The 288,358-nt window shown below is 44.0% G+C and overlaps 8 protein-coding genes across 44 annotated transcripts in view; 5 read left to right on the top strand and 3 right to left on the bottom strand.

Moving 5' to 3' along the window:
• The window catches only part of cc2d2a (coiled-coil and C2 domain containing 2A), a 32,281-nt gene extending 15,562 nt beyond the window's left edge, over window positions 1–16,719 (top strand). For 2 of the 3 annotated variants that reach the window (XM_020499289.2, XM_020499287.2), the window contains 25 exons: window positions 1–206; window positions 413–660; window positions 869–1,025; window positions 1,118–1,380; window positions 1,620–1,797; window positions 1,959–2,112; window positions 2,208–2,352; window positions 2,497–2,635; window positions 2,771–2,974; window positions 3,062–3,154; window positions 3,258–3,349; window positions 4,536–4,703; window positions 4,899–5,004; window positions 5,130–5,239; window positions 5,385–5,481; window positions 5,630–5,728; window positions 5,835–6,011; window positions 6,512–6,715; window positions 6,861–6,950; window positions 7,047–7,160; window positions 9,331–9,465; window positions 9,567–9,689; window positions 9,804–9,862; window positions 14,820–14,997; window positions 16,003–16,719. The exon at window positions 1–206 is cut by the window's left edge and continues 4 nt beyond it. In XM_020499289.2, coding sequence (XP_020354878.1) covers window positions 1–206; window positions 413–660; window positions 869–1,025; window positions 1,118–1,380; window positions 1,620–1,797; window positions 1,959–2,112; window positions 2,208–2,352; window positions 2,497–2,635; window positions 2,771–2,974; window positions 3,062–3,154; window positions 3,258–3,349; window positions 4,536–4,703; window positions 4,899–5,004; window positions 5,130–5,239; window positions 5,385–5,481; window positions 5,630–5,728; window positions 5,835–6,011; window positions 6,512–6,715; window positions 6,861–6,950; window positions 7,047–7,160; window positions 9,331–9,465; window positions 9,567–9,689; window positions 9,804–9,862; window positions 14,820–14,997; window positions 16,003–16,191 — 3,728 coding nt within the window. In that variant the 3' untranslated portion in view covers window positions 16,192–16,719. The remainder of the gene's footprint in view (window positions 207–412; window positions 661–868; window positions 1,026–1,117; window positions 1,381–1,619; window positions 1,798–1,958; window positions 2,113–2,207; window positions 2,353–2,496; window positions 2,636–2,770; window positions 2,975–3,061; window positions 3,155–3,257; window positions 3,350–4,535; window positions 4,704–4,898; window positions 5,005–5,129; window positions 5,240–5,384; window positions 5,482–5,629; window positions 5,729–5,834; window positions 6,012–6,511; window positions 6,716–6,860; window positions 6,951–7,046; window positions 7,161–9,330; window positions 9,466–9,566; window positions 9,690–9,803; window positions 9,863–14,819; window positions 14,998–16,002) is intronic. The other variant, XM_020499288.2, reaches the window with a different exon arrangement.
• Window positions 16,720–16,765: 46 nt separating this feature from the next.
• Window positions 16,766–34,520, bottom strand: LOC109902702 (F-box/LRR-repeat protein 5). The gene is made up of 11 exons (XM_020499291.2): window positions 34,287–34,520; window positions 32,267–32,482; window positions 28,021–28,116; window positions 21,125–21,320; window positions 20,504–20,686; window positions 20,220–20,345; window positions 19,902–20,050; window positions 19,655–19,737; window positions 18,822–19,541; window positions 18,551–18,699; window positions 16,766–17,861 (listed from the first exon to the last, which is right to left on the bottom strand). Exons 1-11 carry the CDS (start codon window positions 34,368–34,370, stop codon window positions 17,785–17,787), a joined length of 2,079 nt encoding a protein of 692 aa, XP_020354880.1. The 5' UTR covers window positions 34,371–34,520; the 3' UTR covers window positions 16,766–17,784.
• A 5,817-nt stretch (window positions 34,521–40,337) lies between these two features.
• LOC109902703 (tripartite motif-containing protein 16) lies at window positions 40,338–43,538 on the bottom strand. 3 transcript variants are annotated; one of them, XR_004202354.1, is made up of 7 exons: window positions 42,712–43,538; window positions 42,365–42,460; window positions 41,986–42,219; window positions 41,650–41,869; window positions 41,407–41,448; window positions 41,225–41,293; window positions 40,338–41,112 (listed from the first exon to the last, which is right to left on the bottom strand). XR_004202354.1 is itself a non-coding variant. In XM_020499292.2 (7 exons), the coding sequence occupies exons 1-7, from the start codon at window positions 43,303–43,305 to the stop codon at window positions 40,577–40,579; spliced, it is 1,731 nt and encodes a 576-aa protein (XP_020354881.1). In that variant the 5' UTR covers window positions 43,306–43,535; the 3' UTR covers window positions 40,338–40,576. The 3 variants fall into 3 exon arrangements, 2 of the variants coding, with proteins under 2 accessions (XP_020354881.1, XP_020354882.1); XM_020499292.2 differs by having other exon boundaries at window positions 41,650–41,809; window positions 42,712–43,535; XM_020499293.2 differs by having other exon boundaries at window positions 40,996–41,112; window positions 41,407–41,443; window positions 41,650–41,809.
• A 311-nt stretch (window positions 43,539–43,849) lies between these two features.
• On the top strand, window positions 43,850–61,166 carry nek1 (NIMA-related kinase 1). Of its 8 annotated transcripts, none has more exons than XM_031785877.1 (36): window positions 43,850–43,967; window positions 44,545–44,693; window positions 44,829–44,925; window positions 45,332–45,429; window positions 45,532–45,615; window positions 45,707–45,774; window positions 45,883–45,969; window positions 46,537–46,591; window positions 47,366–47,566; window positions 47,700–47,772; window positions 47,884–48,035; window positions 48,262–48,333; window positions 48,648–48,707; window positions 48,793–48,840; window positions 49,463–49,543; window positions 49,674–49,900; window positions 49,975–50,097; window positions 50,252–50,354; window positions 50,579–50,653; window positions 51,533–51,616; window positions 51,748–51,921; window positions 52,016–52,195; window positions 52,292–52,348; window positions 52,492–52,726; window positions 52,893–53,021; window positions 53,926–54,054; window positions 54,152–54,322; window positions 54,426–54,644; window positions 54,772–54,877; window positions 56,411–56,487; window positions 56,561–56,784; window positions 58,003–58,175; window positions 58,329–58,645; window positions 58,745–58,878; window positions 58,988–59,120; window positions 60,358–61,166. In XM_031785877.1, exons 2-36 carry the CDS (start codon window positions 44,577–44,579, stop codon window positions 60,369–60,371), a joined length of 4,377 nt encoding a protein of 1,458 aa, XP_031641737.1. In that variant the 5' UTR covers window positions 43,850–43,967; window positions 44,545–44,576; the 3' UTR covers window positions 60,372–61,166. The 8 variants fall into 8 exon arrangements, with proteins under 8 accessions (XP_031641737.1, XP_020354886.1, XP_031641736.1 ...); XM_020499297.2 differs by having other exon boundaries at window positions 52,289–52,348; window positions 52,492–52,646; window positions 52,942–53,021; XM_031785876.1 differs by having other exon boundaries at window positions 52,289–52,348.
• Window positions 61,167–77,997: 16,831 nt separating this feature from the next.
• sh3rf1 (SH3 domain containing ring finger 1) lies at window positions 77,998–146,934 on the top strand. 6 transcript variants are annotated; one of them, XM_031785873.1, is made up of 13 exons: window positions 77,998–78,295; window positions 79,369–79,877; window positions 102,846–102,908; window positions 114,051–114,326; window positions 115,184–115,279; window positions 117,181–117,489; window positions 126,263–126,373; window positions 128,915–129,042; window positions 132,031–132,201; window positions 141,895–142,172; window positions 142,318–142,628; window positions 143,203–143,564; window positions 143,718–146,934. In XM_031785873.1, the coding sequence occupies exons 2-13, from the start codon at window positions 79,503–79,505 to the stop codon at window positions 143,884–143,886; spliced, it is 2,649 nt and encodes an 882-aa protein (XP_031641733.1). In that variant the 5' UTR covers window positions 77,998–78,295; window positions 79,369–79,502; the 3' UTR covers window positions 143,887–146,934. The 6 variants fall into 6 exon arrangements, with proteins under 6 accessions (XP_031641733.1, XP_031641731.1, XP_020354889.1 ...); XM_031785871.1 differs by having other exon boundaries at window positions 142,315–142,628; XM_031785872.1 differs by lacking the exon at window positions 77,998–78,295 and adding an exon at window positions 78,351–79,222 and having other exon boundaries at window positions 142,315–142,628.
• Window positions 146,935–151,698: 4,764 nt separating this feature from the next.
• cbr4 (carbonyl reductase 4) lies at window positions 151,699–155,362 on the top strand. Its single transcript, XM_020499674.2, has 6 exons — window positions 151,699–151,704; window positions 153,202–153,349; window positions 153,512–153,630; window positions 153,668–153,791; window positions 153,966–154,100; window positions 154,331–155,362. The coding sequence occupies exons 1-6, from the start codon at window positions 151,699–151,701 to the stop codon at window positions 154,369–154,371; spliced, it is 573 nt and encodes a 190-aa protein (XP_020355263.1). The 3' UTR covers window positions 154,372–155,362.
• On the bottom strand, window positions 155,356–277,099 carry palld (palladin, cytoskeletal associated protein). 15 transcript variants are annotated; one of them, XM_031785855.1, is made up of 23 exons: window positions 276,896–277,099; window positions 273,810–275,414; window positions 207,986–208,161; window positions 207,811–207,871; window positions 205,873–205,984; window positions 205,664–205,732; window positions 204,246–204,387; window positions 204,069–204,092; window positions 202,791–202,931; window positions 201,335–201,722; window positions 200,462–200,497; window positions 172,688–173,368; window positions 171,303–171,444; window positions 169,365–169,466; window positions 168,611–168,649; window positions 165,819–166,040; window positions 165,120–165,269; window positions 160,301–160,389; window positions 159,472–159,604; window positions 158,109–158,316; window positions 157,751–157,916; window positions 157,439–157,572; window positions 155,356–157,334 (listed from the first exon to the last, which is right to left on the bottom strand). In XM_031785855.1, exons 2-23 carry the CDS (start codon window positions 275,411–275,413, stop codon window positions 157,174–157,176), a joined length of 4,980 nt encoding a protein of 1,659 aa, XP_031641715.1. In that variant the 5' UTR covers window position 275,414; window positions 276,896–277,099; the 3' UTR covers window positions 155,356–157,173. The 15 variants fall into 15 exon arrangements, with proteins under 15 accessions (XP_031641715.1, XP_031641716.1, XP_031641718.1 ...); XM_031785856.1 differs by having other exon boundaries at window positions 155,699–157,334; window positions 171,303–171,441; XM_031785858.1 differs by lacking the exon at window positions 168,611–168,649 and having other exon boundaries at window positions 155,699–157,334.
• Window positions 277,100–279,596: 2,497 nt separating this feature from the next.
• Window positions 279,597–288,358, top strand: part of anapc4 (anaphase promoting complex subunit 4) — a 10,894-nt gene continuing 2,132 nt past the window's right edge. For 2 of the 7 annotated variants that reach the window (XM_020476085.2, XM_031785854.1), the window contains exons 1-23: window positions 279,613–279,692; window positions 280,414–280,530; window positions 280,646–280,751; window positions 280,951–281,083; window positions 281,173–281,247; window positions 281,414–281,440; window positions 281,545–281,589; window positions 281,690–281,774; window positions 281,863–281,970; window positions 282,090–282,173; window positions 282,316–282,402; window positions 283,770–283,834; window positions 284,097–284,139; window positions 284,231–284,307; window positions 284,469–284,569; window positions 284,793–284,844; window positions 284,998–285,053; window positions 285,185–285,231; window positions 285,352–285,408; window positions 285,503–285,559; window positions 285,654–285,747; window positions 285,961–286,058; window positions 288,353–288,358. The exon at window positions 288,353–288,358 is cut by the window's right edge and continues 56 nt beyond it. In XM_020476085.2, coding sequence (XP_020331674.1) covers window positions 280,423–280,530; window positions 280,646–280,751; window positions 280,951–281,083; window positions 281,173–281,247; window positions 281,414–281,440; window positions 281,545–281,589; window positions 281,690–281,774; window positions 281,863–281,970; window positions 282,090–282,173; window positions 282,316–282,402; window positions 283,770–283,834; window positions 284,097–284,139; window positions 284,231–284,307; window positions 284,469–284,569; window positions 284,793–284,844; window positions 284,998–285,053; window positions 285,185–285,231; window positions 285,352–285,408; window positions 285,503–285,559; window positions 285,654–285,747; window positions 285,961–286,058; window positions 288,353–288,358 — 1,611 coding nt within the window. In that variant the 5' untranslated portion in view covers window positions 279,613–279,692; window positions 280,414–280,422. Of the gene's footprint in view, window positions 280,166–280,413; window positions 280,531–280,645; window positions 280,752–280,950; window positions 281,084–281,172; window positions 281,248–281,413; window positions 281,441–281,544; window positions 281,590–281,689; window positions 281,775–281,862; window positions 281,971–282,089; window positions 282,174–282,315; window positions 282,403–283,769; window positions 283,835–284,096; window positions 284,140–284,230; window positions 284,308–284,468; window positions 284,570–284,792; window positions 284,845–284,997; window positions 285,054–285,184; window positions 285,232–285,351; window positions 285,409–285,502; window positions 285,560–285,653; window positions 285,748–285,960; window positions 286,059–288,352 lie in introns of all 7 variants that reach the window. The other 5 variants (XM_020476084.2, XM_031785851.1, XM_020476088.2 and 2 more) reach the window with 5 other exon arrangements.

Below are 288,358 nucleotides of genomic sequence, written 5' to 3'. Positions count from 1 at the left end.
TGAAGTCAAAGCATGCCAGTCAGTACATCGCAGGAGGAGGGGGCACGAACGGGGATTACCAGCTGGATGTGGACGTCTCAGGGCTCATCTTCTCCCATCACCCCCTCTTCAGTCGGGAGCATGTCCTAGGAGCACGCCTGGCCCAGCTCTATGACCAGCACCTCAGCAGGCAGCACAAGAACATCACGGAACACCTCACTACCAAGGTAAAGCACAGAACATATAATGACTTATATTCTAATTCTATTTGGCACAAAGGCTATTCAGCAGTGGCACTAACTCTGACTTACCCTCAACTGACTCCTCTCCTTCTCTAGATATAGAGATTCTAGTGTGATTTGTTTATTCAGTAAGTGTCTTCGAGTAAAAGTCAAAGAATTGGTGGTCTAATACTGGTTTATGTCTACTGTAGCTGAATGGGTTGAGGAATGCTGTTCGGAACATGCTGGAGATCCACGGTAGGCAGGGCCTAACTCCTGTCATGCAGCAGAGGATATCTGAGTATAAGCAGGAGGTGAAGAACACTCGCAGGCTACGTGACACTGAGCAGGAGAAGGACAGAACCCTGCTGAAGAGCATCATCAAGGTCTGGAAGGAGATCAAAGCCCTGAGGGACTTCCAGAGGTTCACCAACACACCATACAAGCTTTACCTCAGGAGGTAATGTAACACCCCATCATTTAGGACTCTGTGTTACTCTATTAAGATGGAAAAACATTGTCCAAAGTTCAGGGGGTACTGTCACAATGTAGATGGCCCCGGCACTATGTGTAGTAGTGTGCTGCTGGTGACCTTGTTTATATGTTGATTGTTGTGGATAATCATGTGCTTGGTGTTGATAACTGATGTGTGTCCCCCTCTGCTCCAGGGAGGAGGGGGTGCGGGCTTCAGATGAGCGGGACCATGAGGCTGAGATCCAGGCTGAAGTGGATGAGCTGCAGGGGGAGATGGAGGAAGACTACCAGAAAAAGGTCACTGAGTACAAGAGACAGCAGGAGGAGTGGAAGGCCTGGAGGAGGAAACGGGTATGTTTCACCCCTAAGATTAAGCATGGGGGCCTTGAGAATCCTGGTTTATTAATATATATTTTTTATCACATACATTTTCTCACGCTCAGAAAGCCAAAGAGAAGAAGAAAAAGAAGAGAACCCAGTCTCAGGATGATGATGATGATGACAAAGATGATGATGATGACCAGTCAGAGGGTGACACGGAGCTGGGACCCTCGAAGCCAGACCCTCCTGAGGAACCAGACATGGAGGGTGTTGAGGAGCAGGTCAGAGAGAAGGCCTCCAGAATCAGGAGGAAACCAGGGGAACCCATTCTGATGCCTGAACTCACTGCATCTGGACCCATCACTCCTAATGAACAGTGTCCCAGGTATGAACAGGAACACAGTTAAAAGGATATACACTTTCTGTCAGACATTTTCAGACCTCTAAGGGACATGATTTCTTCTTGACGTTTGTCTAATTTTGAGGTCTGAAAACCACTGAAAAACTTTTGACAGTGAAATGTCCCTTTAAGAACTAGAGGGGTCCAACTAGAGGTGTTCCAAAAGTCCACAGAACAGGATATCCATATTTCACTTGCATGACTGTGTCTGTTCTTCCCCACAGGGGCGAGTTTGCTAGAAGAGAAGATGTTGCAAAGCACCATCTCTTCACTAAGGTTTTATATAACAACAAAGAAGTCTCCAGAACAGACAATCGCTCCCTAAATTCTGATTTCAGAGTCCATTTTGGTCAGATATTCAACCTGAAGATAGTCAACTGGCCAGAAAGTATCAAGTTGCAGGTGAAGTTTTGTTGGATTTCAGCTAATGATTTTTTAAACTAAATGATTGAACTAAATCAATGATTTTTTAGATTATATTATTGTAATTTATCTCCATGAATTTCTTTCTTTCAGACACATTTAAACCTCCTGTTATTCTTGTTGTTCTGTTGGGTGTGTAGGTGTTTGAGGTGTTGGGCTCATCCACCTCCCTGTTGGCAGAGGTGTTTGTGCCAGTCCCAGAATCATCCGTCCTGACGGGTAGTTCCCCCTCTGAGGAGCTGGAGTTCAGCAGCAACCTGAGGGTCATGTTTGACCACGAGGCCGTCGGCAGTGGTACACACCCATAGATGCACTGTGCATATTTATACTTGGACATCTCTCTTACACCCTTCTCTCTCTCTCTCTCTGCTGTCAATTTGCCCTGTCAGACGTGCCCTTCTCCTTTGAGGCAGACGGTAGTAACCGTCAGACCCTGTTGACCTCTGGGAAGCTGTCCTGCTGTGTGTCCTGGGCTATAGGGGAGGATGATGTACCCCTGGCCCCGCCCACCACTCAGTCCAAGGCCATGCACAGGTACAGTAAACCAATCCCATCCAAGTTACGTACAGTAGAAACACTATACCTAGTAAGGTGAAATACTGCAGACCTATTTTATGTTACTGGCTACATTCATAAATAAGTACATGTATTTCTCCCCCTCTCCCTTTGTCTGTGCAGTGGACTGAAACAGTTGGATGCCATCGCCTGCATTGGGGCATCTAGCCTTAATGATATGAAGAAGCTTGGGGAGTGGGCCACTGAATCTAGACTGGATCCCAATGACCCAAACAACGCAACCATCATGCAACTCCTAAAGGTGGGTGACTAGACACTACACATTACTAAGAGATCACAGGTCCATATTACCCAGCTGCCCCAGAGAGCAGGAGACGGCATTTAACTGTCTATACAGTCCCATATATAATAATAATTTGCTCTCTCTCTCCATAAGGTGGCCAGTAGTGGGGAGGTGACAGCTCCAGATTACTTCCGACTGGAGCAGCTGCAGGAGGAGTTCAACTTCCTGTCTGAGGAGGAAATTGAGCGGTCTCGCAGGTTCCGTCTGCTCCGGCTCAGAAACCAGGAGGTGGCTGAGTTCCGTAACTATAAGTGTGTCCCTGCCCTGGAACGGGAGGTCACTGATAAGGTGTTCCAGGTAAGGCACTGTATACTTTATAAGATTACTAATAAGGTTTAATAAGCCCGGAAACATGTTCAACTTTATGATTTTTGTCCTTTTCAGGAATATGAGAGGAGATTGAGAGAAGGAGAAATCGTTGACACTAAGGATCACCTAGATGCACACAGAGCCCTGGTGGCCAAATACCTGCAGAAGGTGAGTAGATGTTTCGGGCAGTTAGCTTTGAATCTGGAGTCTAGTCTGTGTGGATCTGCTCATATTAATCATATTGATTTATTTGACTCTCTCTGTCTATCAGATTAGAGAATCAGTCATCAACCGCTTCCTCATTGCCAAGCATCATTTCCTCCTGTCTGACCTGGTCCAAGAAGAGGAAGTTCCTAGTATTGGGTGAATACATTTGTGCATTTTCATACTTGTGAAATCATATCAAGGCAGAATTGTTGTGCTAATATTCTTATATACTCGATAGAATATAGTCATTGTGCTTGTTTGACTCATCAGTGGATTTAGGTAGGTAGCACCACATGCTTTTGCTTTGTGTGTGTGACGAACTGGCATTTGCTCCAGTACTTGACTGGCTGTCTTTTGTATTGGCTCGTTCAAATTGTTTTGCTCAAATGTTTGTGTTTAGGTTAACGGGGATTGCAAGATGGGTTATAATCTGTTGTAAATCTGTCATAAAAGCTGACAGGGTCTAAGTAGATCACAGAATAGATCACAGGCCAGAGGAATGAGTTTCTCTTTGGCCGGTGGGTCTCTGGAATATTTGATCTCAAACACTTCATTTCCCTGGCTGAAGAGATGTTCTCTTTCGGAGGATCTGAAAGCACATTCTTCTCTTTTTACACCACATCTGGATGTGACACTTAGCAAATAGTATCAACACATACATTTTATTATCATCATTATTGTTATTTTCTATGTCATATTACTTTTCATTATTTGAACATCTTTTTTTGTGTCCCATTTCTCTGTTATGCTTTGCATTTACATATTTAGTGGTGCAGGCCCTGGGTATGTTCATAGGCCTTTTCTCCTCTTTTCCCCAACCTGTCTGTGGCTGTTAGTTTGTTTACTTTTAGTTTATTTATCATTATACTGTACACTGTTAGAAAAAAGGGTTTCAAAAGGGTTATTTGGCTATCTCCATAGGAGAACACCTTTTTGGTTCATAGGAGAACCCTTTTTAGTTCATAGGAGAACCCTTTTTAGTTCATAGGAGAACCCTTTTTGGCTCCAAGGAGAACCCTTTTTGGCTCCAAGGACAAACCTTTTTGGTTCCCTGTAAAACCCTCTGTAGAAAGAGGCCTACATGGAACCCAAAAGGATTCTAGAAAGAATCAAGAAGGGTTCTACTATGAGGACAGCCGACGAAACCTTTTAGGTTCTAGATAGCACCTTTTTTTCCCTGAGTGTAGCATTGGTGTTCTATTGGTATTTGTGTCAATCATCCCCTCACAGTAAGTAAACAGTTGGAAGATAGAGTATGTGGTAGTATGGTCTGTGTTTACCCTGTAAAGTGAAGGAGAATATACTCTTTCTCTGGAATGACAGCTGTTGTTTTGACTGTCAGGATACTTGGCCTGAATCTGTTCAAGCTGGCTGAACCTAAGCGGCCCCTGAAGCCTCAGAGGAAAGAGAGGAAGAAAGTGACAGCTCAGAATCTGTCTGACGGGGACATTAGATTACTTCTCAACATTATCCGGGCCTACGACATCCCCATCCGCAAGCCCCAAGCCAGGTACGACCTCAGAACTTCTAGTCACATGCTGGGTATATTACATCTACAGACATCCGTAAACCTTCCACAACATCTCCAGACATAAAAGAATAAGAAAGCTTTTATTTACTGCAGCAACAAGGTCATACTGGAGAGTATTAGGTCTACAACATTCCTGGACTATTTTAAACTCCTAATGTTTATCTCTTCTACCAGCAAACCTGCAGTGGCGTCTAAGTCAGTCCGCTCTTTCACTGAGACGTTTACTGCAGGCCAGTCATCCCAGAGTGCCATCCAAGGCAGCGACTGGCTCCTCAACCAGGTAACACGTCTGATCTTCACCTGGATCAGTGGCTGTAACTGCAGAATATTCCCTTAATGTATGTGTATATTTGTCTGTATTAGTTTGTCTTACCTGTGTATGTGTTGTGAATCTGTGTTTTCCAGGTGCAGGTCAGGCCGTTTGTGGAGGTATCGTTCCAGCGCACGGTTCTTCAGACGACAACAGCAGACGGACCAAACCCCTGCTGGAACGAGGACCTGCAACTGCCATTCAGGTGAGTGTGTGACTGGTCCATGACTGGTCTAAATTGGGACATCTTTTTGACCACACATGGTCAATTTCATGATTACATGTATGGTATTATCTATGAATGTTTGTTTAGAAGATTTATCAAGCATGTTTTTTTGTTCTTGCAACAGTGCCCCAAATGGAGACTACAGCACTGCTAGCCTACAGTCAGTGAAAGACGAGGTCTTCATCAACATATTTGATGAAGTCCATTATGAATTGGGAGGGGTGAGTAGGACATCGCAAGAATGTGAATCAACAGGACTTCCTCTGGCTCAGGAAAACATATTACACATTACAGCACAGTTAACTACATTATCCATACACTTTCTGTGTCATTATGTTTTGTCAGTTTAAATCTTTCTTCTATTTTCAGGATGGAGAGGATAGGGGGAGAGAAGTCCACACACGGCTAGAGAAACACTGGCTGGGCTCTGTGAAGATTCCCTTCAGTACTATCTACTTCCAGTCCAGGGTAAGACTAACTGTCTATGACACCAGACCCCTGATTGACAGACAGTGACTCACATTGACATAAGTAACTTACTGCTGTGGTTCTGTTGTCTGACCTGATCTGGCAGATTGACGGCACGTTTAAGGTGGACACCCCACCGGTGTTGTTGGGATACAGTAAGGAACGCAGCCTGGCCAGTGATGGTGGCTACGACGCTGTACGCAGTCTTAGTGAAGGAGCCTTCATCACACTCTTCATCACCATAGAACCACAGCTGGTACCTGGAGAGACTGTTAGGGAGAAGGTTAGTTCAGCCTGGCAGGCTGTCTCTGTATGTCCTAGCTGTCTCCAGGCTCTCTCTGTGTTTGATCTGTCATAGCCTTTTTTATTTCTTTTATTTACTAAATGCATGAGTTATTAACATTCCTTCATTATTTCTTTATTCTCTGTAGAGTGGGGTTTATGTTGATTTTCTTTTCTTTGTCCTTTGCTGCATTTGTTAGATGAAGGAAGTAAAGGTACCTGTTTACTGAGATATGCTATCTGCAGTAAACTGAATGATGGCATTAACATTGTGTTTTGATAAGATAGATGTTGACTACATCACACTGTGACTAATGTACCCAAGCAGTCTAACTGTCCATTGTTCAGCGGTCCCACATCAACATCCCTCCTCCCTCACAGTTATTAGTAGACTAGACACAAATATATGCAGACCATCTGACTTTCGCTGATCTAAGTGTACTGCTGTAGCTTTATGGTGACCCCCCCACTCTACTCCTCTGACCTGTAACCTTGTCCCAGTTTGACAGCCAGGAGGGCGAGCGTCTACTGCTGGCCTCAGAGGTCTTTGAGAGGGACGCAGCAGTGAGTTACCCCAACCGTCCCTGCCTCACCACCGTCATCGACATCAACGGGAAGACTGTGTTCATCAGCCGTTACCTCCGCCCCCTCAACCCCCCGCAGGAGCTGCTCGACACCTTCCCCAACAGCCCCCAGGAGGCCACGGTCAGTCAGGTCAGGTCTCCGCTGAGACAACACAGAGTCACTACTGATAATGGAGCCTCAGTCTGATTGCTGAGTTATAGCACTCTCAAGCTTTGACTGTTGCTTGATTTCATACCCGTGTCTCCCTCTCCTTCCCTCTCTCAAGGAGCTGATAGCTCGGTATGTTTCTCTCATCCCCTCTATGCCTGATAGCGTCTCATTTGCTGGTGTCTGTGACCTGTGGAGCACCTGTGATGTGAGATACATATTCAGAGACTCTGATTGTAGATTCCAATAGTCTTAATAGAGGGCGGGCTCTTAGTAACTCTGGGTTTCCTTTTCCTGTTTGAAGCAATTCCTGACCCTGCTGGCAGGTGATGAGGAGGAACATGCTGTACTGCTCTGTAATTACTTCCTGTCTATGGGCAAGAAGGCTTGGCTCATCATCGGCAGCGCCATTCCTGAGGTGAGCAACACAAAGCTGGACAACTAGACTTCAATCAAGTACAGGCTTAACTGAATGAACAGAGACTAAATCTAACAGAGACTAAAGGAATTGTATTGAATAGTTAGGGGTAGGCCTGGTCTCCGAGGAATAGAGCCAGATGCTGGCATTCAACATTGGTTGAAAGGAAAGTGATTATTGCACTAGTAAGCCAATAGCTTAATCAGCAACCGTGGTGGAATTGCATTAGTGCCATGCTCATAGGCTGAGGTTAATAGGTCAATGACATTCTGCACTGTTGCTAAAAGGAAAGGAGGAAAACTGATGAGGTAACATTGACACTACCCTATAAATACCTGCCATGCTGATGAGGTAACATAATGACAATACCCTATAAATACCTGCCATGCTGATGAGGTAACATAATGACAATACCCTATAAATACCTGCCATGCTGATGAGGTAACATAATGACAATACCCTATAAATACCTGCCATGCTGATGAGGTAACATAATGACACTACCCTATAAATACCTGCCATGCTGATGAGGTAACATAATGACAATACCCTATAAATACCTGCCATGCTGATGAGGTAACATAATGACAATACCCTATAAATACCTGCCATGCTGATGAGGTAACATAATGACAATACCCTATAAATACCTGCCATGCTGATGAGGTAACATAATGACAATACCCTATAAATACCTGCCATGCTGATGAGGTAACATAATGACACTACCCTATAAATACCTGCCATGCTGATGAGGTAACATTATGACACTACCCTATAAATACCTGCCATGCTGATGAGGTAACATAATGACACTACCCTATAAATACCTGCCATGCTGATGAGGTAACATAATGACACTACCCTATAAATACCTGCTATACTGATGAGTGAGATAGGAAGCAATGTGAATTAGGAGTTTACTAGATGAAAAGTGACGATCCATTTAGACCAGCCTTACTGATTGAATTTTCTTAACTACATTAGTCCAAAACAAATTTAAAGAACTGCATACTAGTTAAGACTGATGACCAACCTTGACTTGTTTTACAGTTAGGGGAGAGTGGGTAAGTTGAGCCAAAGGGGTATGTTGACCCACCTGTTTCTAGGAAACCATACACAAAATTCAGCCAAATATTTAGGAAGAGGTCATCATTTCATATAGTCTGTGAAGGAAGAAACAACATGGAAAAAGTGGTCCAAAAAACAGATTTTCACCAACACAAATGTGTTAAGAGGTTTCATGATGCTTGTATCTAAACCCAAGTAACAATTTAAAGAGTGTTCTATATATCAGCTGGGGTCTCTATAAGCTTCAAAATTAGGTCCTAAACCTTGCATGAAAGTGCATCACTGTACCTGTGTAAGCTAATATAGTCAAAATGTTTGCCTTGGCGTAAGTTGAGCCAATGGCCATGGCGTAAATTGAGCCAATGGCCATGGCGTAAATTGAGCCAATGGCCATGGCGTAAATTGAGCCAATGGCCATGGCGTAAATTGAGCCAATGGCCTTGGGGTAAGTTGAGCCAATGGCCTTGGGGTAAGTTGAGCCAATGGCCTTGGGGTAAGTTGAGCCAATGGCCTTGGGGTAAGTTGAGCCAATGGCCTTGGGGTAAGTTGAGACAATGGCCTTGGGGTAAGTTGAGACAATGGCCTTGGGGTAAGTTGTTTGTTTGTAATGCCATGTTTGTTTGTAATGCAAGGCATTATTCCTGGGATATGAGGTAACAACAGGATCTGGCCTATGTTAAAACTGTTTGTTAGGTGTTAAGTCTGTTTTTAAAATATGCTTAAAATGATTAAAAGACAAAAATGTCATCATGATTGTGTTGAATTGTGTTTGGAAAATAAAGATAGACGTGGTTTTAAAAAGGTAGTGGTAATATTCTATTCAGCACAGACATTTGTAGGCGGCTCAACCTACCCCAAACCCAGGGTAAGTTGTGCCAAGAGTCCGCTTTTTTGGGACAAGCTACATTTTAAAAACTGTCATGTTTACATGAATTCTGATTTCCAGGGATACACAACATCCTGCAATATATGTAGATATCTTTGTAAGAAAGCGATGCTGAATGTAAAAAATTGTCAACTTACCTCCCTCTACCATACTATAACAGCTCTGTTCTGTGGTATCTGTTTTGTGAAAACTCTTGTCACCTCTCCATCCTAGGGACCTACAGCGTATGTACTGACCTATGAGCAGAGTCACTACCTCATCTGGAACCCCAGCAGTGGTCAGTACTATGGCCAGTATGACTCCTTCTGCCCTCTACAGACTGTGGGATGCCTGGTCAGTGCTGACAATGTGAGTCGGTATTCCTATCCAATTTACATGATATGACTGAAGTAAGATGTTTTGTCTGACAGGTTTCTCTATATACCATATTCACTCCTTCTGTCCTCTAGGTATGGTTCAACATTCAGGTGTACACCTCTCCACTGAGGATGAGTTTTGATGTCACCAAAGCCAAACTCTGGAAACCGTTCTTCTCCAGGGCTTTTCCAAACCCTGGGCTCTCCAGTGTTCAGGTGAGGCCAAGTGTGGCCAGTGGCCACCACACAAGACTTAAGACCTAGCCTCAGTATCTCTCTGGACTTTGACCTGTACAGTGCTTACCCTTCTGTCTTCTCTTCTCTGTTTAGCCTGAGGAGCTGGTGTATCAACGCACAGACAAGGCAGTGGCTGCAGAGCTGCAGGACAGGCAAGTCATCTAACCTAGAAAGAATTCAACACATCATCATACTGCATCACAGTACAGTGCCTTCGGAAAGTATTCAGATCCCTTGCATAATCAATGCTTGGAGTGTCAGAATTTGTAGGTTTTTGTTTGTCCACCCACCTCTTGAGGATTGACCACAAGTTCTCAATGGGATTAAGGTCTGGGGAGTTACCTGGCCATGGACCCATAATATCGATGTTTTCTTCCCAGAGCCACCTTGTCTTCTCCAGACAAGCTTTTTTCCGGATGCCCCAAACTATCGGAAAGGGGATTCATCAGAGAAAATGACTTTACCCCAGTCCTCAGCAGTCCAATCCCTGTACCTTTTGCAGAATATCAGTCTGTCACTGATATTTTTCCTGGAGAGAAGTGGCTTCTTTGCTGCCCTTCTTGACACCAGGCCATCCTCCAAAAGTCTTCACCTCACTGTGCGTGCAGATGCACTCACACCTGCCTGCTGCCACTCCTGAGCAAGCTCTGTACTGGTGGTACCCTGATCCCGCAGCTGAATCAACTTTAGGAGACGGTCCTGGCGCTTGCTGGAATTTCTTGGGCGCCCTGAGGCCTTCACAACAATTGAACCGCTCTCTTTGAAGTCCTTGATGATCCGATAAATGGTTGATTTAGGTGTAATCTTACAGGCAGCAATATCCTTGCCTATGAAGCCCTTTTTCACACCTGTGTTAACGAGAGAATCCCTGACATGATGTCAGCTGGTCCTTTTGTGGCAGGGCTGAAATGCAGTGGAAATGTTTTTGGGGGATTCAGTTCATTTGCATGGCAAAGAGGGACTTTGCAATTAATTGGAATTCATCTGATCACTCTTCATAACATTCTGGAGTATATGCAAATTGCCATCATCCAAACTGAGGCAGCAGACTGAAAATTAATGTCATTCTCAAAACTTTTGGCCACGACTGTATAAGGTCCCACAGTTGAAAGTGCATGTCAGAGCAAAAAACAAGCCATGAGGTCGAAGGAATTGTCCATAGAGCTCCAAAACAGGATTGCGTCGAGGCACAGATCTGGGAAAGGGTATCAAAAAATGTCTGCAGCATTGAAGGTCCGTAAAAACACAGCGGCCTCCATCGTTCTTAAATGGAAGAAATTTGGGACCAACAACACTCTTCCTAGAGCTGGCCGCACCGGCCAAACTGAGCAATCGGGGGAGAAGTGCCTTGGTCAGGGAGCTCTAGAGTTCCTCTGTGGAGATGGGAGAACTTTCCAGAAGGACAACCATCTCTGAAGCACTCCACCAATCAGGCCCAGACTGAAGCCATTCCTCAGTAAAAGGCACATGACAGCCCGCTTGGAGTTTGCCAAAAGGCACCTAAAGACTCTCAGACCATGAGAACCAAGATTCAACTCTTTGGCCTTTTTAAAATTTATTTATTTTTATTTCACCTTTATTTAACCAGGTAGGCTAGTTGAGAACAAGTTCTCATTTGCAACTGCGACCTGGCCAAGATAAAGCATAGCAGTGTGAACAGACAACACAGAGTTACACATGGAGTAAACAATTAACAAGTCAATAACACAGTAGAAAAAAAAGGGGAGTCTATATACATTGTGTGCAAAAGGCATGAGGAGGTAGGTGAATAATTACAATTTTGCAGATTAACACTGGAGTGATAAATGATCAGATGGTCATGTACAGGTAGAGATATTGGTGTGCAAAAGAGCAGAAAAGTAAATAAATAAAAACAGTATGGGGATGAGGTAGGTACAAATGGGTGGGCTATTTTCCGATAGACTATGTACAGCTGCAGCGATCGGTTAGCTGCTCAGATAGCAGATGTTTGAAGTTGGTGAGGGAGATAAAAGTCTCCAACTTCAGCGATTTTTGCAATTCGTTCCAGTCACAGGCAGCAGAGAACTGGAACGAAAGGAGGCCAAATGAGGTGTTGGCCTGAACTGGAACGAAAGGCGGCCAAATTAGGTGTTGGCCTGAACACCAAGTGTCACGTCTGGAGGAAACCTGGCACCATCCCTACGGTGAAGCATGGGTGGCAGCATCATGTTGTGGGGATGGTTTGCAGCGGCAGGGACTGGGAGACTACCGTAATTTCCGAACTATAAGCCGCTACTTTTTTCCCACGCTTTGAACCTCGTGGCTTATACAATGACGCGGCTAATTTATGGATTTTTCCCGCTTTCACAAGATTGATGCCGCCAAAAAACTGAGCACCGTCACATAATGTGACGTAAATCGAGTGTGCTCAAACTTCCCATCAAGGTGGCGCTCCGTGTTCAGTGGGAGGCTTGGATGACAAGTGGGGAGAAATCCTTCACTAAAACGGGCCGCATGCGAAGAGCAACTGATGGTCAAGTCTGCCCGTGGGTCCTGACAGCGTGGAGCATTGTCAAAAAATCCACTATCATCAACGGGTTTCGAAAGGCTGGACTGCTGCGTGTTGAAGAGGGCAGCATGAGCTCAGCGGGGAATTTGCCTCCGGATGAAAGTGACGAGAGCGACAATGAAAACGATCCAACATCGGAAGAAGCAATTCTGAGGCTATTCAACTCCGACACCGATGGAGATGACTTCAGTGGTTTCAGTGCACAGGAGGAAGATAGTGACCAATGACTTTCTTGGTAGGCTACTGTTTACGTGTTTAGTTTAAAAGCCTATTTATTTTTGTTACAAGCCGTGTTTCGTTTACAAGCCATGTTTGTTTAAAGGCTGTGTAAAGTTCATTTGTTTCAATGTACCGGTAGGCACCTGCGGCTTATATACATGTGCGGCTTATTTATGTACAAAATACATATTTTTATAAAATTCAGTGGGTGCGGCTTATATTCAGGTGCGCTTAATAGTCCAGAAATTACGGTAGTCAGGATTGAGGGAAAAATGAATGGAGAAAAGTAGAGATGAAAACCTGCTCCAGAGTGCTCAGGACCTCAGACTGGGGCGAAGGTTCACCTTCCAACAGGATAACGACCCTAAGAACATAGCCAAGACAACGCCGGAGTGGCTTCGGGTCAAGTCTCTGAATGTCCTTGAGTGGCCCAGCTAGAGCTTGGACTTGAACCCGATCTAACATTTCTGGAGAAATCTGAAAATAGCTGTGCAGCACCGCTCCCCATCGAACCTGACAGAGCTTGAGAGGATCTGCAGAGAATGGGAGAAACTCTCCAAATACAGGTGTGCCAAGCTTGTAGGGTCATAGCCAAGAAGACTGTAGGCTATAATTGCTGCAAAAAGTGCTTCCACAAAGTACTGAGTAAAGGGTTCGAATACTTATGTATAATTTTGATATCAGTGTTTATTTTTAATAAATTAGCAAACATTTTTAAGCCGCAAAACCTGTTTTTGCATTGTCATTATTGGGTATAATGTGTGGATTGATGAGGGAAAAAAACAAGAATACATTTCAGAATAACCTAACAAAATGTAAGGGTCCTAAAACAAATTTTATATTTTATTACTGGGCTGCTAACCTCCGCGTTGTTACGTTTCTGTTGGACGACGTACTTCCGTCATCCAGTTGGCTTAGTATGGAACGTGAGGAGTGTCACCCCTTCTCTATTGGCGCTGTGATTTTGTCGCCTGTCAATCTGGAGACGTTGTCACTTTATTGTAACAATCTTATTATACATAGCACAGTCCGAATCTGGAAGCAAATTCAAGTCCACTTTGAGCTTAGACCAATGTCATTCATGCTCCCCGTCGCCAGGAATCCCTCCTTTGCCCCTTCTAACCTTGATAACACCTTTGAGCGATGGGGAGAGTTGGGGATAAGTACCATAGGGGATTTATACATAGAGGGGACCTTTGCTTCCTTTGAGTTGCTGAGGGAAACTTATAATCTTCCCAGAAGTAATTTTTTCAGATACCTACAAATTAGAGACTACGTTAGAAAACACCTCCCAACATTTGGGAATGCTAAACTTTCCATGTTTGATGGATGCATAAAAATATGCCCCACCTCAGAAACTGATATCACATCTATATGATGCTTTTCAATCTGTTAGCACACCTTCTACAGATGCCATCAAGGCAAAATGGGAGGAAGAACTAGGGACTGACATCTCCGTGGCAGACTGGGAAGAGAGCTTGGAGTATATCCACACATGCTCCATTAATTCCAGACATCGTCTCATACAATTCAAGGTATTACACTATTCCAAAACTAAACTGCATAGGATATTTCCTGACACATCCCCTACATGTGATAAATGTCAGGCTACCCAGGGTACACTACTCCACTGCTTTGCCCTATGCTCTAGCTTGCATGGTTATTGGTGTGGAATTTTTGGGATCCTCTCTGAAGTTTTGGAGACTTCAATAGATCCAGACCCGCTTCTGATAATCATGGGAGTATCTGAGTCCCTAAACGGATTAACCAACCCCCAAAAACAACTAATCTCGTACGGTCTCATCTCGGCAAAAAAACGAATCTTGTTGTTTTGGAAAAGGAGGGAAGCGCCCTCAACCAAATTATGGCTCAGTGAATTGGCAAACACTGTACACTTAGAAAGAATTCGATATATTCTGAACAATAAATTATCAACATTTGATCAAATCTGGCAGCCTTTCCTCTCCTACTTCGACGAGTCGGCGCTGTGAATTTGTACTTATTAACGCACTCTCAATTGTAATATTTTAATCTACCTTTGGGCAGCATGTGCTGGCCCTGCCACCCGAGCAGTTGGGGGGGGGGGGGGGGGGGGGGGGAATCTTCCCTCTTTCTTTCTACGTGTCCTTGTTTTGTATGTCGTGTTTTGTATTATTTGTGCTGCACCCAGAACTCTGGGTCTTGTTTTTCCTGTATGCTCTTTTATGTTTAGATAAGAATTGTATACCTGTCTTGTATATCTATACACCATTCTTGTGTGTGTTTAATAAAAATATTTGAAACAGAAAATGTAAGGGTCCTGAATACTTTCCGAAGGCACGCTATATGGAGGTTAACACCTCCACTTCCCTTACCTGTAGGGTTGAGAAGATTCTAAAAGAGAAGATCATGGAATGGCGGCCCCGCCACCCGACCCGCTGGAACCGCTACTGCACCTCCACCTTGCGCCACTTCCTGCCAAAGCTGGAGCTGAGTGGAGGGAGGGACGTGGCCGACGAGCACCGTCTAGAGTTACAGAGTTTACTAGGGGACTACAGGGTGAGTCTGGTCTGGGGCTGGGAGGGACAGGGGAGAGGACGGTCTGGGGTTGGGAGGGACAGGGGAGAGGACGGTCTATGGCTGGGAGGGACAGGGGAGAGGACGGTCTATGGCTGGGAGGGACAGGGGAGAGGACGGTCTATGGCTGGGAGGGACAGGGGAGAGGACAGGGTATGGCTGGGAGGGACAGGGGAGAGGACAGGGTATGGCTGGGAGGGACAGGGGAGAGGACAGGGTATGGCTGGGAGGGACAGGGGAGAGGACAGTGTATGGCTGGGAGGGACAGGGGAGAGGACAGTGTATGGCTGGGAGGGACAGGGGAGAGGACAGTGTATGGCTGGGAGGGACAGGGGAGAGGACAGTGTATGGCTGGGAGGGACAGGGGAGAGGACAGTGTATGGCTGGGAGGGACAGGGGAGAGGACAGTGTATGGCTGGGAGGGACTGGGGAGAGGACAGTCTATGGCTGGGAGGGACAGTGTATGGCTGGGAGGGACAGGGGAGAGGACAGGGTATGGCTGGGAGGGACAGGGGAGAGGACAGGGTATGGCTGGGAGGGACAGGGGAGAGGACAGTGTATGGCTGGGAGGGACAGGGGAGAGGACAGTGTATGGCTGGGAGGGACTGGGGAGAGGACAGTCTATGGCTGGGAGGGACAGTGTATGGCTGGGAGGGACAGGGGAGAGGACAGGGTATGGCTGGGAGGGACAGGGGAGAGGACAGGGTATGGCTGGGAGGGACAGGGGAGAGGACAGTGTATGGCTAGGAGGGACAGGGGAATGACGTAGTAGTCCTGACATGGAGCGGTCCATAAAACATCCAGTTCTTCAGATGAAATGAGCATTGCCTTTTGATGGTCATGGCACTGACATTTGTTATAATTAGGGGAGTTCTTCAGCCTCCCAGAATGTTAGCTCATGCTACGGAAAGAAACGGTTGATACATGACTGGATTTCCTTGGCTGTGGAACAGCCTCACTGACAGTCTCTATTTCCTCATTTAACAGATTTCAGGATTCCCCCTGCATCTTCCATTCTCAGAGGTCCGGCCCATTATCGAGGCAGTCTATAGTACAGGCGTCCACAACGTGGAGGCGTCCAATGTGGAGTTTGCCCTGGCAGTTCATGTCCATGCCTACCCTAACAATGTCCTGTCTGTCTGGGTTTACCTGGCCTCACTCATCCGCACACGATAACGCCATTGCAGAGGTATAGACATGCTTGTTTTTCATAAATGCACTTTACAATATTGTTTACCTGTATCTTTATGAAGAAACGTTTAGAGCACAACTACCTTTTAGACTACAGTACATATACATGCACAGGAATAATTCAATATTAAACTGATTATGGCAGTAGGCTGATTATGCAATAGTCATCTAAACACCTAACTCCTTTTCTTAAATCGGCATAATGTCAAAATCAAAGCAAGCATACACCGATTAAAACATGTAAACACCTTAACTTGCATTCCAACATTTTAATCAAATTATATTAATCTGACTATCCACAATAATCACAGTGTGTGCATGTAACCGTGATCTATTGATTTGGTATTGTCATTTAGTCTTGTATTTGAGTGTGATAGCTCTGGATGACACAGAGTTGGGTTTGTTTACCATTCCTATGGAATCACAATTAACTTAACTGTAGCTACCGAATCTGACAGTCTTGTGTTGTGTGCAGTGTAATAACAGATTTTATCATAAACTTTAAACAAAATACCACATTTGTTTGAATCCTTTACCGCATACATACTGTATTTCACACTTTAAATCCAATATACTTTTATTGTTCATAATCAATAGAACTTCTCATGCAGATTCTTTGAACAAGCAAATAATGAGTCTCCAGAAGTTGTGCTATGTATAAAGACCAGCACTCAGTGGATCAGAGTAGTTGCTATTTCTCAAATCTGCTCCATTGTCATTCAACTGTATGTCTAGATCATTTTGTGAAGTAACTGGGAGAGCTTATGTGAATTTCAGTGCCCTTACCATTCATTCATTACACAATGACAAAGGGAAAATATTATCACAATCCAATGTTTCTAGCCACAAAGGAGAAAGATAAGCATTATTAATGTAATTTTAGAGGTTGAAATCCAACATTTGGAATAAGGGTATTACCTGCAGACAAATACCACCATAACTCTATACCCGAAATGCCTGCCCACATCTGAGGCAATTCTAACAGTGATCTGGCCACCTGTCATCTCTAGAAGTGACATGATCAGTGTTCTCCAGGACTGTGCAGTTTTCCTCAGATTCTTAAGTCACTGACACACCATCTGCCACCGTGTGAATCACCACTCCCAACATGTATCATGTGAAGAGAACTCACATCTCAACATTGAATTATCTGATGTTTCTAACTTCAATAAATCAACCAATTAAGACTTACAGCAATCAGAGATCTAAAACAAGGAAGTAGGAGCAGAGGTGGTGGACCTAGTCAAAAACTACAGGATACCTGGTTCAATTCACTACAGAAACAACAAGTACTTGATGGTCACGTATAACATCTGCTTTTTTGCAACTCAAATTAAAATGTTAAAGGAACACTTTCTCAATAAGGAACTAGAATTTACATTTGCAGATACTTCATACATCCAACACCCATATTTTTCTAAAGGATTACTTCCTAAAAACACATGGTAATGTCAGTTTATTTTTGTATATCTACAAACTATTTTAAGTGACAAAGTACAGAGATTGGTTTATTCCCAGGTGATTAAAGTGCAGATGAGGAACCATTGGGGGGGGGGGGGGGTGGAGCTGGGTCAAAGGTCACTCTCCAGAGCGGCAGCACACCCTGAAGCCACACTGCAGGTTCTGGCAGCCGCTGGCCGTGTCAGCGTGAGGACCTGCAGAGTAACAGAACCGTTAGACCAGTCACTCATACAGTGGGCCAGTTACTGCTGTCCTTAAGAGGGGTCTCACGCTTGCCAAGATAATCAGCGATCAAGCGGTTGACGTGTATCCTTCAAACAGCAAGCATAACATCAGTTTGTTGTTCACAAATGTCAAAGCTTGCTAATAAGAGCTGCCCTCTTCCGATTGACTGTTGACCAATGTGGAGTCTCCTTATTTCATAGAAAATGACTGGTAGCTAGGTTGGTGATTTATCTCACCTAGTGTGAGTCCCCAGTAATGTGGACATGTACCTATTGCCAAGTTGGACTTCTGTTCACGCTCTTGGTTCAGAAACAATGTTAAATGGTTTACACTAATACTATGGCGTTAAGCATTAAGTTGTAGTGTACACTGAATGCGTTTCTCTGACTACCTTAAAGCCCACTTACCTTCCACCTCATAAGATCAGCAGGGCTGTTACATAAGGAACTTACACTGGGAAACGAGCTGTACAGGTGAGATTCGGAACATTCATACTGGAATACAATCCACCACCAAAAGTCATCCATACAACTCGATATGATACATAATGCTCTTCCTACACATTTGTGCAACATTCAAGTGTATAACATTGCATCACTTAGTTCTATTTTTTGAGAGGTTATTTTCCCCTAATGCTGTAAACTAATGTGTACATTACCGTTGATGTTGTCGCAGTAGTAGAAGTGTTCATCATTGAGGGCAGGACAGGCTGACACCAGCTCCTGCAGCCCCACCTCAGTGATGAGGAGACATCCAGACAGGTTCAGATGCTCCAGGTGAGGAAGCCCTCCACGCTGAGACAGTGCCCTGGAACACACACACAGATTTTATGTCCATAATACACACACTCATTCCCTACTCAAAATCTATGTTAAAGCAATGTTTACATAGGTGGAATACATAATACAGAGGGGTCATAAGCAGTTTACCTCAAGCCCAGGTCTGTGACCTGATAGCATCCAGACAGGCTGAGGAACCTTAGTGAGCGCCGACCGTTTGACTGATCAGTTCTGTTGTCACACTCCAGGCACAACTGGCCCCCAGAGGAGCATTTAGTCCGAAACTCTGCCCCTGCACTGCCCCTGGTGGTGTGAGACTCATACTGCAGCCCTCCTAAAGTCCTCAGGGCAGTCTCACCAGTGCAGCAGGTGGAATGGCCACAGCCGGCCTCCCCAAGCCCATACTGCTGCTGCCTGTAGGAGGTGCTAAAGCCAGTCCTGAAGCCCCCCGTCCTTCTTCTACAGCAACACGACAACCCCCCTGGCTGAGTCTCCACAAAGCCCTGCACCTCAGGGGTAGACACTCCCCTGCGTCGGTTCCACTCCGCAGCATCCTCGATGTCAGCCAGCTCCAAGGGGTCCAGGACCCAGACCCTGGTGGGGCTGCAGGGGGCTCTGCCCAGTCTCCCTGGCCACTGCTTGAAGATCAGGACCTGCCGGCTGTGCCCAGTCGGACGGAGGCTGCGCTTGTCGAGCAGACTGATGGGAGAAGGAGGGCTCTTCAGAAGCTTGGCTCGTCGGTCAGAGCAGGTGGGAGATGCCAGGTCCCCAAGACCTAGGGACAGCTTCTTCAGTGTACGGTCAGTGATCTTCTCACAGCCTGAAAGGTCTAGGTGCTCCAGAGAGAGACATGCCCACAGAGATGACCAACTGACAGACAGAAGAGGAAGAAATATATAATTAGAAAAGACAGACAAAATTATTTTAATAGTACATCACACCATGTAGTGTTCAGCATAATTGGTGTGGCACGGATGACATACCTGTCAAAGGCGGAGTCTGTGACATCAGTCTGAGTGAGGTCCAGGTGGGTGAGATTAGGACAGAGACTGAGGATCTGACGCACCTGCAGCAGCAGACACCCATATACATACAGATCATTAACCTACACTCTGCCATGTATAATCTATTCAGTCTCAAACATCCTTCATTCATATGCACCCAGTGTTTCTCAAGGCTCTGCTTTATTGATGTTCTAGGCATATGATCATGAACATTCCTGGTCCATACCATCTTACTGGAGACCGTAGAGCTGTAGGCCAGAACGATGGACCTGACAGAGGAACCCACAGCTGGCAGAAGGTTCTGGATCATTCCATTCAGTAGCTTCTTCTCCCTCTGAGCAGCACTTATAGCCAAGGAGTCTTCACAAGATGCATCTAGACAAGGGAGAATGTGGATAGAAAAGAGGACCATTTTCTAGAAGTCATATCCAAACAGTTCACCCAAATCTGTAAACACATCTGTGTCACTTCAATCAAACTATGCATTCACTTGATCGTATTAGATGTACTCCTGACAAATACATTAGACTGACTGGTAACTCACCAGACTCATCCACATCTGCATCCTCATCCCACTCCTGGTAGGCCTTGCCCTCATCCTGCAAACCTTTCACCCACTCCTCATCCGGCTCCTGGTTCAGATCATCTGGGGGACCGCGATAGTAATCCCCTGGGAAACAGACACAGAAGGCACACACTCAGCAACTGTTTTCTGAATGAATGAGAAAGGTGTCAAAGGATTGTATTGGTATGGCAGTTTTTCTAGTGTTGACTGCTTTCCCATTGGAGGTGATAAAAGTATAAAAAGGTAAAGGTTGATCTTTGTACCTCTGGCCCAGCGTACAGGGTAGAGGTGTCTCCACAGAGAGCCGGTCTTGGCCAGGTCAGACCAGGCAGAGCACACCTGGCCACAGTGACACAGGTCCTCAGGCCCCAGGTAGCGGAACAGACACAGCAGGACCTCTGTGGGCAGCTGGGAGATGTGGGCGGAGCACAGCTCTTTCTCCAATTCTGAGGAATGATAATAAGCAGAGTTTTATAGTGTTCACTCACACTGAATTTAAGTACAGATCTTATAAGAGTCTAGAAGTGACATGCTTCTCTACAGTTTTCGGTAAATATAGACATCCAAGAATCATTGTTAGACCGCAGCAAACAGTGGGAAATGAGGCAGCAGCATTGTGATTCGGCGGTCCGTAAAAATGTTTTTGGTAAGGGTTAGAGCCACGCCTCAAAGGAACATTTGGTTATGGGAAATTTGTGGTCTGTATTAATTTCCTAAACAAGTACTGACCACATCCTCCAATTCAGCATAGTTATGAGGAAGTTGGGATGCATGTTCTTGAAAGATATTAGGTAAAAGGATTGTGTAGGGAAAGATAGATAGGGTAGATATCACAAAGATGTGTACTAACTAAGAAAGATAATGAAGGGGTCTGTCTGACTCACCATCATCAGTCTTCTCATGGTCAGCATACTTGAAGGCCTTATGCAGCTCCTCTGCCTGGCTCCACAGACTGAGCCCCTTCAGCACCTCTGCTGCACAGTTCCATCGCTGCTGGCTACTGTGCTGCGCTATCACCTGCTTCTTGATGTCTTTCAGCTCCTCATAAGTGAAGTACTGCATCAGCATGGGCTGGAACACCTGGATATACACATTCATTTGCATTACACACAAGCACATGCAAAACAATGCATTACTATAGAAAATACAGAAAGACCCACAGTTCTGAACATGTTATGCTTGCTGGTAGGGCTGTGGCGGTCATTACATTGTTTCCAGACAGTTATTGCCATGCAAAAAACTACCGGTTCACGGTAATTTACTGTTTATTAACATAAACACGTTTCGCATCTCCAGGCATCCACGAATACAAGCTGCATACAAGCCGCTGATGCGTGCCTTTGGAAAATCTATAAAAGTCTAATAAATCAATTTACACTGGACAAAAAAACAGTTCATATAAAGGAAACCAGTCAATTGAAATAAATAATTTGGGACTTAATCTATGATTTCACGACTGGGAATACAGAAATGCATCGGTTGGTCACAGATACCTTAAAGGAAAAGGTACAGGCATGGATCAGAAAACCGGTCAGTATCTGGTGTGACTACAATCTGCCTCATGCAGGTGACATGTCCTTTGCATAGAGTTGATCAGGCTGTTGATAATGGCCTGTGGAATGTTGTCCCACTCCACTTCAATGGCTGTGCAAAATTGCTGGATATTGGCGGGACCTGAAACACGCTGTCGTACACACTGATCCAGAGCATCCCACATATGCTCAATGGGTGACATGCCTGGTGAGTATGCAGGGAATGAAAAAAAACTGGGACATTTTCAGATTCGAGGAATTGTGTACAGAGCCTTGCGACAAGGGGCTGTGCATTATCATGCTGAAACATGAGGTGATGGCAGAGGATGAATGGCATGACAATGGACCTCAGCATCACGGTATCTCTGTGCATTCAAATTGCCATTGATAAAATGAAATTGTGTTCATTGTCCGTAGCTTATGTCTGCCCATACCATAACCTCACTGCCACCATGAGGCACTCTGTTCACAACATTGACACCAGAAACCGCTCGCCCACACGATGCCACTGCCATCTGCCCAGTACAGTTGAAACCGGGATTCATCCGTGAAGAGCACACTTCTCCAGCGTGCCAGTGGCCATCCAAGGTGAACATTTGCCCACATTAAGTCAGTTATGACGCCGAACTGCAGTCAGGTTGAAACCTTGGTGAGGACGACAAGCACGCAAATGAGCTCACCTGAGACAGTTTGTGCAGACATTTTTCTGTTGTGCAAACCCAGTTTCATCATAAGCCAGATGTGAAGGTCTTGGACTGGCGTGTTTACACGTCATCTGAGGTTTGGAGGTCAGTTAGACATATTGCCAAATTCTCTAAAACAATTTGAGGCGGCTTATGGTAGAGAATTTAACATTTAATTCTCTGGCAACAGCTCTGGTAGACATTCCTGCAGTCGGCATGCCAATTGCATACTCCCTCAACTACGCACATTTTAGAGTGGCCTTTTATTGTCCCCAGCCCAAGGTGCACCTCTGTAATGATCATGCTGTTTAATAAGCTTCTTGATATGCCACACCTGTCAGGTGGATGAATTATCTTGGCAAAGGTGAAATGCTCACTAACAGGGATAACAAGTATAGAGTAGAGAAATAAGCTTCATGTGCGTACAAGAAGAAAAAAAATTAGGCTCATGAAAGATGGGACCAGCTTATGTTGCGTTTACGTTTTTGTTCAGTATAATATACACCATATTTTAGTCAGGCCTAAAGAAAAATTATGATATGAAGAAAATGTATTTCAGAAGAACAGAACGAGTTGGCCTACTGTATGTTATCTGGCTATGATCCATGCCATAGGCCTGTTCATTTAGCTGCCATTATTTTATATGATTTTATAATAAGAAGAATATAATTGAACTTAGTTGAATAAAATATAAATTATATTTTTCCCATTCTGGAGCGAGTGAAGTGGCCATGTGGAGTGTAAAAGTGATCATTTAGAGTTTTGGCAACTTTAGTTGGGAATAATACAAACCTTAGAATGTCTTAGAAATCAAAACATATATGGCCTGCATGACGCGACTATAAGCTATTGATGATTTGAGAAAGCTTGCACTCGTATTACTTAGAATGTATTGTGTTGTTTACACTGCTCCAAACAGGCAGAGAAATAATATTGTAATCTAACAACACCTGTTGGTCACATAATACTCACTAAGTCAAGTGTCTTCCACAGATCTGACATCGCCTTTCCCTCCTGAGCAACCAGTAAACATCAGTTTGGAGTTTTTTTTTCCACGTCCTCCACATCCACTTTGCTGTCGACATCATTACAGTGTTCAGAGTTTGTTATAACCAATTTATTGATGCGATTATGATAGGCTATAGGTCAGGCCCTATTGGTCACATGCATGCGATGAATACATGTTTCACGTAAAGAAAGCAAGGGTTGAGGGAATAGGGAAATGAGGGATTTCGAAACAAGTAAAAAACTAAAATGGCTGAAGTGATGTTGCAGCTTCAGCACAATAAATACTTTCTGTGATGTGGTACCTTTTCACTGCAGTAGGGGGGACAGTCACACAGGCAATCGCTGTTTGTTTAACACAGTGTGATTGAGCTCCCGATTAATTTTGTGTCTTAATTATTTGGGGCGGCAGCGTAGCCTAGTGGTTAGAGCGTTGGACTAGTAACCGGAAGGTTGCAAGTTCAGACCCCCGAGCTGACAAGGTACAAATCTGTCGTTCTGCCCCTGAACAAGCAGTTAACCCACTGTTCCTAGGCCGTCATTGAAAATAAGAATTTGTTCTTAACTGACTTGCCTAGTTAAATAAAGGTAAAAAAATAAAAAAATATATTTAAAAAAATGTTTAACCAAACAGTGTGCTTAAAGCATTCAGACAAGCTCAGTGCATATGTATGTGATTTTATTCAAACACATAGGGTATATGAAAACGTATATGAAAAAATACGTTTCAACATTTCGACCAATTGATTGGTCTCAAGCACAGGACGACTCTTGGTCGACCAAGATTTTGTTTCTTCGGGGACAGCCCTGTTAAGAACACATTTCACTCCACACATCAACCACTGTTTGTGCACCGCCCTATGGGACTCCCGATCACGGCCGGTTGTGACACAGCCCATGATCAAACCCGGGTCTATAGTGACGCCTCTAGCACTGAGATGCAGTGCCTTAGACTGCTGCGCCACTCTGGAGGTCCTGACAGGTAATATTCTAATATTCCACCCAAACTCTGTATGTCATGGGCTCTCCAACCCTGTTCCTGCAGCTAACCAGTGCTTAATTTAGGTACCAAGTGAAATCTGTTCGGGAACATCAATGGTCAAATGTTTTCGCAACAAAACATATTTCACTAAACTCTTGACAGCCCCTCTGCGAGCTCAAGAAAGGAATAAAGGAGAGAGCGGAGATGGAAATGCACAGTGGTGAGATTCTGCATAGCTAACGGTAATGTGTCACCCGATTAATTATAAAAAGTCCTATTACTAGGCTATTCAAAAATCAAATTCACTATAATTGTAGGCTAACTTTAAGTCACCCTGCACAATCAATGAACCAACAGCATTGCCTAGCATTGCATACATTCTCTACCTGAATCATGGACAGAGATTTGGGAGCGTAGCATTAGGTAACCAGTCCATCCAGTATACATAATAATACAGTCCACAGATTTGTTTAATTTTGTAGTATAGGCTAGACCAATTATGTGCCAAAGATCTTTTCAGATTTATGTTTCTATGCAATGTGTAATAGGCGGTAGGTTATGTATTGTATAACGGCACAATCATAACTTTAATTAATTGTTTTTCAGGCTTGGGCTCAAAAGCCTACACAAACTGTAATATGCTTATGTTTGTCTTGAATGAATCATCACCTTAGAAAGCGATGTCCATTTTGTTGTGGCTTTGAAACAACATCCACAATGACCATGACCATGTTTTCAGTTTCAACTTGCTGTTGAACTTTCCTTCAAATTGATCGCCACAGTGACGTGAGTTTTAAAGCACAATACTATTTTGATGATAAGTGACTGATGTGATTTTTGAATAAATTTGCATTGATGTCAGAGTGGCTAGAGGGACAATAGAGCTCTGAGTACCAGACCATTAGGACCTGATGGTCATTAGCAAGTTGGGTACTACCAAAGCATGTCCAGAGTGCATAAGAAGTAATTACCGTGACTCAATGGTCACATGGAATTTTACTGCGGTCATGACTAATGACTGTCAGTGTGGTGGTAATACGGTCACTGCAACAGCCCTACTTGAAGGTATCCATTCATGGACATTACACTGGATATACACTACTGTTCAAAAGGTTGGGGTCACTTAGAAATGTCCTTGTTTTTTGAATAATAAAAAAATAAATAGTCCATTAAAATAGCATCAAATTGATCAGAAATACTGTGTAGACATTGTTAATGTCAGCTCCATTAAAAATAACCGCAAAGCACCAGTCTCAACGTCAACAAATCTCAGACTGGCGAATAAAAATAAAATATTAAGATGCGCAAAAGAACACAGACACTGGACAGAGAAACTCTGCCTAGAAGGCCAGCATCCCGGAGTCACCTCTTCACTGTTGACGTTGAGACTGGTGTTTGCGGGTACTATTTAATGAAGCTGCCAGTTGAGGACTTGTGAGGCGTCTGTTTCTCAAACTAGACACTCTAAAGTACAGTACTTGTCCTTTAGCTCAGTTGTGCACCGGGTCCTCCCACTCCTCTTTCTATTCTGGTCAGCGCCAGTTTGCGCTGTTCTGTGAAGGGAGTAGTACGAAATCTTCAGTTTCTTGGCAATTTCTCACATGGAATAGCCTTAATTTCTCAGAACAAGAATAGACTGACGAGTTTCAGAAGAAAGTTCTTTGTTTCTGGCCATTTTGAGCCTGTAATCGAACCTACAAAATTCTGTTGCTCCAGATACTCAACTAGTCTAAAGAAGGCCAGTTTTATTGCTTCTTTAAAAATCGGGACAACAGTTTGCAGCTGTGCTAACATAATTGCAAAAGGGTTTTCTAATGATAAACTTGGATTAGCTAACACGTGCCATTGAAACACAGGAGTGATGGTTGCTTTTTTTTTTTTATCAGCCATTTCCAGCTACAATAGTCATTTATAACATTAACAATGTCTACACTGTATTTCTGATCAAGTTGATGTTATTTTAAATGGACAAAAAAATGTTATTTTCTTTCAAAAGCAAAGACATTTCTAAGTGAACCCAAACTTTTGAACGGTAGTGTAACAAATATGTACACCGCTCAAAAAAATAAAGGGAACATTTAAACACAATGTAACTCCAAGTCAATCACACTTCTGTGAAATCCAACTGTCCACTTAGGAAGCAACACTGATTGACAATAAATTGCACATGCTGTTGTGCAATGGAATAGACAACAGGTGGAAATGATAGGCAATTAGCAAGACACCCCCAATAAAGGAATGGTTCTGCAGGTGGTGACCACAGACCACTTCTCAGTTCCTATGCTTCCTGGCTGATGTTTTGGTCACTTTTGAATACTGGTGGTGCTTTCACTCTAGTGGTAGCATGAGACGGAGTCTACAACCCACACAAGTGGCTCAGGTAGTGCAGCTCATCCAGGACGGCACATCAATGCGAGCTGTGGCAATAAGGTTTGCCATGTCTGTCAGCGTAGTGTCCAGAGCATGGAGGCGCTACCAGGAGACAGGCCAGTACATCAGGAGACGTGGAGGAGGCCGTAGGAGGGCAACAGCCAAGCAGCAGGACCGCTACCTTCGCCTTTGTGCAAGGAGGAGCAGGAGGAGCACTGCCAGAGCCCTGCAAAATGACCTCCAGCAGGCCACAAATATGCATGTGTCTGCTCAAACGGTCAGAAACTCCATGAGGGTTGTATGAGGACCCGGCATCCACAGGTGGGGGTTGGGCTTACAGCCCAACACCGTGCAGGACGTTTGGCATTTGCCAGAGAACACCAAGATTGGCAAATTCGTCACTGGTGCCCTGTGCTCTTTACAGATGAAAGCAGGTTCACACTGAGCACATGTGACAGACGTGACAGAGTCTGGAGACGCCATTGAGAACGTTCTGCTGCCTGCAACATCCTCCAACATGACCGGTTTGATGGTGGGTCAGTCATGGTGTGGGGTGGCATTTCTTTGGGGGGGGGCCGCACAGCCCTCCATGTGCTCGCCAGAGGTAGCCTGACTGCCATTAGGTACCGAGATGAGATCCTCAGAACCCTTGTGAGACCATATGCTGGTGCGGTTGGCCCTGGGTTCCTCCTAATGCAAGACAATGCAAGACAATGCTAGACCTCATGTGGCTGGAGTGTGTCAGCAGTTCCTGCAAGAGGAAGGCATTGATGCTATGGACTGGCCCAAGTCTGGGAGACCATCCGCCACCTCATCAGGAGCATGCCCAGGCGTTGTAGGGAGGTCATACAGGCACATGGAGGCCACACACACTACTGAGCCTCATTTTGACTTGTTTTAAGGACATTACATCAAAGTTGGATCAGCTTGTAGTGTGGTTTTCCACTTTAATTTTGAGTGTGACTCCAAATCCAGACCTCCATGGGTTGATAAATTTGATTTCCATTGATAATTTGTGTGATTTTGTTGTCAGCACATTCAACTATGTAAAGAAAAAAGTATTTAATAAGAATATTTCATTCATTCAGATCTAGGATGTGTTATTTTAGTGTTCCCTTTATTTTTTTGAGCAGTGTATTAATACTGTACACAAAGTCCTACATCAGAATATCCTACATATAAATGACTTGTAGATTATTATATCATACCTCTTCCTCCTCCTTCATATGGGGTAAGAAGTCCTGTGTGAATGCCTCAAGTCTTTCCTTCAGCTGCTGGGCATAGTTGAGCTGCTCATTTTCACTCTGCAAATATATCAAACATTACACATCAGACACAAACAACTGACTGTCATTCACTCCCCCTAAGAATGCCAGCAATCCTCCACTTCTGCCAAATCAATACTGTCAAACATACAAGAGTCAACAGACCAGCAAAACACTCAAATACTTTCCCTTGCAGGAGAAGAAAAGAAACATGTTTGAGGCTAAACTTGAAATACCCTCGATTTAACTGAGCAATGTTTTCCTCCAATTCATGCATTTCATCAACAAATCTGTACTCTCTAAACCAAAAAGCATTCTAATGGCATTTACAAAAAATGTAACAAAGTTTTGTTTATGAGGTTTAATTAAAACATTCTTTCCTCTCCTAGTTGAAGACTAAATCCCACTGCCCAAACAGTGGAATTTTCATTTGTTTTTTAGCAAACTGGGCCTGGGACAGACTCCGGGTTCTCCTCAGGATATTTAACAAGGTGGTGCTGCTGAGGAACACCTGCAACTGCAATTTCCTGCAATCTAGAGCAAAAAAAATGCAACAAAAAGCGTTTGAATTAGGCTACCTCTCTAAAAACATATTTTTCTGTCTATAAACAATGTCCACAGGCCCATTTAATGCATGTTCTGCTTGGCGCTCTCTACAAGCTACAAAATAAAGTACCTCCTAACGCCAAACATATATATCATAATTGTATACAAGCAACATAATGCCAAGAACTCAAAAGATCTCTCAATTATTTTATTTATGTTCAAAATGCATGCATCTACCATAGAATTGCTAACCATTTCTCTTTTCTGAATTGAGGCATATTGTTCAATTGTGTGTTGCGCTTAGAAACGCCAGTTTCACTAAAGTAAAAAAGTGTTTAAAAGGTTATCAGGAAACCAAGACCTTCTTTAACCAGACTGTTGTCATTGTAGTACATGGGCTTGCTCCTACCTAAATGTCTCTGATTTGGTCCTGCCGTACATACCTACACGTACGCTACGGTCACAAGACGCAGGCCTTCTAACTGTCCCTAGAATTTCTAAGCAAACAGCTGGAGGCAGGGCTTTCTTCTATAGAACTCCATTTTTATGGAATGGTCTGCCTACCCATGTGAGAGACGCAGACTCGGTCTCAACTTTTAAGTCTTTATTGAAGACTCATCTCTTCAGTAGGTCCTATGATTGAGTGTAATCTGGCCCAGGAGTGTGAAGTTGAACGCAAAGGCACTGGAGCAACGAACCGCCCTTGCTGTCTCTGCCTGGCCGGTTCCCCTCTCCACTGGGATTCTCTGCCTCTAAGCCTATTAGAGGGGCCGAGTCACTGGCTTACTGGTGATCTTCCATGCCGTCCCTAGGAGGGGTGCGTCACTGACGTGATCTTCCTGTCTGCGTTGGTGCCCCCCCTTGGGTTGTGCCGTGGAGATCTTTGTGGGCTATACTCAGCCTTGTCTCAGGATGGTAAGTTGGTGGTTGAAGATATCCCTCTAGAGGTGTGGGGTAGAGGTTGACCGATTACGATTTTTCAACGCAGATACCGATTATTGGAGGACCCAAAAAAAAAGGGCGATACCGATTAAATCGGCCGATTTAAAAAAAAATGATTTGTAATAATGACAATTACAACAATACTGAATGAACACTTATTTTAACTTAATATGATACATCAATAAAATCAATTTAGCCTCAAATAAATAATGAAACATGTTCAATTTGGTTTAAATAATGCAAAAACAAAGTGTTAGAGAAGAAAGTAAAAGTGCAATATGTGCCATGTAAGAAAGCTAACGTTTAAGTTCCTTGCTCAGAACATGAGAACATATGAAAGATTGTGGTTCCTTTTAACATGAGTCTTCAATATGCCCAGGTAAGAAATTTTAGGTTGTAGTTATTATAGGAATTATAGGACTATTTTCTCTATACGATTTGTATTTCATATACCTTTGACTATTGGATGTTCTTATAGGCACTTTAGTATTGCCAGTGTAACAGTATAGCTTCCATCCCTCTCCTTGCCGCTACCTGGGCTCGAACCAGGAACACATCGACAACAGCCACCCTCGAAGCAGCGTTACCATGCAGAGCAAGGAGAACAACTACTCCAAGTCTCAGAGCGAGTGACGTTTGAAATGCTATTAGCGCACACCCCGCTAACTAGCTAGCCATTTCACATCGGTTACACCAGCCTAATCTCGGGAGTTGATAGGCTTGATGTCATAAACAGCGCAATGCTTGAAGCACAGGGAAGAGCTGCTGGCAAAACGCACGAAAGTGCTGTTTGAATGAATGCTTACGAGCTTGCTGGTGCCTACCATCGCTCAGTCAGACTGCTCTATCAAATCATAGACTTAATTATAACATAATAATATACAGAAATACAAGCCTTTGGTCATTAATATGGTCGAATCCGGAAACTATCATTTCGAAAACAAAACGTTTATTCTTTCAGTGAAATACAGAACCGTTACGTATTTTATCTAACGGATGGCATCCCTAAGTCTAAATATTGCTGCACAACCTTCAATGTTATGTCATAATTACGTAAAATTCTGGCATATTAGTTCGCAATGAGCCAGGCGGCCCAAACTGTTGCATATACCCTGACTCAACTGCACCTGGTTAATATTGCCTGCTAACCTTTCTTTTAGCTAAATATGCAGGTTTAAAAATATATACTTCTGTGTATTGATTTTAAAAAAGGCATCGATGTTTATGGTTAGGTACACATTGGAGCAACGACAGTCCTTTTTCGAGAATGCGCACCGCATCGATTATATGCAACGCAAGACACACTAGAAATATCATCAACCATGTGTAGTTATAACTAGTGAATATGATTGATTGTTTTTTATAAGATAAGTTTAATGCTAGCTAGCAATTTACCTTGGCTTCTTACTGCATTTGCGTAACAGGCAGGCTCCTCACGAGGCAGGTGGTTAGAACGTTGGACTAGTTAACCGTAAGGTTGCAAGATTGAATCCCTGAGCTGACCGGGTAAAAATCTGTCGTTCTGCCCCTGAACAAGGCAGTTAACACACCGTTCCTAGGCTGTCCTTGAATGTGTTCTTAACTGACTTGCATCGTTAAATAAAGTAGTAAAAAAAATATTTTAAAACATTCGGGAAAATCGGCATCCCAAAAAAATCGATTTACGATTGTTATGAAAACTTGAAATCGGCCATTCCGATTAATCGGTCGACCTCTAGCGTTGTCGGTTGGCCCTGTCCGGAGGGTATCGTCGGGGCTGTGCTTTGGCAAAGTGGGTGGGGTTATATCCTGCCTGGTTGGCCCTGTCCGGGGGGTATCGTCGGACAGACAGGTCCACAGTCTCTCATGACCCCTCCTGTCTCAGACTCCAGTATTTATGCTGCAGTAGTTTATGTGTCAGGGGGCTAGGGTCAGTCTGTTATATCTAGAGTATTTCTCCTGTCTTGTGTGAATTTAAGTATGCTCTCTAATTATTTCTTTCTCTCTCTGAGGACCTGAGCCCTAGGACCATGCCTCAGGACTACCTGGCCTGATGACTCCTTGCTGTCCCCAGTCCACCTGGCCTTGCTGCTGCTCCAGTTTCAACTGTTCTGCCTGCGGCTATGGAACCCTGACCTGTTCACCGGAGGTGCTACCTGTCCCAGACCTGTTGTTTTCAACTCTCTAGAGACAGCAGGAGCGGTAGATGATCGACTATGAAAAAGCCAACTGACATTTACTCCTGAGGTGCTGACCTGTTGTACCCTCGACAACCACTGTGATTATTATTATTTGACCCTGCTGGTCATCTATGAACATTTGAACATCTTGGCCATGTTCTGATATAATCTCCACCCGGCACAGCCAGAAGAGGACTGGTTTCTTCCTAGGTTCTGGACTTTCTAGGGAGTTTTTCCTAGCCACTGTGCTTCTACACCTGCATTGCTTGCTGTTTGGGGTTTTAGGCTGGGTTTCTGTACAGCACTTTGAGATATCAGCTGATGTAAAAAGGGCTTAATAAATACATTTGATTTGATTAGTAATATTACATGCCTGTCTGTAGGATGAATCACTACAGTGATAGTCTACCATTTCATAAAAAGCATGACTCAATTGGACACAACACAAAGCCTCAAGGGCAACAGGGATTATTTGAGAGCCTTTTTCATAAATGTCATTATGTTAGTGTCAGTGCTTCTGCTGATATCATTAGTGGAGTCACCTTAACGCTTCTCAGCCCTTTCTCAAACAGGGACAACATCTCTGAGAGCTTGTTGTCGGAGTGTACATTATACACATTGCAGCTGCGCTGCTGCAACAGGCCGATGATGTACTCATTCTCAATCTGTTCATGCATCTTGAACTCCTTGAAGGTAGCACACAGCGACTGAAGAAATGAGCGGAAGTCATTGTTGTTGGAGAAGTTGGTCTGTGACAGCTGTGGTAGAATGGAGAATAATAACATGTCAAATTTACTCAGATAACAAAAGTATAAAGCTGTGTGTTGCTAAGTGTGTGTATGTGTGTACTGTAATATAATAATTTAGTGGGGACTTAGATTTGTCCTATCTAATACATATACAAGTGTGTATAAATGCTCATGGGTGAATTGGATGTTTTTTTTTTGCATATCCCAACTCTCCTTGAGACACCCTCAGCCAGGGTCTGCCATTATCAGCTGCGACCCTGGAGCAATTCGATTTAAGTGCCTTGCTCAAGGGCACAGTGGGAGATGTTTTTTACCTTGTCTCAGGGATTCGAACTAGCAACCTTTCGGTTACTGGCCCAACGTTCTAACCACTAGGCAGCCTACCACCTTTGTGTGTGTGTGTAAACTACAATATATTTATCTTGCGGACGTGAACACATAAGCAACATAATTGTGAACATGCCTGTATGAGAGGAACTTGGGCCAAAACAAGCCCCATAAATGGAGGACAGGTTGTGAGGAAGGATCAGTATTCACCAATTTCATTGTGTTTTGCTCATGCCAAGTTATGTGACATTAGGTAAAAGCTTGGGGGAAAATACAGTTAGCCACGGTACTGCGTAGTAAATAGCTGGCTAGCAGGGTTGGGGAGAACCAATAATTGCTATATACGCTAGATGACTAACAGGGGGCGCTGTTTTGAAGCGTCACATGTCCATTTTGGCACTCCCCCCAGTGTAATTTTTTATAAAGCTATAGAAGTGCATTTATTAACATATACAGTTGTTGTTGTCACATGTAATCTATTACAGATGCATAGTTTTTAATAAATACTAAATAAATCATTATGTGAGCTAAATATGAGAAAATAAACATTTCCCTAAAGTATATTTTTTTGGAAAGCTATGTTACTGTACCCATTATAAACAAAATACATGTAATTTTTCCCTTAAAACATTTAATTGAAATACTGTAGAATTCCATTCATTCCTTCTGTGGAGTGCCAATATGGCCGACGGTGGCGTCAAAGGTTATTATGTGCCATAGCATTAGCAATCCAGGGTTTTTATACATCACTGGGAGTAACATGTAATCACAAACAAACGAACTATAATCAGTTACATTAGCAGCAAAAATACTGTAATCAAATTAGATACTTTGAAAAACGAAATAAGTACTTAATAGATTACTTTTAAAAATCCAGAAAGAATGTGTGAGAAAAAAATACATTATGACACCTTTATGTTGACATTCAATTCACCATTGAAAAAAAGCGCAAATGTATGTTTTGTTCCACTTGAGCGAGGCTCACCACAGTCCAGACTAAATGCGTTTGATTGATCATTTTAATCTTCTTCTAATGCCTCTTACGGGAAAAGTAAATCATATTAAATTACTGAGTTTGGGTATTCCAAAAATGACGTTACTGGTTACAATTTTGGACAGGTAACTAACGTTGGTAGCCAACTAACAGATTACACTAGAAGGTAATCTCCAACCCTGCTAGCACAACGTGTTGCATAACAACGTGACTCGCAAACTTCAGACTGGTTAATCCACGTAACTAACTAGCTAGAACTGTTTGCTATACAAGTTGGCAAAAGTATAATGTCATTGAAGTTGCTAGCCAGCTAACATGCTAGTTGAGACATTTCCCAAGTAACGTTAGCCAGCGACGGACATAACAACTATGCCAAAAACACAACACCCATTTCTCCGACTAGCTAGCTAACCACTGCGTAACAAATAACAGGCAGAATGCTAGCTACATAGCTTACGTTATTTTGGCAAATTCATATTGCTTTATACAGACCTTCTCACAGTAAAGTCCCACCAACTGTTTCATTCGCCAGTGTGGCCCAGTGAAAACATCCACCTCGTCGGGAAAAGGAGCCATCTTCACTCCATAGAAACTAATCAGCACTGACTGAGTTGCTTCTTGCGTCGCGTATTAGATGCTAACTGGTTAGCTTAGCATTGGGGAAGTGATAATGGGCATGCGCACTCCTGTTTCTCCACGTACCAGACAGCGGGCGTCACAGACACCGGGAAAGTTGATCCTCCTCAACACTTAACGCCACTCCAGTTACAGTGTTTTCGGAAAATATTTAGACCTCTTCACCTTTTCCACATATTGTTACATTACAGCCTTATTCTAAAATATATGTTTTTTAAATGGTGCAAATGTATTAAAAATAAAAAACGGAAATTACCTTATTTACATAAGTATACAGACCCTTTGCTATGAGACTCGAAATTGAGCTCAGGTGCATCCTATTTCCATTGATCATGTAGATGATTCTACAACTTTGGAATCCACTTGTTGTAAATTCAATTGATTGGACATGATTTGGGAAGGCACACACCTGTCTATATACGGTCCCATAGTTGACAGTGTATGTCACAGCAAAAACCAAGCCATGAGGTAGAAGGCATTGTCAGTCGAGCTCTGAGACAGGATTGTGTCGAGGCACAGATCTGGGGAAAGGAAACCAAAAAATGTCTTCACCATTGAAGATACCCAAGAACACAGTGGCCTCCTAAATGGAAGAAGTTTGGAACCACCAAGACTCTACCTAGAGCCGGCCGCCTGGCCAAACTGAGCTATTGAGGGAGAAGGGCCTTTGTCAGGGAGGTGACCAAGAACCGGATGGTCACTCTGACAGAGCTCTAGAGTTCGTTTGTGGAAATGGGAGATCCTTCAGGAATTTATGGTAGAGTGGCTCGACGGAAGCCACTCCTCAGTAAAAGGCACATGACAGCCTGCTTGGAGTTTGCCAAAAGGCACATAAAGCACTCTCGAAGAGAAACAGGATTCTCTGGTCTGATGAAACCAAGATTGAACTCTTTGGCCTGAATGCCAAGCACCACATTTGGAGGAAACCAGGCACCACTCATCACCTGGCCAACATGCTATGGGGATGTTTTTCAGCAGCAGGGACTGGGAGACTAGTCAAGATTGAGGGAAAGATTAACAGAGCAAAGTACACAGAGATCCATTATGAAAACCTTCTCAGGACCTCAGACTGGGGCGAAGGTTCACAGGACAACGACCAACAGGACAACGACCATAAGCACACAGCCAAGACAACGCAGAAGTGGCTTCGGGACAAGTCTCTGAATATCCTTGATTGGCCCAACCAGAGCCTGGACTTGAACCCAACCTAACATCTCTGGAGAGACCTGAAAATAGCTGTGCAGCGACACTCCCCATCCAACCTGACAGAACTTGAGCTGATTTGCAGAGAAGAATGGGAGAAATTGCCAAAATACAGGTGTGCCAAGCTTGTAACATCATACCCAAGTAGACTTGAGGCTGTAATCGCTGCCAAAGGTGCTTCAAAAAAGTACTGAGTAAAGGGTCTGAAAATCTGGGTCCCCAGATCCTCAAAAAGTTCTACAGCTGCTTCATCGAGAGCATCGTGACCGGTTGCATCACTGCCTGGTTTGGCAACTGCTCGGCATCCGACCGTAAGGAGCTACAGAGGGTAGTGCGTACAGCCCAATACATCACTGGGACCAAACTTCCTGCCATCCAGGGCCTATATACTAGGTGGTGTCAGAGGAAGGCCCAAAACAGTATCTAAGACTCCAGTCACCCATGTCATAGACTGTTCTCTCTGCTACTGCTTGCCAAGCGGTAACGGAGCGCCAAGTCGAGGTCCAAAAGGCTCCTTAACAGTTTCTACCCCCCAAGCTATAAAACTGCTGAACAATGAATCTAATGGCCACCAAGCCTATTTTATTGATCCCCCTTCCCCTTTGTTTTTACACACTGCTGCTACTCACTGTTTATTATCTATGCTTTACCACAACTTAAATGTACAAACTACCTCGACTAACGTGTACCCCCGCACATTGAGTCGGTACCAGTACCCCCAGTATATAGCCTCGTTATTGTTATGGAATTTTATTGTGTTACTTTTTACTTTAGTTTATTTAGTAAATATTTTCTTAACTCTATTTCTTGAATTCCATTGTTGGTTCAGGGCTTATAAGTAAGCATTTCACCACAAGGTCTACACCTGTTGGATTCCACATGTGACAAATAAAATTTGATTTGATTTGAAAACTTATGTAAATGTAATATTTACATTTATTTTAAAAACATTTTTTAACATTTAAAAAAATCTGGTTTTGCCTTGTCATTATGGGGTATTGTGTGTAGATTGATGAGGGAAATAAACTATTTAATCCATTCTAGAATAAGGCTGTAACGTAACAGAATGTGGAAAAAGTCAAGGTGTCTGAATACTTTCCAAATCCACCGTAACACTCCAACTGCGCCCTACTCCGGAGAGGAAAGCAAGTCACATTTCTTGTCCCCAGTCGTGTGGTGCGGAGCGCACACTCTCTCTGGACAGCAGAAACGCAAAAAATCGACACAATTCCACTTCAGGTCACTTTCACCAACCCAACATTCCCCAACCTCTTCACCATCCAAACTGACACCACATATGGATCTGCCAGAAGGCAAGGATCCATTCTCTCCAAAAATCTCACTCCCACTGGGCCAGAATCATCTTTGTCATCATCAGAATGAGGCTCAAACACCTGCCACCGCAGTTAATTCATCCTCACTCTCGTCATGTTCAGTTTCCTTCTGTGACTCTTCGAAAAGCTCTGTGTGATCCACCACTCCATATTCACTCAAACCATGTTCCACTTTTCTCCTTTTGGTCCTGTCCAACCATCTTCCCCTTGATCAGATGTTCCAGAAGGCTTGTGCGTTCCCCATTCCATATTTACTTATAAACTCAGCAAAAAAACAAACGTCCTCACATTGTCAACAACGCTTATTTTCAGCAAACTTAACATGTGTAAATATTTGTATGAACATAAGATTCAACAACTAAGAAATGAACTGAACAAGTTCCACAGACATGTGACTAACATAAATGGAATAATGTGTCCCTGAACAAAGAGGGGGTCAAAATCAAAAGTAACAGTCAGTATCTGGTGTGGCCACCAGCTGCATTAAGTACTGCAGTGCATCTCCTCCTGATGGACTGCACCAGATTTGCCAGTTCTTGAGATGTTACCCTACTCTTCCACCAAGGAACCTGCAAGTTCCCGGACATTTCTGTGGGGGATGGCCCTCACCCTCCGATCCAACAGGTCCCAGACGTGCTCAATGGGATTGAAATCCGGGCTCTTCGCTGGCCATGGCAGAGCACTGACATTCCTGTCTTGCAGGAAATCATGCACAGAACGAGCAGTATGGCTGGTGGCATTGTCATGCTGGAGGGTCATGTCAGGATGAGCCTGCAGGAAGGGTACCACATGGAGGAGGATGTCTTCCCTGTAACGCACAGCATTGAGATTATCTACAATGACAACAAGCTCAGTCCGAAGATGCTGTGACACACCGCCCCAGACCATGACGTACCCTCCACCTCCAAATCGATCCCGCTCCAGAGTACAGGCCTCGGTGTAACGCTCATTCCTTCGATCATAAATGCGAATCTGACCATCACCCCTGGTGAGACAAAACCGCGACTCGTCAGTGAAGAGCACTTTTTGCCAGTCCTGTCTGGTCCAGCGACGGTGGGTTTGTGCCCATAGGAGACGTTGTTGCCGGTGATGTCTGGTGATTGCTGGTGATGTCTGGTGAGGACCTGCCTTACAACAGGCCTACAAGCCCTCAGTCCAGCCTCTCTCAGCCTGTTGGGGACAGTCTGAGCACTGATGGAGGGCTTGTGCATTCCTGGTGTAACTCGGGCAGTTGTTGTTGCCGTCCTGTACCTGTCCCGCAGGTGTGATGTTCGGATGTACCGATCCTGTGCAGGTGTTGTTACATGTGGTCTGCCACTGCGAGGACGATCAGCTGTCTGTCCTGTCTCCCTGTAGCGCTGTCTTAGGCGTCTCACAATACGGACATTGCAATTAATGTCCCTGGCCACATCTGCAGTCCTCATGCCTCCTTGCAGCATGCCTAAGGCATGGTCACACAGATGAGCAGGGACCCTGGGCATCTTTCTTTTGGTGTTTTTCAGTCAGTAGAAGGGCCTCTTTAGTGTCCTAAGTTTTCATAACTGTGACCTTAATTGCCTACCGTCTGTAAGCTGTTAGTGTCTTAACGACCGTTCCACAGGTGCATGTTCATTAATTGTTTATGGTTCATTGAACAATCATGGGAAACAGTGTTTAAACCCTTTACAATGAAGATCTGTGAAGTTATATGGATTTTTACGAATTATCTTTGAAAGACAGGGTCCTGAAAATGGGACGTTTCTTTTTTTGCTGAGTTCATGTTCCACTTTTCTCCTTTTTTTCCTTTTTCCTGCCAGTTGTGGAAGATCCTCCTCAACTATTTGTGTGAGATTTTTTATTTATTTATTTTTATTTCACCTTTATTTAACCAGGTAGGCTAGTTGAGAACAAGTTCTCATTTGCAACTGCGACCTGGCCAAGATAAAGCATAGCAGTGTGAACAGACAACACAGAGTTACACATGGAGTAAACAATTAACAAGTCAATAACACAGTAGAAAAAAAAAGGGGAGTCTATATACATTGTGTGCAAAAAGGCATGAGGAGGTAGGCGATTAATTACAATTTTGCAGATTAACACTGGAGTGATAAATGATCAGATGGTCATGTACAGGTAGAGATATTGGTGTGCAAAAAGCAGAAAAGTAAATAAATAAAAACAGTATGGGGATGAGGTAGGTGAAAATGGGTGGGCTATTTACCAATAGACTATGTACAGCTGCAGCGATCGGTTAGCTGCTCAGATAGCAGATGTTTGAAGTTGGTGAGGGAGATAAAAGTCTCCAACTTCAGCGATTTTTGCAATTCGTTCCAGTCACAGGCAGCAGAGTACTGGAACGAAAGGCGGCCAAATGAGGTGTTGGCTTTAGGGATGATCAGTGAGATACACCTGCTGGAGCGCGTGCTACAGATGGGTGTTGCCATCGTGACCAGTGAACTGAGATAAGGCGGAGCTTTACCTAGCATGGACTTGTAGATGACCTGGAGCAAGTGGGTCTGGCGACGAATATGTAGCGAGGGCCAGCCGACTAGAGCATACAAGTCGCAGTGGTGGGTGGTATAAGGTGCTTTAGTGACAAAACGGATGGCACTGTGATAAACTGCATCCAGTTTGCTGAGTAGTGTTGGAAGCCATTTTGTAGATGACATCGCCGAAGTCGAGGATCGGTAGGATAGTCAGTTTTACTAGGGTAAGTTTGGCGGCGTGAGTGAAGGAGGCTTTGTTGCGGAATAGAAAGCCGACTCTTGATTTGATTTTCGATTGGAGATGTTTGATATGAGTCTGGAAGGAGAGTTTACAGTCTAGCCAGACACCTAGGTACTTATAGATGTCCACATATTCAAGGTCGGAACCATCCAGGGTGGTGATGCTGGTCAGGCGTGTGGGTGCAGGCAGCGAACGGTTGAAAAGCATGCATTTGGTTTTACTAGCATTTAAGAGCAGTTGGAGGCCACGGAAGGAGTGTTGTATGGCATTGAAGCTCGTTTGGAGGTTAGATAGCACAGTGTCCAAGGACGGGCCGGAAGTATATAGAATGGTGTCGTCTGCGTAGAGGTGGATCAGGGAATCGCCCGCAGCAAGAGCAACATCATTGATATATACAGAGAAAAGAGTCGGCCCGAGAATTGAACCCTGTGGCACCCCCATAGAGACTGCCAGAGGACCGGACAGAATTCCCAGATGCTGGGATTTTCATGTTACTGTGAGTTGCCTAATATATCATCAGTTCTCAACAACTCTGTACCACATTGGAAGATATGTTTTATAAATAGATTAAGAATTATAATCAATGTTGTATAAGTCTGACAATATAGGCCTAATAAATCCTTCCAAATATTACATTTTCTTTTAAAGGAAACATTGACACAGCTGTTAGCATATTGATTTATTTATTTAATTCTTGCATAAAAGTAGGTAGTATATACAATTACCACTATTCATAAAATCATTTGTATACTTGGTGGAATGCAGTTTTAAAGAAAATGCACATTATACACAATTCCCATATTTTTCTCAATGTACAATAAACAGTTTGAAGATACATGTAAACTACTCCTTCTGCCTTGCCCTACTCTGCAAATGGATTGTGTTGTAATCAGCCATTTAAATTTATTTCAGGGGGCACAATTTTATTTTGGACTGTATTTTGATCCAGAAAGCAGGATAGAGTGGTTGAGTGAATGTTGTTTTTACTCTATAGATGAGGGTCATTTTATCAGCAATGTTGTAAAATGCTAGAGTTCCTGCCTTGTGATCCAAGAACAGTCCTATTCTCCTAGAGGACCAAGCAGTTAGTTGAATCTTTTTCTTATTCTCACAGACTTGGGCTATATTCCAGTCCAAACTCCAGGATTGTTCATAAAATTCTAGAAATTTGGAGAATGCATCAGGGGGGCTGAGTTTTTTTTTCCTGTTTATCCCCTTATATGATACAGCTATGATAGCCTGTATTCCATCCCATTCAACCTCCCAGTAACAGCGCCCTGTCAAAGCCTCTCTGCACATTACCACAGGCATGTTATCAAATCTATCTGGGTGGTCAGGATAAGGTAGTGCAAAATCATTCCATCCAGCCACTTTGTTGTCCCTAGAGAGAAGGAGGTTTTTATGTGCAGTGTTTTGGTCCAATGTGAGCTGACAGGCATCTGATGGAGAGAAAGCAGATATGATGAACCAGAACAAAATGACCTGTTCTCTGTCTGTCTGTCCCAGTACAAAACAACCTGATCTGTGTCTGTCTGTCTATACTGTACTTACATTTCAAAAACTCCTCTCTTGTTGTTGGTTCTTTACTCTCCACACACTTGTCTGTTACCTGGGGTAGAGCTAGAGGGATACAGAAATAATTAACTACAATAAATAATGTTACATGGTCTCAAGCTCAGCTGTGATTGTGCTGATGGGATTTTTGTGTAAATGTATGGTGAAAATGGACTCACGTGGACAAGGCTTTGATGCCTGCAGAATATGAATATCCTGTACTGTGGGAAACAGAGATATAGACCTAGTGAGTATAGCAATGTAGAGTAATTCTATACAGATTCAGATATGTATACAGAAGGTCGTGTTTATTACTTTTGTATTATTAATTTTACTCAATTAAATAAATGAAAGCTATAGATTGGTCAGTGGAGATGGTTTGAATGTAACAAGGGATTTGACAAGTCTGGTTTGTTGCAAACCTTTTTTAGAGATGTTTGCAAAGGCCCCTTCGCAGAAGTCCTCCAATCGCTGTTTCAGCTCAGCCACAGTTTTCTTCACACCTTCAAAAGAGACTTGCTGACTCACATTGATGCTGGATGTGTCTCCATATCCAGGGAGGGCTGGGACAGATTGACATCTCTAAAGACACACACACACACACACACACACAATCTTCATATTCAAGTTGGGTCCTGAGTCCTGTCAGATTCAAAGTGGAAGAAAGTACCAGGGGCATTCCGTGTGAATTTGGCCCCAAAATCATAATTTGTTACAAGAGTCATCGCACCCAGGAGTCTTGTTAATGCCAATATTACCTGGAGGAAAATAATAAAATCTTCTGTTTTTAACAACTGCTCAAGCTCAGTATCTCTCCTCCTCAGCTCTAAAATCTCCCTTTGCAGTTGGTCAATCTGCTCCTCAGCCGGGCCAACAGCAGCCTTCTCCTGTGATCTGATCAGTCTTTTCACATCAGAGTACCACTTCTCAACAGAGCAGATTATTTCAGTAAAGACCTTGTCACTGTCTTCCACGGCTATCTGTGCGGAGTACTGTTGGGACACACACACACAGACAGAGAAAGGAGCAGTCTCAATTTGAATCAGGCCCGACACGCAGCTCTGAACACTGAATTTATCAGATAATTGGAGCAGAGTTTGAGTTGTCAGCTGTTGTAGTTCTCTCATTAATACTCACTGTGAGAGACCTCATGGCCTGCTTCAACCACAATAGTTCCTTCTCTTTCCTGGCGATTATTTGCTTGTATTTCCTGTTTGTCTCCTTCAGTTCATTCTGTAGAATCAAAACACTCATGAGTAAAAGGTGCATGGGATTGGAATCAGAGGGCATACACTTTATTAAGTGGAATGGCACTTTAAACAGTAAGGGTGGACTGTTTATTCTTTACGGTTTTGATAGCTGTTTGCACTTCAGACTCAAAGTCCTTTCCTTGTTAGTGTTGATACTGATGCATAAACTGCAGTTTAAATTCAGCAATTTTATTCCACATACATTTTCATACACAACATGTAAAAACAGCATACCTGTTTTGCAGTGCCTTCAGCTGCAGCTGAAACTGTTTCGTGGCCTTTGTGTACACCCATCAAACACTCATAACAGATACAACGTTGATCAGTACGGCAGTAAACTTCCAGTAGTTTGTCATGCTGAGAGCAGATCTTCTCCTGAAGCTGTATGGAGGCTTCCACAAGTGTGTGTCGTTTTCCAGGGTTGAGTTTGTCATGAAGCTTGAGGTGTGTTTCACAGTATGAGGCCAGACACAGAAGACAAGACTTAATGGCTTTCTGTTTTCTCCCAACACAGACATCACACTCAATATCCCCTGGTTTAGCATAACAAGGAACGTGAGGGTCAGCTTGGAACTCTTCAATCTTCTTCAGTCTTTCCACTACCTCTGCAAACATGGTATTTTTGCTCAGAGCAGGCCTTGGGGTGAAGGTCTGTCGGCACTGAGGGCAGGCGTAGACACCCATGCGGTCATTTAGATCCCAATAGTCCTTTATACAGCCCATGCAGTAACTGTGTCCACAAGGAATGGTCACAGGGTTCTTCAGTAGATCCAGACAGATTGAACAAGAGAATTGGTCTTCCCCAAATAATGCATACGACTCAGCCATTTTGTGGCCGAGAATAATGTATGTAATGTGTGTCCGGGCTGGTACGAGGGGAAGTGCAACTATCTGAATTCCAATTGGTTTTGAAAAATTATACCGCTGAGGGGTGTGGTTTTATCAAGATCTCCAACTGGGGCGTGAAAGATAGTTTCTCTTCTCTCAGAGAAACTAGCTACAGTACTATTTTCCTTTGCGTCTTATGGTTGCTACGGAGAACGTCCACTTCAACAAACTCACATACAAACCCTGTACACCATTTTCCACTAGATAGCTCAACCACAAAGTCAAAATTATAAAAGGGTTTAAATCGTAAAAACTCATGAAAACAAACATTTGCTTTTTGGTCTTAATTTAAGGTAAGGGCATAGGCATAAGGTTAGCAGTGTGGTTAATTTTAGGTTTAGGGATAGTTTTAAAATCAGATTTAAAAAAGATACATTTTGGCAATAGGCGGGTTTTAGGACTTTGTGGATATGGTAACTAGTGACGACCCAGTTCTCCGGCTTACTTTTTGATTGACTGTTTTATTAGCCGCTAGGAACGGGAATTTTGTGGAGTCGACCAATGAAACGAAAGTATTGCACCACTGTAGTTAGATAGAGAGCGCAAGGGGCATTTTGTAGCAGTACGGAGATCTCTGATACGATGCATCAAATATCTTAGTGGTAAGTACATTTGAGCTAAATTTCTACGATTTCAAAGCGAGTGTTGACAGACTGACAACGGAGCCTTTTTAGTGGCTGTCAAACTCTCATTCAAATGCATGGCTTGTGTTTTTGAGAGCTATCATCCTCAGCCTCATACTAGCTAGGTGCCAGGCTGTCAACTAGCTAGCTACTAGCACTGTCCAGCAGGCCCATCCTTATCATAGCATGGGAATGAGAACAGTTCATGATAATGTAGCCCAACATTGACAGCATTCGATCAAAATAAAGACCAAAATATGTATTTTGGGGCGGGGGCGGGCGGGGTAAACACAGAGGGTCTCGTGTAAATTTGTATTAATGAGTTAAGCTTTGAATGATGGAAACTTACTACACCTGCACCACTACACTCTACTCCTTGAATCAACATCATCAACATCAATAATGGACAACGAATACAAAGCAGGCAGCCCATATATCCTTACAGTGGTTTTTAGAATAGTACAGTAGCCCAAAGGTAGTTCTTCTGAAAACGTTCCATGTGACCACATACTTTTGGTGGTGAGTAAAAAAACGGTGTGTTTTTGTGTCCTACCAGCCCCAGAATGAGGAGTCATCTGTTTCAGAGACATGGATAAATATGAAAAGGTGAGGAAGATTGGGGAGGGCTCCTTCGGGAAGGCAATTCTCGTCAAATCCAGGGAGGATGGAAAACAGTATGTCATCAAAGAGATTGGCATCTCCCGGGTAAGCCACAGAGAACCGTATATGACATAATTACAATTTAGCCCTACATGATGTTATGGAAATTATATTTCACCCATAATATGATATTATCAATGTCTTCCTTTTCCTCTCCATTTGTCTCACTTTCTATGGCAGATGTCTAGTAAAGAGAGACAGGAGTCCCGTAAAGAAGTGGCTGTTCTGGCCAACATGAGCCATCCCAACATCGTCCAGTACAAAGAGTCCTTTGAAGGTAAACAACAACCTGTGCACCATGCAGTCCAGTGACCTGAGTTCAGAGGTCAATAGTCAGCAGTGATGGCCAGAATGCCTCTATGCCTATATCAATTTCCTTGAGACTTTAGGGTTGTAATATACAGAGCCCTTCACCTGTGGTATGATTTCTGATGAAGCAACGTGATCAATCTCAGTTGATGTGTGAGACTTGGCAGCAGCTTCCAGAAAAGAAGTAGATTATCTGTCTGGCTCATTAATGAAACTAGAGCTAGACAGACCTCTCCCTCCAGATTCAATCCTGTAGTGTGTGTTTAACTTCAGCCTGGCCAGGGAGATCTAATAATTAGGTTTATGTGTCTTCTAGCACAGTGTAACACAGACAGGTTGGTTGAACCAATGCTTTCTCTCTGTGTGTTTTCTAGAGTGTGGATGTCTGTACATCGTAATGGATTACTGTGAGGGAGGAGACCTATTCAAGACGATCAACTCTCAGAAAGGAGTGCAGTTCCCTGAGGAGCAGGTAAAACATAAGAGGCAGGTGAAAATGCCCCCACAGACAGATTTTTGTCATGGATGGATGGATGTTATGAACATGCGTTTGACTCTGTCTGTATCTTTATAGATCCTGGATTGGTTGGTGCAGATATGCCTCGCCTTGAAGCATGTACATGACCGTAAGATCCTCCACAGAGACATCAAATCACAGGTAAATAAGAAGTTAGAGACCCTGTCCCCTGAATTTTGAGCATACTGTAGTACACATTACTCATCATACTTATATGGTTTGGAACTTTTAGAACATATTTCTGACCAAAGATGGAACCATACAGCTAGGAGACTTTGGGATTGCCAGGGTGCTGAATAGGTGAGTCATACAACATACTAAAGAATCTGTCCCCTGTTTAGTGAAAAGGGGGCAACTTCTTTGCAATGTTCATCTCCATTTCAGTAACTCCACAATCCTCTTTCTCAGTACTGTGGAGCTAGCCAGGACATGTATCGGGACGCCATACTACCTGTCACCTGAGATTTGTGAAAACAAACCGTACAACAACAAAAGGTAACCTGCACCCATATCTGGTTGAGGGGGCATTGTCTCATGATGGGATGTGAACTTTTAGGATTCTCTCTTTGTGCATGTCAATGTGAGTTTGTAACTACCATTTAAAAGGTGCAGAGTTGAATCATTTAATTTGTCACACACACTCAGAATAATGCAGAGTCATTGAGTCAATGGCTACACCACTATGATTATGTAATGGTTTCATGTATAGCCTTTATGGAGTCAACTTCCTGGCTGGTGTACATCCAGAGTCCTGGGCAGGACACCTGTATTGATTCTAACCTATTTAAGTATGCATCATGTAATCTAATCAACCTCAGTTACATGAGTCTGTATTTGTCTTAATGAACTGTAGCATGCAGCCTCACACTACAGCAGCCTATGGTTGTCTTCTTGTTAACAGAAGTGCCTTTCTTTCCACGTTAGCTAATGTGTAGAAAAGCATCTTTAGCAATAATGTATGTGCAATACTGTGTGAGCAAGAATGTAATGTACCAATCCCAGAGAACTTATCCCTCCTCTCTCCATCTGTATTCTCTCTTTCTTTCCCTTTCACTCCTCCAGTGATGTTTGGGCCCTGGGGTGTGTCCTGTATGAAATGTGCACGCTAAAGCATGCAGTAAGTATTTGTGTGTGTGTGTGTGTGTTTAGGTGTATCTTAAAGTCAGTTACAGAGTGAACCTGGGGCAGGCACAATATGAACGCTCACTCTCTCCCATATATAATGCATGATGATTCTCTCTGGAGTCAGTTGTGTTTCAGATAGTCTTTTTTAATGGCTGATCATATCTGCTGAGCATGTGGTCTGTTTAATTCTAAAAAGGTCTAATAATATTAATTACATTTATACATTTTGAGTTATTAAGGAGACAATCTTATCCAAAGCGACAGTCACTTTAAGAATGTTTACATATTCTGCATTACATCTCATATGTATTCTATTCTACTGTATCTAAGTCCATGCCGCTCTGACATTGCTCGCCTAATATTTATATATTCTTAATTCCATTCCTTTACTTTAGATTTGTGTGTATATGTTGTGAAATTGTTAATTGCTTGTTAGATATTACTGCACTGTTGGAGCTAGAAACACAAGCATTTCGCTACACCCGCAATAACATCTGCTAAATATGTGTATGTGACAAATAAAATTTGATTTGATTTCAACTTACATTAGTGAGTGCACACATTTTCAGACTTTTGTACTGGTCCCTTGTGGGAATCAAACCTATAACCCTAGCATTGCAAGCACCATACTCTACCAGCTGAGCCACACAGGACCACTATTCATAATGTCAGAAGAGGCCATTCGTGTAATCAGTCATTCCCTTTGGTTGTGTCTGGCTTGCTATTTTAGTTATTAAGGAAGTATACCGTGTGTGTTCCCTCTTAGTTTGAGGCAGGTAATATGAAGAACCTGGTTCTGAAGATCATCCGGGGCTCGTACCCCCCTGTGTCGATCCACTACTCCCAGGACCTTCGCTCTCTCATGGGCCAGCTGTTCAGACGCAACCCCCGGGAGAGACCCTCTGTCAGCTCTATCCTCGACAAACCCTTCCTCTCCCACAGAATCTTCAGGTTCCTCACCCCAGAGGTAGGATACATACACACACACACACACACACACAAGGTCCCAGGGACTGTTAGCCCTTTGACAGTATGATACACACACTGTGAATCTAGTCTTTTCAGCACAACAATATGACGTTTGGTTTTCTCCCATTCAGATTATCGCTCAGGAATTCAGCCATAGCTTCCTCCACAAGCAGCCTAAAGCAGGTGTGGCGCAGGCGGCATCAGGTAAACACACACACCACATAAAATGCTAACACATTTGAATGAATACACATGCCTCACTCTTACACCAAGAACCTCAACTTTGTAATGTAGTATCTTTCTTACCCTCTCTAGCCAAGCGTCGCGCCCCTGCTCCCATGCCTGTAACTCCAGCCCAGAAGATCACCAAACCAGCCGCCAAATATGGAGTGCCTTTAAATGTCAGGAAAGCCTCAGATGCAGCCATGAAACCTGCAGAGTGGAAACCAGCCGTCAAACACAAGATGGTTAGTACTGGAAGAGAGCCAGTGGCGTCTTTCAGCCTTCTCAACAGGATGATCCTATACTGGCTGTGCATCGTTGTCTACTGCCCCTCCACTGAGACAGATCTATTCATATTGGTTATGAATGTGTGTTATGAAGATGTCTGTCATGTTACACCTCAGTGGGACATGGATGGGCGTGTGTGTGTGTGTCCTCTGAGTCTGAACCCCAGTGTTATATGTTGCTCAGGCCCCCGTCCCCCTCCCAGCAGTACCCCAGAGGAGAGTGAGTCGAGTGGAGGAAGAGAGGAGGAAATATGAGGTAGCTACAACAGAGAGAGCGCCTCCTGTAACCTGTATTAACCCCTGCATCTCCTTTTCTTCCTTCCATTACCCCACCCACATAAAGTTCCCTCCTGACGTACATCCTTTTTCTTCCTCATCATCACTCATCCAAACAGAGTGCAGCCCCCCACTTCTCCTCTTCCAGACAGTTTGAATAGCCCTCCCTCTTTCTCCTAACCTGCCTAAAGAGTGCTCTTTTTCCCCCTCCTTGTATACCTGTTCTATAGCAGTGAACCTCTTGCGTCTTAGTAAGTTCGTGGTTTCATGTTGACTATTGTGTTTACACTACAGGAAGGTGCCAGGAAGAAAAGGATGGAGCTGATTGAGAAAGAGAGGAAACAGAGGGAGCAGGTCAGCTGGGTGTCTAAGCATTTGATATACTGTATTACATCTGAAATATTAAACTTCAGATTGTTCATCTTTATTTGTTCTTCAGATGTTTCTGTTGAAGGCTGGACAGATGAAGAGATATGAGCGGGAAAAGGTGAGTCAAATTGAATGTTATTTGCCACGTGCTTCGTAAACAACAGTTGTACACTAACAGTGAAGTGCTTACTTACGGGCCCCACAACAATGCAGAGAGAAAAATAATCTGAAAAAATAACAACACAAGGAATAACTACACAATGAGTAACGATAACTTGGCTATATACAGGGAACACCAGTACTGAGTCGATGTGCAGGTGTATGAGGTAATTGAAGTAGACGGGTACATATGGATAAAGTGACTAGTCAACAGGATAGCTAATAAGCAATAGCAGCAGCGTATGTGATGAGTCAAAAGGTGGCCATTGCAGAAAGTCTAGGTAGCTATTTGGGTAACTATTTAGCAGTCTTCTGACTTGATGGTGGAAGCTGTTCAGGGTCCTGTTGGTTCTAGACTTGGTGCATCGGTACTGCTTACCATGCGGCAGCAGAGAGAACAGTCTCTGACTTGGGTGGCTGGAGTCTTTTGACAATTTTTAGTGCCTTCCTTGACAGTGGGGGTAGTATAACTGTAAACAGTAGTTATTTACACTATGTAACATTATGACATTAGAGTAGTGACGATCAAACTTAAGCATTTCATGTAATGCTTATAGTGACTAGTGAACTTTGACCCCCAGATAAACCGGATCAACCGAGCTCGAGAGCAGGGCTGGAGGCACGTCCTGAGCTCTAGTGGAGGCAGCAGTCCAGAGAGGAAGGTACAGAATGACCCCCCCCCCCCCAATCATCATCTACTGTGGTTTCACTTCATTAGTCTCACTACACTGGAGATGTTTTATCATCAATCAAAGCTTCTCCTCTCTAACTCACAGTCTTATCTGTCCCCAGTGTTTTGTAGGAGGTGGTGGTATGATGGCTGGGTTTGCAGCTCCTGTCCCAGAGCCCCTGCTTCCTGCTCCATGTCCTGTCCAGGGCCCCACCCCAGGCCCTGCCCCGCTCTCCCCTAGCAGGGGCCCGTATGAACACTACCATGCTGCTCTGGACCAGCTGGCCAAACCTCAGCCCAAAGAGGGTGCCAGAGAGGGATTCACAGCAGGAGGAGACACTCCTGTTAGGTGGGTTCAGCCATCATTTCCTTTGGGTAATTTATTGACTCAGGTGACTGATTGTGTTGTTTTGTATGTGTAAGGGGTGTGCCAGCTGCTGCCAGCTCAGTGCTGCCCAATGGCCCTGCTCGTCTCCCAGACCCTGATGTGGTGAAGAGAGAGCTACGGAGGCTAGAGTATGTCACCAAACAAACCCATGTTAGCAGGTCCGTGGTTGGTCTCAAACCATTCTAGAAAACATTACTCTGTCTCTGACTGGCAGTAAAAGCTTTGCTTGATATTGGATCATATTTATTAGTTATTCCTTACGTTTTATCAATACTAAGTCAATTAAATAACTTCCTCTCCAACTGTCTCCAGGCAACGGGGTCACGCAGCAGCTGAACGGGCAAATCAGGTTCAGGAGTTTCTGCAGCGTAAGAGAGATGCCATGCTGAACAAGGTCCGCGCTGAGGGACAGCTGGTACGTTTTCTCCTTCCTGCCCCCCATTTCTATACTTCTGCTCACTGAACAATAGGATGGCTCTATAAAGTCTGTTAAGTTCTCACAAAAGATAACGGGGTTGTTGTATGGTCATGGTTAATAACCAAAGTGTCGATCTGGAATCAAGGTTGAATTGCATGCTTACCGGAGTTTGCAGCACATTTTTATACATGTGAAATGTGGTTGAATTGAACGGTGAACAGGGTGCCCGGCAAAACCTGGCAGCCATCTATGGTCGGTCCAGCTACAGCAGGCCCAAACCCAACAAAGAGGAGGAGGTAGGAGCCCAGCTCTCAGCTCTGGATGTCCAGCCGGCCTCACCCCATCTGATCCCTCACTCATAACAACATGCCTGGGTTTGGCTTGCCCTCTTCAGTTGTGTCTGCATGACACTACACTCAGACACATCCCCTTAAAGGAATAATCCACTTAAAAACTATCTTTTTGTATTTTGTTCATTAATCGACTGTTGATACAGTCCCAAAATGTTTTGCATGTCAGCAATCAAGTTTTCAAGATGGGCTTTCAAAAAGCAAGTTGTCACTTGCCAGATCATCATGATGCAAAACACTCTTGAAAACCTGATTGCTGACTTTCTTAATATTTTGGGACTGTATATTTTTTGATTGGATTATTCCTGTAACTCTGCAGTCAAAGTCACCCAGCAGCACCTCCCAGTGTCCGACTCCCTGTATTGCATGTACTGTGTCACCAGGTGTGTGTGTCAATGCACAAGTGTGATTCAGACCTCATACATTTGGTGCACCAGTAATAGCTTTTTATCCCCTTTCCATAACATATTTTTGTGCACATTATATGTTGTCCCTTTTTTTGAGCATTTTTTTTATGGAATAAATGAATCTCAAGTAACTTCCTTTTTAGGTGTTTGAGTAACCCAAGCATTGTTTTTATATATTACACCAGTGTCTTTCTTGCAGTATCAAGTATGTGGATGACTGATTTTACCTCGGTTCTTACATGTCATTTGTTATAGGAAACCATTTTAGTGGATTATTTTGTCATCTGCTTGTGTATGTTGTATAGCTTTGTGTCATATGATGTGTAACCTGTGTGAGTCTGATCCGTGCTGTAGCCTCTTAGCAATATGTGAACTCTTTGTTTGTATGTTAGTATAACTTCTGCAGTTATGTTCTCAGGAGTACCTGTCCCGGCTGAGGCAGATCAGGCTACAGAACTTCAATGAGAGACAGCAGATCAAAGCACGCCTCAGAGGAGTGAAGGTATCCTTCCACCCTTTTAGAACACATCAGCATAACATCCTTTTAATCAGCCTCTGAACTTCTGTTATGTTTTGGCATTTTTGTTTGCGGGTAATGGCGGCATCCTCTGGTTGTTCGGGTGATCAATCCAGTACGACAGTGATGGCTCAGACAGCAAGGAGTCCTGTGAGGAGACAGAGCTGAGGAGAAAGAAGATTGAAGCCCTGAAGGCCCAAGCGCAGGCCCGTGCTGCTGTGTTGAAGGAACAGCTAGAGAAAAAAAGGAGAGAGGCCTATGAGAGAGAAAAGAGAGCCTGGGAGGATCACGTAAGTCCCCATACTCCTCAAGCTCATCTGCTACAATTGTACAGCATGTGTAGGATTAAAATCACTAACATTGATTGTGGTGTGTTTTTGTCAGCTTGCAGCTCGAGGCGTGAAGGTGGGAATGGTAGCAGGAGGTGTAGCAGTAGAGCTAGCTCCTCCCCCTCGGCCTGGCCCCTCCCTCCCTGTACAGGACGTTGTAGCTAGAGCCCAGCCTGCATCCAAACCCTCCACCCCTGTCATCTCCATGACTTCTGCTCTGAAGGACGTGGGAGCAGTCAGTAAACACTTAAAGCTTTCACAGTTATTTTCCTCCATTATTCCATTTTTATTACACATGCTTTCTTTCTCCCATTTGTCTGTCTCCCAGCAGCTTGCGTCTGTGCAGAGCTCTTTTAAAGATGACTTTCCTAAAACGGACGTCATTAAGGTGAGTTGGGTCAATAACTTCCAATACAGCACAGTGCTGCTTCACAAAATTACTATTTTACACTGAGGCTAGTTGGTTGCAGTGCCTTTTGGTTTATAGTAAGACAGTGACTATATGTTTGGTTTTATTGGTGATTTCTTCAGAGTGAGAAGAAGGAGATTCTCCGGAGACTGAATCAGAACTTGAAGGCCCAGAGCCCTGAGGAGGAGGTGTCAGCCACACCCTCAGAAGAACTATGCCCCACCCCCCAGCAGAGCCAGCCTATCGCAGAGGAGAGACCGTCCTCTGGTGGGGACAGGAAGAAGTGGGAGGCTGTAGCTCCGTCTATTCTCTCTGTAGCTCAGCAGACTCTAGAAGAGACCTGTATCAGAACGACTGGTGAGTTATACCATCTGTCTCCTAGAGCCGGACTCTTAAACAGAATCGTGTTCGCTATAGAAAGGACTAGGACCTGTTTGAATTGCTGGATTGACAAGAACCCCTGGATCCCTACTCTCACCATTTTGATTCTGAGCTCCATCTCTCTTCCTCTCCTTCTCCCCAGACTCTCAGGCTCTGTCTCCAGAGGAGAGACCGTCCTCTGGTGTGGACAGGAAGAAGTGGGAGGCTGTAGCTCCGTCTATTCTCTCTGTAGCTCAGCAGACTCTAGAAGAGACCTGTATCAGAACGACTGGTGAGTTATACCATCTGTCTCCTAGAGCCGGACTCTTAAATCAAATGTATTTGTCACATACACATGGTTAGCAGATGTTAATGCGAGTGTAGCGAAATGCTTGTGCTTCTAGTTCCGACAATGCAGTAATAACCAACGAGTAATCTAACCTAACAATTCCAAAACTACTACCTTATACACACAAGTGTAAAGGGATAAAGAATATGTACATAAAGATATATGAATGAGTGATGGTACAGAACGGCAGTACAGTATATACATATGAGATGAGTAATGTAGGGTATGTAAACATTATATTAAGTAGTATTGTTTAAAGTGGCTAGTGATATATTTTACATCAATTTCCATCAATTCCCATTATTAAAGTGGCTGGAGTTGAGTCAGTGTGTTGGCAGCAGCCACTCAATGTTAGTGGTGGCTGTTTAACAGTCTGATGGCCTTGAAATAGAAGCAGTTTTTCAGTCTCTCGGTCCCTGCTTTGATGCACCTGTACTGACCTCGCCTTTTTGATGATAGCGGGGTGAACAGGCAGTGGCTCGGGTGGTTGTTGTCCTTGATGATCTTTATGGCCTTCCTGTGACATCGGGTGGTGTAGGTGTCCTGGAGGGCAGGTAGTTTGCCCCCGGTGATGCGTTGTGCAGACCTCACTACCCTCTGGAGAGCCTTACGGTTGTGGGCGGAGCAGTTGCCATACCAGGTGGTGATACAGCCCGATTGTGCATCTGTAGAAGTTTGTGAGTGCTTTTGGTGACGAGCCGAATTTCTTCAGCCTCCTGAGGTTGAAGAGGCACCGCTATAGAAAGGACTAGGACCTGTATGAATTGCTGGATTGACAAGAACCGTGGATCCTTACCCTCACCCTTTTGATTCTGAGCTCCATCTCTCTTCCTCTCTTTCTCCCCAGGCTCTCAGGCTCTGTCTCCAGAGGAGAGACCGTCCTCTGGTGGGGACAGGAAGAAATGGGAGGCTGGATCTCCGTCTATTCTCTCTGTAGCTCAGCAAACCCTAGAGGATACCTGTATCAGGACCGCTGGTGAATAACCTAGATGCATGTATTCCAGCACAATATCTCCTACATCCAGACTATATCTACATGTATACTAATAGATATCTGTTTGTGTATGTTGTAGAACAGACAGTGGGTGAGGTCATTCGGATGGATGTGCTACAGGACGGCGCCCCTAGAAAAGCATGGGGGCGGAGCCCGGATTCTCAGGTGCTGAGAGTTCTACAGGAGGCGGACCTTCAGCCTCTTACCCAGCTGCTGGGGAATGTCAACATCTGTGAAGAGAAACTCACTGGCGAGTCCTTAATATACCCATCAACACACACTTACCATTACCAACCACATTCCGTACAGACTCAACGTCTAAGTGCTAATGATTCTGATTGGTTCCCATTCAGACAACTTGAATCAGACGGCTAAGATGGTTGGTGTGAGTGGAACTAAGGAAGTGATGCATTCAGAGGCAAGCCCACCTGCTGTGATATCTGTCGTTAAGAACACAGAGGTCCAAGATCAGGAAGAGGGGACGATCTCAGTAGACGTGACGGGTCAGGAGAAGAGGCAGGCTATATTAGAAGAGATGCTAAAGACCCCACCCAAACCGATAGAGATGGAGGGTGAGGGAGTGGGTTACATACTATACAGGTTGTCAGATACTAGCAATCTTCATCCAGAGACATGCAGTCAGTGTATTATATAACACCACCTAAATCACTCAGTCAGTTGTTCTCTTGTTCTCTCCAGATCCAGCAGACTTGGAGTCAGTGGTCCTGGAGGAGTGCCCAAAGCAGGCCTCAAATTCACCAGCTGGAGTAGTGCAGGCCTGGGAGAAACGAGCCCTGCCGCTGGGGTGAGGGTTTGCTGGCTCCCCACTGGAGCTGGATTACAGAAATCTAATCCAAGAATAGGTTTAGTTAATCAAGACCTAATGTGATTTACATTGGATTAAAAACCTGTACCTTTAAACTAACATGTGACTTGAACTGTAATGAAGCCTTAGACATAATATTAGTATTTTTTTTTGTTGAATTTTACCCCCTTTTCTCCCCAATTTCGTGGTATCCAATTGTTCGTAGTTACTATCTTGTCTCATCACTACAACTCCCGTACGGGCTCGGGAGAGACGAAGGTCGAAAGCCATGCGTCCTCCGAAACACAACCCAACCAAGCCGCACTGCTTCTTTAACACAGCGCGCATCCAACCCGGAAGCCAGCCGCACCAATGTGTCGGAGGAAACGCCGTGCACCTGGCGACCTGGTTAGCGTGCACTGCGCCCGGCCCGCCACATGAGTCACTGGTGCGCGATGAGACAAGGATATCCCTACCGGCCAAACCCTCCCTAACCCGGATGACGCTAGGCCAATTGTGTGTCCGCCCACGGACCTCCCGGTTGCGGCCGGCTGCGACAGAGCCTGGGCGCGAACCCAGAGTCTCTGGTGGCACAGCCCCTAGACCACTGCGCCACCCGGGAGGCCCGCTTAGACATAATATTGAGTGTTTAATTTATGTAACTCCATGTATCCTAAAATGTAATCTACGTAATTCCCAAAAGCAATTATAATGAGAGGACCATAAACAATAACTAGTAATACTGCATACTCAAATCTCACCTTTCTGATATAATTGCTGAGGTGTAGTCACTTTGGAGGACACAAGCTCAAGTACACAGTTCAAATATGAAATATATTTTATGACGTATTTCCTATTCAACAAAATTGTATGAATAAGACTTGAAATTGCTCATCTGCTTTCTTAATATAGTATAATCAAATTAGAAAACCACTAACTATAAGATTTGTATGTTTAGTGTTTAGAAAATGTGCATATTTTCTCAAGGTCTCTCTTGATCAAAACATCCACCCCCTCACTGCTGTGAACGTCACACAGATCTCTATCTTGGCTTCCAAAACTAATTAGGAACTCACTCTCCTTTAATCTCATATACATCTTGTACATCTATGACAAACAAAGTGGAGTTATTTTAGATTACTAGCTATAAATTGACCTCTGAATGTGCTGCTATAGTGGTGAAATAACGCTCTCCTGCTGCACTACGGTGTAAGGATTGCAGGCATTTGCTTTGTCAGTGGTTGGTACATATGGTTCAGCCAGGAGTTGATGGACAGTTGGAAGGGCAAATTAAATGGTAGGAGGGACATCCCAGCTTCAAGTGGTTTCCAGATTTCACATCCTAGATTTCACAAAAATATACTGTGTCTGTGGGAACCAGATCGATTTATAATTGAAAATGTCAGTCGGAACTGGTACCAGAACCACGCAGGTCCCCTAAGGGGTGTTGACATCTAAGTGGTTTTAAGAAATGTTCATGAAACTCAATTATCAAGAATTATGTCTTGATTTTGTATATGATTCTCCTATTAGGCCACCAGAGGGCAGAGTAACACCAGCAGAAACCAAAGAGGTTGGGGAGAAAGCAGAGAAGCAACCTGAATCCTCCGGTAAGCTGAGAGAGACACTTCTAAAACTAAACTGCCTTTGGTGTCCCATACTCACCTCCCTCTCTCCCTCTAGGTATAGCACCTGTGTATGAGGAACCTCTGTTTGTGAAGCTGTGCTCCTCGCCGGCCCACCGCCGTACTGCAGCTCTGGTTCTTATGTCAGCCCAGTCGTCCATGGAGGACTCGTCCTCTTCTCTAGCCTCACGCTCACGCTCCGTCTCTCCTCTCCGCTCCAAACACCACAACGCCCTCCTCATCGGCCTCTCCACCGGCCAGTTTGATGCCAACAACCCAAAGGTGAACAACACTTCTCCTCAAGGAGACTGGAGATAAGAACTAAGGAGAATGAATGGATGTGGAATTGCTAAATAATTATGAATAACTATTAACATAATTGCACTGTTATGGTGACCCTGAACATCCTCTTATAATACAACACAACACAAGTAACAAGCATATTCTCCTTTTATAAAATGAACAAACAACATCTTTCAGAGGTGAATGAAATTGGCTGGTTAATTTCTATCAGCCAGTATTCTATATCAATCACATGACAGGATCTGTACCTTCCATTTAATATGATCTTTTATTCTATCCTCTAAGGTGATGTTCAGCTGTAGAGGATGTTTAGGAAATGTACTCTGACCCTTCTGCCTGTGCCTGAGAAATGTGGAGGTTCTGTGGTATTTTTAGGTTTTGATTCAGTCTTTATTAATGAAGGGCTTTGGAATAGAGCCAGTCATATTAATCACATGGTCTGAAGAAGGCATGATGAGAGAGGCTATTTATCTTCCTGCATTTTTCATAACATCCATCAGGGACGAAGGAGAGAGGTGCAGAGAGACACAGGCGAAGCTCCCTGTTATTTGTTTGTAGGGATGGGTGTGTCAGAGCTCTACCTTTGATCCGTGTGTGTACTCTGGTCCAGCTTTGAGCCCTACATGTATGTGTTTTCAGCAATGGCTCTCCCTGGACAAAGCGTTATTAATGCAATTCTTCCACATCCCTGATGTGTCATCATACCAGAGGCCACTCCACTGGCCAGCCTCACGCATGCACACACACCTGCACACATGTCCTCGAACATGCTCCAACTGATACCTCAACTGGCCCCAGGTTAAACATTTAAAAAATCTTTATTTAACTAGGTAAGTCAGTTAAGAACAAATTCTTATTTTCAATGACTGCCTAGGGGTTCACTTGTTCAGGGGCAGAACGACAGATTTGTACCTTGTCAGCTCGGGGATTTGAACTTGCAACCTTTTGGTTACTAGTCCACCGCTAGTCCACCGCTCTAACCACTAGGCTACCCTGCCGCCCCAAAAGGAATTTGATTACAATTTGATTAATTTCCTTGATGTTCTGGGCACCTGACTTGCACTATAACTTATGGCAAAAAAACTAATCCTGTTGCAAACTTTAAAAAAAAAGTAAAGTTGGTGCTAAAAATATGCATCTGTGATATTTATTTAGTCATGGTGGGTGTGTGACCGGTGCTTTACTGTTTGTCCTCAGATGCTGCGTACCTGCTCTCTACCAGACCTCAGCAGACTGTTCAGCTCTCTACAGGAGGCAGGAGGGGCCAACGGGGCGGTTGCCCCTGACAACGACAACAATCTGGATATAGAGGACATGGAGGAAGAGGAGGAAGAAGAGGCCAAAGAGGATGAACAATCAGAGACTGAAGAGTAAGATACTCATTGCACTACACATGCGCACACACACAGTGAGTATATGTAGAATACAAAGAAACCCAATTTCACTTCTCTGTTTTGTGGAACGTCCTTTGTGCAGTTTGAAAACATGACGTGCTATGAGTACTATGAGCTGTGTTCTCTCAGTGTGTATGAGGATGATGACTTGAGGGAGCTAAGGGCCTCCATGGAGAGACTCCTGCAGGAGGAGCGCAGCGAGGAAGATGAGGGGGGATCTGGCTCTAACTCTGGTAGTCCTCCAGAGGAAGAGGGAGGCGATGGCTTTAACGGCAACCCTGCTGAGGATGAAGATGATGAGGAGCTGAATGGGATGGCTGTGGATGAGGAGGAGGGTTCTAATGGGAGTCCAGGTGATGAAGAGGCAGGACACACACTCACCAACGGCCTGGAAGAAGAGGAGCACCACAGCAGTGAGAGCCAGCTCAATGAAGAATGGCAATCGGGTACATTAGTAATCCTTCCTTCATCCACATGCACAATACTGTAGCTACAATGCATGCAGCCAGAAGCAGATTGTTAATAGGATTGTGTGTGAACAACAGATGACAGTGGTGAGGAGGAGGACGGTGCGGCTGAACAGCAGGACAGCATATTCAGCCGTCTGGAGGAGCTGCGGTTTAACCTGGAGCAGGAGATGGGCTTTGAGAACTTTATAGAGGCCTACAACAAGATCAAGGTATGGATGGGACCTGCTTACCCCCTACCCTCCTGAAGTCATTCATTATCTATCATACAGCAATTACACATGGTCATTGAATTTTCATGATGTCCTTGTACCATTAAAGGCAATTCATGAAGATGAGGATGAGAACATCGACATGGGCCCCGACATGGTACTGAACATCCTTGGGACTGAGCACCAGCACCTGTACCCCAACATCCTTCACCTGGTCATGGCTGATGGAGCCTACCAAGAGGGTTAGTATCAAGAGGGTTAGAGTGAGTGAGTGAGTGAGTGAGTGAGTGAGTGAGTGAGTGAGTGAGTGAGTGAGTGAGTGTGTATCCCACCTTCTCTTATTCCCCCTTTGTTTTGATGGATCTCTTTTCCCTCATGTTTAAAGCACGGTCCCATATGTGTTTTTCTATTAATTGTTGTGTTCAGCCAGTATGCTGATTCCCTCTTAAACAGGTTTTCCCAGAGTGCTAGACTGCGTGAGCGAGCCAATATACCCTTTAATCTAATCTGCCCAATCCTATTCTCCCCTAACGCCCCACGGGCTCAGACACTTAGGGACTATGTCGACGTGAAACAAACCCTAAAGACTCTGTCTGTCTCCCCCTCACTCCCCCGCCTCACCCCTGTGCCAAGTCAACTGTCATATGCTGGGGGAAGGGAGGGGAGAGGGAGTGTTTAATTTGTGTCTGATGGAACAGAACGGAACTCCACCAGGACATGAGAGCAGAGGCTTCAGACAGCTCTCAAGCTCTCTCTGGAATATCTCTATGCTCTCTCTTTGTTTTGTTCTCTCTAACACTTTGGATAAAATTAACACTTGTCTCCCCCCTAACCACTCTATTCTGTGTAGATGTCCAGTGCTGGTCTGTTTGTCTCTAACAGCCTTGCTCCCTCCCTTTCGATCCATTTTTATTTGATCTGATGTGTGACTCAAGCCCTTCCATTTAGGCAGAGATGCTAATGTTAATGGAACCAGGCAGGAGGCTTTCTCTCTGAAGCTCAAGGCTTCTGATTTCAAACTCTTTTTACTCTGCTGCTCTACTCTTGGAGTCTGCCTGTAATGGGAATTAGTCTAACCTGTCGCTGAAGATTAGAGCCTCCATTGATTCTTAAAGGGTTACATGTCTGAATGGAGTGTGTTTGACTGTTGGGCCTAAGGGGGTGATCCTGCTGAATGTTGTGTTACGGTTGTTTTGTCTTGTAGGGTGCCAGATTCACACCTTTTATAGTGTTCAGGGTTTAAGGTCACTGATTTGCGATTAATGGAAATGTGAATTTAGTAATAAAGACTGCAAAAGTGATGTGCTCAGCTTTTTGCCCAGCACCTCAGATTAAGAAAGCTGATTTGACCTGGGGCTCTGAGTGTACTCAGCTGTACTCAACTCATGCTACAGCCTATCTAATGACTCATTGGTTTTAACATGCAACTTCACATCTCTCTCTCTCTCTCTCTCTCTCCATCCCCTCTTCCTCTTTTAGATAATGATGAATAGGGGATATGTGTCCAAGCCACTGGCAGCTTCTGACAATCTGCTAGCCATCTGATGTCTTCCCAAGGTGCACTGCATGTGGTAGACGACTCTGCGTGGAGGGTTGGGACCATAGATGGATCTGGGAGGGGTTGGAGCCAGGCTCTGGCACAGTTGCATGATTGAATAGGCTATCTAGTACACTGATGTCTGTATTTCCTACTTCCACTTCAAACACCTGACTCACTCTTTTTTAACTTCATGTTCATATGAAAGTGCATTATCAAGAAATACTTTCTGGTAACCAAAGTTAAATGGAAGGTTTCGTCAAACATAAATCTGTCTGTATCTGTTGGAATATATTCATGGACCAGCACCATATTAAATGGTCAATTTAAAGGTCAAACAGGTGATTGTACATGTGATATTCCTAATGCTGGGGTTAGGACCACCCAGTCACCATCCTCACAATACAAACCAGGTCAACTTCTATAAACGTGCAAAACATATTTTCCATAAAAACCCGTTGGACCTCCTTTTTTAAATTACTTTTTCATACAGCTAAATGTTATCTAATGCATTTTCACATTTCTTACCTGTTCCGTTAACCCCAAAATATGTGTTCAGCTCAAAAGAAAGATCACTTTTTGTTTAAGGATGTTGGCATGGTAGCAGCTGCAAGGGACTGCTACTTGTTTGCTTTATGTCAAGTCAGATTGTTACTCTGTTAAGAGAATTGTAAAGATATAAATTACTGGTAATGATTTTGATTTTAAAGCGTTATTCTTATTTGATAATAAAGGAAATATTGTAAATAAATGCTTTTTTTCTAATCTTTGTTTTGATTTAAGTCTTGTTTGGTGTTTTACTGTATGCATTTTTGCATGTTTGTGTATGATGACTCTGCATAGATCCATTACGCACAAGAAGGACTAAGGTTACATTTCAGACTGCTGCGTTTTCAAAAACATTCATTTTTATTGAACTTTTCTCAGAAGTGTGTGTGTGTGTGTGTGTGGTGGCTGGTGATAATTGTAGCTCTTGCACAATCAAGCTTTGCCAGCCACTGTATGACGGATCACTATGTTGTAATATACTTTGTGACACTGCATGTGGTGAGCCCTACATATCTACAGGCAACTCTCTGAGGGTTGACTCTCACTGAAGGGGGCAGGAGGGGCCTGTGTTGTCCTGTCCATCAGGAACCACTGTTCAGCTGCGATCAGACTACAGTGGGAGAACCCTACTGTGGATTTCCCCTGACCCAAGGCATACTAAATGACAAAATTCTAATAACAAATATTCTCAGACTACAGGGACCACTATAGTCCCTGTGCCCAAGAAAGCGAAGGTAACCTGCCTAAATGACTACTGCCTGCAGCACTCACGTTGGTAGCAATGAAGTGCTTTGAAAGGCTGGTCATGGCTCACATCAATACCATCATCCCAGAAACCCTAGACCAGCTCCAATTTGCATACCGCCTCAACAGATCCACAGATGATGCAATTTCAATCGCACTCCACACTGGCCTTTCACAACCTGGACAAAAGGAACAGCTATGTGAGAATGTGGTTCATTGACTACAGCTTAGCGTTCAACACCCTAGTGCCCACAAAGCTCATCAATAAGCTAAGGACCCTGGGACTAAACACCTCCCTCTGCAACTGGATCCTGGACTTCCCGACGGGCCGCCCCCCCAGGTGGTAAGGGTTGGCAACAACACATCTGCCACGCAGATCCTTAACACGGGGGCCCCTCAGGTGCGTGCTTAGTCCCCTCCTGTACTCCCTGTTCACTTACGACTGCGTGGCCAAGCACAACTCCAACACCATTAAGTTTGCTGACGACAACGGTGGTAGGCCTGATCACCGACAATGATGAGACAGCTTATATAGAGGTCAGAGACCTGGCATTGTGGTGCCAGGACAACAACCTCTCCCTCAACATGAGCAAGACAAAGGAGATGATCGAGGACTACAGTAATGACTCAAATTCACATCGACGGGGCTGTAGTGGGGTGCGTTGAGTTTAAAGTGTCCACATCACCAGCAAACTATCATGGTCCAAACACCAATAAAGTCGTGAAGAGGGCATGAAACACCAACACCAATTAACAAGACATTACAAACAACCACAAATCAAGACTTGACAAACATTCAAAAAGTACACAATACAGACAATTAAAATACCTGACAGGAAGCACATTTAACATTCAGTTGATGCTTTCTATTTCCTGTCCAGTCATATGGTCTATTGCATTAGATGTTATTTTATTATATCTTTCTTTGCTGCAGATGACCATATAACTGGACAGTACTCTAAGTATGATAGGACCAGGGATTGACCATATAACTGGACAGTACTCTAAGTGTGATAGGACCAGGGGTTGACCATATAACTGGACAGTACTCTTAAGTGTGATAGGACCAGGGGTTGACCATATAACTGGACAGTACTCTAAGTGTGATAGGACCAGGGATTGACCATATAACTGGAAAGTACTCTTAAGTGTGATAGGACCAGGGTTTGACCATATAACTGGACAGTACTCTAAGTGTGATAGGACCAGGGATTGAATCACATGATTCAGTGTGCTTGATGTTACATAATCTCAACATTTTCTTGTAACAGCATCTTAATAACAATATTATCTATGTATTCTGACCATGATAAAGCTGTGTCCAACATGACGCCTAGTAGTTTTTCTTTCCTCACTTGCCTCTACATGCGTTCTCTTCATCAACAAATTCAATTGGGGATCATCAGCAAGCATATATCTTGAACCAAATACAATACATTTCGTTTTAGAAATGTTCAACACCAATTTGTTCATTTCAACCCACTCAGACACCATTCTTAGTTCACTGCTTAGTACATCTGTTAGCTCATTACATTCTGACGCTGTGCTATACATTGTAGTCGTCAGCATACATGACCATTCTTGCTTTGTTCATTACTGAAGATAAATCATTAGTAAAGTTAGAGTAGAGAAGTGGGCCTAGGCAACTTCCTTGAGGAACACCACAGTGTATATCTTTACTGTTTGAATATCTAACATTAAATAACAATTTTTGCCTTCTCCTGGATTGATAGCTTTCCATCCAGGATAGAGCTGCAGACTTAAAACCATAACATTTGAGTTTACCTAGTAACAGTTCATGATCAATTACATCAAAAGCAGCACTGAAATCTAGCAACACTGCACCAACTAACTTCCTGTCATCCATACTCTTTAACCAATCATCTGTAATTTGTGCTAAGGCCGTACTCGTAGAATGCCCTTTGTTTGCTTGCTGGAAATCCGTTATCAGACCATTACATGAGAAATAATCCTTGATTTGTACAGATACAATTTTTTCCAATAATTTACTTAACACAAGCACAAGCAAGTAGACTATTAGGACCAGTGAATGCAGATGTTTTATCCTTGGGTAGTGGAATAACCTTTGACTCTTTCCAGACTTCTGGGCACACCCCATACATCAAGCACTTATTACAAATATGAGCGATTGGGGTAGATATTTAGTTAGCTATAACTCTAAGCAATTTGGCGTCAAGATTATCTGTACCAGGTGACTTGTCATCCGAAAGAGACAACAGCGTCCTTTCTACCTCTTCCCTTTCTCCTTGATGAAATTCGAACCTGCATTGCCTCTCCTTCATGATACACTCTTTTATAAGGGTACATTTATTTATTTTTAATTTTAATTTTACCTTTATTTAACTAGGCAAGTCAGTTAAGAACAAATTCTTATTTTCAATGACGGCCTAGGAACAGCGGGTTAACTGCCTGTTCAGGGGCAGAACGACAGATTTGTACCTTGTCAGCTTAGGGATTTGAACATGAAATCTTTCGGTTACTAGTCCAACGCTCTAACCACTAGGCTACCCTGCCGCCCCGGGCCAGTGATTGACCATATAACTCCACAGTACTCTAAGTGTGATAGGACCAGGGATTGACGTGGAGCCATCAGTTGGAATCATAGCATTCCTCAATTTGTCAACTTTGACTGGAAAATATTAATTCAACTAGTTAGCAATGTCATGTGGTTTTGTAATAAATATACCCTCTGATTCAGCAAAAGAGGCAGATGTTTGAATTCCTACCCATAATAGTGTTCAAAGTTTTCCACAGTTTTTTCCCATCACCCTTTACTTCATAAATTTTGTGCTGATATAATCCCTTCTTCTTTCCTTTGTTTAGCTTGGTCACAAGATTTCTTAATTTAAAAAAAACTTTGCTTATCAAACAGAGTGCCAGATTTATCTGCTACTTTTAAGGCATTATAACGTTGAATCATTACATTTCTCAGCTTATCATCAATCCATGGGGCACCGTTTGACCTCACAGTGCATTTCCTTAAAGGGGTATGCTTATCAGCTATACTCATAAACAAACTTAGTGCCATTTCAGGATAGTCCTTACTGCACACTTCTAACCATTGCACATTATTAATCTCATCCACAAATGAGTCCTGATTGAACCCTCTGTAGGACCTTGGGTAGATTACCTTAGGGCCAGCATTTGGTATTTTAGTTTTCCTAGTGAGTGCAACCAAGTTATGATCACTGCAACCTAGTGCCACTGATACAGCTTTAGAACAATGTTCTAACTCCTTGGGAGGGAGGGTGAACAAATCAAGTTTGTCATACCTTAGATATGCTATGTCACCTCGTTCTCTTGCAGCCTTCATGGCTGGTATTAGTTCCTTTCTTATTTGACAGACTGCATAGAGAAATCCTCATTGATGAAGATGAAGGACCCTTTAAGACGTTTGGCTTTTTCAATGACTGCAAGTTATCCTTGGACCTGAGAAATTTCACTACAATTGGCCTGGGTCTGGTTCCATTGGCACCACTAGTGACCCCTGGTTTCTCAGACCGGTGAGCACGTTCCAGCTGAACCTGTTGATCCAATTGTAGCTCCTCAGAAAACAGCTTTTGAACTTTGTCCTCTGATTCAGCCCATGTCTCACTTTGGCTCTCGTGGATACCATCTATTACAAGATTATTTCTCCTCGATTGTCCATCCAGGTAATCAGCCTTCCCAGACATGTTCTGGAGGCCCTCCCTGACTGTGGTGATTTCATTCTGCCTTCCCAGACATGTTCTGGAGGCCCTCCCTGTCTGTGGTGATTTCATTCTGCCTTCCCAGACATGTTCTGGAGGCCCTCCCTCCCTGTGGTGATTTCATTCTGCCTTCCCAGACATGTTCTGGAGGCCCTCCCTGACTGTGGTGATTTCATTCTGCCTTCCCAGACATGTTCTGGAGGCCCTCCCTCCCTGTGGTGATTTCATTCTGCCTTCCCAGACATGTTCTGGAGGCCCTCCCTGTCTGTGGAGATTTCATTCTGCCTTCCTAGACATGTTCTGGAGGCCCTCCCTCCCTGTGGTGATTTCATTCTGCCTTCCCAGACATGTTCTGGAGGCCCTCCCTCCCTGTGGTGATTTCATTCTGCCTTCCCAGACATGTTCTGGAGGCCCTCCCTCCCTGTGGTGATTTCATTCTGCATAGAGGAACAATTTCTGGGAAGTGTATCCTGTGTGGTCTTCAATACATCCACATCCAGTAATTGTAATTACTTTGCCACTATGGCCTATTTATTGCCTTACCTCCTCACGCCATTTGCACACACTGTATATATATACTTTTTTTCTATTGTGTTATTGACTGTACATTTGTTTACTCTGTGTTGTTGTTTGTGTCACACTGCTTTACTTTATCTTGTCCAGGTCGCAGTTGTAAATGTGAACTTGTTCTCAACTGGCCTACCTGGTTAAATAAAGGTGAAGTAAAAAATCAAATCAAATCCTTCATAGCGAACTGAAGGTTTTTTTAATGTCTTGTACTTCTTTAGTCAGGTCGTCCAGACGTTTGTTGGTAGACTCCATGATCATTTGTATGAAGCTTTTAAAGTTATTTTCCTGCTGGTGTATAATTTCCTTGTAGAAAACTTTCTGCTCCTCCAAGGGTTCACGTACCTGCTCAGCAGAGATGTGATCCTCGTCTTTTTTCAGAGGCATGATAGTGCTAATAGTAGGACGAGCCTGCTATTCACTCCGTGAAATGAGAGACGCCAGCAGTAGAAAACTCTTGAAATCAGTAGTCCTAAAACCCAGACAAATAGAAGTGTGGCCCTAGCCACAAGGGCTAACCGCTTAGCGTGCTTGGTATCCAGCAATAGTAGACCTGGTTGCCTAGTTTGATAGCTAACAGCTAGGCTAGTTGCTTCGCCAATGTACAGTGCCTTGCGAAAGTATTCGGCCCCCTTGAACTTTGCGACCTTTTGCCACATTTCAGGCTTCAAACATAAAGATATAAAACTGTATTTTTTTGTGAAGAATCAACAACAAGTGGGACACAATCATGAAGTGGAACGATATTTATTGGATATTTCAAACTTTTTTAACAAATCAAAAACTGACAAATTGGGTGTGCAAAATTATTCAGCCCCCTTAAGTTGATACTTTGTAGCGCCACCTTTTGCTGCGATTACAGCTGTAAGTCGCTTGGGGTATGTCTCTATCAGTTTTGCACATCGAGAGACTGAAATTTTTTCCCATTCCTCCTTGCAAAACAGCTCGAGCTCAGTGAGGTTGGATGGAGAGCATTTGTGAACAGCAGTTTTCAGTTCTTTCCACAGATTCTCGATTGGATTCAGGTCTGGACTTTGACTTGGCCATTCTAACACCTGGATATGTTTATTTTTGAACCATTCCATGGTAGATTTTGCTTTATGTTTTGGATCATTGTCTTGTTGGAAGACAAATCTCCGTCCCAGTCTCAGGTCTTTTGCAGACTCCATCAGGTTTTCTTCCAGAATGGTCCTGTATTTGGCTCCATCCATCTTCCCATCAATTTTAACCATCTTCCCTGTCCCTGCTGAAGAAAATCAGGCCCAAACCATGATGCTGCCACCACCATGTTTGACAGTGGGGATGGTGTGTTCAGGGTGATGAGCTGTGTTGCTTTTATGCCAAACATAACATTTTGCATTGTTGCCAAAAAGTTCCATTTTGGTTTCATCTGACCAGAGTACCTTCTTCCACATGTTTGGTGTGTCTCCCAGGTGGCTTGTGGCAAACTTTAAACGACACTTTTATGGATATCTTTAATAAATGGCTTTCTTCTTGCCACTCTTTGTCACGTTCTGACCGTTATTTCCTTTGTTTTGTATTTATTTAGTATGGTCAGGGTGTGAGTTGGGTGGGCAGTCTATGTTTGATTTTCTATGATTTGGGATTTCTATGTTTCGGCCTAGTATGGTTCTCAATCAGAGGCAGGTGTCATTAGTTGTCTCTGATTGAGAATCATACTTAGGTAGCCTGGGTTGCACTGTTTGTTTGTGGGTGATTGTCTATGTTAGTGGAGGCGCCAGAGCCCCTCAGCCCAGAGGCGCCAGAGCCCCTCAGCCCAGAGGCGCCAGAGCCCCTCAGCCCCTCGCCCGAGCTTCTGCCCCTCTGTCCCAAGCTTCCGCCCCTCTGTCCAGAGCTTCCGCCCCTCTGTCCAGAGCTTCCGCCCCTCTGCCCAGAGCTTCGCGCCCCTCTGCCCAGAGCTGCCCCTCTGTCCAGTGGGGTCATTGAGAAGGGTGGCCATGGTTAGAAAGCCACGGAGGCGGACAATAAGGCGGACTAAGACAATGGTGAAGTGGGGTCCGCGTCCCGCGCCAGAGCCGCCACCGCGGACAGACGCCCACCCAGACCCTCCCCTATAGGTTAAGGTTTTGCGGCCGGAGTCCGCACCTTTGGGGGGGGGGGGGGGTACTGTCACGTTCTGACCTTTATTTCCTTTGTTTTGTATTTATTTAGTATGGTCAGGGCGTAAGTTGGGTGGGCAGTCTATGTTTGATTTTCTATGATTTGGGATTTCTATGTTTCGGCCTAGTATGGTTCTCAATCAGAGGCAGGTGTCATTAGTTGTCTCTGATTGAGAATTATACTTAGGTAGCCTGGGTTGCACTGTTTGTTTGTGGGTGATTGTCTATGTTAGTGGCTTGTGTCAGCACAGGTCTCATTTTGTAGCTTCACGGTCGTAGTTGGTTTATTGTTTTTTGTTACTCTTTTGTATAGTGTTCAGTTCTTTCTTTAATTAAAATTCACTATGAACACATACCACGCCGCATATTGGTCCTCTGATCCTTCGCCTCTCCTCTTCAGATGAAGAGGAGGAAGACCGTGACACTCTTCCATAAAGGCCAGATTTGTGCAATATACGACTGATTGTTGTCCTATTGACAGAGTCTCCCACCTCAGCTGTAGATCTCTGCAGTTCATCCAGAGTGATCATGGGCCTCTTGGCTGCATCTCTGATCAGTCTTCTCCTTGTATGAGCTGAAAGTTTAGAGGGACGGCCAGGTCTTGGTAGATTTGCAGTGGTCTGATACTCCTTCCATTTCAATATTATCGCTTGCACAGTGCTCCTTGGGATGTTTAAAGCTTGGGAAATCTTTTTGTATCCAAATCCGGCTTTAAACTTCTTCACAACAGTATCTCGGACCTGCCTGGTGTGTTCCTTGTTCTTCATGATGCTCTCTGCGCTTTTAACGGACCTCTGAGACTATCACAGTGCAGGTGCATTTATACGGAGACTTGATTACACACAGGTGGATTGTATTTATCATCATTAGTCATTTAGGTCAACATTGGATCATTCAGAGATCCTCACTGAACTTCTGGAGAGAGTTTGCTGCACTGAAAGTAAAGGGGCTGAATAATTTTGCACGCCCAATTTTTCAGTTTTTGATTTGTTAAAAAAGTTATCCAATAAATGTCGTTCCACTTCATGATTGTGTCCCACTTGTTGTTGATTCTTCACCAAAAAATACAGTTTTATATCTTTATGTTTGAAGCCTGAAATGTGGCAAAAGGTCGCAAAGTTCAAGGGGGCCGAATACTTTCGCAAGGCACTGTATTACCACCTTGTTTGAGCAAGGATCCCGGGACATATACCAGCGGTCCCAGCGTTAACGCTAACTGCGTCCTGGGATCCAGATATGAATAGGAAAACTATTTAAAACTTTTATTAGCTAACTAGGTAGTTTGTTGTATTCAGCGTATGTGACCAATAACATTTGATTTGAAATAACAATATGCGACAGTATTGTTTCACAGGGAAATTAAATTAGATGGCTGTGGGGATGTGTTTAGTGTCTCAGAAAGACATGAAGTAAATGATGGAAATGAAGGAGACGATATACATTATGCTTCCTCAGTCACTCCCCATAGTTTATGTTTCTAAGTGCTTTTGAGATGCTAGCCCCTTCATGGTCCTTTAAAAATGAGGATGCATTGTCTATTCTATACAGTGGATTTAAAGCCCTGTTCCTAGCTCATGTTCTACACCCTATAATGATGTGAGTTATCTGTGTATCACAGAGCTAGAATGTGGTCCTCCCTCCCCACTCCTCCTTTAAAAGAGCTTTATTCCAGTCCCAGCAGTGTGAAGTTGCTATAGATTAGTGTTTCAACCAGCACATTCAATATTTATGCTGTTGTGTTTATTTGTTTGTCATTCAATTTCTAATTTACGAATTTCATTTCAAGTCTGCTATCTGAATTGCATTAGGTGGTCGTTGTATCTTCCCAAGTGTATCACATTCCACAAGCTGAAGTGGCAAATAAATGTCTGGCCTGTTCATTTGCCAAATATACCAACAAATTATTGGATACTTGCAGAAGGGTGGATTGCTGAAGGAGGTCATTTCAGGGTTTATTGTGGTGCATACATGATGAGAATATCAACGCTTATCATTCTGCAGTGTCTATTTGATAAGTGTGTGTGTCTGATTTTCTGAAAATAATTCCATCCACATTCACACCCACCTTGATATCTCTTTATCTAAACAAATGTATATTCAGCTTACAGACTGTTTTGTTTATGTCTAGGATTCTGCAATATTAATTTGTTTGTTTTATGTCTAGAATTGAATTAATGTCTATTCTGTGCATGTCTGTCGTATATAGCCTTCAAATGCAGAATTTGTATTGCTTGAATTCCAGCCAACACCTGCTGTAATTTTACCCCCAGCTCTTATGGCAATAAACCTGTGAATTTAGAATGTCTGATTTCACAGAATTACAGAAGTCATAGGCATGAAAGAGGGGCTCTTAAGCCCTGATGATAACCATGGACTGTAGTCCTGTCCCGATCCTCTCAACAGCTCCATTAACTACACTACAATTTCTACTATTAGAGCAATATTAGAGCAAACTCAATCTCCATAGAGGGAATTCTACTGTCTACAAATTCCACTATTGCAGTGGTCAGTTATTTTGTTGGTACTACCACAACCCTCATTTCTTAGATTTATGAGAGCAAAAAGACATCAAAAGGATATCATTAGTAGGTTTCTGTCCCATATTCTCCTATCCCATAATTAACAGTATCATTGGGGTGAAGTTAATTGATTTCTTGGTTGAATTTCTTGGCTTTCAGAGGAAAAGCTTCTGAAAAGTATTTACCCCCTTTCTGATTTCCCCCCACTGGAATGCAGTGTTTGGTTTTGGCCAGACATAATGGGACCCATCTCGTTCACAAAGTTGACTCAAGCATGCCAAAAAGCACCTGGATGGTCATCAAGACTCTTGGAAGAATGTTCTATGGACAGATGAGTCAAAAGAATAACTTTTTGCATGACATGTGTCCCATTATGCCTGGCGAAAACCAATCACTGCATTCCACAGTCAGAACCTTATACCAACGGTCAAGTATGGTGGTGGTAGTGTGATGGTTTGGGGATGCTTTGCTGCCTCAGGACCCGGACGACTTGCCTTAATAGAAGTAACCATGAATTCTGCTCTGTATCAGAGAATTCTACAGGAGAATGTCAGGCCATCCGTCTGTGAGCTCAAGCTGAAGCGCAGCTGGGTCATGCAGCAAGACAATGTTCCAAAACACACATTCAAATCTAAATGAAAATTACTAAAAAGCAACCAATTTGATGTTTTGGAATGCCTTAGTCAAAGTCCAGACCTAATCTCAATTGAGATGTCGTGGCAGGACTTGAAACGAGCAGTTCGTGCTTGAAAACCCACAAATGTCACTGAATTAAAGCAGTTTTGCATGGAGGATTGAGACAAACTTCCTCCACAGCGACGTGAGAGACTGATCAACAACTACAGGAAGTGTTTGGTTGGAGTCATTGCAGCTAAAGGTGGCACAACCAGTTATTGAGTGTAAGGGTGCAATTACTTTTTCACACAGGGCAGTGGGTGTTGAATAACTTAGTTTATGAAATCAATTAAATAAGTAGGTAACTGTTGTGTTATTTGTTCACTCAGGTTCCCTTATCCCTTTAACTTCAGCGAGCAGGCCTTTCTAATCGACCTGGGTGGGGTATCATGGAAGGATATTGATCTCATCCCGTCAGTAGAGGATGCATGGTTATTTTTTTTAAATGCCTTCCTAGCCATCTTAAATAAGCATGCCCCATTCAAGAAATGTAGAACCAGGAACAGATATAGCCCTTGGTTCTCCCCAGACTTGACTGCCCTTAACCAACACAAAAACATCCTATGGCGTTCTGCATTAGCATCGAACAGCCCCCGTGATATGCAGCTTTTCAGGGAAGCTAGAAACCATTATACACAGGCAGTTAGAAAAGCCAAGGCTAGCTTTTTCAAGCAGAAATTTGCTTCCTGCAACACTAACTCAAAAAAGTTCTGGGATACTGTAAAGTCCATGGAGAATAAGAACACCTCCTCTCAGCTGCCCACTGCACTGAAGATAGGAAACACTGTCACCACTGATAAATCCACCATAATTGATCATTTCAATAAGCATTTTTCTACGGCTGGCCATGCTTTCCACCTCGCTACCGCTACCCCGGTCAACAGCACTGCACCCCCCACAGCAACTCGCCCAAGCCTTCCCCATTTCTCCTTCTCCCAAATCCAGTCAATTGATGTTCTGAAAGAGCTGCAAAATCTGGACCCCTACAAATCAGCCGGGCTAGACAATCTGGACCCTTTCTTTCTAAAATTATCTGCCGAAATTGTTGCCACCCCTATTACTAGCCTGTTCAACCTCTATTCGTGTCGTCTGAGATTCCCAAAGATTGGAAAGCAGCTGCAGCTATCTATCCTACCCTGCCTTTCTAAGGTCTTCGAAAGCCAAGTCAACAAACAGATTTCCGACCATTTCGAATCTCACCATACCTTCTCCTCTATGCAATCTGGTTTCAGAGCTGGTCATGGGTGCACCTCAGCCACGCTCAAGGTCCTAAACGATATCTTATCTGCCATCGATAAGAAACATTACTGTGCAGCCGTATTCATTGATCTCGCCAAGGCTTTCGACTCTGTCAATCACCACATCCTCATCGGCAGACTCGACAGCCTTGGTTTCTCAAATGATTGCCTCGCCTGGTTCACCAACTACTTCTCTGATAGAGTTCAGTGTGTCAAATCGGAGGGTCTGCTGTCCGGACCTCTGGCAGTCTCTATGGGGGTGCAACAGGGTTCAATTCTTGGACCGACTCTCTTCTCTGTATACATCAATGATGTCGCTCTTGCTGCTGTTGAGTCTCCGATCCACCTCTACGCAGACAACACCATTCTGTATACTTCTGGCCCTTCTTTGGACACTGTGTTAACAACCCTCCAGGCAAGATTCAATGCCATACAACTCTCCTTCCGTGGCCTCCAATTGCTCTTAAATACAAGTAAAACTAAATGCATGCTCTTCAACCGATCGCTGCCTGCACCTGCCCGCCTGTCCAACATCACTACTCTGGATGGCTCTGATTTAGAATATGTGGACAACTACAAATACCTAGGTGTCTGGTAAGACTGTAAACTCTCCTTCCAGACCCACATCAAACATCTCCAATCCAAAGTTAAATCTAGAATTGGCTTCCTATTTCGTAAAACAAAGCATCCTTCACTCATGATGCCAAACATACCCTTGTAAAACTGACCATCCTACCAATCCTCGACTTTGGCGATGTAATTTACAAAATAGCCTCCAATACCCTACTCAACAAATTGGATGCAGTCTATCACAGTGCAATCCGTTTTGTCACCAAAGCCCCATATACTACCCACCATTGCGACCTGTACGCTCTCATTGGCTGGCCCTCGCTTCATACTCGTCGCCAAACCCACTGGCTCCATGTTATCTACAAGACCCTGCTAGGTAAAGTCCCCCCTTATCTCAGCTCGCTGGTCACCATAGCATCACCCACCTGTAGCACACGCTCCAGCAGGTATATCTCTCTGGTCACCCCCAAAACCAATTCTTTCTTTGGCCGCCTCTCCTTCCAGTTCTCTGCTGCCAATGACTGGAACAAACTACAAAAATCTCTGAAACTGGAAACACTTATCTCCCTCACTAGCTTTAAGCACCAGCTGTCAGAGCAGCTCACAGATTACTGCACCTGTACATAGCCCATCTATAATTTAGCCCAAACAACTACCTCTTTCCCTACTGTATTTATTTTATTTTGTTTATTTATTTAGCTCCTTTGCACCCCATTATTTTTATTTCTACTTTGCACATTCTTCCACTGCAAATCTACCATTCCAGTGTTTTACTTGCTATATTGTATTTACTTTGCCACCATGGCCTTTTTTTTGCCTTTACCTCCCTTATCTCACCTCATTTGCTCACATCGTATATAGACTTGTTTCTACTGTATTATTGACTGTATGTTTGTTTTACTCCATGTGTAACTCTGTGTCGTTGTATGAGTCGAACTGCTTTGCTTTATCTTGGCCAGGTCGCAATTGTAAATGAGAACTTGTTCTCAACTTGCCTACCTGGTTAAATAAAGGTTAAATAAATAAAATAAAATCTAATATTAGGTTTCGGTTGAAGATTCAGTATCAAAAATATGCAAAAGTAGAGAAAATTAGATAGGGGGCAAATACTTTCTCACAGAACATGTTCACACATACATTCAACATTCATTGACATTCAGCTCTGGTCCCAAATCTAATTTGAAAGTTTTTGCCCCAGGATGTAGTATTAAGTTAGAATGTTTTATCAGGGGAATACACGTGGAGAACTCTTTAAAAGTGGCCTTTTCTCAATAGATTAATGTTGGATATTTTGAGTTAAACCCAACAGATGTTCAATGAATTTTTGTGCTACATTTGAATTAACCCCTGCTCTAGTTTCAATGAATCTATACAGACCTATGTGGCAATTATTTTATAAAGTCTTGTCAAGCAGTCTTGCTGGGTGGCAGTATTAGTGTAATGTACAATTGCAATTTCTCTAGGAAATGACCTCTGTGTTGAAACTGAATAAATAAGTGCACTATTGAGTTTGATAGATGTTCTTCTCAGACAAAGAACATTTCCCCAAATTAATGACTCAGCTACTCATTCATTTAAAAAAATATTGTGTGTAATTCTCTTGCAAAAGTTGATTATTTACGTCATAATGTGTAATGTGATTGCTACTCTGCCACAATCCTTTGAAATGTTTTTATTTTTCACCACTAATGATGAATAATACATCCCTTAATCACTATATGATATACATTTTATATATACATTTTTTGTGTCCATATTTGTCTTCAGAACTAGTTTACCGTTTACTGTACATGAGGCTGATTGTTGAATGCTTTATCATGGCTGTCATGGCTGTCAGGTTTTCTCCCTCTAGGGAAAAATGGAGCATATGTCTTGTCCTGTCTCGCCTTCTCTTTCCTCTCTCCTGCTTCTAGGCAATAACACAGCTGTCACCTCCATCGTGTGTGTGTAAGACCTTGCACATTAGAGTGTGTGTGTGAGGTGAGGGGGGATGTGTGTGTGTGTGTGTGTGTGTGTGTGTGTGTGTGTGTGTGTGTGTGTGTGTGTGTGTGTGTGTGTGTGTGTGTGTGTGTGTGTGTGTGTGTGTGTGTGTGATGTGTATCAGTCTTGTTTATTACCAATAACATGGCTGTGGACTCGTTTCTTTCTGTCTTCAGATTGGGTAATTCTGAGTGACCATTACCTCTCAATGTCTGTGAATCACTCATGCTGCTTTCTACTGCTGCCAATATTACATACCTGAGGCTCAGTCAGACATCACACGGACTGGAAGGGTAAAATATGAGTGGAGGGCGGGACAGGGGGGATTATGCAGGAAAGGAGGGCGGGGGTTATAGTCCTAGGCTTTCACTCACCCGGGGGGTGGAGCACTGTCTCTGTCTCCACGGTGATGAAATATGACCTGAGAGCTCCTGCCAGCTCCTATGTGATCACTAGTGACAGAAGAGGGCCAACTCCATATAAATCTATTGCTTTTATTGCTCTTTCCTTCTCCCTGCCTTCCCCCTCTCATCCCTCTCTCAGTATGCAGTGTCCTCAAACAAAGTCAGATCAATATAAATCACACTTTTTATTGTTTTCCTCTGCCTCTCTCCCTTTCGCTGATGCTGCTCAGGTTATGTGACTAATGGGGGAAATGGCCAGCCCTGATAAATTCTAGTAATAAGAGCAACACACTCTGAAAGGGTTCAATCTCTTTCTTTCTTTCTTTATTTCTCTCTCTCTCTCACACACACACATACACACGCGCGCACACACACACACACACACACACACACACACACAAACACACTGTTTGCTGGAGACAAACACATGGAGAGATGCTGTTTACTACAGACAAATAGAGGTGTAAATGATGTATTGCTCTGATTCTCAGTGGAAGAGGTGTGGGGTCAGTGATGGGAAAGAGGTCTATCCCAGTGTCTGTGTTGCTCAGAATGCTTAGCATAATCTTCTCTATGGCAGCCTGCTGCACATCCTTATAATTTCCACATGGGACATTTATATAAACATTACAGTGAAGTAGGGAGAACAGAAAAAGCAGTAATTGATCCCTTTATTACAGGCTAATAATAATAATAATGATAAGTATAATACATGCCATTAGCAGATGCTTTAAGCTTAGGGGTTGATTTGATTTAGCTGAACTTGGAATGGAGGGCAGGGTCATGGTGATGGAATGGAGGACAGGGTCATGGTGATGGAATGGAGGACAGGGTCATGGTGATGGAATGGAGGACAGGGTCATGGTGATGGAATGGAGGGCAGGGTCATGGTGATGGAATGGAGGACAGGGTCATGGTGATGGAATGGAGGACAGGGTCATGGTGATGGAATGGAGGACAGGGTCATGGTGATGGAATGGAGGACAGGGTCGTGGTGATGGAATGGAGGACAGGGTCATGGTGATGGAATGGAGGACAGGGTCATGGTGATGGAATGGAGGACAGGGTCGTGGTGATGGAATGGAGTACAGGGTCATGGTGATGGAATGGAGGGCAGGGTCATGGTGATGGAATGGAGGGCAGGGTCGTGGTGATGGAATGGAGGAAGATAAGGGGGTGAGTGATGGTAGATAAAGATAAAGAACCAAAATGCCATGATATCATTCTTGCGTCATACTTGCACTACGTGCACATACTTTCTGCAAGCTGACACAAATCTAACCTTTGAGCAGTCATGTGGAAAAAAGTATTGAAGGGACATAAAACAAAATACAGTGGATTTAGTGGATGTTTTGAGAGCGAAGCAAAAATATACTGTTTTTGTGAGATGTTGGTAATTTTTTAGTTCCTAAAATACATGATTATCTTCCATGGTAAGGTTTCACTACTTCTACCGTAGGCTTCTATGGCTTATTATTGCTGCGGTCGTTAATAACAACCTAACATTATTACAAGGAAGGGTTTTGCTAGGGCAGTGGTTTCCGAAAATTGGCGTCTGCAGAAGTACTGCAGGGGGTCTGCAGCCAGATCTCAATTGTTTTTCTGTTATTATTTTTATACATTTCAATGTTTTATATTTTTTTTACATTTCATTTTTAAAATATATAAATATTGATAGCAACAACAGATTAAACAAATTTGGCAAAGGGGTCTGTGGATTGGAGGTAGCAATTCAACACAATGTAATATTAATATTATATTTATAATATACCCGTAGATGTATAACAGGGCCTTGTATTCCCTAAAATGTTGTTTTCAACATAATTTAAGCTCAGAGGGGTTGGGTTAAATGCGGAAGACACATTTCAGTTGAATGCATTCAGTTGTACAACTGACTAGGTTTCCCCTTTCCTTTTCAAACTGCAAAATTGTCTATCTGCCCCATGGGAAATGTGTAGAGTTGCATAAAGCTTTAAAAAGGTACAAATGTATCTCTGTCCCATGGCAAAATGTATAGAGTTGCAAGGAATTAGCTTAAAACGGCAACATTTTCTCTCCAATGCGAAGAGGGGGCCTTTAAAATGTTCTTTCCCAGGGCCAGATACCTGGTTAGCCCCTGCCATCCAATGCAGAACTGATAGTAAACTCCTTGTATGCTATTTTTATCGCACACTAAATTCGGAGTTGTGTTCTGATTTTGAGGGGGTCCCTGATTAATTTGCTAATACAAAAGGCGTCCTCGAACTCAAAAAGTTTGGGAATGCCTGGGCGAGTGGTTTCAAATACAGTAGCCTACTACTTGCCAGTAATCAAGATGAATTATCAACAGCTTTTATTTCGTAAAATTATTTTATGAATGTAATACTAACTCACGGAGTAGTGAAACATATTTTGAGTGTGCGTGAAATGTTTACACGTTGACTGTTGAGTTGACACCAACCTATGGTTGACACATATCATCACGCCCTCCCGCCTCGTTGAAGTATCTTGGGCGTGTTCCATAGAATCAATCTAGTTCATCATGGCGTTCTGATACGGCAGCTGGAGTTCGTTTCTCCGTCGGTCTTTCCCAAACCGTGAATTTGCCAGTTTACATGCTCTCTCGGGCTATTTCGGAAAGTGTAGAATACAATAGCGTGTAAAGATTATTTTCTCTGTGAAGCAGAATAAACTGTGAAAACTATATTACCCGCCAAATAGGCTCTTTCCAAAGTCGTTCATTCCTTGCTTGCTCGCTATCCAAGTCGGAGAGAGAAATTGTTCGGAAAGGAGAGGAGGGGTGGAAGAGGAGGCCCGTCTTTGAGGTAGCTAAGATTTGTGTTTTCAAGGACGATTGTTTTCTAACATCAAACATATAATACACAAACTAATGGTAGGTCATTCAATGGCATTTTAATTGTTGAGTCAGTTACATTGGTTTACACACTAATAACTAGTAACGTTACTCACAGCGAACTTTTGACACACTGTTCATCAACAAGCTAGCTAGCTAGCCAACAAGCTAATCTCGGTTATCAACATAATCATGCAGGACATAACTTTTTTCTTATGACCGAGATTAGTTGTGGCTGTAATGTGTCTAATTGTTTTTCATACTTGGACATTGTAGCAAAGTTACGCAAGACCACGGGATGTTTCTCATATTTGTAGAATTTTGTTTTTTTGCGAAAGATTTACTATTCTGCATGTAGCCTCTTTCAGAGCTCTGCTCCCAAATCTTGCGTTCTACGAAGTGGTCGTATTGTTTCGCAATACTAGTAAGATACATTTGTAAGAAATATAACTAATGTACTACAGTCAGGGATTATGAGGATCCCTTATGAAATTGTCACGGAGATCCTCTCCGTTCGTTCTGGACACAGTGAAAAATGCACACACCGGTTTTGAGTTTAACGCGGTTGTAGTGCATGTAATCCCACTGCTTGAATGTGTCAACATCTCTCGCCAGGGTTTCTATAATGCTCTTTAATCTAATAATAGGCTACACTTGTGATTTGAGCCCGTAGGGAATTGAATATATGAAATATTAATTTGGGATTATTTTGCGTCTGCAGTCAACAAATGGCAAATGCTCTAGTTGCAAAACGATTTCATCAGTTACGATTGACAGGTATAAATGGGACAATGAGAGAGCATATCGGTAATATTGTAGAATAGGACGTGCAGCCTGGCATGTTATGTTCCTTTTTACCTTTGGGTGTGACTGGCAGGATGACAGAGAACTTTGGAATGTAAGGGTCTTGAACTTTGTTACATTCCACATTTTATACTAGCTGTAAATAGCGCAATACCTTGTTTTATATGCAGGACTCAAACTATTGCCAATTCATATTTTTATATGTGGATAACAACAAACTAATTTACCCCCATATTACAGCTGATGCAGGCGCTATGGCCATAGCTGCGGCATGGGAGTGACGTGATAGCACGGACACGGTTTCCTATACACAACCCCCACCACCATGCTCTTCCCACTGAAGTAGAAGCAAATCTCAGAGGTGGAGACAAAGAATGGACGAGTCGGTGCTGTTGGACTTGCTGGAGTGCCCAGTGTGTTTGGAGCGGCTGGATGCCACAGCCAAGGTCCTCCCTTGCCAGCATACCTTCTGCAGGCGCTGCCTCCAGAGCATTCTGGGCTCCAGGGGAGAGCTGCGCTGCCCAGAGTGTCGCACGCTGGTGGAGTGTGCTGTGGACGAGCTGCCCAGTAACATCCTCCTGGTGCGGCTGCTGGACGGCATCAAACAGAGGCCCCGCCGGGTGGGACCCGTAGCTGGAGTCTGCGCCAATGGCACAGCCGGCGTCAGGGTGCAGGGCAACGGGCCCAGAGACCCAGGAGTTCCAGGAGCACAGCCCCAGAGAGCCCAGGCTAAGACCACCCCAGTGAGGGTAAGTAGTCCTCTTTCAGGGGGTCGATAAATATGGATGAATGAGCAAGTATGTGGTTTCCCATGGTTCGAGCCAGTTCGGAAACAAAACAAAGCAAATCTGCAGGGGTTAAATATACTGAAGTTAGTTCATATAAGGAAACCAGTCAATCAAATTCAATCAAATTCATTAGCCCTCAATCTATGGATTTCACATGACTGGGAATACAAATATGCATCTGTTGGTTACAGACAGATACCTTAAAAATGATAATCCTGAAACATGAGGTGATGGCGGCAGACTGTAGCTTATGCCTGCCCAAAACCATAACCCCACCGCCACCATGGGGCACTCTTTTCACAATGTTGACATCAGCAAACTGCTCACCCACACAATGCCATACACGTGGTCTGCAGTTGAGGCCAGTTGAATGCACTGCCAAATTCTCTAAAATGACATTGGAGGCGGCTTATGGTAGAGAAATTAACATTACATTCTCTGGCAACAGCTCCTGTGGACATTCCTGCAGTCAGCATGCCAATTGCACGCTCCCCCAACTTGAGACTTCTGTGGCATTGTTGTGAGACAAAACTGCACATTTTAGTGGCCTTTTATTGTCCCCAGCAAAAGTTGGATCTGTGTAATGATCATACTGTTTAATCAACATCTTTACATGCTACACCTGTCAGGTGGATGGATTATCTTGGCAAAGGAGAAATGCTCACTAACTAACAGGGATGTAAACAAATTTGTGCACAACGTTTTAGAGAAATAAGATTTTTGTTCGTATGAAACATTTCTGCGATCATTTATTTCAGCTCATGAAACATGGGACCAACACTTTACACGTTGGGTTTATATTGTTGTTCAGTGTAGCAGCATGTTGTGTTACTGGCTCTAATCGTTGACCCACATTAGCTATTATCATAGTCAGCTAGCCAGCTGTAGGATCACTAACAGCCCAGTGCTGAATACAACCGGGACTACTGAGCAGATGACAGTTGAGTCAACAAATGATTGCATCCTCCTGGCCTCTGAGTACAATAGTGTCATGAGGTTAATATTAAGAGATTTTTGAACTGATGTTGACCCATGAAATAGAATGGAACGTTGTTGTGCCAGGTACCTGTTGTAGTGATCGTATTGGATTGAAGGTGAAGGCTGTAGGTGTTTGTTAGGACTGACAGTTACTGTGCAGCACAGAGAGACAGTCATCAGTGAGGATGCAGAGCCAGAGGTAAGTTCAAGAATCCTATTAGCTCTCTGCCAACCAGCTTGCTGCTCTGAAGGCCAATTTGTGCAGCTGAGGCAAACCGTCTACCCTAACAATAGACAGCAGAACTTTCTCCCTCCCTCATCACTAGGAGCCACAGGGATAAGACTGGTTGAGGTGTAAGGTGGATATTTGAGATCATATGCAACAGTCCATGATATTCTTACATTTTAGTCATTTAGCAGACATTCTTATCCAGAGATTCTTCAAATCAAATTTTATAGGTCACATACACATGTTTAGCAGATGCTAAGCAAAATGATTGTGCTTCTGCCTCTGACAGTGCAGTAATATCTAAGTTTCACAACATATACCCCCAAAAAACACACACATCTAAGTAAGAAATGGATTAAGAATATATATATACATATGTCAGAGCAGCATTGGACTAAGACCGTGGCATAGTATAGAGTACAGTATATTCATATGAGATGGGTGATTAAATATTTACAAACAATTAGTGACTGGTAAGATTATAGAGTACAGTTTACACATGGGATGAGGCATTCAAGATACAAAGACATTATTAAAATGGCTAGTGTTTCATTTTCTTAATGTGGCCAGTGATTTCTAATCTATGTCTATAGGCAGCAGCCTCTGATGTTCTGAAGATGGCTGTTTAACGGTCAGTGGTGTAGTATAAAATACAGTATATACATATGAAATGGGTGATGCAATATGTAACCACAATTTTGAAAGTGACTAAGATACCGTAGAATAGTGTGGAGTACAGTTAATACATATGAGATGAGTAATGCTAGATACGGAACATTATTGAAGTGGCTAGGGATCCATTTCTAAAAGTGGCCAGTGATTCCTAATCTATGTCTATAGGCAGCTGCCCCTAATGTGCTAGTGATGGCTGTTTAGCAGTTGGATGGCCTTGATAGAAGCTGTTTTTCAGTCTCTCGGTCCTAACTTTGATACTTGAGGTGCAATTATGGTTAAGTACCTTGCTCAAGGACACATAGTCAGATTTGTCACCTAATCTGTTTGGGGATTTGTACCAGCGACCCTTCGGTTACTGACCAAACTGCTAGGCTACCTGCTGCTCAAGGCAGTGCTTGTTTAGATTTTTGCTCTCTCAATAGCATGTCGTCTGCTCGTTCTCACCCGCAAACAAATACAAGCGTTCTTTTTTATTTGAATAATCTAGGAAAATGTTAAGTACAATGCTTACTTGCATGGCATTCTCTCTTTATGAAATATCTTATGAAATAGCCTACCAGTGATTTAACATAAGATTAGATTGTCCGTTACATGCAGTAATGTTTAGGTGTCATATGGGTCAGTGGAATACTGTGTTACTGTATCCATTTTAACTATGCAGGTACAGAGATCACGTTTTCTGTTGGAGAACCTCCCTAATGCTGGTTGAACCTCATTTACTGTAGCAGTACATCAGAAGTCTGCTCATTTCAAAGGGGTTTAGGTGCATTGGAATTTCCTTCTATTCAGAAAAGCCTGTTTGTTGGAGATAAGAGCTGGTCACACTTGTTACTGCTCCATTATTTGGTCCTTTTGAGGTTTTTTATTCTCATTCTGTTATATGATCCCCTCAGTAAGGAGATGAAACTCTCAATGCCCTGAGCTATTAGCCTAAAGGCGTGAGCATGCTTCAGTTCAGCTGGCAGCTATCCAAAATCGTCTAGGTTAACCGAATGAGCGTGCTCGCATAAAATACCTTATGAGAAATAAGCGGCAATAGTACTGTTTGTCCATTTTGAGATGCCGTGGCCAGTATACACATCCTCAAAATAGTTTGAATCTGTCAATAATTTAGACATTTTAGCAGAGATCTTAGGTCGTGGAATTTTACATCTACCTAACATGTTTGGTGCAGTATTCCTCAATATAAAAATGTCCATGAAAACGAGTAGTCTCTCGTTGAGTGACAACAAAGACGTGACAAAAGAATCGCCGCTGTTGACCAATCACCAAGGAAGGAGGGTAGACTTCACCTACCGACTTTGGCTTGCCTCAAGTCATGTTTTGGTGTGCCTCAACATCCCAAAAAACCCTCACGAAGTCCAAAACTATCAAAATGTCACAATGTTGTCATAGTATATGCACAAACTCTTCTCAATGGTTTAGTCTTGGAAGCATGCGGACGCCTTAAGCCCCTGCCTAGAGCGCACACATACCACACCAATACACACACGCTGGGTGACATTCAAAACCACTGTTTGTGAGTGTACGCCAAATGTCTTCAAAGCACATTCAGCTTAATTTCCCAGCATATCCCTGCAATATCATGTTGTGTCCTTGAAGTCTTCTGCAGTCCCTCCCAGGGCATCTTACCATACAGAGAGAGAGAGAGATGAATGGGAGGGTAATGCAGGTGGAATATGTCACAACATGAAAGGCCAAGATCAAAGCGTTGGCTGGCTGGGTACTAGCCCGGTCTGATCCCTCCCTGCCTGCCCGCACAGTGCGTCCAAGAGTGCTGGACCTTGGGGACCCTTTGCCTCGCTGGCCCTGCTTGGCTCTCCTCCTATTGGACTCAGTCATCTTCCACACCACACAAACTCCCTCGCTCAATCTCTCCTATTGTCCTCAGTCTCGCCTTCTGTTGTTGTTATGTGTCCCTCAGTCTTTGAACTGGCCCCTTCAGATCGGTTCTCCTGTCCAACCCTGTCTCTCCCTCCAATTCTTATCTGGACCGAAGAATGGATGGATGGGGGGTGGAGCCTGGCAGACAGATGCACAACAGGGTTTTGTTTCTGCTTTCCTCTGATCTGACTGACACAGGCATCAGGAGCGTCTCAGGGAGAGTTGTGTGTTTGGGGGGTAGGGATGCTGCTAATGGCAGACAGAGGTTTAGGAAAGAATGCTATGGAAAAGGGTCCCTCCCTCCTCTGGCCCTGCCTTGTCACAGTGTAACAGAAGTCACAGTTGTGTGACACTGTGGCCCTAGCGTGTCTTTGATGAGGTGGAATAAAGGAGCAGGGTAGGTAGCCTCAGTGAAATGCTGTGTGACTGGAGGTTAGCTCTGTCTCTCAGATTACTGGGATATTTTGTCCTCCTGGTTTTATGTTGATTCATTCTAGAACAACCGTAGTTTTCCATCTTCCCATAAGTTTATATGAAATATAAGTCTTTATCGTGTGATGTGGGCAAAATCCATTAAGTGTGGGTCAGGGTTCAGAGGTCGTGGCGGTGTGGGGTCGCAGCCAGCAGGGTCGGATGAAAAGAACATGCTCATTAACACAGAGAAAGCACACGACGGGGAGAGAGAGTGGTTCCCCTGGATGGCTTTCATTTATATTTTAGTCTTAGAAATGATTCAAAATAAAGGTTAGGCTAGTTTTAAAACTGAATAGCTGAGGCTATGTGATGATTAGTCCTTTTGTCAGCAATAGATTGCTATATGTGTGGACGATTGACCAGGTTTCTTCAAACTGACAACAGACTAGTAGAAACAATAAGTGCAATTGGAACATGGCTCTCTCAATAATAGATCTGGAATTGTTCTACAGCTGGTGTCATTGTCACAGGTACACTTTTGATGGGACATTAGCCTTGTGTGAAACCTAGCACGTACATCTGTAGAGGAGGTTATTTGACAACCTGCTCAATGGCAAATGTTGATTAACGACACCGGGGAAGGGCTGCGTGAGGTCGTGAGCTGGACCTCCTGTGGTGTGTGTTGAGTGGAGAGCTGCAGCAGTATCCTTTTTAACTGAAGCTCGGGGGGGATAAGGCCGTTGTTTCCTCTGTAGTAATGAGGCCTTAGTACAACTCCCCCTCTGTCTATTTATTGTCTTTTCTCTATTTCTGATCCGCATATCTCCATGAAATGACTTCAAAACGAACAGGGAGCAAAAGGAAAACTCATTAATTTTGCTGCTGCCTATTGGATGCAGCTCCAAGTCCAATTTCCTGTTCCCTGTTAGAAATAGCTTAGCATTTCTGTGTAAAGTAGGTTTTTTTCCGTCTTTGTTTTGTACTTGTTTTCTTCCTCCAGTCTTTGGAGCTTAAATTTTTTTTTTATAGAAAGGAGGAATGTTGTTTACTGCTATGTCCTGGTGTAAAAGTGTCTCATTAAATTCCAGTGCTCCTCCCTGCGTCTGAGGCCGATGAGTCGCGCTGTTGGCCCTCTTTGATGACGATGTTGTTGGCGGCGTTTCCTGCTGGCTGTCTGGCTGACCTCTGCATGTGTGATGGAACACCCTCATTACACCCTCACGCTGCCCACACACTGGCAAATGCATACTTACTGCTCTCCACTGGGAACGATTGAACCGGCCCTATACCTTTCTTTCTCTCTCCTCCTATGGGTAAATCCGTTAAATTAACTTTTTTGACAGCACCGCTTTTGATTTGAATACATTTTTGCCTATTGTAGAAGTGCCAAAACAGTCTAGAGATAAAGGTGCTCAAAATGGACCCATTTTTTTCATTCACCACCATACCATAAGAATAGATAAACGTTTGAGGTTGATATCATTTAAAAGCTTACAAAAAGGGTTCTCAAGCTATTTAATCATTTCTGGAAAAAAAAAGTAATTTATATTAAATAGTAAATTAAGGCTATTTTATCGGAAAAAAAAAAAAAAAACATACATTCAGAGTTTTTTTCATGTTCATTTACATTACCAGTTATATTTGAGAATATCTTCACATTCAAGGTTTTTCTTTATTTGTACTATTTTCTACGTTGTAGAATAATAGTGAAGACATTAGCACATATGAAGACATAGCACATATGAAGACACTATGAAATAGCACATGAAATCATGTAGTAACCAAAAAAGTATTAAAACAAATCTAAATATATTTTTGTATTTGAGATTCTTCAAATAGCCACCCTTTGCCTTGATGACAGCTTTGCACACACTTGGCATTCTCTCAACCAGCTTCACCTGGAATGCTTTTCCAACAGTCTTGAAGGAGTTCCCACATGCTGTGCACTTGTTTGATGGCTTTCCTTTACTCTGCGGTCTGACTCATCCCAAACCATCTCAATTTGGTTCTTATACAGCCTGGAGGTGTGTTTTGGGTTATTGTCCTGTTGAAAAACAAATTATAGTCCCACTAAGCCCAAACTAGATGGCATGGCGTATCGCTGCAGAATGCTGTGGTAGCCATGCGATTTAACTGCCTTGAATTCTAAATAAATCAGTGTCACTAGTAGAGGTCGGCCAATTAATCGGAATGGCCGATTTAATTAGGGCCGATTTCAAGTTTTCATAACAATCGGAAATCAGTATTTTTGGGCGCCGATTTTGCCTAATATATATATATTTTTTTATACCTTTTATTTAACTAGGCAAGTCAGTTAACTTGTTATGGCTGCAATCCCGATATGGGGATCGATATGACAACTACCAGTGAAAATAGAGGGTGCCAAATTTAATCCACAGAAATCTCATAATTACAATTCCTAAAACATACATGTGTTTTATATCATTTTAAAGCTATTCTCGTTGTTAATCCCACCAAAGTGTCCGATTTCAAATAGGCTTTTCAGCGAAAGCACTACAAACGATTATTTTAGGTCTCCACCAAACCACAATAAGCACAGCCATTTTTCAGCAAAATATAGCATTCACAAAAAGCATAAATAAAGATTAAATTAATCACTAACCTTGAATTATCTTCATCAGATGACACTCATAGGACTTCATGTTACACAATACATGCATGTTTTGTTTGATAAAGTTAATATTTATATAAAAAAAATCTGTTTACATTGGCGTGTTAGATTCACTAGTTCCAAAAACATCAAGTGATTTTGCATAGCCACATCGTTTCAACAGAAATACCCATCATAAATGTAGATGATAATACAAGTTATACACATGGAATTATAGATATACCTCTCCTTAATGACGCAACCGCTGTGTCAGATTTCAAAAAAAGACATTTACGGAAAAAGCAACCCATGCAATAATCTGAGATGGCGCTCAGAACAGTAGCCAAATTAGCCTCCATGTTGGAGTCAACAGAAACCAGAAAATATATGATAAATGTTTCCTTACCTTTGATGAACTTCATCAGAATGCAGTCCTAGAAATCCCAGGTCCACAATAAATGCTTGATTTGTTCAAAGATGTCCGTTATTTATGTCCAATTAGCTACTTTGGTTAGTGCTTTGGTAAACAATTCCAAAGTCACAAAACGTGTCCACTATAACGTGACGAAATGTCCAAAAGTTCCGTAACAGTCAGTAGAAACATGTCAAACGATGTACTGAATCAATCTTTAGAATGTTGTTTACATATATCTTGAATAACGTTCCAACCGGAGAATTAGAAAACCTTCAGATGAGCGGTGGAACGCAAGTCCTTCCCCTGTGAATGCACCTGGTGAAAGCATGGTCCACTCATGGCTGTGGTGACTATTTCCTGTGTCAATCGACCCCCCTTCACATTAGTCATCAGACAAAGTTCTATTGACTGCTTACATCTAGTGGAAGGCGTAGGAAGTGAAAACTCATCCATATCTCGCTGTAATTTCAATGAGACCTTGGTTGAAAATCTGCCACCTACAGATAAAGAAAAACAACAGGAAATGGAATTTCTCAGGTTTTTGCCTGCTATATGAGTTATGTTATACTCAGACATAAGTCAAACAGTTTTAGAAACTTCAGTGTTTTCTATCCAATACTACTAATAATATGCTAATATTAGTAACTATGACTGAGGAGCAGGCCGTTTGATATGGGCACCTTTCATCCAAGCTCAATACTGCCCCTGCAGCCATAAGAAGTCAACACAACAGAACTAATTGGCTCAAATGCATTAAGAAGGAAAGAAATTCCACAAATTCACTTAACAAGGCTGTTAATTGAAATGCATTCCAGGTGACTACCTCATGAAGCTGGTTGAGAGAATGCCAAGAGTGTGCAGAGCTGTCAAGGCAAAGGGTGGCTATTTGAAGAATCGCAAATTAAATATATTTAGATTTGTTTAACACTTTTGTTTACTACATGATTCGATATGTGTTATTTCATAGTTTTGATGTCTAAACTATTATTCTACAATGTAAATAAAAATAAAGAAAAACCCTTGAATGAGTAGGTGTTCTAAAACTTTGACTGGTACTGTATGTTGTAGCTTAGACCCTATTTTACATAATCTGAAGTGTTTTTATTGTGCCCACCATCCTTTGAGAGACAACATGCAACCCACCCTGTACTCGAGCATGTTTTGGCTGATAAATGTAGTAAAATGGAAACAACTTTCAAATAGTACCGTAAAGATGGTTGGAGGTCCACACATCAGAAAATGTTGACTTGAATGGGAATATCAGTTTTAAATTATACTGTCAAGCCTAAACTACAACGGAATGGGGATACCTAATCAGTTGCACAACTGAATGCATTCAACAGAAATGTGTCTTCTGCATTTAACCAAACCCCTCTCAATCATATGTGAATAAGAAAAAAGGAGTTTACGCATTTTTAGATCATTGATGTTAGATTTAAAAATGGCAAAGTTTTTAAATAAAAAAAAATCTAGCTTTTAAATGATATCAAACTCAAAAGTTTGTTTTTTACAGTGATGATGGTGGTTGTCTCATGGTATGATATGCAAAATGGGTCAACTTTGAGCAGCTCTATCTCCTGAATGTTTTGGCATTCAGGTCCAAAAAGTAATTTTCTGACCACCTTCCATGGGCAAGTATGTATTGAAGGTTTCGTTCAAATCAAAAGGGATGCTGTCAAAAAGTGATTTAATTGAAATGGATTTACCCCCTTCTCGTTCTGTCACACATTGCCTTACCCTATCCCGACTCTAACTCTCTTCTCTTCTGTGAGTTTCCCATGGAAGTCCAGAGGGAGCTGGGAGCTAAGTGTATCATCCACCTAATGTCTGTCTTTGAAACCCTCACCATCTCTTCTTTCATGTCTCTAAGGGGCCCATCCTTTCTGCTAAGTGGCTTCTTCTGCCTCTCCCTTTATTCCTCTCTGCTTCTCCCTCTCCATCTGATCTCTCAGGCACAGGCTCCAGCTAGATGAGACTATCTCCCTTTCCTTCTGGCTGTAGCCTGAAAAGGTTAATGAGATTGGCCAATCAATACCAGTCTAGTGAGACAGCACTGCTCACATTCTGGCACGAGCAAACACTTAGCCTAGACTTTGGCTGGACTGTGAGTGCTGTGTGTGTGTGTGTGTGTATGCTCGTTGTCACGGCATGATGTGTGGGTGTACGTGTTGCCCATGCTGGTTATGCTATGGGAATGACTATGTCCCGCACTGGGGTTGACATAATTCCAGGGGAGCGGATCAAAAGACTTAATCATAAGATTAAGGTGTAGCTATGGTTACTACCTCCTTTATAAGGCAGTATTGGTCCCTTGGTGAGGAGGGTGTGTTGGTTAGGGATTTTGAGAATGTTTTCACCTCAGACACGTAAGGCGAATTAAATCTGTTTTTTCTCCATTAGTCTATCTCCGCAGACAGAACGGTGTGTTGGTGTTAATGTGTGTCTGATCTTTTTATCTGCCTCCCCAGACAAACCTTAGAAGCTGTGTGTGTTCAGACAGACCTGAAAAGCTGTGTGTGTTCAGACATCTGAGGGTGTGGGTGTGTGTATGGAATGCCACAGGGAGTCGCAGGTTTCTGTATTCCTTCTAAACACTGGGCCTGTCTGGTCTCGTCCACACTGCTTTTGTGTTGTTCCTGTGTGTGTGTTCTGCGTCTTTGTTGTGAACTTTACAAGCTGTTTGAACTTTGGGTTTTGCTCTGATATGAGGTGGCTGTACATTAAGGCTTTAGCAGTGTGTCGATAAGCCCGACAGGCAGAAAGGAGTCAGGAAGGCAGGAATCAAAGGCATCCAGCAGAAGGGAATCATCCGGAATTAATCAGGCAGAGAGGTAGGCAACCAGGCAGACACAGGCAACCAGGCAGGCGCCTTAGCAGCTGTTGCCCTCAGGGCAGAGTCACCTGCACCTTCTGCCTCCTGTCCTGACAGACTGACTCTCATATTCATGAGGGGGCGAGGCAGCCATCTTTACTTTCATCAGGTATGTAAGGGATAATCAACGAGGGGCTTTGCGTTCTATGGAAAATAATGCATGACTTGGTAGGTGTGTTCCACGTCGTTAGCGGTGTGGCACTTACCTTCCATGGAGTTGCACTATTTTCCAGAGAATTCTGGGTTAATTATACCTTATACCAAGGCTATATTTGCTGATAGAAATGTGTTCATCCACTGAAGTAGCGATCAAGTTTACTAGAAAGCTACTGTAGTTGCCTTGGTAACCAAACAGACTTGCTAGCTTAGCTAACCAAACCATGAGTCCTCATACAGTAGCTTGCTATTATGAAAATCGAATTTAACAATGCCAATGATTTCAATTCTACTTTTGCTTTCAAAAGGAGCTCAAACATAGAACATGTAAGAATGAAATTCATAGCCATGAATTGAACCGCTCATTACAGGAGAATAATGCACTCTCTAGCATGTCCTTCTAGCCAATCAGAATCGAGTTTTCAACACTACCATGGTATAATCGAATGTAATGTAAGGCGTGAAACTTATATTTATTTACATTACAACAACCTTGTGGAATTTATAGACTTATCTGTCACAATTCAGTGTGTGTGTTCTGTTGTCTGTGAAGGTGTGGTGTGAATGTTGATTCTGTATAAGACTCTGGGTGGCCTAAACTCAGCTTTTGCCAACCTCAACCCCCCCCCTCCTGACTAGGGATGTGACATTAGTTGAATAGCCGTGTGACTAACAGTTGGATGAAGACTGGATGAAAATAAGATAAATGTCAACTGTTGAAATAGGCCTACATTTATTTTAGAATTTATTTTTATTAATTTTATTTTCATGTAGATAAACTTTACCTGATAGCGGGAGTGTTTACTAATGATTATAAGCTATTATTTTTCTAGCTTAGTTTTTCTATTAAACTTTCTACATCCCCTTTAACATTCCTTTGATTCTCGAGCAGCTAATCGCTCGATGTGTGGGGATGTAGAGAGCGATAGTCCATGGCACTTCAGTAATAAAAATGTTGTGTGGACTTCCTTTTATAAAGTGCACATTTTCATTGCTTGCTAGTAAGTAAATCGGTATTCATTTAAAACATGTTGGATGTGTCTGACTTAATTAATTATTCAACAGCAGTCGACAAGGTTGTTCTGGCTCTGAGGCCTATATTGTTCTAATACTGTGTCAAATGGACAATGTGCCAATCCTCCAACCTGGCATGGTATAATTTGATACAGAATCTTTTTTTTTCTTATAGAATAATCAATGCTGATCAGGCCCGGTGCTAACCGATATGCTGTCCCTAGGGCGAGACCCAAAAAATTGCCACCTTCCTATTTCCACAAAGTAGAATAGTAGCCTAGGCTATATAGTTTCGGCCCACAATGCACTTGTATGAATTTTTTAATTGTATTTTACCTTTATTTTACTAGGCAAGTCAGTTAAGAACAAATTCCTATTTTCAATGACAGCCTAGGAACAGTGGGTTAACTGCCCTTTCAGGGGCAGAATGACAGATTGGTACCTTGTCAGCTCGGGGTTTGAGCTTGCAACCTTCCGGTTACTAGTCCAACAATCTAACCACTAGGATACCCTGCCCATGTGGTAGCCTACTTTGTAAAACAGGCACTTTTCACTTAATCCCTTTCATTTGGTTATATACATTTCTGTTAATGCATGTATTAATTACAGTAATTTACCCTTCTCACTCTCGGAGTGGAAACGTTTGCAGAGTTCAAAACCTGCTACACTTGTGAGAAACAAGTTTTGGTTTATTTCATACCGTTTAGGTGCTCCATGTGAGCAATGAACATGTCTGGTTTCTCTGTCCTGTTAATGTTGATGGAGTGTGCGCACCTGAGCATGCATAAAATACTTGGCCTATTTCTCACAAATGTCAAATGTTGTAAAGTGCCCAGCTGGGTTCTGTTTTTTCTTCTTCACCTCACACAGGAAGTAAAATATTATTATTTTTACATCCGTTCAAATGTTAATTCCTCACAGTATTAGAAAAATCATGATTCCGTATGTTATTTCATAGTTTTGATGTCTTAACTATTATTCTACAATGTAGAAATGTACAAAAAATTTGACAGAACCTCTCCAACCAGGCATTTCTTCATTTGTTGATGCATTTTTATAAATAATAGCCAATTAATTAATCAATTAATTATTACCGTCCAGTTTTTGCCTCCACCCCCTCTCTCCATCGGACTTTGTTTGAATGGTTTTGTGTGTAGAAACAGGATCTGTATGAAAAATAATTTTATGCAGAAAAGCGACAAGGTAGGCATGTGTTTATTTGAATGGCCTAATAGTGAATTGTTACCTCCCCGCTTTTGACCCACACCCCCCTCCAAAACGGTTATGTTGGTAACCGTGTACATTGGCCTGGCCAATTACTGGTAACTCAAATTCCAAGACCGTTACAGCCCAAGCGTTGAGACACTCACACCTGTGATGACCAACAAAGCACTCTCTTCCAACAACCAGCTCTGTAGAGTGACTGATTTAGATACTAACAAACTCATGGAGTAAGTGTCTCAAGCACACACCACCACAGAGTGCATCTGGCTATTCAGCCTTGGGTTGATCATAATCCCTATCCTGCTTGACCTCTGACCCTGTGTTGTGATTGGTGGCCTGTGATTGGTTGACCATGGCCCATTGGCTGGCTGGCATGTTAAGTGTCCATTACCTATCCCCAGGGCTGATTCATGGTTTGGTTTTCAGTTTGACCTCTGGCCCATTACTTCCACAGTGGAAGAGGTGTGTGTGTGTGTGTGTGCGCGCCCACCTCTGAGGATTTTGATACAGATGCATGGTCCATCCTCTGAAAAGGATCGATAGGCAGGAAGACAGCCACACTTCTTCTACCCACTCCCTTTTTGCTCGCTCTTCCGTCAGATCTGGTGGGAGCGCTGAGTTTCAGGTTGACGCTGTAGAAGGGAAACGTGTCATATACAAGAATACTCTCTTAACCTCTGACCTGTCTCTTCTCCGCACCATGTCACACACACAGGTTTCTATCCTTGTGGGGACCAAAAAAGGATTCCCATTCAATATTCTATTTTCACTAACCCTAATTCTAACAAGATCCCAACCGATATTTATCGGTTCACTGATTATTATCAGCCTATTTGGACCTTTTACCGCTATATCGGTATCGGCTGATAATTCCACCAATATTCAATAAATAGAATGTAAAAATGGAATCACATGCTTATATGAACACTTCTCATGTCATTGTCAAAATGTGAAATCTACCTTTGAAGCATAGGTATTGTGCAATTGCTATTTTGGATGGCAATTTATGACAATTCAGTGTGGGAAAATTACTTTCATTTCCCCACTAAAACAATATATCAGCAGATGTATTAGTAAGTTTTGTCCTCAAAATAATTGTTATTGGACCCCGAAAAACATTGATTGGGCTCTAATTCTAACCTGAATTGTAACCCTAAGCTTTAAGTAGCCTTTTTACTTGTGAGGACTGGCAAAAGGTCCACACTTTTCCTTTTTTTTTTACTATCCTTGTGAGGACTTCTGGTCCCCACATGGAGAGTAAAACCAAACACACAGTAGTATGTTTTGACTTGATAGGAACAGTCTGATCCTGGTCCCAGTGGAGCTTTGACCCTTGGCCTGTGTGATAGTTGTTGATGCCACATCCAGTCAGTGTCCCAGTGCTCTGAGGATGGAGATAAGGAATCGCATTGGGAACCCTGTGAGAGGAAACCAGACGATCTCTCTCATTTGCTCTTTATCAGCCAATAGTTGAGTCATTTGATCAGCTCCTACTGGTTCTACTCCAATATTTCAGCTGCTCAGCACATACCACTACAGTCTACAGTCCTATGATTATTTGATATCGCATCTGTTTCCCACAGAGCCACAGAGATGAAGTGTGTGTGTCTGTACTCGGTATGAGGGAGTCAGTGAAAGAGAGCTCCAGTGTTCTCACTTACTTTCCATGCTTGGGGCCTCTCCTGACAGTGTGTGATTAATTATTGAAGTTGGCTTGAATAGAAGAGGAGAGCTGTTGAGGAATGAGAGGGGGCTCTAGTAGTTGTTGGTTTCTCTGCCTCACACACACACATGCGAGCGTGCGCTCGCTCTCTTACACACACGCCGACTCTTTCTGACTCTGGTCAGGATGGCGGAGAGAATCAACCTAGGCACACCTGAGTAATATGTCACACACACACGATTCTCCCAGGTGGGCTAACGAGATAGGTTTAGTGTTCTGTGTCTTGTTTTGGTGACTCAGACTTATCCCGTTTGTTTGTTTTGGTGACTCAGACTGGTATACACCCTCGACATGGTTTCCGTTAGCCGGTAAATGCCAGCTTTTGGCGAAATTTTTTAAATAGATGAAATTGTTACCAGCCAAATTGTCCAAAAATAAAAATCCATTGCAAAATAATGTTTTTTATTCATTGATGGACATACCAGGAAATGTGCTCTAACTTCAAAGTCAAATATACTTCATATGCCAATAAATCCCCAAGCTGCTTGGAAATCAGTATTGTGTGTGTTTCCATTTTATTTTTTTTATTTTTTTTAACTCAAGGGTCTTCAGCTAACTGTACCCAGGCTCGGCAAAATTGGCAAAGATTGTGTTTATTCCTGTTTCCAGTGTGCCTGTCGAGATGGGATTCTTTCTCAGAGTTAAGACAGCCTCAAGATCGCTCCTTCCTGAGGACAAAGTAAGAAGGCTGTTGCGCATCAGAAGCTGCTCCAAGAGTTGGGAAGTTATGACTTCCGAACAGCAGCGGCTCACATTGAACAGGCACGACGGGTACACCATAAAAGCAAGTCAATTAGAGGCTAATTAATTGTGTTTGTCAAGCTCGGTCCTCAACATATGCTTGCCATGTATAGTATAAAGATTTGGAACGATTGATATACATTAGAGTAATGATGTGTGTTATGCGCAATTGGTGCATTTCAGTCTCGCTTATTCAGTGGGACTTGGAAACTGAAAATTGTTACTAACTATTTATATAACGGAAACCGTTATCAATAAGCCACGTACAGTGGGGCAAAAAAGTATTTAGTCAGCCACCAATTGTGCAAATTCTCCCACTTAAAAAGATGAGGGCTGTAATTTTCATCATAGGTACACTTCAACTATGACAGACAAAATGAGAAAAAAAAATCCAGAAATTCACATTGTAGGATTTTTAATGAATTTATTTGCAAATTATGGTGGAAAATAAGTATTTCGTCAATAACAACAAAGGTTTATCTCAATACTTTGTCATTGCCAACAAAAGGTATATAACAGAGGTCAAATGTTTTCTGTAAGTCTTCACAAGGTTTTCACACACTGTTGCTGGTATTTTGGCCCATTCCTCCATGCAGATCTCCTCTAGAGCAGTGATGTTTTGTGGCTGTTGCTGGGCAACACTGACTTTCAACTCCCTCCAAAGATTTTCTATGTGGTTGAGATCTGGAGACTGGCTAGGCGACTCCAGGACCTTGAAATGCTTCTTACGAAGCCACTCCTTCGTTGCCCGGGCGGTGTGTTTGGGATCATTGTCATGCTGAAAGGCCCAGCCACGTTTCATCTTCAATGCCCTTGCTGATGGAAGGAGGTTTTCACTCAAAATCTCCCGATACATGGCCCCATTCATTCTTTCCTTTACACGGATCAGTCGTCCTGGTCCCTTTGCAGAAAAACAGCCCCAAAGCATGATGTTTCCACCCCCATGCTTCACAGTAGGTATGGTGTTCTTTGGATGCAACTCAGCATTCTTTGTCCTCCAAACACGACAAGTTGAGTTTTTGCCAAAAAGTTCTATTTTGGTTTCATCTGACCATATGATATTCTCCCAATCTTCTTCTGGATCATCCAAATGCTCTCTAGCAAACTTCAGACGGGCCTGGACATGTGCTGGCTTAAGCAAGGGGAACACATCTGGCACTGCAGGATTTGAGTCCCTGGCGGCGTAGTGTGTTACTGATGGTAGGCTTTGTTACTTTGGTCCCAGCTCTCTGCACTAGGTCACTAGGTCCCCCCGTGTGGTTCTGGGATTTTTGGTCACCGTTCTTGTGATCATTTTGACCCCACGGGGTGAGATCTTGCGTGGAGCCCCAGATCGAGGGAGAATATCAGTGGTCTTGTATGTCTTCCATTTCCTAATAATTGCTCCCACAGTTGATTTCTTCAAACCAAGCTGCTTACCTATTGCAGATTCAGTCTTCCCAGCCTGGTGCAGGTCTACAATTTTTGGTTTCTGGTGTCCTTTGACAGCTCTTTGGTCTTGGCCATAGTGGAGTTTGGAGTGTGACTGTTTGAGTTTGTGGACAGGTGTCTTTTATACTGATAACAAGTTCAAACAGGTGCCATTAATACAGGTAACGAGTGGAGGACAGAGGAGCCTCTTAAAAAATAAGTTACAGGTCTGTGAGAGCCAGAAATCTTGCTTGTTTGTAGGTGACCAAATACTTATTTTCCACCATAATTTCCAAATAAATTCATTAAAAATCCTACAATGTGATTTTTCTGGATGTTTTTCTTCTCATTTTGTCTGTCAATAATTGAAGTGTACCTATGATGAAAATTACAGGCCTCATCTTTTTAAGTGGGAGAACTTGCACAATTGGTGGCTGACTAAATACTTTTTTGCCCCACTGTATATCACACATGACACGAGTCACGACCCCACGATAGTTCAAATTACAATAAACATACCATTTAACATCATCCAATAGAACTGTAAAAGGAGAATTTGAGCTTTGTGCTTTCATACAGTACATGCATGGTGCGGGTCTCGTTTCACAGGAGCTTTGTAAAATAAGCTTTCAATGATCCAGCCTTAATGAATTTTGTTTATTTACATATCGAATTTGATTGTCCAACAGCAGTTTTACAGTTTTTTCATTTTTGTGGCTGCCTAGTGTGTCCTCTTTCCACTGCTGTGGTGCTGAATCGCAGAAGGAATGGGGAGTCGGGCCGGCCGGCCTGGTCATGGCTAGAAGGGATCCAGCTTTTGTCAAATTAATGTAAAAGGTTGAATTTATTAGCATTTTAGCTAACCCTTTTCCTAACCTTAACCTAGTTCTCCTAACCTGCTACGAAAGTATAATCTGACGTTAATTTGACAAAATTTGGATCCCTTCTAGCCATGACCGGCTGGCCCTGGTGTTCGTAGACAGCCATGTTTATTTTATTTTATTAGGCCTAGTTTCAGTTAGAGGCCTAGATTGTATTTGAAAACAGCTGTTGTTGTTATTTATTAATACATCTTCATACAAATAGCCTATAGTACAGGTTGTTCGCAAATTATATTATTCAAATATATTTTAAAATTGTTTTATTACTCTGTAGGTGATATGTTCTTCTCGGCAATTTTTTTCTTTTAAATTATATACAGTTGTGATTTAGAGCGGGGATGAAGACTCAACGGGCAATGTTTTGCTTTTCAATAAAACCTGTTATGTTTAAGAACATCGTTCTACTTACTTTTATTACAACTTTACAAGTCAATTTCTATTGTTTAAATGAATTACAATAATCTAAATGTGATTTTGAGCACCATGGGTGGAAGCCTAAATACGTTACGCACCCAGTGCATATGGATGTCTGGTAAATTAGTCTTGCATGACCCACACCAGAGTTTCCATTAGGAAAATGTTGCACCAGACATTCTACCAGCAGCATTTTCATTTACCGGACATTTTGAGAAATTTCCCAGACCCATATGCATTGGGTGTGTAACCTGATTATGGCGTCCACCTACGGTGCTAAGAATCACATTTAGATGATGGTAATTAATTTTAACAGAACATGCAAGTCGATGCAATGACGTGTGTCATTCTTACTGAATTCTGATGCACACTTTTTGAAGTCAATCAATCAAAAATATTTATAAAGCCCTTCTTACATCAGCTGATATCTCAAAGTGCTGTACAGAAACCCAGCCTAAAACCCCAAACAGCAAGCAATGCAAGTAATAGAAGCAATGTGGCTAGGAAAAACTCCCTAGAAAGTCCAGAACCTAGGAAGAAACCTAGAGCAGTACCAGGCTATGAGGGGTGGCCAGTCCTCTTCTGGCTGTGCCGGGTGGAGATTATAACAGAACATGGCCAAGATGTTCAAATGTTCATAGATGACCAGCAGGGTCTAATAATAATAATAATAATAATAATAATAATAATAATAATCACAGTGGTTGTCGAGGGTGCAGCAGGTCAGCACCTCAGGAGTAAATGTCAGTTGGCTTTTCATAGCCGATCATTGATAGTATTCTCGACCGCTCCTGTTGTCTCTAGAGAGTTGAAAACAGAACATCTGGTACAGGTAGCGCGTCCAGGTCCTCCTACTCCGAGAGAGAAAGATAGAATTAGAGAGCATACTTAAATTCACACAGGACACCGGATAAGACAGGAGAAGTACTCCAGATATAACAGACTGACCCTAGCCCCCCGACACAAACTACTGCAGCATAAATACTGGAGGCTGAGACAGGAGGGGTCGGGAGACACTGTGGCCCCGTCCGACGATACCCCCGGGCAGGGCCAATAGACTAAACAGTCCACATTTACTTTTCTTCAGCAAACAATATGCGTAACGAACAACAAAATCAATCTACTATCCCCCATACTAGAAAGTTGACCTATTCTATCGGTCAGTTTGTCAAGAAAGAAATAGCCTATTCCAAACATACTCTGGGACAGTTGTGGGATGATGGATCCCAAATTCATACAACCGGTAGGCCTAGGCTACTTAAACATTTAAAAAGCAATGACAAATCAAAATATTTTTGCTTAAAATGTTGATAAACGATTATTTCTTCACATTACGTTGCACACTGCACATGTGAGCGGTTTCATGTGACAGAGATGAAAGTATCCGTTAGAAATGCTGAACTAGAGAAGATGTAATATGCAACAACTAGCATGTGTTGCTAATATGAATAGGATTGTACCTTTGGCTACTGGAAATCTAAATAAAGTTTTATTTAAAATGATTGCCTTTGCATATGGCCTGATTTGTCTAGGATACTTGGAAGGAAGGTAAGACCTGCCTCATGTAAAGAGAAACTTTGACGTTTCAAACGATAGTTTTTTTAATGCAATACTGCCTTCTGCTCAATGCAAAGTGGTGTGTGACGCGCCGATAAAGCCTGCGTTCTGTTGCCTATGCATTTTCTGTTTGAGATGCTGTAGCAGCTGATCTCACGCTGATCTGACAGATTTTCCGGTCAAAGGCTTTCTGTATGCTGTACAGTACGTGTGATAAATAAGATGCATAACGAATATACTGTACACGTGCCAATTTAATTATGCTAATTAACCTATAGACCGATAAGCATGACTATTCAAATTAGGCATACACGATATATCTGTGAAGATATTGGAATTGGCCGACATCTGCTTGATGTCTAGTTTAATGCTGATGTGCAAAACTGATGTGAACGCTGACGTGCATACCTATATAACATGGGTGCATGAAGTAATGACGCCCCGTAAAATTTTGTGCAACACAACATTCCTAACCTAGCCCACAATGTCTGCTGTGTGGATCGAGCAGTCAACAAGTCGAGCAGTCATTTGAAAGAGTAAGAAAATGTCAGCAAGACAACTCAAAGGCGAAATCCATTAAAGCCAAGATAATGGAATCCATTGCCCTTGACTATCAACCGTTCTCTGTCGTGGGTGATGTTGGCTTTTGCGTCTGGATGAGCACTGGTACACACCAACGTTAGCGCACTTTCAAATGTTCAGATGTTGCCCTACCACAGTTACACAGAAAAACATAGTGACAGTGTGCACCGAGGAAGAGAGGCCACAGACAGACAGAGCTGAAACATCACTGCTTGACAAAATCCTGGTTGGGAATGAAACAACTGAACAACGAAACGGCACAGCAAGTGAAATAGGTTTTGATTGTTAACACTGCACTGATTTCCTTAGACCGCTGCGTCTGTGTGTTAACTATTTAACTGTACTAGAATGATTAAAAGGCTGCAAAAATTGTAATATCGGTTATCTGTTTTTTTGGGGCTCGAAAAATATCGGTATTGGCCAAAATGTCATATTGGTGCATCACTAATTAAAATGGAATTACATCGACTGGTATTAGCATAAATTAATAGGCTAAAAAACATTATTTTGATATGTGACTTCTTTTCTTTTTCTCCAGAACAATTGGCCGACAGCAATTTTATTTATTGGTCAAAAGCAAACCATTACTGGGTAACAGGAACCCTGACCCACACCCACACATATGCAGGGAGACCCATGTCTCTACTCGTTAACACTGCACTGATTGCATGGTTACAATCTCAGCCAGGTGTCACAGTCCAGGTGTATTGATATTGTTTGTGGTATGTGAGCTGGGCTCTGAGCTGCTGGTAATGGCAGGGTGGGTACCTCATTAGCTCCTACTGTGTCTCACTGCCTCATGATTTCTGGAGCCAGAAACACACAGCCCCTCCTAGTCCCTTCTCAGTGCCAGCCAGACCATAATGTCATTAGCGGGGGGCTGATCAGCAACCAGGGAGTGTTGTGGTGTGGGCCTCAACAGAACAGGAGCCCTTCCCTCCCTGCCTGGCTGTTGTTTTTCTGGCCTGACGCCTTCAGTCTGATAAGCTGATAATGGGAGGGCTGGCTGCTCTACAGAGGCTCAGGCCAGCCTGGACCAACCCAGCCCTCTACACATATTTACCCACAAAAACATACTTCAAGATTTAAGACTTCAGGAGACTCAGTCTTGGTAGACTGGACAGACTGGGGCCAGGTCTAGTAAGGGGGCTGCATAAGCTGGTGGACAGGTCTGCCAAAGCCAATCGACTCTGGAGGAAAACAAGTGTAAAGTAAAGCGGTCTGTCTATGCTGAGCTCCTGAACAGCCTGTCAGTTGTCTCTGGCTCCGTGACTCCAGCTCTCTGCCAGCATTCATCAGTGGAGAAGAAAAGCTAGCAGTTAGACGTTAGGTATGAGCTGTGGGTGTTTGGGGGAGAACACTGCAAACAAGACACACACACTCCCATACTGAATTGCATGGACGGACACACACACACTCTTTCTCACAGAATGGTGAATGATGGACATAGCTGTGATGGTCTTTGAGAGGGGGAACAGATGCAGCATTTGTGAACTGGCCCTTTTTCACGACTGCGTCAATACGCTGGCTTTGTTTGTCCACTGTAGAAGTGTCCAAATACCAGCCAATGCAAACAACTGTTCAGCTGCCCACTGTTTCCTTTCTGCCCCCAAAGTCTGATGCCCACTTGTCTGAGACCCAAGAGGTCAAACTCCGGCTTAAAGGCTACCAGGGCCAACCCATGACCTAAAGTCCAAACAATGTTCATTGGTCATGGCCCATCAGTGCCAACTGACAGCCCTGTAATTGGAAGAAGGAAGAGAAATTGCCTGGAGTGAATTTGAACTATGTTGGTGTGTCTCTAGTCTAAATACTGCGAATCTAGGATCTGGGGAGCTCCTGTCTGCCTGGCAAGTGATCCAATCTTTAAACCATTAACCCTCTCTGTGCCACTACCCGACACAGGGCTAAATCAGTCCAGTCTGACCCAGCAGGACAGGAACAGCTGGCTCTGCCTCAGTCTGAATGGCTGGCTGGCTGACTAGAACAAAAGCCTGCCGACATATCGCTCCCTTCTAAGAGCCGGCAGTGGAGGGGAGTGGAGAGATCTGAAGAGGCGCTTAGTATTCAGCTCTCTCCAAGCCGCACTCGATAGACAGATAACTGTGACATTTGTAGTAATCCCCCGGTATTCATCCTAGTCCCTATTTATGCTAAAGCCTCTCTCCGCTCATTCTAGATTGGGAGATTCCTATTTTCTCTCTTGTATCTGAATAGGCAGTAAACTCTTGGATGGAAAACATGATATTAAACACCCACTGACATCCCTCTGACCTCTGTGGTTACAAAGTGGACCAATGGGCTGACCTCTGTGGGAGAGGGCAAAAGAGGGAGGCTGAGCAGAAAAGAGCCCTGTGGAGAGGGAGAAGTGAACTGGCGAGAGAGGAGTGGAAAACATGGATGTATGGAGGTTGAGCTTCTCAGGGCTGGACTAATAGCCTGCTCTGCTCTTCATCTCTCTCAGCCCATCACCAAACACTCATGACCCCAGTCGTTTCTCCTTCAGTCTGGAGCAGCACGACTCATCCCATTTAACATGCCTCCCCCTCAGCCAGAGCAAGATGGACTGGGAGAAGAGGAGAGTGGGAGGAGAGAGAAATGACAGCGGAGGAGTTGTTTTAGATTCATTGCTTTTAGTGACTGCATGGTCTCTGCGTGGCCAAGCTGGCCCGGTGAAAGATATCTGTGGTGGATTAGTGAAAGAACCTGTATTGTACCCTCACTCTTTCACGCTCTCTCTTGCACCACTGCAGGTAAGGTGAAGGGAACAGATTTCTGGTTGTTTGTCCTATCTTTCCCAGCTGTTACTGCTGCATTAGATTAGTCCTGGCTGGAAGGGTCTGCTGGGCCACCCTGTCTCTACATGTTTCTGTGTCTTTCTGGCTCATGTTGGCATGGAGGTTCTGTCAGTCCCATCAAACAGCATCAGATTGACACTCCTATCTCACTGTGTTCCTCTCTCTCGTCTCTCGCTCCCTCTATTCCTCGTCTCTCTCCATCTTCCTCTAGTCCATCTGTCTTTTGGTCATGCTTCTTCTCTCCCCCTCTCTCCTCAGTGTAATGTGAGTAGGCTCTTTCCTGTGTGAGACAGTCTTAAAGCCTAGTCAGTGTATGAAATGGCACAGAGATGGAGGGTTCTGTGCTTTCAGGTCTGTGTGATCCCGGGCCACCCAGAACCAGCCTTCAACGCTGGAACGGGGCCAATCAGGCAGGTAAAGGCTAGACGCGCGCACGCACACACACATGCACACGCATACTCACAGTGAGTCTGCACACATGCATTGCACACACATGCTCACGTAAAATGGCACCTTCATTACACACACAAACTCCCAGCCACTCCCAGCTTTATGAAAACCGTATGGCTGAGTGCGCTGTTGCCATAAGTCTTTCATAAACCCAGACCCCTTTCCTGGCAAACTGGTGTCTTTTTTTATGACTAATCTGTAGCTTACTAATAGCTCCTGCCTCAGCAATGTCTTAGTTGTACTTCCATGTGTTGAATGTTTTTATAGATTTTTCCCCTCTCTTAAAGTGAATTCTGAATTTAGCCTAGTTCCTGGTTTAGCCCTACACATGGCTCCCTCATGGGCCCTCTGTGTCCAGACTCCAGGAGAGGCCACTTTGATCATAGCCAATGACTGCAATTCCCAAGAGCCCCCACACTGCAGCCCAGGGCCAGTGGACAGGCCGTAAAGGGAGAATTTGTTGGCGTCAACGAGTGCTTACGCCTGAGGTGTGTGTTTATAACTGGCACTCAGAGGAGGGGAAGCAATGCCTCTTGGTATGTGTATTAGTCTGGATGAGGAAGCCCTATAGTGACCTGATGTAGGGATAGGAGGAGGAACAGGAAGATCTACAGTGCCAATAATACACAGAGCCAGTAGTAGAATTGCCTGAGAGGACTAGTGAGAAGTTCATGTGTGAGCCAGAGCTCTGTCTGGCCTCCACACGTCTGCCTGTCTGTCTGCCTCCTCTCTCTCACTGTAAGTAGTGAAGACTTCCAACAGGAACACAAAGGAAGCTAAACTAAGTGTTTATTTGAAAACTCCTCAGTGGCTAGATACAGTCCTTAGCCGTGGTATATTGGCCATATACCACAAACACCTGATGGCTTATTGCTAGTATAAACTGGTTACCAATGTAATTAGAGCAGTAAAAATGTATGTTTTGTCATACCCTTTGTATAATGTCTGATATACCACAGCTGTCAGCCAATTTATTTATTTTATTTTATTTTACCTTTATTTAACCAGGTAGGCAAGTTGAGAACAAGTTCTCATTTACAATTGCGACCTGGCCAAGATAAAGCAAAGCAGTTCGACAGATAAAACGACAGAGTTACACATGGAGTAAAAACAAACATACAGTCAATAATGCAGTATAAACAAGTCTATATACAATGTGAGCAAATGAGGTGAGAAGGGAGGTAAAGGCAAAAAAGGCCATGATGGCAAAGTAAATACAATATAGCAAGTAAAATACTGGAATGGTAGTTTTGCAATGGAAGAATGTGCAAAGTAGAAATAAAAAATAATGGGGTGCAAAGGAGCAAAATAAATAAATAAAAATTAAATACAGTTGGGAAAGAGGTAGTTGTTTGGGCTAAATTATAGGTGGGCTATGTACAGGTGCAGTAATCTGTGAGCTGCTCTGACAGTTGGTGCTTAAAGCTAGTGAGGGAGATAAGTGTTTCCAGTTTCAGAGATTTTTGTAGTTCGTTCCAGTCATTGGCAGCAGAGAACGGGAAGGAGAGGCGGCCAAAGAAAGAATTGGTTTTGGGGGTGACTAGAGAGATATACCTGCTGGAGCGTGTGCTACAGGTGGGAGATGCTATGGTGACCAGCGAGCTGAGATAATCAGCATTCAGGGTTTAAACACCCAGTTTATAATGTTGCTTTTACCACTCTGACTTCAGCACTGCCCCGCTGACTTTGAATGACTCTTTCACAAGATTCAGTACATTGTCAATAGACCCATAAACAGTCCCAAAAAAGGCATGCAGAGACGGGTTGCCTTAGAAACCAGTAGTTGGAAGTTAGCCTTTGTCTCAGTGTTGGTTCCATACGAGAGGGTGGCAGGTGGGCAGGAGGAGGAGCAATGACGCTAGGTAGCTGCTCTCTCTAGCTCAATGAACAGACCAGTTTGATGTAGATTCGGCTCAGTCTGAACTCCTGAGCCAACAACTTTTCTCAGGACGATAACCTTTAGAGGACTCAGGCAGGAGTAGTAAGTATATTTCTGGGTGAAAATCACCCTGTAACATGTCACTCAACCTCTCTTCTGATCCTCATTTCCTCTGTCTCCATGTGTCCTGACTGAGTCTGGTTCAAATCAACCTATACATCATACCACCTCCTCTCTTCAAACTAGTTAATTCTTTCCTTGACTGTCCCTAGTCCTGTCCCTGCATATGACAGGCACACAGTCCGAAGCCCCCAGAATTGTGTGTGCAGGGAGGGAACAGGGAAGGCTGTTGTCTCCATGTGGTCATAAACGAGACCATTAGGAACCAATTTAAAGTAATGGCGCTCTAATGAAAACAAGATTGCTCCTGCCCCTCGAATTCCACACTTCCACAATGTGTCACTTCCACAATGTGCTTTCTCAACACTAGGAGAGTCTGAGCAGTACACACTGACATGTTGATGAAGACAGAATGTTCCCTCTCCAGGAATGTCCGATGTCTCTGGGTTGGGTTGGGTTGGGGGGGGGGGGCAGGCAGATACAGACTTCCCCCCCAGTGGCTGTACGGTCAGCCGCCTGCCTGTCTCTAGGGGTCTTCATATGGGAGCCCTAGCCCAGGGGGGAGAGACAGGAGGCCTGGCTGGAAATGAAGACATGCTGTCTGGAAGAAGAACCACCCTACTGTCATCCTCAATCTTCCAGACTGGAGATTTCTTGGCCAAGGCCTGCCTATAGACTCCAATGGCCATCTATGACAGCTTCAAACAGTAGGCTTGCTCTTACTGGGTAGAGTAGCTGTGTGGATGAGCAGCAGACATTCTCTTCATAATCTATTACTGTACATATAAATCATGCCAGATGGCAGGTTCATAACCTATGATTGCTCAGTTAAAATGGCAGTTTATTTGTGTGTGTTATAGTGCTGCTGTCGTCACTGGTGGCTAGGATATGGTTAGGGTTAGTCTAGTCCACAGGGTGTGACCTAAGCTTACCCTGTCTGCCTTGCTGTGTGTCTGTGTGCGTTGTGTATTTGTGTTATGTTTGCTCGCTGGTTGTTGACATTTGGCGGTGCTGTAGAGCGAACAGTGTTGTAATTCTGTTATGATCCGATGCTGTGGAACTTAAGTAAACACTATTACAGCCAAATCCCCTTAGCACTCCACTTCTGTCTAATTGCATTATCTCTGATGAAGGAAGGGTTATACACACCATCTGATGCCATGCAATATTGCCTAACACACAGCCTGTTACTATTGTTATTGTGCACGCACACAAATTAGAGAGCGGCTGAGATTCCCATGTAGGTGTGCATTGTGGATCATAATAGTGTGTTGTGTAGTCAGCTTCTCGTGCATGATGTGGAAATGTGTGTACTTGTATTGTTCAGTCATAGTGCACACACTGTGGGTCTGTGACGTGTACTGTCTAATCATGTGCTTAAATCTATAACCAGGACAGAAGTGATTAGTTGTGGCCTGTAGTCAGATTCTCATTAGACGTGCTCTGTCTGACACTGAGTTATGCCGCTGAATGATGACTTCCATTTAAACGTTTCTTTCAGAGCAGCTGTTTTATGTGTGCTAGGGAGGGAGGGAGAGAGCTGTAATTAAAGCCTTAGTATCTATACTGAACAAAAATATAAACGGAATGTGCAACAATTTCAACAATTTTACGGAGTTACAGTTCATATAAGGAAGTCAGTCAATTGAAATGAATTACGCCGTAATCTATGGATTTCACATGCCTGGGCAGGGGCCCGCCCACTGGGGAGCCAGGCCCAGCCAATCAGAATGAGGTTTTTGCCACAAAAGGGCTTTATTACAGACAGAAATACTCTGTTTCATCTGCTGTCTGGATGGCTGGTCTCAGACAATCCCGCTGGTGAAGAAGCAGGATGTGGAGGCCCTGGGCTGGCGTGGTTACACGTGTTCTGAGGTTGTGAGGTCGGTTGGACGTACCGCCAAATTCTCTAAATTGACGTTGGAGCTGGCTTATGGTAGAGAAATGAGCATTAAATTCTCTGGCAACAGCTCTGGTGGACATTCCTGTGGTCAGCATGCCTATTGCATTTTTTTTATTTTTAAATGAATTTATTTTACTTCACTTTATTTAACCTGGGAGCCTAGTTGAGAACAAGTTCTCATTTGCAACTGTGACCTGGCCAAGATAAAGCATAGCAGTGTGAACAGACAACACAGAGTTACACATGGAGTAAACAATTAACAAGTCAATAACACAGTAGAAAAAAAAGGGGAGTCTATATACATTGTGTGCAAAAGGCACGAATAATTACAATTTTGCAGATTAACACTGGCGTGATAAATGATCAGATGGTCATGTACAGGTAGAGATATTGGTGTGCAAAAGAGCAGAAAAGTAAATAAATAAAAACAGTATGGGGATGAGGTAGGTACAAATGGGTGGGCTATTTACCGATAGACTATGTACAGCTGCAGCGATCGGTTAGCTGCTCAGATAGCAGATGTTTGAAGTTGGTGAGGGAGATAAAAGTCTCCAACTTCAGCGATTTTTGCAATTCGTTCCAGTCACAGCAGTCACTGGAACGAAAGGCGGCCGAATGAGGTGTTGGCTTTAGGGATGATCAGTGAGATACACCTGCGGGAGCGCGTGCTACGGATGGGTGTTGCCATCGTGACCAGTGAACTGAGATAAGGCAGAGCATGCTCCCTCAACACTTGAGACATTTGTGGCGTTGTGTTGTGACAAAACGAAACAATTTAGAGTGGCCTTTTATTGTCCCCAGCACAAGGTGCACCTTTGTAATTATCATGCCGTTAAATCAGCTTCTTAATATGCCAGACCTGTCAGGTGTGTAGATTATCTTGACAAAGGAGAAATGCTCACTAACAGGGATGTAAACAAATTTGTGCTCAAGATCTGAGAGAAATATGTTTTTTTGTTCGTATAGGACATTCCTGGGATCATTTATTTCAACACATGAAACATAGGATCAACATTTTAATGTTGTGTTTATATTTTCGATCTCCATCTCATTGCTGGGAAGGGATGTGATCTGGGCCCGGCCACATCACCTCAACACATTGGTGAGAGGTGACAAGGCTTTATCTGTGCGAGTGGAGAGGCTGATCTGTGGCAAGAAGGGAAGATGTCCCTTAATGCAGTCTGTTCTGTCTGCCTCGCTCTCTGGATGAGGGGAAAAGCCATAAAAACACTGGCACAGGAGCAGACAAGCTGGATTGTACCATTTGTGTGGGGTTGGATGAAGGATACTCTCTTTTATAAACAAGCAGGCACTGGCAGAGACTGGTACATTGAGAACCCAGTAGTGCTGAGCGATTAGTGCTTATTTTCTTTAACATGAAATGCACTTTGCATTATGTGAGTTGGATGCTGTAACAACACAGAATAAAACAAAAGTCCCATGATGGTAGTGACTGGCTATTACTGCTTATCTTAACCATAATTTATTCACATTTAATACAATATTTCAGTTTTTTGTATTACATTTACTTTATTTGATGACTATTTAATTCCTGGCCATTATCATCTCCATTATCATCTCTAGAGCTGCTGCTGTCTGACAAAAACAAAATGTTATTAGTTCTTCAGAGTAAATAAGGCATACTTTATGACTCCTGAATACCAACTATCAATCACTTAGACCAGGTATTTTCAGGTAAAGATACCTTGTGAAGCAACTGCTCTATCTCTCTCGATTATGCATTCTTCTCTTTTATGTAGCAGGTGTAAAAGAAACACAACGGATTATGGTCATTGTAGTTAATTACCATGTTTTCTGCGCTAAACTGAGTAGAATATTGGCTTGCTGGAAACTGTGGGGTGGGAGCTGACCTCGAGGTGTTTGGACTGGACTGCAGCCTGGATTCGACTCATGCATGTTGGTCGAGTTCAGACACATCTGCATAGTTTCCATGGTTGCAAACCGGAAACACCCACCCCCCTTCTGCCTCCCTCCTTTTTCCATCTCATTCATACAGACCAACACTTCCATTCAGAAGCCCACTCCCTCTCTACAACCCCCTCCTTTACAACCCCCCCACCATTTCTCTTTCTCTACTCTCTCTCTCTCTCTCTCTCTGTTAAGCTGGGTGAAACAGGGAAATGTAAATCTGCTGACAGCCCCTCTTGTATGAGGCCAGAAGAGGGGTATGTAGGGGAAAACACTCCTGGGCTGCAGAGCAATGGGCTTGTGAGGAGATTACAGTCAATTCACTGAGTGTAGTTTTGGTTCTGTTGTGTAGTGCCGTGTCTAGAGCACTGCATTTGGACCATTGTTGAACAAACAGCCATGTCATGAAAATGAGGCTACCTGAATTGTAGTCCAATTGTACAAATGTTCATATCAGTCCTGCTTTTCAAATCAAATGTATTTAAAAAGCACTTCTTACATCAGCTGATATCTCAAAGTGCTGTACAGAAACCCAGCCGAGAACCCCAAACAGCAAGCAATGCAGGTGTATAAGCACGGTGGCCAGGAAAAACTCCCTCGAAAGGCCAGAACCTAGGAAGAAACCTAGAGGAACCAGGCTATGAGGTGTGGCTAGTCCTCTTCTGGCTGTGCCGGGTGGAGATTATAACAGAACATGGCCAAGATGTTCAAATGTTCATAGATGACCAGCAGGGTAAAATAATAATAATCACAGTGGTTGTCGAGGGTGCCACAGGTCAGCACCTCATGTCAGTTGGCTTTTCACAGCCGACCATTGAGAGGATCTCTACCGCTCCTGCAGTCTCTAGAGAGTTGAAAACAGCAGGTCTGGGACAGGTAGCACGTCCGGTGAACAGGTCAGGGTTCCATAGCCACAGGCAGAACAGTTGAAACTGGAGCAGCAGCACGGCCAGGTGGACTGGGGACAGCAAGGAGTCATCAGGCCAGGTAGTCCTGAGGCATAGAGAGAGGCATAGAGAGAGGCATAGAGAGAGGCATAGAGAGAGGCATAGAGAGAGGCATAGAGAGAGAGGCATAGAGAGAGAGGCAGAGAGAGAGAGGCAGAGAGAGAGAGGCAGAGAGAGAGAGGCAGAGAGAGAGAGGCAGAGAGAGAGAGGCAGAGAGAGAGAGGCAGAGAGAGAGAGGCAGAGAGAGAGGCAGAGAGAGAGAGGCAGAGAGAGAGAGGCAGAGAGAGAGAGGCAGAGAGAGAGAGGCAGAGAGAGAGAGGCAGAGAGAGAGAGGCAGAGAGAGAGAGGCAGAGAGAGAGAGGCAGAGAGAGAGAGGCAGAGAGAGAGAGGCAGAGAGAGAGAGGCAGAGAGAGAGAGGCAGAGAGAGAGAGGCAGAGAGAGAGGCAGAGAGAGAGAGGCAGAGAGAGAGAGGCAGAGAGAGAGAGGCAGAGAGAGAGAGGCAGAGAGAGAGAGGCAGAGAGAGAGAGGCAGAGAGAGAGAGGCAGAGAGAGAGAGGCAGAGAGAGAGAGGCAGAGAGAGAGAGGCAGAGAGAGAGAGGCAGAGAGAGAGAGGCAGAGAGAGAGAGGCAGAGAGAGAGAGGCAGAGAGAGAGAGGCAGAGCGAGAGAGGCAGAGCGAGAGAGGCAGAGCGAGAGAGGCAGAGCGAGAGAGGCAGAGCGAGAGAGGCAGAGCGAGAGAGGCAGAGCGAGAGAGGCAGAGCGAGAGAGGCAGAGCGAGAGAGGCAGAGCGAGAGAGGCGAGAGAGGCAGAGCGAGAGAGGCAGAGCGAGAGAGGCAGAGCGAGAGAGGCAGAGCGAGAGAGGCAGAGCGAGAGAGGCAGAGCGAGAGAGGCAGAGCGAGAGAGGCAGAGAGAGAGAGAGAGAGAGAGAGAGAGAGAGAATATAAAAATATCGGATAAGACAGGAGACTGCGGCATAAATACTGGAGGCTGAGACAGGAGGAGTCAGCTTTTGGATCTCCTCTCGCGCTGAGCTCTCGCTCTGTCCCAGACCCTCTTTTTCCTTATTTCTTTACCTCTGACTATCTTTCTCCCTGATATCTGGTTTATTTCATCTGTCAGTGCTCAGATTGACGCTGTCGGTTGTATTTGTGATTTTGAGCACTACCAAATGCCTCTAACAGAGTAGAGGGAGGGATGTGAGGGGGTTGAGGCTTTTTGGATAGGTGCCCTCCTCTTGGACAGCCATCTTGAAAGTGGTTCATTGAGCCTCCCCGTCCCCTCTGGGTTGTCACCCCTGAATGGTCCTTTCAGGGCTCCAGACTAGCAAGTCGAGACCACCTAACCTTCCTCAGGGAGAGAACTAGGCCAGGTCCGGGGCATTTAGACTTCTGAATTACACAGACAAACATACATACAGTGAACCCAGCCAAGCTCATCACACCAATCCTGTACTTCCAATACTCTCATTTAAAAGGCCACCCAACAAGACCCATTCAGTGTCACACACATTCATATAAACCAGGTTCCCATCCAACCATCCAATAAAAAAAGTCCACAGGCTTTCAAAGATGATTTGTAAAAATCAAAATAACTTCACAGATCTTCATTGTAAAGGTTTTAAACACATGCTTGTTCAATGAACCATAAACAATTAATGAACATGCACCTGTGGAATGGTCGTTAAGGCACTAACAGGTAGGCAATTAAGGTCACAGTTATGAAAACTTAGGACACTAAAGAGGCCTTTCTACTGACTCTGGAAAAACACCAAAAGAAAGTTGCCCAGGGTCGCTGCTCGTCTGTGTGACCATGCCTTCAGCATGCTGCAAGGAGGCATGAGGACTGAAGATGTGGACAGGGCAATAAATTGCAATGTCCGTACTGTGAGACTCATAAGATGGCGCTACAGCGAGACAGGATGGACAGCTGATCATCCTCGCAGTGGCAGACCACGTGTAACACCTGCACAGGATCGGTACATCCGAACATCACACCTGCGGGACAGATACAGGATGGCAACAACAACAACTGCCCGAGTTACACCAGGAACGCACAATCCCTCCATCAGTGCTCAAACTATCCGCAATAGGCTGAGAGAGGCTGGACTGAGGGCTTGTAGGCCTGTTGTAAGGCAGGTCCTCACCAGACATCACCGGCAACAACGTCTCCTATGGGCACAAACCCACCGTCGCTGGACCAGACAGGACTGGCAAAAAGTGCTCTTCACTGACGAGTCGCGGGTTTGTCTCACCTGGGGGGGATGGTCGGATTTGTGTTTATTGTCAAAAGAATGAGCATTACAACGAGGCCTGTACTCTGGAGCGGGATTGATTTGGAGGTGGAGGCCTCGTCATGGTCTGGGGCAGTGTGTCACAGCATCATCGGACTGAGCTTGTTGTCAATGCAGGTAATCTCAACGCTGTACGTTACAGGGAAGACGTCCTCCTGCCTCATGTGGTACCCTTCCTGTAGGCTCATCCTGACATGACCCTCCAGCATGACAATGCCACCAGCCATACTGCTCGTTCTGTGTATGATTTCCTGCAAGACAGGAATGTCAGTGTTCTGCCATGGACAGCGAAGAGCCTGGATCTCAATTCCATTCAGCACGTCTGGGACCTGTTGGATCGGAGGGTGAGGGCTAGGGCCGTTCCCCCCCAGAAATGTCTGAGGACTTGCAGGTGCCTTGGTCGGAGAGTGGGGTAACATCTCACAACAAGAACTGGAAAATCTGGTGCCATGAGGAGATGCACTGCAGTACTTAATGCAGCTGGTGGCCACACCAAATACTGACTGTTACATTTTGATGTTGACCCCCCCCATTTGTTCAGGGACACATTATTCCATTTCTGTTAGTCACATGTCTGTGGAACTTGTGTTCATACAAATATTTACACATGTTAAGTTTGCTGAGTTTACATGTCGGATAGAAATGACATGACAGGCCTGATGGAAACAGAAAATTTGTTCAGTAAATTTTCCAAATGTTGACAAAACAAAATACGCTAGATAAGGTGGGATCTTTTTGTCTAAAATTGAATTATGTAATAAATGGCAGTGGAAAAGCTTTTATGCCCAAATATTGACATAGTAACCATCATAATCGAAGTTCACTTGGAGTCACAATGACATGGTGTGTGTTCCTCCCACTACGCCTTGGGAAAGCATGCAGTTTATTATGGTACAGATGAAATAAGGTATGATGATCTTCACAGGGTGGTGAAAGTGCATGGTGATGAGCTTGATGCTCCTTTAGAAATAAATATTGAGGGGCTTATTCTGGTGACATGATTAATGCTTGACTGCCGTTCGACAAATAAAAATAATCTTGCTCTTTTGTCCATAATATTCTCATTTTGTAGTAGCCTATACCTGCATTGTATCTGCCAGCTGTAGCCTAGAGTGCACTTGTCAAGACCAGAGTGGGCACATTCACTATGTAACGCAACATTTTTTGTGACTAAAACCATTAGTACAGTTGAAAATGCGATGGAAATCCATTTAACTTGTATTTTTATTCGGTACATGGGAATTTAACCGCAAAAGTACATTTTATTTGCCCTACGTCATCACGCACAGCCTTTTCGCTTCAAGTCAATTTGATGGAAACACATCTGATTGTAAATGTGCATTCCACCAGAGATGTGTTACCATCAAATTCACTTATTGCAGATAAAAAGCTGTGCGTGATGATGTAGTGCACTTTGAACCTACTTTTGAGGTTTCTCGCTTAATTCATTTATGGAATATTCACATTAAAATCTGTTGCCAATTGGATGGAAACCAAGCTATTGATGCACATTTAGTTTACTCCTTGTTTTGGGAATGCATTTTACTTTTTTCTTGTATCTGCCTGTTCCCATAACAAGTAGGCCTTCACACTTTTCTTCCTTTGGTTTCCATAGTAACTGTTGTCTGTTTTGGGCCAAGATTATTTTCGGTACATCGTTTGGGTCTCTTTCTCAGTTAAAAAGCAAGAGAATGAATGTCAGTGAGAGTGGTGACTGAGGCACACACTGACTTGGTGGAAGAAGATTACAATGAAATGCTGGCTGTGAGTGAGGGTGATGGGGTCTGTCTGAAAGTGTAGCTCTACCCAGGTCAGGGTGGTTTATTGGGTGGTTTATTCCTGATTCCCTCGTGTGGCCCATATGGACCATCACTACAACCCCTCACTGTGCTCTTGTCCCTAATGGCTCTGGTCCACAATTACACTTCTCTGGGTTTTGAATAATTCATGTGGTTCTGAGTGGTGCTCTATTATGCATGAGTCCTGATGTTTTGGACACAGCTTGAACACTCCATCTCTCTTTCTCTCTCTCCCTTTACAGGGTGTACCCCAGCTGCCCTGTGCCAAGGCCCTGTACAACTACGATGGCAAGGAACCTGGGGACCTCAAGTTCAATAAGGGTGACATTATCATCCTGCGACGCCAGGTGGATGAGAATTGGTACCATGGAGAGATGGGCGGAGTCCACGGCTTTTTCCCCACCAACTTTGTTCAGATCATCAAGCCGCTTCCGCAGCCCCCGCCACAGTGCAAGGCCCTCTACGACTTTGAGCTGAAAGACAACGAGGCAGACAAGGACTGTCTGCCCTTCACTAAGGTGAGTTCTAGACCACTGTACAGGCTACAGCCCTACCACATAGAACATTGTCGCTAAAGCTGGAACTACAGTTTCTAGCAAGAGTTATAATTACAACCTATACTGTTTTTTATAAGCTGTAATTTTCCTGAGTTTGGAGCACCTAACAGCTCAACAACTGTTGATTGTAAAAGCTCTGTGGCTTAACCCTGACCAAACCTCAGTGAAACTGTGTTCCTCCGTCTCTTCCTGCAGATGTGTCATGCGGATGCAAGGCATTTTTCCTCCTAGTGTAGAGGACCAGTTACCCACTCGCACATCTAGAACTAGACGGCTACTGTACCATTGCTAAATGACTACATTTATCAATCTATTCTAATCAACTGAAAGGGTAGATTAGAGCTTTCTATCTGTGGCTTTCATAAGCAGTCTGCTGTTTTATCTTCATTTTTTAAAACCTTTATTTAACTAGGCAAGTCAGTTAAGAACAAATTCTCATTTACAATGACAGCCTACTGGGGAACAGTGGGTTAACTTCCTTGTTCAGGGGCAGAATGACAGATTTTTACCTTGTCAGCTCGGGGATTCGATCCAGCAACCAGTAGGCTACCTGCCGTCCCTTATGAGCAAAAACTGAAACAAACGAAAGTGCTTGTCTTGTTCCTTTTTAAACAGGATCCACTGTACTGTATTACTCTAATAATGTAGCATAACTTGGCACTTCCGGGAGTTTTAATAAAACATGGTCTCGCTCTCTCTCAGCCTCATAATTCTTCTATCCTGGGTGTTTGTTCCTAGAAGATCTGAAAATCTCCTAGTTAGCAGCATCTTTAATAACAGTCTTCCCGGTAACAAGCTCTGCATCTTTTCTCTTCTAGGATGATATTCTGACTGTGATTCGCAGAGTGGACGAAAACTGGGCAGAGGGAATGCTGGGGGATAAAATTGGAATCTTCCCTATATCATATGTTGAGGTAAGCGAAATGTTCCTCCAAGTCTTAACAACCGGAGTGTCCCTGATATGTCCAGGCAAGCATTTTTACCTCCGGTAAGAGGTTGGAAAATGCTGAGTATGTTAGTGCAATCTTTTTTGTTGTTGCTTTGTCAGAGATCTTGCAGAATGTACACATTAGTGCTCTCCCCTTTTGCTTCACCCTTGAAAACAGTCACAGTATATTTCACCAAAGTACTAAACATGCTATTAGATTGTCTGGTCATTGAGCACCTCATGAGCAGCTTTCCAAATTCCCATGTGCCCCTTAAATACAGCCAGTGTTTGCTTTAAAAAGCTTTAGCCATCATTAGCTTGACATCCTGAGGTAATTCACCAGATGGAAGTGGGAATTTACCACATGTGACTGAAAACACCCCTCAACTGGTAATTCCTTGTGAGAAACTCCTCTATCATCCTGAGCACCCACTTCTCCCAAATGGTAACCTCTAACATCACCTACTAAGGAAAAGGCCTCTAACAGCATTTTCTGCAGTCAAATGTAACAACAAAACATTATTTATAAAAAGCCATATATTAATGTGATTTATGAACTCTATAATTTGTTTGCAAGCATGATAGCTGTACTTTTAGTTTATGGTTGCAGCTTGTTGGCCATTTAGCCAATCTGCTTTCAAGTCACATGAATGCATCCAACTGGCATTTATGACTTCACAACTGGTAAATTCCCACCTCCCACATGGTTACAAACGCAGCATCAGAGTGGAACCTTGAGAGACCTAACATAACAATCCTGTCACAACAGACAATGCCAGGAACATTTGTGAATGCTGAAGATTGTTAATTGCATTTAATTTTCCTGCTGTACCGAAACCGAACCATGACCCCAAATACGTACTGAACCGTGGGTTTGGTGAATTGTTAGACTTCTAATGGTAGAGAGAAGCCCGGGAGTGGGCAGAGGCTTGTCATAAAAGGAAGTGCAATTTGAGAAGGCAAGACATTTTCCGTGTGAATGCTTTTGTGAAAGTTATCTTTGATTTTTAGAAGCAGAGGAGAATTTAAAAAATGTTTCTTCTCATTTTTCATGGCACTATTCATGTGACAGATTTAGAGTTTTCATAATATCCTGAGGGTGGATATTTTGAAGGGAACGGATGCAAAACAACTAATGGATACAATTGACCATGTTTTCACAGCAGAGAAATACAATGTTTTCCACCAAGAAAGAACATTTTGACTCGGGTTACATAAACAAATGTGCAACTGATGACTACTGTACATTCATCATATGTCAGACAGCTTTCTTTTTAAAACAAAATATGAGCAATTCTGGAACTGTCATGGAGGACAAGCTATAATCTAGTTTTTTGTAGCCACACTTGATTGTGTCTGAGTTATTTCTGTACAGTGATTTTATACTGATACCCATTCTATATTTGGTTGTATATACTTGGCTGTATATCTGATCTAGTGCTATGTGTGTACTCATTTAGCACTGCCTCTCCTCAGGATTGGTGTGAAATTCTCCACTTTTATGTCCCAAGTAGAGGGAGAGCAGCTCGGGGCTATCTGTGTCGTGGAGTGCTCCCTCGTTGTCCCTTTGATTAGCTAAACCCTTTTTAGTTTTCCTCCTTTGATTCCTACCTCACATGAAAGGCTGTTGTCTGCTCCGCTGCCTGCCTGAAAACCGTTGACTCCCTGAGCCCAAGGTTCTCTCTCAACCCCCTGGCACTGGCAGCATTCTCAGCCTACTGCTTTCTCCCATCAGATACAGGCACAGGGTGGTTCTTACTACAACTAGGTTTATTATGAAGATAGACGGCTTTCATCATCATATTAACGACGACTCCTTTTCTCTCCTATCTACCCCACCCCATCCTGCCCTCCTTTCCTTCCCCTCTTCCCTATCTCCTCCTGTAGTTTAACACAGCAGCGCGTCAGCTGATTGAGTTGGACAAGCCTGGGGACTCGAGTGGGGACTCTGGCGAGGGGGCCTCATCGGGCCCCCAGAGTAACGGTGGCCCCCACCGAGCAGGGGAGAAGAAGAACAGTAAGAAGCGCCACTCGTTTACATCCCTCACCATGTCCCACAAGCCCTGTCTGGCCCCGCCCCCCCAGAGACACTCCATGGAGATCAGTGGGCCCGTCCTCATCAGCTCCTCCAACCCCACGGCAGCCGCACGCATCGGAGAGATCAGCGGAGGACTGTCCTGCAGCGCACCCTCACAGGTGAGATGGGGGGGGGGGGAGATGGGTGATAGTAAGGGAGGGCTCTTCTGCAGCGAACCCTCACAGATATATACTGAAGGGGGAGAGAGCTTCTACGTTCCCCCTAGTCCAGTGTCTTTGTACTGTTTGGTTAGGGGTATTCAACGAGGAAGCCACTAAATGGAGAACTTTGTCTCTCTGAAGTATTCTGTATGATCAATGGACTTGTCCAGAACCCTGACTCTATTGTCCCCATTAATGAATTCCTCCAGAATTGACTGCATATTTTTGTTCTGAACAATATTGTCCTCTTAAACCAGAATTGGGAAAACCATCATGTTGTCCAGCATAGCAGCCTCATTTGTCTATGGTTGGCTGTCTGTACTATGGGCAAGCGTATAATCACTGCCATTTATTTCATGGGATAGCTGATGTCGGCTCCACACTGTTCATCTGGGCCTGTTAATCAGGGGTAATGAGTGAGAGAGAGGAACAGGGGGAAACCATGAGCACGCAAGATGCTCACGCAACATGCACAAACAAGCAGATTGAACTAACATTCTTGTTTTCATCTGATGTTTGTTTCCCCGACAAAGATTCCCAGTCTCCTTCTGTCACCACACACTTCCCTCCCTCTCTCCCCCCGTCATTCCGAACAGGCCATCGCTCCGTCCAAGCGTTGGAAATCATGGATGCGTGACTCCACTCGCCCGCAAAAAAGACTGCAGCTTAGCCCCGAGGTTTCCACAGCAACCTCGGAATGGCAACAACTCACAGCTGCTCTGGTTGACTGGCACTGTAGAGAGAGAGGGGCTGGGGACATGACAGACAGACAGTCAGACAGATTTGTCAGCGTCTTAGGCAGACGTTCTGTGACCGACGGAAGCTGTGAAGTGAGGAAACCTTTAGAATGTTGTTTAGTTTTTTGCAGCTGAGCAGAGAACAGTGTAGAGGAGAACTGCCTCACCCCAGCCTGCCTGGTATACAGAGTAGGGACTTTTATACTGACATTGCAAATGACCATATACTCGTTATATGAAGATCGGATGTTGACTTCATCTTATCAGTGTTTTTTGCTTTGAAGTGTCAAAATAATAAGTCTTTCTGAAATGTGTTTTTAAATTAAGCCAACAAGGCTTTGTCTGTGGTTTGACAGCATTCATATTAAAGTAACATGCAAAACATTACTGAGTTACAGTTCATATAAGGAATATCAGCCCCTAATCTATGGATTTCACATAATTGGCAATGCCCTCCAATAATATTGGCACCCTTGGTAAATATGAGCAAAATGTGCTGTGAAAAATGTTTCTTTGCTGTTTATCCTCTTGGTCTATCATTCAAAATATTTACAAAAATCAAACCTTTAATTGAAGTAAAATTATTGAAAAAAATGTATGTGAAATAAATTTAATATTCTTCTCCGAAACATGTGTGCCACAATTATTGGCACCCCTAGAAGTTATTTTGAGTAAAATCTAACTGAAGTATATTCCCATTCATATTTGACATTTTAAGTTCATCTGTGTGATTAGGAACGCTTAAGTGGTAAGCCATGACTTCCTGTTTTACTGGGGTATAAATATGAGTTCCCATAGTCATCCTTCACTAAGGGAAAGAACCGAGAATATAGTAATGATGTGCAACAAAAGGTTGTTGAGCTGCACAAATCAGGAAATGGCTATAAGACAATAGCCCAAAGGTTTGAAAATGCCCATTTCCTCTATCAGGGCAATAATTAAGACATTTAGCTGTTAGCAATCGGCCTGGAAGAGCACGTGTGTCTATATTGACCCCATGCACAGTGAGGAGGATGGTTCGAGTTGCCAAAGAATCACAGCTGGAGAAATGCAGACGTTAGTTGGGTTTTGTGTTGGGTCTTGTACATAACCACAAGTTGTTTGGGAGTGTTGCCATAAAAAAGCCTTTGCTGTCATCAAACAACCAACTCAAGCACCTACAGTTTGCCAAACATTACTGGAATTTAATGGGACTGGGTTCTATGGTTAGATGAGACCAAAATAGAGCTTTTTGGAAACAAACACCAGAGGTGGGTTTAGCGTAGAAAGAAGGATAGCCATGCCAAAAATGTACCTCATCCCCACTGTGACGTATGGTGGTGAGTCTTTGTTATGGGGCTGTTTTTCTTCCAAAGGCCCTGGACAACTTGTTAGGATACATGGTATTATAGACTCCAGCAGATATTAAATTATTACCAGCAGATATTAGATATTGCCAGCAGATATTAAATCAAAACTTAAACTGAGCTGTGGTTGGATCTTCCAGCAGGACAATGATCCAAAACACACCTCAAAATCAACACAAAAACGGTTCACTGACCACAAAATCAAGGTTTTGCCACGGCCATCCCAGTCCCCTGACCTAAACCCCATAGAAAACCATTGGAATGAGCTGAAGAGGAGAGTCCACAAGCGTAGACTTCGGGATCTGGAGAGATTCTGTATGGAGGTGTGGTCTCAGATCCCTTGCCATGTGTTCTCCAACCTCATTACGCATTATAGAAGACTCAGATCTGTTATCTTGGCAAAGGGAGGTTGCACAAAGTATTGAATGAATAATTTTGGCACACATGAGATTTAAAAATAATAATAATTATTATTTTTATTTTTTTTCCAATTATTTAACTTTAAATATTTGATTTGTGTGAATATTTTTGAATGAATGACCAAGAGGATAAACAATGAAGATTTTTTTTTTTTTACTGCCCGGTTTGGTAATATTTTCCATGGGTGCCAATATTAGTGGAAGGCACTGTAGATATGCATCTGTTGGTCACAGATACCTTAAAAAAAGGGTTGGGGCTTGGATCAGAAAATCATTCCGTATCTGGTGTGACCACCATTTGCCTTATGCAGCTCAACACATCTCCTTTTCATAGAGCTGAGTATGCTATTGATTGTAGCCTGTGGAATGTTGTCCCACTCCTCTCAATGGCTGTTTGAAGTTGCTGGATATTGGCTGGGAACTGAAACATGTCGATCCAGAGCATCCCAAACATGCTCAATGGGTGATATGTCTGAGTATGCAGGCCATGGAAGAATTTTCAGCTTCTAGGAATTGTGTACAGGTCTTTGCAACATGTGGCCTTGCATTATCATGCTGAAACATGAGGTGATGACGGCAGATAAATGGCACGACAATGTGACTCAGGATCTCATCACGGTATCTCTCTGCATTCAAAATGCCATTGATAAAATGCAAATTATGTTCGTTGTCCATAGCTTATGCCTTCCCATACCATAACCCCAACGTCACCATGGGGTAGACTGTTCACAATGTTGACCTATCAATGAAATTAAACTTTGGACTTTAAGTACTTTGGACTTTAAATGAAGTTATGGGCAGAACGACAAATTCAACTCCATCTTTCATCAAATCAGATGGCTTATTCATCACAAAACCATTTGATGTTGCCAAATTATTTAAGGATTATTTCATTGGCAAAGTGAGCAAACTTAGGCAGGAAATGCCAACAACGAACAGTGAGCAGTTGTATTCATGCATAAAAAAAACGAATAATGTAAGAAAAGCATTGCAAGTTACAATTTTGCAATGTTAGTGTGGGAGAGGTGGGAAAATTGGTCAATAATGACAAACAACCTGGCATTGACAACTTACAGTAAATGGAAAGCTACTGAGGAAGGTAGCTGACTCTCTAGCCACTCCTTTCTGTCATATTTTTAATCTGAGCCTAGAGGAAAGTCTTTGTCCTCAGGCCTGGAGGGAAGCCAAAGTAATTCCGCTACCCAAGACTGGTAAAGCGGCCTTTACTAGTTCTAACAGCAGACCTATAAGCTTGTTGCCAGCTCTTAGAAAACTGTTGGAAAAATAGTTTTTGACCCAATACAATGCTCTTTCTCTGTAAACAAATTAATAACAGAAGGGCACGCAACATGTACTGCACTGACACAATTGACTGATCTTTTGAAAGGTATTGATAATAAGAAGATTGTGGGAGCTGTGCTGTTAGATTTCAGTGCAGGCTTTGATATTATTGATATTACGATAACCTGTTGTTGAGAGAACTTGTGTTATGGCTTTTCAACCTCAGCTCTGAATCCATGATATGGCTATCTATCTAGTAGAACTGAGGGTTTTCTTTAATGGAAGCTTCTCCTAATGTCAAACATGGAAATTGTGGTGTACCGCAGGGCAGCTCTCTAGGCCCTCTACTCTTTTCAATTTTTACCAATGACCATTCCTCTGGCATTAAACAAAGCATGTGTGTCCATGTATGCTGATGATTTAACCATATATGCATCAGAAACCACAGGTAATGAAGTCACTGAAACCGTTAACAAAGAGTTGCAGTCTGTTTTGGAATGGGTGGCCAGTAATAAACTGGTCCTGAACATCTCTAAAACTAAGAGCATTGCATTTGGTACAAATCATTCCTTATGTTCTAGACCTCAGCTGAATCTGGTAATGAATGGTGTGGCTGTTGAACAATTTCAGTAGACAAAATAACTTACCTTAGATTGTAAACTCATGGGCAAAACAGATTCAATGGTTGTAAAGATGGGTAGAGGTCTGGCCATAAAATAGAGATGCTCTGCTATTTTGACACCGCACTCCAAAAAGCAAGTTCTGCAGGCTCCAGTTTGGTCTAATCTTGATTATTGTCCAGTCGTGTGGTCCAGTGCTGCAAGGAAATGCCTAATTAAGCTGCAGCTGACCCAGAACAGGGCAGCACGTTTTGCTCTTAACTGTAATCAGAGGGCTGATTATATATACTATGCATGCCAGTCTCTCTTGGCTAAGAGTTGAGGAGAGACTCACTGCATCACTACTTCGTTTTCTAAGAAACAATGTGTTGAAAATCCCAAATTGTTTGCATAGTCAACTTACACACAGCTCTGACACACACACTTATCCCACCAGATATGCCACCAGGGGTTTCACAGTCCCCAGAAAAAAATCAAGAAAGCATACAGTATTATATAGAGCCCTCATTGCATGGAACTTCCTTCCATCTCATATTGCTCAAATAAACTGCAAACCTGGTTTCAAAAAACAGATGAAGCAACACCTCGCGGCGCAACGCCTCTCCCCTATTTGACCTATATAGTTTGTGTATGCATTGATATCTAGGCTATGTGTGTCTTTAAAAAATGTTTATATAGTTCTGTCCTGTTCTTGTCTATTGATGTTCTGTATTATGTTTTGTGTGGACCCCAGGAAGAGTAGCTGCTGCTTTTGCAACAGTTAATGGGGATCCTAATAAAATAGCAAAACGGTCGCCCACAACGCCATACACGCTGTCTGCAGTTGAGGCCGGTTGGACGTACTGCCAAAGTGTCTAAAACGATTGGAGGTGGCTTATGGTAGAGAAATTAACATTATACTATCTGGCAACAGCTAGCCATCTAACTAGCATTTGCTTGTACATTTATTAGCTAGTCATCTAACTAGCGATTAGCATTAGTGGCTAACACGATTTAGCCACAACTTGCTAATTAAAGACAAACTCTAGATGTTTTCACATGTAAGAAACAAATGGATTATAGAACGCTTGTGGATTTATATTAAGAAGCAAGCAGAAAATTGCCTCAACATTGATGCATGACCATGCAGAATGAAAGCAAATGTCTCATGGTCGAGCAACAACAACATGTGCTCCTTTAGTGATGGGGCGGGGCTAGGTCTGTGTGGAATGCGGCATGGCGAGAGAGCTGAAAGATGACTCAAATAGTGGAGTAAACTATCACATTTAACAAACCAAACTACCGTTTAAAACTCAAACCAGTCCGTGCATCAATACCGGTATATGGTATTCCGCCCAACCCTAGTGTCCTCTTCTGTCTCACCTCCCGGGGCTCAGGGCTGCAACACAGCCCAGACACACTGACATGATTTACCCACAGCTTCCCCTCGTAAACATAAGCCACACAAAGCCCTTCTACAACTGGTGGCATCCCTTAGTGCTCTCGTATGTGTGTGTTGACTATGCTATCAGAGCTTGTTTGTGTGTGTGTGTGCAGACAGTTATTTTCATGTTGGGGTGACCCATCTCGTACTAAAGCCGTGGACCCACAGGGTGATGAGGGGAGAATCATCGGTCGACCTCTCCAGTAGAGGTCGACCGATTATGATTTTTCCACGCCGATACCGATTATTGGAGGACCAAAAAAAGCCGATTTTTTTTTTTTTGTAATACTGACAATTACAACAATACTGAATTAACACTTATTTTTAACTTAATATAAAACAACAATAAAATTAATTTAGCCTCAAATAAATGATGAAACATGTTCAATTTGGTTTAAATAATGCAAAAACAAAGTGTTGGAGAAGAAAGTAATATGTGCCATGTAAAGTATGTGCCATGTTAAAAAGCTAACGTTTAAGTTCCTTGCTCAGAACATATGAAAGTTGGTGGTTCCTTTTAACATGAGACTTCAATATTCCAAGGTAAGAGGTTTTAGGTTGTAGTTAATATAGTATTTATAGGACTATTTCTCTCTATACCATTTGTATTTCATATACCTTTGACTATTGGATGTTCTTATAGGCACTATAGTATTGCCAGTGTAACAGTATAGCTTCCGTCCCCCTCCTCGCCCCTACCTGGGCTCGAACCAGGAACACATCGACAAAAGCCACACTCGAAGCATCGTTACCCATCGCTCCACAAAAGCCGCGGCCCTTGCAGCGCAAAGGGAATAACTACTCCAAATCTAAAAATGAGTGACGTTTGAAACAGTATTAGCGCACACCCAGCTAACTAGCGAGCCATTTCACATGGGTTACACCACCCATTAGGATCATAGGCTTGAAGTCATAAACAGTGCTGTGCTTGCGAAGAGATGCTAGCAAAACGCACGAAAGTGCTGTTTGAATGAATGATTACGGGCCTGCTGCTGCTCAGACTGCTCTTTCAAATCAGACTTAATTATAACATAATAACACACAGAAATACGAGCCTTTGGTCATTAATATGATCGAATCCGGAAACTATCATTTCGAAAAACAAAACGTTTATTATTTCAGTGAAATACGGAACGGTTCGGTATTTTATCTAACTGGTGGCATCCCTTACTCTAAATATTCTTGTTACATTGCACAACCTTCAATGTATGTCATAATTATGTAAAATTCTGGCAAATTAGTTCGCAATGAGCCAGGCAGCCCAAACTGTTGCATATACCCTGACTCTGCGTGCAATGAACGCAAGAGAAATGACACAATTTCACCTGGTTAATATTGCCTGCTAAACTGGATTAGTAGTTATAACTAGTGATTATGATTGATTGTTTTTATAAGATAAGTTTAATGCTAGCTAGCAATTTACCTTGGCTTCTGCTGCATTCCGCGTAACAGGCAGGCTACTCGTGGAGTGCAATGGTTGGACTAGTTAACTGTGCGGTTGCAAGATTGGAACCCCTGAGCTGACAAGGTGAAAATCTGTTGTTCTGCCCCTGAACAAGGCAGTTAATCCACAGTTCCTAGGCAGTCATTAAAAATAAGAATGTGTTCTTAACTGACATGCCTAGTTAAATAAAAGGTATTCAAAAAAAATATTAAAAAAAATCGGAAATCGGCCAAAAATACAGATTTCCGATTGTTATGAAAACTTGAAATCGGCCCTAATTAATCGCCCATTACTCTCCAGACCTGGCTTTATCTGCCATAATTATGAACCAGACACACTCAGTGTTATAGAACCTCCATGCACACCTGGAATCTATATGACTTAAGATGGGTTTGATTTCTAAATGAATGTGTTTAATAAAAAGACAGACTCCCCAGGCGAAATCTGTGTGGCTCGGTATCTCTCCTTGTCTCTCGCTCCTCTTTTCTCCCTCCTTCAAAGCAGATAGAAAGGGAAGCAGTAGTTTCCTGGGGGGCCAGATGGAGTGTATGGAAATGAACACGCCTTCTGTCTACTGCTTTTATGTCAGATGTATAAAGGAGCCTGCAGTATATGAAAACAGACCTGTTGTAAAACTGAACATTTTCAGTTAATTTCCAGTGTAATTGATGTGCCTGTGTTGTGTACACACACACATGTTCCATGTAGCTCATACACATGTATAACAAAATGCACAACACAGATAGATATTGCCTAGTACTTTCTGTCTTGCCTGATTGCACCTTCCCCTTCCACACGGTACACTTGATTGAGTCTGAGGTGGGTCCTCTGTAATGATTCACCCAGAAAGGCAGCTCTGCTCTGTCTGGGGCAGTCATGCATGGAGTGAAGGAGAGTACAGGGTACAAGGAGACTGTGTCCAACAGAATTGCTCTGTTACCAGGACAGCCACAGTGAATGAGTCAGTGTCACACCGCTGGGGTTCCCCGTCTCTTAGCAAGAGACTTCAGTACTCACCGGTCTTCACCCAGCCAATTAAAACTTGTGCTTGGCAGTCATATGACCTAACCCAGCCAATCTGGTTATTGGGACACTAGCACAGCTTGATTTGGCCAATTGGGTTCATCGCTGCTGTGAAGGCGACATTTCCATTCAATGGGACATTTTAAGACCATGTGTAAGATGATTAAGAGATTAAATAACTAGTCTGTTCATTCATGACAGCCTACTTCTACCCATGTGAGACTGGATATGAGGGGACAGACAGGCACAAATTGACCAAGACATCTGTCCCTTCTGATGGAGACCCATTCAGTTGCAACTATCGTTGAAAAATTCCATAATTGTTCTAGCACACTGTTTTGTGTGTAATGTCTATGCCTGGAAGTATTATATTGTAGGGGAGTAGTAGTGGTATTGGTTGAGTAAGTTGACTTACATTCTGTCTTCTCTCCTCAACAGGTACACATCTGTACAAATGGACTCCTAGTGACCCCTCCCCCCAGCAGTCCTGTTACTACTGCAACCGTGTTCACATTTCCCCCAGAGGCAAGTTACGCATCCATTCCTGTGGTAGGTGCACTTCTCTATAAAGATTCTACAGTATTCACACCAACAGTTCAATTTAACAATAGGGTTCTTGCAACTACGCTACGGTTTCCCTAATTAGGGATGGACATGAGTACTGGAACGGACGTCAAAGCTCCATCTTTAGCCAGAGATTACTTTTTATTTTTTATTATAAAAAAACAAAAACAAAATAATACTTTAAAGCTATATGGTGGAATGTGTTTGTGGCTCCTAGAACAGGAAAGTGACATTTTGCCTTGAAGACAACATTCATTTGCTTTGACGCTAGTGTGCCATTTGCGGGGCACAACAAAAAAGAAACCAAGCCAAGCATCATACAGTTCTTCTCCCTAAATTCCCTTTCCTCGCTGTGCCTCATTCACTCAATTGCATTCCAACCACTCCCTACACACACTCGTGTGCTCCTGTTAAGAAATAAATGCCCATAAAAACCTTTCTGCCTGATGGGATAGACAGGCTACATTCCTTGCCAAATGATGACAGTTTTATCTCAAGTTCCAACAACGAGCTGCAGTTTTGGAATAATTGCATCCCGTCTGTTTTCCACTTAGGCGAACTGCTAGTGCCATTTATAATTGGTTAGCCTAGGCTTTAACCCCCCTAAACATAGACAAGTTCCACAGTGAAAGTGTGCAAAAACATTAGTTTGATAGAAACAAGGAGCATATTTTCACCAGACTCATTAAGCATATGCCTACTCCCCAAACAGATGTCGTGGCAGTAATTCATCACCATGCAGTTTTCAATGAGGAATTGTTCGTCTATTTTGAAAATTCCCAAGAACAGGCAAAATAAACTAAATAGAGCGTCTGTATATCAAAAAAGTAGATTTTGAACCCTGAAAACCTTTCTCACCTCGCCAAATTGAGCCCTGTTACAATTGATCACTCTGAGGTGAACTGTTCCAGACTCCAGATGCGCATCACTTTTTTGCACTAGCATCTTTTAAAATTATTTTATTTTGTAATATTACATGTTTTTTTTACTATTAAAATAAGTGTGTCTTGGCTGTGATAAGGGCTCGGGAAAGAAGAGCATCTCTGCTAAATGAACAAAACAAGGCTATGCAATTGCACAGCCATATTCTTCTACATTAAGCACCACTGCTGAGGTTACTACCTTGTAGAAGATTGTTCCACCATATAATATAACCAGTTGATATTACGGTTTCAGTAAATTAAATGGCACTTGCTTTTTTATTGACTGAATTGAGCAATTCAGCTATTAGGATTTGTTTTCTGTAATGGTTATGATAAATGAGGCATTGCTGTGCACTGTTGGCATAGGCCTATAGATAAATGCTTATTTTTTTGTTCTCCAGTGCAGTTCTAAAATCAGATTATTTTTTTTTCTCCCCATTTTTGATTATCATGTGAGTACTCGAACAGTCAAAACATTTCAAATGCCCATTCCTACCCTAATAATGGTTTTAACAACTATTTAGGTTGATATATGTTACTTTACTTACATGCTATCGTGTATGGAGGAGACTGTATCTGCTGCTTTGTCATGGTCAACTGACTGTGTGTGGCTTTGTTGTTATGTGGTACTACTGAACAGGGTCTATGTGTACACAAAGGTTAAGCTCTCCACTTTACTGGGGAACTAACTCTACATGATGATTTCTTTGGCCTGCAGGCAATGTAATTATCTCAGCTCCAGCGTCAACAGCGCACACACATACACACATGGTAGTATGTAGACTCTTCTGAATGTATTTGCACCCCCCTCCCCCCACTGTTCCATGGTAGTGATGTCTGTCTGCTCCTCAGGCCTTTTAATGTCAAGCTGAGACACATTTGTTTTGTTCCAGGTGATGGGGCCTGAATTGTTTACCGTCTACAATGCCTTTCTCTGCAGATGTATTAATAGTTTTGCATGTTAAGGAGAAAACAAACCCCTTTCCCAGTATAAACCCCTTTCCCCTTTCCCAGTGTCAGTGTGTGTGATTGTGTAAGAGTTGTTTTGGTCTGGTTTCTGTCACGTTAGATGCAGAACAAGGGGGATAAGAGAGCATAGAAGGATCTGCTCGGAGCGCCCCTGAGGGTTAAACTATGTCATGTTTACAGAAATGTTTTTACTTTCATATGGTCCCAATTAAACACAGCGATGGATTCACAAGGCACCAGTGTCGTTTCTATAGCAACAAACAAACAAGCACACTTGAGATTCCTTCCCAGTTCTATGGGGAAGTTGGGGACAAGACCAAACTTCTGTGTCAAGCGATACTCTCCCTCATTGAACAGAGAGTAAATAATATCCCTTTTTCACAGAGCAGTTTCTCTCATTATGTAACACCTAGTCATGGGTTAAAAGGCCAGGGGTAGGGTTCTCATGTATCATTCCATCAAGAGCTTTAATGTAACTCTCATGTTGCGCTGAAGGCAGTGAGTTGTTTACTTGTTTCCTGTCTTTTGGTTCCAAACAAAGCAGTTTTTTTAATGTGAGGGATGACCTTATTGTGAACTGTTCTGTGCTGTTTGATCTCTGTTTCAGAATGGTTTTTTGTTTGTTTTTTGACAGGAAGCTCTCCCTCCTCCCCCACCTCCTCCCCCACAATCTTCAGCGCTGGGAGCAGCCTCTTCGTTGGCTGCTGGTCAGAGACCTTCCCCAAGCACAAGCGATCAGAGTGGGAGACAAAGACCCACAGTGTGAGTGTACACACACACATACACATACACAGATGTACATGTAACACTCTTCCATGTATAAAGTACCAGCACACTAAACCAGAGAGAACATGCCGTTTAAGAGCATGTTCCACACATGGCTAGGGTGTGGGGCCATCTAATGTGTTCTGGGAGTTCTCCAAGCCTCTAAATGACCGCTCAGCTGTCAGTGTGGAACACCAGAGGTTGACCCAGAGCACAGGTGAAGGGTGAAAGGTCAACCGCTGTGGGGTATGGAGTCTCCTGGGTCCTATCAGAGATCCTGCCTGTGACCCTGGACCTCTCACATCATTACTCCTTTGAGAGACTTTAGACACCTGATAGAATTAGATACGGCCCACCTCCCCAAAGTGAGTGATTGTGTTTCTGCATTTTTTTCTTAATTTCCCCCTCCCTGACACCAGTGAAAGTGTCTATGCTGTCTGTCAGCAGTTGTTCTTTAAAGCCTCTTCCCCTCTTGAGGTTATTGGCGATGTGACTTTTCCACTCCATTTACAGCACCTCAGTGGAGCCCTGCAACATAGCTGTGTCATGCAGAAAGTTACCATAGTATTACTCTACATCAGTGATGGGGGTGAACACACAGAATGGGCCGCAGTGGCTCCCGGGTCTACGTACCCACATCCATGCACACACCGGCAATCAGAGCCAGCCATAGCCTAATTTCCTGCAATTCTACACATTTTGCCATGGGGTGGAAAGAAGATTTTGCAATTTTATAACTAATTTCATGAAATACTACTCGTTTTGCCATGTGGCGTAGAGGGGGAAAAAACTGTTTTAAAGTTCATTTCCTGCATTTTACACATTGAGTGACTAACAAAATCAATGGTGGCCCCCCCGGTCGGTAATTAGACCATGATTAATACAAGTTCATATACAGTGCATTCAGAAAGTATTCAGACCCCTTAGCTTTTTCAAAATGTTGTTACGTTGCAGCCTTATTCTAAAATGTATTAAATTGTGTGTTTCCCTCATCAATCTACACACAATACCCCATAATGACAAATACAAAACATGTTTTTAGACATTTCTTTAAAAATTAACTGAAATATCAGATTTAGAATTCAGACCCTTTACTCAATACTTTGTTGAAGCACCTTTGGCAGCAATTGCATCCTCGAGTCTTCTTGGGTGTGACGCTACAAGCTTGGCACACCTGTATTTGGGGAGTTTCTCCCATTCTCTGCAGATCCTCTCAAGCTCTGTCAAGTTGGATGGTGTGCGTTGCTGCACATCTATTTTCTGGTCTCTCCAGCGATGTTCCATTGGCTGAGCCTCTCAAGGACATTGAGACTTATCCCAAAGCCACTCCTGTGTTGTCTTGGCTATGTGCTTAGTTGTTGTCATGTTGGAAGGTGAACCTTCACCCCAGGTCCTGAGCTCTCTGGAGCAGGATTTCAATGATCTCTGTACTTTGCTCCGTTAATCTTTGCCTCGATCCTGACTAGTCTCCCAGTCCCTGCCGCTGAAAAATATCCCCACAACATGACTCTGCCACCACCATGTGTCACCTTAGGGATGGTGCCAGGTTTCCTCCAGACATGACGCTTGGTATTCAGGCCAAAGAGGTCAATCTTGGTTTCATCAGACCAGAGAATCTTGTTTCTCATGGTCTGAGATTTCTTTATGTGCCTTTTGGCAAACTCCAAGTGGGCTGTCATGTGCCTTTTACTGAAGAGTGGCTTCCGTCTGGCCACTCTACCATAAAGGCCTGATTGGTGGAGTGCTGCAGAGATGGTTGTGCTTCTGGAAGGTTCTCCCATCTCCACAGAGGAACTCTGGAGAGATGATTGCACCGGAGGGGACGGCTGCCGTTTTACGGGCTCCTAACCAACTGTGCTATTTTTAATTTTTTTTATTCTCACATGGTTTGTACCTCATTTTGTACATAATGTTGCTGCTACGGTCTCTTATGACCGAAAAGAGCTTCGCGACATCAGAACAGCGATGACTCACCTCGAACTGGACAAAAAACATTTATTTAAGAAGTCCAATGTGAAGGATATACTCTTTTGTCAAGAGGTGGCCCAAATCCCTGTCATCAGCATGAAGAAGAGACTGAGGAGAAGGGGGAGGAGGGCAGAATGCCTTGTAAGAATTAGCCGACGAGTAGGTAAACCACCAGTACCCTCCGTATTATTGGCCAACATTCAATCATTGGAAAACTGGACAATGTACGATGAAAGAGTATCCTACAAATGGGATTCTAAAACTGTAATATCTTATGTTTTACCGAGACGTGGCTGAACGACAACACGGATAGTATAGAGCTGGCTGGCTTCATGCATCGGCAGGATAGAGCAGCTATGTCTGGTAAGACGAGGGGCGGGGGTGTGTCTATTTGTCAATAACTGCTTTGTCAATAACAACAACTATCAGTAGAGTTGAAAATGCGATGGAAACACAACTTTAAGATTTTTATTTGTTTCTTGAAAACTTAAGCTAAAAAGTACAGCAAATCAGTTTGGAAACACCACTGATGGGGAAAATGAACATTTTTGTTATGTAGATTATTATTTATTTTTTACATTTGCATTAAAATTCAAATCCAATTGGATGGAAACCTTGCAACTTGTGTATTCTACTATTTTAACTCTCAACAGTGAGTTGAAAATTTGTGGGGGGGGGGTTTAATTGATCTGCGGGCCTACAAAAGTGGCTGCCAGTTGCCTATCCCTGCTCTACAGACATATAGCGCAGCTTTCTCTGAACTACTGGAAGACCAGTCCAGAGGGGAATGTCCATCTCGATCAGCCTGTAAGTGCCTACTAGAAAGAGAGGGGAGATGTTGATGGATATACTTTAGTCTGTGGAAGGGGGGTACATTTTGCTCATGTCACAGACGAGATGTTCTGAATCCACAACATGTCTGTGATTCATTTCCTCCTGAGGTTAACTGGACAGTCCCTGTGTCGATGGCCACGTGTGTGTGTTTGATGTGTCCCATCTCTCTCCCCCCCACTGCAGCTACGTGGCCCTGTTCCCTTACCCCCCCCGTAAGGAGGATGAGTTGGAGTTGAGGAAGGGAGAGATGTTCCTGGTGCTGGAGCGCTGTCAGGACGGATGGTTCAAAGGCACCTCCATGCACACTGGCAAGATAGGAGTGTTCCCCGGAAACTACATGAGCCCTGTCAGCAGGTCTGTCACACACACAGACCTTACGCATGCACACACATATACACATGACTACATGACCAAAAGTATGTGGGCTTTGCTCGGGCTCGTCGAACATCTCATTCCTTTGCTGTTATAACCGCCTCAAGTTCTTCCACACCGATCTTAACCAACCATTTCTGTATGGACTTTACTTTGTGCACAGGGGCATTGTCATGCTGAAACAGGCACGGGCCTTCCCCAAACTGTTGCCACAAAGTTTGGCTCCCAAGTGGTGCAGCGGTCTAAGGCACTGCATCACAGTGCTAGAGGCGTCACTACAGACCATGGTTTGATCTCGGGCTGTATCACAACTGGCCGTGATCGGGAGTCCCATAGGGCGGCGCACAATTGACCCAGTGCCGTCCGGGTTAGGGGAGAGCTTGGCCGGGGTATGCTGTCATTGTAAAATAAGAATTTGTTCTTAACTGACTTGCCTAGTTAAATAAAAGGTTAAATCAAAGTTGGAAGCAGAGAATCACCTAGAATGTCATTGTATGCTGTAGCATTAAGATGTCCCTTCACTGGAACTAAAGCGCCTAGCCCGAACCATGAACAACAGCCCTAGACCATTATTCCTCCTCCACCAAACTTTACAGTTGGCACAATGCAATGGGGCAGGTAGTGTTCTCCTGGCATCCACCAAATTCAGATTCATCAGTCGGACTGCCAGATGGTGAAGCATGATCCATCACTCCAGGGAACGCGTTTCCATCGTTTCCATTGCTTGTGTGCGCGGCTTCCCCAGCCATGTAAACCCGTTTCATGAAGCTCACAACAAAGTTATTTTGCAGACGTTGTTTCCAGAGACCGTTTGGAACTCGGTAGTGAGTGGTGCAACCGAGGTTAGTTCATTTTTACACGCTTCAGCGCTCGGTGGTCATGTTCTGTGAGCTTGTGTGACCTGCCACTTTGACGAACTGACTTGTTGGAAAGTTGGCATCCTATGACGGTAAAGCCATTCTACTGCCAATGTTTGTCTATGGAGATTGCATGGCTGTGTGCTCGATTTTTGTGTTCAGAGGGTAATGCTGAGCGATTAGTGCTTTTTGAGGTTGTTTCGGTTTGATTATTAAAAAGTCAGGGTTTTCAACTTCATTTTTTAAAAATGAAATGCATTAGGAAATAAAGATGTTACTTAGATTTTAAAAAACAACATTTTAATGGAAATTCCAAGGCCAAAAATAGTCAACCATAGTCTCTGATCAGGTCCACATTGGGTAGACATCAATAGAAAAATAGGAAATTGCTATGAAATAATAAAATATTTCAGTTGTGAATATTACTTAATTTATATTTGATTACTTAATTCCTTAAAGTAATAATCTGCTCAGGCAGTTGCAGTCAGCCAGCCAGGCCATCTGTTTTGTGCTCCCCATACTGTACTGTCTTTAGTCATCCTAGTTAGCTAGCCTGCCTAATTATGCTGCAGAGCTGTCTGACGATATAATTTTACTAGTTCATTTGATCACTTGTTTTGGTACTGCTCATAAGTAGTTTGTTTTTGGTCGCAGGATCAGGAATGGCCGACAAATTGCAACATTTACTTTGAGCTAACGGTGCAAATAGCACTGCTGGGTGATTTGAAACGTCAGTCAATCCGATCAATAATATAATACTCTTAGCAAAAATCTTTCTTTAATTTACCATCTTTAGGAACTTTGAGAATGAATAGGTTCAGAACTTTTGTGAAACATCACAGCACAGTGGAAAAATATATGGCAGCAAGAAACCAAAACTGGATGGTCTTCAGAGATGGATGGATAGGAGGGGTTGAGGGTAGTTGAAGCCTGGGACTAAAAACAAACAAAAGATAACTGAAGTAATATATACTGTGCCCGTAAAATGTATATAAACTAGAAAATAAACATCTCTTTTTCAGGACCCTGTCTTTCAAAGATCATTTGTAAATATCCAAATAACTTAACAGATCTTCATTGTAAAGGGTTTAAACACATGCTTGTTCAATGAACCATAAACAATGAATGAACATGCACCTGTGGAACGGTCGTTAAGACACTAACAGCTTACAGACGGTAGGCAATTAGGTCACAGTTATGAAAATTTAGGACACTAAAGAGGCCTTTCTACTGACTCTGAAAAACAAAAAAAGAAAGATGCCCAGGGTCCCTGCTCATCTGCGTGAACATGCCTTAGGCATGCTTCAAGGAGGCATGAGGACTGCAGATGTGGCCAGGGCAATAAATTGCAATGTCCAAGCTGTGAGACACCTATGACAGTGCTACAGGGAGACAGGGGGGACAGCTGATCGTTCTCGTAGTGACAGACCACGTGTAACAACACCTGCACAGAATCGGTACATCCAAACATCATACCTGCGGGACAGGTACAGGATGGCAACAACAACTGCCCGAGTTACACCAGGAACTCACAATCCCACCAGTGCTCACACTGTCCGCAATATTCTGAGAGAGACTGGGTTGAGGGCTTGTAGGTCTGTTGTAAGGCAGGTCCTCACCAGACATCACCGGTAACAGCATTGCCTATGGTTACAAACCCACCGTCGCTGGACCAGACAGGACTGGCAAAAAGTGCTCTTCACTGACGAGTCGCGGGTTTGTCTCACCAGCGGTGATGGTCGTATTCGCGTTTATCGTCGAAGGAATGAGCGTTACTCTGGAGCGGGATCGATTTGGAGGTGGAGGGTCCGTCATGGGTAGTGTGTCACAGTATCATCGGACTGAGCTTGTTGTCATTGCAGGCAATCTCAACGCTGTGCCTTACAGGGAAGACATCCTCCTCCCTCATGGGGCGGCAGGGTAGCCTAGTGGTTAGAGAGTTGGACTAGCAACCGAAAGGTTGTAAGTTCAAATCCCCAAGCTGACAAGGTACAAATCTGTCGTTCTGCCCCTGAACAGACGGTTAATTGAAAATAAGAATTTGTTCTTAACTGACTTGCCTAGTTAAATAAAGGTAAAATAAATCAATATGGTACCCTTCCTGCAGGCTCATCCTGACATGACACTACAGCCTGACAATGCCACCAGCCATACTGCTCGTTCTTTCAAGACAAGAATTTCAGTGTTCTGCCATGGCCAGCGAAGAGCCCGGATCTCAATACCATTGAGCACATCTGGGACCTGTTGGATCGGAGGGTGAGGGCTAGGGCCATTCCCCCCCAGAAATGTCCGGGAACTTGGTAACATCTCACAGCAAATCTGGTGCAGTGCACGAGGAGGAGATGCACTGCAGTACACACCAGATACTGACTGACTTTTGATTTTGACCCCCTCTTTGTTCAGGGACACATTATTCAATTTCTGTTAGTCACATGTCTGTGGAACATGCTCAGTTTGTCTGTTGTGTAAATATTTGTAAGAACATAAGATTCAACATGTTAAGTTTAACAGTTGATAGTGAGAGGACATTTCTATTTTTTGCTGAGTTTAGTATGTATAAGCTGGAAGTACAAGCCTAACATGCTGACCATACCGGATGCGTGCGTTGCAAATTAAATTTACACATACTTTATTCAATCATTGCACCCACACTGCTTGCCCGCATCAGTGTAGTAAGGCGCTAAAATAGAACTTGGTTCTATTTGTGACGCTCGACAAGCTGCAAGTCCTGCCTCTCCCATCTCCTCATTGGTTTTTAGGAGCATATGCCCACGTGGGTGGTTGAAAGATGAACTGTGGTTAACACTCCAGTCGGTTGTGGTCATGCACCTTAAAGTTGGTTGCCAATTGCCATATAATGACCGAAGAAGAAGGAAGGAGGAGAGATTACTAGAAACAAACTCGGTTGACCCTTTTATCTGTGGATTAATTGTCAGAGTAGAGGACCTTGTGCATTTCAGGTAAAATAATAACCCAATGTTTATATCCCAATATTTATATACAAATTAGCTAGCAACAGCAAGCTAGCTAGCTTAATTGCCATAAATGTTTAAATCTTTTCGACCTGTCCCCAAGTTAATATAGTTGGTTCAGAGTTTGTTTTGATATTTCAACCTGTGTGTCCTGATCGCGTCTGGTGTGGGTGGACAAAATCAACTTGTGGTCTGGTCAGCATTTAAGTGTTGTTCAGTAGTTTACTTCAATTAGGGGAGGGGTGGTAGGGTTAAAGGAAAATAACATTTTTGTATTTATATTTACAAAAATATATTGCAAATGATGCAGAGGATTATCTGCAATATTAACGCTGATCTACCTCCCCAAAAAATGTAATGTATACGTACTGAACAAAAATATAAACGCAACATGGAAACTGTTGGTCTAAAAGATCCCAGAAATGTTGCATACGCACAAATCTTAACTTCTCTCAAATTGTGCACAAATTTGTTTTCATTCCTGTTAGTGAGCATTTCTCCTCCTTTGCCAGGATAATCCATTCACCTGACAGGTGTGGCATATCAAGAAGCTTTATTAAATAGCATTATCATTACACACGTGCATCTTTTGCTGGGGACAATAAAAGGACACTCTAAAATGTGCAGTTTTGTTACACAACACAATGCCACAGATGTCTCAAGTTTTGAGGGAGGGTGCAATTGGCATGCTGACTGCAGGAATGAGCTGTCCACCAGAGCTGTTGCCAGAGAATTGAATGTTCATTTTCTCTACTTTAAACTTTTTATAGAATTTGGAAACACTTCCAAACGGCCTGACAAACGTAGACCACGTGTAACCATGCAAGTGCAGGACCTCAACATTCCCACATATGCTGAGCAATTGTTGGCTGCTTTTCTTTCACTCTGTGGTCCAACTCATCCCAAACCATCTCAATATGGTTGGGGTTGGGTGATTGTGGAGGCCAGGTCATCTGATGCAGCACTCCATCACTCTCATTCTTGGTCGAATAGCCCTTACACAGCTTGGAGGTGTGTTTTAGGGCATTGTCCTGTTGAAAAACACATGTTATCTATCCCCACTAAGCGCAAACCAGATGGGAAGGTGTATCGCTGCAGAATGCTGTGGTAGCCATGCTGGTTAAGTTTGCCTTGAATTAAAAATAAATTGGACAGTGTCACCAGCAAAGCACCATCAACCAAAACCTCCTCCATGCTTCACGGTGGGAACCACACATGCAGAGATCATCCGTTCACCTACGAAAAATCTCATGTTTCTTGGCCCAAGCAAGTGTCTTTTTCTTATTGGTATCCTTTAGTAGCGGTTTCTTTGCAGCAATTTGACCATGAAGGCCAGTCGATGTTGAGATGTCTGTTAATTGAAATCTGTGAAGCATTTATTTGGGCTGTAATCTGAGGTGCAGTTAACTCTAATGAACTTGGCTCTGCTGCAGAGTAACTCTGGGTCTTCCTTTCCTGTGACGGTCCTCATGAGCCAGTTTCATCATAGCGCTTGATAGTTTTTGTGACTGCACTTGAAGAAACTTTCAAGGTATTGACTGACCATGTCTTAATGATCTACTGTCGTTTCTCTTTACTTATTTGAGTTGTTCTTGCCATAATTATTTATATTTTTTTGCCATTATTTAACCAGGTAAGCTAGTTGAGAACAAGTTCTCATTTACAACTGCGACCTGGACAAGATAAAGCAAAGCAGTGCGACAGAAACGACAACAGAGTTACACATGGAGTAAACAAGCGTACAGTCAATAACACAATAGAAAAAAAGCTTTAGCTAGCATTGACTTATAGATGACATGGAGCCAGTGGGTCTGGTGACGAGTATGTAGTGAGGGCCAGCCGACTAGAGTATACAGGTCGCAGTGGTGGGTGATATAAGGCACTTTGGTAACAAAACGGATGGCACTGTGATAGTCTTCATCCAATTTGCTGAGTAGAGTATTGGATGCTATTTTGTAGATGACATCGCCGAAGTCGAGGATTGGTAGGATAGTCCGTTTTACTAGGTTAAGTTTGGCGGCATGAGTCAAGAAGGCTTTGTTGCGAAATAGGAAGCCAATTCTAGATTTGATTTTGGATTGGAGATGTTTGATATGAGTCTGGAAGGAAAGTTTACAGTCTAGCCAGGTATTTGTAGTTGTCTACGTATTCTAGGTCAGAACCGTCCAGAGTAGTGATGCTAGTTGGGCAGGAGGGCGGTTGCGGGCAGCAAACGGTTGAAAAGCATGATTTTGGTTTTTACTAGCGTTTAAGAGCAGTTGGAGGCCATGGAAGGAGTTTTGTATGCCATTGAAGCTCGTTTGGAGGTCAGTTAACACAGTGTCCAAAGAAGGGCCAGATGTATACAGAATGGTGTCGTCTGCGTAGAGATGGATCAGGGTATCACCCGCAGTAAGAGCGACATCGTTGATATATACAGAGAAGAGTGTCGGCCTGAGAATTGAACCCGAGGCAGGCAGTGATTTGAGAAACCAAGGTCGATGAAGACGGCTGCACAGCACTGTCTTTTATCGATGGAGGTTATGATATCGTTTAGGTCCTTGAGTGTGGCTGAGGTGCACCCGTGGCCAGCTCGGAAACCGGATTGCACAGCGGGGAAGGTACGGTGGGATTCGGTGTTCTGTTTATTAACTTGGCTTTCGAAGACTTTCGACAGGCAGGGCAGGATGGATATAGGTCTATAACAGTTTGGTTCTAGAGTGTCACCCCCTTTGAAGAGGGGGATGACCGCGGCGGGTTTCCAATCTTTAGGGATCTCGGACGATACGAAAGAGATGTTGAACCGACTGGTAATAGGGGTTGCCACAATGGCGGCGGATAATTTTAGAAAGAGAGGGTCCATATTGTCTACCCCTGCTGATTTATACAGGTCCGGGTTTTGCAGCACTTTCAGAACATCTGCCATTTGGGTGAAGGAGAAGCTTGGGGAGGATTGGGGTAGCCAGGAGGAAAGCATGGCCAGCCATAGAGAAATGCTTATTGAAATGTTCGATTATCATGGATTTATCGGTGGTGACCGTGTTACCTATCCTCAGGGCAATTGGGAGGATGTGCTGTTGTTCTCCATGGACTTTACAGTGCCCCACAACTTTTTGGAGTTAGAGCTACAGGATGCAAATTTCTGTTTGAAAAAGCTAGCCTTCCTGACTGACTGTGTGTGTATTGGTTCCTGACTTCCCTGAACATTTGCATATCGTGAGGACTATTTGATGCTAATACAGTCCCCCGCAGGATGTTTTTGTGCTAGTCAAAGGCAGTCAGGTCTGGAGTGAACCAAGGTCTATATCTGTTCTTTGTTCTACATGTTTTGTATGGGGCATGCTTATTTAAGATGGTGAGGAAATTACTTTTAAAGAACACTCAGGCATCCTCGACTGACGGGATGAGGTCAATATCCTTCCAGGATACCCGTGCCAGGTCGATTTAGAAAGGCCTGCTCGCAGAAGTGTTTGACAGTGATGACGGGTTGTCGTTTGTCCGCGGACCCATAGCGGATGCAGGCAATGAGGCAGTGATCACAGAGATCCTGATTGAAAACAGGAGAGGTGTATTTGGAGGGCAAGTTGGTCAGGATATCTATGAGGGTGCCCATGCTTACGGATTTAGGGTTGTACCTGGTGGTTTCCTTGATTATTTGTGTGAGATTGAGGGCATCGAGCTTAGATTGTAGGACTTCTGGGGTGTTAAGCATATCCCAGTTTGGTCACCTAACAGAATGAACTATGAAGATAGATGGGGGGCAATCAATTCACATATGGTGTCCAGGGCACAGCTGGGAGCTGAGGGGGGTCTGTAACAGGCGGCAACAGCGAGAGACTTATTTCTGGAGAGATTAATTTGGTCTGTCACCAAATAGGTGTATATTCTGTATACCACGATTACAAAAGACAACTGATTGGCGCAAACGCGTTAAGGAAAGAAATTCCACAAAGGAAATTTTACCAAGGCACACCTGTTAATTGAAATGCATTCCATGTGACTACCTCATCAAGCTGGTTGATAGATTGCCAAGAGTGTGCAAAGCTGTCAAGGCAAAGGGTGGCTACTTTGAAGAATCTCAAATATAAAATATATTTTGATTTAACATTTTTCTTTTCTTGTTACAACATGATTCCATTTGTGTTATTTCATGATTTTGATGTCTTCACTATTATTCTACAATGTAGAAAATAGTCCAAATGAAGAGAAACCCTTGAATGAGTAGGTGTCCAAACTTCTGACCGACACTGTGTGTGTGTGTGTGTGTGTGTGTGTGTGTGTGTGTGTGTGTACACACTACCATTCAAAAGTTTGGGGACACTTAGAAATGTCCTTGTTTTTGAAAGAAAAGCTAAATAAATGTCCATACAAATAACATCAAATTGATCAGAAATACAGTGTAGACATTGTTCATGTTGTAAATGACTATTGTAGCTGGAAATGGCAGATTTTTATTTTTTTATGGAATATCAACATAGGTGTACAGAGGCCCATTATCAGCAACCATCACTCCTGTGTTACAATGGCATGTTGTGTTAGGTAATACAAGTTTATCATTTTAAAAGGCTAATTGATCATTAGAAAACCCTTTTTCAATTATGTTAGCACAGCTGAAAATCGTTGTGCTGATTTAAAGAAGCAATGAAACTTGCCTTCTTTAGGCTAGTTGACTATCTGGAGAATCATCATTTGTGGGTTCGATTGCAGCCTCAAAATGACCAGAAACAAAGACCTTTCATCTGAAACTCGTCAGACTATTCTTGTTCTGAGAAATAAAGGCTATTCCATGCGAGAAATTGCCAAGAAACTGAAGATCTGGTACAACATTGTGTACTACTCCCTTCACAGAACAGCTTAAACTGGCTCTAACCAGAATAGAAAGAGTGGGAGGCCACGGTGCACAACTGAGCAAGAGGGCAAGTACATTAGAGTGTCTAGTTTGAGAAACAGACGCCTCACAAGTCCTCAACTGAAAGCTTTATTAAATAATACCCGCAAAACACCAGTCTCAACGTCAACAGTGAAGAGGCAACTCCGGGATTCTGGCCCTCTAGGCAGAGTTGCAAAGGAAAAGCCATATCTCAGACTGGCCTCTTCACTGTTGACATTGAGCCTGGTGTTTTGAGGGTACTATTTAATGAAGCTGCCAGTTGAGGACTTGTGAGAGGCGTCTTTCTCAAATTAGACACACTAATGTACTTGTCCTCTTGCTCAGTTGTGCACCGGGGCCTCCCACTCCTCACAGCGTTGTACCAGATCTTCAGTTTCTTGGAAATTTCTCGCATGGAGTAGCCTTCATTTCTCAGAACAAGAATAGACTGACGAGTTTCAGAAGAAAGTTATTTGTTTCTGGCTATTTTTATGCCTGTAATCGAACCCACAAATGCTGATGCTCGAGATACTCTACTAGTCTAAAGGCCAATTTTATTGCTTCTTTAATCAGAACATCAGTTTTCAGCTGTGCTAACATAATTGCAAAAGGGTTTTCTAATCATCAATTAGCCTTTTAAAATGATAAACTTGGATTAGCTAACACAACGTGCCATTGGAACACAGGAGTGATGGTTGCTGATAATGGACCTCTGTACGCCTATGTAGATATTCCAGAAAAAATCTGCCATTTCCAGCTGCAATAGTCATTTACAACATTAACAATGTCTACACTGTATTCCTGATCAATTTGATGATATTTTAATGGACAAAAAATGTGCTATTCTTTCAAAACAAGTACATTTTGAAGTCACCCCAAACTTTTGAATGGTGGTGTATGCACTCACACATATGTACACACACACTGATTATCTCTGTATATGCAGCTATCATAAGGCTCCCAGCCCTAACCCCTCTCCTCTTGTTGGTCCCATTAGGACGGCATCAGGCAGCACCCAGCCCAAGGTGCCCCTAACTCTGTGCACACAGGCTGGGAGAGGGGTCACCATCGTCAGCCCCTCCACTTCTCTGGGGGCCATCGTTCCAGGGCCTGACTTAAACAAGTCACTGCCCATCTGTCCTGGCCCTGACCCCTCCAGCCCTTTACCTGCTGCCATGGTGACGGCTGCTCACGTGGCGACCGGACAGGCCAAGGTTCTCATGCACATGACCTCCCAGATGACTGTTAACCAGGCACGCAACGCTGTCAGGACAGGTAGGGTCACCTACTAGGGGAATGGAGGTGTGCAAGTATACATTCTATGTAGCCTGAGGATGGGATAGTGTATTTGTTAATGAATATATAGGGAAATGGTATGTGTGTATGATCTGACCCTGTGCCTCTCCTCTGGCCCCAGCAGCCTGCCACAGTCAGGACCGGCCCACCGCTGCTGTGACACCCATCCAGTCCCAGACCTCTGTAGCCTATCTGCCCCACCTGGCTGTGTGCCAGTCCCAGCCCTCCTCCAACCCTGCCCAGGGCTGTGTTCGTGCCGGTGTGGCACTGGGCTGTGCCTCTGCCTCCCTCACCCCGCCCAATGTCAGTGCCGCCTCGCTGGATCGTGATGTCCTGCGACCAGTGGCAGACCTCACCATGCCCGTTGCCCCAGGCAACAGCAACTCCACATCAGCTAATTCCTCCCTTGCCTGTCGGCTGGACAAGGACGGCAAGGTGGGCATTCATGATAGCACCCTAGCCATCAGTATTGCTATCAACAATGTTAGCATATTTCTTATGTTTGCATATACTTCTATTATGCCTAGCATATTTGGTTGGTGTTCACCACGTCTACAATGGATTGCTAAATTAGTTGACATTCGCCTGGAGTGTCTGGTGCTCTTGTTTACTGCAGAGTATTTTGAATACCATGTCCTCTGTATGTTGTTGAACACAGATGTTCCAGTTTATCTTCAGAAATTGACGCACAGCGCTCAGTCTGTTTCACGGGCGAGCCTTGGGAATTGAGTTAAGAGACTAGAGATGGGAGTCAGTCCAGGCCAGCCAACACAAACAGAACAGGCAGCTGGCAGCAGGCCTGATGACATTACAACCCTGATTAGTCAGCCAACCACCTAATGACAGACAATAGTTTCTGTTTATGCAGATTCTAATGTCCATACAATTTAATTCCTGTAAGACAGTCTATATCTAGCCTACACCGTTGTCAGACAAGTGCAACATAGTAGCAACATAATTCGTAAACTTTTTTCTCTCGCTTTCTCTGTTTCGTTCTGTCGTTCTGCAGAGGGAGAAGAAAGGTCTTCTGAAGCTGTTGTCATCTAACAAGAAGAAGTCTCGCCCTTCTCCCCCCTCCTCCCCCACCCTGGAGGCAGAACAGGCTGCTACTGGGGAGGTCTTCCAAAGGGCCATGGGCCCCGACACCACCCCCTCCCCCTCGCTCTCCTCCACCACCGTTGGCATGGGTAACCATGGCCGTGCAGTCCCCTGCCCCGTGGAGCCTGAGCCTACTTTAGCCACCACCCCAGAGTTAACACAACGTAAGAGCAGTCCTCTGGATGGCTGTGCCCCCATCGCCCCGCCCCCTCGCCAGGCATGCTCCTCCCTCATCTCCCAGCAGCACGATGCTCGGCCAATCATATGCGAGAGGTACTGCATTTCTTATATCGTAGGACAGTGACATGTAATTAATAAAATGGTCTGTCTGATGTGTGTGTCTGTGTAGCGTTTCTGTTCTCCTGTGCTTCGTGGGGCGGTGTGTCAGTACAGTATCCTCTCTGATCCCTCATCTCTCCTCCCCAGGTACAGAGTGGTGGTGTCCTACCCCCCTCAGAGTGAGGCAGAGCTGGAACTGAAGGAGGGAGACATAGTGTTTGTCCACAGGAAGAGAGAGGACGGCTGGTTCAAAGGAACACTCCAGAGGAACGGCAGGACCGGACTGTTCCCTGGCAGCTTCGTAGACATCATCTGACTGACCTTTTTGACTCACACTGGACCACAGTGGACCGACCGTGACCTGACCACACCATGAACTGACCATCAATGGAACCACTTGGTTGTTGCCTTGTTTTAGGGTCAAACTGTGAGTCAACCAGGTCAGGTTGCTAGGCACAGTAACATCAGATGGATCCATACACAACCTTGTAAGAGGTCCTCAAAGCACAGAGGAGATTGATGAAATAGTTTAAACAGAGCTCAAGAGATGACTGGAGGACAACACACTACTCATGTTGATTTTATTTTTGTCAGTTATTTATATCTTTACAATTCAAATCGTTAAATGTGTGCCTTGTACTGTTCCTCACTTTATTAAATGTAAGAAACCATATGAACTGTTAATAGATGGAAATATGACAAATTGTAACTTATTTTTTTGTTCTCTGGAGAAGATGTGCTTGGCCTTTCGTTGTGTTTATGGTTTCAATTGACGCCTGCCATATGACACATTTCCTACATCACTTTGTGCTCGACCCTTATTGGCTGCGGTGCTGTATGTTAATACTGCACAGTGTCTGCTGATTTCAAGAGCATACAAACAATACAGCAGATGGGAGGAGAATGAGTGATGTCATCAGCACATAGTGTAGCAAGAAAAGGGGTAGAGGTGGGCCCAATTCCAATCTGATCCCTTAAGCCTGGTCTTCTATTGACTGGAAGGAATCAGCTATATGGCAGTAGCTCCATACCCTCTGGTTGGGTAGTTTGAGTTTCTGATTTATTGCAAACACCTAGTCATTTGAGATCCATGAGAGGCAGAGGACTTGATTGGAATTAGGATCTGGACCCTCCAACAATGGAATTTGCACAACCTCATCCTTTATCCCAAACTGGGTTCTCTTTGAGCTTATTGGAGAGCGAGAGATGTCTTGGTAAAATGATTATGCTGTTGATGCTCTGATGTCGGGTGAGGTTATCAAAACGTTTCCTTAACGTTAGGAAAGCCGTCTGCTGTTGATGTACATTATTAGGTACTGGGAGAGGGATTTTATGTTCTTGCCATTTTTGATGTGTTAAAACTAAAACACTCCATAGATCTTGCAATCAAATGTTACTTACTGTATATTCTTCTATGTGTACTTATTGAACATCGTAGCTGCTCCCCCACTCCCATAATAGTAGACTAACCTTATCGGACATAGCTCTAGATCTCAAGTGAACGACAGACATCACATACAGGACAGTAAACGTGCTACGACTCTGACAGCTACATTTGAATAATATATTGATATTTCGAGCCACATGGATCTTTACAACACCAGGTGCTCTGGACTGTGTTGCCTACAACATGAGGATGCAGCAAGACATCTGACAGACCTGATGTATGTATGACCTTCATGGGTTCTCAACCCTCATTTCAATGATTCATTCATTCCTAACGCGTCTTGTCACTACAAGACAAATCACTGCTTACTTATAAAGGACAGACTGTTTTCCTAATGTAACATTTCATTATCACTCCTCCAATACAAGTTAGTATATTTATCCTTGAAGTTGCGAGAGAAGGTTTTTTAATACCGATCCATGACTTGGACCCTGTTGATTCTTGGTTTTGTCTGATTAAGCTGTACAGTGCATCTATTCAACGTGTCTAAGTGTTCTGTAGACTTGCATATGATTTGTGTGTGGTTGGTTAGATGGGGTTTTGTTGTTTTCTGTGTCTCAAAGCACAAAAAAAGAGGTGTGATTTGAGTGGGTTTAGAGGATGTGAAACCTCAGCCTTGGGTCCTACTTATTTTCAACTCCTTTAATTTCAAAGTAATCCAGTGGGGGCGAAATGGCACTCTTCACTCTCCCTCCCCCTTGTCCTCCTCGTCCTCCTCCCTGTGCCTTTAGTCATGGTAATGAGATTGACAGCACTGTTAGAAACAAAGACAGAATCATCAGGCACCACATAATGAGGATTTGATTTGATCCAATCTCATATTTGTTAGAGAACAGTTTAAATTGGATTATATTAGTCAATGGTGGACAGTAAGAGGCTGTTCCATTGTTTGTGGGCTGTGAGGGACGTCTGCCTAGCTTCACTAGAGCACACCAGGCAGACACCAACAGGCTAACATCCTCTGTTTATTCCTGCTGCAGCCTTTCTCCTATCAGATGCTGTGGTGCAGTATCAACAGCTAAGGCTTCTGTCTAAATGACAGAATGGACCTTTAGGCACTAATCCACCCCAACAAGCGGTTTGCTCTTAGCAACTGGGTGTCAACAGCAGTAAGTCTGAAGGGGTTTGGGGGTCACATTTAAAGGTTGAGGACATTTTAAACACCAGATGGTGCTACATTTTGGACCTGAGGGGAATGTAGGTGACTGAATTTTCCAAAGCGTGATTGTTTGATTGGGTGTTTGTGTCAGGCAGAGTAATGTGGACCACTGTGTGTGACTAACTTCTGAATATGTTGTAGTTGATGTTTTGACTGGTGGGTGGAGGCTGTATAAAGTGGTACGAAACACTGTTCAGACCAGTTGCTTCTCAATTTTCTTGTGTAGAATTAACCTAATGTTTTACTGTTGTCTTGGTATTCTCCAACTCACCTCTTGTCCTGAACTGGGTCTTGCTTACTGATGAGCCTTTTTTTCATACACACACACACCCCATACATTTACACTTACCACACCATCAGTATAACCCGTAGTCATTTTAGTCATATTTATTTTCATGTCTATAGTTGGATGATCAAATAATGCTTATTTTCTTTACATTCTCTGACTGGCAAGAACAACCGAACCAGTTAATTTCGGTGTTCCTGTGAACATGTTTTTGCTGTCATCTCATGCCTTGTTGGAACACAAGGTAGCACTAAAGTTTGCTTTATTAAACTAAACAGATTCTCCTTATGCCAAGGTGATTTACTTGATTTTTTGGGGGTTATTTTTATATAGTCTGATCATGGAAAAATTTGCATCCACTTGTTATTTGGTACAATACTATGTGCAAAACATTCTTAAGTATCGAAGGGAATAGCACATTTTTGTAAACATGACTACCGGTATAACAATAAAAGCGAATGGTTTCCATGGTTTTGACAGTCTGTTTTCGCCCTTGTGTTTAGATGGTCTCTTCCTGCCAGGGTAGAGCTGTCTGAAAACATTACCACTGACATGAGGGACATGACAGCAAAGTCACCTCTCTTCCTCTCTCATCGGTCCCTTCCTACTCTGCGGGGCTTAAGATCGTGTGTGTTTTGATGCGCTTGTTGGTCTGTCTGAGCCAGTGCTTTGGGAAAGTATTCAGACACCTTGACTTTTTCCACATTTTGTTACATTGCAGCATTATTCTAATATTGATTTTTTTTTAAATCCTCATACCCCATAATGAAAAAGCAAAAATAGGTTTTTAGAATTTTACAAATGTATTACAAATAAATGGAAATATCATATTTACATAATGTGGAAGGACCACCAGAGGGCAGGCTGGGCTCATGGATAGTAGCCCAACAAGGCATGGGAGACAAGGTAACCAGAGGCAATTAAGCACAGCTGACGGTACTAATGACATACTCTCCTTCCCCTATAAGAGAGAGAATGGAACCAGCAGAGAGGGGAGGGGAAAACGATCTCTGGAAGATGGCCACCGAGAGAGAGGAGCTATCCAGGAAGAACCACTAAGACGGTGACAATCCCGTGACTTTTTGTTGTAGTTTAAAGATAATCCTATTGTGTTCCTGTTTCATCTGGAGAAGAAGATGTATGTTTTTCCTTGGAAGATTTTCATTGATTATGTTGGAGTGTTTGTGTTGACCAAATGCCCTCAATAGAGAACTGTGTTCAATCAAGAAAACCTACTCCTGACTCGTTTATTCCACCTTCCCGCTTTAGAGTGACGCCCAATTACTTGGTCCGCTCACAATAAGTATTCACACCCTTTACATTCACACCGATTACAGCATCGAGTCTTCTTGGGTTTGATGCTACAAGCTTGGCACACCTGTTTTTGGAGAGTTTCCCATTCTTCTCTGAAGATCCTCTCAAGCTCTGTCAGGTTGGATAGGGAGCATTGCTGCACAGCTATTTTCAGGTCTCCAGAGATGTTCGATAGTGTTCAAGTCTGGCCTCTGGCTGGGCTACTCAAAGACATTCAGAGACTTGTCCCGAAACCACTCCTGTGTTGTCTTGGCTGTGTGCTTAGGGTCGTTGTCCTGTTGGAAGGTGAACCTTCGCCCCATTCTGAGGTCCTGAGTGCTCTGGAGTAGGTTTTCATCAAGAATCTTTCTATATTTTGCTCCGTTAATTTTACCCACAACCCTGACTGTGCAATGCTCCAGTTGGTCTGTCTGAGATTGTCTATACAGTGCCTCCGGAAAGCCGCTACTGCTGATAAACATCTCACAGCATGATGCTACCACCACCGTGCTTCACCGTTGGGATGGTGCCAGGTTTCCTCTACACGTAAATCTTGGCATTCAGGCCAAAGAGTTCAATCTTGGTTTCATCAGACCAGAGAATCTTGTTTCTCATGGTCTGAAAGTTTTTAGGTGCCTTTTGGCAATCTCCAAGCAAGCTGTCATGTGCCTTTTACTGAGGAGTGGCTTCCGTCTGGCCACTCTACCATAAAGGCCTGATTGGTGGAGTACTGCAAAGATGGATGTCCTTCCGGCAGTTTCTCCCATCTCCAGAGGAACTCTAGAACTCTGTCAGTCCCCATTGGATTCTTGGTCACCTCCCTAACCAAGGCCCTTCTCCCCTGATTGCTCAGTTTGGCCTGGTAGCCAGCTTTAGGAAGAGCCTTGGTGGTCCTTAACTTCTTCCATTTAAGAATGGAGGCCACTGTGTTCTTGGGGACCTTCAATGCTGCAGAAATGTTTTGGTACCCTTCCCCAGATCTGTTCCTCGACACAATCCTGTCTTGGCGCGCTACAGACACTTATTTCGACAACATGGCTTGGTTTTTGCTCTGGCATGCACTCTCAACTGTTGGGCCTTTTAGACAGGTGCGTGTGCTTTTCCAAATCATGTCCAATCAATTGAATTGACCACCAGTGGATTGCCAATCGCTGCCGAAGGTGCTTCGACAAAGTATTGAGTAAACGGTCTGAATACTTATGTAAATGTCTTATTTCAGGTTGTTTTAGAAAATATATAAATATACAATTCTAGAAAAATGTTCTTGGTTTGTCATTTTGGGGTATTTTGTGTAGATTGAAGGGGGGGACAATTGAATCCATTTCATAAGGCTGTAACGTAACAAAATTTGGATAAAGTCAAGGGGTCTGAATATTTTCCAAATGCACTGTAGAGTCGTGGCCAAAAGTTTTGAGAATGACACAAATATAAATTTTCACAAAGTCTGCTGCCTCAGTTTGTATGATGGCAATTTGCATATACTCCAGATTGATATGAAGAGTGATCAGATGAATTGCAATTAGTTGCGAAGTCCCTCTTTGCCATGCAAATTAACTGAATCCCCAAAAACATTTCCACTGCATTTCAGCCCTGCCACAAGGACCAGCTGACATCATGTCAGTGATTCTCTCGTTAACACAGGTGTGAATGTTGACGACGACAGGGCTGGAGATCACTGTCATGCTGATTTGATTTCGAATAACAGACTGGAAGCTTCAAAAGGAGGGTGGTGCTTGGAATCATTGCTCTTCCTCTGTCAACCATGGTTACCTGCAAGGAAAAACGTGCCGTCATCATTGCTTTGCACAAAAAGGGCTTCACAGGCAAGGATATTGCTGCCAGTAAGATTGTACCTAAATCAACCATTTATCGGATCATCAAGAACTTCAAGGAGAGCGGTTCAATTGTTGTGAAGAAGGCTTCAGGGCACTCAAGAAAGTCCAGCAAGCGCCAGGACCGTCTACTTAAGTTGATTCAGCTGCGGGATCGGGGCACCACCAGCACAGAGCTTGCTCAGGAATGGCAGCAGGCAGGTGTGAGTGCATCTGCACGCACAGTGAGGCAAAGACTTTTGGAGGATGGCCTGGTGTCAAGAAGGGCAGCAAAAAAGCCACTTCTCTCCAGGAAAAACTTCAGGGACAGACTGATATTCTGCAAAAGGTACAGGGATTGGACTGCTGGGGACTGGGGTAAAGTCATTTTCTCTGATGAATCCCCTTTCCGATTGTTTGGGGCATCCGGAAAAAATCTTGTCCGGAGAAGACAAGGTGAGCGCTACCATCAGTCCTGTGTTATGCCAACAGTAAAGCATCCTGAGACCATTCATGTGTGGGGTTGCTTCTCAACCACTCACAATTTTGCCTAAGAACACAGCCATGAATAAAGAATGGTACCAACACATCCTCCGGGAGCAACTTCTCCCAACCATTCAGGAACAGTTTGGTGACGAACAATGCCTTTTCCAGCATGATGTAGCACCTTTCCATAAGGCAAAAGTGATAACTAAGTGGCTTGAGGAACAAAACATCGGGGGGGGTCCATGGCCAGGAAACTCCCCAGACCTAAATCCCATTGAGAACTTGTGTTCAATCCTCAAGAGGCAGGTGGACAAACAAAAACCCACCAATTCTGACAAACTCCAAGCATTGATTATGCAAGAATGGGCTGCCATCAGTCAGGATGTGGCCCAGAAGGTAATTGACAGCATGCCAGGGCGGATTGCAGAGGTCTTGAAAAAGAAGGTTCAACACTGCAAATATTGACTCTTTGCACCAACTTCATGTAATTGTCAATAAAAGCCTTTGACACTTATGAAATGCTTGTAATTATACTTCAATATTCCATAGTAACATCTGCCAAAAATATTTAAAGACACTGAAGCAGCAAACTTTGTGGAAATTAATATTTGTGTCATTCTCAGAAATTTTGGCCACAACTGTATATTGTTATATACAACCCAGGAATTTCAGCAGTGTTTTTTGGTTCAGTTATCTGTTTTTAGCAGATTGATAGCAGTTTTAAGAGTTAATTGTATTAACAAATGACAGGACAGTGATATCAAAAGTGAGTATTGCATTTTGAAAAGAAGATTCTTCGATTGAATATGGAAGGTGATTTTGGTGCAATGAACAAGTGATTTTGTGTGTACTCATTCAATTGTGCTTAGAGATTTGGATCAAACCATTTTGATCTATTTTGATTTTGGTGCTAAGAAAATGTACTACATACTTGTGAAAATTGCACCAAAGTGATTTTAAAAAACTATGTACAAAACACAGATCAGGTCACAATACAAAGGTAAACTCCTGGTTTTCACTTAAAATGGAGGTCAAACACAAGCCCCAACAGCCAAATACTACATTGAGTCTATATAACAATGCATGCCTTTATTACCAGGAGAATAGGTCCTTGTTGTGTCTGCTTTTCCCACAATGCAATCAACTCTAAGGTGGTGCTCTGTGAGGTAGGTGAGTCATGCGGTCTCTTGTCTGTGTGTGTGGTGATGCTCAGCTGGATAATGTCTAAAGGAGCTGACAGGGTCTCTCTGAGGTCACACTGGTATGCTTCATCCAGATGATGGGTTGCCATGGAGATCACTTATTCCAATTTGTGAGCATGACTGTGGTGGACAGAAGGGGGTAGGTGGCCCGATGGGGGATACAGGGACAAAGAGTTGGATATTGAGATAAAGAGAATTGCTTGCTTTTTATCTGACTTGGCTCTGTTGGCTTCTCTTTTCCCTCGCTCCCTCTCTCCTGTCAACTCTGACTGTCTGGTTCACTTTGCTCTCTGGTGTCTAATGGTATTGGGTACTCTAACAGATTAATGAGGTGTCTGTTTAATCAATGAGCCTTGCTCTGGCATGACCGGGCCTTCCTACTTGAGAAGGAGGGAATCATTAGCTCTACTACAAACAGTGTAAATGTGTGTTTGTGTACAGAACATGTTGGTGAGGTGGTGGTGGGTAAGTCTATTAGATACGCTATATATTCATATGACTGAGTGATGCGGTGAAAATATCTGTAGATGTGACCAAGAGTGATAGTGTTTATGGATTGATACAAGGTCACAGTCTCTGGAGCATACAGTACATATTAATGTATGTATGCAAGAAGAAATAGAGAGAGAGTGTGTGTGTATACTGTGTATATATGGTGAGGAAGACTGCAGAAAGTGAGTCTGTGTTTGCAGGTGTCATTGGACTACAGGGCTGTGAAGGAGTAAAATGAGGTCATGATGTTTAGGATGATGATCTGAATACAAATGAAGCTTTGTCTCACACACACACAAACTGTCTCTCTCCATACAATGCATAATACATTTCAGTCAACACCTAAAAAATGTTGCTCAACAGTTTTTGTTTGTATTTTCTTACATCTGTGTTTTTCCATCTGAGTGTGTAGCTCATAAGACGGGTCAAACATCAGCTTGTGATTTACCCTCTTCTTTACTCTCCTGTAACCCAGTCACTGAGGACAGCAAACAAATCCTGAACAACTTCCAAATGTTTCAAACCGTCCAGCTGTGTTTGTCCATTGTTTTTCACTGGTGACATTGAGCCGGGCTTCTGGACCTTGGATCAGAAGGAGAGTCAGACGGAGACAACCTTACTTACGGGTCCAAAGAGGAACGTAGGATAAAAGGTTGAGGGTATAGGGTTAGGGTTGAACCGGATGTGGACATGAAGCTAGGGTAAGGGCTGACCTAGCCTATGTTTAACCCCTAGCTCAATCCTAACCCTAGCCTAGATTGTATCGTAATTTATATACTGTGGACAGGCTCTGGTTTGGTTTGTTTCAAATGTCTGTGGGTCCAGCTACCTGTGAGGGGCCACTGGCACTAGCTGTGAGATTTGTGAGTGTCTCTTGTTCCCCCATGTGGTTGAATTAATAAACACACTATAGAACAAATGGCGACCTCCATGTGTGTACTGTGCCAATGACCCACTAACGTATACTCACGTTGTGATAATTATATAGAGACAAATACCAAATTGTTATCCATCTTAAACGACAACAGCATTGCGTGAAAATGATCTTGGTAGCATAGCTAGCTGTTAGATCACCTACACCAGGGGTATAAAACTCATTCTTTGGAGGGACTAGTGTGCTGTTTTTTTTCTCCCATTTTCCTTTCAATGAAGACCTAGACAACTAGGTGAGGGGAATTCCTTACTAATCCGTGACCTTAATTCATCAATTAATTACAAGGGAGGACCAAATGCCCGCAGATATTTTTCCGTCCCTCTGTGGAGTTTGACACATGATCTACACAGACAGTGCAGGGAAGTTACTGTCTGTCTGCATGGGCTGCCTGGGTTTAGGGGAGTGGGTGCTCTGAGAGGTCAAGGGGGTTCAGTAGACCTTAAACCAGGCTGCCCCTGAAGCCACTTGCCTAAGTCATCTCATCTTTGATTTGCTCTGCACTGTGTTTTGGTCTCCTGCAGGGCAGGGGCATTCCCAGGCTGTGTGTGGGGGGCTCCAGGGGCATTGGCAGGGCTGTATCAAGGCTGCTGGCAGAGAGAGGCTGCAGGGTTGTTGTGGTGTCCAGGAACCAGCATGCTGCTCAGGCCACTGTGGCGTCCCTCGATGGAGGTACGGTATAATACCTGCAGGAGTGTCATGCACCTGTTTGTTGGGCTCTTCTGTTCACATTTTCAAAACCAGATGAGCCTAGTGCCACACTAACTACTGTTGTTAATTAAATACAGCTCTAATTTTCTGTTAACCTAATGCTAAATCGATCTCATGTTCTAGCTGACCATGTGGGCTTTTGTTGTGACATCTCCAAAGGAGAGGAAGTGCAGAACACATTTAGCATTATCCTGAAGACTTGTGGAAACATTTCATACCATTTTTTAAAGAACTCGTCCATAATCCTGTGTGTGTGTGTGTGTGTGTGTGTGTATGCACCTGTGGACCAGGCTAGAAGATATGGTGGCTATGCTTCATACCAACCTACTGGGGAGCAGGTTGAGCTGCAAGGCAGCGTTACGGAGCATGCTCCACACTCAGGGAGGGGCCATTGTCAACATAGGTACTGTTACTGCATGTACAGCCCCTTGTCATTATTTGAGATATCAGATGCATTCAATGTTGCAGTTTGGCCACAAGGTGGTGGTTGTGGTCCAGGTAATAAACACAATTTCCCACTTCACTTTACCTTGAGTTAACCCAATTACTGTGTTCATGTGATCTGTGTGTACTGTAGGCTCTGTGGTGGAGTTGAAGGGGAACGCAGGTCAGTGTGTGTACAGTGCCAGTAAAGCAGGTCTGGAGGGCTTCACTCGCTCTCTGGCCAAGGAGGTGGCCTCGCGAAACATCAGGGTTAACTTGCTGGCTCCAGGTGTGGAACTGTCTCTTCCTTCGTTCTTTACTGTTTCTCTCTTTCATCTGTCTGCTTATTCTCCTCAACTCCTAGCCTTTGCCCTAGTCTGTTTATGATTTTGTCATCTCTGTCATTGGCATGCTAAATTAGAAACAGTCTTGTACTGTACCTAGGATATTAGTTTCCACTGTTCTCTTGGCTCAAATTTTGTTCTGTCCTGATCCTGTCCCTCCCTTCTCTTTCGCTAGGTTTCATCGGGACAGACATGACAGTGGGGCTGGGGGAGTAGGTATGAACCATCTGTTTTTAAATATCTGCTTTTTATAAATATCTGCTTTTAATCCGATTTTTAATATCTGCTTTTCGTCTACTCAAGCGCATGTCTTTTTAACTGATTTTGGAGTGTACTTTTTAATTCTGATTCACCTTGCCTTTGAATGTGAGGAAATTAGTGCTGAGTAGAATTACTTTAATTTCATTTAGTTCTTTTTTTGTGAGCCCAACGCGCCGTTTCTCTAGAGAGAAATCAAATCATTCGCTAGAGAAGTCAAGAGCTATGTAGGAGGCCGGGGTGAATGGAGTTGTAGCAAGCAAAAATTCAACGTAGTTCACCGCAGAAATGTGGTAATTAACTACAATGACCATAATCCATTTCACCTGTTCTTACCGGCTCAGGTCAGAGACGCATACACTTTTACGCCTACTATACGTTAGGTTAGATGCACACAGACCGCATGAGAGAGGAATGTGCACAACGTCGAGGTTGATAGAGGCTGTTTGTGAAAGTAGGCCTTATCTACTTTGAACAACTAGTAAAATTATTTCGTCAGACAGCTCTGCAGCATACTTTGACAAACTAGCCTAGCTAAATAGGATGACTAAAGACAGTACAATATGGTATTGCAGAGATTTGAAATGGTATCTCATCTGTTATTTCCTCCAGTGGATAAACATTGTGTCTCACTGGAGAGTGCTAGTCCCCTCACCCAGCTGGTACTCACCAGTCACATACATTTACATGCCATTAGAAGCCTTCATGGATCTGGTGCATCTGCGCTCAGCTGCTGTCTGCCATGTGAGCTGTAATCATGGTGTTATTTAACCTAAGGTCAAGGTGGAGACAGTTTAAACCTGAGATCAAGGTAAAATATAATCCAATAAGATTCTTCAATAAAGAATGGAATTTTCCCTGTGATGGATAATATGGCTGCTGAGTACATTGGTGTGGAATTGATTTGTCCAGGGTCTCCTTACTCAACATAAACACGGTAACTCCAGACTTTGATTTTTATTATCTTTCATAAACTAACATGATATCAGGAGAACATTCCATATACAGGCACAGATTGGCATATAAATCAAAAAGGTGTCCTATATGTTTGTGAGTGACCAGTCATGGCAGGATGAAACATGATCTGAACAGATACAGCAAGATATGCCCATTTGGTAATACAGTAGTGAAAGAAAATATATAATTACTTATTTCAATACAATTCTGTGCATATATTCTCCCTTCTAAACAGTTAATAATTGTCAAAAATACTTGTCATAAGTGCCTCAGAAAAATATGGACAGATAGTGATTGAAATAGGCCCAAGTGATCTTTTAAGGCAATATAGTTTAAAAAGAGTGATATTTTAATACAGTCAGGATTATGTTTTGTCATTGAACATTAGAGAAGATACATCATTTATGTCAAGTTTCTTGGGAAAGTAAATAGAGGTTTTTTTCATACAAAAAATAAAGCAGACCATCTGTAGTGTGTGATCAATCCACTGAAGCCATTTTTAGGACTGTCTCATGTGTTTGAAGATTTTAAACTGAAACATCAAAGGAAATAAATGATCTCCAGAATCTGTCATAACAGAATCTGTCATTCTTCATCATTTCATCATCAACATAATCCATTGCTTTGTCATCTTCTCACATTGAATTCCATTCTGAAAAACTTGCTTTTGTCTGTCCTTGATGTCTCCCACTCACGTATCACACAGTTCACAAGCGTTGAAGTGACTGTTGACACTGGGCTGAGACAGATCTTGTGGGCCTCCTGGCCCAGGATAACCCCTCATCCTGTCCCTGTTATAGTCAACCTTCACATGCCAGTACCTCCTAGCATGTCACGGACCTCTCTTTCCATCAATCAATCACTGAAGTTACTATGGTAACACAAAGCTCTCAACGGTGTCTGCATCATTCAGCCAACATTCTCTTTTTCACAACTCATCCAAAGTTACTAAACAGTTTTAACTTCCAAGGTCATTTGACCTGACAAAAAAACAGAAGCGAAAAGTAAGTAAGGCCCGGCCTTGTGCAATATCTATGGTAATTATGATAAATGTTGAACCCGACAATGCTGATATCTAGGGTATTGTGCTACTTGTAACAAAAAAAAAGACACTGCTGATATCCATATTGTGCTATGTTACCCAGACTATGCTGTGATACCCATATAAAATAATAACTTTGTTTTGGGGTTTCTTCTGGGAAACATGATGTGCTGCTCCCATGCTTTGGACTTTCCATTGCAGATCCAAAGTTTGTCCCGTTTCTAAATATCTCTGCCCCTACAATTTGGTGCCTTTGTTGAGGGAGTATTTCATAAAACGTCATCCATTTACATACAGCGTCACAAATGGCAACATTGTAACATGCATAATAATGCTACTTTCAACTTGAACTTTATACCTTTGAATTATAATTGTTACAGAGAGATCATGTGAGATATCTCAGACACTTCAGAGGTGAACACACTTGTGTGTGGTAATGGCAGTTTTACAATCGAAAATAAACTTCAATGGGTTTCAGGGTAGATTCCTCTGCTTTAATGGTTGACCAAAGGGAATCATCTGATCCTAAATTGGGATCCATGTTTGATTGACAAAGATATTATGGGGTGTCACATTGCCCGTCATCCATCTTCCAGAAAGGTATCTGTGGCCTTGTCGTACAACACCTCAGATGGAGGGGGTTACATTTACCCCTATGTCTGGGGAGAACGGGGTGGAACAGGGCTGGTACTGGGGTCAGGGGTTAGTTTTAAGGCATTACATTAGGGACTTGTTTGGGCATGTGGTGCCCCCGTTGGTCTCTACAGGTCATCACTCTCCACCAGGCCTCCCGGCTGCAGGGGGCTGGAGTCGGGGAAGAAGGCTGCCTTCACGTCCAGTCCTCTCTCTGTCAGCGCTGCATAGCGACTCGTCGACGGACGCACCTTCTTAGGCTTGGGAGTGTTGGGCTGCTGCCACTGAGCTGAGGAGAGGAGAGGAAAGAGGGGGAAGGAGTATATATTGATATTGATATAGATTTTTTTGCAGTTTACATTTGGTCCTGTGTGTTTGTCTGGGGGGACTTACTGTGGACGTCGAGTCGTGCAGTGCTGGACACAATGCCAGCCTCGTTCTTGGCAGACACGGTGTACCAGCCAGCATCCTCCTTCATGGCTGGTTGGATGATCATACACAGATAGCCACAGTTGTCCTGGTGCATGCTGGGAAAAAAATAATTCAACACACCCTTAGGACCGAGTTTCACCGAATGTTGTCAGATCATCAATATCTTTATCTTTAAGCATCTCCAGTTTAGAGAGGCTGCTTACCAATGATATTGGTATTCTATTGGATTTATGTAATACAAGCCATAGACGGTGAGTGGTAGTGCAGTCTTACCTTATCCTGTCTGTGTTGTGCGTGAAAGATTCATTCTCTTTCTTCCAAAAGATCTGTGGGTAGGGAACAGCCGACACACGGCACTCCAGACGCACCGGGTAACCCTCGGCAACACCAGTGTTCTGCAGCTTCTCGATGAACGAAGGGGCCTTGTGCATCTCTTTGGCTGGAGACGAGAGAGACCAAGGTCAATCATATCAAACTATGATGCATTGTGATTAGTACTACATTATTTGAATCAACAACTAAAAGTAGACAACGTGTATTTTATATCTGAGAAGACATCTGAAATATTGTGACAATGTTTCAATGATCACCTGTCTATGCCTATACACATATGTACTGTATGGGTGTCTACCTGCTACAATGAGTTCCAGGTTGAAGGAGTTCTGTCCAGCGCGGTTGCTGGCAATACAGGTGTAGATGCCTGCATCACGGCTGGACACGGGCTCGATGACCAGCGAGTGGACGCCATTCTCCCTCACCAGCATCTTGTGGGCGGAGTCAGGACGAATGGTCTGACCATTCAGCTGCCAGATCAGGTCTGGTGTGGGCAAGCCACTCACCTAAAGGGGGAACACAACAAACACTCAATAACTCATTCATCACATTGTGTTTATTTATACAATGTAATGTTTTGAATCTGGAGCTGGAGCATGGCAGTGTGTATTTGCAGGGTAAATGTGCTGGTATTTATTTGCATTGTGAGTACGGTATTATGGTGTGTCTCTGTCTGCAGTGTGAGATCAACAGTGTTTTATTGTCGTTTGTCTGGAGTCTCCCGGTCGCATGCATGTTTTCTCATGGGAACTGCCTGGCCTGTGAAAGGACCTGCCTCTCTTTTCAGCACCCGCTGCATGCCAGAGAAACCCTACACCTGCCCCTCCTTCAGTTGTGCACGGTAGAGCCCACCTATGTGTGTGTGTTTGTGCATGTGTATGTATCCGGCCTTGAGTGTATTAAGTGCTAGAAGTAGAATTAAGTAATTTGTTGTTGAACATTCATGTAGTACAGTTCCTGTAGTCCATTTTGGGCATGGAAAGTTTGAAAACTACAAATAATTTGGAAGTAAATATCATTGATATTAAGAGCCCCAGGCCATTGGAGACATTTTTTTGTATAAAAAGAGTCTTGTTATAGCGTGTGAATTCCTTGTATGGTGCTGTTAGGTTTTATTACAGTTTTCTAATTGTCTGACTGCCGCAGGCTGCAGAGGAACGATTAGTGACCGAGGGAGAAACAGAGAAAAGGGAAGGCACAGAGAAAGAGAAAACAGAGGGAGGGAGAAATAATGTCAGAAAGAGTGAGAGAGAATCCTCTTAATCCTAGCAAAATGACACTAGCATTTCCTCCTCACTCGCTCTGAGCCATTCATCATGGAAGAGGAGATGAAATATATAGCCGCAATTATTTCTTCTCCAGTATATGGAATGCATAGGGAGGATGCCTTTCTCAGGCCCACAGACACTCCTCATCACTGACAGAGTATCTGAGGGTGGTTCTGCACTCCTTTCCTCCATTTTCTATGACTTACTATGTGCTCAACACCAGGGTTCATTTTGGAAAGTTGCAAAGTTCCTTTTTTGAATTCTTAGAATCTGTAATGCTTCCAGTAATTAAAAACACTCTTCCCTAACCAACAGGCCAACAATGGTAGAATCCTAAAGGTGTAGCTGTAGTGTGAGGTCAAGAAGGGCTGTGTTCAGGGGCCGTGGTCTCACCTTGCAGTCCATCCGGCAGAGCCTACCCTCCTGGACGATGAGGTCACCAGGCGCCTGCAGGAAGTGGGGGCGGAAGTGACGCTCCTGGATGTTCTCGTTCTCATCACCACTGTCTCTGGACCGAGACCTAGGTCTGAGGCGAGAGAGGGGGGAAGAGAGGGAGGGAGGGAGGAAGAGAGAGAAGAAAAGAAAGAGCAGAGCAGAGGGAAGACCAAGGGTAAAAAGGAGAGAGATGAAGAGGGAGGGAGGCACTGATGGATATCTTAAAAAGCTTCACTCAGTCAGACTGGATATGAAAGCCTTATCTGGGAGTGGATCATATCAGTTTATTGGATTGTTGTGTGTGTGTGTGTGTGTGTGTGTTTGACAGTTCATATATTTGGGAGAGATATTTTATTGAAAAATCATTTTACAGATCAAGAACCAACAGGTGTTTCCACCCACTCACACTACACTATTCAACGAATATAAAAACATCAACACAAAAAGTTTGATTTAATACTCTAATATCAACAGAAGTGTACTGTAAACCCTGTATATGCCCATAACTCTTTTAATAGTTTATAATAGCGGTATTTTAGGACAGATGTTCATACACCTGGTGTATTGACCACTTATTGTGAATGAGTGCGAGTCTGTACTTGCACAGTACAGATGGCAAATAATAGCCAGCAAGAACACTGCCAACACATTTCTAAAGCCCATTATTAATTATGAATAATAGCCAACAGTGTTCGTTTGTCCTTCTTCTCCCTGTGTCTGTCAGGCAAAATGACTGACAGCCATCGTGCCTGTCAGTCATTGTGCCTGTCAGTCATTGTGGCCTTACCTGCGGATGTGTCCAGGTGCAGAGCGCTGGCTCCTCCCCCTCTGGTTCACTGCCTGGACCATCATCCTTCCAGTACAGCTCACCCTCCCCTGAGAGAGAGAGAGAGGTTATCTCCACCCTGCTACCACAAAAATACTTCCACCCTGCTAACATACAGCAGGTAAATGCAAGTATTTCCCATGACTGTGCCTCAAAACCAAATGTCTACCTGAGCCACCACTCCACCCTGGACTTGAACAGCCTTTAAGACCAGGTCTGCCCACCTTCATCTGGACCCTAAAGGGTACCACCCTCAACCCCAACACCTCACACAGGAGCAACAGCTCAACAGACACCCTGCCCAGACCAGCGGGACACCCCTCCCAGACCAGTGAGACACCCCTCCCAGACCAGCGAGACACCCCTCCCAGACCAGCGAGACACCCCTCCCAGACCAGCGAGACACCCCTCCCAGACCAGCGAGACACCCCTCCCAGACCAGCGGCAAATTTGGTAGAGCAGACCTAACTCACTCTAAATGAATCAAAACAAGAATATTTTACATTTGGCTATTCAAAAGGAAATGATTTCAACAGAGGAAAAATTTCCTCCTGTGTGCTACCTACAGTGCCTTGCGAAAGTATTCGGCCCCCTTGAACTTTGCGACCTTTTGCCACATTTCAGGCTTCAAACATAAAGATATAAAACTGTATTTTTTTGTGAAGAATCAACAACAAGTGGGACACAATCATGAAGTGGAACGACATTTATTGGATATTTCAAACTTTTTTAACAAATCAAAAAATGAAATGAAAAAAATTATTCAGCCCCTTTACTTTCAGTGCAGCAAACTCTCTCCAGAAGTTCAGTGAGGATCTCTGAATGATCCAATGTGGACCTAAATGACTAATGATGATAAATACAATCCACCTGTGTGTAATCAAGTCTCCGTATAAATGCACCTGCACTGTGATAGTCTCAGAGGTCCGTTAAAAGCGCAGAGAGCATCATGAAGAACAAGGAACACACCAGGCAGGTCCGAGATACTGTTGTGAAGAAGTTTAAAGCCGGATTTGGATACAAAAAGATTTCCCAAGCTTTAAACATCCCAAGGAGCACTGTGCAAGCGATAATATTGAAATGGAAGGAGTATCAGACCACTGCAAATCTACCAAGACCTGGCCGTCCCTCTAAACTTTCAGCTCATACAAGGAGAAGACTGATCAGAGATGCAGCCAAGAGGCCCATGATCACTCTGGATGAACTGCAGAGATCCACAGCTGAGGTGGGAGACTCTGTCCATAGGACAACAATCAGTCGTATATTGCACAAATCTGGCCTTTATGGAAGAGTGGCAAGAAGAAAGCCATGTCTTAAAGATATCCATAAAAAGTGTCATTTAAAGTTTGCCACAAGCCACCTGGGAGACACACCAAACATGTGGAAGAAGGTGCTCTGGTCAGATGAAACCAAAATTGAACTTTTTGACAACAATGCAAAACGCTATGTTTGGCGTAAAAGCAACACAGCTCATCACCCATCCCCACTGTCAAACACGGTGGTGGCAGCATCATGGTTTGGGCCTGCCTTTCTTCAGCAGGGACAGGGAAGATGGTTAAAATTGATGGGAAGATGGATGGAGCCAAAAGAGGACCATTCTGGAAGAAAACCTGATGGAGTCTGCAAAAGACCTGAGACTGGGACGGAGATGTGTCTTCCAACAAGACAATGATCCAAAACATAAAGCAAAATCTACAATGGAATGGTTCAAAAATAAACATATCCAGGTGTTAGAATGGCCAAGTCAAAGTCCAGACCTGAATCCAATCGAGAATCTGTGGAAAGAACTGAAAACTGCTGTTCACAAATGCTCTCCATCCAACCTCACTGAGCTCGAGCTGTTTTGCAAGGAGGAATGGGAAAATATTTCAGTCTCTCGATGTGCAAAACTGATAGAGACATACCCCAAGCGACTTACAGCTGTAATCGCAGCAAAAGGTGGCGCTACAAAGTATTAACTTAAGGGGGCTGAATAATTTTGCACGCCCAATTTTCCAGTTTTTGATTTGTTTAAAAAAAATTGAAATATCCAATAAATGTCGTTCCACTTCATGATTGTGTCCCACTTGTTGTTGATTCTTCACAAAAAAATACAGTTTTATATCTTTATGTTTGAAGCCTGAAATGTGGCAAAAGGTCGCAAAGTTCAAGGGGGCCGAATACTTTCGCAAGGCACTGTATATCCCCCCACTAGAATCCCCATACTTTAATGAAGACAGCTTCTCCATCCTATAGGGGGAAATTAATCATTTCCAGAACCTAACACCCTCAGCACACGGGGACAAACACCAACCTGGGGGTGACAGTATTCCCTCCCCCATATGCCCCCCTAGGCACAACTACGACAACATAACCAACAAAAACAGGTCACAACTCCTGCAGCTCTGTCACACACTGGGTATGTGCATAGTCAATGGTAGGCTTCGAGGGGACTCCTACGGTAGGTACACCTATAGCTCATCTCTTGGCAGTAGTACTGTAGATTACTTTTTCACGAACCTCAACCCAGAGTCTCTCAGAGCGTTCAGTCAGCCCACTGACACCCCTATCAGATCCCAGCAAAATCACTGTCCACTTGAACAGAGCAATACTCAATAATGAGGCATCAAAGCCAAAGGAACGGAATAACATTAAGAAATGCTATAGATGGAAGGAAAGTAGTGTGGAAACCTACCAAATACAATTAGGTAACAACAAATTCAATCCCTTTTAGACAACTTCCTAGAGAAAACATTTCACTGTAATAGTGAAGGCGTAAACTTGGAAGCAAAAAACCTAAACAGTATATTTGACATCTCAGCTTCCCTATCAAATCTAAAAATGTCAAACAGAAAACCGAAGAAAATGAACAAGGACAAATGGTTTGATGAAGAATGCAAAAACCTAAGAAAGAAATTGAGAAACCTATTCAAACAAAAAGAGACCCGGAAAATCTGAGCCTACGCCTTCTCTAAGGTGAATCACTAAAACAATACAGAAATACACTAAGGAAAAAGAAGAAACAAGCTCAATGTAATTGAAGAATCCATAGACTAACAACACTAAACAAACAACAACACGAAGAGCTATCTATCCAAAATGGAGATGTGTGGATAAACTACTTCTCCAATCTTTTTGGCTCTATAACAAAGAGTAAACAGCAAAAACATATACACTACTGGTCCAAAGTTTTATAACACCTACTCATTCAAGTGTTTTATCTTTATATTTGCTATTTTCTACATTTTAGAAAAATAGTGAAGACATCAAAGCTTTGAAATAACACAAATGGAATCATGTAGTAACCAAAAAAGTGTTAAACAAATCTAAATATATTTTATATTTGCGATTCTTCAAATAGCCACCCTTTGCATTGATGACAGCTTTGCACACTCTTTGGCAAACACCAAATTGAGACGAATAGATTCTGCAAAAATATCCTCCGTGTACAACGAAAAACACCAAATAATGCATACAGAGCAGAATGAAGCCGATACCCGCTAATGATCAGAATCCAGAAAAGAGCCATTAAATTCTACAACCACCGAAAAGGAAGTGATTCCCAAACCTTCCATAAGAAAGCCATCACCTACAGAGAGATGAACCTGGAGAAGAGTCCCCTAAGCAAGCTGGTCCTGGGGCTCTGTTCACAACACAAACAGACCCCACAGAGCCCCAGGACAGCAACAGAATTAGACCCAACCAAATCATGAGAAAACAAAAAGATAATTACTTGACACACTGGAAAGAACAAAAAAAACAGAGCAAACTAGAATGCTATTTGGCTCTAAACAGAGTACACAGTGGCAGAATACCTGACCACTGTGACTGACCCAAACTTAAGGAAAGCTTGACTATGTACAGACTCAGTGAGCATAGTCTTGCTATTGAGAAAGGCCGCCATAGGCAGACCTGGCTCTCAAGAGAAGACAGGCTATGTGCACACTGCCCACAAAATTAGATGGAAACTGAAACTGCACTTCCTAACCTCCTGCTAAATGTAAGACCATATTAGAGAAACATATTTCCCTCAGATTACACAGATCCACAAAGAATTCAAAAACAAACACAATTTTGATAAACTCCCATATCTATTGGGTGAAATACCACAGTGTGTCATCACAGCAAGATTTGTGACCTGTTGCCACAAGAAAAGTGCAACCAGTGAAAAATGAACACCATTTTAAATACAACCCATATTTATGTTTATTTATTTTCCCTTTTGTACTTTAACTATATGCACATATGACATTTGAAATGTCTTTATTCTTTTGGAACTTTTGTGAGTGTAAGGTTTACTGATAATTTTAGTTTATTTCACTTTTGTTTATTATCTACTTCACTTGCTTTGGCAATGTTTCCCATGCCAATAGAGCCCTTGAATTGAATTACTTGAGAGAGGGAGCGAGAGGGCGATATAGAGAGACGTTTGCTTGACGTTTATGACTCAACTAAAACCCATATCAGAGAGGAAGTACAGAGAAGAACAGTGTGTTAGTTGGCCAGTCTGTTGGAAAGGCAGCGGTACGTGAACTCTCGACCCTCATGAAGGCTTTAGTGATTTCATGTCTCACCCGACGCCCGCTTCCCCAGCTGGCTGGAGACCCTTTTCTTCTCCACGGCTCCATTATTATGGAACTAATGACTGCTAACAGTACCAGCACCACTGACTGGTCCTGATAATGTCTGTTCATAGATACAGTATGTCCCCTGTGTACAGCAGTTTGGTGTGAATGTGTGTGCAGGGTTTTCTATATGGGGTATGAGTCAGTCAGGTCCTGGGTGGGTCAGTTGTTCTCACCTCAGGGTTACCAGCCATAATGGTGTAGTTGCCGTCATCGTCCAATGAGGCGGCGGCGGTGTGGAGGTTGCAGGTCCCGTCAGCGTCGCGGCTGATCCTGTAGTGTTCACTCCTCTTAGAGATCTGCTTCCCATCCTTAAACCAGTAGATCTATAGTGGACAGGATAGACACAACAGAGTTACACAATGACCTGCTTCCCATCCTTAAACCAGTAGATCTATAGTGGACAGGATAGACACAACACAGAGTTACACAATGACCTGCTTCCCATCCATAAACCAGTAGATCTATAGTGGACAGGGTATACACAACACAGAGTTACACAATGACCTATAGGAGCAGAGAGAAAAGAGAGTATATTATTATATTATACTGCAATCCCCCCACTATCGGCCCTCTCTTTTTCTCTCTCTTCCGTTCATCTGATGCCTGTCATCACCCAGTCATGACAGAAGCCCTATGAGCTAGGGATAGGCAGTGGTGGACTCAGATGTTAGTACACCAAGCCTGGCCATTATAGCAAATCACTGTACATGTACCTCAACCTACTACTAACAACACTACACATCCTCAACTCCCAATTATCAGAACAATACTGTATGTTGGTACATTAAACATTTACACCATATAACAATACACCCTGAATAAAGTGACAGTAATATTGACATTAAGAATGGCTGATCAGTGTGACCTCTGACCTTGGGCTTGGGGTCTCCAATGACCTTGCAGGAGAAGGTGACGGGCATGCCCTCGAACACCTTGTAGTGTTTGAGCTTGCTGTCGAAGAAGGGCACCACCCCGGTGCCGGTGGCATTCTCGTCATGCTGCACATCGTCGTCAGACTCCTCCACTGGAGAGCGCTCCAGACGGAACTCGATCTCACTGATCAGGCGCTGCTCGAAGCTGGACACCTTGTACTCCTGCAGAGCACACAGAGAGGAAGCAGGGTTAATGCTGGGTGATGGAGCTCAAAGAGCATCAACACAACTACAGGAAGAGACGGAAATCAGAGGAACTGGATCACAGAAAGAACTGATGAACAAGAAGCACACTCAGCCATGAGCATTTTGTGTCACTCATGCATGAATTCATTGATTTATTCATTCTTTCATTCATTCAAGCATAACAATTCCTTTTTCTCACATATACCCAGTTCCCTATTCCCTCTCAACTATATCTCTATTCCTCCCCTCTTTCTGTCTATTCCTCTTGCTCTCTCAATTCCTCCTTCAGTCTCAATCTCTCACCATCCTGGCTCAGGCTGTCGAGGCAGAAGCAACATCTGGAGAGTAGTGTGAATTGACTGACAGATAATTTCCTGCAGCTGTGTCTTGGGCATGTGTCTCTCTCTCTCTCTCTCTCTCTCTCTCTCTCTCTCTCTTCGTCTCTCTCTCCCGCCCTTAAATTCTTGTTATTGTTTTCTCAGTTTTTCATTCACTCACTCATGCACGTACACAAACAAGAGATATATAGGACATGTGACACGTAACACACACAGACAGCAACAGGTTCATCTCATAGTTATAATGACAGTGAACCATGTTCATATTAGTATCTCATGCCAGGGTGGTGTTGGGAACAAACTCATGCATGCTCCGATATTTGATTAACATATCAAAAGTGACCAATTTAACAAACACTAAATTAATCAACATGTACATTAAAGTCCCAGTGCATTTGAATTTCTTGTTTTATTTACATTTCCACACTGAGGTTGGAATAATACTGTTATAGTTCATAAATAGACCAATAAGAAATAGGGCTCCAAACCTCTCTTCCAATAACAGCTAGTTTTCAGTCTTTACTAAGAAGCTATTTTTGTTTCTATTTTAATTCATTTTGTACAATGTTAATAGAAAATCACAATAAGGTACTTAATTGTTCCCCAGAAATAACTTGATATTTAGATGTTTTTAAACGTTGCATTGGACCTTTAAAAGTGCCAGACATGTACAGTGACAAAGCGTTGGACATGCTTACTCGCTTTTTCATGAAGAGCATTGGTCAGTAATTGGGTACAGTCAGCACTGGCTGAAGACTACAGCTGGTCAAAAGCTCTGTAACCACCACAATGACCATAACAGAACCATGAATGAACCTGCTTAATCAGCTTTTTGTCAAATGTATGTACACTACTTTTCGAAAGTTTGGGGTCACTTCGAAATGTCCTTGTTTTTGAAAGAAAAGCACATTTTTTGCCCATTAAAATAACATCAAATTAATCAGAAATACAGTGTAGACATTGTTAATGTTGTGACTATTGTAGCATGAAACGGCAGATTTTTTTTGTGGAAAATCTACATAGGTGTACAGAGGCCCATTATCAGCAACCATCACTCCTGTGTTCCAATGGCACGTTGTGTTAGCTAATCCAAGTTTATCATTTTAAAAAGGCTAATTGATCATTAGAAAACCCTTTTGCAATTGTTAGCACAGCTGAAAACTGATGTTCTGATTAAAGAAGCAATAAAACTGGCCTTTAGACAAGTAGAGTATCTCGAGCATCAGCATTTGTGGGTTCGATTACAGGCTCAAAATGACCAGAAACAAAGACCTTTCTTCTGAAACTCGTCAGTCTATTCTTGTTCTGAGAAATTAAGGCTATTCCATGTGAGAAATTGCCAAAAAACTGAAGATCTCGTACAACGTTGTGTACTACTCCCTTCACAAAACAGCGCAAACTGGCTCTGACCAGAATAGAAAGAGGAGTGGGAGGCCCCGGTGCACAACTGAGCAAGAGGGCAAGTACATTAGAGTGTCTAGTTTTAGAAACAGAGGCCTCACAAGTCCTCAACTGCAGCTTCATTAAATAATACCCGCAAAACACCAGTCTCAATGTCAACAGTGAAGAGGCAACTCCGGGATGCTGGCCTTCTAGGCAGAGTTCCTCTGTCCAGTGTCTGTGTTCTTTTACCCATCTTAATCTTTTCTATTTATTGGCCAGTCTGAGATATTACTTTTTCTTTGCAACTCTGCCTAGAAGGCCAGGACAGTTTTATTGCTTCTTTAATCAGGACAACAGTTTTCAGCTGTGCTAACATAATTGCAAAATCGTTTTCTAATCATCAATTAGCCTTTTAAAATGATAAACTTGGATTAGCTAACACAACGTGCCATTGGAACACAGGAGTGATGGTTGCTGATAATGGGCCTATGTAGATATTCCATAAAAAAAAAGTCATTTACAACATTAACAATGTTTACACTATTTCTGATCAATTTGTTTTAATGGACAAAGAGCTTGCTTTTCTTTCAAAAACAAGGACATTTCTAAGTGACCCCAAACTTTTGAGCAAAAATAAGTTATCCTTATCAGTTCATTCCCAGGTTTCAAGGTCAGATCCTGCTACAGTCAGAGGGTGTGTGAACACATCTAATATCATTATTATCAGTGTGGCTTTGTTGAACGGCTTAAGATTGGGGAGTGACCACACACAGTGAGTCAGAAAACGAGTGAAGAGAAGGAAGGAGAGAAAGAGGCTTGAATAACCTTTTGAGGGACAGATTCTATGTCAGATGAACTGGAATCCTGTGAAGAGAAAAGAACAGAGGTGTGGTCTCTGTGTTACTGTATGATGTCATGTCCTGAGGTCCAACCGCACACCAAAACATGTGTATAATTACCTGCATTCACACTAAAGAGTGTAACAGCACGATCAGTCTTATACAATATATTAACAATATGACTGTAACCACCATTTCCACAAAACACACACATTTCCATATAATTAGCTCTGAATTGGAACGTGCAATTGTGGCTTTTATTCTCAGGCAAACTCACAGCCTCAGGCAGAGTGGTGGCCAGACAAATCTATCAGACAGGGAACCAGGTTCAGTCCCATGGGCCTCCAGGCAGCCAGAGCCCAACATCACTACAGGATAGCAGCCTAGAACAGCCTGACCTAAAGACCACCGCCACTGTCTGCAGCTATGAGAGGACAACCCCTGTGCGGCTCACTTCTAGAGTCTGTTTACTTTGCAGTGAGACTTGGCTTTAGTCAATGAAACAAATCTGTGTGTGTTCTGTACTGAGGTTTTGTGTTTAGTAAATCTTTAAGACTAAATATGTAAGTTAACATTTCCAGTTATAGCCTATATTTTATACTTCATCACATTGGTGTGTGACTGCAAACTATGACTGAATGTGTAGCTGAATATGGGCCATACACATGCAATAATACAGTGAGCTAAGGTGTAGCACACAGATGGTCTTCCTTCGCGTGCCTGCAGTAGCAGCAGCGTACCTGTGTAACTGGCTCCTCATCCTGCTGCTGTGTGTTTAGTACTGTGGCTGCATTGTCTGCCCCCAGCAGCCTGCGAGCCATCTTCTCCTCATAGGTTAACCTCTGAAAGCACCGATTAATGGGTCAGCTGGGGTTAGTGTGTCAGTCGCAACAGCAACACACACTCATTATAAATATTAAGACATGGTCTTCTGGAGATAAATGGTTGTTAATGAAACTATTAACACTATGAAATGGATGACATGGAAAAATATTTTTGGGACTCAAAAAAGCTGCTTGTCTGTGATCATATCTGTAGTATAGTTATGCTATGTAGTATGTATGTCTGTGGTATAGTTATGCTATGTAGTATGTATGTCTGTGGTATAGTTATGCTATGTAGTATGTATGTCTGTGGTAATATCTGTAGTATAGTTACGCTATGTAGTATGTATGTCTGTGGTCATATCTGTAGTATAGTTAAACTATGTAGTATGTATGTCTGTGGTATAGTTATGCTATGTAGTATGTATGTCTGTGGTATAGTTATGCTATGTAGTATGTATGTCTGTGGTATAGTTACGCTATGTAGTATATATGTCTGTGGTATAGTTATGCTATGTAGTATGTATGTCTGTGGTATAGTTATGCTATGTAGTATGTATGTCTGTGGTATAGTTATGCTATGTAGTATGTATGTCTGGTATAGTTATGCTATGTAGTATGTATGTCTGTGGTATAGTTATGCTATGTAGTATGTATGTCTGTGGTATAGTTATGCTATGTAGTATGTATGTATGGTATAGTTATGCTATGTAGTATGTATGCCTGTGGTCATATCTGTAGTATAGTTACGCTATGTAGTATGTATGTCTGTGGTCATATCTGTAGTATAGTTATGCTATGTAGTATGTATGTCTGTGGTATAGTTATGCTATGTAGTATAGTTATGCTATGTAGTATAGTTATGCTATGTAGTATAGTTACGCTATGTAGTATAGTTATGCTATGTAGTATAGTTACGCTATGTAGTATAGTTATGCTATGTAGTATAGTTACGCTATGTAGTATGTATGTCTGTGATCATATCTGTAGTATAGTTACGCTATGTAGTATGTATGTCTGTAGTATAGTTATGCTATGTAGTATAGTTATGCTATGTAGTATGTATGTCTGGTCATATCTGTAGTATAGTTACGCTATGTAGTATGTATGTCTGTAGTATAGTTATTCTGTGTAGTATGTGTCTGTGATCATATCTGTTGTATAGTTACGCTATGTAGTGTATGTCTGTAGTATAGTTATGCTATGTAGTATGTATGTCTGTAGTATAGTTACGCTATGTAGTATGTATGTCTGGTATAGTTACGCTATGTAGTATGTATGTCTGTGATCATATCTGTAGTATAGTTATGCTATGTAGTATGTATGTCTGTGGTCATATCTGTAGTATAGTTACATTATGTAGTATGTATGTCTGGTATAGTTATGCTATGTAGTATGTATGTCTGGTATAGTTATGCTATGTAGTATGTATGTCTGTGGTCATATCTGTAGTATAGTTACATTATGTAGTATGTATGTCTGTGGTATAGTTATGCTATGTAGTATGTATGTCTGATCATATCTGTGGTATAGTTACACTATGTAGTATGTATGTCTGTGGTATAGTTACGCTATGTAGTATGTATGTCTGTGGTATAGTTACGCTATGTAGTATGTATGTCTGTGGTCATATCTGTAGTATAGTTACACTATGTAGTATGTATGTCTGTGCTCATAACTGAGGTATAGTTATGCTATGTAGTATGATTGAATGGTTGGAAATGAAATAGGATTGACATTTGACTTGGAGTGATTGTATTAATGAATGTTACAAAACAGCTTCATTCCCTAGTTACCTACAAACACACAGTCATCTACAGTGTTGTGAAGGCAATCAGTAACACACACACACACCTGTTGTCCGTTGCTCATGCGCTCCTCCTTGAATCGTAGCTTCCTCTCCAGGTCCTGAATGACAGCATCCTTGGTTCCCTGGATGTCAGAGTCTGAGGCCAGGCGTGGGGTTCCTCTGGACTGCTTCCGGGGAAAAGCACTGCTGACAGAACACAACAACAGACCAGGGGATTAGAACATGGCATCCCAGACCTTTAAACCCACTTTACTCAATAGCGGCTGCTGTGTCGTTCTACAGTAGATCATGATATATCATCTGTTGTTTGTGTGTGTGTTGGACTGACTGTGATTTATTTGAAGCTGTGATAGTCAGAATAAGCCCCTTCTCCTTCTCCTCTCTTGTTCCCTCTCTCTCTCTCTCTCTTATCTGTCCAACTCAAGCATTCTACACAGGGTCCTCTTATCTCTCTCCCCTGCTGCAGGAATGCCATGGTGAGGGGAAAAACAGACAGAGGAAAGGGCTTGATGATAAAGAGGGGGGGGGGCATCAGCCAGGCATCATCAGACAAATCAGAGTCAGGATTATCTACACAACACCAGATCTCTATCAGTTAACTAAACATAAACATGACCAAGCTCACTCTGGGTGCATCCGCCTCATAGTCAGGACTGGCCTGAGCTGGTGGTGCTTTTTTGACTTGAGAAATATGATTGAATTTTGGAAAATTCCCAAAAGGTGCCATCTAGAACCCGAAAAGGTTTCTTCAGTTGTACCCATAGGTGAACCCTTGAAGAACCCATTTTGGTTCCAGGTAGAACCCTTTTGGGTTCCATGTAAAACCATTTCCACAGAGGGTCCTACATGGAACCCAAAAGACTTCTACCTGGAACCAAAAAGGGTTCTCCTATGGGAACACCTTCAGTACCCTTTGGGAGTGCAGCAGTGTGAGTTGAAATCTCAGCTATGCATAAACCCTTCAAATATCTGTTTCTTTGACTGTGACTTTGTCACTCCCTTTGCACAAGTCATTGTGTATATTTTCCATATGGGCAAAACATTCTAACACACACACACACACACACACACACACACACACACACACACACACACACACACACACCCCTCAGGAGACGGTGCTCTCTGAGCTGAGGTTGAGTGTAATAGCCCTGGTCTCTGTGCTGTAAACATGCTTTATAAGAATGTAAACACGTCATCTTCCATCTAGCAGCAGACCTCCAACCTCCAGCTGCTGCTAGGCGGCAGGCTGTCCTGATGGGGTTGGAGGGAGAGGGAGAGCCAGCCTGGCTACAGGCTGTCACTCACTGACTGATATGCACACATTACACTCCCGTTTGACTGGGGAATGAAAGGGTCTAAAAGTATAGGGTACTGCCCCACAGAGAGCCAGTGTAACTGTGTGCACAGTCAGTGTATAGATACTCACATAGTCCCGTTCCCTTTAGGCAGGCCCAGGGCGTTGAAGGATGGGCTAGTGGGTGTGGCTGGAAGGACAGAGGCCAGGAAGCCAGCAGGTGATTGGGGCATGGAGGTGAAGGGGGAGGAGCTGTTGGAGTGGGCGAGGGAGTAGGGGGGAGCCGAAGAGACAGGTGGAGGAGGGGGAGGAGGGGGTGGAGGGAAGTCTTTGGCAGGGCCTGACAAGGATGAAATGCTGCTACTGAGGAAGGGAGGAGGTGGAGGTGGGAAGGAGGGAGAGGAAGGGGACTGAGACTCAATGCTACCGCCCTTACTGAAGGGAGGCAGGACAACCCTGGTGAAGGGTTTTTGTGAGGTGGGTGGGGAGAGGGGGGAGGGCAGGCTGGAACCAGAGGACCCTGAGGACTGGGTGACATAGCCCCCCATAGGGCCAGTCCCCCCAGGGCTCTGGGCAGCAATGAACTGCTTTGGCCGGGCGTAGTTGAAGGTGCTGGTCTGCATGGCGCTGCTCTCCAGCTCCTGGAAGGAGGGAGGAGGGGGAAGAGGAAGAGAAGGCAGAGAGGGCACTTCCGGGGGCTGCTGTGGCAGAGGCGGGACTTCCTGCTCTTGCTCCTGATGTTGGATCCAATTGGCTGCTTCCTGCTGTTCCAATATAATCTGATCCTGCAGCTGCTTCAACTGTTCTGCGTTCCTGGAAGGAAGGACACAAGGGCATCATCTACTGGACAGTGGGATCACTGTGAATGATCGTGTCAAACAGTTTGAAAAAATTCTACAAAATGGACAAAGTTCAAACAAGCTTGTCTGCTAAGTGAAAGCAGGAACACACACACACACACACACACACACACACACACACACACACACACACACACACACACACACACACACACACACACACACACACACACACACCATAAAGTGTGGACCAATGGAATTCATACAGTACTTTACTAGACTCCTGTATATCCACATCTTTGTGTCAGAGTCAGTAGAAATGTAGAAATGCCAGGCAGCAGTAGTTTCCTCCCCCAGGTCACCAATCAGCACATAGGACACATACCCGCTAACACACTACATCCTTTCAACCCCACTAAAATGCTGGGCAGGATGAGTTAACACTGCTACAAGGTTTCAGGCACGTTGTAGAAATGTTACGAAAGCATTCGACTGTCATCCCTTTTCCCATGACTGACACAATACTCCGTTCCCCGTCTCTCTCTGGTTACGCAAATTACATAGACAATTGTGATTGGCAATTTAACAATCATAGAGAATGAGCATCCCAGTCATGCTGAGACATTGCTCTAAAGTTACAGGCTGTTACTGTGAGTAGTTGAAAAGCACACACAGAGTTGTGGGGATGACATCAGCACTGGACCGTCCAGGGTTCCTCGATCAGGAATGACGTTTTTTCACCAGCCTGGAATTGATAGCTTGTCAGGCCTGAGGTTAAAGGGTTCAGGGGGACCGTGGGGTGTGGTTAATTCAGCTAGCCATCCGAGCTACCATTTGTGTGTGTGTGTGTGTGTGTGTATATATGTGTGTGTGCATTGTGTAAAGTGCTGATTAGTGGGGAGGAAACCACTGCACAGGGTGCAGGGACTGATAGCTCCAGAAAGACTTAAAAGACCAGCCTGTCGACAGCCACATCAAACAAGAAAACATTTTAAAAGGAGACCGGAGTACGAAATGTGAGGAAGTTTTGCCAATGTTGTCTTCCATTATGACAAACGCTCAACAGAGTGATGACCTCTGCGGGGTCAAGGACAAGACTAGGCATGGTCATAAAATACATATCTCTTAAAGGGAAATGTGATGAAACAACAAAAACAAACACGTCTCTGTCGCATCTTGTCCTCAGGCAGGGGTGAGTCCTAATGATGGAGTATTGTATTCTGTCACAGAGGTATGGCTGCATGAGGATTTCACACACTGAGCCCTCCTACACGGTCTACTCACTGTACAATCATCACTTCTGGCCCGGCCTGGTCTGGGATAAGTGGATGTGGAAACTAAGACTTTCAGGAGGTTACTGATCCTACTGATTTCCTGTAATTCTACACATTTTGCCATGGGACGTAGCGAAATTGTTGCCGTTTTAAAGTCCAAGTGTAGTCAAACTCACCTCTCAGTTTATTAGGTACACCACCCTGTTCACGAAAATGTATCGTTCCTACAGACAATGAGTCACGTAGCCGTGGCTTGCTATATAAAGCAGGCAAACAGGCATTGAGGCATTCAGTTACTGTTCCATTAAATGTTAGAAATGGGCAAAATGAGTGACCTACGTTAGGTGCCAGGAGTGCCAGATCCAGTGTCTCAGAAACGGCCGTCCTCCTGGGCTTTTCACGCACTACAGAGTCTAGGGTTTACCGAGAACGGTGCAACAAACAAAAAACATCCAGTCAGAGGCAGTCCTGTGGGAGAAAACAGCTCATTGATGAGGTTGAAGGAGAATGAAAAGAATAATGCACAAACAGACAAATAGTGGCGTAGTACAACAGTGGTGTGCAGAACGACATCTCGGAATGCACAACTCGTCGATCCTTGTCATGGATGGGCTATTGCAGCAGACGACCACACCGGGTTCCACTCCTATCAGCTAAAAACAAGAAGAAGCGGCACGATCAGTGTGCACACCATCACCAACACTGGACAATTGAGGAGTGGAAAATGTTGCGTCATGCTGATGGCAGAGTCAGGATTTGGTGTAAACAGCATGAGTCCATGGCGCATCCTGCCTGGTGTCAACAGCACTAGCTGGTGGCGGAGGTGTAATGGTGTGGGGAATGTTTTCTGGCACACGTTAGGTCCCTTGACACCAACTAAGCAACAAACGTTTCCAACACCTTGTAGAATATATGCCTGAAGATTTCAGGCTATTCTGGAGGCAAAGGGGAGTCTGACCCAGTACCAGATGGGTGTACCTAATAAACTGTCCAGTGATGGAAATACTGTGGAATTGTGAACATGATGATAATGCCCTTTTAGTGTAAGAGTTGTTTGAAAAGATTGACTCATGGATTTACCATGCTGTCGGTGAGTTAATAGACCGATAAGAAACCTCTGACCCGTCCGACGCCGTCACAACTTCGGCAGCTGCAACTGGCCAGTCCGACGCAACTTCGGCACCATGATGGACCGTCAGGGGGGGGGGGGGGGGGGGGGGGGCGTCACCGACCTCTAGGCGTCACTGAACTGTCTCATTACACTCATTACGCACACCTGACTCCAATTCCCCTGATTTAATAACTGTATACATGTGCCCTCTGTTCACCATTGTCTTGTCGGTTATTGGGTTTCGTCTCATGTATTGTTCTTACGGGTCTTGTCTCATGTATTGTTATTATGGGTCTCGTCCCATGTATTGTTCTTACGGGTCTCGTCTCATGTATTGTTCTTACGGGTCTCGTCTCATGTATTGTTCTTACGGGTCTCGTCTCATGTATTGTTCTTACGGGTCTCGTCTCATGTATTGTTCTTACGGGTCTCGTCTCATGTATTGTTCTTACGGGTCTCGTCTCATGTATTGCTATTACGGGTCTCGTCTCATGTATTGGTCTTACGGGTCTCGTCTCATGTATTGCTATTACGGGTCTCGTCTCATGTATTGTTCTTACGGGTCTCGTCTCATGTATTGTTATTGCGGGTCTCGTCCCTTGTATTTATTACCTCGCTCTTTTGTTTGGGTTACATCCCTGTGTTTTTGTGTACGTGTTTGTGTTGTGCTTCATCCCCTTGCCTTTTCATGGCATGTTGTATTTTTGGTGGAGTATTAAAACCCCCTATTACATATTCCTGCGCCTGTCTCCAATCATTTATACAACGTGACATTGTAGACTGGAATGAAAAAAGGGGGGCGAGTAAACTACGCATCCTAAGTCCACTCCATGCTTTGAAGGGGTAAATTACAGGGACATCTTTTACTTGCGTCTGGGGGCTTGTAACAGGACTGTAGAGTGGGAACTCCAGGACACACATGAAATGGAAGAGTTATCTTCTCAGGGTAGCAGAAGGGTCTTTGGGAAAGCTATAAAACCCCAATGTGTCAGAGACCTTCATGTTAATGGCCCAGTCTTAGTGTGACTAGTAGTGAGTCCTTCAGAAAGCCTGGGTAGAAGACTATAGCTACAGCAACATGCCTTATCATCAGGACTCCACTAGACCTGCATTCCCACAATCTGTTCCAGATGCTGAATAATCAGGAAGAGGTTTTTCTGCTATTTTTCATTTTCTATCCAAGGGTCCACCCCCCCACCCCCCCACACTCCCTCCTCTCCCTCTTTCCACTGTATTTTGTCTTTTATTGGACTTTGTATTGATTGCTGTTTTGTTTGACATATTTGTTGTATAACTGTGATCAGGACACCCTTGAGAATGAGACCATGATCTCAATTGGTTTTTCCTGAATAAAGAATAATAAAAAATAATAATGAACATGTTAAGAACTAAACAAAGGTAGTGAACATTTTACAATAAAATGTCAGTTCTGTCAGTGAAAACATCATAAGACAGATATTCGACATGCTTCCAGATCATTTACGGCGGCAGGTAGCCTAGTGGTTAGCATGTTGGGCCAGTAACCGAAAGGTTGATGGATCATATCCCTGAGCTGACAAGGTAAAAATCTGTCATTCTGCCCCTGAACAGGGCAGTTAACCCACTGTTCCTAGGCTGTCATTGTAAATAAGAATTTGTTCTTAACTGACTTGCCTAGTTAAATAAAGGTAAAATAAACATGCTCCCATCATTAGTATACTCTTAGAAAAAAAAAGTGGTATCTAAAATAGAGAACCCTTTCCACAGAGGGTTCTGCATGTAACCAAAAAGGGTTCTACCTGGAACCAAAAAGGGTTTTCCTATCGGGACAGCCGAAGAACCCTTTGGAACCCTTTTTTCTAAGAGTGTATCAACAGTGGAACTTCAGACCCAAATAAACAGTCATTATTTCAATCACTCCAACCTGTCATAACCTGTGTGCTGTTGTAGGGTACAGTTTATAAGAATTTGCACAAGTGCAGTGCACTTTTCACCATGTGTTTTCCTAAAAATCCCAGCAATGTTGGACATTCAAGCCTCCACCAAAAGAGCACTTTTACAAGAATAGTTTGGCATCTGCTGAGAGAGCCAGCCTCGGCGTCCACTCCTCTGTACCGTTTTCATTCCTTTTTTGGCTATGTTCTCTCAGCGCATGAGGCAGAAGCGCCTCTCCTCGCCTCACCCGCTCGCTCAAGCAGAGGGGAAACACGCTTCATTTCCTCAGCGCCTTGTCTTTCTCTCTTCAACAGACTCCTTCACTGCCGGACTGCCTGTGTTGTGCGTTCAATCATGTGGAGAGCCTTTAAAACAGTTTGTCCACGTAGCTGCATCTGTTAATAACCCACCTGATGGTTTCCAGCCTGCCTAGAATATCTTGGAGAATCTCATTGCTAGGAGCCCAATTTGAATTTACAAATATATCCAAAAAGTTGTCTTAGTGTTTTTTCTCCGGTCTCTAGAATTCTCCTGAGTATATGGGGGGGGGGGGGGCAGAGTGGATGTTGGCTGGCTATGACTGACTGACATCATCTCCTTGCCTTAAAAGGTGTTCTTTCTTTATATAGAACAGTTACTACAGTCCAATTCCACTTTCTTATTTTACTAAAGGGCAATCACATGATTAAGAGATATTTGTCGCACTTTCCGCATATGACTAACTTTCCAATTGTATTGTATGTCAACTCTGACATTTTACTTTAATTTCAATGTTTCCATTGAATTTGCATTTGTCAGATAATATATTATCATATTGTCAGTGAGAAGATCAGACAGTGTAATTGTTCAGCTTCATCAGTCATTTTATTTTCCTTTAAAAGGTCTGTCTGCCTCCAGGATAGCAGGTGTGGGCCAGCCTGACACTACGTAACCCTGACACTGTGACGCTGCATGGTCCAGCCTTCAACCAGATCTGCCAACATCCACCTATGAAATTACTCAGAGAACTATTCCGTCTCTCTCAATCAAGCTCTTTCTCTATTGACAACCGAACAGGACGGATCTATTAGTATTGAATGCTGTGTCACCAGAGACACTGGGTTCGAGCCCAGGCTCTGACGCAGCCGGCCGCGACCGGGATGTCCATGGGGCGACGCACAATTGGCCTAGCGTCGTCCAGGTTAGGGAGGGTTTGGCCGGTAGGGATATCCTTGTCTCATCGCGCACCAGTGACTCCTGTGGCGGGTCGGGCGCAGTGCACGCTAACCAGGTTGCCAGGCGCACGGTGTTTCCTCTGACACATTGGTGCGGCTGGCTTCCGGGTTGAATGCGCGCTGTGTTAAGAAGCAGTGCGGCTTGGTTGGGTTGTGTTTTAGAGGACGCATGTCTTTCGACCTTCGTCTCTCCCGAGCCCGTACCAGAGTTGTAACGATGAGACAAGATAGTAACTACTAACAATTGGATACCACGAAATTGGGGAGAAAAGGGGGTAAACTATTTTTTTTAAAGAGGTGGATGTTCATTGACTTAAAACCATACAACCTATTAATTTACAGCAATTAACATTCAAGTCTCCACATGCCTTGTTTAGTCTGAAAGGGTCTTTTCCTACAGCTGTTCTCAACTGCATGTTTTCTAGATGCCAGTCTGACTCTCTGGGGTACAAGAAACAAAACTGTAGGTCTACACTTGCTGTATGTAGACAGAATTTCTACAAGGTACAAAGCTCTGAGTTGGTACTTGGTAAAAACGTTCTCTCTCCTGTGAGCAGGTAATAAATGACAAAAACTGCTGAAATGACTGACGTTAATTCACTTATTTCCTCGGTTCCTCTGACAGTCGGTTCCTCTGACAGTCGGTTCCTCTGTCTTGCGGTGTAGTGGGGACTTGCAGGGAGGGAGGGAGGGAACGTCCTGCTCTCTGTCTCCATGTCAACGGCCCAGTGTTGTGCTGTACCGAGCTGAGCCAACTGGCCCACACAACACCCAGTTACAGTGTGAAAAAACTGCAGAGCTCAGCTCTGTCATTCCAAACTGTAACGCTACATTACAGTTAAATCTCTCTCTTTCTCTTTATCCTTCTCTCTCAGCCTCCATTTGGAGGTATTAATAGGCTGTTAAATGTTATTTCTCTTTTTCTCTCATCATGAAAAATACTTTTTTTTAAATTATAATAATTTAACCTATATTTGATTAGGCAAGTCAGTTAAGAACAAATTCTTATTTTCAATGACAGCCTACACCGGCCAATTGTGCTCGCCCTATGGGACTCCCAATCATGGCCAGTTGTGATACAGCCTGGATTCGAACCGGGGTGTCTGTAGTGATGTGCCTTAGACCACTGCGTCACTCAGTTGGCCTGGTTCCTGGGTGTAAATTCTTTAACATTGAACACAATGAGAGAGCACTTCAGGAAAACCTTTTTGATTTACTTACCATTCAGCATTCAATTATACTCATAATAACACGTCAATTATACAATTATTCTGGTGGTGGTTTTTTAACTCCAGTTCCTACATGCAAAGAATAGCAGCATCACTGAGCTTAACGGAGTCAGGTACCGCTTGTCTGAGTAAGAGTTAATTGAATCTGTCTTTTATAGCATAATGTAGCAAGCTGAAACAGACCATGTTGTAGCAGTCAGAGCATGCTGAAACAGACCATGTTGTAGCAGTCAGCGCAAGCTGAAACAGACCATGTTGTAGCAGTCAGCGCAAGCTGAAACAGACCATGTTGTAGGAATCAGAGCAAGCTGAAACAGACCATGTTGTAGCAGTCAGCGCAAGCTGAAACAGACCATGTTGTAGCAGTCAGAGCAAGCTGAAACAGACCATGTTATAGCAGTCAGAGCAAGCTGAAACAGACCATGTTGTAGCAGTCAGAGCAAGCTGAAACAGACCATGTTATAGCAGTCAGAGCAAGCTGAAACAGACCATGTTGTAGCAGTCAGAGCAAGCTGAAACAGACCATGTTATAGCAGTCAGAGCAAGCTGAAACAGACCATGTTGTAGCAGTCAGAGCAAGCTGAAACAGACCATGTTGTATCAGTCAGAGCAAGCTGAAACAGACCATGTTATAGCTGTCAGAGCAAGCTGAAATATACCATGTTATAGAAGTCAGAGCAAGCTGAAACAGGCCATGTTGTAGCAGTCAGAGCAAGCTGAAACAGACCATGTTGTAGCTGTCAGAGCAAGCTGAAATATACCATGTTGTAACAGTCAGAGCAAGCTGAAACAGACCATGTTATAGCTGTCAGAGCAAGCTGAAATATACCATGTTATAGAAGTCAGAGAAAGCTGAAACAGGCCATGTTATAGCAGTCAGAGCAAGCTGAAACAGGCCATGTTATAGCAGTCAGAGCAAGCTGAAACAGGCCATGTTATAGCAGTCAGAGCAAGCTGAAACAGGCCATGTTTTAGCAGTCAGAGCAAGCTGAAACAGACCATGTTATAGCAGTCAGAGCAAGCTGAAACAGACCATGTTGTAGCTGTCAGAGCAAGCTGAAACAGACCATGTTGTAGCAGTCAGAGCAAGCTGAAATATATCATGTTGTAACAGTCAGAGCAAGCTGAAACAGACCATGTTGTAGCAATTAGAGCAAGCTGAAACAGACCATGTTGTAGCAGTCAGCGCAAGTTGAAACAGACCATGTTATAGCAGTCAGAGCAAGCTGAAACAGACCATGTTATAGCAGTCAGAGCAAGCTGAAACAGACCATGTTATAGCTGTCAGAGCAAGCTGAAACAGACCATGTTATAGCTGTCAGAGCAAGCTGAAATATACCATGTTGTAACAGTCAGAGCAAGCTGAAACAGACCATGTTATAGCTGTCAGAGCAAGCTGAAATATACCATGTTGTAACAGTCAGAGCAAGCTGAAACAGACCATGTTGTAACAGTCAGAGCAAGCTGAAACAGACCATGTTATAGCAGTCAGAGCAAGCTGAAACAGACCATGTTATAGCAGTCAGAGCAAGCTGAAACAGACCATGTTATAGCAGTCAGAGCAAGTTGAAACATACCATGTTATAGCTGTCAGAGCAAGCTGAAACAGACCATGTTGTAGCAGTCAGAGCAAGCTGAAATATACCATGTTGTAACAGTCAGAGCAAGCTGAAACAGACCATGTTGTAGCAATCAGAGCAAGCTGAAACAGACCATGTTGTAGCAGTCAGCGCAAGTTGAAACAGACCATGTTATAGCAGTCAGAGCAAGCTGAAACAGACCATTTTATAGCAGTCAGAGCAAGCTGAAACAGACCATGTTATAGCTGTCAGAGCAAGCTGAAACAGACCATGTTGTAGCAGTCAGAGCAAGCTGAAACAGACCATGTTATAGCAGTCAGAGCAAGCTGAAACAGACCATGTTGTAGCAGTCAGAGCAAGCTGAAACAGACCATGTTGTATCAGTCAGAGCAAGCTGAAACAGACCATGTTATAGCTGTCAGAGCAAGCTGAAATATACCATGTTATAGAAGTCAGAGCAAGCTGAAACAGGCCATGTTGTAGCAGTCAGAGCAAGCTGAAACAGACCATGTTGTAGCTGTCAGAGCAAGCTGAAATATACCATGTTGTAACAGTCAGAGCAAGCTGAAACAGACCATGTTATAGCTGTCAGAGCAAGCTGAAATATACCATGTTATAGAAGTCAGAGAAAGCTGAAACAGGCCATGTTATAGCAGTCAGAGCAAGCTGAAACAGGCCATGTTATAGCAGTCAGAGCAAGCTGAAACAGGCCATGTTATAGCAGTCAGAGCAAGCTGAAACAGGCCATGTTTTAGCAGTCAGAGCAAGCTGAAACAGACCATGTTATAGCAGTCAGAGCAAGCTGAAACAGACCATGTTGTAGCTGTCAGAGCAAGCTGAAACAGACCATGTTGTAGCAGTCAGAGCAAGCTGAAATATATCATGTTGTAACAGTCAGAGCAAGCTGAAACAGACCATGTTGTAGCAATTAGAGCAAGCTGAAACAGACCATGTTGTAGCAGTCAGCGCAAGTTGAAACAGACCATGTTATAGCAGTCAGAGCAAGCTGAAACAGACCATGTTATAGCAGTCAGAGCAAGCTGAAACAGACCATGTTATAGCTGTCAGAGCAAGCTGAAACAGACCATGTTATAGCTGTCAGAGCAAGCTGAAATATACCATGTTGTAACAGTCAGAGCAAGCTGAAACAGACCATGTTATAGCTGTCAGAGCAAGCTGAAATATACCATGTTGTAACAGTCAGAGCAAGCTGAAACAGACCATGTTGTAACAGTCAGAGCAAGCTGAAACAGACCATGTTATAGCAGTCAGAGCAAGCTGAAACAGACCATGTTATAGCAGTCAGAGCAAGCTGAAACAGACCATGTTATAGCAGTCAGAGCAAGTTGAAACATACCATGTTATAGCTGTCAGAGCAAGCTGAAACAGACCATGTTGTAGCAGTCAGAGCAAGCTGAAATATACCATGTTGTAACAGTCAGAGCAAGCTGAAACAGACCATGTTGTAGCAATCAGAGCAAGCTGAAACAGACCATGTTGTAGCAGTCAGCGCAAGTTGAAACAGACCATGTTATAGCAGTCAGAGCAAGCTGAAACAGACCATTTTATAGCAGTCAGAGCAAGCTGAAACAGACCATGTTATAGCTGTCAGAGCAAGCTGAAACAGACCATGTTATAGCTGTCAGAGCAAGCTGAAATATACCATGTTGTAACAGTCAGAGCAAGCTGAAACAGACCATGTTATAGCTGTCAGAGCAAGCTGAAATATACCATGTTGTAACAGTCAGAGCAAGCTGAAACAGACCATGTTATAGCAGTCAGAGCAAGCTGAAACAGACCATGTTATTGCAGTCAGAGCAAGCTGAAACAGACCATGTTATAGCAGTCAGAGCAAGTTGAAACATACCATGCCAGCCACAGAGCTGCCTCTTCTCCGTGACTCTAATCATGCTGTCTTCAATCAATGCTCTCTCTAATCATGCTGTCTTTAATCAATGCTCTCTCTAATCAACATGTCTATAAAAGTCCTGTTTACACACACAGTTACTGGTTTGTGCTTCCTAGACAATGATGGCCTCTCGTCTATACATATATACGGATCTACAGTTTGACTGACTGACATGCCACCATGCAAGCTGTGAGCCATCCTCACTTTTTACAACCTCACTTGTTTGGGTACTGGGAAGGGGAGAATGTCTTAGCCGCTGGTTGACTAGGAGTAGAGGAGGGAAAGGGTTTATGGGATTCCGCCAGCAGCACTCACTGATGACAGGAAGCGACCATGGGATGACAGGAAGTAGTTGAGTGTAAATAGACAATAATGAGGGGGTTCTTTCTGTAAACAGCAACAAGGGGCTAAGCTTCCTGCTGCACTGTGTGTACATACTGTACAAGCCAGCTATGAATAAGTGAAAAGCTGTTGATCTACTCAAATGTCTGAACAACAGTTGTACATTTTCCCACAATCAGACTTGTACCTACATATTAATGTGTGTTTATGAGTGTGTGTGTGTGTGTGTGTCACTGTTTAACCACACGTCACCATGCCAGTCTACAGCTTTTAAAAAGTGTGGCCTTGTCAAACATGAATGATTATATACCTAAACAACAGAATGGAGCCCTGGCATTACACCTCCAAAACAAATACAGCCGCTGTGTGTGTGTGTGTGTGAGATACAGTGGAAACACACCAAGGTGGTAACACAACAACATGCTGGCCCCAAACCATGCCCCGGGCCAAGAGTTTATCAGACCAGATCCAGAAACGCAGGGTGAAATCAATAGGAGCATGGGAAATACCAGAGACTCCTGAGTCTGACTTCCACTGCAATCACATATGCAAATACACCTCGCTCTCTCTGTCAAACACACCTCCACAAGCATGAGCAGACAGACAGTACAGTATGATCAGTGATCAGTGTCTCACTGTGCCTGACAGCTTTATTAACACACCCCCATTACATCTTAAGCGCGTCAACCTGCACTTGACTGATCCATGACAGAAACGGCCTAGTCTGTCACACTGTCTGACATATTGACTGACTGAACTGACTGAGACTGACAGACTCTGACTAACTGGCTGGTTATCTACCTGACTGACTATTAGCTACTACTTATTTGGTTGACTTTAATTAAGGAAATACTGATGGATCGATGTGCCATAAATGGGTATCTTCTGTTGTGGAGACACATAACACAGGTGGCTGTAGCAAGAAACAGGAATCCTATAGCTATGGGCCAAAATCACTATAACACCGTTCTTAATGATTTGTCCCATCGCTGCAGAATAATGTTTACACTATGACATCTGTATTTACAACAGCAAAGTAGCAGGTCATTACACATACATTGGTCAACAAGGGTCTCTAATAAGAACAAAGCTCTTTTTTAGACAACCATTTGGAGTTCTATTAGAGGAGGGGGAGACTAGTCCTTTGTTAAGTTTACGGTAAGCGGCTGCAATAACAGTTCACAGGACTCCTGTATACAAACGCCCCCAGCGAGATAGCTGAATGTTTATGTTTGACATCATCATTTTAGATCATGATAAACTTCCATCAACAAATTCAAGTGAAGCCCTCAAACAGGTGTGGGCTGTGCGCACACAAACCGCACAAAAAACAAACACAAACAGAGACAGTACATACACAAGTAGGCCTACATGTACACACACAATTTGGATATTTTGAATGAAAGTACAGTCTAAATCATCAGTCTAAATCATATCCTTTTCCACATGGAGGTGCATGTTGGCCGAACCTCCAGTCCAGTCAGGTTTAGAACCAGAGTTAACCCATTGACCTGACCCACATCACAGGCTAATTTACCACCATGCAGGCCCAAACTCTTCACTCACAGCAACTCATACAGCTCTCCCTAATCCCTCCTCCCATGGTTTGGCTGAGTGCTCCTCCTCAGGAGAGAGAGAGGAGACAGAGGAGCCGTCCAACTTTCCATGGACATTTCATACCCCCCTAGACTCAGCTCCTAGATCAGTTCAACGTGAGGTTCTGTATTGGCAGGAGTAGTCCCTGACATGTTTCATATAGACAACAAAGGAAACCAGAAAAGCATAAAGTAAAATATGACTTTTTGTTATCAACTCCCATTCTCTCTCTCTCTCTCCATGTCCCACTCAATTTCTCTCTGTCTTTGTTCTCCTAGACTTCCAAATGTATTTTCAACCTCTCCATGTTTCTCTCTTTCACCTCCTCCCTTGCTCTGTCTGTACCCCACTCCCTCCCTCTCTCTCTGGCTCTAATTGCACACACAACACATACAACAGAACCAGACTGTTTTCTTTTCCCCCGCTTTAACAACTGCACAGAGCGTGTGGCTCATTCTGACCAGACTAACAGTTCAGGGTTTGCTCCAGCTCCCATCAACCCCTTAAATTATGTCTCTCCCCCAACCATCTCTCTCTCTCTCCCCTCTATTTAATCCGTCTATCTTGGGAGCCATTTTATGTAGAATCAAATAATAGGTGAGAAGTGCAGAGAATGAACAGTGAGCTCCCTCCCTCTCCTCCCTCGCTTCCTCCCTCCTTCCCTGCATCCCTCCTTCCCTCTCTACCTCCCTCCCTCCCATTCCTCCTTCCCTCCCCTTTTTCCTTCCCTCTGTCCGTTTAGAGTGTTTTTCTGTATTGCAGGAATGCTCAAGACATTCTTCCTGGGATTGGAATGGGAAAGACATCGCCATCAAATGGGATTAGCAGCAGGAGTGGAGAGGGAGAATGAGAAAGAGGAGGAGAGCCAGAGAAAGTGAGGGGAAGGGAGGGGGTAGAAACAAGAGAACCCAGTGAAGGACTAAAGCCAAACCTGACACTACTATTCTTACCTGACAGACTATTGTGCTAACTAATCTATCAGACCCCAAAGGGGCACCACACAACTGACCTATATAAAAACACAACGGGTCCTTCACCACTAACACAACACTGACACAACCCAGAATAAAGCATCTCACACAACTACGCTTTATCAACCTCATAGACCCTATCACCCTCAGTAAAGCAGCCAGTTGCCTCCAGCCCTATCCTTTCCAGAATAACCACTTCCCAGAACTTCCAGTAAATGAATGGGTTTCTATCTCCGCCTCTCTCTGTCCTACAAACCACACATCCATACTCCAACACATGCTTTTTACATTAACTGTCTGAGGGGCTGGCAAAGCAGACAGAAATTACGAAAAAGTGTTCCTGGTTCTCCTTCTCTATCATTTGTGTCTCTCCTTATTCTGTACTTCTTCATTCCATCTCTCAATTCAACCCTTTTTCAGTTCTTCAGAAGCATAAATGACAGATTGTGATTTTAACTGATTTTGAGATCAGTTTTAGCCCACAAAGTTTTACTACAGAAAAAAGAACAATGGCAACACTGTATTTCATTGAAGCAGTGAGCTCAGCATAAAGCAACAGTGGCTATGCTAATGTGGTGTGTTCACATCGTCTTCTCTCTCTCTAATGAACTGAACTTGACTTAGCGTTAATGAAGAGCATCTTGCTGCTTGCTTGTCACCCTCTCCTCCCACTCCCTTCCCCTCTCTCCCTTCCCCTCTCTCCCTCTCCCTTCCCCTCTCTCCCTCTCCCTTCCTCTCTCTCCCTCTCCCTTCCCCTCTCTCCCTCTCCCTTCCCCTCTCTCCATAAACGCTCACTTCCACTGAAGTGTGTTAAATTGACAAATGTTGTGTCTGATTCTGTAAAGAATTTGTAAGAAAGAGTAATACCTTCAGTGACGTGGCCCAGGTGAGTGTGTCTGTCTGCGGCTCAGGTATTCCCCAGGAGGAGTGTGTGTGTGGTTGTTTCTGCCACTGCCAGGTAGCGGAGCAGCATATATAGAGCAGTCAGCAGCCAGACTCAGCCTCCCTTGCTCTCTGCATGAGTCAGCCTAAACCTTCTTCACAATAAAAGCCTCTGTTTCACAATAAAAGCTCTGCAACACGGGCCATTGATCTAGAGACTTCCCTTTCAGAACCAGCCTCCTAGAATAACAGTCCTCCATCGCCATGTTCTTTTAAGGACTGCCCACTGTCTGGAGGTTGTTGAGGAATGATCTGCCTTGCTGTTATCGATCCTTCCTGGGTCTCTTCTACTTTCCTCATTTGCGTTTTCTCTTCTTTCTCTGGCTAGTTCTCTCTGTACGCATTCATTCACACTCCAGGTCCACATTTAGGGCAACAAATATAACCAATCAGATAGCTGATGAACAAAAACACTCATGTTTTTATTTTTTTACATTAATGGCATGACTAATGAAAAACGTTGCACATGAACTTCAGGACTGTCTTGAGCTTGCCAGGCAGCTGATAATGAAGAAACAACTCAGTTCCATATGTGTCTCTTTAACATACATGTTTCCATAAAACCACACGCAACGCCTCTATAAGAAAGTGATTGTTAATACAGCATTAGAGAGTTTACGAGCTACACCTCATAAACACAAGGTCTCTGCTGTGGGTACAGCTCTGAATCACAGCACAGATATGTGACAAAGCCTGGCAGCCAGAGCAACACGGTTCTGAACACAAGACCATAGAGCACTACGGTCCACAAATACAAAGACAAAGCACTAACCGAAGCGACGGATCGGACAGTGAGGAGACAGACAGGATGTTCTGGTGCTCACCTCTCTTAGAGACTTTAATTTACAATATTACCAGGTGCAGGACTAATTCACCAATAAACTTTGTACAGAAAAATAACAAACAGGTCGTTGACAAAGACTTGAATAAATCAAACATATTCTCAGTACAAACTATTCCGGCAACAACTCTTTGCCTATAACAAAACTCAGGTATAACTCTACTCTAGCCAACCTGTTACCTGCCCTGCCTGCTCTCTCCCAGATATATCTGTGATGAGAGACGGACCAAGGCGCAGCGTGATTAGTTCCACATATTTTAATGAAGCGAAACTTCCAAACAAAACAATAAACAACGAAAAGTGACATCAGTGGTGCTACATACACAAAACACATATCCCCAACCCAGGTGGGAACAATGGAGAACTTAAGTATGATCCCCAATTAGAGAAAACGATAAACAGCTGCCTCTAATTGGGAATCATACCAAGTACACCAACAGAGAAATAGGAAAACTAGAACACCCTAGTAACGCCCTGACCTACAACAACATAGAGAACCAAGGGCTCTCTATGGTCAGGGCGTGACAGTACCCCCCCCCCCCCCCAAAGGTGCGAACTCCGCCCGCAAAACCTGAAACCAAATGAGGAGAGCAGGGGGGGTGACTAGTGTCGGTGGCGACTATGGTGCGGGTCATAGCCCCCGCCCAGACCCCATATCCGGGCCATCGCACCGGGCTGAACGTCGTGCCTGGGCATCGGAGCAGAGGGCCCCGGCCATGGAGCTGGGTTGGATGCAGCGCCCGTACTGGGCACCAGTGCCGAGGAAGGCTCCGGTCATGGAGCTGGGTTGGACGCCGCACCCGGAAAGGGCACCGGCGCAGAGGAAGGCTCCAGCCTTGGAGCGGGACTGGACACCGTGCCTGGACTGGGCACCGGCGCAGAGGAAGGCTCCAGCCTTGGAGCGGGACTGGACACCGTGCCTGGACTGGGCACCAGCGCAGAGGAGGGCTCCGGCCTTGGAGCGGAACTGGGCACAGTGCCTGGACTGGGTACTGGCGCAGAGGAAGGCTCCGGCCTAGGAGCGGGATTGAGGAGGCGCACTGGAGGCCTGGTGCATGGAGCCGGCACAGGTGGCACTGGACTGGTGACACGCACTTCAGGGTGAGTGCGGGGAGCTGGCACAGGACGTACTGGACTGGGGAGGCGCACTGGAGGCCTGGTAAGTGGAGCTGGCACAGGTGGCACCGGGAGGTTGACATGCACTTCAGGAAGGGTGCGGGGACTGGACTGGGTACTGGCGCAGAGGAAGGCTCCGGCCTAGGAGCGGGATTGAGGAGACGCACTGGAGGCCAGATGCGTGGAGCCGGCACAGACTTCACCAGACTGCTGAAAGGCTCAGGCTGAATGTTGAGCAGAACACACCTGCACAACATCTCTCTCCTCTCTCGCTCTCTCAACTTCTCCATCGCCTCCTTGATGGTCTCTGGCTCTTCAGGGTGAGTGCGAGGAGCTGGCACAGATGGCACCGGACTGATGACCCGCTCTTCAGCATGCCTGCGCTGCAGCATACTCCTCGCTAACTCTTCTCTCCGGTATCCCTAATTGCACTCCTCCACTGACTCCCAAACAGGCTCTGGCACTCTCCGCTGCCCGACCACCAGCTCCATGTGCCCCCCCCAAAACAATCTCAGGGTTTCTGGGGCTGCGGCCCCGGTGTCGTCGCTGTCCTTCCCGATTACTCTGCGACTCCTGCCCAAAAGGGTCTCGCAACCTCCCATTATCTCTTCCCAGGTCAAACTCACTTTACCCTCCGTTGTACGCTGCTTGGTCCTTTCGTGGTAGGATATTCTGTCACGATCGTGATGAGAGACGGACCAAGGCGCAGCGTGATTAAAGTTCCACATCTTTTAATAAAGCAAAACTTCCAAACAAAACTTCCAAAAAACAACGAAATGTTACATCAGTGGTGCTACATGCACATACACAAACCCATATCCCACAACCCAGGTGGGAACAATGGAAAACTTAAGTATGATCCCCAATTAGAGACAACGATAAACTGCTGCCCCTAATTGAGAACCATACCAAGTACACCAACATAGAAATAGGAAAACTAGAACAACCCCCTAGTCACGCCCTGACCTACAAAACCATAGAGAACCAAGGGCTCTCTATGGTCAGGGAGTGACAATAACTCTACTCTAGCCAACCTGTTACCTGCCCAGCCTGCTATCTCCCAGGCAAAAGCCAACTGAGCACCTAAGTATTATTTCCAGGAACTCCCTCCAGCTAGGAATGTTCCATCATGATAGCCCCAAAACACATTTCTACCATAAATGCGTCATTTCCCATGGACATATACTGTATCATAACCTGTTTGGGATAGGGGGCAGCATTTTCATGTTTGGATGAAAAGCGTTCTCAGAGTAAACTGCCTGCTACACAGGCCCAGTTGCTAATATATGCAGATTAGATTTGGATAGTAAACACTCTGAAATTTCAAAAACTGTTTGAATGATGTCTGTGAGTATAACAGAACTCATATGGCAGGTGAAAACCTGAGAAAAATCCAATCAGGAAGTGGGAAATCTGATGGTTTGTAGTTTTTCAACTCATTGCCTATCGAATATACAGTGTCTATGGGGTCAAATTGCACTTCCTAAGGCTTCCACTAGATGTCAACAGTCTTTAGAACCTTGTTTGATGCTTCTACTGTAAAGGAGGGGGGAATGGGAGCTGAATGAGTCAGAGGTCTGCCAGAGTGGCATGAGCTGGTCACGCGCATTCACGTGAGAGTTCCATTGCAATTTTGAAGACAAAGGAATTCTCCGGTTGGAACATTATTGAAGATTTATGATAAAAACATCCTAAAGATTGATTCTATACATCGTTTGACATGTTTCTACGAACTGTAATATGACTTTTCTTCTGAACTTTCGCCTGGACCTGCCCGCGCGTCGTGAGTTTGGATTTGTGAACTGAACGCGCTAACAAAAGGAGATATTTGGACATAAATGATGTACTTTATCGAACAAATCAAACATTTCTCATGGACATGGGATTCCTGGGAGTGCATTCTGATGAAGATCATCAAAGGTAGGTGAATATTTATAACGCTATTTCAGACTTCTGTTGACTCCAACATGGTGGATATCTGTATGGCTTGATTTGTTTTTTTGAAATCTGACACAGCGGTTGCATTAAGGAGAAGTATATATCTAATTCTGTGCATAGTACTTGTATCTTATATTACAGTTTATGATGACTATTTCTGTAAATTGATGTGGCTCTCTGCAAAATCACCGGATGTTTTCGCCAATGTAAACTGAGATTTTTGGATATAAACTCTATCGAACAAAACATACATGTATTGTGTAACATGAAGTCATATGAGTGTCATCTGATGAAGATCATCAAAGACTAGTGATTAATTTTATCTCTATTTCTGCTTTTTGTGTCTCCTCTCTTTGGCTGGAAAATGGATGTATGTGTTTTGTGACTAGGCTCTGACCTAACATAATCATATGTTGTGCTTTCACTGTAAAGCCTATTTGAAATCGGACACGATGGGTAGATTAACAAAAAGTTTGTCTTTAATTTGGTGTATTGCACTTGTGAATGTATGAAAGTGACATATTTTGAAAAAAATATTGTTGAATTTTGCGCGCTGCCTTTTCAGCGGAATGTTGTCGAGGGGTTCCACTAGCGTAACCCTTCACCATACAACGGTTTTACATAATCATGCTACCCAATGAAATTGCTGTACAATATGATCTTGTTGCCATCTGAAGAGTGTTTTGAATACTGATGTTTGATTTTCTGGTTTTAAGCATTAAACTTTCAAATTGCTCTTTGTTGACTGTTGCTGGGTGCTATCGTCCTCCATCAGCACTTGTACCCTACCTGCCCTAAGCTCTCTCCTGGCCCCTTACACTAAGTCTGAATTTATCCTGATAGGTGACCTAAACTGGGACATCTTTAAACCCCTTGACCATGTCCTAAAGCAATTCAATCTTTCTCACATTATTACCAATCCCACAAGGTATGATTCCAAACACCCAGAAAAGGCAACTCCCCTCGATGTTATCCTCACAAATAATCCTGATCGGTATCAGTCTAGTGTTTTCTGTAATGACCTTAGTGATCACTGTTTTGCAGCCTGTGTTCGTAATGGCTGCTCAGTGAAACGAGCTGTCCTGATTTGTCATAGACGCTTGCTAAAAAACTTTCATGACCAAGCCTTCCTTCATGACCTGGCCTCTGTAAAATGGTAGAATCATTTTGATTGCCTCTGTCGAAGATGCTTGGACCTTCTTTTTTTTATATTTTCAGGGGTATTGTTAACAAACACCCCCATAAAGAAAATGAGAATTAAAAACAGGTTCAGCCCCTGGTTCGACCGTGATCTTGCAGAGTTACTCCACGTCAAGAATTGCATTTGGCAAAAGGCTCGGCACACACATACTCAGGCTGACTGGCTATCGTTCAGGCAAGTGAGAAATAAGTGCACTCAGGCTATCCGGAAGGATAGTTACTTTAGGAGCAGTTCTCTGTGGGTCTAACCCCAAGAAATTTCTGGAAAACGGTTAAAGTCCTGGAGAAAAAACCCTCCTCCTCACAGCTGCCCATGTCCCTTAATGTTGATGATGTGGTTGTTACTGACAAGAAGCACATGGCTGAGCTCTTTAATCACCACTTCATTAAGTCAGGATTCCTATTTGACTCAGGCATGCCTCCTTGCTCGTCCAACATTTTCTCATCTCCCACCCGTTCTAATACGACTATGCATCTCCCTCTTTTTCCCCTGCCCCACTACAAGTTTCTCCCTGCAGGCAGTCACTGAGTCCAAGGTGCTAAAGGAGCTCCTGAATCTTGACCCCATAAAACATCTGGGTCAGATGGTTTAGACCCTTTCTTATTTATGGTTGCTGCTCCTATCACCGCCAAGCCTACCTCCAACCTTTTTAACCTGTCTATGCTTTCTGAGGAGGTTCCCATTGCTTGGAAGGCAGCCACGGTTCGTCCTTTATTTAAAGGGGGAGATCAAGCTGATCCTAACTGTTAAAGGCCTATTTCTATTTTGTCCTGTTTATCAAAAGTGTTGGAACAACTTGTCAATAATCAACTGCCTGGCTTTCTTGATGTCTATAGTATTCTCTCGGGTATGCAATCTGGTTTCCGGTCAACCTGGTTTCCAGATGTGTCACTGCAACCTTAAAGGTGCTCAATGATGTCACCATTGCCCTTGATTCTAAGCAATATTGTGCTGATATTTTTATTTACTTGGCCAAAGCTTTTGATACGGTAGACCATTCCATTCTCGTGGGATGTATTGGTGTCTCTGAGGGGTCTTTTGGCTGGTTTTCTAACTACCTCTCTCAAAGAGTGCAGTGTATAAAGTCAGAAAATCTGCTGTCTCTGCCACTGCCTGTCACCAAGGGAGTACCCCAAGGCTCGATCCTAGGCCCCACGCTCTTCTAAATTTACATCAACAACATAGCTCAGGCAGTAGGAAGCTCTCTCATACCTTTAATTGCAGATGATACAGTCTTATACTCGGCTGGCCCCTCCCTAGATTTTGTGTCAAATGCTCTACAACAAAGCTTTCTTACTGTCCAACAAGCTTTCTCTACCCTTAACCTTGTTCTGAACACCTCCAAAACAAATGTCATGTGGTTAGGCAAGAGGAATGCCCCTCCTCCCACAGGTATTTTTACTACCTCTGAGGCTTTAGAGCTTGAGGTAGTCACTTCATACAAGTACTTGGGAGTATGGCTAGATGGTGCACTGTCCTTCTGTCAGCACATATCAAAGCTGCAGGCTAAAGTTAAATCTAGACTTGATTTCCTCTATCGTAATCGCTCCTCTTTCACACCAGCTGCCAAACTAATCCTGATTCAGATGACCATCCTACCCATGCTAGATTATGGAGATAGAATTTATAGATCGGCAGGTAAGGGTGCTCTCGAGTGGCTAGATGTTCTTTACCATTTGGCCATCAGATTTGCCACCAATGCTCCTTATAGTACACGTCACTGCACTCTGTACTCCTTTGTAAACTGATCTCTGTATACCTGTTGCAAGACCCACTGGTTGATGCTTATTAATAAAACCCTCTTAGACCTCACTCCTCCCTATCTGAGACATTCTGTTAAAGGTCCCCAAAGCACACATGTCCCTGGGTCGCTCCTCTTTTCAGTTCGCAGCAGCTAGCGACTGGAACGAGCTGCAAGAAACACTCAAACTGAACAGTTTTATCTCAATCTCTTCATTCAAAGACTCAATCATGGACACTCTTATTGACAGATGTGGCTGCTTTGTGTGATGTATTGTTGTCTCTACCTTCTTGCCCTTTGTGCTGTTGTCTGTGCCTTATAATGTTCGTACCATGTTTTGTGCTGCTACCATGTTGTGTTGCTACCATGTTGTTGTTATGTTGTGTTGCTACCATGCTGTGTTGTCACGTGTTGCTGCCTTGCTATGTTGTTGTCTTAGGTCTCTCTTTATGTAGTGTTGTGCTGTCTCTCTCTTTTGTGATGTGTGTTTTGTCCTATATTTATATTGTATTTAAAAAAAAAAAAGAATCCCAGGCCCCCATCCCCTCAGGAGGCTTTTTGCCTTTTGGTAGGCCGTCAACGATGACTCATAGACTAACTTGCCTCATGTTTAATGTACACCAGCACTTCAACAAGAAAGCAGCCATAAACAACATGGCGCTTCAGACAAACATGAGGTAGGTTAAATTATATGATTATACTCTACCAATACTTTGATCGTTATTCTCATAATATATTTCACATTACTAGATCATATTTGTTTAAATGGGCAGTTTTATACATGATAGAAACATTGTTAAAAGCTACTTTGTTTTAGTAACTGGCGTGATCAACAAACAGTCGACTTTGGCTCCTTATGTCAAAGTATTATTGGCAAACGGAATGCGTTACTCAATCCAACATTCTCTTTGGTTTCAGGATTCTTGACTTTTCCTTGAAGAGATACAATAAAGAGTCTTTCTTCAACCAATAATTTGTTTCAGTGTCATTGTCTACAGGTTATGGACATGCGCTCCATGACAACCACTGACAAAGAGCAATAAGGCACACAAACAAAACCCCGAACACAAGAGTTTAAAAGATCAACACAAAGCTCTGAATCCAACAGGCATGAAACATAGTTTCAACAAGACCACAGATGTATATTAAACATGTTGTTTAGTTATACTGTATAAACTCGATTTGGGAACGAATTAACATTCCAAAGCATCAAAATCACATTTGAGATGAACTCTCAGTACAAAAAACCAAACAGTATCCAGGATCCTCTGTAAACAAGTTATGTGTATCTGTGTGTGAGTGAGAGAGACAGAGCAGGGTAGAATGGTTTGGAACGTGGCCTTCAGTTTGTTGCAGTTGTTCTCTGTTACCCTGACAACGACCTCAGAGGTTAAAGAGGTTTGTAGCCGGCCCAATCATTTAATCTCTGTGGTATGACAATTATGCAGACGGCATGGGTTTGAGTGGCACTGAGTCGATCCACATGCGATATATAGCACATTAAAGGGGATTAGTAGCTTCCTCATCTTTACCTCTCTGGGCATATGCAGGCTTCCCACGCATACACACATGGTGTCACTTACAGGCAAGCAGGCTGTTGTTCTAAGCTCCCCCATGTTTGGGATTGTTAGCCCGGTTCATATGTACGTACGTGTGTGTGTGAGTGTGTGTGTTTGTGCATGTGTGTGCGTGTGCGTGTATGACAGACATTTAAGTCAGGAATGGGAGTTCCTGGATGCCATGAGGGGGGAAGACGCCACATGGTGAGGTTGTGACCCCATTCGCAGCCATTTGCTAGCAGCATTTTAACACATAATACTCAACTTTGACATCTGACCCCTGAAAGATAATTGTTGAACCTCATCTACCATGTGGCTCCAGCAGAGCCCACACCTTCCACTTCCTCCTCTTTGGACACACAGGGTCAGAACATGACTTTGTATTGTTCTGTGATTTCAAGAACCAAACGAACACACACGCACGCACTCACGCACGCACTCACGCACGCACTCACGCACGCACGCACGCACGCACTCTCACACACACACACACACACACACACACACACACACACACACACACACACACACACACACACACACACACACACACACACACACACACACACACACACACACACACACACACACACACACACACACACATACATACACACACACACACACATTCTCTCTCTCTCTCTCTCTCTCTCTCTCTCTCTCTCTCTCTCTCTCTCTCATTGTGACTCATTGTGGTAGGTCTCTCAGGGTGGAGGCTGTGACAGATCAGTCTGGAACAGTGAGGATTAACACAGCTGTCTGATCATGATGACCCTCACACCCTGCAGGGGTTCTGAGAGGCACTACAGCATCACTTCCTCCTCACCGTGACGACTGGCCCACAGTGCCACATTATGATCCACAACCTGTTTTTAGACTGACCAGAACTCAACTTGAACCAGAACTCAACCACATTTCAAGTAGTCCTCAATCAAGGATGGAGTTATGAAGGTTATGGTTATTTTATGTCATGTTTTTAAGTTTAGATTGTGAGCGGGTTATGACATGGCAGAGTTGAGGTTGTTTAAACCACTGATCTGTGCTTGACTCCTCTGCTTTTCACAATCCGTAATCCTCAAATAATCTAAAGCAAACAAGAAATTGAAGCCTGGTGGAGATTCTCACAGAGGGTTTGCCAGAGAGGGTTCAACAGTAGGCTGTTTATAAAATGGATATGTGCACAATAACTATTTCAACTGTCAGGTTCTGATTCCTTGTTTTATGAAACAGTGATTAAGATATAAAATGTTGGCAGGATAATTGCTGCTTGTGTGTTTGACGACGCCCACCCACAGATTATATCCCAACCCATAATCTAATGTTGTGTCACCGTGATCACAGTCAGTACTACAGTCACACCTCACTGTGCCTCGTTCACTTGGCTCTTCTCTCCTCAAAAACCTTACATGGTCTGGGTTTGGACTTTCCCTTCAGAGGCTGGCGCTTGAACTGAATGTCCTTGGTGTTTCTGTACAAATAAATACTGTATCATTATCTTTTGTAGATTAAGTTTGCATGTGAATCTAGTAAATGTTGACAGTAATCACCAAGATGGCAATTAATAACTTGACGATTTGCCACACAGCAGCCACAGGGAATCTCAGGGGGACTCTGAGGCGCCAGTTCCAGGAAAGAGGCACTTCTAAATCCCTTCCATTTAAAAATGCTCACACCAGCACAAGCATACATACACACCTTGTTTTCAGGGTATGTTGTAACCATTCAACATGAAACATTTCCTGTGAAGTGTCACACTGGGTAAGTACGTACAAGACTAGAAAGCTGATACTGAACACCAATGCCACTTACACTCCATCACAATGTACACATGTGGGGGTTCGCACACGTACACACACACATGCATGCACACACACAAACAGACACAGGTGTTATCAGTCCAGTGTGATACAGCTTTATTCTTGGTCGCGGGTGTCCCCTTAGACCCCTGGTGAATCTTAATCATAAATCAGGACGAAACATACACACTCTCCAAAATGGCAGCCCATTGACCTCACACTGATACGATAGCTCCCACCTAAGTGATTTATGACCTGCCTCAAGACATGGCTACAGACCCAACAACCTTTAACAGCTTAATACAGACTGTTATACACTGCTGCCCTTAAGCCCCAAAACAGACTCAACCTGCCTCTCTCTCTCTCTCTCTCTCTCTCTCTCTCTCTCTCTCCCCCTCTCCCTCTCCCTCTCTCTCACTCTTAAAACACAAGGCCAGTGTTCTGATCCTAAATGCCAACGTGTGGCCTCTCCTCTGAGAGCTTCCTCTGATTCTTCCACCAGGTGTGGCAACACCAGTAACAACAGCCATCAGAACCACACACTGACTGACTGACTGGCTGACTGGCCCAGCTCCATCTTCCTCCAGTACAGACAGTCACAGTGCAGACAGACAGCGGGCGTGTTTTCCCAGATCAGGTCTTGTACAGTCCCCTCAGCCTGCCAAGTCATACAGCAACTTCCTCTCCACAGTAGAGCCCTGAATCTCCACAGTAGAGGCATGAATCTCCCCAGTAGAACCCTGAATCTCCACAGTAGAGCCCTGAATCTCCACAGTAGAGGCATGAATCTCCCCAGTAGAGCCCTGAATCTCCACAGTAGAGCCCTGAATCTCAACAGTAGAGGCATGAATCTCCCCAGTAGAGCCCTGAATATCCACAGTCGAGGCATGAATCTCCACAGTAAATCCCTGAATCTCCACAGTAGAGCCCTGAATCTCCACAGTAGAGGCATGCATCTCCACAGTAGAGGCATGAATTTTAAGCCCGAGCTCTACCCATGTCCATGACGTTCAGGCCCTACCCTACCCAGGCCCGATTGCTTCTGCCAAATTTAAGGCCCTGCCCAAAACCCGAAATCAGAAATAACTTCCTCTGTTAGTAAACCCATTTGCTGCTCCTCTCTGTCTGTCACTCGCTCCCTGCGCACAGCTCGCTGTGCATGCGCTCTGCTCATGGCTTTCTGAGTCTGTTATCCATAGCAATAGCTCTGCTTGGGCTGATCTGCTCAATAAAGAGACATGAGAGAGCAGTTAGCTGTTAGCTACTTTTCATCACTCTAAACTCCAACTGTCTTATATTTGACGAGGTTGAAGCACTTCTGACACCATGTTAGGATTTTAGTCAGATATAACTGTGCTGCACAGCAGAGTACATGCAAATGGCTCAGCTTTAAAATGTTAGTCATCATTTTAGTGATACCTGAGCCCTGCCAGTACCCTAGTTATTGATGAAAAAACAGGGCCTACCCGGCCCTAACCGATGTATAATGTCGGGGCCCGTCAGGCTCTGGTCAGGTAGGAGGAGAGCTCTACTCCACAGCCCAGCTCTGTTAATGCAGCTCTGAGATACCATCGACAGGAGAGCTTTCATCAAGACACCAGCCCACAGACCCACAGCTCACAGTTCAAGGCAATGTGAGGCATAAATAACAGGTGTAGGCCTATGTAATGGTTGAGATGTATGGATGCAGTAGTACGTCCTCTTAGACCATCACACTAAAATGACTTTCTTTCCTTGTGAATAAAATACAGCAGTTAAACAGTAACTGTGACTGTGATTTATCTATTAAAAACATCCGTCAAAACAGACACTGATTCACAGACCTTATTGGCTCCAGTGAAATGGTAGCCGTTGCATGATAGTGCTTCGTTTTACATTAGGAGACAGAGAGCTAATACAGTGGACTCATAGTTTCCATTCAGTTCCCCATTGGATTCACAGCAATTTAGAAAAACGACTCAATCAGAACCTTGATTAAAGTTACATTGGAGGCCTCAAATCAAATCCAGATAAGATAAAAACAGACTTTTACATCAGAGGCAGTAAAAGTCACACAACAGCGTCCCCTTTCACAGACGTAGACACTGTAGAACCGTGGCTTCAACATTGTGCAAAAGCATGTTGTTTAAAAAACGTTATTGTTTTCAGGAGAACAAATGAGAGGCAGTGACCCCTGCCGTGAGGTCAGAGGTTGAAGGACAAAAGTGGCCGGTGCCTGAGGCTTTAGTTTGTCAGCCAACACTTCTACAGGTCACCAGGGGACAGAGAGGAAGCTAAGCTCCAGCACGGCATGGCACAACGCATTGACCCCTGGGTAATGGCAGGGCTGGTTGTTTTTACTGTGTAATTACTGAGTGTATGTAGCAGAGGAGAGGGGGGTCAGTGCACCGTCCCTCTGCACGCTTCACCACGGGGAGCTGATTGTTTTTGGCAGTATGTTTGTGTCATTATTGTGGAAAAACTCACTCAAGGAAGCAGCTTTATGGTGATCCTGCTATTTGCAGAAACTCAAGCCGGGACACCAAAAGAAATACAGCAAAACAATCTGAATGTGCCAACACATCGTTATGATGCCATTATTCTTCCAACTCCACTGCTAAACAACAGGGCTCCACTCACATCACACCCAGAAACAGACCCAGAAACAGACCCAGACCAGACCCAGACCAGACCCAGACTCAGACCAGACCCAGACCAGACCCAGACCAGACCCAGAAACAGACCCAGAAACAGGCCCAGACCAGACCCAGACCAGACCCAGACTCAGACCAGACCCAGACCAGGCCCAGACCAGACCCAGACCAGACCAAAACCAACCCTTCAGTTATTTACCTGTCATGTTCTGTCTCCTCCTCTATACCCTCCGCTCTGGAATCAGAGAGGATACAATGTCAATATTTAGCTAGAGTTACACAAATAGGCAATCCAACGCAACAACACTTGTACAAAGCACAGAGCATGGACCCTACACAACATCCATGTTCCACATGCATCCTGTCTCAGACCACATCAGAAATATGTCAGTCTCAGACCACCTCACTAATGCATAAGACATATATCATGTCTGAACCACAACATTAAATCAGAAGCTAGACTATACAACCCTGCAACACGAACAGAGGCCATCCATAACGAGACTGTGCAGTCAAGTCCATACACTCACACATCAAGACATACACAAACCATACAAGGACAATAAATGCTCTAATGCAACAACGGACATCATACTCAATGCCTTTAATAAAACATGGGGAGGCCACAGGGGGAGGCCACAGGGGGAGGCCATACAGAGAAAGCAGGGGCCCTGGCCGTGCATACAGGAGTCACACAGAGACACTAGGAGCCATCCAACAGAACAGAAGCCAATCTGTTTTCAGCCACAGAACAGCTGCCAGCCAGGCCAACTCTCTGGCACACAACAGAACACAACACTGACATGGCACTGACACCATCCTAAAGAGACCGGAATGCTCTTGTTCTGTAAATACTGGGATTCCCCTTGTAACCCTTTCAGAAGCAGAATACACCCAGATCACTGATCCACAATACAATCACTTATTATGGGAGTCATGGCGCCAGCTCAATCAGACATCACTCATGACAGCCCTCCTCTGGTGCAGTGGGATGCGGTGAGAAGAGCAGGGAGGCAAGGGTAAGGAGAGTGGCAGGGTGGTGGCAGCATGGCAGGATGGAGGGTGTACTCACAGTTTGGGCTTGGTGGGCAGTGGAGGACCTTCCTTCACTGGGGGCGGAGACATCTTGGCTGGGCCTGGGAAGTCTGGCTGGGCCTCTCGTGGAAGCAGGCTGAAGGTGGGCTGAGAGGGGCTGGCAGGCCTGCCGTTCTGCAGTGCCCAGTTGGCCCGGTCCTGACCTTCCACGTCGTGGTACATGTGGACAGGCTGCAGGCCCGACATGCTGGGCCAGATCTCCAGCTCGTTGACGTGGAAACCCTCGGCGCAGGTACTGGGTGGGACCTTGGGCGGAACCTCCAATAGGCTGATCTCTGTGGGCGGGGGAGGGGGAAAGGCCTGGGTGTCCTCAAAGACAGAGTCATCCCCGGGCGCCACACCATTCCTGACCGAGTCGTACACCGCTAGAGGGAGAGAGACAAGAAGTGTCACATTACAGACATCTCCTTACACAGTGCACTAAAATAACCTGCAGCAGAGCCCAGCCTGCCCCACATCCCCCTCTTATAGCCTACTAAACATGGCAGTTCTAAATTTAGTTTGGAATGTGATGTGATCTAAAGTAGCAGCTGTGTACAGTCAGCCTGTTTGTCTGGGGGAGGTCTTGATGTAACCCCTGTTTATTTGGTCCTTGGATTTCCTCTGATTGCGTGGTGAACTGAGAGTACACAGAGTTATCAGAGAGAATAAACATGTCTCCCTTCTCCCACACTGAGATAGCTGATCATCGCCAAACTACCCCCCCACTCCTCCTCTTTTACTCCTCCCCCTCCCCCTCCCCCTCCCCCTCTCCCCCTCCCTCTCTCCTCCTCCTCCTCTCCTCCTCTCTCTCTCCCCCTCCCCCTCTCCTCCTCCCTCTCTCCCCTCCCCCTCTCCCCCTCCCTCTCTCCTCCTCCCCCTCTCCCCCTCTCCTCCTCCCTCTCTCCCTCTCCCCCTCCCCCTCTCCCCTCCCTCCCTCTCTCCCCCTCCCCCTCTCCTCATCCCTCTCTCCCCCTCTCCCTCTCCTCCTCCCTCTCTCCCCCTCTCCCCTCCCCCCCCCTCTCCCCTCCCCCTCTCAGCTTCCCCCCTCTCCCCTCCCCCTCTCCCCTCCCCATCTCCTCCCCCCCTTCCCCCTCTCTCCCCCTCCCCCTCTCACCTCCCCCTCTCCCCCTCCCCCTCTCTCCTCCCCCCTCCTCCTCCTCATATAGATCCATGATTATCCAGGAAAGTAAACAGGACCAGGACAGTCATTTGAACCAGAGGAAACCACACAGGGATCCGCTAGACCTCCCAGGCTGACTGTCTATTTGTAATCATTAATATGATGTAGAGCCAGACAGGCCCTCATCCTTGACCCAGATGTACCAAAATTCTGCGCAAACACTGTGCAAACTACAAACTCACATGCACTAAAGTTTAACTCAATTACACTACAAGTTGATACAAGTTCTAAAAACGGTTGTCAAGTTAATACAATAATGATGGTAACTCACCTGTGGGAGTGTTGAAGGCCCCTCCAGTGACAGAGAGTTGGGCTGTGCTGCTGACGGAGCCGTAAAGGTTGGTTGCAGTGCAGCAGAACTGACCTCCATCCTCTGGGAAGGCCTCTGCTATCACCAGCGTACAGATCTCCTCTGGAACAAACCAATCACAACTCTCAACACATACACTGTGGTGAATTAAACAACTAGCAGTGGCACAGTGTTGAAACTAACAGCAAAAAATAAATACTGGTGGTCAGTATAAACAGGTTAGGGAAAGTTTGTAACAGTTGAATGAGACAGACACTGACTGTTTGACCGGTTTAATAGACATTTACACAGCCATAGAAAAGAGTGGAAGGTTTACTATCTACATGTTTGTAGTTGGAGGTAAGACAGACATAGATAGACAGGTAGACATGTGGTATGTACATGTTAAACAGGAGACTGACAGTTAGATGTGACTCACTTCCACGAAACAGACGAAATATCAGACAGGGTATCAGGGTCGACAGACAGGCAGACAGGCAGACAGACAGACAGACAGACAGACAGACAGACAGACAGACAGACAGACAGACAGACAGACAGACAGACAGACAGACAGACAGACAGACAGACAGACAGACAGACAGACAGACCACTCTGAATGTGACAAGTGAAGTAGGAAAACAGACATACCAACACATGTAGACACACAAACACACACACAAAGAAAAAGAGAAAGTGAGAGAGAACACAGGTGTTGAGAGATGTCTGTAGTGTGACTGACAGGGTTTCTATGAGAGCTTGACGGTAACACCTGATGTACCTCTTTAGTCACGTCTCAAACTGGAAAAGTCTCTGTGTAAATATGTGTGTGTAAGAGATTGTGTACGTCTCTCAGAGTTTATTAGATTCCCTCTTATTGTCCCAGACTGATGTTTTGAGGCCTTCGTCAAATCCAGGTTAACGGTAGATGACATCATCACAGTGCCAAAGTGACAGCACAGACTGACGCAACATTCAGACTGACGCAACATACAGACTGACACAACATACAGACTGACACAACATTCAGACTGACGCAACATACAGACTGACACAACATACAGACTGACACAACATACAGACTGACACAGCATTCAGACTGACGCAACATACAGACTGACGCAACATACAGACTGACACAACATACAGACTGACACCGGTTTGGATGCATGATGGAGCTGATGGGAGTAGACATATAGCAGTGACTTTGTTGATGACAACATGCCTGAGAATGACATAGGAGGAAGTGAAGTAACTTACCTGGCTCTGCTGCAGACCGTGGCTCTGTGTTTCACATGACATCAAAGGGAGAGAGGGAGAGGAGGTAAAGAAGAGCGAGAGGAGGAAGTAAGACTCATAAGTCATTCAAACCTTTTTTAACTTTTTCGATGACCTCTCACACAAATAAGTATTCTGACTCTACTGAGAATGTCTCACTTTTCTGCAGGATGCGGAAGTCTGGAGAGTCCTGGATGACCTGTCCCTGTCTGGACCATTGGACCTGCAGAGGAAAGCTGCCTCGAACCCTGCACTCCAACACAACCACCTGACCCTCTGATGCCTGGGCATTCTGTAAGAGCTGGAGGGGGAGAGAGACAGAGTTTTAAGGGAGGGAGGGAGGGAGGGAGGGAGGGAGGGAGGGAGGGAGGGAGGGAGGGAGGGAGGGAGGGAGGGAGGGAGGGAGGGGGAGATGGTGACAGATAGTTGAGAAAGAGAGAGAGGAGGGAGCGAGAGATGCAGGAAGGGTGAGATATGAGAGACAGAGAGAAAAGGTCAGGGTTAGACAAACGGAGAGAGAGAGCAAAGGAGAGGAGGAGAAAGAGACATCAGAAGGAAGAAAGGAAGGTTGAGAAAAAGTAGGAGAGGAGGAAATGAATGAAGACATAGACAGAGAGGAAGACAACACAGTGTCAGTAAGCAGAGCAGAACAGAACAGAACACCACACGTGGGAGTGGGAGGCCAGCAGACACTGACCCCATTTACAGCACTCTGTTTCACAAAAGGACAGGACACAGCAGGGCTATCCAGACAATCCTGTGACAGCTTCTAGTGTTGCAATCAGAGAGGCAGGAAACCATCCGTTGAGAGACCAAGGCAGGGGCCAATGGCAGCATTGTGTTACCTCTCCAACCAGTCAACAGGTGTCACAGTGAAAGGACTCATCCCATCTATCAGCAACAGAAACTCTCTCGTTGTGTGTGTACTGTGAGTGAATCAGTGCCCCTCTTTGTGAGTGTATGAACTGGGTTTTGCAACGTGACTGAATATTTTGGGATGACCTGGGTGAAATGTGTGTTTACGAGTGTGTGCGTCCATGCGTATGTGTGTTTCAGTGTGTATGTGTGTGTGTGTGTGTGTGTCTATGCCTATGTGTGTGTGCAACAGTCAGGGTGACATCACACCCCTGACTTCACCCAAAAAGAGCACATATTCTCATTGAGATGAAGCCCTACGGCTCCTGGAGGAGGGGGTGAAGACAAACAAATGTATTTTTGTAACGAGCTGGAAAATGATTTGTAGTCTGCAGGGCTGGATGGGAGTGAAACCCTCCTGACCCATATCGGTTTGGCAGGCCTGTTTGATGCGCTGCCTCGGCCGGCTCGCATCCCACCAGCACACAGACCATGACGTATGGCCTGAGGTGGGCTGAGGGAGGAGGGGAGGAGCAGTTGTAGGTTACAGAATGGTTAGAGCAGGAGACAGGAACTTTCTGGCTGCACTCCTTTAAATGGAATGTTTCATCTGACCCCCGCCTCTCCTACGGTGTGTTATTACAGGGAGATGGAGCACGCGGACGTCTGCATTTATGTGTGTGTGATGCACAACTTTTCCATAACTCCAGATGTAGTCTTACCTTGGTAAAGATAGGGGGCGCTGTAAGAGGACCACCACCTCCATATAGTGAAGAAACTGGACTCTGCATCTGGAGGACAAGATAGAGAGATGTTATCTGACCATAAAGTATCTATCTTGAGAACACTTGCTGTTGTTATTCATAATGACCCTTCCAGATCGTATACTGCTGTGTGTGTATGTGTGTGTGCGTGTGTGTGTGTCTCCTACCCGGTGTGGGGGTGCAGATAGGACCAGGGTGGAGCGGTGAGGAACAACCTCAGGGCTCTTGGGTGAAGGTGAACGAATGGACAGGGAGATTGAAGTCGTCTTCTTCTGGACCCTAAAACAGACAGCATTAGGTCTGTTCATCAGAGTATCCATTTAGAGAGAGTAAACAAAACTGTGCAGTAAATGTATAATTACTACTATTTGCAATAATTGTCTGCTCTCACAAACGTCTGATGCTATAAACACACAAAGCCGTCAATTTACACCTTATAAATTACTTTGGACCACATGAAAATGGACTAAGATGATGTCACTGAGAATGACAGCCAAGACATTAATGTGTAAACAGAAGAGTCGATGAAGGAGTAGTGAAGGCAGAATGAAGACAAGGAGGGACAGGTGGGAGATACACAGAGAGATAATGACAGAGACAGAGAGAGAGAGAGAGAGAGGCAAGAAGGGCCTTCTATGCCATCAAAAGGGACATCAAATTTGGCATTCCAATTAGGATCTGGCTAAAAAAGACTTGAATCAGTTATAGAACCCATTTCCCTTTATGGTTGTGAGGTCTGGGGTCCCATCACCAAGCAAGAATTCACAAAATGGGAATATCCTCCGTGTACAACGTAAAACACCAAATAATGCATGCAGAGCAGAATTAGGCCGATACCCGTTAATGATCAAAATCCAGAAAAGAGCCGTTAAATTCTACAACCACCGAAAAGGACGCGATTCCCAAACCTTCCATAACAAAGCCATCACCTACAGAGAGATGAACCTGGAGAAGAGTCCCCTAAGCAAGCTGGTCCTGGGGCTCTGTTCACAAACACAAACAGACCCCACAGAGCCCCAGGAGAGCAACACAATTAGACCCAAATAAAATAACAGCGCAAACTAGATTGTTATTTGGCCCTAAACAGAGAGTACACAGTGGCAGAATACCTGACCACTGTGACTGACCCAAACTTAAGGAAAGCTTTGACTATGTACAGACTCCGTGAGCATAGCCTTGCTATTGAGAAAGGCCGCCGTAGGCAGACCTGGCTCTCAAGAGAAGACAGGCTATGTGCACACTACCCACAAAATGAGGTGTAAACTGAGCTGCACTTCCTAACCTTCTGCCCAATGTATGACCATATTAGAGACACATATTTCCCTCAGATTACACAGACCCATAAAGAATTTGAAAACAAACCCCATATCTATTAGGTGAAATACCACAGTGTGTCATCACAGCAGCAAGATGTGTGACCTGTTGCCACAAGAAAAGTGCAACCAGTGAAAAACAAACACTATTGTAAATACAACCCATATTATGTTTATTTATTTTCCCTTTTGTACTTTAACTATTTGCACATAATATGACATTTGAAATGTCTTTATTATTTTTGTAACTTTTGTGAGTGTAATGTTTACTGTTTTTTAAATGGTTTATTTCACTGTTGTTTATTATCTATTTCACTTGCTTTGCAATGTAAACATATGTTTCCCATGTCAATAAAGCCCTTAAATTAAAATTGTATTTAATTGAGAAAGAGAGAGGGAGGAGGCTGCCCCCCAGAGACCTCTCATTATCTAAATGACCCAGAGTTTCACTGGCCAGGGTTATAAGGTAATTCGACAGTTTTATAGGGCTAGTTAAATTAGAGCAAGCAGCTAGCCTGATTACCACCTGGAGGGCCCAGTTGACCTTGACCCAACCACAGGGTTAGGAAGGGGTTAAGGCTCACAAGGTGAGGGGTGGTGAGAGGTTCATGCTAAGACACAGGCACGCACACACACACACACACACACACACACACACACACACACACACACACACACACACACACACACACACACACACACACACACACACACACACACACACACACACACACACACACACACACACACACACACACACACACACACACACACACACACACACACACGTACTGAGGCATGGCTCCTGATCTGGACTTTGACACTTCTCCTTCTGAGTCGGAGGATGAAGCACCTGAACAGAGGCACAGAGGGATGAGAAATAGAGACCTTTCAGTGAGAGTTGTCCGTACATTCATTCAAATGACGGGAATTGAATAACAGTGAGTGCAGAGATAGTAGCAGTTACCCTGGATGTAGACCTCTGCCGAGGTGTTGTCCGCCCCCAGGCTGTTGGAGGCCACGCAGGTGTAGCGTCCCGTGTCGTCCTCGAAGGCCTCAGCGATCACCAGCGTATGTAGGGCACCATCCCTCCAGATCTGGATGTCAGGACAGTGGTGCAGCTCCCGCCCCTCACAGAACCACCTGGACACACACAGAGAAAACATTCACTTAAATACCACTCTACAAACAGCCATAGGCCCCACCAATGTGTTGATACAAGTAAGAGCCATCACTCAAGATAAAACTATTTCATTCATTTCAGATTAGCGGTTATAATCAAGACTATGAAGAATGTGGTCTGCCAATCAGAGTAATTAATCAGATTACTGTAAACCTCCCTCCAAACGCACCCACACACCTGAGTACTGCCAGACAGACACCGCCACTCATCTGTGATACATTGGTTTTGGGATCATTGAAATCTGTCATGGTTTCCATACAAATGTTATCCAACCTCAGTTTATGTGTGGTTACTGTTTATGCTGTGCATTCATTTATGAGTCCCATTTTTCACTCTCAACACCATGTCCACTGTGCAGTGTAGATACAAAGTTGTATTAGACTTTTTCTCACACATATGCCTTCACAGACACCTCTACCCTCTGGGCATGTCTCAGAGAGTGTTTCCATACCTGCTCAAGCTCAGCGCTGAGGCAATGACAAAACACAGAGTTACAGGAAACAGGCACATCCCCTCCTTCCCTAACCCCAGACGTCTGAGTTTCTGCCTGGGCTGGAGCGTGGCCTGGTGGGACCTGCCTTGCTCGATACCTGCCTTGCTCGATCAATCACTCACTTCTTACTCACTTCTCCCCTCTCTGGATTGCAGGAGGCAATCTACAGACAGTCTACCACACTAAACAGGCATGAGACAGCCTATCAGACTAGACAGGCCTCAGACAGTGTACCGCACTAAACAGGCATGAGACCATCTACCACACTAAACAGGCCTAAAATAGTCTGCAGACTGTCTACCACACTAAACAGGCATGAGACAGTCTACCAGACTAAACAGGCATGAGACAGTCTACCAGACTAAACAGGCATGAGACAGTCTACCAGACTAAACAGGCATGAGACAGTCTACCAGACTAAACAGGCATGAGACAGCCTACCAGACTAGACAGGCATGAGACAGTCTACCAGACTAGACAGGCATGAGACAGCCTACCAGACTAGACAGGCATGAGACAGCCTACCAGACTAAACAGGCATGAGGCAGCCTACCAGACTAAACAGGCATGAGACAGTCTACCAGACTAAACAGGCCTAAAATAGTCTACAGACTGTCTACCAGACTAAACAGGCATGAGACAGCCTACCAGACTAGACAGGCATGAGACAGTCTACCAGACTAGACAGGCATGGGACAGCCTACCAGACTAGACAGGCATGAGACAGCCTACCAGACTAGACAGGCCTCAGACAGCCTATCAGACTAGACAGGCATGAGACAGCCGACCAGACTAAACAGGCATGAGACAGTCTACCAGACTAGACAGGCATGGGACAGCCTACCAGACTAAATAGGCATGAGACAGCCTACCAGACTAGACAGGCATGAGACAGTCTACCAGACTAGACAGGCCTCAGACAGCCTACCAGACTAGACAGGCATGAGACAGCCTACCAGACTAAACAGGCATGAGACAGTCTACCAGACTAGACAGGCATGGGACAGCCTACCAGACTAGACAGGCATGAGACAGTCTACCAGACTAAACAGCCATGAGAGAGCCTGCCAGACTAGACAGGCATGAGACAGCCTACCAGACTAGGCAGGCATGAGACAGCCTACCAGACTAAACAGGCCTCAGACAGTGTACCGCACTAAAAAGGCATGAGACCATCTTCCACAGTAAACAGGCCTAAAATAGACTGACTGTCTATTGCAAGAAACAGAAAGGAGACAGTCTACCAAACCCAATCTGTCTCAACTCTGTTCACAGAGCCAATGATCAAACCAACCACTACTGATGCCACGTCACCACTTCAAACACGGCCACAATATTCCCAGAACCATCTCACTCCTGCTTCGCCATGCTTTTGCTCCTCCTATAAAATGAGAAAACCTGCTCCTATACAGCTGTAACTTTATTGCCTGCCCATTAACCCCAGCAGTGAGAGGAGGAGGAGCAGGAGCAGGAATTCAGAATGGACGAAGCACAGCTGTTCTGTTCCGCCGATGGCAGACCTCGGGAGATTCCAGCCTTTCTGGAACGCTGTATAAAATGCCCTGCATTCCTCTGCCTGGCTATTATACACTTTACATTATACCCTCACTTCACCCTGCCAGTCAGATGCCAGGACAGACAGGCAGACAGACAGACAGGCAGACAGGCAGACAGGCAGACAGACAGGCAGACAGGCAGACAGACAGACAGGCAGACAGGCAGACAGGCAGACAGGCAGGCAGACAGACAGACAGGCAGACAGGCAGACAGACAGACAGACAGACAGACAGACAGACAGACAGACAGACAGACATCACTTAATCCCCTATTATTTACACCTGACATGAGAGAGATGCTGAGAGAAGAAAGGGATGAGAAAGTGAATGAGAGTGCTGGGTAGAACAAGAGTGTGAATGAGTGGTGTGTCAGGCAGGCTCTGAAAGGACAACTGCATACACAACACTCTGTCATTATCGCACAACACAATTCATTAGCACCACTGGCAGGTGGATGAGCCGAAGGGATTTAGTCATAATATTCCGACTGTCAGACTGCACTGAACTGAATGAGAAAAAGGGGTTATTCCCTGTAATAGCAACAGTTGAAGTCGGAAGTTTACATACACCTGAGCCAAAAACATTTAAACTCAATTCCTGACATTTAATCCTAGTAAAAATTCCGTTTTAGGTCAGTTAGGATCACCACTTTATTTTAAGAATGTGAAATGTCAGAATAGTAGTAGAGAGGATGATTTATTTCAGCTTTTATTTCTTTCATCACATTCCCAGTGGGTCAGAAGTTTACATACACTCAATTAGTATTTGGTAACATTGCCTTTGTTGTTTAACTTGGGTCGAACACTTCGGGTAGCCTTCCACAAGCTTACCACAATAAGTTGGGTGAATTTTGGCCCATTCCTCCTGACAAAGCTGGTGTAACTGAGTCAGGTTTGTAGGCCTCCTTGCTCGCACACACTTTTTCAGTTCTGCCCACACATTTTCTATGGGATTGAGGTCAGGGCTTTGTGATGGCCACTCCAATACCTTGACTTTGTTGTCCATAAGCCATTTTGCCACAACTTTGGAAGTATGCTTGGGGTCATTGTCCATTTGGAAGACCCATTTGCGACCAAGCTTTAACTTCCTGACAGATGTCTTGAAATGTTGCTTCAATATATCCACATAATTTTCCTACCTCATGATGCCATCTATTTTGTGAAGTGCACCAGTCCCTCCTGCAGCAAAGCACCCCCACAACATGATGCTGCCAACCCCGTGCTTCACGGTTGGGATGGTGTTCTTCGGCTTGCAAGACTCCCCCTTTTTCCTCCAAACATAGCGATGGTCGTTATGGCAAAACAGTTCTATTTTTGTTTCATCAGATCAAAGGACATTTCTCAAAAAAGTCAGATCTTTGTCCCCATGTGCAGTTGCAAACCGTAGTCTGGCTTTTTTATGGCGGATATGGAGCAGGGGCATCTTCTTTCTGAGCGGCTTTTCAGGTTATGTCAATATAGGACTCATTTGACTGTAGATATAGATACTTTTGTACCTGTTTCCTCCAGCATCTTGACAAGGACCTTTGCTGTTGTTCTGGGATTGATTTGCACTTTTCGCACCAAAGTATATTCATCTCTAGGAGGCAGAACGCTTCTCCTTCCTGAGCGGTATGACGGCTGCGTGGTCCCATGGTGTTTATACTTACGTACTATTGCTTGTACAGATGAACGTGGTACCTTCAGGCATTTGGAAATTGCTCCCAAGGATGAACCAGACTTTTGGAAGTCTAAAATAGGTCTTGGCTGATTTCTTTTGATTCTCCTATGATGTTAAGCAGAGAGGCACTGAGTTTGAAGGTAGGCTTGAAATACATCCACAGATACACCTCCAGTTGACTCAAATTATGTAAATTAGCCCATCAGAAGCTTCTAAAGCCATGACATAATTTTATGGAATTTTCCAAGCTGTTTAAAGGCACAGTCAACTTAGTGTATGTAAACTTCTTACCCACTGGAATTGTGATACAGTGAGTTAAAAGTGAAATAATCTGTCTGTAAACAATTGTTGGAAAAATGACTTGTGTCATGCACAAAGTAGATGTCCTAACCGTCTTGCCAAAACTATAGTTTGTTAACAAGAAATTTGTGGAGTGGTTGAAAAATGAGTTTTAATGACAACAACCTAAGTGTATGTAAACTTTCGACTTCAACTGTATGTCTTAGCATGGTAAGCAAGGCTAGTCATAAGCCTACACTTGGGGACATTCAGCTGTTCTCCCATAGGAGAACATTTTTTGGTTCCAGGGAGGAGACTTTTTGGTTCCACGTCAAACCCTTTTGGGTTGCATGTTAAACCCCTGTGGAAAGGGTTTTTTACCTTTATTTAACCAGGCAAGTCAGTTAAGAACACATTCTTATTTTCAATGACGGCCTGGGAACAGTGGGTTAACTGCCTGTTCAGGGGCAGAACGACAGTACCTTGTCAGCTCGGGGGTTTGAACTCACAACCTTCCGGTTACTAGTCCAACACTCTAACCACTAGGCTACCCTGCCGCCCTTGAGCCTTGAGCAGGGAGGCAGGGAGGCCTTGTGTTATCCAGCAGCAGCAGCATGTCATCCACACAGGCAGCTGGAGGCCAAGAGTCAGCCACGCTCCAAACATCCACAGCTATCTCCACTGTACTGATGAGGCAGACTGTGACAAACATCCACAGCTATCTCCACTGTACTGAGGAGGCAGACTGTGACAAACATCCACAGCTATCTCCACTGTACTGAGGAGGCAGACTGTGACAAACATCCACAGCTATCTCCACTGTACTGATGAGGTTGACTGTGACAAACATCCACAGCTATCTCCACTGTACTGATGAGGCAGACTGTGACAAACATCCACAGCTATCTCCACTGTACTGATGAGGCAGACTGTGACAAACATCCACAGCTATCTCCACTGTACTGAGGAGGCAGACTGTGACAAACATCCACAGCTATCTCCACTGTACTGATGAGGCAGACTGTGACAAACATCCACAGCTATCTCCACTGTACTGATGAGGCAGACTGTGACAAACATCCACAGCTATCTCCACTGTACTGATGAGGCAGACTGTGACAAACATCCACAGCTATCTCCACTGTACTGAGGAGGCAGACTGTGACAAACATCCACAGCTATCTCCACTGTACTGAGGAGGCAGACTGTGACAAACATCCACAGCTATCTCCACTGTACTGATGAGGCAGACTGTGACAAACATCCACAGCTATCTCCACTGTACTGATGAGGCAGACTGTGACAAACATCCACAGCTATCTCCACTGTACTGATGAGGCAGACTGTGACAAACATCCACAGCTATCTCCACTGTACTGAGGAGGCAGACTGTGACAAACATCCACAGCTATCTCCACTGTACTGATGAGGCAGACTGTGACAAACATCCACAGCTATCTCCACTGTACTGATGAGGCAGACTGTGACAAACATCCACAGCTATCTCCACTGTACTGATGAGGCAGACTGTGACAAACATCCACAGCTATCTCCACTGTACTGATGAGGCAGACTGTGACAAACATCCACAGCTATCTCCACTGTACTGATGAGGCAGACTGTGACAAACATCCACAGCTATCTCCACTGTACTGATGAGGCAGACTGTGACAAACATGCCAAGTCTTTGTACAGTGCTTTTCCTTCTACCCAAGAGCATGGGCTTGCTGTTTGATCTGATTTATAATTCTCAGTAATATCAAAGGCTTGTGTTGAGGAGCTGAAACAGTTCCGTGGATACAGTGCACTGAGCTGACAGCAGAAGGAAATTGAAAGTCTTGATTGTTTGAGCAAAGCAATATGTCTGCGTGGTTCAGGATCCTTTTCTCACATTATGACAACGGGGAAGAAAAAACGAAATAACTTGGTTGGTTAAAATCCATCTTCTGGGAATTAGCTCTGAATTAAAAATCAAGGGGATTTTTTTGTTTGTTTTGTTGCTCTCATGCCAAACTGTTTCTGTTGAGTCCCCATTTCTCTACGATAATCACAATGACTCGTAGTCTCCCTCAGATTCTCAGTGCCACATGCTCCCAGTTTGAAGTATCCCACACTGCATACACCACCATTTAGCTGTAACAGAATAATTTGGACTATACATTCACTAGAGGGTACAGTTAATATGGAGGGAAAGAGAGGAGAGCAGAGTAGGCATCCAGGAGCCGATGTTCAACGTAACAGGAAGCCAGAACTGCAGAGTAAACTTAACCCACTCCCAGTGAGCACCACAATAAAACCTCATATTAATCAAACCCTAATGACCTGCTATTATGTATAATTACTGAGTAAATTCAGTTAGAAACAGACTATCTGCAATGTTCCTTGTTTAAACCCCACTCCAAGTAACTTCGTTTAGCCAGGCACTGTGGAATGTGCTGAACATAACTCACTTTTCTTACTGTTGTCACTGTTCCTTCTTACTGTTCTCACTGTTCCTTCTCACTGTTCCTTCTCACTGTTCCTTCTCACTGTTCCTTCTTACTGTTCTCACTGTTCCTTCTCACTGTTCCTTCTCACTGTTCCTTCTCACTGTTCCTTCTCACTGTTCCTTCTTACTGTTCTCACTGTTCCTTCTCACTGTTCCTTCTCACTGTTCCTTCTTACTGTTCTCACTGTTCCTTCTCACTGTTCCTTCTCACTGTTCCTTCTTACTGTTCTCACTGTTCCTTCTTACTGTTCTCACTGTTCCTTCTTACTGTTCTCACTGTTCCTTCTTACTGTTCTCACTGTTCCTTCTCACTGTTCCTTCTTACTGTTCTCACTGTTCCTTCTCACTGTTCCTTCTTACTGTTCTCACTGTTCCTTCTTACTGTTCTCACTGTTCCTTCTTACTGTTCTCACTGTTCCTTCTTACTGTTCTCACTGTTCCTTCTCACTGTTCCTTCTTACTGTTCTCACTGTTCCTTCTCGCTGTTCCCTCTCACTGTTCCTTCTCGCTGTTCCCTCTCGCTGTTCCCTCTCACTGATCTCACTGTTCCCTCTCACTGTTCCTTCTCACTGTTCCTTCTCACTGTTCCTTCTCGCTGTTCCCTCTCACTGTTCCTTCTTACTGATCTCACGGTTCCTTCTCGCTGTTCCCTCTCACTGTTCCTTCTCGCTGTTCCCTCTCGCTGTTCCCTCTCACTGTTCCTTCTCGCTGTTCCCTCTCACTGTTCCTTCTCGCTGTTCCCTCTCACTGTTCCTTCTCGCTGTTCCCTCTCACTGTTCCTTCTCACTGTTCCTTCTCACTGTTCCCTCTCACTGTTCCTTCTTACTGTTCTCACTGTTCCTTCTCACTGTTCCTTCTCACTGTTCCTTCTCGCTGTTCCTTCTCACTGTTCCTTCTCACTGTTCCTTCTCGCTGTTCCTTCTCACTGTTCCTTCTCACTGTTCCTTCTCACTGTTCCTTCTTAATGTTCTTACTGTTCCTTCTCACTGTTCCTTCTCACTGATCTCACTGTTCTCACTGTTCCTTCTCACTGTTCCTTCTCACTGTTCCTTCTCACTGTTCCTTCTCACTGTTCCTTCTCGCTGTTCCCTCTCACTGTTCCTTCTTACTGTTCTCACGGTTCCTTCTCGCTGTTCCCTCTCACTGTTCCTTCTCGCTGTTCCCTCTCACTGTTCCTTCTCGCTGTTCCCTCTCACTGTTCCTTCTCGCTGTTCCCTCTCACTGTTCCTTCTCGCTGTTCCCTCTCACTGTTCCTTCTCACTGTTCCTTCTCACTGTTCCTTCTTGCTGTTCCTTCTCACTTTTCCTTCTCACTGTTCTTACTGTTCCTTCTTACTGTTCTCACTGTTCCTTCTCACTGTTCCCTCTCACTGTTCCTTCTTACTGTTCTCACTGTTCCTTCTCACTGTTCCTTCTCACTGTTCCTTCTCACTGTTCCTTCTCGCTGTTCCTTCTCACTGTTCCTTCTCACTGTTCCTTCTCACTGTTCCTTCTTACTGTTCTTACTGTTCCTTCTCACGGTTCCTTCTCACTGATCTCACTGTTCTCACTGTTCCTTCTCACTGTTCCTTCTCACTGTTCCTTCTCGCTTTCCTTCTCGCAGTTCCTTCTCACTGTTCCTTCTTACTGTTCCTTCTTACTGTTCTCACTGTTCCTTCTCACTGTTCCTTCTCACTGTTCCTTCTCACTGTTCCCTCTCACTGTTCCTTCTTACTGTTCTCACTGTTCCTTCTCACTGTTCCTTCTCACTGTTCCTTCTCACTGTTCCTTCTCGCTGTTCCTTCTCACTGTTCCTTCTCACTGTTCCTTCTCACTGTTCCTTCTTACTGTTCTTACTGTTCCTTCTCACTGTTCCTTCTCACTGATCTCACTGTTCCTTCTCACTGTTCTCACTGTTCCTTCTCACTGTTCCTTCTCACTGTTCTCACTGTTCCTTCTCACTGTTCTCACTGTTCCTTCTCACTGTTCCTTCTCACTGTTCTCACTGTTCCTTCTCACTGTTCTCACTGTTCCTTCTCACTGTTCCTTCTCGCTGTTCCTTCTCGCTGTTCCCTCTCACTGTTCCTTCTCGCCGTTCCTTCTCGCTGTTCCTTCTCGCTGTTCCCTCTCACTGTTTCTTCTCGCTGTTCCTTCTTGCTGTTCCTTCTTACGGTTCCCTCTCACTGTTCCTTCTCGCTGTTCCCTCTCACTGTTCCTTCTCACTGTTCCTTCTTACTGTCCCTTCTTACTGTTCTCACTGTTCCTTCTCACTGTTCCTTCTTACTGTTCCTTCTTACTGTTCTCACTGTTCCTTCTCACTGTTCCTTCTTACTGTTCCTTCTTACTGTTCTCACTGTTCCTTCTCACTGTTCCTTCTTACTGTCCCTTCTTACTGTTCTCACTGTTCCTTCTCACTGTTCCTTCTTACTGTTCCTTCTCACTGTTCCTTCTCACTGTTCCTTCTTACTGTCCCTTCTTACTGTTCTCACTGTTCCTTCTCACTGTTCCTTCTTACTGTTGCCTTCTCACTGTTCTCACTGTTCCTTCTCACTGTTCCTTCTCACTGTTCTCACTGTTCCTTCTCACTGTTCCTTCTTACTGTCCCTTCTCACTGTTCCTTCTCACTGTTCTCACTGTTCCTTCTCACTGTTCCTTCTTACTGTTCCTTCTCACTGTTCTCACTGTTCCTTCTCACTGTTCCTTCTCACTGTTCCTTCTCACTGTTCCTTCTCAATGTTCCTTCTCACTGTTCTCACTGTTCCTTCTCACTGTTCCTTCTTACTGTCCCTTCTCACTGTTCTCACTGTTCCTTCTCACTGTTCCTTCTTACTGTTCTCACTGTTCCTTCTCACTGTTCCTTCTTACTGTCCCTTCTTACTGTTCTCACTGTTCCTTCTCACAGTTCCTTCTTCCTGTTCCTTCTCACTGTTCTCACTGTTCCTTCTCACTGTTCCTTCTCACTGTTCTCACTGTTCCTTCTCACTGTTCTCACTGTTCCTTCTCACTGTTCCTTCTCGCTGTTCTTTCTCGCTGTTCCCTCTCACTGTTCCTTCTCGCTGTTCCTTCTCGCTGTTCCTTCTCGCTGTTCCCTCTCACTGTTTCTTCTCGCTGTTCCTTCTTGCTGTTCCTTCTTACGGTTCCCTCTCACTGTTCCTTCTCGCTGTTCCCTCTCACTGTTCCTTCTCACTGTTCCTTCTTACTGTCCCTTCTTACTGTTCTCACTGTTCCTTCTCACTGTTCCTTCTTACTGTTCCTTCTTACTGTTCTCACTGTTCCTTCTCACTGTTCCTTCTTACTGTTCCTTCTTACTGTTCTCACTGTTCCTTCTCACTGTTCCTTCTTACTGTCCCTTCTTACTGTTCTCACTGTTCCTTCTCACTGTTCCTTCTTACTGTTCCTTCTCACTGTTTCCTTCTCACTGTTCCTTCTTACTGTCCCTTCTTACTGTTCTCACTGTTCCTTCTCACTGTTCCTTCTTACTGTTCCTTCTCACTGTTCTCACTGTTCCTTCTCACTGTTCCTTCTCACTGTTCTCACTGTTTCCTTCTCACTGTTCCTTCTTACTGTCCCTTCTCACTGTTCCTTCTCACTGTTCTCACTGTTCCTTCTCACTGTCCTTTCTCACTGTTCTCACTGTTCCTTCTCACTGTTCCTTCTCACTGTTCTCACTGTTCCTTCTCACTGTTCCTTCTCAACTGTTCCTTCTTACTGTTCTCACTGTTCCTTCTCACTGTTCCTTCTTACTGTCTCACTGTTCCTTCTCGCTGTTCCCTCTCACTGTTCCTTCTCGCTGTTCCCTCTCGCTGTTCCCTCTCACTGATCTCACTGTTCCCTCTCACTGTTCCTTCTCACTGTTCCTTCTCACTGTTCCTTCTCACTGTTCCTTCTCGCTGTTCCCTCTCACTGTTCCTTCTTACTGATCTCACGGTTCCTTCTCGCTGTTCCCTCTCACTGTTCCTTCTCGCTGTTCCCTCTCGCCTGTTCCCTCTCACTGTTCCTTCTCGCTGTTCCCTCTCACTGTTCCTTCTCGCTGTTCCCTCTCACTGTTCCTTCTCCGCTGTTCCAGCGCACTGTTGCCTTCTCACGTCCTTCTCACTGTTCCCTCTCACTGTTCCTTCTTACTGTTCTCACTGTTCCTTCTCACTGTTCCTTCTCACTGTTCCTTCTCGCTGTTCCTTCTCACTGTTCCTTCTCACTGTTCCTTCTCACTGTTCCTTCTTACTGTTCTTACTGTTCCTTCTCACTGTTCCTTCTCACTGATCTCACTGTTCTCACTGTTCCTTCTCACTGTTCCTTCTCACTGTTCCTTCTCGCTGTTCCCTCTCACTGTTCCTTCTTACTGTTCTCACGGTTCCTTCTCGCTGTTCCCCTCTCACTGTTCCTTCTCGCTGTTCCCTCTCACTGTTCCTTCTCGCTGTTCCCTCTCACTGTTTCCTTCTCGCTGTTCCCTCTCACTGTTCCTTCTCGCTGTTCCCTCTCACTGTTCCTTCTCACTGTTCCTTCTCACTGTTCCTTCTTGCTGTTCCTTCTCACTTTTCCTTCTCACTGTTCTTACTGTTCCTTCTTACTGTTCTCACTGTTCCTTCTCACTGTTCCTTCTCACTGTTCCCTCTCACTGTTCCTTCTTACTGTTCTCACTGTTCCTTCTCACTGTTCCTTCTCGCTGTTTCCTTCTCACTGTTCCTTCTCACTGTTCCTTCTCACTGTTCCTTCTTACTGTTCTTACTGTTCCTTCTCACGGTTCCTTCTCACTGATCTCACTGTTCTCACTGTTCCTTCTCACTGTTCCTTCTCACTGTTCCTTCTCGCTGTTCCTTCTCGCTGTTCCTTCTCGCAGTTCCTTCTCACTGTTCCTTCTTACTGTTCCTTCTTACTGTTCTCACTGTTCCTTCTCACTGTTCCTTCTCACTGTTCCTTCTCACTGTTCCCTCTCACTGTTCCTTCTTACTGTTCTCACTGTTCCTTCTCACTGTTCCTTCTCACTGTTCCTTCTCACTGTTCCTTCTCGCTTTTCCTTCTCACTGTTCCTTCTCACTGTTCCTTCTCACTGTTCCTTCTTACTGTTCTTACTGTTCCTTCTCACTGTTCCTTCTCACTGATCTCACTGTTCCTTCTCACTGTTCTCACTGTTCCTTCTCACTGTTCCTTCTCACTGTTCTCACTGTTCCTTCTCACTGTTCTCACTGTTCCTTCTCACTGTTCCTTTCTCGCTGTTCCTTCTCGCTGTTCCCTCTCACTGTTCCTTCTCGCTGTTCCTTCTCGCTGTTCCTTCTCGCTGTTCCCTCTCACTGGTTTCTTCTCGCTGTTCCTTCTTGCTGTTCCTTCTTACGGTTCCCTCTCACTGTTCCTTCTCGCTGTTCCCTCTCACTGTTCCTTCTCACTGTTCCTTCTTACTGTCCCTTCTTACTGTTCTCACTGTTCCTTCTCACTGTTCCTTCTTACTGTTCCTTCTTACTGTTCTCACTGTTCCTTCTCACTGTTCCTTCTTACTGTTCCTTCTTACTGTTCTCACTGTTCCTTCTCACTGTTCCTTCTTACTGTCCCTTCTTACTGTTCTCACTGTTCCTTCTCACTGTTCCTTCTTACTGTTCCTTCTCACTGTTCCTTCTTACTGTCCCTTCTTACTGTTCTCTCACTGTTCCTTCTCACTGTTCCTTCTTTACTGTTCCTTCTCACTGTTCCTTCTCACTGTTCCTTCTTACTGTTCCTTCTCACTGTTCTCACTGTTCCTTCTCACTGTTCCTTCTTACTGTTCCTTCTCACTGTTCCTTCTCACTGTTCTCACTGTTCCTTCTCACTGTTCCTTCTTACTGTTCCTTCTCACTGTTCCTTCTTACTGTTCCTTCTTACTGTTCCTTCTCACTGTTCCTTCTCACTGTTCCTTCTTACTGTTCCTTCTCACTGTTCTCACTGTTCCTTCTCACTGTTCCTTCTTACTGTTCCTTCTCACTGTTCCTTCTTACTGTTCCTTCTCACTGTTCTCACTGTTCCTTCTCACTGTTCCTTCTCACTGTTCCTTCTCACTGTTCCTTCTCACTGTTCCTTCTCACTGTTCCTTCTCACTGTTCTCACTGTTCCTTCTCACTGTTCCTTCTTACTGTCCCTTCTCACTGTTCTCACTGTTCCTTCTCACTGTTCCTTCTCACTGTTCTCACTGTTCCTTCTCACTGTTCCTTCTTACTGTCCCTTCTTACTGTTCTCACTGTTCCTTCTCACTGTTCCTTCTTACTGTTCCTTCTCACTGTTCTCACTGTTCCTTCTCACTGTTCCTTCTCACTGTTCTCACTGTTCCTTCTCACTGTTCCTTCTTACTGTCCCTTCTTACTGTTCTCACTGTTCCTTCTCACTGTTCCTTCTTACTGTTCCTTCTTACTGTTCTCACTGTTCCTTCTCACTGTTCCTTCTTACTGTCCCTTCTTACTGTTCTCACTGTTCCTTCTCACTGTTCCTTCTTACTGTTCCTTCTTACTGTTCTCACTGTTCCTTCTCACTGTTCCTTCTTACTGTTGTCACTGTTCCTTCTCACTGTTCCTTCTTACTGTTCTCACTGTTCCTTCTCACTGTTCCTTCTCACTGTTCCTTCTCACTGTTCCTTCTTACTGTTGTCACTGTTCCTTCTCGCTGTTCTTTCTCGCTGTTCCCTCTCACTGTTCCTTCTCGCTGTTCCTTCTCGCTGTTCCTTCTCGCTGTTCCCTCTCACTGTTTCTTCTCGCTGTTCCTTCTTGCTATTCCTTCTTACGGTTCCCTCTCACTGTTCCTTCTCGCTGTTCCCTCTCACTGTTCCTTCTCACTGTTCCTTCTTACTGTCCCTTCTTACTGTTCTCACTGTTCCTTCTCACTGTTCCTTCTTACTGTCCCTTCTTACTGTTCTCACTGTTCCTTCTCACTGTTCCTTCTTACTGTTCCTTCTCACTGTTCCTTCTCACTGTTCCTTCTTACTGTCCCTTCTTACTGTTCTCACTGTTCCTTCTCACTGTTCCTTCTTACTGTTCCTTCTCACTGTTCTCACTGTTCCTTCTCACTGTTCCTTCTCACTGTTCTCACTGTTCCTTCTCACTGTTCCTTCTTACTGTCCCTTCTCACTGTTCCTTCTCACTGTTCTCACTGTTCCTTCTCACTGTCCCTTCTCACTGTTCTCACTGTTCCTTCTCACTGTTCCTTCTCACTGTTCTCACTGTTCCTTCTCACTGTTCCTTCTCACTGTTCCTTCTTACTGTTCTCACTGTTCCTTCTCACTGTTCCTTCTTACTGTTCTCACTGTTCCTTCTCGCTGTTCCCTCTCACTGTTCCTTCTCGCTGTTCCCTCTCGCTGTTCCCTCTCACTGATCTCACTGTTCCCTCTCACTGTTCCTTCTCACTGTTCCTTCTCACTGTTCCTTCTCACTGTTCCTTCTCGCTGTTCCCTCTCACTGTTCCTTCTTACTGATCTCACGGTTCCTTCTCGCTGTTCCCTCTCACTGTTCCTTCTCGCTGTTCCCTCTCGCTGTTCCCTCTCACTGTTCCTTCTCGCTGTTCCCTCTCACTGTTCCTTCTCGCTGTTCCCTCTCACTGTTCCTTCTCGCTGTTCCCTCTCACTGTTCCTTCTCACTGTTCCTTCTCACTGTTCCCTCTCACTGTTCCTTCTTACTGTTCTCACTGTTCCTTCTCACTGTTCCTTCTCACTGTTCCTTCTCGCTGTTCCTTCTCACTGTTCCTTCTCACTGTTCCTTCTCACTGTTCCTTCTTACTGTTCTTACTGTTCCTTCTCACTGTTCCTTCTCACTGATCTCACTGTTCTCACTGTTCCTTCTCACTGTTCCTTCTCACTGTTCCTTCTCGCTGTTCCCTCTCACTGTTCCTTCTTACTGTTCTCACGGTTCCTTCTCGCTGTTCCCTCTCACTGTTCCTTCTCGCTGTTCCCTCTCACTGTTCCTTCTCGCTGTTCCCTCTCACTGTTCCTTCTCGCTGTTCCCTCTCACTGTTCCTTCTCGCTGTTCCCTCTCACTGTTCCTTCTCACTGTTCCTTCTCACTGTTCCTTCTTGCTGTTCCTTCTCACTTTTCCTTCTCACTGTTCTTACTGTTCCTTCTTACTGTTCTCACTGTTCCTTCTCACTGTTCCTTCTCACTGTTCCCTCTCACTGTTCCTTCTTACTGTTCTCACTGTTCCTTCTCACTGTTCCTTCTCGCTGTTCCTTCTCACTGTTCCTTCTCACTGTTCCTTCTCACTGTTCCTTCTTACTGTTCTTACTGTTCCTTCTCACGGTTCCTTCTCACTGATCTCACTGTTCTCACTGTTCCTTCTCACTGTTCCTTCTCACTGTTCCTTCTCGCTGTTCCTTCTCGCTGTTCCTTCTCGCAGTTCCTTCTCACTGTTCCTTCTTACTGTTCCTTCTTACTGTTCTCACTGTTCCTTCTCACTGTTCCTTCTCACTGTTCCTTCTCACTGTTCCCTCTCACTGTTCCTTCTTACTGTTCTCACTGTTCCTTCTCACTGTTCCTTCTCACTGTTCCTTCTCACTGTTCCTTCTCGCTTTTCCTTCTCACTGTTCCTTCTCACTGTTCCTTCTCACTGTTCCTTCTTACTGTTCTTACTGTTCCTTCTCACTGTTCCTTCTCACTGATCTCACTGTTCCTTCTCACTGTTCTCACTGTTCCTTCTCACTGTTCCTTCTCACTGTTCTCACTGTTCCTTCTCACTGTTCTCACTGTTCCTTCTCACTGTTCCTTCTCGCTGTTCCTTCTCGCTGTTCCCTCTCACTGTTCCTTCTCGCTGTTCCTTCTCGCTGTTCCTTCTCGCTGTTCCCTCTCACTGTTTCTTCTCGCTGTTCCTTCTTGCTGTTCCTTCTTACGGTTCCCTCTCACTGTTCCTTCTCGCTGTTCCCTCTCACTGTTCCTTCTCACTGTTCCTTCTTACTGTCCCTTCTTACTGTTCTCACTGTTCCTTCTCACTGTTCCTTCTTACTGTTCCTTCTTACTGTTCTCACTGTTCCTTCTCACTGTTCCTTCTTACTGTTCCTTCTTACTGTTCTCACTGTTCCTTCTCACTGTTCCTTCTTACTGTCCCTTCTTACTGTTCTCACTGTTCCTTCTCACTGTTCCTTCTTACTGTTCCTTCTCACTGTTCCTTCTTACTGTCCCTTCTTACTGTTCTCACTGTTCCTTCTCACTGTTCCTTCTTACTGTTCCTTCTCACTGTTCCTTCTCACTGTTCCTTCTTACTGTTCCTTCTCACTGTTCTCACTGTTCCTTCTCACTGTTCCTTCTTACTGTTCCTTCTCACTGTTCCTTCTCACTGTTCTCACTGTTCCTTCTCACTGTTCCTTCTTACTGTTCCTTCTCACTGTTCCTTCTTACTGTTCCTTCTTACTGTTCCTTCTCACTGTTCCTTCTCACTGTTCCTTCTTACTGTTCCTTCTCACTGTTCTCACTGTTCCTTCTCACTGTTCCTTCTTACTGTTCCTTCTCACTGTTCCTTCTTACTGTTCCTTCTCACTGTTCTCACTGTTCCTTCTCACTGTTCCTTCTCACTGTTCCTTCTCACTGTTCCTTCTCACTGTTCCTTCTCACTGTTCCTTCTCACTGTTCTCACTGTTCCTTCTCACTGTTCCTTCTTACTGTCCCTTCTCACTGTTCTCACTGTTCCTTCTCACTGTTCCTTCTCACTGTTCTCACTGTTCCTTCTCACTGTTCCTTCTTACTGTCCCTTCTTACTGTTCTCACTGTTCCTTCTCACTGTTCCTTCTTACTGTTCCTTCTCACTGTTCTCACTGTTCCTTCTCACTGTTCCTTCTCACTGTTCTCACTGTTCCTTCTCACTGTTCTCACTGTTCCTTCTCACTGTTCCTTCTCGCTGTTCCTTCTCGCTGTTCCCTCTCACTGTTCCTTCTCGCTGTTCCTTCTCGCTGTTCCTTCTCGCTGTTCCCTCTCACTGTTTCTTCTCGCTGTTCCTTCTTGCTGTTCCTTCTTACGGTTCCCTCTCACTGTTCCTTCTCACTGTTCCTTCTTACTGTCCCTTCTTACTGTTCTCACTGTTCCTTCTCACTGTTCCTTCTTACTGTTCCTTCTTACTGTTCTCACTGTTCCTTCTCACTGTTCCTTCTTACTGTCCCTTCTTACTGTTCTCACTGTTCCTTCTCACTGTTCCTTCTTACTGTTCCTTCTTACTGTTCTCACTGTTCCTTCTCACTGTTCCTTCTTACTGTTGTCACTGTTCCTTCTCACTGTTCCTTCTTACTGTTCTCACTGTTCCTTCTCACTGTTCCTTCTCACTGTTCCTTCTCACTGTTCCTTCTTACTGTTCTCACTGTTCCTTCTCACTGTTCCTTCTCACTGTTCCTTCTCACTGTTCCTTCTCGCTTTTCCTTCTCACTGTTCCTTCTCACTGTTCCTTCTCACTGTTCCTTCTTACTGTTCTTACTGTTCCTTCTCACTGTTCCTTCTCACTGATCTCACTGTTCCTTCTCACTGTTCTCACTGTTCCTTCTCACTGTTCCTTCTCACTGTTCTCACTGTTCCTTCTCACTGTTCTCACTGTTCCTTCTCACTGTTCCTTCTCGCTGTTCCTTCTCGCTGTTCCCTCTCACTGTTCCTTCTCGCTGTTCCTTCTCGCTGTTCCTTCTCGCTGTTCCCTCTCACTGTTTCTTCTCGCTGTTCCTTCTTGCTGTTCCTTCTTACGGTTCCCTCTCACTGTTCCTTCTCGCTGTTCCCTCTCACTGTTCCTTCTCACTGTTCCTTCTTACTGTCCCTTCTTACTGTTCTCACTGTTCCTTCTCACTGTTCCTTCTTACTGTTCCTTCTTACTGTTCTCACTGTTCCTTCTCACTGTTCCTTCTTACTGTTCCTTCTTACTGTTCTCACTGTTCCTTCTCACTGTTCCTTCTTACTGTCCCTTCTTACTGTTCTCACTGTTCCTTCTCACTGTTCCTTCTTACTGTTCCTTCTCACTGTTCCTTCTTACTGTCCCTTCTTACTGTTCTCACTGTTCCTTCTCACTGTTCCTTCTTACTGTTCCTTCTCACTGTTCCTTCTCACTGTTCCTTCTTACTGTTCCTTCTCACTGTTCTCACTGTTCCTTCTCACTGTTCCTTCTTACTGTCCCTTCTCACTGTTCCTTCTCACTGTTCTCACTGTTCCTTCTCACTGTTCCTTCTTACTGTTCCTTCTCACTGTTCCTTCTTACTGTTCCTTCTTACTGTTCCTTCTCACTGTTCCTTCTCACTGTTCCTTCTTACTGTTCCTTCTCACTGTTCTCACTGTTCCTTCTCACTGTTCTCACTGTTCCTTCTCACTGTTCCTTCTCACTGTTCCTTCTCACTGTTCCTTCTCACTGTTCCTTCTCACTGTTCTCACTGTTCCTTCTCACTGTTCCTTCTTACTGTCCCTTCTCACTGTTCTCACTGTTCCTTCTCACTGTTCCTTCTCACTGTTCTCACTGTTCCTTCTCACTGTTCCTTCTTACTGTCCCTTCTTACTGTTCTCACTGTTCCTTCTCACTGTTCCTTCTTACTGTTCCTTCTCACTGTTCTCACTGTTCCTTCTCACTGTTCCTTCTCACTGTTCTCACTGTTCCTTCTCACTGTTCTCACTGTTCCTTCTCACTGTTCCTTCTCGCTGTTCCTTCTCGCTGTTCCCTCTCACTGTTCCTTCTCGCTGTTCCTTCTCGCTGTTCCTTCTCGCTGTTCCCTCTCACTGTTTCTTCTCGCTGTTCCTTCTTGCTGTTCCTTCTTACGGTTCCCTCTCACTGTTCCTTCTCACTGTTCCTTCTTACTGTCCCTTCTTACTGTTCTCACTGTTCCTTCTCACTGTTCCTTCTTACTGTTCCTTCTTACTGTTCTCACTGTTCCTTCTCACTGTTCCTTCTTACTGTCCCTTCTTACTGTTCTCACTGTTCCTTCTCACTGTTCCTTCTTACTGTTCCTTCTTACTGTTCTCACTGTTCCTTCTCACTGTTCCTTCTTACTGTTGTCACTGTTCCTTCTCACTGTTCCTTCTTACTGTTCTCACTGTTCCTTCTCACTGTTCCTTCTCACTGTTCCTTCTCACTGTTCCTTCTTACTGTTGTCACTGTTCCTTCTCACTGTTCCTTCTTACTGTTCTCACTGTTCCTTCTCACTGTTCCTCCTCACTATTCTTGTAACTGTTCCATAACTACAGACGCTGGGAGATGGGAAGGAAGTACAGGGTGAGGATTTAATAACAAATAGACATGAAACTAAAAAACAACAGCGTCTGGACAAGAGAAACAAAACAACATCAATGCAGATATGAAACTGAGGAAGTGACAGATATAGGCGAGGCAATCAATGAAGTGATGGAGTCCAGGTGAACGATGAAGCACCGTTGCGCGTCACGATGGTGACAGGTGTGAGTAATAATGAGCAGCCTGGCGACCTCGAGCGCCAGAGAGGTGGAGTGGGAGCAGACGTGACATTCTCACTGTTCCTTCTCACTGTTCCTTCTCCTTGTTCTTTCTTACTGTTCCGATGGAGCAGCACTGGGCTGGGCTGACTAGTCCAGATGTGGCCTAGCAGCTGTGGGTACTGTGGGTACTGTGGGTACTGTGAGTGTGAGAGCAGGACGCAGCCACCGTGTAAAAATGACTTTCAATGATCTGAACGATAGCCCTTCATTAACACACCCTTCACCTTCACCATCCTATTCCTATCACACACCCTGTAGTACAATAACATTAGGAAACACACTCTGGTCCAGACATACACACACACACACACACACACACACACACACACACACACACACACACACACACACACACACACACACACACACACACACACACACACACACACACACACACACACACACATACACACAATGGCTGGGTGTGTAAGCTAGGAGAAATTACCTGAGTGTTTTATCCTGGCCTCTCCTTTCCTCTCCCACCCCTAGGCCCCAAGCCAGACGACTTCCAGACATCCCCCACAACCCTCCCCCCCACACACATGCACTAACCCTACTTTATCAGAACCTTGACTACACCCCTCCGTCCATCAGAACAGCTGCTCCTACCAGCTTTACAAATAAACCTGAGGTGAGCTGAGTTCTGTACAGTATCCTACAGTTGGATTTATCAGAGTGGGGAGTAGGAGAGCTGGTTATTGTGAATGTGCCTCATTAAGGTGTAAAATAGGGATTTTGGGCTGTCTGGTCCTCTGAGTATCTGTTACACAACACATCGATGTAAACACAAAGGCTGAACCACCAAAAATGATAAAAATTGCAAGCCATGACAAAAAGTTGAATTGTGAAGGATGAGATAAAACCATCCACAAAACTATCCTTGGCCCTCTCTGGTGCGTGCCGAGGGCCACAGTCACCTCATCTGACCCGGTCGTTAATCGCTGTTGTTGATGGAAAGATTTACAGAGCGAAGCTCAGTTTCACCACAAGACCAAAGAGCCATAAGAGCAGAGAGAGAGAGAGTGTGTTAGGTTTCGTAAATGGCTGATTCAGACTTGAAATCACAGAACAATACAAAGTAATTTGGGGAGAGGGAGAGGGATAGAGATGCCCTTGAATGGATTCCATCAGGACTGCGGAACAGAGGGTTAGAGACCAGAACACACACCCACCACCCAAAAGTGTATATGAGGATAGAGTATGTACGGCATGCATAATGCTCAGTCTCTCCTCAAATGGTGACCACAGGAATCAAGCAAAGAAAAAAACTGGACTAGAGTTAAGGAGCAACACTTACGTCTTTATTCATAATTACAAACTGCACATGAAGTTGAAATAAAACCAGCCAACAGTGAATTTTAGACCAACATTTTTTATATAAAAAAGTATTCAGTAATGCCCTTGGAAGAGTTTCAAAGACAGGCCAAGACCACAGTCTGTAAAGTTCTCAAGTTAGCTTGTTTTTTGTTTAAAAAACTCTCCAAACACACACATACAGTACAGTATGCATGCACACTCGCAGACCCACCTACACTCGCAGACCCACCTACACTCGCAGACCCACCTGCACTCGCAGACCCACCTGCACTCGCAGACCCACCTGCACTCGCAGACCCACCTGCACTCGCAGACCCACCTGCCCTCGCAGACCCACAGACACTCGCAGACCCACCTACACTCGCAGACCCACCTGCACTCGCAGACCCACCTACACTCGCAGACCCACCTGCACTCGCAGACCCACCTGCACTCGCAGACCCACCTGCACTCGCAGACCCACCTGCCCTCGCAGACCCACAGACACTCGCAGACCCACCTACACTCGCAGACCCACCTGCACTCGCAGACCCACCTACACTCGCAGACCCACCTACACTCGCAGATCCACCTGCACTCGCAGACCCACCTGCACTCGCAGACCCACCTACACTCGCAGACCCACCTGCACTCGCAGACCCACCTGCACTCGCAGACCCACCTGCACTCGCAGACCCACCTGCACTCGCAGATCCACCTGCACTCGCAGACCCACCTACACTCGCAGACCCACCTGCACTCGCAGACCCACCTGCACTCGCAGACCCACAGACACTCGCAGACCCACCTACACTCGCAGACCCACCTACACTCGCAGACCCACCTACACTCACAGACCCACCTACACTCACAGACCCACCTACACTCACAGACATAAGGAAACTATTTCACTAATACAGACACACCAGTTGGGGAGCATTATATCAATCTCCTCATTAAAAACCAATACACAGTCACCCCACTGTGAAATGCCATGCAAAATCTAGGGCTCTTGGGCTTTAGGAACTTTATAGAACCTGTGCAAACATCACTGTAAATAGATCTGAAAGCACAATGACACTTAAAGGCTTTGGAACAGTGGGTACACATATGGTCGGGTCTCAACACTAAACACAAATGAGCTCCTACTGCAGTTACCTACGCACCTGTTAAAGTAACGACAACATAATGATTCAACATATTCATTGTTGGAAATGAAACAGGTAGCATTATTCCATTATTGTTGTTTGGGACCTTTTTACTGAAGAATATGTCTGTTTTTTATGATTGTGTTTTGCTTTCTGTGTATCATTGTGTATAATTACATGTATTTTAATGTGTATATGAATGTGTAGTTTAATGTGTTTATTTCATTGTGATGTGTCAGTTTGTGCTAAACAGGGCTCGACTGGTCTTAGCATTGACTCCCTGTCAAAATACAGGTGAAATATATATATATTTTTTATATATACAAAATATGCAGACACTCAGAAACATAACAAGTTTATCTGAAAACTGATTAGAAAAAGGGGCACTAATGGTCTACAGACTAATCTCGCCCATACAGTGCATTCGGAAAGTATTCAGACCACTTGACCTTTTCCACATTTTGCTACGTTACAGCCTTATTCTAAAATAAACGTTTTTTAATTACCTCATCAATCTACACACAATACCCCATAATGACAAACCAAAAACCTGTTTTTAGAAATGTTTGCACATTTATGAAAAATAAAACGGAAATATCATATTTACATAGACCACCACTCAAAAGTTTGGGGTCACTTAGAAATGTCCTTGTTTTCAATGAAAACATAAATTAAATAAGTTGCAAAATTAATAGGAAATATAGTGAAGTTGACATGGTTATAAATAATGCTTTTTAACTGAAATAATAATTGTGTCCTTCAAACTTTGCTTTCGTCAAAGAATCCTCCATTTGCAGCAATTACAGCCTTGCAGACCTTTGGCATTCTAGCTGTCAATTTGTTGAGGGAATCTGAAGAGATTTCACCCCATGCTTCCTGAAGCACCTCCCACAAGTTGGATTGGCTTGATGGGCACTTCTTACGTACCATACGGTCAAGCTGCTCCCACAACAGCTCAATAGGGTTGAGATCCGGTGACTGTGCTGGCCACTCCATTATAGACAGAATACCAGCTGACTGCTTCTTCCCTAAATAGTTCTTGCATAGTTTGGAGCTGTGCTTTGGGTCATTGTCCTGTTGTAGGAGGAAATTGGCTCCAATTACGCGCCGTTCACAGGGTATGGCATGGAGTTGCAAAATGAAGTTATAGCCTTCCTTCTTCAAGATCCCTATTACCCTGTACAAATCTCCCACTTTACCACCACCAAAGCACCCCCAGACCATCACATTGCCTCCTCTATGCTTGACAGATGGCGTCAAGCACTCCTCCATCTTTTCATTTTTTTCTATGTCTCATGAATGTTCTTCTCCGTGATCCGAACACATCAAACTTAGATTCGTCTGCACATAAGCACTTTTTTCCAATCATCTGTTGTCCAGTTCTTTTGCCCCTCCAAATATTTTATTTTTACTGGCCAGTCTGAGATATGGCTTTTTCTTTGCAACTCTGCCTAGAAGGTCAGCCTCCCGGAGTCGCCTCTTCAGTGTTGACGTTGAGGCTGGTGTTTTGCGGGTACTATTTAATGAAGCTGCCAGTTGAGGACTTGTGAGGCGTCTGTTTCTCAAACTAGACACTCTAATGTACTTGTCCTCTTGCTCAGTTGTACACAGCGGCCTCCCACTCCTCTTTCTATTCTGGTGAAGGTAGAACACAGCGTTGTACAAGATCTTCAGTTTCTTGGCAATTTCTCGCATGGACTAGCCTTCATTTCTCAGAACAAGAATAGACTGACGAGTTTCAGATGGAAGTTCATTGTTTCTGGCCATTTTGAGGCTGCAATGGAACCCACAAATGCTGATGCTCCAGATACTCAACTAGTCTAAAGAAGGCCAGTTTCATTGCTTCTTTAATCAGGACAACAGTTTTCAGCTGTGCTAACATAATTGCAAAAGGGTTTTCTAATCATCAATTAGCCTTTTAAAATGATAAACTTGGATTAGCTAACACAACGTGCCATTGGAACACAGGAATAATGGTTGCCGATAATGGACCTCTGTACGCCTAAAAAATCTGCCGTTTCTAGCTACAGTAGTCATTTACATTAACAATGTCTACACTGTATTTCTGATCACTTTGATATTATTTTAATGGACAGAAAATGTGCTTTTCTTTCAATAACAAGGACATTTTGAAGTAACCCCCCAGTATTCAGACCCATTACTATATTGAAGCAACTTTGGCAGCATTTACAGTCTTAAGTCTTCTTGGGTATGACGCTACAAGCTTGGCACACCTGTATTTTGGAAGTTTCTCCCATTGTTCTCTGCAGATCCTCTCAAGCTCTGACAGGTTGGATGGAGGGCGTTGCTGCACAGCTATTTTCAGGTCTCTCCGGAGATGTTCGATCGGGTTCAAGGCTGGGCTCTGGCTGGGCCACTCAAGGACATTCAAAGACTTGACCCGAAGCCACTCCGGCGTTGTCTTGGCTATGTGCTTAGGGTTGTTATCCTGTTGGATGGTTAACCTTCGCCCCAGTCTGAGGAACTGAGCTCTCTGGAGCAGGTGTTCATCAAGGATCTCGCTGTCCTTTGCTCCATTCATCTTTCCCTCAATCCTGACTAGTCTCCCAGTCCCTTCCGCTGAAAAACATCCCCACAGCATGATGCTGCCACCACCATGCTTCCCCGTAGGGATGGTGCCAGGTTTCGTCCAGACGTGACGTTTGGCATTCAGGCCAAAGAGTTCAATTTTGGTTTCATCAGACCAGAAAATCTTGTTTCTCATGGTCTGAGAGTCCTTATGGTGGCTTAAGGACAACAAAGTCAAGATATTGGAGTGGCCATCACAAAGCCCTGACCTCAATCCCATAGAAAATGTGTGGGCAGATCTGAAAAAATTTGAAAAAGTGTGTGCGAGGCCAACAAACCTGACTCAGTTACACCAGCTCTGTCAAGAGGAATGGGACAAAATTCACTCAATTTATTGTGGGAAGCTTCTGGAAGGCTACCCGAAACGTTTGACCCAAGTTAAACAATTTGAAGGCAATGCTACCAAATACTAATTGAGTGTGTGAAAACTTCTGACTCACTGGGAATGTGATGAAAGAAATAAAAGCTGAAATAAATAATTCTCTCTACTACTATTTTGACATTTCACATTCTTAAAATAAAGTGGTGATCCTAGCTGACCTAAGACAGGGACTTTTTACTAGGAACAAATTTCAGGAATTGTGAAAACTGAGTTTAAATGTATTTGGCTAAGGAGTATGCAAACTTCTGACTTCAACTGTATTTAAATAAGTTATTTATTTTTTGTATTGTTAATACATTTGCAAAAAAAACTATGTGTTTTTGCTTTGTAATTAAGGGTATTGTGTGTAGATTGATGAGAAAAAATATATACATTTTAGAATAAGGCTGTAATAAAATGTGGAAAAAGTCAAGGCGTCTTTAATGGCTCTCCTCTTCGTCTGATGATGAGGAATAGGAATCATCGGACCAACACGCAGCGTGGTAAGTGTTCATAGTAAATTTAATTAAATAAACTGAACACTGAATGACAAAAACCAACAAAGAGAGTGAACGACACGAAACAGAAAGCAACTACCCACAAACACAGGTGGGAACAGGCTACCTAGGTATGGTTCTCAATCAGAGACAACGATTGACAGCTGCCTCTGATTGGGAACCATACCAGGCCAAACACATAGAAATATAACACACAGAACAAAACATAGAAATGAAAAACATAGAATGAAAAACATAGAATGCCCACTCCAACTCAAACCAAAATAGAGACATAAAAAAGGAACTAAGGTCAGGACGTGACAGGGTCTGAACACTTTTCAAATGTACTGTATGTTGATAATCTGGGAAACCAAACTGGCAGACGTGCTGACAGCAGCAAAGGAAGGTTCTGTCTTAGATCCTATTTCTCAATCTGTTTTCTCTCTCTGGGGGAGGAATAGTGTCAACAGGAAATATGGAAAGTCTTGCATGGCATCAGATATCTGAAGTTAGGGTGTGTGTGTGTGTGTGTGTGTGTGTGTGTGTGTGTGTGTGTGTGTGTGTGTGTGTGTGTGTGTGTGTGTGTGTGTGTGTGTGTGTGTGTGTGTACACTAAAAGGGAGGGAAGTAATGGTAAATGCTATTTGATACTGGAGTCGCCATTTCTATGAGGCAGGGTTAGGGGTCATGGGCCAGGGTTCAGAGGGAGTATTCTGAACAGAGGACAGCCGGAAAAGATACTGTAGAGTGAGAGAGAAAGGGAACGAAGCTCCATGGAGACAGTGACAGACGCATTTGCAGCAGCTGAGCTGTAAATGATGAATGAGCATGAGTACACGCACAGACACACACACACACACAATAAAATAAGCTGATATATTTAAACTGATATAGAGCCATGTAAAAGGATAGGAAAATAGTGTGATAACGGTAGGAAAATAGTGTGATAAGGGTAGGGAAATAGTGTGAAAGGCAAGGGGCCAGGGTTGCCCTGAGGTGGTGAAATACAAACAAACTTAGCTTTTTTGTTAATGAGTGGCCCAACACTGAAGGAAACCATGTTCAGCATCAAAATACAGTGCCTTGCAAAAGTATTCATCCCTCTTGGTGTTTTTCATATTTTGTTGCGTTACAACCTGTAATTTCAATGGATTTTTATTTGGATTTCATGTAATGGACATTCACAAAATAGTCCAAATTGGTGAAGTGAAATGAAAAAAAAAAACTGCGGAAAAGTGGTGCCTGTGTATGTATTCACCCCCTTTGCTATGAAGCCTTAAATAAGATCATGTGCAACCAAATACCTTCAGAAGTCACATAATTAGTTAAATAACGTCCACCAGTGTGCACTCTAAGTGTCACATGATCTGTCTCAGTATATATACACCTGTTCTGAAAGGCCCCAGAGTCTGCAACTTCACTAAGCAAGGGGCACCACCAAGCAAGCGGCACCATGAAGACCAAGGAGCTCTCCAAACAGGTCAGGGACAAAGTTGTGGAGAAGTGTACAGATCAGGGTTGGGTTATAAAAACATATCAGAAACTTTGAACATCCCACGGAGCACCATTATATCCATTATTTAAAAATGGAAAGAATATGGCACCACAACAAACCTGCCAAGAAAGGGCCAACCACAGTGGAGATTGGAGTATCTGTCCATAGGACCACGTTAAGCCATACACTCCATAGAGCTGGACTTTACGGAAGAGTGGCCAGAAAAAAGCCATTGCTTAAAGAAAAAAATAAGCAAACACATTTGGTGTTCGTCAAAAGGGATGTGGGAGACTCCCCAAACATATGGAAGAAGGTACTCTGGTCAGATGAGACTAGAATTGAGCTTTTGGCCATCAAGGAAAGTGCTATGTCTGGCGCAAACCCAACACCTCTCATCACCCCAAGAATGCACCCGGATGCTTTTCATCGGCAGGGACTGGGAAACTGGTCAGATTTGAAGGAATGATGGATGGCGCTAAATACAGGGAAATTCTTGAGGGAAAGCTGTTTCAGTCTTCCAGAGATTTGAGACTGGGAAGGAGATTCACCTTCCAGCAGGACAATGACTCTAAGCATACTGCTAAAGCAACACTCGAGTGGTTTAAGGGGAAACATTGAAATGTCTTGGAATGGCCTAGTCAAAGCCCAGACCTCAATCCAATTGAGAATCTATGGTATGACTTAAAGATTGCTGTACACCAGTGGAACCCATCCAATTTGAAGGAGCTGGAGCTGTTTTGTCTTGAAGAATGGGCAAAAATCGCAGTGGCTAGATGTGCCAATCTTATGGAGACATAGTCCAAGAGACTTGCAGCTGTAATTGCTGCAAAAGGTGGCTCTAAAAAAGAGTTGACTTTGGGGGGGTGAATAGTTATGCACACTCCAGTTTTGTGATTTTTTTGTCTTATTTCTTGTTTGTTTCACAATAACAAATATTTTGTATCTTCAAAGTGGTAGGCATGTTGTGTAAATCAAATGATACAAACCCCCCCAAAATCTATCTCAACTCCAGGTTGTAAGGCAACAAAATAGGAAAAATGCCAAGGGGGGTGAATAATTTCTCAAGCCACTATAACTTATACCATGACCCAGTAAAGCTCTCTATCAAACACCACAAATCAACATTATAACCGTCAGGTTGCAACATCGCTTAATTTGAGACCCACACTCATATCGGCACTGGAGCCACAACTTGATTTGATCTGATTAATAAAGTCCAGCCCTGGGATAGTCACTCACCCCAGCACCAAATTAAACAGCTATTTAAACCAAGCAAATACATTAACAGGTTAATAAAATATGACAGATTCACCAAACAATGACACCAACAAGTAAGTCAACTTAAAACTGAGAACCACAGTAGGCTACATCAACAACAACAGCAAGGTTCAAAGCTCAGAGTTCCTTACCTGTGCTGAGGTACTTGCCGAGTTATTGAATATCAGAATGATGTCACTTCTGATTTCCTTTATCTCCAAGTTAAGTGATTGAAGATTGATAGAAAGTTTCAACTTCTGAGAGAGAGACCCTCACTAAGCCACTGCCAGAAACACTGACACACTCACCAACTCTGCCACCGCGAGTAGTACTGAGACACACACGAGGCACAGAGAGAGAAGAGTGGGAGGGAGCAGGGGAAAGAGCTGCCAAATTCCACACAAATGGAGAGAGACAGAGCAAGAGAGAGACAGTATGATTTTTTGAATCAACAAAGATTCTTGTGAGACACGTGAGTCGGACTCTGATCTCTTGGAATGACTCCAGTTGAACTCTCGTTTGATCACTGTCTCGTTTGTTCTCCTGCTCTCTTGCTGTCAGTATCAGTAAATAACACATCCATCCCCATTAGAGCCCACTGTGGCTGGACCAGGGACCCAATGAGGAAGCAGGAAGGAGAGACGCTGACACCTTGTCCAGAGTGGTCATGGTTAGAAGAGATCCAGCTTTTTCAAATTAACATCAAACGTTTACTTTTTAAAACTTTTTGCAAACCCTAAACCTTTTCCTGACCTTAATCTAATTATTCTAACCTTCCACATGAATTATTCTAACCTGCTGCGTAACTTCTCCTAACCTACTATGAAAAGTCAAGTCTGACATTAATTTGACAAAAGCCGGCTCTCTTCTAGCCATGACTGTCCAGAGCCTCCCAGGCTGGGACACAACGGGGGTTACACACCCCAACTCCACACCATCCATTCCAATTACTCTCTCTGGGTCAATAACACTGGTGAATATAAAAAAACATTCTGAAACAGGATGGTACTGGTGCATCCTTTAAAAAATGATATCCAGGAGGGTTGAAACAATGGTGGCAGTAATATGTTTACCTCAGATGATTGTATTTGTGGGTGGCACAAGTTTAATGAGCAAAGCAGCAGAGGCCAAATGTTATCCTAGCGGCTTCTTTGTCAAGTTTGTTTCCTATACTGTATTCTGTCTGCTTTTATCCTGCTGACAAGTTTAGCAGGCTGGGTCACAGTCTACTGGTCATCTAAAAGCCCCACAATACCCCTCAGTTCTAGGACTGACACAGGGCCAGATTACTTGAGGAAAAGGAGGCCATTGGGGCTTAATTCTGTTTGTGGTAGAATGATGAGAAATGAAAAATTACAGTTCTATGTCAGATATGTCAGATATTTTGTTTTGCGTGCCAAATTGAAATAGGCCACTTATATAGCCCACTTTGGCCTGTTCTAAAAAAGCCTAGTTTTGTTGGCGCCCCCCCTTGGGTTGTGCCGTGGCGGAGATCTTTGTGGGCTATACTCGGCCTTGTCTCAGGATGGAAAGTTGGTGGTTGAAGATATCCCTATAGCGGTGTGGGGGGTGTGCTTTGTAGGTGGGGTTATATCCTGCCTGTTTGGCCCTGTCTGGGGGTATCGTCAGATGGTGCCACAGTGTCTCCTGACCCCTACTTTCTCAGCCCCTAGTATTTATGCTGCAGTAGTTTATGTGTCAGGGGGCTAGGTTCCGTTTGTTATATCTGGAGTATTTCTCCTGTCTTATCCAGTGTCCTGTGTGAATATAAGTATGCTCTATCTTATTCTCTCTCTTTCTCTTGTTTTCTTGTTTTCTTGTTTTCTTGTTTTCTTTCTTTCTTTCTTTCTTTCTTTCTTTCTTTCTTTCTTTCTTTCTTTCTTTCTTTCTTTCCTTCTCTCTCTCTCTCTCTCTCTCTCTCTCTCTCTCTCTCTCTCTCTCTCTCTCAGAGGACCTGAGCCCTAGGACCATGCCTCAGGACTACCTGGCCTGATGACTCCTTGCTGTCCCGAGTCCTCCTGGCCGTGCTGCTGCTCCAGTTTCAACTGTTCTGCCTGCGGCTATGAAACCTTGACCTGTTCACCGGACGTGCTACCTGTCCCAGACCTGCTGTTTTCAACTCTCTAGAGACAGCAGGAGCGGAAGAGATACTCTCAATGATCGGCTATGAAAAGCCAACTGACATTTACTCCTGAGGTGATGGCCTGTTGCACCCTCGACAACCACTGTGATTATTATTATTTGACCCTGCTGGTCATCTATGAACATTTGAACATCTTGGCCATGTTCTGTTATAATCTCCACCCGGCACAGCCAGAAGAGGACTAGCCACACCTCATAGCCTGGTTCCTCTCTAGTTTTCTTCCTAGGTTTTGGCCTTTCTAGGGAGTTTTTCCTGGCCACTGTGCTTCTACACCTGCATTGCTTGCTGTTTGGGGTTTTAGGCTGCGTTTCTGTACATCACTTTGAGATATCAGCTGATGTAAGAAGGGCTTTATAAATACATTTGATTTGATTAGTTATTTATTTATTTTTATTTTATTTATTTTACCTTTATTTAACCAGGTAGGCAAGTTGAGAACAAGTTCTCATTTACAATTGCGACCTGGCCAAGATAAAGCAAAGCAGTTCGACAGATAAAACGACACAGAGTTACACATGGAGTAAAAACAAACATACAGTCAATAATGCAGTATAAACAAGTCTATATACAATGTGAGCAAATGAGGTGAGAAGGGAGGTAAAGGCAAAAAAAGGCCATGATGGCAAAGTAAATACAATATAGCAAGTAAAATACTGGAATGGTAGTTTTGCAATGGAAGAATGTGCAAAGTAGAAATAAAAAAATAATGGGGTGCAAAGGAGCAAAATAAATAAATAAATAAAAATTAAATACAGTTGGGAAAGAGGTAGTTGTTTGGGCTAAATTATAGGTGGGCTATGTACAGGTGCAGTAATCTGTGAGCTGCTCTGACAGTTGGTGCTTAAAGCTAGTGAGGGAGATAAGTGTTTCCAGTTTCAGAGATTTTTGTAGTTCGTTCCAGTCATTGGCAGCAGAGAACTGGAAGGAGAGGCGGCCAAAGAAAGAATTGGTCTTGGGGGTGACTAGAGAGATATACCTGCTGGAGCGTGTGCTACAGGTGGGAGATGCTATGGTGACCAGCGAGCTGAGATAAGGGGGGACTTTACCTAGCAGGGTCTTGTAGATGACATGGAGCCAGTGGGTTTGGCGACGAGTATGAAGCGAGGGCCAGCCAACGAGAGCGTACAGGTCGCAATGGTGGGTAGTATATGGGGCTTTGGTGATAAAACGGATTGCACTGTGATAGACTGCATCCAATTTGTTGAGTAGGGTATTTGAGGCTATTTTGTAAATGACATCGCCAAAGTCGAGGATTGGTAGGATGGTCAGTTTTACAAGGGTATGTTTGGCAGCATGAGTGAAGGATGCTTTGTTGCGAAATAGGAAGCCAATTCTAGATTTAACTTTGGATTGGAGATGTTTGATGTGGGTCTGGAAGGAGAGTTTACAGTCTAACCAGACACCTAAGTATTTGTAGTTGTCCACGTATTCTAAGTCAGAGCCGTCCAGAGTAGTGATGTTGGACAGGCGGGTAGGTGCAGGTAGCGATCGGTTGAAGAGCATGCATTTAGTTTTACTTGTATTTAAGAGCAATTGAAGGCCACGGAAGGAGAGTTGTATGGCATTGAAGCTTGCCTGGAGGGTTGTTAACACAGTGTCCAAAGAAGGGCCGGAAGTATACAGAATGGTGTCGTCTGCGTAGAGGTGGATCAGAGACTCACCAGCAGCAAGAGCGACCTCATTGATGTATACAGAGAAGAGAGTCGGTCCAAGAATTGAACCCTGTGGCACCCCCATAGAGACTGCCAGAGGTCCGGACAGCAGACCCTCCGACTTGACACACTGAACTCTATCAGAGAAGTAGTTGGTGAACCAGGCGAGGCAATCATTTGAGAAACCAAGGCTGTCGAGTCTGCCGATGAGGATATGGTGATTGACAGAGTCGAAAGCCTTGGCCAGATCAATGAATACGGCTGCACAGTAATGTTTCTTATCGATGGCGGTTAAGATATCGTTTAGGACCTTGAGCGTGGCTGAGGTGCACCCATGACCAGCTCTGAAACCAGATTGCATAGCAGAGAAGGTATGGTGAGATTCGAAATGGTCGGTAATCTGTTTGTTGACTTGGCTTTCGAAGACCTTAGAAAGGCACGGTAGGATAGATATAGGTCTGTAGCAGTTTGGGTCAAGAGTGTCCCCCCCTTTGAAGAGGGGGATGACCGCAGCTGCTTTCCAATCTTTGGGAATCTCAGACGACACGAAAGAGAGGTTGAACAGGCTAGTAATAGGGGTGGCAACAATTTCGGCAGATAATTTTAGAAAGAAAGGGTCCAGATTGTCTAGCCCGGCTGATTTGTAGGGGTCCAGATTTTGCAGCTCTTTCAGAACATCAGCTGAATGGATTTGGGAGAAGGAGAAATGGGGAAGGCTTGGGCGAGTTGCTGTTGGGGGTGCAGTGCTGTTGTCCGGGGTAGGAGTAGCCAGGTGGAAAGCATGGCCAGCCGTAGAAAAATGCTTATTGAAATTCTCAATTATGGTGGATTTATCAGTGGTGACAGTGTTTCCTATCTTCAGTGCAGTGGGCAGCTGGGAGGAGGTGTTCTTATTCTCCATGGACTTTACAGTGTCCCAGAACTTTTTTGAGTTAGTGTTGCAGGAAGCAAATTTCTGCTTGAAAAAGCTAGCCTTGGCTTTTCTAACTGCCTGTGTATAATGATTTCTAGCTTCCCTGAACAGCTGCATATCACGGGGGCTGTTCGATGCTAATGCAGAACGCCATAGGATGTTTTTGTGTTGGTTAAGGGCAGTCAGGTCTGGGGAGAACCAAGGGCTATATCTGTTCCTGGTTCTAAATTTCTTGAATGGGGCATGTTTATTTAAGATGGTTAGGAAGGCATTTTTAAAAAATATCCAGGCATCCTCTACTGACGGGATGAGATCAATATCCTTCCAGGATACCCCGGCCAGGTCGATTAGAAAGGCCTGCTCGCAGAAGTGTTTCAGGGAGCGTTTTACAGTGATGAGTGGAGGTCGTTTGACCGCTGACCCATTACGGATGCAGGCAATGAGGCAGTGATCGCTGAGATCTTGGTTGAAGACAGCAGAGGTGTATTTAGAGGGGAAGTTGGTTAGGATGATATCTATGAGGGTGCCCGTGTTTAAGGTTTTGGGGAGGTACCTGGTAGGTTCATTGATTATTTGTGTGAGATTGAGGGCATCAAGTTTAGATTGTAGGATGGCTGGGGTGTTAAGCATGTTCCAGTTTAGGTCGCCTAGCAGCACGAACTCTGAAGATAGATGGGGGGCAATCAGTTCACATATGGTGTCCAGAGCACAGCTGGGGGCAGAGGGTGGTCTATAGCAGGCGGCAACGGTGAGAGACTTGTTTTTAGAGAGGTGGATTTTTAAAAGTAGAAGTTCAAATTGTTTGGGTACAGACCTGGATAGTAGGACAGAACTCTGCAGGCTATCTTTGCAGTAGATTGCAACACCGCCCCCTTTGGCAGTTCTATCTTGTCTGAAAATGTTGTAGTTTGGAATTAAAACTTCAGAATTTTTGGTGGTCTTCCTAAGCCAGGATTCAGACACAGCTAGAACATCCGGGTTGGCAGAGTGTGCTAAAGCAGTGAATAGAACAAACTTAGGGAGGAGGCTTCTAATGTTAACATGCATGAAACCAAGGCTATTACGGTTACAGAAGTCGTCAAAAGAGAGCGCCTGGGGAATAGGAGTGGAGCTAGGCACTGCAGGGCCTGGATTCACCTCTACATCGCCAGAGGAACATAGGAGGAGTAGAATAAGGGTACGGCTAAAAGCTATGAGAATTGGTCGTCTAGAACGTCTGGAACATAGAGTAAAAGGAGGTTTCTGGGGGCGATAAAATAGCATCAAGGTATAATGTACAGACAAATGTATGGTAGGATGTGAATACAGTGGAGGTAAACCTAGGTATTGAGTGATGAAGAGAGAGATATTGTCTCTAGAAACATCGTTGAAACCAGGAGATGTCATTGCATGTGTGGGTGGTGGAACTAATAGGTTGGATAAGGTATAGTGAGCAGGACTAGAGGCTCTACAGTGAAATAAGCCAATAAACACTAACCAGAACAGAAATGGACAAGACATATTGACATTAAGGATAGGCATGCTTAGTCGAGTGATCAAAAGGGTCCGGTGAGTGGAGAGGTTGGTTGGTGATTTAGACAGCTAGCCAGGGCATCGGTAGCAAGCTAGCATAGGATGGAGGTCTGTTAGCCACCCCTTACGTTCCGTCAGTAGATTAGTGGGGTTCCGTGTGGTAGAGGGGATTAATCCAAATCACACAACAACAACAAAAATAAAAACAATAGATATAGTTATAGAGGCCCAAGAAGAAAAGATAATAATAATAATTTAAAAAATAATTAAAAAAAAATAATAATTAAAAAATTGTCCGATTGTCTATTCAGATAGCAGCCGGTAAGACAGCTAACGGTTAGCAGGCCGCAGATGGGCGTTCAGGTAACGTCGCGACGGAGGAGCCGGCCGAATAACTCCTTCGGGTAGATAACGTCGGCAGTCCAGTTGTGAAGGCCCGGTGGGGCTCCGCGAAGGCAGTAAAACGGGTCCGGATAGGTGACTGCAGCCCAGGTGTGATTGATGGAACTCAGGAGTGATTGACGGAGCTTGCTAGCTCCGGAATAATTGATGTTTGCTCCGGAATCGACGAAGGCCGATGGTCACACGGATAGCAGCTAGCTAGCTGTGAGATCCGGGTATGAATGTCCAGGGACATGGAGAGAAAAATTGGTCCGGTATGTTCCGTTCCGAGCCGCGCTGCGCCGTACAGAACTGGCGATAGATTTTCGAGCTAAAGGATAGCTGATGACCACAAACCGTGGTTAGGTGAATATTAACGATTTGCCAGTAAAGGAGCTAACTAGCTTCTGAACTAGCTTCTGGATTAGCTTCTGGCTAGTTTCAGGCTAGCTTCTTGGAGTTTCTGGCTAGCTTCTTGGAGGATTACAGATCTGAGGTAAATAATACTTTTTTATAAATATACATTGGTGAGGCGGGTTGCAGGAGAGTGTTTTGAAGATGAGTTGATGGAAAATAAAAATAAAATGTATGTGAAAAAGTTGTAAATATATATATATATACAGGACACGACAAGACGAGGACAAAAGACGTCTGAACTGCTATGCCATCTTGGATGTTTTATGATGGAACTAGACCCCAGAAATGTTTGCAAATGTTTTCTCATGGTCTGAGAGTCCTTATGGTGGCTTAAGGACAACAAAGTCAAGATATTGGAGTGGCCATCACAAAGCCCATAATTGAAATATTTCAATTACTCCTGAGTATTTTGCATTACACTGGGCTAAACTACACTCTAATGTATTTTGTAACAAGATACTTTCAAGAGCTGTAATTTGTATTTTCAAAATACATAAACATTTTCTATAGCATTTTCTATAGCATTTTTTATAGCGGTTCACCATTTTGTGGCCCCCTTTCACCCCACATGGTATCAGATGTCTGATGGCACTATGGTGTAATAAGAGCTAAATGATCTAAATGTAAATGTATATGTACAAATTAACAATTAGAAAGCATACTGAGTATTATTCTAATAAACTCAGCCCTAATAATAATACCCAGTGTGCTTTGCAGTTCATTTTGGTATGTTCATTTTCACATATACATTTACATTTTGGTCATTAACAGACACACTTATCAAGACTGACTTACAAGTCAGTGCATTCAACTAAGGTAGATAAACAACAACATATCACAGTCACTGTATTAATTGTATTTAGTATTTTTTGCCCTGACTGTACAGTTAACATACAGTAAAGTGGTTGAGGTTTCTCTAGTGCACTGGGGCAAGGCCTGATACAAGAGCTAACATCAAATGCAGAATGAAAGGGTGTAGTTTTTCACTCAATGAAATGCTCAGCAGGGGTTCAGGTTTTGGGGTTTACAGCGTTGGGTGAATTGCCCAGTGATATTTTGGTCTGTGTGTGTCAATGGAGGCGCCGTCTGAGTGGCTGCCACTGGGACGAAGCAGCAGGTGGAATTATTTATGGTACTTGTTGCTAGGAGGGGTTGATACTATAGACAGTGTGTGTGTGTGTGTGTGTGTGTGTGTGTGTGTGTGTGTGTGTGTGTGTGTGTGTGTGTGTGTGTGTGTGTGTGTGTGTGTGTGTGTGTGTGTGTGTGTGTGTGTGTGTGTGTGTGTGTGTGTGTGTGTGTGTGTGCGTGCGTGCGTGCGTGCGTGTGTGTGTGTGTGTGTGAAAGAGAGAGAGAGAGAGAGAGAGAGAGAGAGAGAGAGAGAGAGAGAGAGAGAGAGAGAGAGAGAGAGAGAGAGAGAGAGAGAGAGAGAGAGAGAGAGAGAGTGTGTGTGGGTCAGGGTTGGGCTCAATTCAGAATTTTAGATTTGACTCCTGTTGAACTCATGAGTTGATTCTAATTGAATTCTAATTGAATTCGCCACACCTCACATGTTGTAGAATTAGAATTTGAGTTTGAGTGACAGGAAGTAGATTTAAATTCAGTGCAATTCAAAGAAATTCCACTCAGAACATGAGTGCCATTCAATCTGACAGATCACACTACCAAAATATATAACTTTTCTCTGTAAACAATGTTCATATACTCTTGTAACCTTTGTGGATAGAATAGCTAGTTACTGTGTATTTCCACCGGTCATTTAATTTGTTTGGCTTCCTTTTGAAGGCGTCAGGGTCAACTTGAGGGTTACGGGTGCATTCTGGGAAATGTAGTCACATGTTTGTTGTTGTCATGTGCCGAATACCACAGGTATATTGTATAGTATACTTTACTGTGAAATGCTTACTTACAAGCCCTTAACCAACAATGCAGTTAAGAAAATATTTATAAATAAACAAAACTTTAAAAAGTAACACAATAAAATAACAATAACTAGGTGGTACCAATATACGGGTGGTACAGGTGTGTTGAGGTAATTTGTACATGTTGGTAGGGGTAAAGTGACTATGCATAGAAAATAAACAGCGTGGGTTTAAGTGATTAATGAAATATAATAAGTTTCATAATAACTTTGAATATTCGCATACAGGTTTTGTTTTCCATAATCATTCATTTTAAGTGTTTGTCCTGAAAATTGATTGTTTCAACAATATTTGATATGTATGTACACTACCGTTAAAAAGTTTGGGGTCACTTTATAATGTCCTTGTTCTTGAAAGAAAAGCACATTTTTTTGTCCATTAAAAAACATCAAATTGATCAGAAATACAGTGTAAACATAGTTAATGTTGTAAATGACTATTGCAGCTGGAAATGGCAGATTTTTTCAGGAATATCTACATATGTGTACAGAGGTCCATTATCAGCAACCATCACTCCTGTGTTCCAATGGCACGTTGTGTTAGCTAATCCAAGTTTATCATTTCAAAAGGCTAATTGATGATTAGAAAACCATTTTGCAATTATGTTAGCACAGCTGAAAACTGTTGTCCTGATTAAAGAAGCGATGAAACTGGCCTTCTTTAGACTAGTTGAGTATCTGGAGCATCAGCATTTGTGGGGTTGATTACAGGCTCAAACTGGCCAGAAACAAAGAACTTTCCTCTGAAACTTGTCAGTCTATTATTGTTCTGATAAATGAAGGCTATTCCATGCGAGATATTGCCAAGAAACTGAAGATCTCGTACAACGCTGTGTACTACTCCCTTCACAGAACAGCTTAAACTGGCTCTAACCAGAATAGAAAGAGGAGTGGGAGGCCCCGGCGCACAACTGTGCAAGAGGACAAGTACATTAGAGTGTCTAGTTCTTTCTTGAGAAACCAAATTGTTTCTCAAGAAAGGGTTTGGTTTCATATCCATTCCATTGGAGCTACGCTACTGTGATAAAGACATGAACATAAAACACAGGTAAATGAGACAATGAGTTTGACTGTTTCTGGATGTTCCCATTACTAATAATAGGCTGGCCTACAGTAGTTCAACCTCAGACCTGCTGTTGCTGAGTGCTCTCTGGTCTGTATAGAACCTGGCCTGCCCCCTCTGTAATCATTAGGGCTTTAACACAGTGTTCAGGAAGAGAGAAATCCTTTAGAACTGGAAGAGATGGTTCTGGCTGAGAGCATCAGGACTTTACAAGATGTTAGTCAACTGACTGAGCATGAAGAGCCTCCTCCCTATGAACAGCCATTGCCTTATGGAAAACACACGTACAATACAGTATCCACATTGCCCAACACAAGCACTATCACATTAAACACCCACTTCATATGGAAACACCCATAAACAAACATGTACACTCTTGCTTACACGTAGGCAAACCCATTTACACAGAATAGGCTATTTAGCTTTTTAAAAGGGTCAAGTCAGTGTAGCAAGATATCATACAAGGTATGCATCATCATGACAAACTTCACATTCCCCAAGGAAACCAACTGACACAAACAAAAATAAGTTGGACCACTCATGAAGTCCACTTTGATGGGAGCATAAATTACAACAAATATGCAATGAATTGCAAATGTAATACAACAAAACAGACATCTAGGAAAACACGTTTAAACATTTTCTAACCTCTAAACTGACTTATGATCTCAACATGGAGAGGAGAGGATGCCACGTTTTCAGCTAAGTTGAAACAAACAAGTGGATGTCGTAAAAATGCCTGATGTGAGAATTTAAAATGTAGAGAGATTTCAAGAACAATCTTGTTTCCATCTACCAGGTCAGCGAAGGATAAGAGAAAGGGAAAGTTCGTAGCAGGCTTTCAGACCATAAGGTGGACTTAACTACGGTTTCTGCCGTCGCAGCAACTTCAGCTCTGCTGACATACAGTACATGGAACACAGCAACAAAGAGTAGCCTGATCCATGACCAGGTCACATGCTATAGGCTCTGGGTCTCCTGTAGAACTATCCTTAGACCAATGAATGTGACCCCTGACCTCTGTCATCTGTCATTCCATTCAATGTCTTATTCCTCCAACACCCTTAGATGTTTCTGGCTCAATCAAACATCTAATTTGACTCCTGCCTGTTTGTGAAGAGTGGGGTAGACTTTTAACAAGGAGGAAGTGACAGACTCTTAGGGCCATCTGGAGCCCATGACAGCAAAAACCTTCCCAAACACAAACACACACAAACACATGTATACACAAATACTTACACGCACACACACACACGCACACACACATGCACACATCTGCACCCATAGCCCAACCTCCTCTGCTTCCTGATGGTGGTGGTATATAGTGTTTGATAGATCACCTCTTTTATTTTATTTACTTTTTTTATTTTTATTTCACCTTTATTTAACCAGGTAGGCTAGTTGAGAACAAGTTATCATGTATAACTGCAACCTGGCCAAGATAAAGCATAGCAGTTCGACAACACAGAGTTACACATGGAATAAACAAACATACAGTCAATAATACAGTAGAAAAAAAAATAACCAAAAAGTCTATATACAGTGAGTGCAAATGAGGTAAGATAAGGGATTTAAGGCAATAAATAGGCCATGGTGGAAAGTAATTACAATATAGCAATTAAACACTGGAATGGTAGATGTGCAGAAGATGAATGTGCAAGTAGAGATCCTGGGGTGCAAAGGAGAAAGATAAATAAATAAATACAGTATGGGCATGAGGTACAGGTGCAGTGATCTGTGAGCTGCTCTGACAGCTGGTGCTTAAAGCTAGTGAGGGAGATATGAGTATCCAGCTTCAGTCATTTTTGCAGTTCGTTCCAGTCATTGGCAGTAGAGAACTGGAAGGAAAGGAGGCCAAAGGAGGAATTGGCTTTGGGGGTGACCAGTGAGCTATACCTGCTGGAGCGCGTGCTACGAGTGGGTGCTGCCATGGTGACCAGTAAGCTGAGATAAGCGGGGGCTTTACCCTGGAGCCAGTGGGTGACCTGGAGCCAGTGGATTTAGCGACGAGTATGAAGCGAGGGCCAGCCAACGAGAGCATACAGGTCGCAGTGGTGGGCAGTATATGGGGCTTTGGTGACAAAAATGGATGGCACTGTGATAGACTGCATCCAATTTGTTGAGTAGAGTGTTGGAGGCTATTTTATAAATGACATCGCTGAAGTCAAGGATCGGTAGGATGGTCAGTTTTACGAGGGTATGTTTGGCAGCATGAGTGAAGGATGCTTTGTTGCGAAATAGGAAGCCGATTCTAGATTTAATTTTTAATTGGAGATGCTTAATGTGAGTCTGAAAGGAGAGTTTACAGTCTAACCAGACACCTAGGTATTTGTAGTTGTCCACGTATTCTACGTCAGAACTGTCCAGAGTAGTGATGCTGGACGGGCAGGCAGGTGCAGGCAGCAATCAGTTGAAGAGCAGTTGGAGGCCACGGAAGGAGAGTTGTATGGCATTGAAGCTCGTCTGGAAGCTTGTTAACACAGTGTCCAAAGGGGGGGCAGAAGTATACAGAATGGTGTCGTCTGCATAGAGGTGGATCAGAGAATCACCAGCAGCAAAAGCAACATCATTGATGTATACAGAATTGAACCCTGTGGCACCCCTCCTCTGTAAGGAGGAAACACAGGAATTGTAACGGCTTTCCTCCTGGGAAGGAGAGGCGGACCAAAAAGCAGCCTGGTTATAGTTCATGTTTTTTAATAAGGAAACTCAACATGAAAATAATACAAAACAATAAACGTGGCAAAACAGAAACAGCCCTATCTGGTGCAACAAACACAAAGACAGGAAACAACCACCCACAAAACCCCACACAAAACAGGCTACCTATAATATGGTTCCCAATCAGAGACAATGACTAACACCTGCCTCTGATTGAGAACCATATCAGGATCAAACACAGAAACAGACAAACTAGACATCCAACATAGAATGCCCACTCAGATCACATCCTGACCAAACAAAACATAGAAACATACAAAGCAAACGATGGTCAGGGTGTGACAGGAATCCAGGAGAATGGGGTTAAAAACCATTGAAACTTCCTGAACACATTTGAACCATAAGTTTAAAACGCCCAGTGATTGGAGCATTAATGGTGAGTCTGAGTACCCAAATGCATTTCAGCCCAGCTTGAACAAAAAAGGAATCATGAGCTCAAATTAGGGAAAAGCATTCCTTAATACCAGGACACTTCAACAGGTGACTATCCAGGAAAATACAGAAAAATGAGCACTCTGTGTCTGCATTGATCCCTGGCTTCAGCATGATGCAAATGTCTAACTATTTTTTATCTTTCTCTTTATCTTTCTCTCAGATGTTCCCCACAAATTAAAGGTCCAAATCAGTTTTTATCTCAACATCAAATCATTTCAGGGTAACAATAATGTATCTCTACTGAGATTGTTTTCAAATATTATGTTAAACAGAAACAAAAATAGCTGCTTAGCAAGAAGAAGAATTTTGCTAGGACTGTCTGGGAGTGGTCTGAGGGGCCTAATTGGATGAGCCTAATGGGAGGGTTATGTAACCTAAAAACTAGCTGTTAATGGTATGAAGAGGGCAAACTCTCTTTCTTATTTGGTCTATTGATGAACGTTATGGCAAAATGTAGATTTCTATAAATGTGTAGATAAATAGACATACCCCAAAAAATGAAACATTCATGGGATGGCAATAAACAATAACTAGTAATGCCACATAGTTCTAGAAAGTTCTGGACCTCACCTTTCTGGTAAAAAATGTTTTATAAATTGCTGAGATGTACTGACTTTTGAGGACACAAGCTCAAGTGCATAGTACTAATATTATAAAAATATAAAAATACTAAAAATCATATATATGTTTTTTTCTATTCAACAAAAGTGGAGGAATATGCCTTGAAATGACTGAAATGCTTTCTAAATATAATAACAATCAGATTATAAACTACTTACTATAACTACTTACTTATAACAGTAGAATAAGTATGATCAACAAACTTTTACCGCCTGATGATGTCACCAGGCAGTCCAAAACCCCACCCATGCAAAGCAAGCAGAAATTTCAGGCAGTCTTTCCAAACAGCTCTTACACTAAAATGAACTTTAAAAAAAAGAAAGTTACATCTTTCACAGAATCTTCTACAACATAGTGTGGAAATATATGAAAAAAACAGGGAAATCACGTTTTTGACTGCACTGCTCCTTTAAGAAAACCACCTTCAATGACAGACTGTCTCAGAAATCAGGCGCCATGTAAAACGTGTTCCTCACTCTGAACTCTGAGAAACATGTTGACTAAGAGGAGCTATAGCCTACATCTAAACAGCTATAACTCTGAGTCATCAGAAGTCCTTGTTTAAAACTGAAGACAGTTATCTACTGTCTATCTGCTGCCAAAAAAAGCTTGATATACAGTAGATGCTTAAAAAAGGATGAACACTGATAAAATGCTGGAAAAAATGAATGTGCCCTCTATAGATAACTATGAAGTGATCCGGTACGTTGTTGTTATCTCTTGGTTGAGAGAGATGACAGGGAGCAGCAGGAGACATATTACTCTGTAACCTCCCCAACTTCCAAACTCATCTCTTAATGCACAGACACATGAGATGTCTCATTCTACCCTTTACATGAAAATGAATACCCCCACACGGACCCCCCAAATACTACTCTCTATATGACATCATCCCCAAACATAGTGCCTTATCACTGACCTGTGGGTCTGGGTCACAGAAAAACTGTGGCTGTGCATACAGAGAGGGAGGAGACGGGGGAAACAGGGACAGAGAGCTGGAGGAGGAGAAAATGAGGAATGGAGATCATGACAATGGCGGAGAGAAGAGAAAATGAGAAAAGAGATATAGAGATGGAGATACCTCTCCTGAGTCTGAGTGAGACAGTTTAACGTGTACAGCTGTAATCCTGTCACATGGACATGGTTCTGGGAGGAAAAACCCAACCTTGGTTTTATGAGTCCCATATGACCCTCGTCTGGTCATAAAACAGGCTTGTACACTCACACAGACTGACACAAGCTTGCACGTTCACATTCAAATGAACACATAGTCAAACACATAAAAACACACGGTATGTTAAAATTGATACACACACACACACACACACTGTTTTACAAACCATCAGTTACTCACACTGGCAGTCACACAGTCTACACACAGTAATTCCATGAAGAATTCCTCCTTTTTAAATATCAGACAGATAATTGAATCAAGCCTTACAAGCCTTCAAACACTGGGTCCTGGGAGCCACACAGGAATCCAACCCAAGACAAACAGCCCAAAATATCACACATCAAAAGGCATCTTACTGTAAGCTGAATCTAATGGTCGTGCCTTATCAAGCATGATGAGTGGCTGGAGGGAGTCATTATGCAGGTGAGCCCAGGAATGTAGCTCTGTGCTGTACTGTATCAGGCCTAGCTGTAGAACAGGCCCTCACCTCTGACTCACAACACACAGTGAACTGATCTCAGAACTGTAACTCTTCTGTTCGGATCAAGATTAGGAGATGTGACGTATTCAAGTATATCCCAATCTCCTTTCGTCCAAGTTCATAAGATCTATCATGGTTCTATAACCAAGTGTGTTCCAGAAACGTGCTTGTAACTTTGTGTTTGAGGTGTAGTTTGTATGTGCTTGAGGTATTATCTGTGTGCTTTAGGGGCACTTTGGACGTACTGTACGTTAGCTGATGAATGCTGCGCTACGCTAGTGTGTATGTCAGTGAGAATGTGATGAGATGCGATCAGTGTTTCCAGATGATGGGAGGTAAGTGCATTTCTAAGTGTTTACCCTGAGAGCTGAACTGGAACGGAGGACACACAGAGTATCTGAAGAAGCTGTGGGAGATGTATGGTCCTGTCCCCTGTCCTTCTGTACTGTCTGTAGCTAGTCTATAGCATTACCCGCCTCCAACGACTGCTGCCTTTGTCTGGCTCCGACACACTTTATGTCTAGTCTGGTATTTTACTTTCAACTCTCCAAACCGTCTCTCACTAATGCACTTATATAAATCTAACGCTTAATCCCCCTCTCTCTCCTCCTCTCCCTATCTACCTCCCTTTGCATTCTCTCTTTACCCTGTCTCTCTTCTCCTCTCCCTATCTACCTCCCTTTGCATTCTCTCTTTACCCTGTCTCTCTTCTTCTCTCCCTATCTACCTCCCTTTGCATTCTCTCTTTACCCTGTCTCTCCTTCTCTCCCTATCTACCTCCCTTTGCATTCTCTCTTTACCCTGTCTCTCCTCCTCTCCCTATCTACCTCCCTTTGCATTCTCTCTTTACCCTGTCTCTCCTTCTCTCCCTATCTACCTCCCTTTGCATTCTCTCTTTACCCTGTCTCTCCTTCTCTCCCTATCTACCTCCCTTTGCATTCTCTCTTTACCCTGTCTCTTCTCCTCTCCCTATCGACCTCCCTTTGCATTCTCTCTTTACCCTGTCTCTCCTCCTCTCCCTATCTACCTCCCTTTGCATTCTCTCTTTACCCTGTCTCTCCTCCTCTCCCTATCTACCTCCCTTTGCATTCTCTCTTTACCCTGTCTCTCTTCTCCTCTCCCTATCTACCTCCCTTTGCATTCTCTCTTTACCCTGTCTCTCCTCCTCTCCCTATCTACCTCCCTTTGCATTCTCTCTTTACCCTGTCTCTCCTCCTCTCCCTATCTACCTCCCTTTGCATTCTCTCTTTACCCTGTCTCTCCTTCTCTCCCTATCTACCTCCCTTTGCATTCTCTCTTTACCCTGTCTCTTCTCCTCTCCCTATCTACCTCCCTTTGCATTCTCTCTTTACCCTGTCTCTTCTCCTCTCCCTATCTACCTCCCTTTGCATTCTCTCTTTACCCTCTCTCTTCTCCTCTCCCTATCTACCTCCCTTTGCATTCTCTCTTTACCCTGTCTCTCCTTCTCTCCCTATCTACCTCCCTTTGCATTCTCTCTTTACCCTGTCTCTTCTCCTCTCCCTATCTACCTCCCTTTGCATTCTCTCTTTACCCTGTCTCTCCTCCTCTCCCTATCTACCTCCCTTTGCATTCTCTCTTTACCCTGTCTCTCCTTCTCTCCCTATCTACCTCCCTTTGCATTCTCTCTTTACCCTGTCTCTCCTCCTCTCCCTATCTACCTCCCTTTGCATTCTCTCTTTACCCTGTCTCTTCTCCTCTCCCTATCTACCTCCCTTTGCATTCTCTCTTTACCCTGTCTCTCTTCTCCTCTCCCTATCTACCTCCCTTTGCATTCTCTCTTTACCCTGTCTCTCCTTCTCTCCCTATCTACCTCCCTTTGCATTCTCTCTTTACCCTGTCTCTTCTCCTCTCCCTATCTACCTCCCTTTGCATTCTCTCTTTACCCTGTCTCTTCTCCTCTCCCTATCTACCTCCCTTTGCATTCTCTCTTTACCCTGTCTCTCCTTCTCTCCCTATCTACCTCCCTTTGCATTCTCTCTTTACCCTGTCTCTCCTTCTCTCCCTATCTACCTCCCTTTGCATTCTCTCTTTACCCTGTCTCTCCTCCTCTCCCTATCTACCTCCCTTTGCATTCTCTCTTTACCCTGTCTCTCTCCTCCTCTCCCTATCTACCTCCCTTTGCATTCTCTCTTTACCCTGTCTCTCCTCCTCTCCCTATCTACCTCCCTTTGCATTCTCTCTTTACCCTGTCTCTCTTCTCCTCTCCCTATCTACCTCCCTTTGCATTCTCTCTTTACCCTGTCTCTCCTCCTCTCCCTATCTACCTCCCTTTGCATTCTCTCTTTACCCTGTCTCTTCTCCTCTCCCTATCTACCTCCCTTTGCATTCTCTCTTTACCCTGTCTCTTCTCCTCTCCCTATCTACCTCCCTTTGCATTCTCTCTTTACCCTGTCTCTCCTTCTCTCCCTATCTACCTCCCTTTGCATTCTCTCTTTACCCTGTCTCTCTTCTCCTCTCCCTATCTACCTCCCTTTGCATTCTCTCTTTACCCTGTCTCTTCTCCTCTCCCTATCTACCTCCCTTTGCATTCTCTCTTTACCCTGTCTCTTCTCCTCTCCCTATCTACCTCCCTTTGCATTCTCTCTTTACCCTGTCTCTCCTTCTCTCCCTATCTACCTCCCTTTGCATTCTCTCTTTACCCTGTCTCTTCTCCTCTCCCTATCTACCTCCCTTTGCATTCTCTCTTTACCCTGTCTCTCCTTCTCTCCCTATCTACCTCCCTTTGCATTCTCTCTTTACCCTGTCTCTTCTCCTCTCCCTATCTACCTCCCTTTGCATTCTCTCTTTACCCTGTCTCTTCTCCTCTCCCTATCTACCTCCCTTTGCATTCTCTCTTTACCCTGTCTCTTCTCCTCTCCCTATCTACCTCCCTTTGCATTCTCTCTTTACCCTGTCTCTCCTTCTCTCCCTATCTACCTCCCTTTGCATTCTCTCTTTACCCTGTCTCTTCTCCTCTCCCTATCTACCTCCCTTTGCATTCTCTCTTTACCCTGTCTCTCCTTCTCTCCCTATCTACCCTCCCTTTGCATTCTCTCTTTACCCTGTCTCTCCTTCTCTCCCTATCTACCTCCCTTTGCATTCTCTCTTTACCCTGTCTCTCCTCCTCTCCCCTATCTACCTCCCTTTGCATTCTCTCTTTACCCTGTCTCTCTCCTCCTCTCCCCTATCTACCTCCTTTGCATTCTCTCTTACCCTGTCTCTCCTCCTCTCCCTATCTACCCTCCCTTTGCATTCTCTCTTTACCCTGTCTCTCTTCTCCTCTCCCTATCTACCTCCCGTTGCATTCTCTCTTTACCCTGTCTCTCCTCCTCTCCCTATCTACCCTCCCTTTGCATTCTCTCTTTACCCTGTCTCTTCTCCTCTCCCTATCTACCTCCCTTTTGCATTCTCTCTTTAACCCCTGTCTCTTCTCCTCTCCCTATCTACCCTCCCTTTGCATTCTCTCTTTACCCTGTCTCTCCTTCTCTCCCTATCTACCTCCCTTTGCATTCTCTCTTTACCCTGTCTCTCTTCTCCTCTCCCTATCTACCTCCCTTTGCATTCTCTCTTACCCTGTCTCTTCTCCTCTCCCTATCTACCTCCCTTTGCATTCTCTCTTTACCCTGTCTCTTCTCCTCTCCCTATCTACCTCCCTTTGCATTCTCTCTTTACCCCTGTCTCTTCTCCTCTCCCTATCTACCTCCCTTTGCATTCTCTCTTTACCCTGTCTCTTCTCCTCTCCCTATCTACCTCCCTTTGCATTCTCTCTTTACCCTGTCTCTCCTTCTCTCCCTATCTACCTCCCTTTGCATTCTCTCTTTACCCTGTCTCTTCTCCTCCTCCCTATCTACCTCCCTTTGCATTCTCTCTTTACCCTGTCTCTTCTCCTCTCCCTATCTACCTCCCTTTGCATTCTCTCTTTAACCCTGTCTCTTCTCCTCTCCCTATCTACCTCCCTTTGCATTCTCTCTTTACCCTGTCTCTTCTCCTCTCCCTATCGACCTCCCTTTGCATTCTCTCTTTACCCTGTCTCTTCTCCTCTCCCTATCTACCTCCCTTTGCATTCTCTCTTTACCCTGTCTCTCCTTCTCTCCCTATCTACCTCCCTTTGCATTCTCTCTTTACCCTGTCTCTTCTCCCTCTCCCTATCTACCTCCCTTTGCATTCTCTCTTTACCCTGTCTCTTCTCCTCTCCCTATCTACCCTCCCTTTGCATTCTCTCTTTACCCTGTCTCTTCTCCTCTCCCTATCTACCTCCCTTTGCATTCTCTCTTTACCCTGTCTCTTCTCCTCTCCCTATCTACCTCCCTTTGCATTCTCTCTTTATACCCTGTCTCTTCTCCTCTCCCTATCTACCTCCCTTTGCATTCTCTCTTTAACCCCTGTCTCTCCTTCTCTCCCTATCTACCTCCCTTTGCATTCTCTCTTTACCCTGTCTCTTCTCCTCTCCCTATCTACCTCCCTTTGCATTCTCTCTTACCCTGTCTCTTCCTCTCTCCCCTATCTACCTCCCTTTGCATTCTCTCTTTACCCTGTCTCTCTTCTCTCTCTCCCTATCGATCTACCTCCCTTTGCATTCTCTCTTTTACCCTGTCCTTCTCCTCTCCCTATCTACCTCCCTTTGCATTCTCTCTATACCCTGTCTCTCCTTCTCTCCCTATCACCTCCCTTTGCATTCTCTCTTTACCCTGTCTCTCCTTCTCTCCCTATCTACCTCCCTTTGCATTCTCTCTTTACCCTAGTCTCTTCTCCTCTCCCTATCTACCTCCCTTTGCATTCTCTCTTTACCCTGTCTCTTCTCCTCTCCCTATCTACCTCCCTTTGCATTCTCTCTTTCACCCTGTCTCTCCTCCTCTCCCTATCTACCTCCCTTGCATTCTCTCTTTACCCTGTCTCTCCTCCTCTCCTATCTACCTCCCTTTGCATTCTCTCTTTACCCTGTCTCTTCTCCTCTCCCTATCTACCTCCCTTTGCATTCTCTCTTTACACCTGTCTCTTCCTCCTCTCCTATCTACCTCCCTTTGCATTCTCTCTTTACCCTGTCTCTTCCTACTCTCTCCCTATCTACCTCCCTTGCATTCTCTCTTTACCCTGTCTCTTCTCCTCTCCCTATCTACCTCCCTTTGCATTCTCTCTTTACCCTGTCTCTTCCTTCTCTCCCTATCTACCTCCCTTTGCATTCTCTCTTTACCCTGTCTCTCCTTCTCTCCCTATCTACCTCCCTTTGCATTCTCTCTTTACCCTGTCTCTTCTCCTCTCCCTATCTACCTCCCTTTGCATTCTCTCTTTACCCTGTCTCTCCTTCTCTCCCTATCTACCTCCCTTTGCATTCTCTCTTTACCCTGTCTCTCCTCCTTCTCTCCCTATTCTACCTCCCTTTGCATTCTCTCTTTACCCTGTCTCTTCTCCTCTCCCTATCTACCTCCCTTTGCATTCTCTCTTTTAACCCTGTCTCTTCTCCTCTCCCTATCTACCTCCCTTTGCATTCTCTCTTTACCCTGTCTCTCCTCCTCTCCCTATCTACCTCCCTTTGCATTCTCTCTTTACCCTGTCTCTCCTCCTCTCCCTATCTACCTCCCTTTGCATTCTCTCTTTACCCTGTCTCTTCTCCTCTCCCTATCTACCTCCCTTGCATTCTCTCTTTACCCTGTCTCTTCTCCTCTCCCTATCTACCTCCCTTTGCATTCTCTCTTTACCCTGTCTCTCCTCCTCTCCCTATCTACCTCCCTTTGCATTCTCTCTTTACCCTGTCTCTCCTCCTCTCCTATCTACCTCCCTTTGCATTCTCTCTTTACCCTGTCTCTTCTCCTCTCCCTATCTACCTCCCTTTGCATTCTCTCTTTACCCTGTCTCTTCTCCTCTCCCTATCTACCTCCCTTTGCATTCTCTCTTTACCCTGTCTCTCCTCCTCTCCCTATCTACCTCCCTTTGCATTCTCTCTTTACCCTGTCTCTTCTCCTCTCCCTATCGACCTCCCTTTGCATTCTCTCTTTACCCTGTCTCTTCTCCTCTCCCTATCTACCTCCCTTTGCTTCTCTCTTTACCCTGTCTCTCCTCCTCTCCCTATCTACCTCCCTTTGCATTCTCTCTTTACCCTGTCTCTCCTTCTCTCCCTATCTACCTCCCTTTGCATTCTCTCTTTACCCGGTCTCTCCTCCTCTCCCTATCTACCTCCCTTTGCATTCTCTCTTTACCCTGTCTCTTCTCCTCTCCCTATCTACCTCCCTTTGCATTCTCTCTTTACCCTGTCTCTCTTCTCCTCTCCCTATCTACCTCCCTTTGCATTCTCTCCTTTACCCTGTCTCTCCTTCTCTCCCTATCTACCTCCCTTTGCATTCTCTCTTTACCCTGTCTCTTCTCCTCTCCCTATCTACCTCCCTTTGCATTCTCTCTTTACCCTGTCTCTTCTCCTCTCCCTATCTACCTTCCCTTTGCATTCTCTCTTTACAACCTGTCTCTCCTTCTCTCCCTATCTACCTCCCTTTGCATTCTCTCTTTACCCTGTCTCTCCTTCTCTCCCTATCTACCTCCCTTTGCATTCTCTCTTTACCCTGTCTCTCCTCCTCTCCCTATCTACCCTCCCTTTGCATTCTCTCTTTACCCTGTCTCTCTCCTCCTCTCCCTATCTACCTCCCTTTGCATTCTCTCTTTACCCTGTCTCTCCTCCTCTCCCTATCTACCTCCCTTTGCATTCTCTCTTTACCCTGTCTCTCTTCTCCTCTCCCTATCTACCCTCCCTTTGCATTCTCTCTTTACCCTGTCTCTCCTCCTCTCCCTATCTACCTCCCTTTGCATTCTCTCTTTACCCTGTCTCTTCTCCTCTCCCTATCTACCTCCCTTTGCATTCTCTCTTTACCCTGTCTCTTCTCCTCTCCCTATCTACCTCCCTTTGCATTCTCTCTTTACCCTGTCTCTCCTTCTCTCCCTATCTACCTCCCTTGCATTCTCTCTTTACCCTGTCTCTCTTCTCCTCTCCCTATCTACCTCCCTTTGCATTCTCTCTTTACCCTGTCTCTTCTCCTCTCCCTATCTACCTCCCTTTGCATTCTCTCTTTACCCTGTCTCTTCTCCTCTCCCTATCTACCTCCCTTTGCATTCTCTCTTTACCCTGTCTCTCCTTCTCTCCCTATCTACCTCCCTTTGCATTCTCTCTTTACCCTGTCTCTTCTCCTCTCCCTATCTACTCCTTTGCATTCTCTCTTTACCCTGTCTCTCCTTCTCTCCCTATCTACCTCCCTTTGCATTCTCTCTTTACCCTGTCTCTTCTCCTCTCCCTATCTACCTCCCTTTGCATTCTCTCTTTACCCTGTCTCTTCTCCTCTCCCTATCTACCTCCCTTGCATTCTCTCTTTACCCTGTCTCTTCTCCTCTCCCTATCTACCTCCCTTTGCATTCTCTCTTTACCCTGTCTCTCCTTCTCTCCCTATCTACCTCCTTTGCATTCTCTCTTTACCCTGTCTCTTCTCCTCTCCCTATCTACCTCCCTTTGCATTCTCTCTTTACCCTGTCTCTCCTTCTCTCCCTATCTACCTCCCTTTGCATTCTCTCTTTACCCTGTCTCTCCTTCTCTCCCTATCTACCTCCCTTGCATTCTCTCTTTACCCTGTCTCTCCTCCTCTCCCCTATCTACCTCCCTTTGCATTCTCTCTTTACCCTGTCTCTCTCCTCCTCTCCCTATCTACCTCCCTTTGCATTCTCTCTTTACCCTGTCTCTCCTCCTCTCCCTATCTACCTCCCTTTGCATTCTCTCTTTACCCTGTCTCTCTTCTCCTCTCCCTATCTACCTCCCTTTGCATTCTCTCTTTACCCTGTCTCTCCTCCTCTCCCTATCTACCTCCCTTTGCATTCTCTCTTTACCCTGTCTCTTCTCCTCTCCCATCTACTCCCTTTGCATTCTCTCTTACCCTGTCTCTTCTCCTCTCCCTATCTACCTCCCTTTGCATTCTCTCTTTACCCTGTCTCTCCTTCTTCTCCCTATCTACCTCCTTTGCATTCTCTCTTTACCCCTGTCTCTCTTCTCCTCTCCCTATCTACCTCCCTTTGCATTCTCTCTTTACCCTGTCTCTTCTCCTCTCCCTATCTACCCTCCTTTGCATTCTCTCTTTACCCTGTCTCTTCTCCTCTCCCATCTACCTCCCTTTGCATTCTCTCTTTACCCTGTCTCTTCTCCTCTCCCTATCTACCTCCCTTTGCATTCTCTACTTACCCTGTCTCTTCTCCTCTCCTATCTACCTCCCTTTGCATTCTCTCTTTACCCTGTCTCTCCTTCTCTCCCTATCTACCTCCCTTTGCATTCTCTCTTTACCCTGTCTCTTCTCCTCTCCCTATCTACCTCCCTTTGCATTCTCTCTTTACCCTGTCTCTTCTCCTCTCCCTATCTACCTCCCTTTGCATTCTCTCTTTACCCTGTCTCTTCTCCTCTCCCTATCTACCTCCCTTTGCATTCTCTCTTTACCCTGTCTCTTCTCCTCTCCCTATCGACCTCCCTTTGCATTCTCTCTTACCCTGTCTCTTCTCCTCTCCCTATCTACCTCCCTTTGCATTCTCTCTTTACCCTGTCTCTCCTTCTCTCCCTATCTACCTCCCTTTGCATTCTCTCTTTACCCTGTCTCTTCTCCTCTCCCTATCTACCTCCCTTTGCATTCTCTCTTTACCCTGTCTCTTCTCCTCTCCCTATCTACCCTCCCTTTGCATTCTCTCTTTACCCTGTCTCTTCTCCTCTCCCTATCTACCTCCCTTTGGCAGTCTCTCTTTACCCTGTCTCTTCTCCTCTCCCTATCTACCTCCCTTTGCATTCTCTCTTTACCCTGTCTCTTCTCCTCTCCCTATCTACCTCCCTTTGCATTCTCTCTTTACCCTGTCTCTCCTTCTCTCCCTATCTACCTCCCTTTGCATTCTCTCTTACCCTGTCTCTTCTCCTCTCCCTATCTACCTCCCTTGCATTCTCTCTTTACCCTGTCTCTTCCTTCCTCTCCCTATCTACCTCCCTTTGCATTCTCTCTTTACCCTGTCTCTCCTTCTCCTCCCTATCTACCTCCCTTTGCATTCTCTCTTTACCCTGTCTCTTCTCCTCTCCCTATCTACCCCCTTTGCATTCTCTCTTTACCCCTGTCTCTCCTTCTCTCCCTATCTACCTCCCTTTGCATTCTCTCTTTACCCTGTCTCTCCTTCTCTCCCTATCTACCTCCCTTTGCATTCTCTCTTTACCCTGTCTCTTCTCCTCTCCCTATCTACCTCCCTTTGCATTCTCTCTTTACCCTGTCTCTTCTCCTCTCCCTATCTACCTCCCTTTGCATTCTCTCTTTACCCTGTCTCTCCTCCTCTCCCTATCTACCTCCCTTTGCATTCTCTCTTTACCCTGTCTCTCCTCCTCTCCCTATCTACCTCCCTTTGCATTCTCTCTTTACCCTGTCTCTTCTCCTCTCCCTATCTACCTCCCTTTGCATTCTCTCTTTACCCTGTCTCTTCTCCTCTCCCTATCTACCTCCCTTTGCATTCTCTCTTTACCCTGTCTCTCCTCCTCTCCCTATCTACCTCCCTTTGCATTCTCTCTTTACCCTGTCTCTCCTCCTCTCCCTATCTACCTCCCTTTGCATTCTCTCTTTACCCTGTCTCTTCTCCTCTCCCTATCTACCTCCCTTTGCATTCTCTCTTTACCCTGTCTCTTCTCCTCTCCCTATCTACCTCCCTTTGCATTCTCTCTTTACCCTGTCTCTCCTCCTCTCCCTATCTACCTCCCTTTGCATTCTCTCTTTACCCTGTCTCTTCTCCTCTCCCTATCGACCTCCCTTTGCATTCTCTCTTTACCCTGTCTCTTCTCCTCTCCCTATCTACCTCCCTTTGCATTCTCTCTTTACCCTGTCTCTTCTCCTCTCCCTATCTACCTCCCTTTGCATTCTCTCTTTACCCTGTCTCTTCTCCTCTCCCTATCTACCTCCCTTTGCATTCTCTCTTTACCCTGTCTCTCCTTCTCTCCCTATCTACCTCCCTTTGCATTCTCTCTTTACCCTGTCTCTCCTCCTCTCCCTATCTACCTCCCTTTGCATTCTCTCTTTACCCTGTCTCTCCTTCTCTCCCTATCTACCTCCCTTTGCATTCTCTCTTTACCCTGTCTCTCCTCCTCTCCCTATCGACCTCCCTTTGCATTCTCTCTTTACCCTGTCTCTTCTCCTCTCCCTATCGACCTCCCTTTGCATTCTCTCTTTACCCTGTCTCTCCTCCTCTCCCTATCTATCTCCCTTTGCATTCTCTCTTTACCCTGTCTCTTCTCCTCTCCCTATCGACCTCCCTTTGCATTCTCTCTTTACCCTGTCTCTTCTCCTCTCCCTATCGACCTCCCTTTGCATTCTCTCTTTACCCTCTCACTCCTCAATCCTCCTTTATCTCTCTCTGGTTTGGTAAGTTAGTCATTTTGTGTACAGACCCTGAGTTGACCATATACCACAGACATCAGGATTACCCTCAATATCAGTTATAATGTTAGCACAAATAGACATGGTCATAGAATTACAGGCAATGCTGTTACTTCCCTCATACACACAAAACAAAATGTGTAAATAGTATTAGAGAAGCTGTTTGTGTGTGGTGATAAGTGACCGAGCACAGGAGGACCCTCCTTGTCCTTGATGCTCCAGGCTGCCAGACAGCGGAACTGGAAAAGTTTCACCTCCAAACTTCACACCCTATCTCCAGCCCAGGGCCAGAAGTAAGGCTGGGAACCAACAGCTCGCATGGTCATGCCTGCTGTTAACACACACTGACGAACAGCAGTGACACGTGTCCATCTGAAGGATTTAATGCTGACATGCTAGTTTACTGTACTTATGTGTGCACCCCTCTGTTCAAGGTTTTTTAATGGTATTTCACACTTTTATTGACACACTTTGGAATTCAGAGGGGGATACAGGTAGGTGGGATCAACAGTGGGAAGCTCAGACGCAGGGATTGAACCCCCGGTCTCCAGTGAGGAGTCTACATGTGATTGGTGCCAGGGAGTATTACCACTACACCACAGCTCTGCACATCAAAGTGAAAGTCATCATGAAAGTGGCAGTAATGATGCACTATATGAGCATATGGATTGACTGACGATTGCTCTTACACTGTTACCTCACTACATTCGCAAACAGCATGGTGTTAACTACCAGAACACATCTACTCATGTATTTACACACACATATTCACATACACACACACATCCTTCAACCCACAGCATAGTGACAACTACCTGTGAGTAATAATAACTTTCACATATGCCTGCAAACAATAAAAAGACTGCACAAACACCAGCGAATCAGCTCCAAGTTATTTTAATTCTGGAAATCTGTTCCAAAGCATTGCCACGCTTGGGCTTCTTGAGGGAAATTTGCAGTCTACAAATCATTTGTAATTATATTCCGGACCGCGGCTGAATCTATTGATTATCACTATCCGATAAGCTGTGTTATTATTGAGAACTACGATTTGACATCATTCTCATGCACTGCTAACAAAAGGTATGAAAATGCCAGCTAGCGCTCCAACATGGGAGATGAATCGGGACCCTGAGGCAGATGTAAAAATGACAGCCATCCTAAAATGGGCCAAACAGTCAGCAGCAGCATTACAGTCCCACTACCTCATAGGTTGGTAGTGGGCTGGTCGGCTGGCTGCTATGACCTCATACTATAGCTGTTGTTAAACGGAAAAGAAAGAGGAATGGCTAATGTATCTCTTTACTACTACAGCAACATCACACTCGGCAGACATCTCTTTTAACCCCCCACCCCCCCCATGTCTGTCCAGTTGTCTCAATATATGAGGATGAGGACCGAAGCCCAATGGTACCATATGATGTAACTGATATGGATTACAGCTATAGCTGAGTTATCTGTCACACTAGGAGGGAAAAAGAGTAAACATTGCTTGTGCAAATATGAGCTTTTAATTTAAACAGAAATCCTATATTTGATGACAAATTCCAACCTCAGCGTAGGGAATGCCGTGTTCTCCTTGTGATGGAAAAGCTGCCTTGTTTGGATTTCATCGCAAAATTCCTCTCTAGCTTCTCATCTTCCTCAAGTTTCCTCTGGGGTTGTGTGTGTTTGGTTTATCCCGTGCAGCCAAGGCTGCTTCCCCACAGCTGTCTCCTTCTACGTCTCACTACCGACTCTCTACTCCAAGACCAGTTTAGAAAATGCTTTGTTTGCACGACAAGCAGTTATGGTGATGACAAGAAAGAACATTAAACAGAAAGCCTTTAAATAACACATCAAACACAAAACAATTAAAGCTGGAATCATTAAAAGAGAAGTTCACCCAAAATCCAGAAACTCACAAGTGATTCAATACACTGAAACTAGTTCAGTGGAGTTTGCCTTCTCCCCCTCACTCTCTCTGTAATGCTGTACTGGCTGCACTTTATACAGGAAATCAAGGGTAGAAGGCACAAAATTTCACATAAAAAAAACAACCCCGCTGCGAATATAACCATAACTTTAGAGGAGGTGTCCCTGACACACATATGCACACACACACACACACACACAGACACACACACACACCGTCCTGATGTCAAACATGCCTCTCTCTCAGTATAAACTAGTGTATCACAGGCTGTATCACAACTGGCCATGATTGGGAGTCCCATGGGGCGGCGCACAATTGGCCCAGCGTCATCCGGGTTTGGCCGGTGTAGGCCGTCATTGTAAATAATATATTTTTTCTTAACTTACTTGCCTAGTTAAATAAAGGTTATATTTTAAAAAAGGTTGAGGAGCTGGAGTGTACACTGAATACCAGGCGCTCAGGGACCGTAGGACTCTCGCACCAAGACCACAGACAGCTGCAGTCGCCCATGACCACGGGAGACTGCGCCCAGCCAACAGGAATGCCTCTCCCAGTGGGAATGTAAAATGTTGACACTACTAGCTCATCACCAATTCATTACCCTGAGAGTGAATGTACAAAAGGCCTTTTTAGAGGTGAAGACTGGGGATCTCTTGCCAAGACCTGGCAACCCCATCATGGGAAATTAGCTTTAAAATGAGGGACATACAAACACACCACACCTATGCAAACACACCACACACACACACACACACACACACAATCATGTACACACCTGAGAACACACTCACACTAGAGAGTAAATTATATAATGACATTAGTGTAATGAGGAACAAAGGGTATGGAAAATAGCACATAGAAAATGTGGGTGCGTGAGAATGCCTTTTGAGACAAGCATGCCATAGGGTAATATGCAAACGGTTGGGGGGGGGGGGCAGGAAGGAAGGAAAAGCTATCTATTTAGTATCTGTGCTGGTATCTCATTTGATAAGATTAGCAGTTGATGTGCTTGTTATAATCAATCTTATCAGCAGACTCAACAGCCTTGGTTTCTCTAATGACTGCCTCGCCTGGTTCACCAACTACTTCTCTGATAGAGTTCAGTGTGTCAAATCGGAGGGCCTGTTGTCCGGACCTCTGTCAGTCTCTATGGGGGTGCCACAGGGTTCAATTCTCGGGCCGACACTCTTCTCTGTATATATCAATGATGTCGCTCTAGCTGCTGGTGATTCTCTGATCCACCTCTATGCAGACGACACCATTCTGTATACATCTGGCCCTTCCTTGGACACTGTGTTAACTAACCTCCAAACGAGCTTCAACGCCTTGTAACACTCCTTTCATGGCCTCCAACTGCTCTTAAATGCTAGTAAAACTAAATGCATGCTCTTCAACCGATTGCTGCCCGTACTCGCCCACCCGCCTAGCATCACTACTCTGGACGGTTCTTACTTCGAATATGTGGACAACTACAAATACCTAGGTGTCTGGTTAGACTGTAAACTCTCCTTCCAGACTCACATTAAGCATCTCCAATCTAGAATCGGCTTCCTATTTCGCAACAAAGCCTCCTTCACTCATGCTGGCAAACATACCCTCATAAAACTGACCATCCTACCGATCCTTGACTTTGGCATTTACAAAATAGCCTCCAACACTCTACTCAGCGAATTGTATGTAGTCTATCACAGTGCCATCCATTTGATCACCAAAGCCCCATATACTAACCACCACTGCGACCTGTATGCTCTCGTTGGCTGGCCCTCGCTTCATATTCATCGCTAAATCCACTGGCTCCAGGTCATCTATAAGTCCTTGCTAGGTAAAGCCCCACCTTATCCCAGCTCACTGGTCACCATAGCAACACCCACCCGTAGCACGCGCTCCAGCAGGTATATTTCACTGGTCGTCCCCAAAGCCAACACCCCCTTTGGCCACCTTTCCTTCCAGTTCTCTGCTGCCAATGACTGGAACGAATTGCAAAAATCACTGAAGCTGGAGACATATCTCCCTCACTAACTTTAAGCATCAGCTGTCAGAGCAGCTTACCGATCACTGTACCTATACACAGCCTATCTGTAAATAGCACACCCAACTACCTCATCCCCATATTGTTATTTATTTTTTTGCTCTTTTGCACCCCAGTATCTGTACCTGCACATCATCATCTGCAGATCTATCACTCCAGTGCTAATGCTAAATTGTAATTATTTCGCCACTATGGCCTATTTATTGCCTTACCTCCCTAATCTTACTACATTTGCACACACTGTACATAGATTTTTCTATTGTATTATTGACTGTACGTTTGTTTATTCCATGTATAACTCTGTGTTGTTGTTTTTGTCACTGCTTTGCTTTATCTTGGCCAGGTCGCAGTTGTAAATGAGAACTTGTTCTCAACTGGCCAACTTAGTTAAATAAAGGTGAAATAAAAAATCATGACCTTCCTAAGAAGTTGCTATGACAGATAATAAACATTGTCCATATTACCAAGACTATCTCCACAGCCAGGTATCTATGGACAGATATCTCTTTACTACTAGCAACATCACACTCTGCCAACATCTCCTTTATCCCCCCTCCCCTATCACTCTCACTCTCTCTTTTCTCATTTGAATCTCACATCTACCCATGTCTGTCCAGTTGTCTCAATATATGAGAATGAGGACCGAAGCCCTGTGGTACCATATGATGTAGCTGATATGGATTACAGCTATAGCTGAGTTATCTGTTACACAAGGAGGGGGGAAAAAAGTCAACATCGGCTGTGCAAATATGAGCTTTTAATTTAAACAAGAACCCTATATTTGATGACAAATTCCAACCTCAGCGTAGGGAATGCCGTGTTCTCCTGGTGATGGAAAAGCTGCCTTGTTTGGATTTCATCGCAAAATTCCTCTCTAGCTTCTCATCTTCCTCAAGTTTCCTCTGGGATTGTGTGTGTTTGGTTTATTGGTATGTCTTTCAGAAAATATTATAATTAAATAGTAAGGAATATGCAGGCTAAATGCTAAACATTCTGTACATTTTGATGAACCATCATCACCTTTAGCTGCTAGGCAGTGAGATAGCCGTTGTTCACTGCATCCATGTGATACTTTTCCTTAGCATATCACCCCTGATATCAGATTACAGGGTATTTCCCAAAACACATCCCCTCTGCAACTCCTGGGGTACAACCGCAGGGAACAAATGTGACTGTGACACACACACACAGGGAGGTATATTCATCCTTAAAATCCTCACACAGGCAGGGAGGTAACTTCATCCTTAAAATCCTCACACACATGCAGACCCCACTTGGCCTCTGTAAACAAACCCTGCATGCATAAATCCATACAGCGCCTACAAGGCCTTTGTGCAAATTACACTGTCTGCTATGCCAAACCCAATGTTTACATACTGGCATGCCTCTCCACACCTGGAACTGATTGGGTGTATTGTAGAGGTATAAGATCCCTGTACAGCTCGAATGAAGATGTTACTTATTCCTTGTCTGCAATATGACCTCTCAAATCAAATCAAATTTGACTTGCCACATGCGCCGAATACAACCGGTGTAGACCTTACAGTGAAATGCTTACTTACAAGCCCTTAAGCAACAATGCTTTAAGAAGTTAAGAAAAAACTAAATGTGTTAAGTAAAAAATAGATAAGTAAAATATAGAAAATAGATAACAAAGGTAACAAAAATGTAACAGCAGCAGTAAAATAACAAGCAAGGCTATATACAGGGGGTTCCGGTACAGAGTCACTGTGCGAGGACACCGGTTAGTCGAGGTAATTCAGGTAATATGTACATGTATATGTACAGGTAGAGGAAAAGTGACTATGCATAGATTATAAACAGTGAGTAGCAGCAGCATATAAGAGGGGTCTGGGTAGCCATTTGATTAGCTGTAATGGGAGTCTTATGGCTTGGGGTGGAATCTGTTAAGAAGCCTTTAGGACCTCGACTTGGCACTCCGATACCACTTGCCGTGCAGTAGCAGAGAGAACAGTCTATGACTAGGTTGGCTGGCGTCTTTGACAATTTTTAGGGCCTTCCTCTGACACCGCATGATATAGAGGTCATAGTGCCCACCAAGTTCATCAATAAGCTGAGGACCCTGGGACTAAACACCTCCCTCTGCAACTGGATCCTGGACTTCCTGATGGGCTGCCCCAGGTGGTAAGGGTAGGCAACAACACGTCTGCCACACTGATCCTCAACACAGGGGCCCCTCAGGAGTGTGTACTTAGTCCCCTCCTGTACTCCCTGTTCACCCACGACTGCGTGGCCAAACACGTCTCCAACACCATCATTAAGTTTGCTGACGACACAAGTGGTAGGCCTGATCACAATGAAGAGACAGCCTATATGGGGGAGGTCAGAGAACTGTCAGTGTGGTGGCAAGACAGCAGCAACTCCGTCAATGTGAGCAAGACAAAGGAGCAGATCGTGGACAACAGAAAAAGACGGGACGAACAGGCCCCCATTAACATTGATGGGGTTGTAGTGGAGCGGGTTGACAGTTTCTAGTTCCTTGGTGTCCACATCACCAATGAACTATCATGGTCCAAACACACCAAGACAGTCGTGAAGAGAGCACGACAAAACTTTTTTCCCCTCAGGAGACTGAAAAGATTTGACATGGGTCCCCAGATCCTCAAAAAGTTCTACAGCTGCACCATCGAGAGCATCCTGACCAGTTGCATCACCGCCTGGTATGGCAACTGCTCGGCATCTGACCATAAGGCGCTACAGAGGGTAGTGCGTACGGCCCAGTACCCTGGGGCCAATTTTATTTTATTTTATTTTATTTCACCTTTATTTAACCAGGTAGGCTAGTTGAGAACAAGTTCTCATTTGCAACTGCGACCTGGCCAAGATAAAGCATAGCAGTGTGAGCATACAACAAAGAGTTACACATGGAGTAAACAATTAACAAGTCAATAACACAGTAGAAAACGAAGGGGGGGTCTATATACAATGTGTGCAAAAGGCATGAGGAGGTAGGCAAATAATTACAATTTTGCAGATTAACACTGGAGTGATAAAAGATCAGATGGTCATGTACAGGTAGAGATATTGGTGTGCAGAAGAGCAGAAAAGTAAATAAATAAAAACAGTACGGGGATGAGGTAGGTGAAAAGGGTTGGCTATTTACCAATAGACTATGTACAGCTGCAGCGATCGGTTAGCTGCTCAGATAGCTGATGTTTGAAGTTGGTGAGGGAGATGAAAGTCTCCAACTTCAGCGATTTTTGCAATTCGTTCCAGTCACAGGCAGCAGAGTACTGGAACGAAAGGCGGCCAAATGAGGTGTTGGCTTTAGGGATGATCAGTGAGATACACCTGCTGGAGCGCGTGCTACGGATGGGTGTTGCCATCGTGACCAGTGAGCTGAGATAAGGCGGAGCTTTACCTAGCATAGACTTGTAGATGACCTGGAGCCAGTGGGTCTGGCGACGAATATGTAGCGAGGGCCAGCCGACTAGAGCATACAAGTCGCAGTGGTGGGTAGTATAAGGTGCTTTAGTGACAAAACGGATGGCACTGTGATAGACTGCATCCAGTTTGCTGAGTAGAGTGTTGGAAGCCATTTTGTAGATGACATCGCCGAAGTCGAGGATCGGTAGGATAGTCAGTTTTACTAGGGTAAGCTTGGCGGCTTGAGTGAAGGAGGCGTTGTTGCGGAATAGAAAGCCGACTCTTGATTTGATTTTCGATTGGAGATGTTTGATATGAGTCTGGAAGGAGAGTTTGCAGTCTAGCCAGACACCTAGGTACTTATAGACGTCCACATATTCTAGGTCGGAACCATCCAGGGTGGTGATGCTAGTCGGGCATGCAGGTGCAGGCAGCGACCGGTTGAAAAGCATGCATTTGGTTTTACTAGCGTTTAAGAGCAGTTGGAGGCCACGGAAGGAGTGTTGTATGGCATTGAAGCTTGTTTGGAGGTTAGATAGCACAGTGTCCAAAGACGGGCCGAAAGTATATAGAATGGTGTCGTCTGCGTAGAGGTGGATCAGGGAATCGCCCGCAGCAAGAGCAACTGCCATCCAGGAAGTGTCAGAGGAATGCTTATACAATTGTCAAAGATTCCAGTCACCCAGGTCATGGACTGTTTTCTCTGCTGCCACACGACAAGCGGTACCGGAGCGCCACGTCTAGGACCAAAATCTCCTTAACAGCTTCTACCCCCAAGCCATAAGACTGCTGAACAATTTATCAAATGGCAACCGGACTATTTACGTTTGTTTGTTTTGTACACTGCTGCTACTCACTGATAACCTGTAACCCGCACACTGACTCTGTACCGGTACCCCCTGTATATAGCCTCGTTATTGTTATTTTATTGTCTTACTTTTTACCATTTTTTACTTTAGTTTATTTGGTAAATATTTTCTAAACTATTCTTGCACTGCGCTGTTGGTTAAGGGCTTGTAAGTAAGCATTTCACGGTAAGGTCTACACTTGTTGTATTCGGCGCATGTGACAAATAAAGTTTGATTTGATTTGAATAGTCTTCACCAGGATACGAGGCCTGTTCTCTTTGTACCACACACCAGTCCCAGAGGAATTCTGAATGTTATTGTGTGTCTGTCCTTGTGAGTGAGATGGATGAAGAGCAGAGGAACAATGTGTTTATGAAATGCCTTAGCTCAGTCTTTTAACCCCACTGTATTTACCCTGATACACCATCCATTTACCTGGAGAACACACTAAATATACACAACTGAAGCAGTTGTCTGGATGTTGAGGTGGAAAACCCCTGACATTTGTTCATACCAGTGAAACCAACACCAGTAGATGTTCTTACATATCTGTTTCAACATGTTGTCAACATATTCATTTAATACTGGGATGTCATTTGAACTTCCTAGACATTGCAAATTCCATTGGGGACTGTGAAGTCATTATGCAACATCTTTATGAATTATAAACACCATAGTGCCACCTAGTGTCAATAGACAGAAAACAAGTCAAGCCTTAAAAGTGGGTATCTGCAGGATAAAATAAGTGACAAAACATCTGTGTGACGTTCTATCCAGATCCCTATGACTTGAAGTAAACAAGACCTCAGTTCCACATGAACAATGCATATATAATTCAAAAATTCTAAACATCCAAATCACAATCCCAGACTGATTTTACAAGCAACATTCACACATAAATCAACTATACTGAACAAAAATATGAACGCAACATGTAAAGTGTTGGTCCCATGTTTCATGAGCTGAAATAAAAGATCCCAGAAATGTTCCAAACACACAAAAAGCTTATTTTTCTCAAATTTGTTTAGTGAGCATTTCTCCTTTGCCAAGAGAATCCATCCACCTGACAGGTGTAGCATATCAAGAAGCAGATTAAACAGCATGATCATTACACAGGTTTACCCTGTGCAGGTTACAATTAAAAGCCACACTAAAATGTACAGTTTTGTCACATACACAATGCCACAGATGTCTCAAGTTTTGAAGGAACATGCAATTGGCATGCTGACTGCATGAATGTCCACCAGAGCTGTTGCCAGAGATTTTAATATTAATTTCTCTACCATAAGCCGTCATTTTAGCGAATTTGGCAGTACGTCCAACCGGCCTCACAACTGCAGACCACGTGTGACCATGCCAGCCCAGCATCTCCACATCCATCTTCTTCACCTGCGGGATCGTCTGAGACCAGCCACCCGGACAGCTGAAGAAACTGTGAGTTTGCACAACCAATGCATTTCTGCACAAACTGTCAGAAACCGTCTCAGGGAAGCTAATTTGCATAATCGTGACCTGACTGCAGTTTGGCGTCATAACCGACTTCAGTGGTAAATGCTCACCTTGGATGGCCACTGGCACGCTGGAGAAGTGTGCTCTTCACGGATGAATCCCGGTTTCAACTGTACTGGCAGATGGCAGATGGCAGATGGCAGATAGCGTTGTGTGGGTGAGTGGTTTGCTGATGTCAACGTTGTGAACGTTGACATCAGGGGGTTATAGAATGGCCATGGCATAAGCTTCAGACCTTGAACACAATTGCATTTGATCGATGGCAATTTGAATGCACAGAGATACCGTGAAGAGATCCTGAGGTTCATTGTCGTGCCATTCATCCACCGCCATCACCTTTTGTTTCAGCATGATAATGCTCGGCCCCATGTTGTAAGGATCTGTACACAATTCCTGGAAGCTCAACATTTCCCATTTCTTCCATGGCCTGCATACTCACCAGTCATGTCACCCATTGAGCGTGTTTGGGATGCTCTGGATTGATGTGTACGTAAGCGTGTTCCAGTTCCCGCCAATATCCAGCAACTTCACACAGCCATTGAAGAGGAGTGGAAAAACATTCTACAGGTCACAATCAACAGCCTGATCAACTCTATTTGAAGGTGATGTTGCGCTGCACGAGGCAAATGGTGGTCACACCAGATACTGACTGGTTTTCTGATCCACGCCCATACCTTTTTTGTTAAGGGATCTGTGACCAACAGATGCATATCTGTATTCCCAGTCATGTGAAATCCATAGATTAAGGCCTAATGAATTTATTAAATTGACTGATTTCCTTATCTGAACTGTAACCCAGAAATATCTTTGAAATTGTTGCATGTTGCGTTTATATTTTTGTTCATTGTGTATATAGGTTAGGGAAAACACAAAACAAAAACAATATTCCAGTCTCAGCCCATATTAACCTCTCCCCCTCTTCCTCTCCTTTTCACTCTCCCCCTCTCCATGACTGCATTCCTACACTGGCCGTGTCTGAATAATCACACTAGCATACTAAATAGTATGTGAAAAATTGAAAATAGTACTCTGAATGCTTATTCTAATGTGCGATTGCATTGACTCCCACCATTGCTTCATTTTGGTATAGGGCGTAAATTTATGGACTCGGAAAGGACTAATGAATTCTATTACATCAAACGCCAAAATGAGTATGCAGTTTAAGTATGTGGTACAGTACACTAGTATGGCATGGCCTCCTATTGGTCAAATAAAACACTACACTACAACCTTCATATTTCCCAAGAAGGTGTGAAGAGGTGAAGAGGTGGAGAGTGGCAGAAAACGCTGTGTCATGACATTGCTTACGTTTCAGGGCCTAGCTCCTGTTGGCCTGGAGACTATTTATACAGCAGAGGAAGAGGCCCCTTATAGCTCACCAGGACAGGAGAGAACCATATCAGAACCACGGCCACAGGCCTCTCACCCTCTGTACTCTGTTAGTCAACCTCAACCAGGCAGGATGAAGGCCTTCTCTTCGAAATGAACCCCACGCCCGGCCTCAACTAGACAATAACAAATAAAGTCCATTGGGCACAATAAATTTATTCATGTTTGAAAAGTGTCTCAGCTTAGTTTCCTGTTGGACTAGTCCAAATCCCTACAGCCAGGGGGTGCTATATAAAAATAAAATAAATTTAAAGAGCAGAATGACTGCCCAGGCAGAAACTCCCTGACCTGACAATGTCTCCACTAGCACCTGGTCGCAAGGCTTATCAGTTACTGTGGTTACACACAGTGTAACTGTCCCAACCCCACAGCAGGTGTTCTGTGGAGGCCTTGTCGACACCCTACAGCTCTCACCTCCTACCTCCTCCCGCTCCCTCAACATCCCACTCCCACACCCATTGAGCAACCCTATCTCTGACTGAAGGCTCTGCTTCCAACCACAGACACCACTCTATATGAGTGTTGTGTTTAAGTTGGATCTTTTTCGCCATATATCCAAATCTTCTCACAACAAAACTCCAAAGTTACCACATGTCCAAATGGGGAGTCAGTCACATTAAGTTGGTAGCAACTTAACTAGGGAAGATGGGCTCGTGGTAATGGCTGGAGAGGAATCAGTGGAATGCTATCAAATACATCAAACATGGTTTGATACCATTTAATTTGCTTCGTTCCATCCATTATTATGAGCCGTCCTCCCCTCATCAGCCTCCACTGGAGTCAGTGTGTTTGATTTGACTCCCTTACCGAGGGGGATCATTTCAAAAGTCTCCATCATGGAGATCCACTTCCCTTAGAGGTGAAGGAAGTTGGTGTAAGACCAACAAGAGGATCAACTGCCTTGCAACGATAGCATTAAATGTAGTATGATGACAGAGTTCTGATCTTTACCCACTACATCAAATGGGTAACACACACCATTGGAGATCTTAATAAAATGATAAACAGATATACAGTAGCGTATAAATAAACTTAAGTTTATGTTGAGGAACATGCAGCAGTCATATTTACTATACTGTTAATGCACACAATGAATCTCTTGTGTTCTACCACTGGTGTTAACCGTCTCATTCTACTGATGACCAATATGATCACAACCAAATCAGACTTCCACCTAGCACCATTCTCCTTACCTGACCAGCGGCTGAGGGTTTCCTGCCACCCTACACTCCAGTTGGATGGGGTGTCCCTCTGCCACCTCCTGGCTCTTCAGCTTCTGGGTAAAGTGTGGCAGTGACAGGTCTCCATCTACACTCTGTGCTCCACTGAGCTTCTCCCCCATCAACTGGGCTCCACTGTGCTGCTGCTGCCCCATCAACTGGGCTCCACTGTGCCGCTGCTCCCCCATCAACTGGGCTCCACTGTGCTGCTGCTCTCCCATCAACTGGGCTCCACTGTGCTGCTGCTCCCCCATCAACTGGGCTCCACTGTGCTGCTGCTCCCCCATCAACTTGGCTCCACTGTGCTGCTGCTTCCCCATCAACTTGGCTCCACTGTGCTGCTCTCCCATCAACTTGGCTCCACTGTGCTGCTCCCCCATCAACATGGCTCCACTGTGCTGCTGCTTCCCCATCAACAGGGCTCCACTGTGCTGCTGCTCCCCCATCAACTGAGCTCCACTGTGCTGCTGCTTCCCCATCAACGGAGCTCCACTGTGCTGCTGCTCCCCCATCAACTTGGCTCCACTGTGCTGCTGCTCCCCCATCAACTGTGCTCCACTGTGCTGCTGCTTCCCCATCAACTGAGCTCCACTGTGCTGCTGCTTCCCCATCAATTGGGCTCCACTGTGCTGCTGCTTCCCCATCAACTGGGCTCCACTGTGCTGCTGCTTCCCCATCAACTCATTCACACTCATCAGATTGGAGACAATTGGAACCCCCGTCACACTCAGAGAAGGGACACCCGTCACACCCATTCCACCCATCATGCTTGCTGGCTGGATACCCAAGCCTGGCTCACACTGCTGTGGTGCCCCCTGTTGGATGAGAGGCTGTGGGGGGACAGAGGCAGAGCCCTGGGGGCCCAGCCAGTGGCTCTTAGGAGACAGATACCCGCTGTCGGGAGAGGAGGAGTCTTCCTCCCCCATTTGCTCCGGCCGGGCGGAGCCTTTAAAGATAGAGGACAGCTCCTCGATGAAGGTGGCAGCACGGCTACAGAACTCAGTGGCGGAGGCAGCCCGTTCATTCAGCTCTAAGCCCTCGTGGACCAGTCGGGGCTTGTCCTGCTTATAGACTGGGGTGATGTTCTTGTGGCAGACAAACTTCTCAGGCAAGGCCATGGCTTCACATGTGGTCTGTATGGGCCTGCTGAGGTGGAAACTCTGGCTGGAGGTGACTTTGACTGAGTGACTGTCATCTGGGGAGTGGGCTTTGGTTTGGTGGGGGAAGCTGGGGCTTTTGGTCAGGTATTCTGTGGTGTTGAAGGGGGTGGGGGAGGGGAAGTAGAGAGCCGGCTCCTGGGTTCTGGGAATAGGAGAGACAGTGACTCCCCGGTCTTCTGCATCACTGAAGGCCTCCCGAGCCAGGTCCAGGCTGCGGTTGATCTCGTCTTGGCTGAGGAAGGCGGTAAGATCTGAAAAGTCCCCAACTCCGGCGTCCATATCCGCCATAGAGTCCAGGTATAGATCCCCATCAGACGACGTCTCTGAGAACACCCCTCCGTCTCCCTCTAGAACCCTGCCCCCATCCTTCATAAGCAGAGAGAGGGGGAGGGACTGATTCCATCTCCCGTCCTGCATCCTGAAACACACACACACAAACATGACATTCAGTTAACACAGTAGATAGAGCCAGACATCTGAATAAATAAAAACAGACCTCACAGTGAACAGCAACACACCCTCCCTCATCAACCTACAGTTGAGGATGATTTAGGCTGGCATTCTTTGGGCTCAGCTGGTTGGTATTAACAAAGGCTTTCTGGAGGTCAAAGTGTGCATGGCTGGCATTTGTCACCATCCCTCCCTCTCCCTAATTGTCTATTTCCCTCACTCTCCTCTCGCTTCCTTATTCTTCTCTCTCTCTCTCCCTCTTTCTCTGTCTCTGCAACAATTCACTACAAGTATAAAATATTAAAAGTTTTAACCATGATAATTAGAGTTGTACTCTCCATACACTTCAAAAGACTAGATAAACTACAGCGGCAGCCACACAAACACACACACCCACATGTGCGCACCTTCACAGTGGGATTGTTTTGTTTTGGTCATACCACACATTTATGAAACTCTCCACTGACAGTGGTCAATAGCTCAAGCATAGCTCTGTCACTTCCTAAACAGGTGGTCTGGAACACACATCAGATGAAAGTCGAAGCATCTATATGCATATGTAGAATGTGCTTGGGAACATAGGTGTGTACAGTAGGCATGTGAGCTCCATGACTATAATGTAGAGGGGAATCTACTATAATGTAGAGGATGGAGCGTGTGAATGAAACCGTACTTGCAATAGTCACTCTGTATAGAAGTGAGTGTGTTTGTGTGTCAGTATCGTATACTGTACATATACGAGTGTGACATTCTGCCTTCTATGGCGTCCAGGAGACCAGGTGTTGTTATTTTGAATCCCCTTGGGCTATATTTCACAGCAGCATCACAACCCCACCCTCAATAAGGGCCCTTTAAACACACTGCAGTATAACCCATACTCAAGCTCACACAAGACACACACATGCATACAAACATATGTATACACAGTCAAGCACAAGGGATAATATTCTCTACAGAGGCTGTTATTTTCCATGTGAAAAGATGCATTAACTACATTGATTAAATATGAATGGGGAATATAAAAAAATAGTACAACTAATTTACAAAAGGTCAATGACTACTGTCAATGGTCATTGTCATCAATGCCGTCAATTACAGAATAGAACAGAGTACGTCATTTCTGCTATCAGTGTTCAATAACTATGTATTTAGTACATCCATTTTAATGTACTTTAATATAACTTTAATATCTTGTGAAAATAACCATATTTTACGAGCAGCCCTGGCACTAACCTGATCTCAAATGCAAAAGTGAGTATCCTCACATACACTGACAGTAAATTGATATCAACAGATTTTTCTAAGCGTTTTTCTAATATCCAAAATTCAAAGGATCTCTTGATTGCTGATAAGCCGTAAGTAGCATTTCAATATAAAACAAAGGAACAACAGCGCCTCCAGGACATTCCACCGATAATGTCAACAAGAAATGAGAAAGGACAGCCTTACCTTCAAGTTTTTGTCCAAAGGTATTGTCCCAGTCTAGTAGTTCCAGTTTGCTGTTAAGATTATATGTCTGTGAGAATAGACAGAAGCGTATTTTCCCAGCAGAGTAGCTTTTTTGGTCGGGCAGTGAGTGCGAGCACTGTGAGCAGGTCGAGGTCTACTTGAGTGGTTCCTCCAGTGTGGCCTGCTGTCCCATCTGTCCCAGCATCTGACTGCTCACTGTGTCTGGCTATATTTGGCCCCGGGCTCAGATTTCACAGCCAGAATGCTGGTGAGAGAGAGAAGAAGAGAGAGAGAGAGAGAGAGAGAGAGAGAGAGAGAGAGAGAGAGAGAGAGAGAGAGAGAGAGAGAGGTGTGGGGTATTTGAGAAAATCACAGGGGTGCAATGTTTTCTACTGATGACAATAAATACAGTACCTCAATACGCAGAACAAAATACTCACACATAACATCTGACACATGGAACTGAGGGGCTTTTCTCTTTGTACCTTACCATGTTGAACTGTCAAACCCACACAGCTGGTGGTCATGAAAAATGTGTGTACTCTGCTACCTACAGAGTACATGCATCTGTCAGTACCATCCCACTGGGCACAGGTGTCAATTCAATGTCTATTCCACATTGGTTCAATGTAATTTAATTGAAATGACTTGGAAACAATGTTGATTCAACCAATATATGCCCAGTGGGATAAATATGGTGGAGGAGGAAGTTCAGGCTCTCTCAGTCACAGGCTGGATTAGGAACTGATGCTGATCTTAGCTCAACGCTTGACATCACCCTTCTCTCTGAACTGTAACTCTGCTTTATTGTGGCCAGTTGAGTTCAGTCCTCGACCCGAGATCTGCTGCTGAGCCTCTGAACAAGCTATTACTAGTATACTAGACTCTTCAGTGTTATTAGTAGAGGCTCTTCAGTGTTATTAGTATAGACTCTTCAGTGTTATTAGTATAGACTCTTCAGTGGTATTAGTATAGACTCTTCAGTGTTATTAGTATAGACTCTTCAGTGTTATTAGTATAGACTCGTCAGGGTTATTAGTATAGACTCTTCAGTGTTATTAGTATAGACTCTTCAGTGTTATTAGTATAGACTCTTCAGTGTTATTAGTATAGACACTTCAGTGTTATTAGAATAGACTCTTCAGTGTTATTAGTATAGTCTCTTCCATGTATGAGCGTTTTTTGCACAATGGAGGTTGGGGACCAGGGTAACTTATGGTCAAAGTTCATTGCCTTCTCTGAGCCCCCATCCTCTCCAGCAGCCTTGAAATACTCTCTGGCCTCTCTCGCAGGCTGTGTCTCAATGATACCTCGGAATTGTATACCCTGAGTGACTGGTAGTAACCCAGTTCTCTGCTTGAGCTCGATTTATCCACTTCGCTTGGAAAAGTTGATGGCTGACGCATCTCATGGTTGGGTTAAAAGGGCACAGACACATTCTGACTCTGCAGCCTCACTTGGTCTATTTGTGGGCCGATGTCGCAGACGGTTGATCCTAACAGCGCAGAGCTATTCCGGTTCTCCAACTGTCTACTGATTACAGTTAAGTGCTAGTGACAGGGCAGGGAGGAATGTCCATTGGACTGCTCTCTCAAACCATCAACCCCCCTCACACACACACACACACACACACTGCCAAGCAACTGACCCCAACAACACTTTACCATTGACTATCCTTCAGCACTGACCCTTCATTCACTGCCCCAGAACCAACCCCCCACTCATCTTCCCAAAGCCCAATGCACTCACACTATCCAACTCATATATGGAAATAGCTCAAGTGTGCCTTGTTGAGGGTATCATTTAAAAATAACTGCATTAATTGGTGGTGACTTTGAATAGCCTCACTCATGTTCTGAAAATAATAGAAACTGAGCTTTTCAAATCTGATCATCCTTTCAGCTAGAGTTGACAGACCTTACATCCTGTCAGTTAACATTTATTGCCATTTATCACTTATTTCAGATTTCTTCTTATTTTTATGTATATATATTTTTTTACCTCACCCATTAAATGGTTAACTTCTAGACCAGGGGTGAAAAAAACCACATACAACCTTCCAAATATGTGAGCCCATTAAATCGGACCCCCGCAGGTTGAGTAAAACTATTTTATATTTTGAGTTAAAAAACACTAATGGCCACTTTACAATGTCTTAAACTAGATATAAAGTATGTTGAAGTTATAATTGACCTACACGTTTTAAATAACTGCCCTTTCTCTGGCCCGCAAATAGCTTTTTACGAACAAATTGGTCTGTGCGGCCCTCCACTCAATTTTTTTATCCCGATGTGACACTCAAGCCAAAATTATTTGCCACCCCTGTACTAAACTCTAGGTGGGTTGGTGTCCCAATCACCCAAGAGGCCACGATCCCCATCCACAAAATGGCCAGACATTTGTGAGATACAGTAAGCTCCAAAGTATTGGAACGGTGACACATTTTTTGTTGTTTTGTCTCAGAACGTTTGGTTTTGAAATTATGCGATGACTATGATGTTAAATTGCAGACTGCCAGCTTACATTTTAGGGTATTTTCATCCATATCAGGTGAACCTTTTTAGAGATTGTCCTCTATCTATCTCTATGTAGTAGCCTGATCAGTGAGCCAGATAGGGAGAAGCGATCTTTGCACTGCAACAGCACAGTAGTTCAGTTTGTCCTTTCAGGGTCCCCGTTGCGTCAATTTCATTGGCTATTCAGACTTGAACATGATTGCGTAAGACTTTATTCAGTGGCGCTGGCGGTGGCGAATATGGAGTTAGCTAGTTAGATTACACTAACAGCATCCTGCAAAGTAAACATACGCGTATTGTTTATTTCTAGTTTCAAAGTAACAGTAACATAGTTGGTCCTCAGACATCCCAGTACAGTAAGATACCACGTTTGCACTAACGTTAGATAGTATAGCATGCAAGCTAGCTAGCTAGCTAACTGAAATGTGTTTTGTATTTTTATTTTGCATCGGACAGGGGTGTATTCATTATGATAACTAACCCATTTCATTTGTGCTAATTGCGCATATGCGAAAGTGTTTGGTCAACGAGATTACCTGTGGTGTATTCATTAGTTGCAACGGAAACAGTTTACTCCAAACGAAAAACATTTACAACGAAAACGAGAGTTTATTGGACAGCTGCAGCTAGGTCCCATCGCCGTTTCGTTCCGTTTGCTCTGTTTGTTATCGTTTTGGTTCCTATAGTAAACGTTAAACGTTTTCAACATACGAAACGTTTTGTTACGGAAACACGAATAATGAATACACCACAGGTAATCTTTCTCACCAAAGACTTCCGCATATGCACAATTAGCACAGATGAAATGGATGAGTTATCATAATATTTGCAATTAGTCTGGGTACGGTTATTGGATAGGTGTCACTGCCTGCCTGGTCTGGGCTATTATAGATTATTTAGATTATTCCCAAACTCACTCAGCCACTGTCAATTTAGCTACTTCACTGACAAGTATAGACTGCCACTTATTCCCTTGTTAATGCTTATGTGTTCTATTTTCAGCCCACAAAAATGCCTGCATTTCGTCAAGTGGGGGAGAAGCAGCTCCCCAACCCTGTTCTGTGTATGGCATGGTCTCCAAAGAGGGATCTTATTGCCCTCGCTAACACTGCTGGCGAGGTAGGGAAAGAAACACACCCCCATATGTTTCATACCCAGATTAATGCCAGATCACATTTGCTTATATTGGGAGTAATTTCATTAATCTCTGTGCCAATTGATGTTTGTGTTGTAGCTGCTACTGCATCGCCTTGCCAATTTCCAGCGTGTTTGGAGCTTGCCGCCCAATGAGAATACGGGAAAGGAGATCACTGCGCTTGCTTGGAGACCTGATGGCAAAAGTAAGAGATGGCAAGAGATGGACCTGATTATCTTAAATTACTAATCACATTGGAAGTATTGCATAGTTACGTTACTTTACCACTGTTACAACAATAAACCTTCGTACACTGAACACAACATATTTACTACAACACAGTGTGTCAGCCTCTGCATTTGTTTCACTGCCTATCTAATGTATGTCCTCTGTGCTGTGTTCAGTCCTGGCCTTTAGCCTTGGGGACACTAAACTGGTGGTGCTGTGTGATGCAGAGAAGGCAGAGATCCTTCACTTGTTTCCATTGGAGAACCCTGTGTCCTGCATGCACTGGATGGAGGTGCTAGAGGAGAGCAGGTCTGTAGAGGGGATGTGTGGCTACACTAGACTTCTATTTGAATGTGTGTGTGAACTGCATAGTCAAATATAAACCGCCTGTCTTTCAGCGTCCTCAACTCATTCTACACCTCTGAAGATGAGTCAAACCTTTTTCTTCCCAAGTTGCCAACTCTTCCCAAGAGGTAAACATTTCTGTATAAGGTCACTGACAACACATCAGACATTTATTCAAGTAAAATACATTTAGGAAAACTCTTGGTTCTTGTGTTAAACAGTATAGCATTTTGCTGGTTTTGCGTCATCTGCCTCCCCAACCACCCTCTAAAGGAATGTTTTGTTTATTCTTAGCTACAGTACTACTTCAAAGATATTCAGGTATGTTTATATATCTTCAGCAACAATTATTCATTTAAATGATATTTCAGACAATCTGTCTGCATTAGAATACATGTTTTTTCATAACCAACTCTGTCTCGTAGTGAGGAGAAGTCAGACGAGATCCTGAACCTGTTAGGAGAAGTGAGGTGTGTGCTGAAGGTTTCACATGCTTTATTACTGAACATTTTGTTAACGCACAATCTCATGTACACATACAAATACTTCCACATCGTCAATTGTCTGCAGACTAAACATCCTGGTTCTTGGTGGAGGTTCCGGCTTTGTGGAGCTGTATGCCTATGGGATGTATAAGATTGCCACTTTACCGGGGGTAAGATTGCACTCACACACTAATGCATGGGTTCAGTCACCCAATCTCTGCAGTGACTATGATGTAACCAGCAGATTCTTTTCGTCAGGTTCCTGGGACGTGTAGCAGCCTGTGTCTGTCCAGTGACCTGAAGTCCCTGTCTATCATCACAGAGATCAGGTCAGCTGACAATGACCCAGAGATCTGCTACATCCAGGTAATCCGTTATGCTCACATTTAAGTGAAATGAAGCATGTTTCTTACCCATCTTGACCGTCATCTTCTATATTCTTTGTTTATTTGAGGTCTTTCACTGTGTATTGTTGTCTCATCCAGCTCGACACAGGGCTGCTGTCCGACTGTCTCCCTGAGGTCACCAGGATGGCACGCAAGTTCACCCACATCTCCACTCTACTGCAGGTCAGTGGCCTCCTTTATGTAACTAATATGACTAGAAGTCTCCCCATAGTTCATATTTCCATGGTGATATTTGAGGGCATTCATCAGACCAGTCTGGCCATTGGTCTTTCTCTCTCCAACTTATTCTGTCTCGTTCCTTCAGTACCTGCGTCTCTCTCTCACCTGTATGTGTGAGGCTTGGGAGGATATCCTCATGCAGATGGACCTTCGGCTCACTAAGTTCGTTCAGGTCAGTGGTCACTGCTTAGGGCCCGGTTTCCCAAAAGCATCTTAAGGCTTAGTTCATTGTTAGAATCTTTGTAGGAGCATCGTTAGAATCTCCGAGCCGTTCCCCAATACCATCGTTACTAAAGTTGCACTTGAAAAGGCTTGTAAATTAACGGCTGCCTCAGACCACTTGTGGGAACAGCTAAGTGCGTCATTAGATTTTTTAAATATATTTTTTTAGCTTTTTCTGCGTAACTTTATACAGAGAAGATCTCCATTAAATACAAAATCAAGATGTTTAGCTGTCGGTTATGTTTATCGGCAGTAACTTTAGAATGAATGTGAACACAAATACAAAGTTGCCAATATTTTTGCAGTTGTTATAAGCAAGCGAAGCATATAAAGATGTTTCAAATGAAAACCGAGATGACTGAATTAAAAGACGTATAGCATAGGCTATAGCCCTATATACAGTTGAAGTCGGATGTTTACATACACCTTAGCCAAATACATTTTAACTCAGTTTTTCACAATTTCTGACATTTAATTCTAGTAAAAACTCCCTGTCTTAGGTCAGTTATGATCACCACTTTATTTTAAGAATGTGAAATGTCAGAATAATAGTGTAGAGTGATATATTTCAGCTTTTATTTCTTTCATCACATTCCCAGTGGGTCAGAAGTTTACATACATTCAATTAGTATTTGGTAGCATTGCCTTTAAATTGTTTAACTTCGGTCAAACGTTTTGGGTAGCCTTCCACAAGCCTCCCCCAATAAGTTGGGTGAATTTTGGCCCATTCTGACAGAGCTGGTGTAACTGAGTCAGATTTGTAGGCCTCCTTGCTCGCACACACTTGTTCAGTTCTGCCCACACATTTTCTATAGGATTGAGGTCAGGGCTTTGTGATGGCCACTCTAATACCTTGACTTTGTTGTCCTTAAGCCATTTTGCCACAACTTTGGAAGTATGCTTGGGGTCATTGTCCATTTGGAAGACCCATTTGTGATCAAGCTTTAACTTTAACTGATGGCTTGAGATGTTGCTTCAATATATCCTCCAAATTTTCTGAACCGTCGTCAGTATTGTGGAATCATTTTAATGTTAAGGAAATATTTGAAAGGGGGAACGCTGATCCCAGAGCAGCGCTGCCTTTCTTTAGATCATATCAGTATCGACACATGCCTCAACGACGCTCTTAGCGGAGGATCTCTCTGCGTGGTAATGCGTTTCCCGAAAGACATCTTCGGCCGTTGTAGGAAAGATGCATCATGTAAAACACTCGTAAGCCTATCAGGAAACCGGGCCCCGTTCAGTCTGCCTCCAGCCCGTTTTCCAATAATGACATCACACCTAAAAGACATGATCTGAACCAATTCCTATTTTTAGGAGAAGAACACCAGCACACAAGTCCAGGATGAGTTTCTGGAGCTTCTACTATGGGGACAGTCGAGGTGAGAACCGTTACTATGATCCAATGACCCTTGTACGCTACCACGTCCTCCACAACATGCTTTCTAATAAGTAATAGTGCATGTAGTTGTGAGCATTAATGCAAAAACATGTTCAACAGGCCTTTAATTTGAGATGTAGTACTTCAAAGTGTCCTGTAGGTGGCACTACAGGACATCATAAACCTCATCTGACATGGAAAATAATGATTTAGAGATGTTAAAAGTTTTTATTTATTTAACCGAATTCTCTATTTTTGACCAGCCCTGAACTACAGGCTCTCCTAATGAATCAGCTGACCGTCAAGGTGAGCTGAATAATAAAGTTGTTCAAAGATTGATTGTGTGTGGTCATTTTGTAGCTTTATAAGATTGATGTAATTTGTTTGTGTTTCATAGGGGCTGAAGAAGCTGGGCCAGTCTATAGAAACCTCTTACTCCAGCATTCAGAAGCTGGTGATCAGCCACCTGCAGAGGTAGCAACTCAACTGACATGAATAATTATCTCTTCACTTATCGTGACCCATAATGCCCTTTTTCGGGATCATACAATGCAAATGTCAAGAAATTGCATCATGATTGGTATCACAATCTTTAGTACCAATCCTCATTCCTTCTTTTCCTCTCCTCTCTCCAGTGGTTCAGAGGCTCTGTTGTACCACCTCAGTGAGGTGAAAGGGATGTCTCTATGGAAACAGAAGTTCCAGCCTCTAGGCCTGGACTCAGCAGCTATAGAAGGTACAGTGCTTAGATCCTGCATAAACCATGACTGTGATATCTTGAGTGATAAATACCAGATTAAAGTGAATGTAATTGTGCAATTAATTTGTCTGTGATGAGATCAGGGCTGACACGCATTAGTAATTTGCATGACTGGAACATTTGTTCAAAATGAGTTTTCTAAGCTGCTCGCGGGATTTTATCAAATTAAAGTTATGTGAATATTTCTGTTTTGTTATAGATGCCATTACAGCTGTGGGTTCATTCACTTTGAAAGCCAACGAACTTCTACAGTGAGTTTTCATGCTTATTGATATGCTATTAGATTAGTATTTTGTTCTTTTAATAACACATTATCACTCATTTGAAATGGAGTTGACTTTAACCCTGGTGTTTGTTAAACCTCTCCCCCTCATCTCATTCCTCACTGTCTGTCTCTTACTCAGAGTGATTGACAAGAGCATGAAGAACTTCAAAGCCTTTTTCCGGTGGCTGTATGTAGGTAAGACCTCACCTTTTTTGGGAGCTTGAGATATATACCACCTTTTAGCGACTGATGGAATATTTGAGTATATTTAAAATATCATTGATTATGAAATGCAAGTGTTTTAATACTTATTTTCTTTCCTGCAGCTATGCTAAGAATGTCAGAGGAACACGTCCCTCCAGAACTCAATAAGGTGAGATTCAGGTTGTGAATGTGAGACAGGAAGTGTTGATCAAAGTAGTGTCATAAATGCTTCCATGTGTATTATTTTCTCATCCATTGGTATAATGCCAATCTATCCCATTGACCTCAGATGACCCAGAAGGACATTGCCTTTGTGGCGGACTTCCTGTCTGAGCACTTCAGTGAGGTAAGATATATATGTTGGATAAATAGAATAGCACTTAATTTCCACAGCTTTTCACAAACTAGCCAATTACATGCCCTCTCCTCTGCTCGGACAGAACGAAGAGCTGTTTGACCGGAAAGGGAAGTACTTTAATGTGGAGCGGGTCGGTCAGGTGAGGGACAAGCGAAGTCTGTGTGTATATTTTAGTATGTGTGTGTGTGATCAGTGTACAATGACACACTTTTTGTCCTTTTTTGTTGTTGCAGTACCTGAAGGATGAGGATGAGGATCTAGTGTCTCCGCCCAACACCAAGGGGAACCAATGGCTGAAGTTTCTGCAGGAGAGCACACACTTGAAAGGTGAACTATAACCTTTATCTCAGAAGAGACAACTATGCAGGAAGTGCCTAGTTAAATAAAGGTCAAATATATATATATTTTTAAATAACGTGTGTGGTTATCCATCATGTTGTAATTAGATGGCGGAAGATTGGTTTGCCATTGTATTTCTCTATTGTTGTGACTGACTGCCTTACTGAACTGACATTGTACCTAATTGATTGGTTTATCCAGAGAGCCCGCTGCTCTTCCCTTCCTACTCTCAGAAGTCCCTACACTTTGTGAAGAGGATGATGGAGGGGGTGATTGAGTTGTGTCTACAGAAACCTGCTGTAAGTCTAAAACACATACACAGTGAAACCCAATTTCATTTGCCTTACTACTTAATTTGGTCCCTGGCATAAGAAGTACATTGCCAAAGGTTTTATAAAAATAAGAAAGTAATTTGGCCCACACTGCCCGTGTGAAATTTGGCTCAGAATCTGCTGAGTCATGCAGTCATAAGCCTTCTGCCAGGATTTCCAGGCAGATATAAATCTGACTCACTCTCCGCAACAGAGTTTTCATATTGTATTCTATCCCTCTCTCCCACACTTTTAGTTACCTTGTCCATCACTTCTCTATCCTCCTTCCCAACTTTTCTTTTGTTTTCCGGTGATAATAGGATTTCACTGCAGTAACAAGCTATACATCGCCACCACAGGAGGTTGGTGGCACCTTAATTGGGGAGGACCTGCTCGTGGTAATGACTGAAGCAGAATAAGTGCAATGGTACCAGTTTAAGTCGGAGGTTTACATACACCTTAGCCAAATACATTTAAACTCAGTTTTTCACAATTCCTGACATTTAATCCTAGTAAAAATTCCCTGTCTTAAGTCAGTTAGGATCACCACTTTATTTTAATAATGTGAAATGTCATAATAGTAGTGATTTATTTCAGCTTTAATTTCTTTCATCACATTCCCATTTGGTCGGAAGTTTACATACACTCAATTAGTATTTGGTAGCATTGCCTTTAAATTGTTAACTTGGGTCAAACGTTTCAGGTAGCGTTCCACAACCTTCTCACAATAAGTTGGGTACATTTTGGCCCATTTCTCATGACAGGGCTGGTGTAACTGAGTCAGGTTTGTAGGCCTCCTTGCTAGCACACACTTTTTCAGTTCTGCCCACAAATGTTCTATAGGATTGAGGTCAGGTCTTTGTGATGGCCACTCCAATTCCTTTACTTTGTTGTCCTTAAGCCATTTTGCCACAACTTTGGAAGTATGCTTGGGGTCATTGTCCATTTGGAAGACCCATTTGCGGCCAAGCTTTAACTTCCTGACTGATGTTGCTTCAATATATCCACATCATTTTCCTACCTCATGATGCCATCTATTTTGTGAAGTGCACCAGTCCCTCCTGCAGCAAAGCACCCCCACAACATGATGCTGACACTCCGTGCTTCACAGTTGGGATGGTGTTCTTCGGCTTGCAAGACTCCCCCTTTTTCCTCCAAACATAATGATGGTCATTATGGTCAAACAGTTCTATTTTTGTTTAATCAGACCAGAGGACATTTCTCCAAATAGTACGATCTTTGTCCCCATGTGCAGTTGCAAACCGTAGTCTAGCTTTTTTATGGCGGTTTTGGAGCAGTGGCATCTTCCTTCCTGAGCATCCTTTCAGGTCATGTCATTATAGGACTTGTTTTACTGCGGATATAGATACTTTTGTACATGTTTCCTCCAGCATCTTCACAAGGTCCTTTGCTGCTGTTCTGGGATTGATTTGCACTTTTCGCAACGAAGTATATTCATCTCTAGGAGACAGAACGCGTCTCCTTCCTGAGCGGTATGACGGCTGCGTGGTCCCATGGTGTTTATACTTGTATACTATTGTTTGTACAGATAAACATGGTACCTTCAGGTGTTTGGAAATTGCTCCCAAGGATGAAGCAGACTTGTGGAGGTCACGGCTGATTTCTTTTGATTTTCCCATGATGTCAAGCAAAGAGGCACTGAGTTTGAAGGTAGGCCTTGAAATACATCCACAGGCACACCTCCAATTGACTCAAATGATGTCAATTAGCCTATCAGAAGCTTCTAAAACTATGACATAATTCTCTGGAATTTTCCAAGCTGTTTAAAGGCTCAGTCAACTTGTGTATGTAAACTTCTGACCCACTGGAATTGTGATACAGTGAATCATACGTGAAATAATCTGTCTGTAAACAATTGTTGGAAAATTTACTTGTGTCATGCACAAAGTAGATGTCCGAACTGACTTGCCAAAACTATAGTTTGTTAACAAGAAATTTGTGGAGTGGTTGAAAAACGAGTTTTAATGACTTCAACAACTGTACATTAAACTCATAGTTTCCAGGTGTTTTGATGCCGTTCTATTTGCTCTGTTCCGGCCATTATTATGATCCGTTCTCCCCTCCGCGCCTCCTGGGATCGCCACATACCCAAGGAACACTGTTTGCATGTTGCAGGTTCATGAAACGCTTATCTTTCTAATTGAATCATTTTTCCATGACTAGACAGCAGAGTTGAGAGATTACATGAATCCAAACGAAGGCATATGAATTTGAGTCGAGTCGTGACACTAGTTGTGGTGATACTGATTTGTTCTCTGTAGGAGGTC

The sequence above is a fragment of the Oncorhynchus kisutch genome, linkage group LG13 (assembly GCF_002021735.2).
Source record: "Oncorhynchus kisutch isolate 150728-3 linkage group LG13, Okis_V2, whole genome shotgun sequence".
NCBI lineage: Eukaryota > Metazoa > Chordata > Actinopteri > Salmoniformes > Salmonidae > Oncorhynchus > Oncorhynchus kisutch.
This window is presented reverse-complemented; position numbering and strand designations above follow the sequence as displayed.

Coding starts and splice junctions, on each gene's coding strand:
- LOC109902702 (XM_020499291.2), bottom strand. CDS start 34,370: ATGGCTCCTTTTCCCGACGAGGTGGATGTTTTCACTGGGCCACACTGG. Junction 32,483..34,286: donor TGGGACTTTACTGTGAGAAG/GTCTGTATAAAG, acceptor ATTCTACCACAG/CTGTCACAGACCAACTTCTC. Junction 28,117..32,266: donor AAGGGCTGAGAAGCGTTAAG/GTGACTCCACTA, acceptor ATATATTTGCAG/AGTGAAAATGAGCAGCTCAA.
- LOC109902703 (XM_020499292.2), bottom strand. CDS start 43,305: ATGGCTGAGTCGTATGCATTATTTGGGGAAGACCAATTCTCTTGTTCA. Junction 42,461..42,711: donor CTGAAGGCACTGCAAAACAG/GTATGCTGTTTT, acceptor TTGATTCTACAG/AATGAACTGAAGGAGACAAA. Junction 41,810..41,985: donor ATTTTATTATTTTCCTCCAG/GTAATATTGGCA, acceptor GTGTGTCTTTAG/AGATGTCAATCTGTCCCAGC.
- nek1 (XM_031785876.1), top strand. CDS start 44,577: ATGGATAAATATGAAAAGGTGAGGAAGATTGGGGAGGGCTCCTTCGGG. Junction 44,694..44,828: donor AAGAGATTGGCATCTCCCGG/GTAAGCCACAGA, acceptor TTTCTATGGCAG/ATGTCTAGTAAAGAGAGACA. Junction 52,196..52,288: donor CTCTGAAGGACGTGGGAGCA/GTCAGTAAACAC, acceptor TCTGTCTCCCAG/CAGCTTGCGTCTGTGCAGAG.
- sh3rf1 (XM_031785871.1), top strand. CDS start 79,503: ATGGACGAGTCGGTGCTGTTGGACTTGCTGGAGTGCCCAGTGTGTTTG. Junction 129,043..132,030: donor GGGAGACAAAGACCCACAGT/GTGAGTGTACAC, acceptor CCCCCACTGCAG/CTACGTGGCCCTGTTCCCTT. Junction 142,173..142,314: donor ACGCAACGCTGTCAGGACAG/GTAGGGTCACCT, acceptor CTCTGGCCCCAG/CAGCCTGCCACAGTCAGGAC.
- cbr4 (XM_020499674.2), top strand. Junction 153,631..153,667: donor TTTTAAAGAACTCGTCCATA/ATCCTGTGTGTG, acceptor GTGTGTATGCAC/CTGTGGACCAGGCTAGAAGA. Junction 154,101..154,330: donor GGTTAACTTGCTGGCTCCAG/GTGTGGAACTGT, acceptor CTCTTTCGCTAG/GTTTCATCGGGACAGACATG.
- palld (XM_031785855.1), bottom strand. CDS start 275,413: ATGCAGGACGGGAGATGGAATCAGTCCCTCCCCCTCTCTCTGCTTATG. Junction 169,467..171,302: donor GCATGAGCAACGGACAACAG/GTGTGTGTGTGT, acceptor CGGTGCTTTCAG/AGGTTAACCTATGAGGAGAA. Junction 168,650..169,364: donor ATGAGGAGCCAGTTACACAG/GTACGCTGCTGC, acceptor TTCTCTTCACAG/GATTCCAGTTCATCTGACAT.